Here is a 261,217-nt window from a genome sequence, read left to right as displayed (position 1 = left end):
GAAAGCAAGTTTGCAGAGAAGAGCGGGCCAAAATTCCTCCACAGCGATGTGAGAGACTTATGGCCCGTTATCACAAACACTCGACTGCAGTTGTTCCTGCAAAGGATGGCACAATGGGTGCTTAGGTTTTTGGGGGGCGATAACTATTTCACATAGGGTCAGGCAGGTCTGGACAGCTTTTTCCACTTCCATCATATATATTAATATTAAACATAAAGCAATACATTTAGTCTTAAAACATTTTTACACATTTTTATTTCCTGGAGTATAATTTTTCAGCTGACTCCAATACATTAGTGTCTCTCTCTATGTGTGTGTGTGTATATATATATATATATATATAGAGAGAGAGAGAGAGACTAATTTTATGTGACATTTACTAGCCATTTAATTATGTACACTTATGTAATAATTCATTCTCAGCATTTACATTTTCATAGTGTGTGTGTGTGTCCTTATGTTTCTGTAATCGATAAGGAGTAGTACTTTTGAGCAACCCTGATATTAAGAGTAACACTGCTTCATCAGCGTACTTTCTGCTTCACTGGGTTCCTAAACCCCCCAAATGTTTCACTCTTCACTTTCTACAGAGAATCTATTTCAAATTCAGCCATGGTCCACTCTTCGGAGGGAAAAAAAAAAGTTACCGATTCTGTAAATAGTGAGTTAATAGCCAGTGATCTGGTTGGCTATAGGCGGCGAGCAGAAGTGCTGACGCTGAGATCGAGCGTTAATGATGATCTCCTGCGCTGAGTTGGCACTTCAGGTCTGAAGGTAGTGTGGAATGGAATAACAAGACTCTAATGACCTGTGTATTCCCCAGATAACTGCGGAAAATGATTTTCTACGCACCTTCTACACAGACAGAGGAGAAAAAGATCATCAGTTCAGCACTTCTCAGAGTCGTAATCGTGCGGGTCTACAGGACGGCTCTGAGCGTTGTTCCGTCAGCACGCTGTGTGAAATCCAGCTCTCACAGTTTCTGTCCATCAGCTCTGATTTATTAGATTTGCTCGTGATATTCTCTACCAGTTCAATTTCCCAAAACAAACTAATTAGCTGCTTGAATGGATTAAACCAGCACAGGCTCGCCCACATGGCACTGCCAAGGCACCACATGGTCACGGTACTGTAATAAACCTGGACTTTTCCATGCTGACGTGTCCCGCACTCTTTATATCTCTCACTCACTCTTATATGAAATTGTCCGTGTTGTATGTACTGACAGACCCAGAGGTCTAATCTCAACCTGTACGTGTATTCGTTTCAGGATCACGACTCAACTCGAGCGTGAACAAGAACTGCAATCGCGTAAATCGCTTCCTCGGAGATGAACGACGGACGGACGAGCTGCAAACAGATGCAGGGATGGAGGTTATTCCACCTGCTGGCCTATAAATCCCTTGGCTTTGCTGCACCTGGCGGGCTGCTTGTGTTCCGTGTTATTACCAGCTCTAAGCCCTGTAGTGCACTGAACCGAGGTGACACGCTGCACATTTTTAAGGCCTGAAGACACGAATGGAAATCCAATGATTTATTTTTTTTGCATGTCGGAAAGCCGACGCTGATGCCAATACATTGCAGTGCAGGAAGAAAAAAAATTACATACTGTATAGTGTTTACTCCTAACGGCCACGAGGAGCGAGGGATTCGAACATGGAACCCTGCAGGTGCAAGGCGACAATGCTAACCACTACTCCGCTGGGAAATTCTACATACATTATGATGTACAGATGATGAAATGTTAGCCAAATTGAATTTAACACAGTAGATTGTCGTCATACAGTTTATGCCACGCTAATGATGTCAATGATGTTAATGATGTCTTCGTTTAGTTCGACAGAAAGTGAGTACGCTGTCTCTACGAATATGAAAGTGTGAGAATTTGAGTAACTGGGCGGAGCTTCTGAAATATGTCAGTTCATATTATCAAAGAGACACTGAGGAAATCGAAGAACTGTCAATCGTTTCAAGTAAATTGATTGGCGTTTTGTTTGTTTTTTATTTTGTTATATAGAATAACCTTCATGTTATGTTTTTTTGATTGACAAATAACTGATAAACAACCACCCTAATTTGTTTTCTTTACAAACTAAGAACTTTTCTCTAATTTATCATTATTTATTCTTTATTAATGTAACACAATATATAAAGCGCTGCTTTACCGCCCTCTAGTGTCGGTACACAAAACTGCACTGTAGAAACACTCCCTCACATCCGCCCTCTAGTGTCGGTACACAAAACTGCACTGTAGAAACACTGCCTCACTTCCGCCCTCTAGAGTCATTACACAAACCTGCACTGTAGAAACACTCCCTCACTTCCGCCCTCTAGTGTCGGTACACAAAACTGCACTGTATTAATACTCCCTCACTTCCGCCCTCTAATGTCGGTACACAAAACTGCACTGTAGAAACACTCCCTCACATGTTAACCAGGAAGCCTTAAGGTGTTCATTTAATTAACCCTTGTGTAAACTTGGATTAGTGTTCCTTTAGGAAGAGCTGTTTAACAATATTGGTGCTTAGTGTTAGCGACTTCCTGGATGAAAACAAACAAACAAACAAACAAACACACAAAAAGACACTTTAAATATGTGGTTTGCACAAACGCTGGACATTACCATTCTTTCATTAACATTTATTCTAACTCCATTCCACACAAAAATTACATAAATATATACCTACCCGTTCAGCTACTCTTATTGCTCTATATTTCTTCATACATTCTTTAAATATTTTCTATATTGTGTATTTTTGTTGTAGTTATTTTTTTTCACTTTAATTTTTATATTTTATTTTATTCTTTCATAATTTTATTTAGCCTTTATTTTAATTTTCATATTTATTTCCTATTACTATTCATAGTCTTCTATTTTTTTTAGGCCACGAGCAGTTGTCTAAGCATTTCACTGCATAACGTACTGTGTATAACTGTGTATGTGACAAATAAAATTTGAATTTGAAAACAAACACACCCACACCTCCTGACCAATCAGAATCAGGCATCGGTAGAGCAGCACTGTTGGTATAAAGCGATTTATTTATTCGAAGCCAGTATACAGGAATGATTACAGAACAGTAAGAGAACGTATTCACAACAAGACGAAATGCCGGCCGTGTTCAGGCGCTAGGAGCGTACTGCATCACCAGTCTGTCGAACTCGTTCTCCTGTGGGAAGACGGGAAGCGGAGACTGTTAAAATCAACGATCATTTGCATCTGTTATGGTTTGATGATCCTCTGTTATACAAGAGGATAAGAGGATCTAGAATCACCTCACCTTTACCAGATAGTCCCTCACGAAAGGATGCGACTTGTGGGCGTCTTTCAGCTGAGACAGGTAGCGGTTTGTGACCTGCGTGGACCCGGGGAACAGAGCGATAAAAGCTGGGTTATTAATCACAAAGCTGGAGATGAAGCGTAAATTCTGGCTGAGGAAGAGGAGGAGGAAGGACTCACCTCTGGAGGTTTACCCAGATGCTGTGTTAAGACGATCAGGTTGATGAGTGTCTCAGGATGGCTGCTGTCCTGCGTGTGCAGAAATATAACTTTAGGTTAATATGAGGTTTAACTTGAAACACGTCTGTTAGCTGTTGTCTTTTAACAGATAAATGCGGCACAAATATTTATATAGATTTAAAAAAAAAAATACTTCTCAGCTAACTACACTTGCCACATTCAGTTTAATGTGCATTTTTTTATTTATTTCTATGATCTACCCTACAATAATCTAATATTTCAACATTTGTAACTTTTAAAATTTTTATATTTTATCCCAAATTAAAATTTTATTTTCCTTTTTTTTTTTTTACAAGGAATTCTCCATTTAGTTTAATTGCATTCTTCTAGTGCAACTTTCCTTTTATTGTAGTAAAATCTATTCTATTTTGTTCTAGCATCCCATTTTAGGTTGCCGTCGGTCGTACAATTTTGGAACGGAAACACCAACGCGACCAACAATCGCAGGAATTCATCCTCGGGTACGATGTTGCAACAGTTTTCACAACACCGCGGGACCCAGAATTCAGACGCAACTTACAGCTACACTTTCATGCTTATATAAACTTAGTAATAAAACTTTTATGCATGTTTAAGTGTGTATACGCTTTTTTGGTGGCCATTCTGTATGTATGCGTGTGTGTGTGTGTGTGTGTGTAAGTAATCTCAGTGGTTGCGTTCACCAAATTTTCCAGACTAATTTTATGTTTTTTCAGTCGTGTTTTAATCGTCTCTGCTGTCAGTGCGAAAAATAAAAACATTAAATTGTTAAATGAGATTTCACACAGCTTTTTGTTATGATGTCGAGTTTATTTGTATTTTTGTGTCTCTGCTGGTGTGATGGGTGTGTTCCTTAACGTCTCAGGTCCCGCCCACTGCGATTGGTTCCTGCCCTCTGTTGGTTGCTGACCTGCTCTGCCCCTGTTGATCCCGCCTCCTGCCTGATGATTGGTTAATCAGGAGACCCTGATTTAGGGCCTGTTTAGGCGTTTCACACTCGCTACAGGTCTTCTGACTACACTCTGTTTCCCCCTTTGATATCGGTTGGTATTTGATGGACTTTTCCGTTTATGATCGTTTGCTTGTTTTGGTTTGTTTTGGTAAATTCTGTATATAGTGGTTTTGTAGGACATCAACGCCATGGTTGTAAAGTAATAAGACTAGTGTTCTGTATTTCTGTTCTTTTGGTGCAGATCAGGTGTTTAACTTCAGCACTAGCTAGAGGGAATTTTTGTATATTGTTTTGGCCTTCTGAAGCTTTTAGCTTGTTTATTAAGATTTGTTTATTCACTTTTGTTGTAAACAAACTGTAAGCAAACGCACTATTGGTTTCCCCCCTTATTATTTAATTGATCACCTTTTTCTTTTTTCTTCTCTTCTATCCTGTTATGGCCTGACTTTAACATAACAGTTTGTTCAGTTTATAAATAAATGAATCATTTAGTCGACATGCTCGTCCTGGAAGTTCATGACTAAAATGTGAATAAAAATAAAAGCTATTAGAAAACATGAAATTTAAAATGACGGGTAATAAGAGATGATGACTCTTTTTTTAGGACCCTGACGCACAATGAGAAAGTCTAACACGATCTGATTAACACTGGTAAAATAAATATATTATAATCTGAAACTGTGAGTCATTTTAGCAGTTTATTATAAAACAGTTTTAAAGTGTCAAGTTCAGAAATATTCTCTTTATTCCTCTTTATGCCACTCAAATCTATAAGAAAAAAACTTGCTAAAAAATTAATTAAATTATTATAAACGAGTTAAAAGCATTTTCATCTGGACGTCACAACCCGTCTGACGTACCTTATCCAGGGCGTCCTGCAGCACCGACTCGGCCTCGTCCCACTTGCACTGCGCCATGTGACAGGCGGCCTGGCCGTTCAGCAGGATCAGCGTGGGCGAGTATTTATCAGCCATCTCCTGGAAGATGTAGAAGGCGTCCTGCAGCTTCTCTCCTCCCTGTTTAAAGCGTTCGAATCACAGTGAGGCACACTTCTATCACTCGTCTCTCGTTTTAAACAACAATGAAGACAAAAGGCATCTGTGTATCCATGGCGTTGATACTCACGACGGCGAGGTTCACCCAGGCCGTGGCCAGCTGAGTCAGCGTCGCGTCCTCGTCTTGCTCCTGCATCTTCTTCAGCTCCTTCCTGGGCGGGACGTAACACACGTCCATTTAGATAAATTTTAAAATAAAAACACTCTACGTAAAAACCTGCGCCTCTTCACACAGAATCCTACCTCGCCATGTCGACTCTGTCGAGCTTCAGGAGGATCTGAACGCTCATCGCCATGCTGGTACACAAAACATAAACAACAGTATTATAGCACCTTCAAAGGTATGACGTCATCCGAGATATCTTTGTCGGTGGAATAAAAACCCGAGCTGACCATTCGAGGCTCTCGCCCTGGTGTAGCGAGCGCAGCGCCGCGTCCGAGTTGCCCTCGTGGAAGTAGATGGACGCCGCCATCAGCAGGAAGGTGGTGTTTGAGACGTCCACGCTCCTACTCATTTTCTTATCCAGCTCAGCCACCATGGCATCCCTGCGCAAACACACGGCACATTACTCGACCCAACGCTAGGTTCATCGTGTGAAGAATGCGCTAGCTACCAGGATGGTTTTGTTAGAAAAGGACATTTTTTAAGACGTTTTTTTGCAGCATCCGTGTTCGTGAGGCCTTAATGAGAGACGACGTAAGACATGACTTACGGACCTCTTGGACTCGTTGGACATGTAATCCGCGAACATCCGCACGGCCTTCAGCTCCTCCGATGAGCTCGGCTTTATGTCCTCCAGCACCACTCCGTACTTCCTCTGTGAAGACGGGAAACGAGAAAACGCGCAAACACACAAACTCTTAATAAAGGTTTAGTCAATGCCATAAACTTTAAAGCAATTATTATATAAATAATAATAATGTGAAAAGTGAAATGTACAAATCTTATATAATCTATAATTAGGGTTTGGTGTGAGAAGACGACATGACGGCACCATCTCTTACACACGCTTACCTGTGCAATGTAGGCTCTGTACAAGAAAATATCCTTCTCTAGTTCCTTCTCAGATCCAGAAGTCTTAAAAGAAAAGCAATAATGACATATTAAATTGTGTTTCTATGGTTTTTTTTTTTTTATCCGTTTATAACTGCCCTTTTGGAATAACTGGCATCAGTAGTTAAAAAGTTAAAGCTAAAATTAATCTGCTGATCTTTAATGTAATCAGTGATATTATCATTATTATTATTATTATTATTTGAGGTTGAAGCCCACGTACATGTCTGTGTGTCTCTCTGTACAGCAGAACTCTCTGTCTAACTTATTAATACAAAGAAATCCCATTCTGTAAGGTTGAGTATCTTACACCTTGTTTACACTAAGTTGTCCTTCTTTGGTGCTCAGACAAATACACTCCCTGTTCGGTAATCGGAGAGTGAATCACAGATGAGAAATGGAAAAAGTAGATAAAAGGATAAAGATGAAGTTTTGTCTTAAAACCACTCCAGCGTGTTAAAATTCACTTATACCACTTCAGCGCTGTTATTTCAGCCAAAGTGAAAATATGAACTAATCCCAGTCAAAATATTCACTTTATCTTTTCTAATTAATATCTATTGGTGCAGGTGTTTGTTTACATTGAGACAGGAGCGCATTAGTAGATTATTTTAAAGTAGATTATTAAATCCCACACATAACTGTTTATAACATCACTTTTACTTAAGATTTAGATTTGACTGATGGTGCAGATTAAACTTCAGACAGAGATCTAAAGAAGAGTCAGTAAATTCTATTCAGCAGTCGATTTGAGACGCGCCCACGTTTTGACGCATGCGCAGTACGCTATTAAAAAAAAAAAAAAAAAAAAACTTGTTTATTTTTGTGAGTATCGCGGTATTATGTGGGAATATCGCGATATCTGATCCACTAGTCAGGTCTCATGTGTTAGCTGACAGCAAATAAAATTAAAATCAGTACATTTCAAATATAAATAACCATCGTTTTATTTGTAAAATAAATCCTTTTAAATGTGATAAAACATTTCTAAGAGCAGCTGTTTAACGCTAGTTAGCTCGGTTAGCTTTATAGCTACCGGCTACACACCTAGACTAGCAGACAGCACCACGACTATCAGCTTTTATTTATCTATCTATACATAAAATACAAACTGATTTACCTTCACTTTCTGCGCCTCGTTGATGCAGTGCTGATAACTCCCGATATAAAAGGCATTTTTAACATCGAACAGCTCATCCACTTCTCCCTGTTGCTGCGACGCCATCTTTGCTATGAATGACGTTTACCAGTTTTTTTTTTCCTATCCGCATTACAACAAGACGGTCCGGATTCGATTGTTTGTGACGCCATCTGTGAAAGAACCAATCGCCATACAAGGTGTAAGCCATTCTGACCAATCCTGTAACAGGAGGCGGGATTTGCCGTAATGCGAGTGTGCAACGTAAAACCTGATAACGTCACACAGCCACGTCTGCGCTTCCGCATTAACGACCCTGGGCGCCCTCTAGCGGATAAATAGTGCGATAGCAGTGTTAAAGAATCCATGAAGGAATATATAAAATCCTCTATTTTTGTTACTTTATTTCTAATTTGTTTAAATAGAGTGTAATAGGCAAATACTGTGTCACGCAGTGTTTAGTAATTAAATCTATTCATTCGATTTCTTCGTTCGATTCGATTAATAATCCTGTGAGTGTGATCGATTGTAAGAAAGTAACAATTAACGTGAGTGAACCAGCAGGGGGCGCCATTGTAAGCGCGTTATTAAATTCACTGATTTATTTGAAAGAATCGGTTCATTTATAAAAACGAATCATCAATCATCCGTTTTTAGCTCTCATCAGGTGTTATGACGTCAGAGTCTTGCCCTTATTTGGTCAAATAAGTTCAATATGTCTTTTTTGTCATTTCTTGTTGTTGGTACTTAAAAGACACTTAAGAATAGAATTTTTTTTTTAAATCTTAGCAAGTTGTACTAAGCATGGTGTATTGGAAAACTTAACTAAAAATATATTTGTAATTAAGTAACATGATAAGCTGTTTCTAGCTATTTCTGATTTGTGCTTACCCTCAAGCAAAAATAGGGCATCTAAATTTCACATATCATTTTCTATTTTAAGGACATGACCTGTAGTGGGGTGAAATCTGTGGCAGCTTTGTTCCCTGATTCCCTGACGTACTCAGTAAACTGTGCTCTGATCCAAACTAATAATGGCACAGCTGTGTTTAAATGCACACACAAACACACACACACACAAACACACCACTTACAGACTACATTTAGAGCTGTCTGTCATTTGTGACGCGGCCTCGCTGTATGAATTATTCCTCCCTGCAGATCATTGAAGGAAAACAACTATATAAAAATGTAGCTAAACAGAGCACTCTTTCACAATTTCTCAAACTCTGAAAGAGTGGTTCACACTAGTACCATACTAGTACCTTTAAAAATCAAAAAACCTTTGACTATGAAGCTCTGACGCTGTCGCAGACTTTTGTAAAAAACATCATCATATACAGTGTAGTATCTATTGGTGCGTTCCATCATCTTTAGTCAAAAAATGTGGTCGGAAAAAACATCCTGAATAAACATGACCACTTAACTGAAATTAAATCAGTGATAATGAATGAACCAATCAAAAAATAATTAAAAATCTCCTGTCCAAAAGTGTTTGACTGATGGCGCTTAGACGGTAACCTAGTAACCCAGTGTCTTCTATCCGATGATGGAAACTTCTTTTGTAAGCACTTTTGTTAGTTGCTCTAGATAAGAGCGTCTGCCAAATGCCTAAATGTAAATGTAAAAAGGTTTTGGTAAAAAATGGACTGTGGAACATTGGACACAAGGTCATGTGGACTGTTGAGTTCAGATTTACCCTGTTCCAGAGTGATGGGGGCATCAAGGTTGGCATAAGTGATGCTCCCACCACTGTACACTGTGTTATGCAGGTTCAGTATGTGGGCAAAACATGAGGTCAGCTGATAACCAGATTTTTCCATTAATTGGTTTTTATTCTTCCCTGATGACACAGCCATAATTTAAAATGACAATAAAAGGATGAATCGGACTCAAATTGTCAAAGAGTGCATGTTCAGAGAGCATGATACATCACATTTTCATATAACCCCATTGTGTATCTTTGGGATGTGCTGAAAAAAGGCATTACTTGGCGGTCCGACTCTCCCGACGTCAATACAAATGAGATCTTTGGAGAGAAATGAATGCAACTCTGGATGGAAATAAACATTGTGATGTGAAGCTTATTGAAATTCACAATATGGTAAAAGGCGGGTCCAAAGTACTGTAATATTAGATTGTGCAATCTTTTTGGGGGGTCATCCAGTGTATTAAGTAGATCAGCTGTGGATTTGGTATCCATTAGAGCGTTCAAGTTACTCCTATAGCGCAGGTTCAGATTTAGCCATTTCAATTTATTTTAGATTTGCTCCGCCTGTTTTATGAGAGGATTTTTACAAAAGTGACAGCACAAAGCTGTAGATGTCAAAACCAAACAGTCAGGATTTTTTTTAGGATTGTCCTGAAAATGCAACAGTGCGTTGGGCTTCATTTCCGTATAACCGACTCCATAATTTTCATTATTATAATTTTTTTATTTAGTGATTACTTTTATTATTTTTAAGCTGGGTTGAAAGCTTTTTTCGGGGGACGGCTATGGTGTATGGAGAACCACGACGAGCTTGACAGGACTCGGCTATGTTTAGTAGTGAAAGTAAGAGCATTTCCACACGGGACTGGGACTAAACAGCTGTGTAGTCTTATTAAAGCACGTATTGGTGAGCGGAATCAGGGAAGAAAAAAGCCCTTGCTCTAATAGATACTAAATCCGCAGCTAAACTACTAAATACACTGGCTGGCCAAAAACTAAGCTTCAAGTTGCATTAATTTCTCTCCAAAATGTCATTTCAAGCCTTTTTTTTTTTTTCCTGAGACTGGTATGAAATGTAAAGTCAAGATATCATTGAAAGAGCGAGATCAGACCGATGTACTGAAGATACAGACTTTCATTTAGATGGAACATAATATAGAAATAATACAGAAAAAAATCCTAAACCACGCCAATCCTAATCCTAACCCAGTACCTACTGTACATGGTCCATCCGGGTATTAATCAGGAGTGCTTTTTGATCAGTAATTGGGATTATAAAGTGAGGTTTTAAAAAGAGAGGAAATGACGTTTCTGGAAAAAGCTCAGAGATGAGAGAGAGAGAGAGAGAGAGAGAGATGGTTATTTAAACACACACACACACACACAACCGGAGTGTGAGTAGAGCGCAGAGTCGTGCTGTCGGTATTTATAGAGGCTGAATCCCCAGCTCGGGAACACAGGACACACACACACACACACACACACACAGATAGATAGATAGATAGATAGATAGATAGATAATGGGGAAAGACTATTATAAAATCCTGGGCATCGCGAGAGGAGCGGCGGAGGAGGACGTGAAGAAGGCGTACAGAAAGCAGGCGCTGAAATGGCACCCGGATAAGAACAAGGCGCACAACGCGGCGGAGAAATTCAAGGAGGTGGCGGAAGCCTACGAGGTCCTGAGCGACCCGAAGAAGCGCGAGATCTACGACCAGTACGGGGAGGAAGGTAACGAGCGCGCGGGGGTTTATTCCTTCTCCCTCAGCCTGTGGAGCGCTAAATAACCTTATTAGGGCAAAAAGAGAGAAAAAAAAAAAAAAAACTACTGCGTTGCCATGACAACACGGCGGTTTCTGAACAGCTAAATGATCCGTTATCCCTGTGATACCGGTACTGTTTACCCAGACAGAGCAACACCCTCCTGTAGTGAGTGGTGCAGCATCTCCAGGGTTGAGGGTTGAGGGTTCGAGTCCCGCCTTGGGTTTGCCTCCCCAGTGTTACTGGGCGTTCCCAAAATAGTGTGTGTGTGTGTGTGTTCCCTCCAGACAAACTATTGTGTGTGGCACCTTGTGGTCCAGGTAGTGCACCCCACTTCAGATAGTGCTTGTCAGATCTTCTCGCGCCTCCAGGGTCCGGGTTCGATTCCCACCTCTGGTGAGTTTTGCGTGAGTGCTTGGTAGGTTTCCTCCTGCTATTCCATGGTTCCTGCCACAGTTCAAAGACATGCATATTAGATTAATTGGCCTTCCCAAATTGCCTGTAGTGTGGGTGTGTGGCCTCCGAAGTATTGGCACCCTGTGGTCCATTGTGTCTGCCGCCTCAGATAGGGTACAGGCCCCCCGTGACCCTGTAAACAGGAGTGGTTGGTACTGTTGCCTCGCACCTTCAGTGTCCTGGTTCGATTCCCACCTCTGGTGTGTGTGTGCGTGGAGTTTGCATGAATGGTTGGTGGGTTTGATCCCACTTGTCAAAGACATGCAGATTAGGTCTCCTAATGGTCCACAGTATACCACACCGCGGATAGGCTCCAGGCCCTGTACACATGATGAATGCTATAGAAAGTGATTAGCACTGTGGCCTTGCGCCTCCAGGTTCCATGTAAAAACTACTGTATTGCGTTTCCATGACCACACAACTGTTGGCATGCCCTCACTAAAGCGTTAGAGTGATCCGTCATTCCTGTGATACCGGTGTACCGAGAGAGGAAACTGTTCTCCAGCAGTACGCAAAAAAGACCAGCTGTAAAATGTGAAACAATTGTATTAATATCATAGTGTCGTGGTGATTACCACTGCTGGCACCTTTAGGGTCGAGATTTCGATTCCCACCTCGGGTCTGTGTGCATGGAGTTTGCATGTCCTCCCCCATGCTTTGGTGGTCCAAGGACATGCAGATTGGGCTAACTGGCGTTTCAAAACTGTACCCCTTCCAGGTTGTACCCCTCCTCATTGTCTATTAGGGATAGACACCAGGCCCCTCGCGACACTGTATAGAGGATAAAGTGGTATAGATAAGAAATGAGTGATGATGAATGAATGAATGTTAATTATATTGGTGTGTGTAGGAAAGGTTTCGCCTTTGCTAAATGGCAAAGATTTCACTGATTATCACTGAACTGTTAATCAACAGCATGTACAGCTAGCCCTGCCTACAAAACTACATAAAGGGCTAAGCCTATAGAGAGAGGGAGAGAGAGAAAGAGGGAAAAAGTTACAATTTATGCTAATTTTGCATTAATATGACACAGCAAAGCAACAAATCCACAAAACCACTGGTACTGGTTTCATCGTAGCCTGTAATCTCTAATTAAACAACAGAGAGCATTGTAGAACATTTGTAGCTAATACAGTTAGCTTGCACATGTAACGTACATTCAACAAACTATTTTGAGTTTGTGAAAGATGATTTAATATAGCAACTTTTGTTTGTCGCAGGCTAAAGGTGAACGCATGGTGATTTCCTTTTATAGGGCGCCATTACTTTTTATCCGAACTGAGTGGCTATTGTCTTAAGTCTTAATATACTTCTTTGTTTTCCCTTGCTTTCACATCAACTATGTAAATTTATAAAAACTCCAAAGCAAAACCTAACTGGATTTTCACAGACGCTGTACTCCGTGTGTGAACGCTCCCATAAAGCATTTACAGATAAATTTAATTGTTCGATAAATGTTGCGACTGTGAGCGAAAAAAAATCATAATCTACCTTAATCTCATGACGTTCAGGTCTGAAAGGAGGAGGCGGAGGCGGCGGAGGAGGAGGAGGAGGAGGAGCCTCCGACGGACAGGGAAGCACCTTCACATACACGTTCCATGGCGACCCGCACGCCACCTTCGCCACCTTCTTTGGTGGCACCAACCCCTTCGAGATGTTCTTCGGCCGCAAGGTGAGCGCAAAACATTTGTTTACGTAGCTTACACTAAAGAAATCCCAAGGGGTTAATTCGTTAATGGGCTGATTCTGATTCCAGGTGAACGGCAGAGACGATGAGGACATGGAAGTGGACACCGGGGACCCTTTCGGCTCCTTTAGCAGTTTCAACCTGAACGGTTTCCCTCGGGACCGGCAGCCTCGGCGCAAGCAGGACCCGGCGATCCATCACGAACTGCGCGTCTCGCTCGAGGAGGTCTTTCACGGCTGCACCAAGCGCATGAAAATCTCGCGGCGTCGCCTGAATGCTGACGGACGCACTACCCGCACCGAGGACAAGATCCTGTCGATCGAGATCAAGCGTGGCTGGAAGGAGGGCACCAAGATTACCTTCCCACGTGAGGGTGACGAGTCCCCTGGCTGCATCCCTGCCGACATTGTCTTCGTCATCAAAGACAAGCCACACCCACACTTTAGGAGGGAAGGGTCCAACATCGTCTACCCCGTCCGCATCAGTCTGCGCCAGGTGGGCATCCCCGGTCAAACGCCCCGGTCTCTCTCCAGCTATTGTAAAACTAATAAACATGCTTTCTTAGCTTTTAGTTACAGAAAACAGATGTTTACAGATGTTCAGGGTTTTACTTGTTAATAGATTTTTAAAGATGTTTAGGGTCATGTTAAGAGATCTTTATGGTTATGTGAACAGATGTTCACAGTCATTAAGGATCGTGTGACTAGCGGTTTATAGATTTTTAGGGTCGTGTTAACAGATGTTTAACGATGTTCGGGATCACGGTAATAAATTCCTACAGATTTTTTGTTTACAGATGTTCAGGGTCATGAGAATAGTTGATTACAGATGTTAAGGATCATGTGATGGGTTAGTAGATGTGTGCGTTTTTAGTATTAGGTTAGTAGACGTGTCTTTCGAGGATCGGGTTAGTGGACGTGTGGATTTTCAGGATCGGGTTAGTGAGTGTGCCTTTCATCAGGTGAGTAGATTTCAAATGTTTAGGATAAGATGTAGATGTGTATAGATGTTGAGGATAAGGTTATCAGATGATTACAGATGTTAATGATCAACTTTGGAGATATTTACAAATGTTGAGGATCAGAATCATAAATGTTTACAGATGTTGTGGATGCTTATAAACATTGAGGTTACTGTTAGTGGATGTTTACAGATGTTCATAGTATTACGAGTTATTAATGAGTCATTACAGATGTTACGGATCATGTTAAGAGACTATTACAGATGTTAGTACAGGTGTTCAGGGTCATGACTGTAGATGATTGCACAAGTTTTCAGATCAGATCAACAGATATTTACATACAGAACAGTTGAGTAGATGTGGATGGTGATGATCTTATAGTGTACCTGTTTTTATGATTTTTAAAGAATTGGTGGTCATGTTAATGACTCTTTATGGATGTTTGTATGGGTTTGTAAACGTACAGACTACGTGAGGATACGGATAGTAGACGTATGCGTTTCAAGGATTGTGTTAGTATAAGTGTACAGCTGTTAAAAGATCGGGTTAGTAGACATGTGCATTTCGAGGATCAGGTTAGTAGATGTGTGCGTTTCAAGGATCGGGTAAGTAGACGTGTGCAGCTTTTGAGTATCGGGTTAGTAGACGTGTGCAGCTGTTGAGGATCGGGTTAGTAGACGTGTGCGTTTCTAGGATCGGGTAAGTAGACGTGTGCCATTCGAGGATCAGTTTAGTGGATGTGTGCTGCTGATGAGGATCGGGTTAGTAGACGTGTGCAGCTGTTGAGGATCGGGTTAGTAGACGTGTGCGTTTCTAGGATCGGGTAAGTAGACGTGTGCCATTCGAGGATCAGTTTAGTGGATGTGTGCTGCTGATGAGGATCGGGTTAGTAGACGTGTGCAGCTGTTGAGGATCGGGTTAGTAGACGTGTGCAGCTGTTGAGAATCGGGTTAGTAGACGTGTGCAGCTGTTGAGAATCGGGTTAGTAGACGTGTGCGTTTCAAGGATCGGGTAAGTAGACGTGTGCAGCTTTTGAGTATCGGGTTAGTAGACGTGTGCTGCTGTTGAGGATCGGGTTAGTAGACGTGTGCGTTTCAAGGATCGGGTAAGTAGACATGTGCAGCTTTTGAGTATCGGGTTAGTAGACGTGTGCGTTTCAAGGATCGGGTAAGTAGACGTGTGCAGCTTTTGAGTATCGGGTTAGTAGACGTGTGCTGCTGTTGAGAATCGGGTTAGTAGACGTGTGCAGCTGTTGAGGATCGCGTTAGTAGACGTGTGCAGCTGTTGAAAATCGGGTTAGTAGACGTGTGCGTTTCAAGGATCGGGTAAGTAGACGTGTGCAGCTTTTGAGTATCGGGTTGGTAGACGTGTGCATTTCGAGGATTCGGTAAGTAGACGTGTGCAGCTGTTGAGGATCGGGTTAGTAGACGTGTGCAGCTGTTGAGAATCGGGTTAGTAGACGTGTGCGTTTCGAGGATCCGGTAAGTAGACGTGTGCAGCTGTTGAGGATCGGGTTAGTAGACGTTCATTTCGAAAATCAGGTTAGTAGACGTGTGCAGCAGTCGAGGATCAGGTTAGTAGACGAGTGCAGCTGTTGGGGAGCGGGTTAGTAGACGTGTATGTTTCAAGGATTGGATTAGTGGACGTGTGCATTTTGAGTTAGTGGACATTTCAAAGATTGAGTTAGAAGTCGTGTGCAGATGTCGAGGATCGAGTTAGTAGACGTGTGTGTTTCGAGGATCGGGTTAGTAGATGTGAGTGGCTGACGAGGAGCAGGTTAGTAGACGTGTGTGTTTCAAGGATTGAGTTAATAAACGTGTGCGTCTCCAGGATAGATGTGTGTGGGTTAGTAGACAGTTGCATTTCAAGGATCAGGTTAGTAGATGTGTGCGGCTGTCGAGAATCGGGTTGGTAGACGTATGCATTTTGAAGATCGGGTTAGTAGATGTGTGCAACTGTCGAGGATCGGGTTTGTAGATGGTTGATCGGGTTAGTAGATGTGTGCAACTGTCGAGGATCGGGTTTGTAGATGGTTGATCGGGTTGGTAGATGTGTGCAACTGTCGAGGATCGGGTTAGTAGACGTGTGCGTTAAAGGATTAGGTTAGTAGACGTGTGCAACTGTCGGGGATCAGGTTAGTAGACAGTTAAATTTCGAGGATTGGGTTAGTAGATGTGTGCAAATATCGAGGATCGGGTTAGTAGACAGTTGTATTTCGAGGATCGGGTTTGCAGACGTGTGCAACTCTCGAGGATCAGGTTAGTAAACGGTTGCATTTCGAGCATCGGGTTAGTAGATGTGTGCAACTGTCGAGGATCACAACACAGATGGTTGCATTTCGAGGATCAGGTTAGTGGATGTGTGCAGCTGTTGAGGATCAGGTTAGTAGACGTGTGCAACTGTCAAGGATTAGGCTAGTAGACGTGTGCAGCTGTCAAGTTTCGGGTTGGTAGATGCTAATGCTTACGCTAACTGATGTGTACAGATGTTCTTTAGACATGTGCCTTTCGAGGATCGGGATAGTAGACGTGTGCACCTGTCGAGGATCGGGTAAGTAGATGTTTACAGACTGTGGGGATATGGTTGATAAACGAGTGCGGCTTTCAAGGATCAGGTTAGTAGACGTGTGTGGCTGTTGAGGATCAGGCTAGTAGACGTGTGTGGCTGTCGAGGATCAGGCTAGTAGACGTGTGTGGCTGTCGAGGATTAGGTTAGTAGACGTGTGCCTTTTCGAGGAACGGGTTAGTAGACGTTTTCGGATGTCGAGGATCGGGTTAAAAGATGTGTGCAGGCAACGAGTATCAGGTTAAAAGTCGCTAATGCTCCTGCTAACTGATGTGTACAGATCTTTTGTTCGATATTTATATGTACATATGTGTTTAGGTGTAAACGGATGTTTTTGGTACTGTTGTTGAGGATCATGTTAAAGATGCTGACTGAAGAAGTCTGTTGACATCCGTAAGCATCTGCTCAAGCAGACCAAAGTGAGGGTTGTGTAACAGCTCATCTGACAGTGTTTTATTCCTCTTATTCTGGTACTTTCTCCTTATTACATTTCACAGTTTATTAGAATCGAGAGTTCTGCAAATGCGTGGTATTAATAGATTGACGTTTATTGTAGGTTCTTATGCGCTCGCCTTGCACAGTCATGCCGTTCGTATAACAGAAGGCGCTCCATCTACTTTAGGGCTGTTATGTAATGTGAAGTCTGAGCCGTGAGAGTTGATCTCAGCTGTTAAGTGCCAAAAGACGAGCGCTCTCTCCCACCTAAACTGTTCTCGTCTCTCCCTAGCAGCTCCTTCTGCAGCAGAACAAGTGTGCGTGAATTTCTGCTCCCGTATCTGCTGTTGTGTTGCGTATAAAACCTGACTGACTGTTAAGATTAATAGTCTGTCTCACTGTGCTTACATATATCAGACATGTTTCCTGACGTGATGCTTGTTAAGAAAGATCATCCATCTTCAACGTTTTTGAGCGAGTGTGTGTTTAATCTTATGTTTTATCCCTTGTGGGCGTGGCCTATCCAGGCTATTGTTATTCTTTAATAAGAAATGATGGGAGAAAACTTGTAAACCATAAACGGACATAATGTTCGATTGTACAGTTATGTAAATAATGAAGAAACAGTGATGTGATTGTTGCCATGGTGAATTTCTCTATAAGGGAAGTCATTTATTTAATATTTAATTAATAAGGAAGGAGTCTCCAGTGTCAGAGTAAATTTTGTTATATAGTTAAGACTTAAAATAATATGACTATAATATGACGAGTTTTTCTTTACCCTCTTCTTTATTTCTCTAATTCCAGTCTTTGTGTGGTTGCTCAGTTACGGTCTCCACGATAGACGGGAAAACCTGCAATATGAAGATCACGGAGGTCATTAAACCAGGGATGAGGAAGACCGTAGCGGGGCAGGGCCTGCCCTTCCCCAAGAACCCCGAGCAAAGAGGAGATCTCATAGTGGAGTTTGACGTGAACTTTCCCGACAGTCTACCGTCCAATGCCAAGGACGTGCTGAAGCGCCATTTACCCACCTCATGAAGGGAGTGCGGCAAGAACTCCACAACGACGATCGCCAGCTCCCCCAATCAAGCACTCGGACAAATCCCCGCTATAAATCCTAAAAAAAAAACTATGTGCAATTCAAGTTTTTTAATCTAGTAGTCAGCATTTGTGCTTTTTTAAAATATATATTTATTATATATTATATGTTGCATGCCAAAATTAGGTCATAAACGTGCAAGTGCAATCTTCATGTCTGAAAGTAAACATCAGATTTGACTCCTTTGCCCGTAGCCTGCGTTGTTTTCATTTTTATCTTAACGTATGGCGCTAGAGTAACACATGTGCCGATAATCAATTACGACGTTACAGTATGACGCAATATCAAGCACAATGTCATTACCATGGACAGCGCCGAATATTTCAGTAAATATTTCAGACGTAATGTGCTTAAAGGCGAATCTCAAACAAACACATTTAACACCCAAAATACAAGCTGCATTTAGGTTTTATTAGTCTCGTAGATAATATTTAATTTAACTCTTATTGATCCATGAAACTTTGTTAATTTTTATTTGCGTTGCTCAAAACATGTAACATAAATGAGAAGTTGATAAAGCAGATATTAATTATTTTTTTAAAATAGCAGAGAGTTTATTTTTGTTTTACTAAAATGCAGAAAAATTTGCAGTATTTCCCCTTAAGTTTCAAATATGTAGCAAAAGAAGTTTCCTGGATATTGTTGGTTTTAGTTTAATTGGTCATTTTAATTAAGTAAAAGTGAAGGAGCAACATCGCTTGGTATCATTTTGTTTCGTCGTTTGGGAAAATACTATATATGTAGCGTGATTTACACTTTTGTTACTTTAACCTACTTTTTTGCCATCTCCAGATGTTGAGCGTGGTCCTGTCACGTGACATATCACATTTCCACTAGGGGGCACCATATACCTCTATTTACCTGCAGATTGGAACAGGTGTGTACCGTTTACGGAAGCTTCAGCCCACAATAATCACTTATCAAGAGAAAAATGTGAATCCCCCAAAATGTACTATCACGCTTACTTGGTGGAAAGAATCACAAGAACAGAAAATTTAGACCCTGAGATCTTCTGCTATACTGGAGTCCAGCAGTATAAGTCATGCAGCAATATATTAATACAACGATGATGAGCATGGTGGGCGTGGTCATGTGTCAGTGCTTGTGTCTGTAACTCCTTTTAACATGCTGAACTACAGCTTTGGATACTGCAGCTTCAATTATTTTTTTCATCGTCATTGATATCGTGTGTCATGAGGATCAGGATATATATTGTGCAGTATGTTGGGGATGTTAGAGGATGAGACTAGGGATGAACGATGTTTAGAGTCGTGTTAGATCAGTGCTGTAACTCTGCTGCCAGACACAGCGCTGTTTCTATTACACAATGTTTATTCATGCAATAATGTTTGACTTTCTTCATCTGTTTGTTTAGTCGTTCATCCCATGATTGTTTGTTCTGTTGGGCATTAACACGCCTCAGGAAAACACATTTCCATATAAACATATTCCATTCATTCATTTATTCATTATTTATGAAAAGTCAATTAAAAATACATGAATCTATCTATCTTTATGTCTAGCTACCTATGTATCCATCTGTCTATCTATCTATCTATCTATCTATCTATCTATCTATCTATCTATCTATCTCTTTAGTCTAGCTAGCCATGTATTTCTGTCTATCGAACTATCTGGTCTTTCAACCATGCATCGATCTATTTGTCTGTCTGTCTAGCTAGCTATGTATCTAAATTTTTATGTCTATTTATCCGTCCAAACATACTCGTATCTATCTGTCCATCAATCCATATATATTTATATATATATATAATAAAGTTAGGAGAAAATGTCATGTACAGATAGATAGTATGTTTGGACAGATATATATATATATATATATATATATATAGTATAACCCCTTCAGCCAAACTTCTTCCTGGTTTAATACGTTATTTAAATGTATAGTTATCAGCTAAGAATAAAGAGAAACAGTGCTGTAGACATCACAGTGCACACACCAGTAGAGTCCGGGTCTCAGGAGGAGATACACATACGAGTTGTGTACTGGTGGCGTGTGTGTGTGTGTGTGTTTGTGCAGACGCGACTCACCTGACGCAGGTAAATGAGTTTCCGTATGACGTATTCGCGCCGCTCAGTGTCTGTGTGTGTGTGCGCATGCGCACTCGGCGCTGTCGGAGCGGAGTTCACAGGTTTGAGGAGGAAGCGCGCGTTCTGTTTATTTCCAGATTTAGATCTTGGATTGTTTTTGATTATCTCTAAGATTTCCGGTTTCAGCGCGCACGAACATTTCTATTATGGATGAAATAAACTAAAAGAACAAAAATCATTCGGTCGTTGACTTTATTGCTGTAGTCAGGCTCGCGCGTTCCGTACCTGCCGCGCGCGCGCGGATTTATCGCCGTCCCTCCTCCCTCTCCCTCACCCTCACTCCCCCCCACCTTCCTCCCCCTCTTCCTTCGCTCCCGGTGCCTTGGTTTCCCCGGTGAGGCGCACGCGATGCCGTTGGGCCTGCGGAGAAAGAAGAAGTCGCGGGAGAGCTCGAGCCTGGTGGAGAATGAGGAGATCAGCGGCGGAGGAGGAAAAGGAAAAGGGGGAAGCGGCAGCGCGCACGCGGGGAAGAGCGCGGCGGTGAATGGAGCCGGGCTCGCGCCGCCACCCGCCAACCTGCGCCCCAAGCTCGTGTTCCACACGCAGCTCGCGCACGGCAGCCCCACCGGCCGCATCGAGGGATTCGGCAACGTCAAGGAGCTGTACGGCAAAATCGCAGAGGCGTTCAATCTCAGCGCGTCCGAGGTAACACACAAAAATAATAAAGTCAATTAACCAATCCATTAATTGATTGATTGATTGGATGGATGGATTGAGTGCTTCAAAAATGGGCGAAATAAAAAAAAAAGAATAAAAAAAAAAACAGGTGCATGAGCATACCTGTATAGAGAAGTGATGTACAGGTTGTCGTGACCTTTTGAAGTGCACTTTAAAGAGTTCCAAATGTTACACTCTCTAACCAAGGTTCTAGAATATCGAGGTAGTTACTCTACATCTCAGGTACGACAGAGGGCATGCACAAACTAATCACCTTTCTACATTTCACCTGGAAATGTGCATTAAGTGCACAACCAAGCTCACTCATGAACTCGAGTACCCTTTCTTCCAGACTCTTGTGCGCACAAGTGTCATTTTCCTAAATGGTATTTCAGACAAGGCTGCTGTAGGTGTGCCCCGGTGTTTCCTCCTGTTTTTTTTTTTTTTTTTTTTCATCCAAACTACATGCAGAACGTCGAACAGCGAGGCTTGGTGGTGCTGCTTTATGAATCCTGATATTAGTCTTTGGTTTGGTCTTGTTTTTCACCACACACACACATGATGCAGTTCTGTCAGTTAAAAAGTTTAGTGAACACCATAATGCACATTTTTGTCATTTGGTGATTCTATTGTAACCAAACCTAGACGTGACACCATGTAAAATAGAAAAAAAAAGAAAAGAGGAAATGTTACACTGACGAAAGAAAATATCACTGATTTTTTTTTAAACATTATCTATGTAATGATGACAGGTGTAGGGGGGGTGCCATATAGAATAAAGTTTGTACAGAAGTGATTATTCATTCTGGATAAAACCAGTCGAGCAGGTCATCAGGCGTCAGTGGGTGAGGTGAGGTGCCAAAACTTTACTGGAAGGTAAGCAGCATGACGTGGTGACTATTAGTCATTTATTAACCAGTTGAGCGTCATGAAGCACAGACAGTGTGAGGTATCTGGAAACAGATCGACTTGTACGAGTTATATACTGGCAATACTGAGAACTGAATGGACTCAAAATAAAGATTATTTATTTAAATTTATACATTTAAAAAAAGTGTACTGACCTGTTCATGAATGATAGGAAATTGACAAAAGATAGAGTTCCACCCTAGCCTCAAGGAATACTCCACTTTAGCAAGTTTCGCTAGTTCTTCTAACGCACAGAGAACTAGCAGAACAGGACAAAGGCTAGCAGACCGTTTTTTTCATTAAAAAAACGCCACACAAAACCGACACATCTTAAGTCAACATTTACAAAAACACCCGAACATGTTATACTTTTAAATACTAATGTACACACACACACACACACACACAACGTTAGCTAACCTATTAAACGTACTCAGACTCACAATAGCCAACTAAGTAATTATTTTAGCTTAATGTTAATAACCTCACAAGTGTGCTAACATGATTGATGTGTAAAAGCCTTTTTTGGCTAGCAAGTGAACTCTACTAGCTAGCTATTCTAAGGTGTAAAAGACACTGAGTGATTTGATAGCAAATCAGATTAGATGTGAATCATAACAAAAAATTTTAAAGCAGATGTTGTGAGAACTCTTGAGACTTTTGCGTTGCAGGATCTCATATCTCAGTATCGATTGCTAGCAAGCTGTGACAATCGAGAACTAAAACATTAGGTTCACTTAAACATTAGGTTAAGCTGTTCAATTTTTTTTAATAAGTAATCAAGTTACTAGTAAGCTAAGAGATTTGTACATTTACTTTGCAAAATGATAAAGTTTAATGTAATGTAATCTAATCTAGCTAACGATTATATGATTGCCAATAGGACTGATTTGGCAAACTGGTTTGCATGTGCTGTTTGTGCTAATTAATTTGATGCTAGTTAAACCAGTTTCCAAGCCAGGAAGTGAACATTAGGCCAATTTTTCTGTTACGTAAAGCACTAGGTTCCTAGAAAGCTATTTTCTTTATGATTCTCACGGTTTAACAGGAAGCGGCTTTGCTAAATGACCAGAGTGGGCTGTACCGCCGCCTCTGGGCACTCACAGGAAATCCCTCGCGTCCTTAGACATTTATCGACAATTAACATTTTTTTGTCATGCTTTTACGTTGATTGAACAGTTAATGCTCTGGAACGTCAGAGGAACAAGTTCTAGCTACTATGTCCAGCATTCAAGTCAAACCAGAACTTACAGAAGACTTTCAGCTCAGGTGGCTCAGAGCCCGCTGCGGGTATTTCCGTGAACGTTCAGCGAGTGGAACTTCTGATCTTTAAAAAATGTTGTCACTAACTGTGCACATAATCATTCATCAGCACTACTTGCACGGCGCGGCTGGCAGTTATCGTCACATCGCCTGTACAGTCCTGACCTCGCTCCACATGTTTGGGAACACCATTAATAAGCCCAGGTTTCAGACATGAATCAGGCAGTCTGAGCATGGCTCCGGCTTCCTAAGAAAACTTTCTTTGATGGTATCTAAGCACTAGTGAAACACTGGGGTAAGTGCATTAGTGTCGTACCAGGTTATTTTATAGAGAAATAAAGGGAGTTTTTCCTTCATCTCATAACTCTATTAACTGTGTTATTCTACACAATCAAAAGTCCCCCTTAAAATTGAACGGCCCCTAAAAAAAAAAGGTTGTGGCTTCCTAGCTTGTCGCCAAGTGTAATAATCTATGCTAGAGTGCCGTGGTGAGTGATTTGACTTTACTGCACTGGGCAAAGTCTGTGCGTGAGGATCGTCACTAAAACAATGAGGCACGTGTCCCAGCGCTCTGTGACTTTGCTCAGCATAACCGGCCGCTCATTTGTTTATAGTTTGAATGTATTGGACTGCGTCAGACATCTTGTGTACTTTACCTTCGGAAGCAGGACGTGAGGAAACCTGTTCAAGTTCGGCAGCTGACAATGTTATGAGGTGAAAATGACAAACCCGAACCCTTATTTATCATGCTGATGAGTTGGGCTTGGGCTTAAACTGAGGTCATATTGTGAGGGAAAACATGCGGTCATAGCCGAGTTTTGACTTCTGTGTTGATTCTAAAGTGATACAAATCATGTACTTAGTCGCTGGAACACTCTCTGAGGCCGATAGTTAATGCAGTGGTTTGAGTTTCCTCCTCAGGCCTCAGCTCTAGCCCAGACCGAAACAAATCTCCAGCTCCCCCTGCCCGCGCGCATATCTTACCTTTGGCTCTTTTGTTCCTCAGCTGAGTGGAATGTATTCGAACTCTCGGTTAAAGACAAGGTTTCGGTGTTTCGTGTAGCTCTCGCTTATTGTATTGATCTTAAAGACTTAACGCCTTCCTGTGTGGCGGTTCATGTTCTCATGGTGTGGGATTAGACCAGAGTTCCTTTTATGTGTACTGTACATGCTTTCATAGGCTCTTAAATCACTTTAATTCTGGTAAGATCAGTAACATAATTTTGATTGAGGGATTAAAACAATACTTCTTATTAGGAACTAGGAGTCACGCTGCCGTTTGAGTTATCTAAATTTACAAGCTATATGATGCTTTCCAAATGAAGCAGGAATGCCATTAGTTGTGCCTAAAGAACTCCCACCAGGTTGAACACTGGCAAAATAATAAAATTAAAAAATAATAAATAAATAAAAATATATAGTTGCAAGCAATGTTAAGGGGGCCCAAGCTCTTTGCGCCATAGTCTCCTGGGTGCACCACACAAACTGTTTGATGTTTGAGCATGTTAACATGCAACTAATGGGGACATAGCAATACCATCATGACATAATTGTAGAAGTGGGTGAATTTTATGTTGAGACCTCCAAAAAGCTGCAAATGCTGGGACAAAAATGTCACTCAATATAATGTCACACAGAAAATTATTAACCACTTTTCAGCATAGGTTTAAGGCATCTTTATAGCTGACCTGTTTGAGATATCAAAAATTCCTTCGGAATTTTGCATCCTCCGTGCCTTGAGATCACACAGGCCCAGTTTGGTGGCGATTGTGTAAATAACCAAGGAAGAGTGTATCAAAAACCTTTGGGTGCGTTTGCAAACAACCCAAAATAATCGACTTCCTGTTAAGTTAAGGCCTATGACCTGCGGTGCAGGAAAGTTGTTCAGCTCAATGAGCTCTAAATGTGTACAGAGTTTCGTGTGCATACGTGTTTATGTGCGAGACTCTTAGGCATCCTAATGGCAATACGTTTTATTTTTTCAGCATGTTAAGACCCCAGAAAACTGGAAAAAATTTATAATAATCTTTAGATTAGAAGAACATGAGGGCCCTTAACAACTGACATTTGCACTTTAGCGATGACGATAATGTTAGCCATGACATCATTGTGATGTCATAGAGCTTGGGCCCTAATAAAACCTGATAAAAATAAATAAATTAGGGGCTTTAGGGGCCAGTCAAAGCAGTTTGTTTAAAAATAACCTAAATAATGCTAGTTGTGCGATGTTTAAAATTCATACGGGAAACACCCACCACCACCATTTGGTCGTTTCATATTTCAGTTTGAAGATAATCCACGTCAAAACAAAAGAAATCCGACCTTTAGACCTGCCCTACAAAAATCTGTTGACGCAAATATTTTAAACAACATAATTATGAAGAGCGAAACCCCTCCCCAAAGCTGGCATGTGACCTCGAATGCTTTTAGTGAGAAAACACTTTTAACACATTAAAAGCTTTCAAATTGATCAGATTTGTAAAACTGCCTTGACACGGAACATCACTTGAAATTGGTGTTCAAATGTAAGCTAATTTGCATATTAAAATTATGATGTAATACAGCTATTGGGTTACAGTCCGGCCAAGCGTAACTGTGTGTGTGTGTGTGTGTGTGTGTGTGTGTGTGTGGTTCAAACTTTTTATCAGGATACAAGAGTTACACGAATGCAATGCGGAAACACAGATAAATAACAGTTGTTTTTTTTTTTTTACTTTTCCGTCAATTAATCAAACTACTAAAAATGACATTATGACTTTATATTGTTTGTTCTTGGACTAATTTTAATCTTAGGCTGAAATACCAAACGAAATTAACAGTGAACCTTGTCTATAATTACCAAGTCCTCAGGCTAATGATTGTCTGCGATTTACTGCTGATGCGCGTTCCTGCCTGCTCAAACTCCACACCCGCGGTCACGTTATAAACAGAGTCATTTAAACAGCAGTCTTTCCTATTTGAAGGCTCATGTCAGAATCAGCATTTTAACCCAGTTAATGTTTAAAAAGCCCAACCTGGCTGCTGGCTTAACGAGTTTCGGCTGATTTTTGTGATAAAGAGGTTGTCTGGGGGATTTCAAAAGGCAAGATTTAGGCTTGTGCCACATTTATATGTGAGTTACGTTAAAACATTGAATCACCTGGAACCAACAGCATTAACAAGGCAGGGAAATGTTCATTTCCACCGTTTAAGGTTTAACAAGTCGGAAGTGCTGAGTGCAAAAAGTCAGCTAGAGGTGCATTTGTAGTTGAGCTGCGGTAGTTAAGTAGGAAAATGTTTGGGATATTTTTAAGAAACACTTCCCCTTTAAGAGACACTAGTGTACACACACAGTGTATCACTCCGATGTTAAACTGTCGAGCTTGGTTGGATGTTCACTAGCAGGGTTTATTAGCATTAAAAGAGTACAGATCACTCCAGCACAGTCGTATTCAATTCTTTCCTGGAGAGAGAATAAACGTCAACTTCTCAGACAACGTTTAACATACAGTACGATACAGGGGAAGAACAACCGAGCTCATGGACAGATCCTTGATTTATGCTGTTAAATTGGGATTGGACAAACCAGATATCATAAGATATTATCACGATATCCAGGTGCTGATTCAATCTGTATTGCAATTCCGTGATAAATGTCCCGATCCAATATTACATTTTTAATTCATTTTTCAATTAGCAAATAAATGAGGAAGGGTTCCCTGTTGAGTCTGGTTCCTTTCAAGGTTTCTTCCTATTACCATCTCAGGGAGTTTTTCCTTGCCACTGTCGCCGTCGTCCTCAGCCTGCTCATTAGGGACAGTCTTAACATTTTGATTCCTACACATTCACATTTCATACAAACGTAAATAATTCTTTTGATCGCGTAAAGCTGCTTTGCGGCAATGTCGATTCTTAAAAGCGCTATACAAGTACATTTGCTCCAACCACACAGGATGCTATGCTGCATGGCAGTGTGTGAATAGTCACCGCACACCACCTGAAGGATTATAGAGGAACTGCACCATTTTACAGGCTCAAATACAAACATTTTATATACAGTATACAATTTAAAAATCGATTTAAGAAAAGGGATTTTGGAATCGCTGTGGTGATGCATGAAGTACCACAAAAAATAATCGTGATGCGTCACTGAAACCACTTTCATGCCTACCACAATTTCACGCCGAATCAAAACATGGCTGGAGAGCTGGGCGATAAAATTTGTATGATTTTTTTTTTTTTTTTTAGTTTTCAGTTCAGAATCTGAACCTTTTCAACGATTTGCACTTTGTTCAAAATTTGCCTTAAAAGTATATATATACGACAGCTTTTATATACAGAAAATAAAAACATGTTCGTCGTCCATAAAGTACTTGCAAAATATTACTACTGCTACTTATTTTGAGCTAGTGTGCACTTGGTGCAATACCGCCACCTACTGGACTGGAGTGTTGGAGCAGAAAACTGGAAGGGAAAAAAAAGAACCCCTCCCCGAAAATATTATGGCGATGCACAAGATGTGACATTGAAACGAATCAACACAGTGTCTCATGGTTATTAGATACTTTTATAAAAAAATTTTAATGCGTTAAAATCAGTACAAATAGAGTTGGAATGTTTTTAAATTGGATCTGAGTCTCAGCTCTAACTGGGACCAAACTGGAGCTTTTCTTCGCATGGTTTATTAGATAATAAGTTACAGATTTCTCAAAGAAAGGGTGGCGTGTAACTGTTTAAAAAGCTGGAGGATTAAGCAACTCTGAGTGCAACGTCCAAGCCGTCGTCCTCGTCGGTAGTTCAGACACTATATGGATGTGGAATTAATATTAACGCCACGTCATAGAACTACCATGAGTCACTGAAATGTGCGTTGTTACAAATTATGAAAGAAAAGATATATTTTAGTCATGTCCACTTGTACTCCATTTGGAAAGGAAGTGTAGGAGGGGGGAAAAAAAGCCCTGGCCTTCATGAGCCATGAGTGTGTGTCTGTGTGATTAGATAGTTATAGATAGGTGTGCGTGTGTGTGCGAGACCTGGAGCATTTCCGACTGTGGCTGGTGCGTCAGGACGGAGGAGGAACACACTGTGCTCTCAAGACGTGTCCGTGAGAAGGAGCGTGATGTCAGTGGCAGCCCTGGCAACGGCTCTGTGGGAGTCTGTGAATTCGCCACACATAACTGTGTGTGTGTGTGTGTGTAAAAAGTGTGTGTTTACTGAGTCCTTCCATTATAAAATCCCCCCAACCCATGCTCTCGTTTAATCCAGGGCTCTTTATTCTCTCTCTGGTAACCAGGGGCAACGTGCTTATGAGGGATTGTGTTTGTGTGTGTGTGTGTCAGCTGATGTGTGTCCACAGAGCTTGCAGTACACAAAGGCCATTAAACAGGCCAGAGTTTTTATTTATTTATTTTTTTTTTAAAGTATCTCTGCCTTGAAATGGTGCCCTGATTAACGCCTACACTCCTTTTATTTTCCTCTTTATAAACCCAACAGACCCCCCCCAACAAACACATACACAAACACACATAACTTGTCTTGTTTGTACAAAGGTTAAAGAGAATCTTAAGGATTGTTCGCAGGACACAAGCCAAACAAGGATTTAAAAACGCAGCCCGCTTTGGTCGCTCCTATCGTATTAATAGCTTACGATCACGTATCATCGTCACGTATTTATAGAAAGACGAACGAAGTGCAAAACGTCCGGACGGTCCTTTAAACCTCTCAGGTTGCCAGATATTGTTTTTTGACCCTTTTAATTTGTTTATCATCCAAGACAAAAAATATCTTTATCTTTGTCTGATGTGTGGAGGTTTTCTCACCGAGGTGTTTGTTGAAGGAGTCTCTAGTTTACAACGAGAAAAAACTTCAGCTTGTCGTTTTTTAATAACATTTTGGTTGGAATAATAAAAAAAAAAAAAAAGAGACATCCCGGGGAAGGAACGAGTGTTTGCTGCTGCTATAATGTTAGCGAAAGCCAATACATTTTTCATAGACGTTCACCAATTTAAAAAAATGGCTAGAATTTCATGTGAAAATTGTGTGCGTGTGTGTATAAAGTGTAACAAGTTTTAAAATTACATTTAAAGTTACTGCTGTGGTCTAAAAGGACCAAAACACTTCTTTAAAGAAAACGAGAGAGCTTTTCAGCGTCATACCAGAGGTGCATTATGGGTAATAGACAGTGGTTATAGAAAAGAATCACACTCTCTTATAAATAATCACATTTTGTTGCTTTGCAGCCTGAAATGAAGACCGGGACAGTTTTTGTTTTATCCAGTTTTTGTGTTCACTTGGTGCAACATCCACATGGAAGACATAACACCAACATGTCAGAACTAAATAAATAAAATAACAGAATCAATGAATTGGATTTCCTCCAGTACATATTGTTTGGCACTGTGGTCAAATAATAACATTTTAGTCTCCTTTAACCACCCGGGTTTTTGGAGAGCTCAGTCATAATTGCATGTGGCCTTTCCTAAAGGGTGTCTGTTTTTTCTAACAACCCTCCCATACAAGCCACATTTGTGAAGAAGTTGTGAAATTGTCACCAAATGCACACTATGACCACTCTCGGTCTCCAATTTATGCAACTGCTTCAGAGTTGCTGTTGGCCCCTTTTGATAGCCGCTGTAAGCAGTTGCATCCGGGATTTTTTTTTAACCAATTCGAGTGACGTCCTGATCCAGGGACGGTCTGTGTCGTACCACATAACTTCCGCTTCTTAATAACCGACTTTACTGTGCTTCTAGGCAGTGATACAGCCTTTGATATTCCTGACTTGTGCCTGTGCAAAACTTTATCCCAGACATCTTTCGCCAACGCCTTGTTTATTGATTTCAGTTGCACTACCAGGGACTGAAATGCCCCAGCTTTTCATCGGAGAGGGTGATTTTTGACCAAAATCAGTGATTTATTTATTTTATTATTATTATTTTTTTACTTAGATGTTAAAACTTGCACTGAGTGAATAGAGTTGGATTAAACAAAATCTGTGATTATTTTTAAAAGGGGGTGTGTGATACTTTTCTACACCTGGTGTACACAGAGTAAACTGTAGTGCCTGTTAAAACCCATGAGGTTTCAGTAAGGGCATCCATGATGGCACGTCGCTCAGGGAAATGTAACGATTTGCATGCACAGAAACCTCCTGGCTCCGTCGCTACACGTCAGCCATTGTTTTTAAAATAAACAAATAATTTGGTCTCATCCGGTTTATAATTTCATCCTTTGAAAAATTCATTCCATAATTCATACCAAATTCATCATTATTGCACGATGAGCTGGAGTTACGCATTTTACCTGTCTGCTTATAAATATTTAACATCGCTCTTTAAGAACCTCATTGTGTGTTGACTGGACTTTTTCTTTTTTTATTTTAAACACAGATCCTGTTTTGCACCTTGAACACGCACAAAATCGACATGGAGAAGCTGCTCGGGGGGCAGATAGGGCTAGAGGACTTCATCTTCGCTCACGTGAAAGGCATCAAAAAGGAGGTGGAGGTGTACAAGGCTGAGGATGCGCTGGGCCTCACCATCACGGACAACGGCGCCGGATACGCCTTCATCAAGGTACGTGTGGGTGTGACTACGAACGTTCATGGCAGAAACCCGAGTTCTGGTGAAGTATTGTGTTGGTAGTGTTTCGGTTTCAGTTGCTGTGCCTAATTGCAGCGAAGCGCTTTCTCCACACGGTCGGGTGGGGAAGAACTTCTGAAGTTAAATGCAAATGAGAAGCAAATATCATGGCGGAGAATAAAGTGCAGACAGGGACAGCTGCGATAAATCCAACCTCATGGTTTTCATACTGTAGATGCTTATAATGGAAAAGTGGATTAATTTTTTTGTTTATCGTATCACCTACATTTACATTTCCAGTGTTTTTAAATACAGTCTGCATTTTTTATGTTGAATCTGCTTTAGTAGATTCAACCCGGGGATGAGCTGATTTCCTAGATTATACGGGATGGGACGTCCATAAATAATGAGAATTCTCAGTGTCTGTCACAAATACATTGTGTTTTTATTGATTTATGAATTGATTATACTGTAATGCCAAAAGTATTCGCCTCCCAGCCTTCACATACATATGAACTTGAGGAACATCCAGTTCTTACTCCATGGGGTTTGTTGGTGGCACTGGTGCACAGTTATGTTTAAACTGGTGTCGGGTTGTTTTGTCAGTCGTTGGGCCTCTTGGTTCCACTTAAAAGAACTCTTAATGCTTTAGAATACCAAGGCATTTTGGACTTCCAACTTTTATGCTCTCAACTTTGTGGGAACAGTTTGGGGACAGCCCAAATCAAGGTACATACAAACATGGATGAGCGAGTTTGATGTGGAAGAACTTGTCTGGCCTGCACAGAGTCCTGACCTTAAACTGATAAAGCGAGCACCTTTGGGATGAATTAGAGAGCAGACTGCAAGCCAGGCCTTCTCATCCATCATCAGTGTCTGACCTCACAAAAAAAACAATAATTCCCATAAACATTTGAAGCTGTTACAGCTGGAAAGGGGGCGGGGCCAACATCTTATTAAACCCTATGGATTGAGAATTGGATGTTCCTCAAGTTCATATGCATGTGGGGGCAGGTGAGCCAATAGTTTTGGCAATCTAGTCTATACTATATGAATTTTTTTTATTTATATATTTTTTATTTTGTTACAATCCTAAACAAACTTGGCAAATAATGTGTGAACAGTCTAAAGTGCGCCCTCTGTAGGATTATAGAAAAATGGCAGTGTTTTACCACCTCAAATACAAAGCGCGTATAAATAAAAAAAATATTTTAAAACAATTGATGTTAAAATCGGTGTGCCAAAACATGACTTGCCACACAAAAGAATCACAATACATAACTGGATCAGTTTTTTCCTCCCATCTCTAGTTGCTGATGTCCTGATACTGACACGGCCTAGACATCGTTTAGATTTAAATGTTTGTGCATTTAGCATGAAGGGAGTGTGGATATGACTTCCTGGATTGTTAGGATGAGCGGGAAAAGGCTGCCATCTTGTGTCGTTGTGGATGAAGGCTCGAGATTTTTTTTTTTATTTTGGTCAAATTAAACATGCATCCCAGATGGACACTGTGGGACTTTTGCGCGAGTAATTGTTCTGTCTCTTTTTACAGGCAGAAGCAGAGTGAAACACAAGGCCCATGCGTGGCTCATAATTTGAATTTCTGTCGTTTTACTGTATGCAAAACCCAACATTTTCCTCTGTGTGCGTGTGTAGCGTATAAAAGAGGGCAGCGTGGCAGATGGCGTGAAGGTCATCTGTGTGGGCGACCACGTCGAGTGTATTAATGGGAAGAACATCGTGGGAACACGGCACTTTGAAGTGGCTCGCATGCTCAAGGATCTGCCCAAAGACCAGTCCTTCAAGCTCAAACTGGTCGAACCTATGAAGGCTTTTGGTAAGAAAGAAAAAAAAAATGAACCTTCAATCTCTTAATCCAGATTTAGATTATTTTATCATTAGGATGTCGTAATAATTTTGATTCTTCTGAAACGTACATTTCTTGTTTGTTTTTATTGCTTGGAGAAGTGTTTAATATCTGGTGGGGATTTCAGGCAGCACAACTTTCACATGATGGACTTGTATTCCGATTCGATTACAGAGATGCTCGAGCCGAGATCAAAAGGAGCCAAGCCTCAGGGGGAGAACCGGGTCGGCACAGGCCGAGAGACGCTGAGACTCCGCTCCAAAGGTCCGGCCACCGTTGAGGAAATGGTAAGAGAACGTTTTCCTCTCTGGCAGCGAGCTATAACTGTGTTTAAGTTCTTTTCTTGGCTAATGTCTTTCTTTGTCCTGTGCAGCCCACCGAGTTTGAAGAGAAGGCGGTGAAAAAAGTGGACGACCTCCTCGAGAGCTACATGGGCATCCGGGACACGGAATTAGGTGAACAACGACTCGACAACAGTCCATACCTTGTCCTGTTCCGTGACAGATTGAGCCAAGTTTTAGTGTAATTACTCGTGAAAGAATAAAAAAAAAAGGGGGGCTGGATGTTTTTTGATCATGTGATGTGCTATGCTTACACGGGCTTGCGTGAGCTAGCAGTGTAAAAACATTTTTAAAGATAATGTAGAAGAAATGTTGGCTAGGAAACAGCAGTGTGTCTTACGGTGTGTTATTTACCTCAGTATTTTTACTGACCAAATTCCCACCTTCCCAGTTTTTCTCACAAGTCCATGTTCTGACATACTTTTCAGCATTATTAGAAAACAGATTCCTCCTTGTTACTATTCCAATCCTCTAAGCTGAATTACGGCTTGAGGTGTACAGATAGTCCCCGACTTAAGAACAAATCGGATTAACAAACAGAACTCGTTCATAAGTCCGAGAACTTGAGTCTTACACGCCTTTGACTCAAATATACCAATCCTTGTAAAGCATACCAATTCTTGACTAAATCTCTTTCCCCTTTCCCCACACTGCCATCATGTGACAAAAATTTAACCGCGCCTAAACAAATTAATCTCACAAAAACTTCTCGTCTCTGCGCCTTTAAAAGGGGAAGTCGGGACACCATTTTGTCTCAGAGCTGTTTTTAACTGTATTGGACTGTGAAATCCATATCATGCTCATGGACTGATTTATTAAAAACCAGCGAGACCGACTCATTTCTCACACACCCCCACACATATTATAAACCGGACTTTAGACATTTTATACATTCACTTGCACCCTAATAATATTTTATATAAATATGTGAACATTGGTATCTGCTACACTTCATCGCCTAACATTTTTTAAACAACACACGTGAGCTACTTCCGTGATTGATCTGGAAGTAGAACTGCCAGTCCGTTCGTATCTGCAGAAATTCTTAACTTGAATGTTCGTAAGTTTTAAAGTACCTGTACTGACACTGAATCCCAAATGAAATCCTGTAAAGGCTCTTTAAAGTTTGGTTTAACGGCCCGTCTCTTCGTTTTTTTCTTTTTCTTTCCTGCAGCGGCCACGATGGTGGAGGTCGGACGGGACAAGATGAACCCGGATGAGTTTGCCATGGCTCTGGACGAGGCTCTGGGAGACTTTGCGTTCCCTGACGAGTTTGTGTTTGACGTCTGGGGAGCTATCGGAGACGCCAAGCAGGGGCGCTTTTAACTCCAACACGACACAAGTCTGCAGTACGGCTCGAGCTAAAGCATAGATTAAAAAAGAAAAAACGGCACGTGGTGGGCAGAAAGAAGTGCTGTTTGAGATCACTGTGATTTTTAGAAAAATACACCAACTCACACACAAAGTGTACTTTTTCACCAATTACAACTTTTTGTATCGGGTACCATTTTATATATCGATAATGCCTCTTGGTTGACTTGACACCAAGTCTTTAGCCGTTTGAGCATAGTTTGTCTCTAGGGCAGAGACAAGAACACGTTTAGAACATAAATGCCTGCATTTTTCCCCTCCCCCCAAGAATACACGTAATTGGGCTTTAATTTGCTGACATCATTGAACGTTCTTCTTATGGCTGATTTGCTAACGGTGTGTAAAATCACTGACGCAAGATGATGTTTACTTCACAGCAACACACAAGACTAAAACAGGTCATGTGCTGAAGAGAAGATAATTACTTACGTTACTGTAGTGATCGTTCAGGTTTATCCTTTTTATTCAGTTTTTTGTTTTGGTTCCTTTCCCAGCTGAAGCTATATAATGTTTAATAATTCAAGAGGGAATTGTTGTGTAATCAGTTGATCCATTGAAAGAGAGATCAGGACAAGTTCCATAGTTTGCCATAAATTAGTGATTCAGTCTTTTTTTCTTTTTTTTTTTTACCCCCCTCTTTATAGCTGGCTCTGCTGTAGTAGTCATGTGCTGATACTGATATATACTATACATTATATACACCAAAATCACCATCAATCCTAAGGTGAAACATTTATATCTGATTCATTTCTACTTCCTGTAATTCTGTTTACTCACTGGCTGAAACACCATGTTTTATTAAGCATTAACACACACCTGGTTGCATTTTGTATACAAATAACAGAAAATGTATCTTTTGTGAATGAATGGCATTGTGTTTCTTTCCAGTTTTGCTCAATGAAGGATCACACCAATCCATCTTAATCATGTTAGGAAATATTTATAGCATAAAAGCTTTAGACAAGGGTGATTTAAAAAAAAAACAACACTTATCCAACTTTTTTTTGTACAGAATATTAAGGTTTAGTAATTGTCATTTTATAGCCGGATAGATTTGTAATCTTAATTTATTTGTTCAATAAAATCATTTTAAACACCAACCTGGCACTGATGTGTTTGCCTTTCTTCCTTCCTTCCCTAAAAACACCTGAAAAACTCCACAACATGACTCAAGTACCAGCTTTAATTACACACTTGGCTTTATTCGGACATGTAAAAAATACAGTATGGCAAACATGTTTGAACACTCGTGTGTGTGCGCGTGTCACTTCCTGTTTCCCTTTCACAATTAAAAACCGCGAGGCTCGCTTTAGAAAAACCAGAGGCGGATCCATGTAGGCCTTGGAGAAGTTTGGGGGAAAAATAAGAAATGCGTTTGAGGAGTACAAGATCAGAACATACAGTGTGGATGTATATAATAAATTCACCCGTGTTTGGGAATAGTCGATAATGGAATAGTTGAAGGTTTATACGGCCGTCCAAAGGTGTGGCCTGGAAGCACATGTTTGTCAACGTCAGGAAAGCTATGTATGAACGCATTGCTCCGTCTAGACAAATCCCCGATAAGGTACAGGGTGTGTCCTGGAGCACCTCCCACTGACAGACGCATACCTAATAAGCTTTGGTTTTTTTTCTTTAACAATTTTTTTTTTTTCATTTTTATTTTATGGACAACTAAAGGAAAATTTATGATTTCAGTGCTGCACGAATAAATGTACGGCGGGGGTATGTAGGGAAGGGAGGTTAATCGGGTTAAGTCTGTGGGCTGAAAATGAGGTGTCGAGGTTTAGGGCCGAACCCAAACAAACGGTACAGTAGTTGTGCCACTTGTGGCCGCGGGGTCACAGCTCATCACTCTGGTGTGACTTCCTGAACTTGTCACCGGTCAGCTCCTCCTGAGCCTCCTTCATACTGGACACCACTGCAGATCAGACACATACAAAGAGTTTAGAGCTTAGATATGAGAAATCATCCACAACCGGATTATACGAGGGACGTTCAAGGCAAATCTGGACTTTTGATTAAATGCTTTGTTTATTTCTCTATATAATCCCCTGCGACACTCAAGGACTTATCCGGTCAGACTGTGTTGCTTGAGAATTAAACCCTGTTCCCCCAGGAACCCCTTCCCATGTTTGCACCATTCAAATGTTTTACTGGGGCTAAGAGTCTCATCACCGTACTGTGCTTGATTAAAAAAAATTATTGAGAATTACAGAAGTAAACACCTTAGTTCACAAGAAATTTCAGTCCTTTTTTAAAAGTCCTGATTTGACTTGAATGACCTTGGATATGGAAACACAAACAGTAACCTCACTGTGGTCACACCAAAAAAAAAAAAAAAAAAAAAAATCTGGAAAATACACAATAATACAACACATATTGGTCACTGGTCACTCCAGTGGTGAGTGGGCAAGAAACAAAAACAAAACTGAAAGCTTGTAAGATTCAGGGTGCTTTGAATGGAGTCAAAGTGAAACCATAATGAACTAGCGGCTTTGGGGAGAGAGAAAAAAGGGAAAAAAGAACAACACGACGTTCCCACAGACTCTCCACACAGACACCAGCACTGTTTAGTTTCCCAGAACAAGCTCCGATTTACAGACTCACCTTGATCGGCGTTGCTGTAAAAAAACTTGTAGTTTGGGTTTCCGTTCTTGTTTGTGATCTCAGGATGGACTTTACCACTAGGATCTATGAGGAGGAAAAAAAAGATGTAATAAGTGCTACGACATTCACGCTCCACGGTTCCAGTCTTCGTGCATTGTTACACATGTACGGTTTAAAAGAATTGAAGGATTTCCTTAAAATCTCATACCACAATAACCACAAAATGACGATATAGTGGTACTGCTTCAATCTTTTAACCACGAGTAATCATCATCTAATTGTAATTTTCCCTCATGAACAAACTTAATGATCAACCACTCAGTAACTCAGTAATTTTATTGCTTATATTCATATGTGCCATTTGTAATCGCAATAGAAACACAAAGCTGTATCTGAATTCCTACCTAAAAAGAGTATTCTGGGAATGTAGCCTCCATCTGGACTGAAGGAGTCGTCCTTTGGCTCTTCTTCATCCTTAAAATTAGAACATTTATTTTCTGCTAAGATCTTACTCAATATAAATCACTTTTTTTTTTTAAACACCTAGTGTTACAGACATTTCATGTAAAATAAAATTTTATATAATAAAGAATGGAGTGTATATAATGGATTATGAAATGGAATTTAATATCAGGAATAGAGAAAATTTTGTATTTTAAAAAAGTATATAGAAAATTTAAGTTAAATATTAAAGGACAAAATAGTTGAAAAACTACGAAGTGCAAAATCTAAAATAGAACAGACAGAATGATTGAATGAATTCGATACTAAAATGAATTAAATGAAGTCAAAGAATGACAAACTATAGGAAGCAGAATAGATAAAACTGAGTAGCATATACAGTATAAAATAGATTGATTTATTAATTGTGATATAATTTAATCAAATATACTATAAAAAGGTGTCAATTTGGTACAGAGCAGTGTTTGTGAACCCTGGTCCTCTCACACAACAGAAATTAATTAATATTAAATATAGAAAGGATAGAATTTATAATGTAATACAGGGTTTTAAAATTAGCAAAAGAGACAATCTTGAAAGAAACATATAAATTGAAATTAAATGGATAAAATTCTTTTACTAAATTAAATGGGAAAAGCGGAGTATAGAAATTCTTTATTATTTAAGAATGAACTTCAATAAAACACAAAATAGAGTTTATAACAGAATGTAGAATAATTAAAGAAATCCAAGAATGAGTACCGGTTAGAGAATCAAATAAACTATGAAATGAAGCTGAAATAGAATATAGAAAAAAAATCCTACTAAATTTTAAATGGAACGCTTAATTCAATTTGGTGTAGAATATACTGTGGAATGAATGGAATTTAATAATAATATTTGGCAGAATGTATTCAAAAACTGAGTTTGTAATGCAATTTGATGAAATTTACAACAAAATTAAATATGGAATAGACTTTCATATATACTGGAAACGACTGAAATATAGAGTATATATTAGCATTGCAAGCCTCCTTCTCATGTAAAAAGCATAACATCAGAGAAAGGAGCGCTGTACATGTTCTTACCTCCACGTTAACCATGACGAAGTTGTGAGCCAGCTCAGAAATCTCCTTCGACTCTGCGAACTTGGGCTTCAGCGCTTTTTTTTGGGGGGGGACAAACAAAGAAGGAAGCTAAAACTTTCAGATGAATGAGACCAAACACAAGAACTACAAACATCTTACCAGAATCTGTCTGCACTTATCTCATGATCTCACAGAACATGATTGTAAAGCTAAAATAAGTGAAATGATGGAGCTGAAGTCATTCGACAAGTAACAACAAGATCAGAGTATGACATCACAGTACAGTATGCATCACCTCACAGTCACTAATGAAGCAAAGGTACCGACTCAACATACAAGCACCATCTGTACCAGTATATGGTCTGTGTATAAAAACCTGCGTGTAAGAGACTGCAGTCAGCAACATGCGAGACAGGGAAGCGCATCGGCTGCTGGTCATCTAAGGGACACTGATGGTATGAAAATACCACTCTTTACTTATACGAAGGACTGATCACTTAAATTTGAGTTACATAATGTTTCCTTTTTTTATATTTGATTAAACTGCTATTGTGCTTAATACAAGAGAGAAAGAGTAACTTATGTTTTGTTATGATTGTTATTTAAGTGTTTTCATGTATTCACAAAGAATGTAATATGATGTGTATTACAAGTTTGCTAAACGGTTTATGTTTATAGTTAATAGTATGTGCTAAGCTTAGTTAAATAATTTTGTTGTATTATTTTACATTTTATTTACCTGATATTTATTAGAAGTAGTGACTGAACCATTATTTATTAGAAGTAATGATTTACCTATTATTTATAAGAAATAGTTATGTATCTTTTTTCCATTTAAGGTTATCAACCACTTAGTTAGTTCTACTTTGAGCAATTGTTGTCTAACCTGCAAAGCTGTCAGACACAAGAATTAAGTGATTTCAGAGTTGGTCCTTTTGGTAGTTGGCTAATGGCTTTTTTCGACAAAGACTGCACATGTTAAAAGCGATGAGGGACATTTCATCATAAACAAAACCCTGTGTTTTAGCAGCGGTACTGTTTATTATTTAGTATGGGGGTGGGGGAGACATACCTTTGCAGGCTCCACACCAGGTCTTATGAATGATGACCATTAACGGCAGTCCGCTGTACGGAAAGAAGGATTAGAAAATAAACAAGTGGTCAAGATCATACTTAACCTCAAAAAATAATAATAATAATAATAAGTTCTCGTACTTTTTACCAAAAGAAACAGTATGGAATAAAACTATGTAAAGGGTGCGCACACTTATGACACAAAAAACACTTCACACGCACCTCGCTTCTGCCTCTTTCTTCCCATCTTCCAGGTTTCTCCAGTGGATGTGGTCCCCAAATCCTGCACACAATCAGTGTTAAAGTTAGTCCACCTGTCCCTGTCCATCCCGGAGTGGAGAAGAAAACCAGAATGCCAAACAGTGCTTTGTTCCCTATCTAGGGACACTACATAGTGCTGATTAAAAAAGCGACCTCTAGTGCCCTTTTGAATACCATGGAAGCGATTTGGGATTTACCTTCTTCATTTAAAATTAAGAAAATTTATATTTTATGAAATTCATCATTAATATGGAATATAGCTTTATAACCAAGCTAACAAGCTACAGCTAACTTGCTAGTTTTTTTAAGTGCAAATTAATATTACATTAATTAGAGAAAAAAATAGTAAACAAGTGCTATGTTAATTATGATAATTGTTGTGCATCATGTTAATTATTATATTAATATTTTAAACATACATATCTCACCAACTTGTTTGCTACACGCCAGTAAATTGAATTAGCCGTAATAGCTGTTTAAGTATCTTAAGTGGTTAAATAAAATAGTTATATCTTAAAATAAAAAAGGTTAACCAAAAAAAAACACTGGAAAATAATTATAATTTTTTTTTCTGAATAAACATTTACGTTTTTTTTTTTTAGTCTATGTATTTTATACGGGCAATGCTAAGTGGAGATGCTAACAGCTAGTAGCGTTGTTTAACTTTTAACATTTCTATCGGTAAACTGCACCTCTTCCGTTTCCCTCGGCGGAAGCCCCTCCGAAAAGCGAAACGAACAAACAAAAAAGCAAAGTGAAATTAATTAAAACCTGCATGCTTTTCTTTTATTTTTATTCACAATTTAGCATGTAATGCCCTGACTAGCCGGTAACTAGCAAGTCTTGGCTTCAGCCGTGATATTTGCAGCTGAGGTTCTAACCGGACATCCTATTTGTTTTCCGCGTCCCAAACGGCAAGATACCTAGATACCTAGTGCACTAGGTAGGGTGCAAACTGCATTACGTGTAGTGCATTTATTTAGGTTGGGAGGGACCGTTTCGGATGAGACCAGCGTTTGCAAATTCCAGTGCTAGGAATGCTTTGAATATAATTTGCATTTCAAAATGAGATTGTATTAGACCCCAAGCACTATGACATCATGACGACATGAAAATGACCTGATAATGCTGTTTTAATGGTGATGATGTCATACATGTGCGAAGGCCCTCTAGTTCCAAGAGATTTCACTGCATAGCTCATACACACTTGCATGTATAAATGTCAAAATTAGTACACTTCTGGATCTCATTAAACTAAACAATTTTCACCATGCATGTCATGGGCTCAACTCAACAGGAGGTCAGATATTTTGGGTAATTTGCAAAACACATATTTATGACATTAGCGCTATTAAATACACACACTACGCATCCTAAACACACATACACACACACTACACATCCTACACAGTCGGGACGAAGCCTTAAACCTACGCTATATTCGGTGACATCAGCGTACGGGGCTTTTTAGAGGTGTTAGCATGTTTAAAAGGCACACAGCTTGTGCGGTGCAGTTAATTAGTTAATAATTTAACTATAAATAATTATATTTATAGTATAACTATAAAATCTAAAGATCTAAACAAATCTAAAAATATAGATAAATAATTGTTGAATTGATGCTATATATTACACTATAAATTGCTGTTTTTTCTGTGTTCAGCATCAGTAACAACAAATATATTTATATAAAAAAATAAACATAATTAACATGATACAAATAACTACGGTGGAACTCTGGCATACGAACACCCCGCTTTAAGAATTTTCGTCTTAAGATCTGAAATAATTTTCTGCATACGAGCTACCCAACCGAGAATTCGAATTCTAGAATTTAATTGAAGTACATATAAATATTTAAATAAAGCCAGTTTTACTTACTCTACAAAGATTGTTATTACTGTATTTTGTTTGCCTGTAGTCTCTTGTTTGCCTTATGTAATAAAATAAAATACAATATTAATGATTATATTGTTGGAAATTGAAAGGAAAGATTGGGTGGCGACCAATACAGATAAAAAAAACTAAAACAAATTAGGAAATCAGCCGTCACAAAACTATATTATCCATGTTGGAGATACAACACAGACTAAAATAGAATTGAATAGAAGTATGCACTCAAGTGTAATTATTAATAGTAGTGAGTAAAAAACATCACTTCCATTCCTCTTGGGCAAAGGTACAGTATATTGTTCTAATAAATATGGAAAACCTAGCTGCTACATAAGGTACTTATGCTGATTATTAAAACTGATTATTGGAACAAACTGATCCACCAGATGTAAAATATTAGTGGTTTGATTGTTTAAAGATACAGACTAGAACATTATACTAGATAAATCTATAAAAAGATTAAATGTCAGATTTTGGGAAACGTTCGCTTGAGGGAGCATGGCAATGTGAAATAACTGACCCTTGTATTGTCTTTATAAAAACACACTAAACACATCATTTTCAAATGCAATATATTTAATTGAGTCATTCAAAACACAACAATCTAAACTTTAGTAATAAATAGGCTAAATAAATAGACTTAAATAACATAAAAAACTTAAATAAAACCCTTAAATAATAGGTTTACTTGCATTTGTCATTGAGACAAAACAATATTCAGTGTTGGTGTTAAATAAATAAATAATTCTACAAAATTCTAAAATTAGCTTAGTTGTGATCATGACTGCGAAATGCTGATGACGTGGTTCAGCACGCGGTTGATGGTAATGGTGCGGATCTGAAAGCCTTTAAGGACTTTACAGAGCTTCAGACGTCTCTCGAAGGAGCTCTTTGGGTCCACAGAGATCTGCAAAGCAAATCAACACATACAGCAAAGGTATCGTTCTGATGATGTACCAGGAGAACAAAAGTCTTACATCTTTATTAGGAATAGGGAATAATGATTTTAAAATATTTGAAACTATAAAAAAGGCACTGATTTACATTATTACATTAATCATACTTTATGTATTAAATATTATAAACAATATTAAATATAATAAAATTATATATAAAATTGTACAATTCTACCTTTACCAGATCACCATCAAGGAATGTGGTAGAAAAGCAGCTCTGAAACAAAATTTACATATCATATACTGTGCATATTATGCATCTAACTTAAATCTGATTTATAGTTAAATACTTAATAGCAACATACAATAAACTACAAGTGACTACTTTCTGTTGCATAAAAGGTAAAGTACTATAAAATGGCTAAATATTCGCAACTTCGCAAATATAACCTAGTGATAGGTGACTCAGCAAATTGTTTATTTTTAAATATTAATTCTGCTTCTTAAACAAACAAGTATGGATTTATGTAATATTTGCTCATTAGTTACTAGTTTGCTTTCAATTTCCTCAGAAGACACATGTTAGCTAAGTTAGCTAGCTAGCAACAACAATTCTGTGGTAAATGTACAGTATTTAGCTAGCTCGCTAGCATCACCAAAAATAACTGTGGCTTAAAATAGCATGACCTACAGGTTTGGGTTAGCGTTTTTCAACAATTTTCTTTTTGTTTTCTACACAAATTGGTTCATAGATTGTATTTCCAAGACAATCAGTGCCTTTATCCAGAATTAAATAAAGAAAAAAAAAACACCATAAAAATGCCTTTGTTAGTCCTCTGGTTAGCTAACTTGCTATTTTTATTTGCTAGCTAAACAACATCAGATAACATTTGATAGGGGAGTGTTGTAATTTCTAAATCTCCAAAAACTTTAGTCATTTAGTTTATACCTGCATGAGATTTTCGATGCTTTTGATCACCGACTGTTCTAGGATTCTGTCTGGATCACCGTAAGATTTAAATGTTGCCCGGTAATATTGAAGATCCTCCACAACACTCTGCAGACATTCATCCTGAGAGAAAAAGTGTGATTATAATAGAGAAAGGTGCATTAGAGTACTATTTTTAGCATGGCCATGTTGATTTTCGATCCTTTTGATAATACTCCCTTCTGTGGCAAAAATTACTTTTTTCCAAAATTTTACATTGATCCTAAGTATGTTATGTTTAGCTAGTAATTAACTACATAGCTAGTAGATTTAGTTGTCAATTTATTTGAAATAGATTCAAGATTCAAAGAATTATTTATTAATCTTTATAAAGATTTTATAAAAATTGCTTAAAATAGCTAACAGAACGAATAGTAACTTAAGACAAGACGTGAGTTAGTAAAAATGGTTCTCAACAAGTCTGATGCCTTTTCTTAAGGCTAAGTTCTTGTTTGCACATCAGCTAGTTAGACTGACTTTGATATATAACTGTCGATAAAGTAGTTAAATCAGAAACTGTTCAATTCTGGATCATTATTCTATTCTGGTACCATCCATGTTGGATAAAGTAAGTCTAGGGTAACATCTGGTTATAAGTCAAACTAAACTTGATATTTCCACAGCCATGGATTTGAGTCAGAATGAATGTAAAGCACATACCTGATCAAAAGTAAAGTTAAGCGTGCCCTCCGAGCACATCAAGCTCTGTTTGATAAAGAGTAGAGAGAAAATATTTTTTTCTTAGTAAAAGTGTTGCAATAACTGTAATTCCAACATTTCCATAAGTCCAGACAGGAATGATAACCACAAAAAATAAATAAATAAAATTTAGAACTAGCTACATCATGCTGATCCAAAACCAACTACTATTTCTATTATATTATATTACATTTCTATATAAGTGATGAATTTACATTTTTTCACTTAAACTATTCAGCCTCGTTTAATAGCAGAGAATCTTCAGTTTCATTAATCTTGGTCTTTTCAGTTAGTAGTATTTACCTAGCTATTGTGTTAAACAATTTTTTCTTAAACCACATGCTCCTATTGTAGGTGTTTAAGTGTGCTGTTGGTGCAGTAAAATGGACTCAAGTCCCCTCTGGGGTTAGCTCACTTGCGGTGTGCACACAGACAGCGTCTTCTTGCTAGGTCTCAATTCAGCGCTTTGCTCTGAGCAGTTTAATCCTCTGAACAGCTGATCCTGTACCACAAACCACAAATATGCCAACACTTAATACAGTGCTAATTTAATAAGTTCCCTATCCCCAGACACAAGCTTTAGGTACATACCATCTCAAGCACATCTGTCGCTTCCTGCAGAAGTGCACGACCCAAACCCTGGCACACATCAGTGGAGAGATGAATGGGCACACCGCGCACTCCCGCGGGCCCGGCTGAGCACAGCACACACAGGAGCGACAGCAGCAAACCTGCAGAGATAGCAAAAGAAAAAAGAATAGGACGTGTAAATATAAAAATAAGAAAGTAAGTAAATAAGTACATTATTAAGAAAGTAAGTAAATAAGTAAGTTAAGAAAAAAGTAGGTAAGAAAGTGAATGAGCAAATAATATCATCAGTATATAAGACTGTAAATAATTTATTAAAACAGTAAGCCCGAGTACATAAATAAGAATGTAGTCAAGTTAGTAAATAAATAAATATGACAATAAGTAAGTATAAATGTAATTAAGTAAGAAAGTAAAAATAGTTTAGGTAAATAAGTAAATAAGCATTTAAATACCCAAATAGCTGTTTAAGTAAGCAAGAAAGTAAGTAAATAAGTAAAAAAGTAATAAGAATTATGTAAGGTCAGTAAATAATAATGGAAGTGAGAACATAATAAAATAAACCAGAATTTAAGTCAATAAGAAAGCAAGTAAGTAAAAAAGAAGGTAAGCAAGCAAATAAGAAAATCAGAGAATATTAACGTAAATAAGTAAATCAGCAGGCGCAGTAAGTAAGTAAATAAGTAACTATGACAGTAGAAAAATAAGAACATAATTAAGCAAAGAAATAGCATATAAAAACTTAATGTTTAAAATATGAAATTTTCTGAGCAAACTAAATGAAATATACAACAATATACAATATACAATTAAATATATACAAATATACAATATACAAAACTACACACTGTGTTATTTAATATTAGTACATAAAATAAAAAGAAGTAATCTAGTACAAACCTTTAAACAATAACTGAATAATCTTTAAACAATAAAATTACAACCAAAATTTGAAACAAAAGTCATAACTTATAGCTAAAAATCAGTTAAGATTATATTAATACATATATTTAATATTAGAAAAATTTGTAATTAAAATTTTAAAGAATATATACTATTCACTACATTAGAATAGACAATTTTATACAATTAAATAACCATATATAAATAGTAACAGAAGTAGTGGTAGTGGTGATATCGTTAACAAATAAACAAAAATAACTGAATAAACTCACAAACCTATTGCAGTCTGTGCTACTTACACTGAAAGATGGTCTTTAACATGGCTCCAGGTATTTCTTGATTCTGATGCCATATTCCATCCCACCCTGTATTTATATGTGTGTGTGTTTATTTTTCACAGTGGCTTTCCCCTTACACTGTGTTAATATTATTATTATTACAAATGAAACTCTCCTTTTTTCACACACATTCACACACATAAAAGGGTTTATTCCTGTAATTTCCATTAAAAAGGAGTGTGATGGTGTGGGATGAGGGAATTAACATTCTTACGTGCTTTAGGATCGAGTTCGCACGTGCAGGTATGCCAGAAGCACCACTTCCTGTTTCTAAGCTGAAATGTGTAGAAGGCCTGTGCGTTCCTTAAAAGCTCTTTCAATACTGTATTTTTACTTCCGCAATAGAAATTACGGACGGATTGTAGATAAGCTTAATTCAGTTAAGGTTGTGTGCAGTGTTGGGTGTAACGCATTCAAACTAGAGTACTTGGATTACTTTTTTCATGTAATGAGTAATCTAACGCGGCATTCAAAACATTATTCGACTGGTATTCATGGGCCCTGCATTGCTGAGAATGTTTTCTGTGCACCGTTACACTTCAGGCTGACCTGTTCTCCCAAAGTAGCTTTGAATTCATGTTGTATATGCATCAGTCAGATTTTTTCCCCATCTGCAACTGGCTAACTAGCGTTGTATTCCTGCTCTTGAAAGATACAGACAGGAGCAGATGGGATTGAAAAGTTCCACTTTGATGTGGTTCGATGTGTTGCGCATGTTGTAATGCATTTCTGCTGACCACGTTTGCAAAGAGTGGCTTTTCAAGTTACAGTCGTCTTGCTCTCAGTTTAAACAAGTGTGGCTATCTGCATTTTCATTCATATCTGGTGTAGAAAGATCCATCAGCACCTTCTGACCAATTAGAATACAGAAATGAATAGTGTTGATATATGAATTCCTATAATTTCATTTTAAAAAATAAATAAAATAAAAAAGTCAATTATCAGAGATTTGTTCAACATGGAAAACAAAAAATGAACCAAAACAATTACATCATCAACATAACATCGTCACAAATATGACGAGTATTACCTATTAATTATTTATTAATTGTCACAAAGCTATTTAACACAACATTTATAGAAGTAGGTGGCACGGTGGCATATAGTGATTAGCACTGTCGCCTTGCACCTCCAGGGCCTGGCTTCGATTCCCGGCCAGGTTCGAATCCCGCTTTTGTGTGCATGAAGTTTGCATCTTTTCCCTGTGCTTGGTGGGTTTCCACCGGGTACTCCGGTTTCCTCCCACAGTCTAAGGACCTGCACATTCCCAAATTGCCCATAATATGTGAATGAGTTTGTATGCGTGCCCTGCGATGGATTGGCACCTGTCTAGAATGTACTCCACATCGTGCCCTAAGTCTCCTGGGATAGGCTCCGAGCCCCCTACAATCCTGTACACAGGATAAAGATTTGTGCATTGTACACCAAATTCATAAAACATAAAATATTCCTGGTGTGATGAATAAATAATAGCTGAAACTGTGTTTAATAAACCCCTTAAGTCCTGGTGGGCGATACTCAAGGTGCATAAAGCTGAAGGAATACAGGGACGTCCCCTCTCAGATTTGTTTATCCTGGTATACAGTCATTACACACATGAGGATTTGCGAGTAATCATGTGACAAATCTTCAACACTTTGATTTTTTCTGCGTCTATTAGTCATGTGCTTCACTAGGCACATTACTGACGTTTTATGAAAAGCTATGTGTTTTCCTTCAGAATACAAACATGTTGCAGAAATACCCGAAAAAAAGAAGAAAAAAAAACTGTGTATGAACTGTGAAACTGTGTAAAGCTTGAAACCACAGGATGTGAAAAAAAAGGCTTACACTTAGTGTTTTTATTTGTATGGCAGGCATTCACACAAAAAAAGCAAAAGGGAAGCAGGCAGGCTCAGTAGTAATTTACAACGCAGCACTCTCCATGTGATCTAACATTAATAACAAACAGAATGAATGGGTTTGTTAAATAAAGAAAAGTATACAACAAAATGAAGAAAAGATAATTAGATACATATTAGCTTTATGGTATGGTCATAATATAATATTTATAAGGAGAGGTTTATGAAATTGCATCTATGGAAGGAGTCTCCGGCGTCAGTGCTTTGTATCAGTATCACTATCAGTATCACTACCATTGAATTAGTAGGTTTTCCACCATGGGAAAGTCTTTAGGAGAGAGGAGTTTACAGTTTCTGATTTCCTAGTAACATGACAAGCAGTTTTCTTTTTGACTCAATGTATGTTGCCCTTATTTCAAAAAATAAAAATAAAAATGATAGTTGATAACAAAAACAAAAAGAGTTTAAAATGCAAATTAATCAACACTTTTGAAAAAGCAGAATAAAGGTTTTAACAAAGCTGTTGTATAATATTTTAATATTTGTAAAAAAAAAAAAAAAAACGTCAGTGATGAGAAATTCTGTAAGTTAGATGTTTATTGATTTTATTTAGCACATATGATTCCAAACTTCCAGTATGTTAACCTGTCACATGTCTAAATGGGTGAAAAATAAATATAGTTTTTATATTTCTACACTGAATACAAGGTGTTCAAGTCAAAGCGTGACTTTCACTTGTGTAGAATAACAGAACACATTCATGAGAGTAAAAACTTCCTTTATTTTTTTTATATAATCTCTTGCTACACTAATGCACTTATCCCAGCATGTCACTAGTGCTTGGATACCACCAAGGTAGAAAGCCATGATTGGACTGCTTGTTACATGTCTGAAACGCTGGCCTTCCAGGAGCTCCTTTAATGGCTTTTACCTTAAAAGGAAAAATAACCTGGTTTGACCACCAAAGGTGTTCTTTTTTGTGCACGACCTCATGCTGCCCACTGCACCACTTGCACATTACAGGAACTCGGCTGGCAGTTATCACCGTGTCCCCCATACAATCCTGTCCTCACTCCAGACATTTCCACATGCTTGGGCACATCATAGTCCATGAGGAATAAGAAAGCTAATTAAAAGGCACATTGTCAAATCTGGTCAAATGTGTTCATTTTTCTTAAGTTGATTTCATAAATACTGTAGATTTGCCACACTGCTAGAAATAAATATGTTCTCCATAGCTTTCACACAATAGATTTTGTGAATATTAATGGATCAAATTTTATGGAACAGTTTGTGTAAGCTGAATTTAAAAAGTTGCATTAAAACAGTTTTTGCACCAAAACCATTTAGAAAGGCATAATTATCTATAACATTAATGGAAGTCTTTAATACAACTTCAATGTTTTAATTCGCAACTGAATACCTTGATTTGACAATTTTGAACCAGTAGGAGCAATAGACACACATCACTTTAGCTGGTATTCCCAACATTAGAACATGACCTTAAACAAGAAACAACAAAACAAAAATGTTCATTAATGGGAAATGAGCTTTTCATAGGAACTTATGCTTATACTAAAATAAGGTTATGAAAACATCAATTCTGTGGTGGTAAATAATTTTTTATAACTTCAAACAAAATAACTCTAAAATAATATTTTTATATTCTCAAATAAAAATAATAATCATTTTGTATTTACTTCACTAATCTCCTACTCTTCTTTTTTATTTGAATGCAAGCTAGCTTTGGCTATACTTTAATCAATTAAAAATGGTAGTTTAACAAAGTCCTAGGGTTATAGTTGCACCTGATGGCAGTTAAAGGTTTGGCTCTGTGGACAATGTTACAAATTCAGGAAAGTTTAAAGGTTTTTTATTATATGTTTGTGGTAAGGGATACTACAAACTTTTTTTGTGCTAATCATAAACGATCCAGAGATATTGTTAATTATTAGTATTTTGTTCCTGGGTTGTTAGCAGTCATGCCTTAAGTATTTCTTTCTTTCTTTCTTTCTTTCTTTCTTTCTTTCTTTCTTTCTTTATCTATCTATCTATCTATCTATTTATTTATTTATTTATTCATTCATTTAATTTAAACACCTGTCACCACAGCTAAAAATGATTCTACCTTGCTTTAACATTGGATTGTAGTATCTAGCCAGGTTAGCACACCTTAGCAAATGCACACTGTTTACTAGCAATCAAGATGCTGCGAACTTTAATTTGTAATAGGAATGTTAATATCAAGATAATCAGAAATTTCATTTGGTTATATTTACACCTGATGGCAGTTAAACTTTAATACAGCTGCTAGCTCATGTTTAAACTAGTGCGAGTTAGTGTGAAGGTCAACGCTACTGTAGTTCGTAGTTAAATTATTAATACAACATTTTCCATGGAAATATAAGCATCTGTAGTTTGGTTATTAGTTGTTAAGCAATCTTTCTTGTGTATGATTGCGGCTAAAAACAGAAGCTTGCTGCATAACTTATTAATAATGATTTAAATTTAGCCTGTACGCTCTTAACCCTGCTTCAGTATTGGAATGGTATCTTGTGTGACCTATTTATAGCAAATAAATGATTATTATAATTAGCAAACACACAATACTATAAGCTAGAATTATTAGATAAATAAGCATTTAAATAAATACATTGTCCGACAAAAATTTGTTTTAAACTTGAGAAAATCTTAGTAAGAAATAGGTCAAATTAAACTTAGAAATATGGATTACTTGATCTGGATTAGTTTACTTTATTTGGATTTTTGTTAATGCTGTCTTATACATTAGTGTCCAATGACATCTAGTCTCATTTAGAGTCTTTTACAGACTAAAAGCAAACATCACCCTTAAATACGAAATTATTATTTAATTGCCAATAATGAGTAAAAAGTAACCTTCACAAATTTAAATTCATTGGATACTATAAATTTTGCCACTAAACCAAGGATGAAGTCAAAAGTTGTAAAAATATACTACAAACATATAGAAAATATACTAAGCATTATAGCACAAGAAGTTTTGATATAATTCAAATTCTTTTCTTTTTGTGTGGAATTTGATTCTGTAATCACTAGAATTATAATTGAATAGTTATAGAACTATACTTTATTATGTAAAGCCTAAAATATAGAATTGTAACTGCTGAGGAATTACAGAATTATGAAGGTATAACTTTAATGCCAAAGTTATAGAATTATTAACAGTTATTATAACTATAGAATCATGACTATAATTACACAATAGTGTCACGAATACAACTACAACTAGACTTCAATGTTTATAAAATTAAAATTATAATTATAGAAATACTTGTATAATCATGGAGTTATAGAATTTAGCTACAGTTATAGAATAACCAGAACGATAGCATTATAGCTTTACAATTACAAAAATAGAACTATAATGATATAATAACTAGCGTTATAGAATTATAACTATAATTAGAATTCCGTCAGGGATTTTCACAACTTCCTGCAATATCTTGCATTTCCTATAGACGTCCTGTTCAGAATAAGGTCTTTTGAGTTCAAACCGCCGACGATCTTTTAGCTTTAGCGTGAGCATGCATGGAAGCTTACAGCGTGACTGATTGATACCGAACACATCCACACAAAATTCGGAACACATGAAAAGAAACACACATGTCTAGTTAAGATGAGTTTTAAATGCTGCTTCAGACTGGAGGGCGGTCACAGGGAGCAGGCACCTTTCCTTTTAGACATGTGTCTCTGCTGACTGTGCGCATGCCTAAGGGGACATGAAGCAACAAATAAATAGATTTTTTTTTGTTGTGGTCATTGGGATTAAATTTTATTCAGGTTGAATATTTAATGTAAAGATTTGATTTGTTTTGATCTTCATCTTTTAGAGGCTTACTGACCTGGTCAGGTCTTCCACGTCTACCAGCATGGCGTCCTGCTCCACATGTAGCTCATCTCTCAGGAGCAGCAGCTGGACGAGTTCCTCGTTTAGACCTAGAGGAGAAATCAGAAAAGCATGTTTATACTTTACCTTTGACAGTGCCTTAGTAATCATGTTGTATTTTTTTACAGCACTAAAGCAATTACATTCCCTGTGACTATGTGTTTTACTACAGCCGGGGCCAAAAGTTTGGAAAATGACACAAATATTAATTTTCACAAAGTCTGCTGCTTCAGAGTTTTTAGATATATTTTTTTTGTCAGATGTTATTCGTGTACTAAAGTATAATTACAAGCATTTCATGATTGTCAAAGGCTTTTATTAGGTTTATGCAAAGAGTCAGTATTTGCAGTGTTAAACCCTTCTTTTTCAAGATCTCTTCAATTCACCCTGGCATGCTGTCAATCAACTTCTGGTCACATCCTGAATGATGGTCCAGCCCATTTTAACATAATCAGTGCTCGGAGTTTAGTTTAGATCAGTTATCACTCTTGCCTTATGGTGATGAGCTCCATCATGCTGGAAAAGGCATTGTTCATCACCAAACTGTTCTTGGATGTTTGGGAAAAGTTGCTCTCGGAGCATGTTTTTGTACCATTCTTTATTCATGGCTGTGTTTTTACTCAAAATTGTGACTAAATTCACTCCCTCGGCCGAGAAGCGACCACACACACACAAATGTTTTGCTGTTGCTTTACTGTTGGCATGACTGATAGTTGTGCTCACCTTTTCTTCTCTGGACCAGCTTTTTGTCCGGATGCAAGTCCAATCCTTGTACCGTTTGCAGACTGTCAATCAGTCTGTCCCTGATGTTTTTCCAGGAGTGAGGCAGCTTTTTTGCTGCCCTGTTGAAATGTATGAAGGTAAGCATTACCATCGGTCCTGTGCCAAAACTTCCTCCGAGATCAACTCCTCCTAACCCTCCAAGAATAGTTTGTTAAGGAACAATGCCTTTTCCAGCATCAGTGGCAGTCAGTCAATAAGGGGTGCAGGGGCGCCACCCCCTTAAAGTTAGGCAGACAAGAATGCTCTAATTGGATTTTTATTAAATCATCCTTGGGGCGCAGGACAACAATCAATATTATTTTTAAATATTTGGGTTCATGTGATTGGCCCATTCTCAACGAGTCTAAAGTAATAACTAAGTGGCGCAGGACACAAAACATAAAAATTTTGGGTCCATGGCCAGGAAACTCCGACGTAACATCTGACAAAAAGATCTAAAAACATTGAACCAGCAGACTTTATTAAGATTAATATTTGTGTCATTCTCAAATCTTTTGAGAGTACATTACTACTGTCAGCATTCTGTAGACGTATGGATATGTCCTATAGCTGTCTTAGTACGATGCTTAGTGGATGAACTTTGACCTCACCCTGTATCTGTGAGTGGAGGTCGTTGGTGATGACCTGTAACTGACCCAGACTCATGTCTCTCAGGTCCACAGGCCTCAGACTCCTCTTCATCAGACTCTCGCTGATGTGTGGCATGTGCGGCAACTGTCACAACGACCCATCAACAACTTCTTAGATGATAATTATTACAGTCATAAGTACACGATAATCATCAACAGTGATTGAACAGTGTAAGATACTTCTGCATCACACGCATGCAGGTCTATGCTAATTGAGACTGAAAACTGACGTGTGTTAGTGATGTAAGTCCCCACTGTGCCTCTCTCGCTTTGACTTATTTAGAATTTCATTCATTAAAAATGGTACAGTTGAGGAGTTTTTTTTATTATTATTAAAACCCCCACAGTGTTAGGATTCGGGACTGCCCTTGACGGTGCATTTTAATCAAACACCGAAACCCAGTAGTGTTAAAGAGACGTTAAGGTGTGATTTTGTCGCTCGGCCCTGATGTTGCCGAATTAGCAGGAACTCATTTGAATGGTTCAGTTCCACAAGTGAATGATGTGAAATTTCTTTATTGAGAGTTTCAGGTTTGTTATTTTCAACATGATCTCAGTTCCTGAGTACTTATTGAGTTTGGCGTTCTTGTGTACTCACTTGACGTCACTTAAAATTCTTAAAAATAAAAAATGCAAGTGTTAAGAAACAAAATATCCAGAAAGTTCTTGGGATCTTGGAGTCAATTTTCTGTTCTAGAGCTTCAGTGGCTTGCCATTCAACATCTGAATCAGCAAATGTCTATATGCATATGTGTGTGTGTGTGTGTGTGTGTGTGTGTGTGTGTGTGTGTGTGTGTGTGTGTGTGTAACTGACCAGATCGGCCACCGGAGACCTGCGGTGTAGCTGCACATGTCTCTCCACCTGCACTTGCATGCGTGCCATGGGCCGAGCCAGAGCCAGAGCCCCGCGTGCTTCCTCCTCAAGCCGCCGCTGCAGCCGCCAAAACTCCCCGTCCTCTTCCTCTTCCTCACCAGTGTCCCGGTCCGACAGAGACGAGCTCTGCTTACTCTGCACAGAAAAATTATTAACCGTATATATAAACAGTCTCCATTGCCCAATTAGGCTTGTTTTTACCATATTTTCTCATAATGTCCAATCATTTTGACTTTTACCTGAAGCAATACATAAAACACATTTTTCTTAAAACAATAAATATGATTTAAAGTTTCATGATTACTGCTTGTCTGAACCATAGAGTTAAAAAGGAGACCAATAACAACATCCAGAGAAGGACATCTTTATCTCTGGTCTGTCATTTCTTATAGGCAGATAAAAATAAAGCGCAGGTACCACAGGAGACAAGGGTGTGTCGAGGCTGGTCTCTGTCCTGCTGTCCTCCGCATCGCTGTCCTTATCACTGCTGCTGTCATTCACAAAGCACACCTGCAGGTTCACGCCATCCTGAAACCTAAACCACGACAAAAACCTCTCAAATCTCAACATGTTTTATTCCCTTTAAAAATTTACTGTTGCATATTTTTGAGGGGATTTGTTCTGTATTTGTTCTGTAGTCCATGATACCGATATTTCTCTAGCTCACATAATGATTTCTAATAAAAAAATTTACTTTTTTTTTCCTGTAAACATGATTCATATTGGATATTTTCTTTGAACACTTTAAATAATTTGCCCGGGTCATTCTACAAAAATGGTGGAAAGTGTTGTTATTCTGGTTTGCTGATGCCAAAATTAATTAAATGAACACAGCAGAACCATTACTTGTACATTTTCAGAAAATATAGTATGTACTTTAATCATGAAATGCATCTTCTTACTTTGATGTTCAATATTTAAATGTAGCATTTTTTTAAAAAGCCAAGTTCAAAGAAATGACTTGTCAGTTTGATCATGCATCAAAGTGGGACTGTATAGTCTTCATGACACAATAATTGATCACAATTAATAATATGGAATAAATATTAGCCACCCCAAACTACGGTATGCAAAAGTATTTATACCCCTTGAACTTTTCCACATTTTGTCACATTACAAAGTAAATGTATTTTATTGGGTTTTATGTGATAGACCAACAAAAAGTGGAAGAAAAATTATAATTTTTTTGCTTGTTTTTTTTTAAACAGATTAATATCTGAAAAGTGTGGTGTGAATTTGTATTAGCCCCCCGCTGAGTCAATACTTAGTAGAACCAGCTTTTCCTGCAATTACAGTTGCAGGTCTCTTGGGGTTTGTCTCTACCAGGTTTTCACACCCAGAGAGTGAAGTTTTTGCCCATTCTTCTCTGCAAGATAAATTCTTTTTCACTTAATAAAATAGATTTATCTTTTAATTAAACTATAGGTTCTTTAATACCGATTTCATTTTCTGTAGAATCACCTGGATCTGTGAATTTAAACACCGACCCCACACAAATGCCACAAAACATATTATTGGCTGTTAGCTCCATGCTAACGCCTCAGGATTTGAGCGTTAACCTGACTGTTTCCATGGAAACTGATCACTCCTTTGAAGTTCACCCAGGCAGAAAGCACGAGGATTAATATGACGATGGTGATGGTGGTGATGAAATGATGATGTAAAAGTGATTAATACTGGTCCCTAGGCACATTAATAACAGATATCGCACATAACACAATATAGTGTTTTCTATGTAATTATCAAATCATTAGTTCCAAATGAGTGAAGCGGTCTTGTGCCCTCTTGTGGCGAAAAGTATACTAAATAAAAAGAGGCCCACTAGGCACTGTGGAGGCCAGTGGTGACCACTGTATTTATTCCTATTGTACAACTGTGGTAGGACCTCTGGTCACACACACATTCACATGATACAGGCAATATGGGAACGCCAATTAGCCTAATCTTTGGAATCTTTTAAGCTTTTGGAGAAAACTGGAGTACACAGAGGAAAACCACCAAGCAAGGGAGAATATGAAAACTCTATGCACACAGGCCCAGGGAGGGACTCGAACCCAAACACTGGAGGTGGAAGGTGACAGTGCTAACCACTAAACCACTGTGCTGAAACATAAACAGCTTCCATACTGTAGTTATACATATTATTTTAACTACTGTATATTCTTCAATTTTATTTTAATCAACTTATTAATAAATAACCTAATTAGGACTGTATTAACTTGCTTTCATTAAGAATTGCACTTGATGGAGAGTGTATTTATGTATAATAGTTTTTTTTTTTGTTCTTTTTGTAATTCAGTTCGACCAAACTTAAATTAAAGTTGTTGATTGAAAATTTAAAAACTGATCCCAGGCTTCTAGAATTATATTGGAACAAATATGCATTAAAATAAACGTGATTTCCAGCGCTGTAATGCAATGGATAGCATTTCTTTCTTACATTTTTTTTTTTGTATTTTAATATTTTCTAGAAGTTTCTTTCTTTTTTTTTTTTTTGCAGATTTCCAGGGCAGAAAAAAAAGCTGTTAGCTTGGCATCTTCTGTGATTGCAGTTTAAAATCTGTTTAAAACTGCAATTCGCTTTGCAGCCAGCAGAGGGCTGTAAAAATGACAATCTGCTCCTTTAAGTCGAATGGTGATGAAGATCATCAGAGCAAATAGGAGATACATTGTTAGATAATCAGAGCATATACACGACACAGACCGTGGGGACGGGCAGCTGCTGCCGGAGAAGAAAACAGGCCCGTCGTCATAGAAACTGCCAAGGGCCAGTTTCTGTCTGATGGACTCCCTCTCAATCCTCTGGGCCTGCAAACAATATACATTTTTTTTTAATCCAAATGTAATAGGATTAAATTAAATTTAAACCAGGTATCTGAAATCAGCGATTGCATGCTTAGTGACCATCATTAGCACTGGAGTTATAAGGTTAATGCAGCTGAGAAATAATGGTAATCAGTTTCAGGCAAAATGTGAAATGCTATCATAGCAGCATTACATTAACATTAAAGTCAATTTAATAAGTCAAGTATAATGCTTGTCAAATGCTTGTCCCAAGAAGCCAATACGAGTTTCTTGTGTAGGAAAACCTATACACTGTTACAAAGTGCTGACACTGAAGACTCCTTCCATACATGTTATATAAATGTCATATTACATAAAATCAACATTTTGGACAATAGAAATGATTAGGACTGTTGTCAGTTGTTATCTCAACAAACGCTTCAAAAACCTTCTGGCCAATCAGAATCCAGAATTCAACACTAGAGGTGTGACCACATTTACATATTTATGTTATTGTCATGTTGGAACTTTAATATAACTGTTCTGTAATAATTATGATTACAAATTTTGGAAGGGGACACATCGAAGGGGGGCAGTACGATGACATCTAAATTAAATAAAAAAATATATTTTACAGGGTTCTCAAAAATGTCAGCCTTGATTCTCACTCATTTTCATTCTGTACCGCTTTATCCTGTATTCAGGGTCACACGGAGCCTATCCCAGGAGATAAGGTGAGGTACACCCTGGACGGGGTGCCAATCCAATTAGCATGTGTTACAACTGTGGGAGGAAACCCAGCAAGCACGGAGAGAACATCCACGGGGAGTCCACGTACACAGACCCCAGGGCGGGAATCGAACAGACCCGCCCTGTCTGGATTGAATTAATTTCATAGAGGAATAAGAATAACGTCCCATTGCATCATCAGAAGCTGGACACGGACATGATTTATTTTCATGATCAGCATCACAGCTCCAGGGTGAAACTCAATCATCAGACACCAAACCTTTCCAACGTTCACAACTATGATCAGGTTATTCAGAAACCAAGATTTTGAAAATGACATTTTAATCTGTACATTGCATTATTTTTGGATGCCCTTATATATTGTCCGTCCCTGAAATACACCCCGCCCCGCCCCGCCTCCTTGTTGTGTTGTGGCTCGGACCTGGTAGAATCACCCTGCCATGAATAAGCAAAATCTCAGGGCGGCTTCTGATCTGTGATGTAACACCCACCATCAGTCCGTCACGCTTTCTGACGCATTTTATGACTGAGCTAACAGCTAACTGCTAATCGGGTGCTCTTAACCTGAGAGAACGCCAGGATAATCAGGACGAGATCAGAGAACAGCTACCTTAAACCTGCACACTGCATTCTGTCCTAGCATCATACGCACTATAAGGGTTTTAATACGGCGATGGAATACAGATAAGAATCTAAAGATAAATGAATAGTAATGGCACCCAGTTAAGGAACATAAATATTACCCACACACACATATATATCATACACGGGATTAAAAGCATCATCTCACCTGGTAAACACATTTCTCCTGATGCACCATCGTTCAGAGCATGGCCGAGCGCACAAGCAGCCACCCTGCTTTCCACTGCGGTGTGTGAGAGGCTTCCTGAAGACACACACACCACACACTCACACACACACACAGTGATGGGAGGAGGAAGAGTGATACTGCTCTCAGGCACTCAGGCATGGAGAGAGAGAGAGAGAGAGAGAGAGAGAGAGTAGCACTAGAAGAACATTTCTAACAAATCTGACCGTTATGTTATACAGTAAGGGTATCATATATAGGGGATAACAATTGGTGTATGCTGTTATGGGATAATAATCACACATGCAAAGATAAAAAGCTGTTACCATCCTGAGGATTCTTTTCCATCAAAAAAGAATTTTTGTTTGTTTTGTTTAAAGGGTGCCAATAATTCTGCACCCCCTCAAGAATTTGTGATGACTAGGCATGACTCATTCACTCATCCCCAGGAGGAATTTTGACACACTCAATTTTGCAGAATCATCAATTTCGTCCTTTTGAGCCCTTGAGAGGTGGACTTGATGGTGTGTTCTGGATCATTTTCCTGCTGCGTAACCTAAGTGCGCTTGAGCTCGAAATCAGGAACAAATGGCCGGACATACTCCTTCAGGATTTTCTGGTAGAGCGCAGAATTCATGGTTCCATCAATTATGGCTAATCCTGAAGTTGCAAATCAGCCCCAGACCATCACGCTACCACCACCATGTGTGACTGTTCGGTACCACGTTCTTTCTATGAAGCGCTGTGTTTGTTTTACACCAGATCTAATCTCTGAAAAAGTTAAACTTTTGTCTCAGCAGTCCACGGAATATTAGCCCAAAAGTCTTGGGGATAATCCAGGTGTTTTTTTGGCAAATGTGAGATTTGCCTTTGTGTTCTTTTCAGTCAGCAGTGGCTTTCATCTTGGAACTCTCCCATGGATGCCATTTCCTCCTGTCTCTTTCTCTCTTTCTTATTGTCTCTTTTTTATTGTTGAATCACTGACTTTAACCAAGGCGAATGAGAACTGCAGTTTTTAGATGTTCTTCTTGATTCTTTTATCAGCCCCTGGATGAGTCGTCATTGTGCTCTTGGAGTAATTTTGGTTTAAAGTTTTTTTCCATTTTTGGATAATGACTCTCACCATGGTTTGCTGGAGTCCTAAAAACTTTTTAACCCTTTTCAGACTGATACATGTTAATTACTTTGGTCACATGAATCATTTAAATGTGACAAATATGCAAAAGAATAAAACATCAGACAGTTTTTCACAGCACTGTAGATAGATAGATAGATAGATAGATAGATAGATAGATAGATAGATAGATAGATAGATAGATAGATAGATATCATGTTGAAATATCAGGCCTCTTTGTGTTTTTAGGCGTTATTTATGAAAGCCTCCCACAATGCCATGTGTCACTATTTGTACTTTGCTCCTTTGATGTGGCCGGCTGCCAGGCCTCCTGCGGACGCTGATATTACACACAAACACGGCCATGTCTGCATTTCAGTATCCATGGATACCATCAACACACTGCACACAGCCATGATGGAGAGAGTGAAGTGAAGGATTTGTCCATCTCCGTCTGACTCCTGATTTAGGTAAGACCTTCACGAGACCCCCCTCTCTCTCTCCCTCTCTTTCACTCTCCCTCTGTCTCTGTCTACTTTTGGTCTCCCAGGGGAAGGAATATACAAACCCATTAGTGAGCACAAGATCCTAAAATTTTAACCTTGAAATAGAAAGACGGTAGTTTAGAGTCATGTGACCATGTCGTACTTTCTTTCTATAGTACACGAAAATATTAAAATTAATATTGAATGCAAAGGCTTATGACATGGCTTCATGATAACTAAATAAATCCTATGTTGATGCAAAAGTTTGCACATCTTTACATGAAAGTAGAGAAGAGAAGATGCAGGAATGAAATTTCGCTGATTGACATAATTAATAATAAATAACATAAATAGTGGTGCATATTAAAATAATTGCAGTGAAATAACAAAGCAGTGGCTGTTTAAAAGTTCTTCCTAAAGAATAGCTATAGCCATATACTCCATATAATCCCCTTTATGAACACCATCTGTTCTGTAACTGCCTCAAAATTATTCAGTTATAATATATGTTATACATCTTGTTATAAATCTTTCTAATTAAAGTTAAATTGGGTTTGAATATCTATAGGGTCATGGGTAAAAGAAACAAGATTTTCAAATGCATTTTTATTTCTAAATCCATAAACTAGTTTTCCTTGTCCTCTCAGCACTAAAGACTCCATGGCATGCACCTTTTGTTTGTATATTCACTGTACATGCACCTAACACTTATGTTATTACATCAGAAAGAAACTACATGTACACATAATATTAATATTAATGATAAAACCAGTGTCTGTGTTTAACATGACACTCGTTGGATTACAAGTCAAGAAACACAAGTAGTAAAGGGTTAACACACTACGTTATTTTTTTTTTAAGAAAGAAAATGGCACATGTGACAGCATTTCCGTCTGGGGTTGCCAAGGCAACATAAACAACCGGAGGCTGTTGAGAATGTGTTGGAGAGGGGGGTTTGGGTTGGGTTGTCAAAGAAGGATATGTCTTCACTTTAATTCTTAATTTAATTGTTGTTAGCGTTAAATAGCATTGCATTAGAAATAGTCATTTAGACCCAACGGACCATGACAGGTTTCTGTTTTCATCTAACAGCACATTTTGGAAAAATATTTTAAGAACAATAAAGATATAATTTAAAAAAAAGCATATAGTGGGAAGATTGTAAATAATAACCTTGCCGGTTTAAGATCCTATGCGGTTCCAAACTTACAAGACCTTAAAAGAATACACTCAGTGTAGTTCCTCTTTCCAGGGGAGGTTCATTAAGGGGTGCCAATAATTTATAAAAAGGGCCATTTTTAAGAAAGATGTTTACAAATGAATAAATTATAGTTTAAATTAAAACCATTGTGTACAAACCATAATAGGCACTTAAGCGTCCAAACTACACATTTATCCAGGATCCAAATATCAGAAAAGTCTCCCTCATACCACTGGGTGCTGGAAAAGAGAGACAATTTTCTTTACACACATTTTTGTATTCACTCCAACATCCACTCTAATTCTTAAATGGCTCTGTACATCATAGACTGTCACTACACTTACACTTTGCTCTTGCTTGCAGAAATGAAAAATATTTTAGTCTGATTATTTACAATAAAACCAGAATTTAACAGACAAAGGTCTGATTTCAGCATAAAAAACAAAGCTCTGGCAACCCTCTTTCATTAATTGTCCTTTAATCCATTTTTACTGAAGATGTTCATAGAGCAGCGTGACCCTTGCCCTAATGGGCCTCTGTAGCTAATTTGTCCACTTTTGGCCACTAGGTGTGATAAATTCGGATTGTGCCGTTTCTAGAAGCCGCCCTAAACTATGGAACTTTGACTGATTTCTGTTATTTTTTAAAACCTCCAGTCACTTTAAAGAGGTAATTAGTTTGTTGCTGGAATTTTAAATGTCAAGTAAAGTGAATAAGGTCTTTATCAAGTTGAATAGTTGTTGAACAGCTGGTGTATGGTGATGCCCCTATCCTACTAATGTTATATGTTCAAAATGTCTTAGACGAGAGAAGAAGCTGGTTACTGGAATTTAAGGATTTGGTGGAAAAGTGACGTTGCGTTGTTATTAAACAGATTCATCTTTCGCATTGCAACAACCTTTTTAACCATTTTGTTCTTTATGAGGGCTGTGGTTGCAATACAGTTCAAAAAAGGCACAAAATAATAAATGCTTTAGGCGCACATACACATGCTCACAATGTTATAATAAACAGTACACATGCACACGGCTGTTGACTATAGAAGTGACGCACGCGCACTGAGACAGAACATGGAAGATGATTACCAACAATCCATCAGCGCAAGAGAGAGAAGAACCATTGTTTCAGTTGTGATCACATGATACTCGGCAGACACAGTGTGCGTACTACACATATCAAGACCTTGCTCGTTTATCAAGAAAAAATCAATTTAGAAATGTTGCTTGTCTTGCAAAACGCTCGCAGACCAAAGTAACTTACAATCCAAGATTCCACCGTGTTATTATTGTCTTTACTAGACTTTGGGATCAGGGTGATTAAAGCTTGTTTTATACTTTTTATTAATTCTTTCTTCTCTACACAATGCATTGAAAAATAGATTTCTTACATCCTTCCAAAAAAAAAATTGGTTGTACATCCATCCATCCTTAGTGACTTTTTAAATAGCTTTTGAAATAGCTGTTTCTAATTCCTTAATCTCAAACTCTGATTTACACAGATCTATCTGCACGCTTTTCAGTTACTGATGTTCGAATTTAAACTGCAATTCCACCTTTTTTTCCCTGATTGTTCAATTCTGATTTATTGCAGAATTTGTATATCTCTCTAAGTACATTGTTTTCATTTTCCCTTTTTTTCTTATTCAGTTCCTTAGAGTACCAAATTGAAAATTCTCAAATCCTAAATTAAATAAATTCTAATTTTTAAATTGTTTCTCATTCTCAATATCCTGTGTTAATTCTTTAATCTTGTTGCAGTTTTCTTCTTTTTCTAATAATCTGGCATTAATTAGGTTGGACTGTGCCACATTGCCTCCAGGCCCTGGGTTTAATTCCCACTTTGGGGTGTTCCTAAATTGTCTGTAGTGTGTGAATGAGGGTGTGAATGTTGACCGGAGGTTCACCACAGTTGAAAAATGGAAATAAACACATTGGTGGAGGCAGAGTTGGAGGTAGCAGAGCTGAAGATGTTGAGGTTCTCTTTGGGAGTGACAAGGATGGATAGGATCAAGAATGAGTTCATCAGAGGGACAACCCATGTTAGATGTTTTGGAGATAAAGTCAGAGAGGCCAGATTGAGGTGGTTTGGACATGTTCAGAGGATAGATTGTGAATATATCGGTAAAAGGATGCTGAGGTTGGAACTGCCAGGCCCCTGAGATTTATGGATGCAGTGAGAGAGGACATGAAGTTAGTTGGTGTGAGAGAAGAAGATGCAGAGGATAGAGTTAGATGGAGGCAAATGATTCGCTGTGGCGACCCCTGAAAGGGAACATCCCAAAGACAAAGAAGAGACACCATTGGCCTCCATGGTCCCTAGTAGGACTACAGAGGTTCCTAGATGGATGGATCAAGTGTCCCATTGGCCAAACACATGTATGCTTAGAAAAGAAAAAAAGATACTAATGTTTGAAGCTGTAACTTCAACTGACATGTTTATTTTACATTATTACTACATTATTATCACTAGACTTAAATTAAAACTTTAACCAAGGGACAACGCTCATTTGTAGCCATTTTTTCCTCATGCACTTACACACAGCATCTAGAGTGTTTATCACACTTCCTTGAACAAGCCATCTTGAAACCCATACAGCTAAACACAGTTAAACACCAACTTTAAAACTCTGGTGGCGTCACTACATGACATCACCACAACGTCACAAATATAACAGCACAACCGTGACATTGCAGGGATGGATGAGCAGCCAGTGTGTGTGTGTGTGTGTGTGTGTATGCGACTCATTTCTCTGGTGGTCTTGTTGAACAGATGGAGACAAAGGAAGAACCTGATTGCAGTTTCCATGGAGTGCTGAGATACAGAAGAGAGTCTGAATGCAGAAAAATGAATCCCCTGGTAGCGCACTCGCCGTGTACTTAAACACAATCACACATGCAGCACGTGATCGCCTTGATCTATTAGTAGGGATTCACCCAGCTGATTTATTTAAGAGTCATTTAAAAAGAGATTTATGTGCAATACACACTAATAAAATATCCTTTTTTTCAAATGAATAATGAATAACATGAACTTTTTCAGCCCCCGTCTGCTAGTGACCACACGGTCTGGTGTGAGTTTTGTGGAGCGAAAGCAAAGCCTCAGCTCGATTTTTCAAAGACCACAAATCCAGAGGTAGGTTTTAAAGGTTCCCATGGGTATCTTTCACCAGCTATCTAACGCTAGCTATCATTTCAAGGCTACTGGTGAAAACTCTAAAAGAAATTCTGGACACCTTTGTGGAACCTGTGAAAACAAGAGCTCTGTTCATTATTAATTATTAGTTACTATTAATGAGGTTTTTAAACTGTTGGATAATTTGTGTTCCTGGTGCTAACAATACGTTTCAAGTTTTTACCCATAAGGACAGCTAGAACGTAGATAGCTAGCATTGGTTACGTAGAAAATGTGCACTTCTGTTTTAATTTTTAATTATGTGAGCATTTCAGATCTTTTTTTTAAACATATTTTAAAGTTAAATACTTTGTTCCTTGACGTATCCACCCAAACCCTTTCTTTGCTCATCCTGCAGGATTTCTGCTGCGCTCAGTACATGGAGATGTTCAGGAAGTTGGAGCAGCAGTGGCACTCGCTGCATGAGAACTCTGATGAATCCTCGCAGGAAAACAACTCCAACACAGAGAACGTGCAGGACAACAGAGACAGAGCGAGATCTCAAGACGTGTAATTATCACCTGGATCACACACTAAAAAAGGCCAGGGTTCAGCAGAAATGGGAGGGGAATGTCACGAAATGAAAGTAGGAGCATATCCATACTGTATGTGACGAGAACTAAACAGCGGTGTCACTATTTGTTAGTGAGACCCATCAGGAAATTGCACTAAGATTGGACTTGAGTGATGGAGTGATGGAATAAGGTCATGTGACCTAATAAGTCCAGATTGAGCCTATTCCAGAGTGTCAGAGTAAGAAGAGAAGCGCATGAAGCGATGAACCCATCATGCTTAGTGTCCACTGTACCAGCCTCTGGAGACAGAGTTATGATCTAGGAGTTATATATATATATATATATATAATTAGGAATCAACAAGTTAATTGTCTTGAATCTTTTTCTTCCCCTCCCTAATATTTTCTAAGATTGCAGCAAGTTGCAGAGGAGTGTCTGAGAAAGAGTAAAAGGCAGCCTTCAGAAAACCGTGAGTACGCTATCTTACTGTTCCCTTTTGTTTCAAAGCCAGAAATGATACAATAAAAAACACATCACTGTTCTTGACTCTGATTGTTTGCTTAATTTCCCATAAACAACTCACACAATTAATTAGTACTAATTCATTATAATAGAGTAGCTATAGATGTTTATCACCAGGATATATAACTTGATGAAGTGCAACTTTGCCGTGTTTATAATGTGGATTTTAACCAGCAGAGACAGAGATCCCGGGCTGCAAAGTGACGTCATCTGGGTTGTTCACCATCATCAATTTCCGGCTGTCTGATTTCGTGCGCTTCAAAAAGAAAGAGCAGTCGGCTGCGAGGGAGAAAAACCCCGGAGCGTTCAAGCTCTGCAGCACTAACGGTTCTGCTCGGGCTGGGTTCGGGCTCCTCCATTTTCAGGTGATTACAGATTAGAAATTATATAATTATGAATCCCTTTTTATTACTCGAATCTCATCTTAATAACATCTTTATTACTGAGGGTATGATTGCACTTAGTAGTATACAAAAAATACAAATACAAAAACAGATTTCAAATTCAAAACTAACCAAAGATCAAGTCATGGCTGAGGCTGTTTTCACACACAAAAATTTTACAAACATCAACTTTTGATCTCTATTAGATCAAATCCTTTTTTGTTGCACCACTTGATTACAGAAGTCTGTGGGTTCATGCATGAAGAACAGGGCAGATAGCGCGTTCCTCTGAGAGTCTGACCCCGCTCCTGTGCGAGCCGCCGGACAAAAAGATCCAGAAGTCGGCTTGTCCTAAAGGAAACACCTTCTAGAGAATTTTTTAAAATCTAAATCGTTCTTTATTAATGAATAAATATTATAATTGCAGGTAAATTGCTGTGATGTGAGAGGAATACGTTTCGTAGAGACATAAGAACAATAATGCCCTCGTCACCGTTTCCTTCTTGCTCTTGTTTATTGCAGGGCCACAGCCAGAAGTTTTACTCGAACGGGACTAAATTTCTCACCGTGTTTCCGGACGGCACGGCCCGGGTCTTGTATCCTTTTTCGGACAACACGGATCCTACGCATGTCTCTCCTGTCATGTCGTGTGATGATTACTGACTGTACATTCCTTATCCTCGCTAATGCAGCTATCCCTCAGGAAATCTGGCCATTATCTCTTTCATAGACGACACCGAAGGGGTCTGCATCGTTCTTGATGATACAAGGACAAACTGTCCAATCAGAGCCTTCTTCCAGTCTAGTGGCCTCGCCACCTGTTACCATAGCAACGGGAATACATGGTGAGGGCATGAGGTCAGCTCTGTCAATCAACAATCCAAGGGTTTAGTTATTGTGCACACACACACACGTTTGCACATGTGCCTAAAGTGTGCGAGATCAGTAAAATCTAATGTGATTTCTTAGTTTTTTTGTTAATTTTTACGTTCACCAGTGATTTTTTACATACGATTTATTTCCGCATGATTTCAACATCTGCATTTTTTATATTATTTATTCACATCTTAACACAATAGATTTTTTACAATTCTTTTTACAAATTATTTTTTGATTTAGTTTTCAAACATAATTAATTATTAATATTTTTCAGATATTATTTTTTGCATTTTTTTACAAGAGCTAAAAATCTGAAAGTGTACAGAATTAGTTTTGCATGATTTTAACACAATTTACGTAATTAGTTTTTTTATGTTATTTACAGTGGTGTGAAAAACTATTTGCCCCCTTCCTGATTTCTTATTCTTTTGCATGTTTGTCACACAAAATGTTTCTGATCATCAAACACATTTAACTATTAGTCAAAGATAACATAATTGAACACAAAATGCATTTTTTTAAATGATTGTTTTTATTATTTACGGAGAAAAAAAACTCCAAATCTACATGGCCCTGTGTGAAAAAGTGATTGCCCACCTTGTTAAAAAATAACTTAACTGTGGTTTAACACACCTGAGTTCAATTTCTGTAGTCACCCCCAGGCCTGATTACTGCCACACCTGTTTCAATCAAGAAATCACTTAAATAGGAGCTACCTGACACAGAGAAGTAGACCTAAAGCACCTCAAAAGCTAGACATCATGCCAAGATCCAAAGAAATTCAGGAACAAATGAGAACAAAAGTAATTGAGATCTATCAGTCTGGTAAAGGTTATAAAGCCATTTCTAAAGCTTTGGGACTCCAGCGAACCACAGTGAGAGCCATTATCCACAAATGGCAAAAACATGGAACAGTGGTGAACCTTCCCAGGAGTGGCCGGCCGACCAAAATTACCCCAAGAGCGCAGAGACAACTCATCCGAGAGGCCACAAAAGACCCCAGGACAACATCTAAAGAACTGCAGGCCTCACTTGCCTCAATTATGGTCAGTGTTCACGACTCCACCATAAGAAAGAGACTGGGCAAAAACGGCCTGCATGGCAGATTTCCAAGGCGCAAACCACTTTTAACAAAAAGAACATTAAGGCTCGTCACAATTTTGCTAAAAAACATCTCAATGATTGCCAAGACTTTTGGGAAAATACCTTGTGGACCGACAAGACAAAAGTTGAACTTTTTGGAAGGTGCGTGTCCCGTTACATCTGGCGCAAAAGTAACACAGCATTTCAGAAAAAGTACATCATACCAACAGTAAAATATGGTGGTGGTAGTGTGATGGTCTGGGGTTGTTTTGCTGCTTCAGGACCTGGAATGCTTGCTGTGATAGATGGAACCATGAATTTTACCGTCTACCAAAAAATCCTGAAGGAGAATGTCCGCCCATCTGTTCGTCAACTCAAGCTGAAGCGATCTTGGGTGCTGCAGCAGGACAATGACCCAAAACACACCAGCAAATCCACCTCTGAATGGCTGAAGAAAAACAAAATGAAGACTTTGGAGTGGCCTAGTCAAAGTCCTGACCTGAATCCTATTGAGATGTTGTGACATGACCTTAAAAAGGCGGTTCATGATAAAAAAACCCTCAAATAAAGCTGAATTACAACAATTCTGCAAAGATGAGTGGGCCAAAATTCTTCCAGAGCGCTGTAAAAGACTCGTTGCAAGTTATCGCAAACGCTTGATTGCAGTTATTGCTGCTAAGGGTGGCCCAACCAGTTATTAGGTTCAGGGGGCAATTACTTTTTCACACAGGGCCATGTAGGTTTGGATTTTTTTTTCTCCCTAAATAATAAAAAACATCATTTAAAAAATGCATTTTGTGTTTACTTGTGTTATCTTTGACTAATAGTTAAATGTGTTTGATGATCAGAAACATTTTGTGTGACAAACATGCAAAAGAATAAGAAATCAGGAAGGGGGCAAATAGTTTTTTACACCACTGTATTAAATTTCACAGGTGATTATTTTTAATATTATTTATTTTCACATGAATTTACCATGTGCATTTTTTAACATACAATTTATTTATTTTCACACATTTTAACACATTTTATTACAATTCTTTTTACAAATTATTTGTTTATTAATTGCTGTCAAACATTATTTGTCAAACATTATTTTTCCAGTTATTCAGGTTTTTTAAACAGTTTTTGTTTTTACACAATACAAAAATAAATAAAATATATGAAATTTAGGTTACTCACTTAGCGTCATGATTTTAAATGAATATTTTTTTTTGTGTGCATGTTGAGATTCTACATACAAAAAAATTTCTACATTAAAAAAAAAACATGATAAACCTCGATAACTGGAAGTAAAGTAAAAACTGCATGTCAACCATAATTTTTTTTAAATTATTATATTAATGAGAGACTTCATCAAATGCATTTAGCTCACAGAATACCGAGTGGGTTGATATTCTTGTCCCAGGTTGCACATGGACGAGTCAGGAGGCCTGATTCAAAACGAAGACGGCTCCACAAGGCGTAAGTGGAAATGGACGGAGCAGACAAACAAACCGACCCCGTTTAAGCCCATCCACGTGTCGCTCAATAAAAACATCGGGGTGCGAGTTCGGCGACGAGAGTCTGTGGTTGTGACTTTCTTGGCCTCGGGGCAGCAGACGCGCATTAGCGTAGGCACACACACGAAGGTACGGTGTGTTTCATTTGTTTAAAATTTTTTAAAGCAAGACAAAGTTTACAAAGCAATGTGTGTGTATGTGTTTGTATGTGCACAGGCGAGCGTCCCCATGGCGCCTCTGTGTAAAGAGGAGCTGATGCTGCAGGTGAGCCAGCTCAGCGCCCGGCTAGCCGTCGAACGCCTGCGCTTGTGCCTCACTACACACTCCTGCACCAAGCAACGTCCTCTCAGGCTTCCCCGGGCCCTCGTCTCAGAGACACGGAGACTTCTCAGACTCAGCACCAGCATCTGCATGGAGGAAAAGGAGACGGCGTACATACAGCAGTGCCTGCGTGACTGCCAGTGACCTCTGATCTAAGGATCAAAACTTTTATCTTTTCTGAGACTGTATATAAATGAACAACGTCGTAATTTTACAGTAATAGACTTAATGATGTGAGGCTCGAAGCAGCTGGGTCACTGTTTCCACCCCTCTGATATGAGCTTCGTCTTTACTGTGTGATGCTTCTAAAACCCACAGCAGATTATCGACATTCATTAAACAGTTCATAGTTTTTTACATTATAGAAGCTATAAACAGGTATTCGTAGTGGTGTCATGAATCATGTTTTAAGCAGACAGTGAACAGGGACAGAGTCCCCTCTGGTGGAGTGGAGGAGAAACGTACTTGATAGAAAACTTGAGTCCATAAATGTTAATACTTTTCCTAAGACGTAATCTTTTATTGCAGACTTGCAATAAAATTAAAATAAAATTTGTAAATCTGTTTCTCATCTCATGCTTGAAGAAACATTTCATTGTTTTTTTTTATGCCTCATTTTAGTCTTATTAACTTAATACTTTTTTCCCTGAATACATTTAATCCACTTAAACAGGAAGTGGTCATTCCTGAAAATTTTACAAAAAGAAGAAAAGCATATCTTTAATTTTTTTTTCTTGATTTTATGTGATCGATTATTTTTGATTGTTTTCATTATTAAACTAAAAGCTAGTTAACAAAGTATTGTGTATTTGCTAAATCTATGCTAAAAAACCCTCAACCCTTTTACATAATTAAGAGTAAAATGAAACTCTTCAACAAATAAACCCATGCAAAAAAGATTTGGATATTAGACTATTATATTAGATCTTCTAACATTTATAGATATAGAAAATTACACTGGCTAAATGATCGTAGATTATAACTAAGTAAATTGTTATTTGGTTAAATCATGTAAATACTTTCCAATGAAATCTAAAAAAAAAAAAAACAGATGAATTATTTTGTTAACATTTATTTTATTATATTTAACATATTCAGCTAAATATATATATATATATAAAAAAATTAACAGATCAATAGAACAAACTGACAATGTTAAATAATCATGATTTGAGCGAGTTAATAAAGTAGGCGCTCTAACAATTTACGATTAACAATTGTATAGTTAAGATCGATAAGGGAAGTACTTTATTAAAACATACTGCTTATGCATTAATCCTGAAGTGAACCGTTTCACTTTTTACTATTGCACTCTATGTGGGACTCAGTAGTGATAAATGGCCGTGGAGGGTTTGTGGGTTGGTATATGGGGCGGAGCCTCTCTGGAAGGGCGTGGCGGCGAGCAGTGGGCGGGGCATCCAGCCTGCGCAGGTAGCGGGGCTACTTTCAACGCAGACCTTCATGAAACGTCACCTCACGACCGCCGGAGAGTCACACCGTTATACCTGGGATGGGTAAGGAGAGAAAAACAAACCGGGTACGAAAAACGTCAATCAAAACTTGATTCCTAAATTCATCTATATTTGTGTTAAAATACAATTTACTGAGATATTTATATTTTCTCTGTCAGAAATGTTTTCCCTTTCCTTTATACTGTAAGTACAGAGTGCCATCTACTGGCCAAGTGCACTTTTTTTTATATAAAACTGGATCTTCAGCATTTTTTTTATTAATTATAGCTAAAGTGAATGTAAAAGTCTAACATTATTTTTTTTACCACAAAAAAGGTGTGTGTGTGTATGTACTTTGTAAGGACCTGTAGCTCCGGGGTTAAGAGTGATATTGTGGAAGTCTGTCCATGGGCACGTTCATCTTCATCTCGTTCTCTAGGATCTGCACCAGCTGCTGCATGGACGGGAGGTGACCCGACTCCAGCTTGGACCACACAGGAACGTCTAGACAGGAACGTCACAAAAAGTTATCTGACACTGTACACTCCTTTCGGAAATGTTACACACAAAGTTTTGTTAACGTTAACTTGCTTTTTTTTCCATTACAGAAACACATGGAGAACTTTAAGTAGCGGAAAATTCAATGCTACTCTAGGACAACAGAAAATAGACGCATCAGCCTGACGAGGGAGTTTTACCGTTAAGCGTGATTTCAAACGCCCCAGTTGACATGCACTGATTTTCGAGCATGTTGCTGAAGAAGAACACCATCATGCAGGCGTAGATCTGTCAAAAACAAGAGAACAGAACAAACCTGTAAGCCGATGTAAAACTCTGAGCATCTTGCTCCTGTAATTTTTCCAAATATCATACTGTAATATCTCAGATTCACATTTAAGCATTCAAAAGACTAAATTTAGTGCTTATTTATCTGCACGTCCGTGGATAAATGACCACTGGGACTTAACACCTTCGCTTGTTAGAGGCATTTTAGTCCCCGATGTGTCCAATACTCTCACAAACACTTCACCTTGGAGATTAATCATAACAGCTACGAGATGTCTTTTTTTTTCCTAAAGAATGGTGAAATATTTATACCCAAACCAAGAGCGTCGAGTCTCACCTTATTCTCCTGACTCCAAGTCCAAAGTCGTGGAGGCTCCATGCCGAAAAGTGCGAACGGGTCCTTGCCTACAACAATCAGCCCGATCAGGAAGAGTTTGAAGATGGATAGAAAGGAAGCGATGTGCCTGAACAGAAAAAACAGATGAGATTAAAATGATGAGACATTTTTTTTCCTTCCAAGACGAATAAAGGAGCGAAGCTTTTGGTTCTCACCTGTAAATCGGCAGAGGGAGATAGTTCTCCCCTTCGATGCGGATGTCTGGGTACCGCTGGGACAAGGCCTGCGTGTACTCCTCAAACACCCGCTTGTAGCCTCAGGAGATGCTGGGAATAAAACAGCACAAACAACTACACTTACTGATCTGATCAGATCAAGGACAAGCCAACAATTTAACCAAAGCTCTGATTGAGTACAGTCTCTAAAATCATGCACACGTTTAATAAATCAATTTAATACCAATAAATTGTAGGTTGAAGTGATTAGTTAATCCTTACACAAAAGCATGTTTACACTGGTTATCACAGTACCATGGCTCAATACTAAAACATCCTAAATTAAGTTTAATAAAGTGCACTACTGACATTTGGGATACAGACTCTGTCTTTGGGGTTATATATATATATATATATATTTTTTTTTTTTCCTCTTGTTTGACAGGGTGGTTTATTAAATATGGCAAATAAAAATAAGTTCTGTCTTCCTAATCTATTTAAAAGCTTAATGGGGAGCCCTTAAGGCCTTGAGAGACGGGCCTCATCCTAAATCATTCTCCACAGAACATCAAGTGCACTAAGCGCCTTATTCTCTCGCGCTTTATGCAGTGCAATTGTGTAGGGAGCAGAAAGCTATTTGAAACTAATTAACGCTTGTCGTTAGGGTCATAACGGAAATGTAAATATACACTCAAATGACAATTTACGGGTCAGGGTATTTTAAACAAAAAAACCCCACACGGTTAAATATTCACCATGTTCAAAATATAAAAGGTTGAGATAATGTACTTTTTTGTTGACGCGCTTAATGGCAACGCTAGCATTATGATAGCTGGCTAGCTAGCTAAAGCAGCTTTAATCAGAGCGCCGCTTGAGGGCGAGTTAAAAACAAAATAAAAAAATAAAACGCTGTGCTTTCTTACCAGATTTGAAATTTAAGAAGCGGACCGGCTGCAAACTGCATTTTGGTTTTCCTGATGCCGTTGTTGTTGTGGCCGTCGGCTCGGTAGAACGAGCAGGCCAGTAATAACACCGCAGAGAGCGGAAACCAGCGCATCTTCACACCTCCGAGATCAACTCGCTAATGAACCGTACCGGAAGTCGCCGGTGCCTTTAAAGGGTGGAAATACCGCGCTGTGATTGGCTCAGAACTCAGTGATATGAGGCGCCGTGTAGGGATTAAATCAAACTTCACGCACATGAAACACATGAACCCCCCCCACACACACACACACATGCAACATGAAGGTTTGGAACGAACATTGGGTCTTGTGATATGTTCACCTATTTGTCTTAAATGTAATTCAATTGGGAAATTTCACATTTCGACAATTCTGAAGTCGATATAAACAAAAATATTTATTCTGGGAGGCGCATGACCCCGTTAAAAGCGGAGCTGCGCCGTTTGCGCATTAGGTACCGCGTAAAAATTACATGCACTCTGTGAAAACGTACAATCAGTACAGTCAATCATTAAGGGATATGCATACACTTACACAGCTGTACTGCAGCTTAAGTGTGTGCATAATCAAATTTTTTTTACAATAATCAATTAAAGAAGAAATCCATTGCACATTTGCCCATAATTGTGCTATGCTTCTCTATCCCAACAGCATGTCACAATAACTCTTTCCCCAGTTTAATCCCTCTATTTATAATTATATTTATTTATTCCAAAATGAAATCAATTCTCACAAAAATGAATTAAACAACAAATCTGTTGCGCTTTTACCCATAATTCCCCTTGTACTATGCCTCTCCCTATCCCAGCAGCATGTCACAAAAGATTTTTCCCAGTTAAACTCATCTACTTACAGTTATATTCATGTATTGTCATTTTAATCAATTATTGGCCCATTAATCAATTAAACAACAAATATGTTGTTTTGTTTTCAATAATTCCTCTTGTATATATATATATATATATATATATATATATATATATATATATATATATATATAAAAAGTCTGCAGTTTTGTATAGCAATAAATTTAATATTTTCCTAAGTGTTTAAGGAAATTTGTGTATGTATTATTAAATTTATTGGCTGACTCTGAAATAGTATAATTATTTTAATACGAAATGTATTGCTTTACGTTATATATAATAATTATAATAATATGGTCATATGGTGAACTGGTATGTTTAGATGCTGTCTTCCCCACTCTCATTGATCACTCAGGTTTGCTGACGGTGAGGTGATTGGTTGCTTTCATCTCAGGAAACCCTCATGTCTGTGTTTCCTTCTGGCTCTCCCTTTTAGTTATGCTGTTATAGTTAGTCCTGCCGGAGTCTCTGCTTGCACTCTACAGTTATTATACATTCACAGTATACATTATGTGACTGTGACCATACCTAACTGTTATCTCTCCTTTTCTGCTCCCGTTCCTTCTCTTCCCTCTCTCCCCCTCTCTCTCTTTCCCTCTCTCTGTCGAGCTACACATGTCGTTCCTGAGCTGCCAGTGATCCAGACTCCCTCTGCCCTCCGGACCTGTCGGACCCATCCTGGTGACCCGCTTCTGGTTGGAGATCTCGTGACACATGGATGCCCCGTGTGTCTCTTTGGAATGCGTCTCGTGTCTGGGGATGGTTCTCGCTACCTAGAAGACTGGTCTGGCCTCAACTGGTGTTGGCAGCTGTTTCTCTGAGGACTTGACAGTTCGATAGTTCATACAAGTCTACCTGAGTTTTCAATAACTAACTGGACTCGATATTAACATCAATTAACATCAACTGTTATGCTGAACTGCCTGCCAACTAACACACAGTATAAATGCAGATCAATTCCTGCTCTCTGTTTTACCCAGATGAGGATGGGTTCCCTGTTGAGTCTGGTTCCTCTCAAGGTTTCTTCCTACTACCATCTCAGGGAGTTTTTCCTTGCTACTGTCGCCCTCGGCTTGTTCATCAAGGACTATCTGACCATTTTGATTCATACACATTCACATTCCACACAAACTTAAATCATTATTTTGATTGTGTAAAGCTGCTTTGGGACAATGCAAATTGTTAAAAGCGCTATACAAATAAAATTGAATTGAATTATTAATATCATATCAATATTATATACATCACACTATTTTTCTTTTCCCGATGTGTGTATAATGAAACGCTTGCTTACTCCCTAGTTCCACTTCCGGTCCGGCCCATTGACGCTGAGTGGCTGAGTCGATACAAACTTCCGGTTTGCGGTGGGCGGGGTTATGTTTGTGAGTACGTAGCCATAAACGAGACAACTTTCTTTCCTCGTTACCTCGAAAGCAGCTCCTGTCCTGTTCACTGGGGTTCAGAGAAGCAGAAGTGTTTAAAACCGCAGCTGCATCAAGATGGTGGCAAAGCAGAGAATCCGTATGGCGAACGAGAAGCACAGCAAGAACATCACGCAGCGGGGCAACGTCAAGTCGACGGTAAGCCCGTCGTCGCCATGGAGATGTCCAACGTGTCAGATTTGCTGCTAAGCTAACTCTCTTCCTTCTCAGGCGGACACGAACGGGAACAACACTCCGTCAAGTGAGACGGAAACAACGTTATCTGAGTTGACTCGCTCAGAAATGGCGTTTGGTTTCAAAATAAAACATAGATGTTCAGTAATAACGCTTTTATTAAACGGTTGTTGGGTCCGATATCACGCGCACACAAAGCGGGCTCGAGCTGAGGTCGTACTCATTAGTACGGTAGTACGCGTGGCTACACCTATCGCTTATTTAAATGCTCTTTAGTAGAGTAGTATACGTGCGTAGAACGTTGGCTATAATATGAGTGGCATACTGATTAGTATGGTAGTGCGTAGTGTGGCATATCGTGCTGACTAGTGTGTGGTGTATGTATGTATACCGGAGTATTAGAGCCATATTGGCTAGTGTAGTGTCACGTAGCATACTAATTAGTATGATAGTGAGTACTTTGGGCGCGCAGATATACATAGTATTGGTTACAAAACGTATTAGTAAGCTAGTACGCATTGTTACACGGTGGGCTTATTGACACTGTTTTTGTAGGGTAGTATGTAGTGTTTTAGGATTAGTATTAAAACTGATTAGTGTAGTCTTACGTAGCATACTCATTAGTATAGCAGTATGTAGTTTTGATATGTAGTTATAGAATTTGTGGCATAATAGTTATGCTGGTATGTAAGTATGTAGTTTACAGTATTGGTGAGAATGATTTATATGGTAAAATGTAGAATACTAATTAGTATGTCATCTTGGTACATACCAATAATACCACTGACATGCACAAATTCATACTACCATACTAATTTGCATGTATAGCATATTGACACTGATTAGTATGGTAGTTTTAGTACATGGCAGCCTATTAATACTATAGCTAATTAGTATGCTAGTATGTTATTGTGTTGGTGGCATACTGACTAGAGTAGTGTTAGTAGCATACTGACTAGTGTAGTGCTATGTAGCACCCTAATTATTATAGCAGTATGTTAGTATGTTTTGTTACCTAACTGTAGCATTAGTGGCATGCTAATTAGTATAATAGTATGTAGTTACAGTATTATAGATACAATAATTACTATGGCAAAATGTAGAATAATAATTAGTATGGTAGTATGTATTTTGGTACATAGCTATTGTAATAGTGACATACTAATTAGTATGATAGTATATAGGTATAGTATTAGTGACAGTGATTTAATATGGTAAAATGTAGAATACTTATTAGTATGATAGTGGAACATCGCTATAAGTAACAGCGGCATACCGATTAGTATGTTAGCATGTACTTGCAGTATGAACGGCAAACTGTCTTGTGTAATCTTATGTAGTATACTAATGAGTATGGCAGTGTACAGTTTTTATACGTAGCTACAACATTAGTGGCATACTAATTAGTATAACAGTATGTAGTTATAGTATTAGTGACAGTTATTAATATGGTCAAATGTGGAATAGTAAACAGTGTGGCATTATTTAATTTTGGAATACAGCTAATTGTCGCATACTGATTAGTATGGTGGTATGTATTTATAGTATTAGTGGCAAACTGCCTAGTGTAGAATTATACAACATACTAATTAGTATGACAGTATGCAGTTTTGATATGTAGCTTTATAATCGGTAGCATTCAAATTAGTATGTTGGCAATAATTCCTATGATAAAAGGTAGAATACTAATTAGTAGGGTAGTATGTAATATTTCTGCATACCTATAATTTTAATGACATACTATTTTGTGTATTAGTTTACTTTTGTGCACATATTGCTTATTGACACTGTTTAGTATGGTATTATGTAGTTTTTGTACATAAGGATAGTACTAGAGGCATACTGATTAGTAGGGTAGTATGTTATTGTGCTAGTGGCATACTAACTAGTATACTGGTATGTAGTGTACTAAATAGAACAATAGTATGTTATTGTGCTACTGGCGTACTGACTAGTATAGTACTATGTAGCAAGGATAGTACTAGAGGCATACTAATTAAAATGCTAGTATGTCATTTTGAAATGTACTGTTGCGCTAGTAATAGTAGCCTACTGATCAGTAGTGTAGAATGTAGTCATAGTATTAGAGGCATACTGATTAGTATGGTAGTACGTAGTTTAGGTGTCTTTCGGTATCTATAATATTGGGGGCATACTGACCAGCATAGTAGTATGCAGAATACTAATAAGTATGATAGCACGCAGCTATCACATAGGGATAGTATCAGTAAACTAGTATAGTAGTATGCGGTTAATCAGGGACACATACAGCATCTGCGTATTATGAGTAACATTAATGTAAAATCAAGCTGTTTAAAGCTTAATTTTTTTTTTTAAATAAATCAAATATTCTTAAAATAAAATCAACATAAAGGGGGTGGGGGCCAGACAGATCAGAGCAATGGGTAAGAGCTAATAGGGGAGAAAAAAGGAAATATACTTTAAAGGTTGTGAAAGTCGTCTGCAGTTTCATTTACATACAAACTGTTTCTTTCTCAGAAGCCTAACACGGAGGACAAAGTCTCAGTGGGACCGTGGCTCCTGGCGCTCTTTATCTTCGTCGTGTGCGGCTCAGGTGAGTGCATACCGGTTGGTAACGAAACCTAATGCATGTCATCTCAGTGTCTCGTCGACTTCAAGAAACAAGGCGTGTTTGTGTTCCAGTGTTGAAAAACAGTGCTCAGTTTTCGCCCTTGAATTAGAGTTAAAGTTATGATAAGAATGATTCATGAGCAAGGCTGGCCTGATAGCGGGGTATATTCGGATAAAAACAGACACACTAGCAGGTGGAGCTGTTCTCATGACACTGTTTAGAAGAAGAAATGAGAGAACTTTTTTTTTTCCCCTCTTTTTTTGATGCCTTATTTTCTCCAATTTGTATCTAAATGCCTGGGCACATGGAGATGTGAACTCTCTGAGCACTGGGATCGTTCCAGTAGTCTGCTTGTTTGTGTTCCAGCCTTAAAGATTTGACATTTTGGCACATGGGCTTGCGCCTTTGCCCTTTTTTTTTCTTGTTTGTTTGCCCTGGGTTTTATTGCCCTACAGCGCTCATCTCAGCAGTGAAACAAAACCGTTCTCAGGTTCTCACTTGGAACTAAAAAAAAAAAAAAAAAACTTAATCTTTCTTTCTTTCTTTCTGTCTTCATTTTTAATATAGAACAAAGTTCAAGAGGAAAAAGACTCCTTGCTGTTTCTGGTATTAAATATAAAGCCTTGACCCCAGATTTTAAAACGTTTTTCTGTTTTTGTCTCCACAGCCATATTCCAGATCATCCAGAGCATCCGAATGGGAATGTAACAAGCACGGATCCACCGCCTCGCCATTCTCAACGTTCTACTTCCTGCTCCTTCGCAATAAAAAGGAATTCCTTACGGTTTAATTGAATTAATTTGCTTTTTTTCTTGGAAGTGGAACAGCGTCCCGAGTCCTCTTCCTTGTGCCTTATGACCATGAGGACATTTCATCAAGCAATTAAACTGCCGTCCGCTATGCTTCGTACTCTCAGCGCAAGCTAAAATGTGACTCGTCTTACTTCATTTCTTACATTCCTCTGGAGAAAGTGGTCATTCTTTTTTTCTTTTTCTTTTTTTTATCCCTATATGAAGGCGCTCGATGTATCCTGATCTCTTTGATTTTAATATTTAACTGACCAAATCTTGATAAATTTGCACAAGGTGAAGGAGACGAAACCCAAGAACGGAATCAGTCGAAAGATCGACCCTCTCCCTTTGACCACTAGCGTAAATTCTTTTCATTTCATTCCTGTACGATGATTTTGTGATTAACAGTATTTCAGATGGCTGCCTCTGTGTGTTTCAGTTCTGATTAGCGCCAGAGTCTCGGGCTGCGTATGGGCTTCGTCTCATTTACGGTTCTCAGGCACATACCGCTCTTTGGCATGCCCCACCCTTTGGTGACATAGAACTGTGGTGTCTCAGAATTAGTGGAAGCTTAACTAGATCATGGGGTCCAAATGAAATAAAATGTCTTTGAGAGCATGGTTTCTGTTTGTCCTCTTCTTTTTTTCACACACACACGCGCAATAGTGTTGCTGTTCTGTGTAACTTTACTTAAATAATACACCAACAAAAGTTAGTAAAATGATTAACAAAACATTCTTGCACAAGACATGTGTGTACATTTTTAAATATATATATATATATATATATATATAGACATAGACATACACATACATGACCTGATTCCAAAAAAGTTTGGGACACTGTACAAAATGAGTGAATAAAAACAGAATACAATGATGTGGAAGTTTCAAATTTCAATATTTTATCCAGAATACAACATAGACGACAGTTTAACTGCTTAAACTGAGAAAATCATTTTAAGGGAAAAATAAGTTTCATGGCATCAACACATCTAAAAAAAAGCTGGAACAAGGCCATGTTTACCACTGTGTGGAATCCCCTTTTCTTTTTATAACAGTTTGCTGTCAATCATAACGTCTGGGGACTGAGCAGACAAGTTGCTTAGGTTTAGGAATAGGAATGTTGTCCCATTCTTGTCTGATACAGGCTTTTAGTTGTTTAACTGTCTTAGGTCTTCTTTGTCGCATCTTCTTCTTTATGATGCGCCAAAAGGTGAAAGATCTGGTCTGCAGGCTGGCCATTTCAGTACCCGGATCCTCCTACACAGCCTTGGGTTGTAATTGATGCAGTATGTGGTCTGGCATTGTCATGTTAGAAAATGCAAGGTCTTTCCTGAAAGAGACAACGTCTGGATGAGAGAATAATTTGTTCTAGAGCTTGGATATACCTTTCAACATTGATGGTGCCTTTCCAGATGTGTAAGCTGCCCATGCCACACGCACTCATGCAACCCTATACCATCTGAACTGAGCGCTGATAACAACTTGGATTGTCCTTGTCCTCTTTTGTCTGGATGACATGGCATCCCAGTTTCACAAAAAGAATTTCAAATTTTGATTCGTCTGACCACAGAACAGGTTTCCACTTTGCCACAGTCTATTTTAAACAAGCCTTGGCCCAGAGAATGTGTAGATATGACTTCTTTTATGACCTATAGAGTTTTAGCCGGCAATGGCGAATGGCACAGTGGATTGTGTTCACCGACAATGTGTTCTGGAACTATTCCTAAGCTAGTGTTGTGATTTCCATTACAGTAGCATTCCTGTATGTGATGCAGTGCCGTCTAAAGGCCCGAAGATTACGTGCATCCAGGACTGTCTTTGTGTATATGATTTTTTAGATGTTGTTCTGTAAATACACGTTTGGTATTTTTGTTGATATTTGCTAAATCGTCAAGAGGCCAGGAAAGCTGGGTGACGTCCTCAGGGGGACAGGGAGGCATGGTGATGTTCTCGGGAGGACACAGGACCCAGGGTGATGATTTCTGAAGGTGAGGGAAGGTCTTGAGGAGGAGAAAGAGGCAGAGTGATGTCAGAAGAGCTGAGATGTGTAGTGATGCTCCTTGGTTATTGGCTGTGGAGGACGTTTCCTTCGCTTTCCTTGGCACGGGTTTGACAGAAGAGTGCACGTCTCAGGCCTACGGGTTGAGCTGGTGTTGGTGTGGATATTTGTAGTGATTTTGAGGTGACAAAATCTTTTCGATTAAGTGTCGAGGCTTCCCAAAAGGTTCATTTCATGAAGCTTCATTCAAGGGCTCAGAGTTACTGCCATCTAGTGGACAAGTTTGGTGCAGCAATTAGACAAACAGCCAAAAGATTTTGATTTTCCTTATTTATATATTGTACAAGACATAAATGTAAAGTTCTTTTGTAAAAAGAAGTTTTTTTTTTTTTTTTAAATCTTGGTTTACGAATTTAAGAACAAAAAAATCTCCAATATAATGATTCAGTCACGTGATTCAGGCAAGCATATGGCATTCGTTGTCGTTGGTCACGTGACCCGACACACGCCCCCTTCTGCTTGATCAGTGACGTCACTGGATATTTTGTGTATAATAACAAATACTGTACTTATTAAAGTTTTGACCTTGTTTTATTTTAACTGGGTTAAGAAATAGTAAGTGTGTAAGTAATAAATGAGCTGACAACTTTTGTCTTTAAATATTATTAAACACCACCAATGTTTCTTACAAAGAAAAAGAAAGAAAAAAAAATCATCCAGCATCAGCAAGGCAGCAAGTCAACAACAAAGGCCATAGTTGGAGAAGATTTGTTGAATTGATTTAAGCAAAACTGGACCTTCTTTAAAATAGATTCTTGTTCAAACATCATCTCTGTCCTGTTTATAAACCTGTCAGCTTCTCAGATCTGCCGTTATACAGCTGTAGATCTTCTCTGTTCATATTCTACAGTATTTCGCATAAGGAAGGTTATAATAGTGCCGCAGCGCCGTCTAGCGGCCAATGGAAGAACCGTGGCCGCGGTGACGTCAGCGTTCCAACGGTCGTTTTGAATGAGGTCATTGATCTCAGATTTCTGTCAATTATTAAATAGTTTTCTTTAGTTTTTGTAGTAACAATCTGAGGAAAAAATATTTATGCATCATTTTTTTAATACTTCTACTACGTAAATGTAATAATCTTATATAGCTGCATATATTCACACTATTTGGTATTTATATAGGAATAAATACATGTTTACTGTTAATGCAAAAAAAATAGTAGATTTACAGTATACATACATGATTAAATATGATTGTTTAATTAATACTTTAGGGCAGCACGGTGGCTTAGTGGTGGCTTAATGTTTAGCGCTGTTGCCTTGGACCTCCAGGGTCCGGGTTCAAGTCCGGGCCAGGTTTGATTCCCACCTCTGTGTGCGTGTTTGCAAGTTTGCATGTTCTCCCTGTGCTCAATGGGTTTCATCCAGGTACTACAGTTTCCTCCCAAAGTCAAAATACATGCAGATTAAGACTAATTGGCATACCAGATTGCCTGTAGTGTGGGTGCCAATCCATATCAAGGCACACACACTACAGGCCATCTGGTATGCCAATTAGTCTTAATCTGCATGTATTTTGACTTTTTTGACTCCAGGCACCCATGACACTGAATACTGGATAAAGCGGTATAGATGATGAATGAGTGAGGGAATTAAGACCTTATTTACAATATTAGTTAAAACCAATATTCACATTATCATTTTTCATATTTATTAATTTAATTAATTAATATTTGACAAATGTAAACCAAAAAAAAACACTGCAAAAAAACCAGGTATATTTTTTTAAAGAATGCAAAAAATATATATATAACACAAATTCATGATTTTTATGTTTTATTAAACAGATTTGTACTCACTTTCAGCAAACACGATTAAATACTGGGTTAAATTTCTGTTCTGTTAAAGAGCCGGTCAGGTTTATGCTCCTCTGTTTCAGAATAAAACTTTCTATTTTCGTGAATATTTTATTTTGTCTTGGCATTGATGAATCTGCAGATTACAAAAGAATTTCTGGCACCCCTTATTAAAATTCATTCATTCGTTTATTTTCATTTCATCACACTGGCAGCAGGCTGTGGAGGTCATGATGCCCAAATGTTCCCAAGCCAGCTGTAAGATATAATTCTCATGGGTATGCCCCGGGGTCTCAGTTAATCCAGTGAGACTTGTGTGATAAAGTTTTAGAGCAAACCAAGCAGGCGGGAAAAAGTCATTTCAACTTTCTTCTCTCAGTTTGGGAGAGCAGCACTTACCAGTTAAATTTCCACATTTATATTTTCATCATTTGTGAAATACTGTATGAATAATCAAATAGTCAAATATTAGATAATAAGTCAGAGTATTAGGATGATTAATTCAAATACGTCAGAATTTTGAGATAGACAAAAATGTTAAGACATTAGCGCAAAGATGTAAGATACTGCAGCGAAATTAAGAGATGAGTCCAAAGTTTGAGATAAGTCGAAGTATTGTCAAAGTCAATTATGATTAAATTAAATTAAACATTAGGAAAACTGATCTTATGTTTAAAGAAAATTCAAAATGTTTTTATTATCCAGTTGTCACAATTTTGACTTAAAACTGCATTTTGAGATAATTTTAAGAAGAATAAGTCAAACCTTTAAGGATACCTCTTTTTAAGGATAGTTCACAAAGTTGACATATTTAGTTAAAATTTGACAGACGCTTTATATATATATATATATATATATATATATATATATATATATATATATATATATATATATATATCTTTAAATAAGTATAGATTCATAAAAATGTTAAGATAAGTCAGACGTTTGAGCTAATAAGTCAAATTTTAAGATTAAAAAGTGAAAAATGTGAGAACATTTTTAAATAACATTTGACAAATCATTTAATCATAATTTTTGCAGAATTAAGATATTCGATTAAAAAAATTTACCTTAATAATACTATACAGTATAATAATACTGTATATATACATACATATAAAGTAAAAATTAAACATAGAAAAATTGTGCAAAAATACAGAAACACCTATTCTATACAAATATGTTTTTTCCTTGGTTTTTTTTCTCTTGTTTCTTTGCCTTACTATGCAATAAGTTAAGATTTTCAGGTGACTCACAATTCTAAATTATTAATACAAATTTTGAGATAAGTAAGACTTTTGATATTAACAAGTCATATTTTTGCTATTTACTTGATGTAATGTGTAAATGACTGCCAGCCAGTAGTCATACAGTAGATGAGCTCTAAAGCCTTTCCTTAATGCCTGAGGGTGCCTTTAAAGACAAATTTTTAAAAATGACATGTTTAGAAATGCACTTCAGCCTAAAACATTTGTGTCGTTACTAACTTGTGCCCCCCTTGAAGAGAAAATGAAAACAGTAACACAATGATCAAGTGCCATGTTTTTTATTGTACAAACAGGAAACTATGGTTATGAGCAGTGCTGCTGTGGAGAGGAATTCGTGTCACATTGAGACGCAATCATTAAAATAAAGAAGAACCACATGAAGACCTGCAATGCACGTGTGAATTATGTTGCATTAGCCGTAAACGAGACAAAATGAAAAGTAAAGCCGTTATGCATTACACTTATGCTACTTGAACTTTTTCCTGAAAAACAGTTGAAAGACAGAATGCTAAATGTTTGCCCGAACTGCATCCAAATTGTATTGCTATGACAAAATATAATTATTGACCTTTACCAAATTTGGGATGTTTACAAAAGTCATACCCCATTTAAGCCTTAATTTCTACTATGAAGTGATGCACTAAGCCTTAATTTCAAATAAAAGGAATCCCTCATTTAATTGAAAATATCCAGGAAAAGTTAGAAAATTCTCTGTTTTATAAAAATATGTCTTTAACAATAATTACATTTTAAAAAAGCATTGAAAATGTATACTTGATCCAAAGCTAGTTTTTTAAACATGCACCGATTTTTTTTGCATAAAACCCAGAATCACACATTATTTTAAAAAAGGAAAAAAATTAAATTACCTGATTATCATCTAATTAATTCCTTCTTTCGTTCATCTTCAGTTACTGCTTTATCCCAATCAGGGTCATGTTGCCTCAAGAGGAAAGCCCGGGAACAAAAGACACTAGGTAGATAGATGTCATTTGGGGACACTGCACTATTTAAAAGTAATTGCACTGCATAATGATTGCTTTTCAATGCGGTATGTCTTCCATTCCATATGCTACAATTAGTCAGTGTCTGCAAAACCATCCCTGAAGATACACTCTGATATGAATTTCAGCAGAGTTATTAGTAGCTGGTCAGCTGCTGTTAGTAAGCATATTTGGCTTTATTATGAGGCTCGGGTAAAATTTGATGCAACAGGCACTGGTCACATGGAGTAAAGTAAAAGGTCCATTCTTAGGGTTCCTCAATCGTCATTCCTTAGTGGCATCAGCAAAGAGCAGAAAGCCAGAAAAGGTACTGTCATCTTCACTGCTGGAGTAAATTCCATTCCAGTCCCGCAGTGTCTCCAGCCACACCTGATCACCGGCTGACAGTCGGATCAGGGCCATGTTGGAGGCCTGGTCGATGTCCTGGCCATAGAGTGAGTCACGAGTGCGCAGTTTACGGACTCCGTTTACTACCAGAGCGGCCCGTAAAGGACGACTGCGGACAGTGATGTAGTAGGAAAACACGTAGACGCCTCCATACGTGCAATTGAACTTGCTGATGTAGGGGTCCCAATGTCCCTCCTCATTGTAGATGACTTTGTCAAATTTGACTGGGTGGCCAGGAGGGGGGAAGGACCTGCTAGGGAAGAGTCCTACGCTAAAAGCTGAGCGCTTTTGAATAAATGGTTCTCCTTTTGAGCCCTTCATTCCTCTTTGGCCACGTACCCCTTTCATACCTCGCATTCCTTTCATCCCGTGCATCCCTCTTTGCCCTTGTGGTCCAGGTGGCCCTCTTTTACCCGGCTCTCCCTGTGGACCTGGAGAGCCTGTATCTCCCTTTTGGCCCATTGCTCCAGGAGGTCCATCTGTGCCGTTAAGTCCTGGCTTGCCCAGGTCTCCCTTAGGTCCTGGAGGCCCAGGTTCACCTTTGCTACCTTTTTCCCCCTTATCCATCATAGCTCGTTCTACCATTTCTCCCTTTTCACCCTTTAGCCCCTTCATTCCATCTCGTCCAGCAAGTCCCATAGGTCCTTGAAGGCCCATTTCACCCTTTTCTCCCTTGCTCCCATTTTGTCCAGGTTCCCCTTTGTTCCCTAGTTCACCTTTCAATCCAGGCGAACCAATATCGCCTTTGTCTCCTTTAAGACCTGGTTCACCTGGAGACATTAAAAGAGAAGTTATACCGACTTACCTGTGGCAGAAAGTCAATTTCTAATGAGAGATAGTTATTTGCAGGACAACAAACCTTTATCTCCCGGTTTGCCATTAGAACCTGGTATTCCTGGAATCCCTTTCTCTCCCGCTTGTCCCGGATCTCCTGAAGGAAGAATAGGTATGTCATTAAAACCTTTTATAGCTATGCAACAACAATGACCTTCTCACTGGTTCCTGATCAAGAACAAGCTACATGGTAGTCATTATAATCCATCTAAGTGGGAAAAGTTGGAGTCTCTTTATGGGTGGTTATAAGGTTTATTGCCTTTCTAGCAAGAAGTTGAATGATTTTGACGTTAGGCAAAGATTTTCCTTTGTTTGATGATAAAAGACAAATACTTACTTCACCAAGAACAGTCTTCATCATTACCACCAATTCTATCTTTGTAAACTCCCTGTTCTAGATCACGCTATCACCATAGAATACTGTGGTCTGTTTCTTTATGACTTTTAATTTTCCTTGTCTGTCCAGACATTAATAACTCTCTATAATGATACCATTACAAAACATGGACATGCATTAGCCTTCTGGCATCTATTGGTGTCATTGAGAGGTCTAAAAGCATCATAGATTCACTAGGCTAGAATTTTACAAAATAAATTTGGACCAATTTGGAACTACTAGCTTTAGATTAGCCTTCACCGACCCTTTTCTCCCTGTTGTCCTGGAGTTCCAGGAGGTCCTGCTGGTCCTGTTGCTCCCTGAGGTCCCATCTCTCCCTTCTGCCCAAGAACACCTGACATGGACAGACATAAAAACATGGAAAAACATACCAGAATGGGCAGTCAAATATAGCAGTTCCTCCAAATCTAAATCATTATCCATCAGCTTAAGCTCCTTACTCCAACCTTAATATAGGGGCAATACTGTACACTCTGTGTGGACCAACAAAATCTAAACACAATATATTCCATCTAAATATTTACTCAATATTTATCGCTGAAATGGATGATTTGGGAGTGCCGGTCTTCTGGAATGTTCACCACCTCTAGCTTTCATCTCAGCCTCTACACTGTATCTTTCATTTCCTCTGTCTGACCTGGCGACCCCTTCTCTCCGATGGGTCCTGGAGGGCCCCTCTCTGGTGGACAGCACTCACAGAAGTTGAAGAAGCACTCGTTGTAGTCCAGAGTGTAGTTCCGGGGACCCATTCCGGGTGGCAACATGGCCTCCGTGTGGTAGTCAGGTGAATATGCCTCACTGGAGTAGGTGCTGCTCTCGGTGGATGACGAGTATGAATCCGTGATGGACTCTGTGGTCTCATAAGGCATGGCACTGCTGGAAGGGATAGGAGCCATGGTGGTGGTGAAGCGGACGCCCAGGCGGGTAGGCGACGAGGAAGTAGGTTCCCCGTTTTGAGGGGGCTTCTTAGTAGGCTTAGCCCAGAGTCGCTCTGGACTCCTGGAAGTTGACACCTCGGCCGCTGCTATCACCATTGAAGCCATCACCAGGATGGCCAGGCGGAGTGAACCGGCCATTTTTATTGATGATGATGATGATGAGTAGCAGCTTAAAAACTACAGGGCATAAAAGGAAACACAATGTATGTGAAAATCAGAATACCTAAAATAAATTAAATTCTACAAAAAACCCAAAACCTTCGGTAAACCTTCGTATATACTTCCAGTCCAACCTTCTTATAATCTGCTGAATATATATTTGGAACATATTTGGAAGGAGTCTCCAATACCAGTGCTTCAACCCTACAGTGCTTCAGTGTTTTTTGGCAAAAAAAAATTTCATTTGGTATTTCCCCTTATCGTATTAAGAAATATAGATGCCGTATAGCTGCTATAACATGAGTTATAGAAAAATATGATTTCTGCAACTTTGCGGCCTTTACAATTTCACAGTTGCCTAAAACAATGTTTTTTTTTTTTCTTTTTAAATCTAGCTTTTAACAATGTTTTTTTTCACTTAAACATTCAGTTTCTTCTGTTATATTGATATGTGGCTGATTTGGCAGACGTCTTGCTGAGAACACTTGAGTATTAGTTTAAATGTCTCAAAATAGCAAATTTCTGGCAACTAAATGGTGACAGGTGTTGTTGTCTGTAGTTATGTAGATATATATTTCTATAATCGGTGCACAGTGTATCGTAAAATAAAAATTCATTATTCACACAGTTGTCATATTTATCCCCAAAATAAAATTACCATACGGGTCTTGTGTGCTTTTGCCGATTGTGATTAAACTTGCAATAAAGAAGAAAACGAGACATCGCTTACCTTTGTCGGTTCGCTTCTTTGCTTCAGGAGTCTTCTTCTCCGTCGTCCTTCTAACCTGAGAGGGAACAACATCGGAGCCACCGCCTTTTAACAGCCTGGGCCTCTGCATTCCCTTGGGCCTGTCCAACAACAGCCTGTTCAGCTTCAGTGCCATGTGGCATGTCCTTGGCATGGTTTCGAGGGTACGATACCTGAGGAGAGGAGGCTAATGTGATGTTTTCGAGACCATATCGTATCAATCAGCCCCATTCCCAGGCATCCTTTGGCGGAGAACAAGTAGTGCATAAATTTACACTCGTGCACGTAAACGCATGCATTAACACACTCACTTATTAAAAGATGAATATTTTCTAGACGACTGCTACCATTATTATAGGTGGTACAAATGTTTGTGCAGCCTTTGGACAAAATGATGCACATTTTAAGCTATGAATAGCAGAAGAAATCCAAATATCAGTTAAACTGGTTTGTTTTTCATACTGAACATTATATAAATTATTCTCAAATAATGTATATCCACATATCTTGCGTTCGTCCGATCTACTGTACACAGATATCATATATGGCCTTCGTAGTATAAGGACTGACATCACTATTTTCTTGTACAATTTACATATTGTTTGATTACATAAAACTCATATTCATATATTAAAATTGGAATTAAATCTTTTGTAAATAATGTCATAGATAATTTGGAGAATAGAAATACATTTTCCTTGTGTTTCCGTTCAAAATCCATACAGAACACAAACTTTTGCATTTGTTGTTTTAGAAAATAAAATCTAAAAAAAAAATCTAAATAGTAAGCAAGAGGTTGAATGAGTCACGGTTTTCCCAAGGATCAAAGAGATTTAGGAACTTGGGGGATTTCACTGTAGGCTCGACCCTGTACACTGGGGAGCGTATGGTCTCGCACCTAACACCCCTTCAAACAGCACCACCGAACGCAAGCCCCCCACCAGAAGCTCTATTTTTTCATGTGCACACAATCGACTTCTGAGAATAGTAAACAAGGAAAAATTCCTAAATGAAACCCAGGGTCAAGACTTCCTGGAGAGGCTCCCTCTCTGTTTGGCAGAAGCTCAAAGGGAAGCTCAATAATCAAAGCCAACCAGAGACTGGACTGCAAACCCAAGCTGTGGCAACATTTCTGAAGCCCACCTAAAGGAAATTTAGCACTGGTGACTTTAAGGCTCCAGTAGGGTTACAGTAAGGGTAAATTGCTCATTTCAGGTGGTGGATAATGTTCTTACACTTCTAGGACTTCATATCTGACTTCAAATCTGATCCATATCAGAAAGACACTCAGGGGTGTGTATGCTAGCCATGCAACACACTTGAAGTAAAATAATGCATAGGTTGTTATTTATAAATTATATTTAAACTGTTAAGTCTATATAACATTTATATAATTCTGGTCAATTAAACCCTGCATGCAACGACATTTTCTTTAAGATTATTTAACATAATGGAAGGAGTCTCCAATACCAGTGCTTTAACCCTACAGTGCTTCAGTGTTTTTTGGCAAAAAAAAAATTCATTTGGTATTTACCCTTATCGTGTTAAGAAATATAGATGCCGTATAGCTGCTATAACATGAGTGATAACAACAATATGCAAACTCATAGACATTTCACAACATTAACTTTAAGAATGAATTAATAAAGTACAAACTGTAATGTATCAATAAATAAAACCTTATAATCATCGTAATTTTCTGTGTTTAAATACATGTAGTAAACGGAGAGGAATAAAATCCAGCTTGAGTTCTATATAAAAATACAAATGCACGAACAGACACACGCTCGGTCCTCTCGCTTCAGTCCACGGATCCCTTCCCATTAATTCAGTAGACACAAGGGCGCCATTTGAGAGGACAGAGCGGTTACCTGAGCTTCAGATACCTGCTATCTCTCCCCACAGGCTCCTACAGAGGCCATGCGTTAACTTCAAGAGGCTCAAGCAGCCTGGGAAGAAAAACATGGATCTGGTGTCATGTGATCAGTGTAAGATCTTTTACATACGTACGCCTTCTTTCAAGTAATCAGTGCTTAAATAATCCATCAAAATTAATTAATATTAACATACAATATGTGCTACTATTGGTCATGTTTAATAAGTTATTAAAAAATTTTAAAAACAAAATTATTTTTAAAAAAATTTAATAATGGAATGGAATGATTTTGAAGAATATTTCATCAAATGAGAATATGAATGAGAATATTTAATATTTAAAAAGTCAGCTTTTTATTATTTCTTACCTTGGGGGTTTTTGTAACTTTTGCACATTTACAATGATGAATCATCATTTGGATTTTTTTTTTTTTTTATTAAAAAAGGGGGGGAAATGTTGTTGAACTGTTAATCAGTTTATAATTATAGAATTAATAATGACATTTTAAATAACTACATTTTAAATGGTAATTTAATACTTATAAACATTATGCCTTCAGACAATTAATGAAATTATGTTTTTAAGTATTAAAATGTTACTAATTTAAAATATCTTTACAAATAAAATTTTTTAAATGGAAAAAAAATTAAATAATAATTTTATTAAATCAGATCTAATCAAAAGTGTTTACTATTAATTTAATTTCTTTTAGTTAATTTTTATTATTATTGTTGTTATTATTATTATTGTTTGGAAACTTTTATGACATTCTCAGCCACTTCACTTCACAAATTGGTAATTTTATTTTACAGACATTAAATGCATTACTCTTTCTAAGTTAACAACATTTATGTTTATTTATACGAAAATCAACTCTTTTTTTTTTATGAACAACTGTTTTCTTTGCTTTAGCTTTTCTTCCCAGTAAAGACCTCATGATGAAACACCACATGCGTCATTGGGTGACTGACTATGGAAAGCCAAATGGTTCAGAGCTTTGGCAAATACAGGCTGATTTTTTATTCAGGAGTAAGCACTTGTTTTCAAAACTGTTTGTCCATAAATTATTTATGAACAGTAACTGTGAATATATTTAAACCTATCTTTATTTTAAAATTATTTTATTTTATTATAACATCCTCATAAAATTATATAATCAAAAAGATTAAGCGTTCAAGTGTTCTCTCTACATAATGTGTTCCAATTAAATTTAGTATAAGCAATTAAATCAGGTTTTGATGAGAAATTTAATATTTCATTGTAATCTATGCATTTTAAGTCTTCTCAAAAAATCTAATGAATACAGTCTGTGAAGTAGGCTTTTAATCAATTCGCCCTGACAGACACTAAATCTAGGGACCTGTCACGATCTATTACTTATAAACTTTGTAGTTTGGGCTAAAAGGAAATAAACCACAGACATTACTTTTGTTTTGTTCATATTTTATTTACAACCTTTTTTTTATTTTATGCAAGATGTCTCTTGTATTGATGTTACTGTTGCTAGTCTGGAACATGAACAATCACATTGGGCTGACACATAACATCATGTCATTCTATACGTCATCTTTCAGTCATATTTTTCCCCTTCTGTATTTTTATATTTTTATACACCACAGTTTACAATTGCATTTTGGACATTCTGTAAATCCTGTGTCTTTTTTTTTAACTCTGCCATTAATTGATTTATCTTCTGTACGGTTTATTCTGTGTACAGAGTCCTTTATCTCAGGAGACATAGGACACAAGGTGCGCACACACACACACACATACGCACACACACTACATGCAAATTGGGAGTGCCAAATAGCTTAATTTGCATGCATTTGTTCCTGGAGGAAACCCACCAAGCAGGAGAACATGCAAACTCCATGCACACAGACCCCGAGGCGGTAATCAAACTCAGACCCTGCAGGTGTGAGCCCACAGTGTTAACCACTACACCTTTATGCTTTTGATTTGGTAAATTTGTATATATCAGCTTCATATATAATATTAATATTCATTTATATACATTTAATTGCATTATATATTCTGTAATGCAATAAAAAAAATCTTTGTATTAAAATCTTTCTATTTTAGGTCACAGACAGTCATTTCAGTGCACTGTGTGTGGTTGTGTACAGGACTAATATGGAATTTCAATTTGAATTTAATTTGATTATTGAAAGACACAGACCATACATGCTTCTCAAAATGTATACTACATATGTAAGTATGTATGTAGAAAAAAATGAAAATGAAAAGAGAAGAAAAGAAAACAAGTCACTGTAGCAAATAAAATGTGTTGTATAAACACTGAAATAATTGAACACAGACGAGGCTGATCCTGTGTAGGTACACGCCCATCTTTGGCAGAAAACGCTAATGTGTATTAATGAGTATGCAACTGCAACAGTCATTTGACAAGGTGTCAAAACTAACAAACAAACAAACAAACAAACAAACAAGAAGTCAGGAACCCAAACAAGTTTCAGATTCATAAAAAGCTTGCGTCTTTTTTGCGAGCTCTGTGTGTCCGTCATGATTGTTGTTTTGGGGTCTTGGGTCACGTGATCTGAGTGCCACAGAAGGGAGGTTGGGCTTACTTGAGCCCACACTTCTTTCATTGCAAATAAAACAGTTTATGCTCTCTGCAGAACTCTGCACACATGGAACACATGTACAAATCTTTTAAAATCTGACACTATCTACACTTTACAGTCTTTTTGCACTACTGCCACACTGCTGCTCTCGGTCTCGCACCGTATATTTCACTTAGATGTTTACGAGATATTTTCTTTGTTCCTTTATTTCAGGTACAATGCTGTAATCTCATATGAAATTCTGTTTCTGTATTGCACTGCCTGCTGATATTGCATTGACAATGTAAACACTTGAGAGAGCAGAGAAACTCTTGGTGACAAGTTGTAGAACTAAACGATATAAAAATAGTTTTATCCCAGCAGCGATTAGACAGTTAAATAAGGTATAAATAGATATTTAAAGGAGAATTGTGTTTGGGCACTTATGTTTAAAGTTTAATGGTACTTGTTTGTTGTTCTACCATGTGTGGTTTGTTTTGTACTGTATGTGTTGTAAATGAGGACTCTTGACTGCAAATGAATTTTACCCACGGTACAAATAAAGGAACTTGAACTTGAAACGGTATTTCAATTTCTCTCAGTGTGTCTGCGCGTATGATGCCGTTGACAAACAAATAAAAATCATTAAACCTTAAACTTAATTAGTATACTTAAAATACAGGACGCTCAAAATTTTCAAAAATTTCATATATATAGATGTGTAAGGCATTTTCATGCCTATTGTTCTTATTTATGGTGTACTCCTACAGTCCAAATGGATCTTGCACGTTTGGTTTCTTTAGATCTCCCTGCAAACTTTTGGACCCCTTTGGCCTTCCACATGTGTGAGTTTGGAGGGTGGCAGGTCCGCACCCCGCGCAGGCCACTCCACTCCCATTGTTGTGGTCCGCAGTGGTGTGTCGTGGGTCCGGCACTCAGCAGGAGATTCGTTATTTTTTAAAAGATAATCGAACCTCTTTGATGTGAGCCTTTGATGTGCCGCGTTGCTTACTGACTACCAGCGACTGTATCGCGCTTTCTTTCTTTTCTTTTCTCTCATTCTGCAGCTGATCTCAGTCCTCCCGCATCAGTCTCGCCCTGTGTCCACACACACACACACACACACACACCGAGACACTGCGCTGCGTGAGGACGCGTAAGGGGACACGGGAATGGGAGCTGTGCGTCGGACACGCGTTCTGTAGTTCTGGATCATGGAAGAAGTGCTTTGAAGTGTGTGTGTGTGTGTGTGTGTGTGTGTTATGAGTGAACAGTCAGCACTGGGATGATAGGAGACGCGATGACGCTGCTGTCTCTCCTGGGTCGCATCATGCGTTATTTCTTGCTCCGGCCGGAGACGCTGTTCCTCCTGTGCATCAGCCTGGCCCTCTGGAGCTACTTCTTCCACACGGACGAGGTGAAGACCATCGTCAGGTCCAGCCGGGACGCCGTCAAGATGGTGAAGGGCAAAGTGGCCGAGATGATGATGATGCAGGACGTCACCGGCGGCGGCCTGCAGGTGGTGGACGGCGAGTTCTCCAAGACCTGGGGCTTCAAGAGCCACAACGTGGCCGTGTACTCCATCCAGGGCCGCAGGGACCACATGGAGGACCGCTACGAGGTGCTCACAGACCTGACCAACAGGAGCCACCCATCCATATTTGCCATTTTTGATGGCCACGGTGGCGAGGTAAACGGAAAGCGGTGCCTTCAGGAGACATGTTCCGCATACTGGTCCTCATGTGGGGCTCGTAAGAAATCATCATAATTCAAAAAATAATAATAATCTATATACAGAAAAGAGAGGTTTAGTCTGTACATTGGTCACCACTCGCTCTTTCAATGATATCTTTATGTTTCATGCATGGCAGGACCCGAAACCCGTCTCAGCCGGAGAGCATCACGTAAAACTGGCTGGACAGAAACTTTACCAGCCTTTTGGGTCGAACCTGCACCATGAGTTAAATCAAAACGTTGAAGTTATTAGCATGTTGAAGTTTCGTCAATCTGTGGCCGCTGGACAGAATTTTATTGTTACTTAGATATTAGATAGTACTGTACTTAGATCTCTGCCTGAAGTTTAACCTGCAACATAAGTGAAATCAAAATGTTGACTAAAAGCGATGTGAACAGTTATGTGCCGGGTTTAAGAATCTACTTTAAAATAAGCTACTACGCTACTTAATTAGAAAAGATAAACTGAATATTTTTACTGGGATTACTTTATATTTTTACTTCGGCTGAAATAACAGCGCTGAAGTGGTATAAGTGAATTTTATTTAACACGCTGGAGTGGTTTTAAGACAAAACTTCATCTTTATCCGATCTACTTTCTCATCTGTGATTCACTCTCCGATTACCGAACAGGGAGTGTATTTGTCTGAGCACCAAAGAAGGACAACTTAGTGTAAACAAGGCGTAAGATACTCAACCTTACAGAATGGGATTTCTTTGTATTAATAAGTTATGGTGTCGTGGGCTTCAACCTCTAAAAATAATAATAATATCACTGATTACATTAGAGATCATCAGATTATTATTATTATTAGATTTAACCTTTTAACTATTTCTCCAAACTCTTTTTCCTGTCAACAATGTTCATTTTGGATAGTTATTATTATTATTATTATAATAATAATAATAAAGTTCTATGCTGATCTGTATTATGGTGGAACGGTGGCTTAGTGCTTAGCACTGTCACCTTGCACCTCCAGGGTCCGGGTTCGATTCTATGTGCATGGAGTTCGCATGTTATCTTCCATAAAAATGGGAATGAATACAATGGTAATCACACACACTCACACACTCACAATGGGTCGTTCCAGGTCGCCCTCGTTTTCTTAGGTAGATACTAAAATAAACTTGTTTTACCTGTAAAGGTAGAATTCAAATAATTTACCAGAGATCAAACGATTATCCATTATATTTGACCTAGCTAAAGAAAAAAAAAAACAAGTTCAAATCAGTCAACTTATTCAACAGCTACAGTATCATGCTAAAAACAATATGGCTCTATTGCTAATAAAAAAAAAAAACAGGTTCAGATTTTTAATAAAACTTGTTCTTTCGTCTTTTCTTTCATCTTCATCTTTAATGGAATTGGAGTTGTCTATGTTTAAACAAATGATATATTGTACAGCTCTCAGGGACTAAAGTGTACTTATGATTTTCTCTCAGTCTTTAAGGGGGGAAAAGAGTCAAAATTCCTGTTTTTATGACCGTGGTAGGACCTCAGGCCAACATTCACACACTGCAGGCGATTTGGAAATGCCAGTTAGCATATTCTGCATGTCTATGCATTGTGGGAGGAAACCGGAGAACCCGGGGGAAACCCACCGTGCACGCGGAGAACATGCGAACTCCATGGACACAGAGGCAGGAATCGAACCCAGACCCTGGAGGTGCAAGTGCTAACCACTACGCCACCGATTACCAGAATAACACACACAAACAGTAGCAAGAGGAGTAAATTTGGGTCTCCTGAAAGTTTCATTCAAACCCCTAATCTAAAATCCCACAACCTTTCACAAGATTAAAAAGTTTTATTTCCCTGTTCGGAGCTTACGCTTTAATTCTATCAAGGGTTTAAGGTTGTTCAGATAATCAGATACCATGATTGAACGGTGACACCAGCAGCCCTTTGAAGCTTAGCCAATAATGATTTGTTCATGGCTATAAATAAAGCAATCTGAAGTGGCCTTGTTTGGACTCGCACACGGATCAGCTTAATGCGGAGGACGAACGCACGCACGCTCCTCTGTAACACCTTGCTGGGGTCTGCGTCTGATCCTGACGACCTCCTATCCAGAGATTCATTTTTATTTTATTTTTTCCAATCGATACTGCCGGACCAACCAGTCTGTTCAGATAATCACAAAGAGCCAGAGTCTCATTCAGAGAACAATGACTTCAGTTAAATGGGCTAATCTGAGAGCCAGTGAATTCCCTGGGTAATTATTGTATTTGTTCATAGTTTCCCTCCCCCCAGTCTGCAAGCCATCTGCTCCCAGCCTTCCCAACCCTGGTTCCTCTAGGGACAACGCCAGATGCTCAGCTTCATTCCATTCCAGATATTTATCAGTTTAAAGTTACAATCTGTTTTGAGATGTCATGTGAAGATTGCGGACCAACTGATTGTGGAAAACTTTAATGCCACATTCTTCTCTTACAATAGACGCAGAGATGATCCATCATTTCCGTCTCTGATCATTTCTCTCTAAATCTGCCTCTAAAGAGAAGCTAGCTCATGTGACCGTTCGTATGGGTTGATATGAAGCTCTCAAAACTAGTTTAGAAATGATTCAGTGGAGCAGGATGTCAGTCGCGTTCCCTTTGAGGCTCCATCATGGCTTAAAATATCTGCCGGCTATCTGGCGACTATCAGCTTTTTAACCAGGATGGTATCAGTGGACCATCCTGTAGTGATCAGGTGGTTTGTTTTGTTTTTTGTTTTTTGTGCCAGACCTACAGGGTATGAACTAATATTAAATATAATATTACGCAATGTTGTGTAATAGTAAATATGTAATACAGAATTGGATCATAGAAACTGTATCATGTGTCAGTGAACAAGATGGCAAGATGTGCACCAAGGGACATTAAGAAAAAAAAAAGACAGAAAGCCCCTTGAGCTCTTTTGAGTTTGAGACTTGCATAAGTTTGTGCATTCGTAGGTCAAGATAAAGTCGCAATAACAACTGATATGCATCTTTTTTTATATATAAGTCTCGTCCCTTTCTCCCTTTTAGAGATTTCCCCTTTTTTATTATTATTTTTTAAAGCGAATCGTTTTTGCCTTAGGTAACAGCTGACAGCTGCGTTATCTAAAAAAAAAATATTTTTTTAAATCAGAAAACAATAGCTCCTTGTGGTCGCCCTGACCCCTATAGCAAGGGGTCAAACATCATATATACCACAGCACTGTACACAATCAGGTTTACATTTCTCTTCTGATATTGTCTCTCTGCTGCTGGTTTAACATCGGAACTTCAAAAACAATGGAAAAGATTTTTATGAAATATAGACCTTATATACTGTATATAGTCATGTATTGTACTGTACTGGTGCATGGATAGCACATTATTTTCCCTATTATGTCCATTTTTCTAAACAGTTTGCGAGCTGGAAAAAAATGTGACTTTGATAAACGTCCCGCTCATAGTGTTCACTCTTAATGGAAACTACCGTTCTGCTTTCTGCCGTCCATTTATCACAGAATAAATATCCAGAAATAGACTCGACCCGGTCGTGTGTGATGACTCCACTTGGCCCGGCTGATGCCTGAAGGCTGGTTTACGTGCGCTGTAATACGTAAACCCACACTCGGGTAAAAAAAAAAAAAAAACCCAGTCAAATGGAATCTCAAGTGGCTGTTACGTCATCCGATAGCCTGACATAATGAGCCGTGAGCTCTGTGAGGAGGAGACGAGATCTCTGACTGTATTATTGACAGGACCTCAGCTGTGCGAAACCGTCTGCTCATGAATGGTGATGGGTTTCATTTGTACACCGTGTGCATCCGTTGGAGCTAAAACGAGCCGTCGGGATCTTTATGGTCTTTACGGTTTCAGGTAAACATGTCGTCGTCATCTTAATCCGATATCGTGATAGTGTTTTATAGCGACGTTAGTGCAGCTTGACCGCGGAGGCTATTTTTGGAACGTCTGTTTGTGTGTACGTGTGCGTATACAGTGTATGTATGTGAAAAGGTCACTCCAGGGCACACCGTTCTCTAATCCTGGTTTGACTTTGAGATAATAGAAATATTTCAAGGCAAATTTTCCTTTTTTTTATTCTTTTTTTTTGTAATTTAAAGCGATATTTTATTCAGGTTGTATACGGATATAAAGATATCTTTCATATTTCATGAGAAAAGATTTTTAAGATGCAGAAAATATGAATTATTTGTCGTTCCTGTTTTTCCTTTCCGTCCGCCTAAATAAATCCAGGTGGATAAAATTCGAAAGCGCGGACTTCAGCGTTCTCTCGAAGACGAACATTAAATCATAGAGTATCTTCCTCGCTGATTTCTCGCTGACGTCCTCCTTGCAGGCGGCTGCTGACTATGTGAAGGCTCACCTGCCCGAGGCTCTCAGGCAACACCTGCAGGCTTACGAGCGTGAGAAGAAAGACAGCCAGCTCTCGTACGCCTCCATCCTGGAGCAGCGCATCCTCGCCGTGGACCGAGACATGGTGGAAAGGTTCTCCGCCTCGCACGAAGAAGCAGGTAATATGAATTCCTGATTTCTTCAATCCAAGCCTGAGAAGAGCTAGTTCCAAAAAAAAAAAAAATAGATCATAGCTAATCACACTCTTCCCTCCCTCCCTCCCTCCCTCAATCCGTCTGTAGGTACCACGTGTTTGGTGGCTTTGCTGTCGGATCGAGAGTTGACGGTGGCGAACGTCGGCGACTCCCGTGGCGTTTTGTGCGATAAGGACGGGAACGCCGTGGCTTTATCTCACGACCACAAGCCTTATCAGCTGAAAGAGCGCAAGAGAATCAAACGTGCAGGTGAGGGGAAGGAAATGTTCTGGGTTTTGCAGTCATGTGACTTCTGCACTACAAGCTCTTTTAAATGCATGTGAGAGATCGAGCCGTCATGTTTATTGGCTTAAGAATGAGAAGTAGCTCTCATTAGCATCGCTACTGTGTCTTCCTTTCTCATCCAGGGGGTTTCATTAGTTTCAACGGCTCATGGCGGGTCCAGGGCATCCTGGCCATGTCGCGCTCTCTGGGCGACTACCCGCTCAAGAACCTCAACGTGGTGGTGCCCGATCCCGACGTGCTGACTTTTGACCTGGACAAGCTGCAGCCCGAGTTCATGATCCTGGCCTCGGACGGCCTGTGGGACGCCTTCAGCAACGAGGAAGCTGTACGCTTTGTCCGGGAACGCCTCGACGAGCCACATTACGGCGCCAAGAGCATCGTGTTACAGTCGTTCTACCGCGGCTGCCCCGATAACATCACTGTCATGGTGGTGAAGTTCAAAAGCATTAAAAATGAAGAATAGTGTTCTGGTTTTATTTTAGGACTTTCCTTTTTTTTTAACACGAATATGAATACACGCTCCCTGAGAATACGATCAATATTATTTTCGTGCCAAACGGACAACCTTTTCCATAATTTAACCCGACTGAAGGAGCAACGCCGATGAACTGGCAGCTTGACCGCGCATCTATTTTTTTATTTAATATACAAAAAAAAAAGATATATCCAATTCTGCCTGAACATATCATAAGGGTCTTGATTCAGTTACATGAATGCTGCTCGTGATCTGCTATAACCCCCTGTGCTTGGGTTCAAACCAATCTGGTGATTAAAGAGAAACAAATAAAATCACTCGGCTTTTCTTGTTCATTGGTAGAAACTGGTTTTAGTGAAATGACTTGGAATTGTGTAAAAATCTCATTATAAGAAATTTTACATAAGCAGACCCTGTTTGTAAAGATGCTACAGTACACGCATCTAGTCTGTTTTAGGTCATAAGATTTTAATGTCTGTGTGTACTATAGATCAGATCCAGTGTTTAACCACCACAGTGTGTTTCTATCCATGGGTACATGTATACTAGGAACAAAATGAAGAACGTATCTGACTGTTACTTTTGCAGTTCAAAATAAAAGTACCAACCAGGTAGGTGTGCTACAGTTTACAAAATACTGGCTATTTATTATATTTATAACAAAAGTAAAGCACACAGACATGTTAAAACCTCAATACTGTACCTCTCAAAATGACATAACTCTCATTTTTTAATGATGATGATTATTATTATTATAGCAATTCTGTCTTATAGGGTGTTTACATCTCTCAAGGGAAGTTATGTCGCATTATCTCATGCAATGACGAATGCCTTCCCTAAGTTCTAACTAAAGACACCCTGTTCCAGTATCACTTCCGAGAAGAAAGACAGAACAAAAAAAAGACAGAAAAAAGTGACAAAAAAGTTAATTAATAATAATAATAATAATAATAATAATATTAATAATGACTATATGCTTTGCACATCTGGAATTTTTTGACTTGATGGGCTTTTTTAAAACCGTGGATTCCTGACATAATTTAAATCCAGCTCAGTTCCAGGTTTCAGTAACACTACAACATGAGGAAATCTGGAAAACGGGGGGGTTTCAATATTTATCCAAGACTGTGTAGTACAGCTTGTTCTTAAAGTTTGTAATAAACTCATTCAATTTAAGCTGTTGGTCTGTCGGCTGCTCCGGTCAAGGGGTCGAGACAGAGGACCACCTAATCCCCATACAACTTGGCAAGGTTCTATGCTGGATGCCTGTCCTGACACAACCCTCTCCTTTTATCCAGTCTTGGGAGCAGCACTAAGAATTCCCTGGGTTTGGGTATTGGCTTAGATTTGAACCCAGGGCTTTTGCATTGCAGGTGAGAAGCCTACCATTAAACAACTAAGGTCCTTTGTGATTTTCTCAAGGACTGCTAAAGACCCCACACCCATGGCTGAACCTCAGGTCAAGTTACTTATTCACACATTCTCTAAATCATTTATCACGTACATGGTTGCTGGATCGGCCTGGAGCCTGTCCCAGGGAACTCAATTATGGAAATGAAATTAGCCTAATCTGCATGTCTTTGGACTGTGGGAGGAAACTGTAGTGGTAGGAAGGAACCCACCAAACCATGAGGAGAACATGCAAACTCTATACATACAGGGTGGGAGACTGGAGGTGCAAGACCACAGTACTAACCACTATGCCACCGTGCCTCCTTCTGGTCAAGTTAAATACTAAAAAACTACTTATCTTCTTGTTACCTGGAAGGATTCGCCAAACTACAGAGTTAGACAACGTAGCACAATGAATAATATTGCAGCGGAATAGCATACAAATTATGTATCTGCACCACTGAGCTTTGAAGTTGATTCACAACTGTTTTCCTGGCAGTGATGCACATTCCACCATGGCCTCGGTGTCAGATGAGTCCTCTCAAAATAGTGCCTGTGTTGTAGATCCAAGTATTTGAACCATTCACAGCACTGACTCCTATTACCTTGGCTCACAGAACGTCCTCTCTCACTATCTTTCTTGCTTACTGGAACTGACCACTGTGATTGAAGAGGACGTTAAAAGGAACTGGTATAAAGCTGAACACACACCCAGCCCTCGAGCATCAAAGACAAGCCGCCAGGACTGACTTGATGAAGAATATGGGTCGGTGTGGTCCGAAATCATTGACTGACGCTGAAATGCTTTGTGTTGGATCAACAGGCTCGACATGCGAGAACTTAACCAGGTCCTTCAACACGACCCCCGTGATTCGGGTATTGGAAAACGGGATGTGTCTCATTTCACGGTTAAAGAGATGCCTGGGTGTTTCCAAGGACGAAAGAAAGCGTCGCTCGGCCGGGAAGCGCAGGAGAAGCAGCTGCAACTGTACAGCGCTGGTTTTCGTAGAGGACCTGGCTGGAGGAGTTTGGATGACGCCAGAGGAAAACAGAGGAAGAACCTGAGAAGAGAAGAACAGAGTGTGATTTCGTCTTGAGGAAGTACACGAAAGCGACAGTGGCGCTGTAGCTAGACAGCAGGCTTGAATGCCAGGAGAAGAAAATCAATCCTGAAGGGCTGGAACGAGACGCTGTTAACAAATGGAACTCTTTTCAGTGAGAAGAGTTTATCTTTTATTGTTATTGTTTATTCATTTTTCCAGGAGTTCTTGATTTGGAACTGAAGTTTAGGAAAGTGTTGGACCATCGTCCAGTGGCAATAGACCAACAATAATTTCTTTCTTTCTTTCTTTCTTTCTTCGGAATCTTGAGAAGTGATTTGTATTTGTGGAAAATTCAGGCAGGTCCCGTGGCCCAAGATTCTGTATGGATAAAAGCTCAAAGTGTGATTTGTTTTTTGGGGAAAAAATGTTCATTTGGATCACTTTTGGTCTGCAAAACTGAATCTGAACAAATTTGAAATGTGTTATTTACAAACCAGTGATGTTTTCATGTTAACACTTTGATATGTGATTGTCAAGTTATTGTTTTGTCATAACCGATGATCAGACCACACTTTATTAAGACCATGGACCTTGCCTTATTTTTTACTATTGTTGGTCAGGGATTTAAAATGAGGAGAAAATAACCTATGATCCGTCCAGTGCACCAGAGATGGAGGACTTCACCTTGATCTTCTTCAAAACCACAACACACACGAAGATCAAAGTTAGAATGAGCATCGTGATGAACACTCCCATAGTAATTAAGATGATCTTGACTTTTATAATTTTGACTTTCAAAAACCAGCCTGAGATCTAAAGGCACAAAAACCAACGCCAATATGAAGTACATTCATTTCTGATGTGTTGCTGCAGCAAATCTGTACTGTTATACAAGCTGCACATTGACTTCTCCAAAATATATCCAAGGTTTATTTCTACAGTATTGTCCTTTGAGAAGATATACTAAAATATTTGCTGAAATTAGATGGGTGTACTCACTTTCGTGAATGGGTGTATCTATGTGTGAATTTGAGGTGGGAAAATGTTGCAGTTCCTCTTTAATCCTACAGGTGGTGCACTCTAAAATATCACACATTGTCAGACAGCAAAGCATGCTGTGTGGTAGGAGCAAAGTTGGTTCAGAACCAACACAAGTTTAACACAATCAGGGAAAATGTAGGTTGATTCAACACCTGGGTATCGTGATAATGTCGTATCGGCTGGTCCCAGGTGAATCCCATCCCTACCATAGATTGAGCCACTGAGGTCTGAGCCATGTTTTTAATGGTGATGCTGTCTGACAAAATGTGTGTGTACAGTTCGTGTCGTGACAATGAATCTTTTAACCAATCAGATGTAAGAATTCAGCGGGACTGAGATATAATGGAATTTGTATAATGATACAATAGTTATTGAGTCATGCGCTAGCCGTTTAACATTAAACATTTCTAGTCCTCCTGTGGAAGTCACTACCATACTTTGACCCCTGTGCCTTATCATGAAGCGCTGAAATGAGATAAGTGAGCAAGGACGTGTGTAATAAATCAACCAGGAGGGGGGAAAAAAAGCAACACTCTGTGCAAACACGTCAGGTTCAAGGCTGAGTTCCTGCACACGGATAATGGGCCTAAAGGGATCGAAGCTCCCCGATGCCCGCATTCTCCTCCTCGGCCTGGACGGAGCCGGGAAATCAACTCTCCTCTTTAAACTGAAGTACGCAGAGTCCTTTCAAACGGTCCCGACCGTCGGCTTCAACGTGGAGATGATGGAAGCGAAGCAGAACCGGAAGAAGATCACGCTGACCGTGTGGGACGTAGGAGGACAGGAGAAGATGAGAACGTACTGGAAGAATTACTACCAAGACACGGCCGGGCTTCTGTTCGCTGTCGACTGCTGGGACAGGAGACGTCTGGATGAGGCGAGGCAAGAGCTGGAGCGCGTGCTGAAGAACGAGCACCTCCGAGGACGTCCCGTGGTCATCCTGGCTAACAAGCAGGACAAACAAGGAGCGCTGACAGCGACCGAGCTGACGGAGACGCTTAACCTGAGGAAGATGTGCAGCAACAGGGACTGGTTCGTTCAGCCGTGTTCGGGGAAGACCGGCGCCGGGCTGCCGGAGGGGTTCAGGAGGCTGGCTCACCTGGTGAAGACCACCTCCGACAACAACATTAAAGAGACAGTGCGGTATCTGAGCAAGTCAATAAAGAGGTAGATGTTTAACCTGCTGCAGCAAACATCCCATAGCTCCAAGTTTTATTTCTTTATTATATCTATTTAAAACGTCCTGATGTCTCTTTAATCATGTCATGGGAATATTTAGCTTTTTATATACCTTTTTTTTATTTTCTTTAATTTTACTGAACTAGAATTTGTCATGTTTAAATATTTTTCCTCATGTTCTTTATTGTTTAATTCCATTAAGTTTTTATTAACAGCTCCACTTTGGAAATGTTTTAAAGTTTTTTTTAAACCAATGAACAAAAATGACCTTTCTTGAATTTCACGACTTTAATTTGTAAACCAAAGCTAATTGTGAAGATGAATCGTGCGCGTGCTGCTGCTGATCAAAGGTCTGTGCTTCATGAGAAATAATGGGAGTCACTGCTTTAATGTTATTCATGGTTATTAAATTTCATATTTTCTTCTTTTTTTTTATTGATGAAATAATGAATTATTTGAAGCTGTAGGAAATTTTTTATTTTTTAATGAAGTCATGCCTTAAAATTGTTTTATTTGCATCATGTATGTTCAGTATCAATTTGATTGGTTTATTTCAGGCACCGAATTATTACCTCACTTAAAAAAAAAAAATTTTTTAAAAAAGCAAAAAAAGCAAATGTTTGGGTTTACATACAGTATATTAAAAAACACTTCTTGCTGCTTGGTCCATGACATTTCCATGTTCCACACAGATTATCAGATTACTCTGACCAGATTATCGGATTTAACATGTCCAAAACAAACGGCTTCCAGCTGTACACTGTGGTGGTGGTGGTGATGATGCTCTGCCTAAACAACACACGTTAACACGGGATTGTGTACAAATCAATGGTTTATTCCGTACAAAAAGACCTAAGGCGGGGCATACAAAATGAGCACATAGTTATTATTAAAAAAAAAAGAAAAAAAGGCACAATAAATTAGAGCTTCTGCTGCCTTGTCACATGAGATATAAAAGTCTTTTGTCAAAAAGTGTCTTGACAAAAGCGCTTTTAAGACACGAGCACTGCGGATAACTACTTAAGGCGGAAAATTAGGTTTGTGTACAATCGTTTAGGACATTTTCACATGTTAATAAAAAAATAAAAAATAAAATAAAAAAAAAAACATGAATACTTTCTGTCCTAGTTTGTTAGTTAATGCCGATTTCAGACACGCTCCTGAAATGAAGAATCCAGTGCACAGGATTTTATATTGGGAAGAAAAAAAAAATCTTCATCGTAGTATGCTGTTTTTTTTTTCTTTTACGTTTTTAAAGTTATAGCAGACAATGGTCTATTCTCCAAATCAGAAACGTCACAGGAACAGAAAATGAGATCTGAAACAAGAAACAGAAGAGACAAGAATTTAGCAAATAAAATATATGACACTATATATAATATATATACACACAACACTTACAAATGCACCCATCAAGAACATAATACTTAATTCTCAAATAAAATTTTTGAATTGCACTTTTCTTGTTTAATTACTGAAATCACACTTATTTCAGAGCTTATTTAAATAACAGGCTTATTACATCAATATTCAAAATAACAGTTTTTAGTCCTCGACATTCCACACTGTCTTTTACTTCAAGTTAATCAGGTCTGATGACTAAGTAACAATCAGTATACCATACTCCATAATAAAGATGGTTGCTTAATCTTTCCATGTTTGCACTTATTCATCATGCTGGTGTCTGAATGAAACCACACCCCGACATTGATTTGTTTCAAACATTAACAATACTATCACACAATGAATGTTGTGTAACATTACAATTAAAGTGTAACATTGCCATGTGGTGTTTTGGCCTAACACTTAGAGGAAAAAAAGATTTTTCCAGATACAATACACTTCTTGTCCATTTGTCTACAACCTGTCCTTTTTCCCCTTATTAAAAAAAAGGGTTTAAGTTTGAGCTGTGAACCACGAATATCCAACTGATGGTCGTCTTTTGAACTATCCAAAAGCTTCTGTTTATGCTCTTCCGTGAGTTGTTTAAAGCACCGGTACACCAGCAAAGGAAAAAAAAAAGGGGAGACAGTAGCCTCGAATGGAAAGCATGGTCAGTAGAGGTGTTTAATACAGCAATCACTTACCGGCGGCAGGAAGGATCAGACAAACGAGCAGAGCTTTTGTGTCCTGAACGGGTTGGTGCTGGAAGACACGCCGGTGAGCAGCGGGTCCTGGAGAGCGTTCTGCATGCAGAACTGCTGGAGCTCGGCCGCCGCCTGGGACACCTGAAAGCAAAGGCGTCAAATCAGTTGGTCAAGTCTTGTTTTCCTTAAAGGGACATTTAATCATCTTCAAGAGTTCTGTATGTTTTGAGACGGACAGCGTTTAACTTTCGTGCCTTGTCCATGTTATCTATTTAAATAAAAAAAAAAATAAAAAAAAGGCAAGTGAGGAAACAACTGCTGTTTTAATGTACGTCAGAACATCAAGGGGAGAAAAATAAGGTTCTGTGTAGATTTAATAACATAAAATAGCTTAGGATGCATTAAAAAAGGCGTTAATTGTAATGAGGTAAATCACACCAGTGAAGCAGCAAACCGGAAACCGGAAGTAAGTCACTTTGCATCGTTTCCTGTTTAACAAACCCGCGCCTTAACAACAACAGCTTTAAAGCTGGAGTCACTATCACATTTCAAAACGTTTATTTATAATATTTAGCTTAAAGCGACTTTTATTTCACTTTTTCCCAGCGCTATGAAAGCTAACCCGAGTTAGCCGTTTAACAAAGCCAGCTCTGATATTACCCAACCCCAATCTCTGCTTCTTTACCATTTATAAACACACACTGTGTTTAAATACACAAATACATACTGTGTCCGGAATATTGACCTAACCCAGGATAAGAAAGGTTAATGTTAATAAACTGTGACCGCTTTATAAACGGCTCCGTGCGCCCCGAGGCCGACGCCCTAATCCGAGTAGCTCAGTTAGCATCGAGGTACCAACTCCCAAGCGGAAAAGCTCACAACGAAAAGTCTTCGCACCTTAACCCTGTCGATATTCGCTTCGAATCGTAGCTGCTGCACGACTTTCTTCATCGCGTTAATGTTGGACGATCCGGACATTCTGGCAAAAGATGAAACAACACCGAAACAGCGGGCGCAGTCTCAGTTTCCGTTATCTGGAAGCAAATATGGCCGTTTCTGTGAACTACGGCAAGAGACGAGGGTCACGTGAAGGAGGCGGAGTCAAAAAAAACAAACGCACAATGTTAAATTCTGTGTTTTATTGGTTTGTTTTGTTGGTCTGTATATTTTAAAGAGTAATCAAGTAGGTATGTTATATATGTTATATTGCATGATGTAATGTTATATTATCCAGATAATAATTTAGTAATTAACTTTATTTATAGACAGAATACAAGAATATAAAGAACTTAAATCATTAAATAGTTAAAACTATATACAGTGCTGTAAAAAAAATTGCCCCTTCCTTATTTTTGTTTTGCATATTTGTCACACGTAAATGATTGAGATCATTAAACAAATTTAATTACACAAAGATCACCGAAATAAATACAAAATGCAGTTTTTAAATTAAGATTTAGTTTATCAAATCATGAATAAACTGTGTTTTTTGGAGAAGCCACACCCATGCCTGATTACTGCCAGACCTGTTGAATGAAGACATCATCCAAGAACCTTGTCTGCATTTACAAAGAATTCCATTACATAGAATCTGACTGTCAAAGTGACGCACACTAAAAAAATCTTTAAAAGCCATGGTAAGAGCTATCATCCACAAATGAAAAATGGTGGTGAAAAGTGGTGACGACTCACCCAGGAGCTCATAAGAAACCCAGAACAACATCTAAAGAACTGCAGGCCTACCCGCTTCATTTAAGACTGGTGGCACAAAGGGCCTCTATGAGAGAGTTCCAAGGTTGGTTTCTAACCAAAAAGGAACACAAAGGCTCATCCCACATTTGATACCAAATTATTTTGATTATGCCTTGATTATTTGAGAAAATATTCTGTGGACTGATGAGACAAAAGTTGAACTTTTTGGAAGTTGTCTGTCCCATTACATCTGGTGTAAAGCTAACACAGCGTTTCATAAAATGAACATCATACCAACAGTCAACGTCGTGGTAGCGTGATGATCTGGGGCTGATTGACTAATGGCATGAACCGGCCATTAGTGTTTGACCTCAAGCTGAAACACACTTGGATTATGCAGCAAGACAATGATCCAAAACACACTAGCAGGTCCACCGCGGAATAGCTAAAAAAAAAATTAAATGGGTGGAGGATTGGAAAGCTTTTTTCCTTCATCATTTAAAACTTGCATGTTGTATTTAATCAGGTTATCTTTGTGTAATATTGAGCTCAATCATTAAGTGCGACAAAGGTCATAAAGAAAAAAAAATCAAGAGATAAAAAAATTTAATAAGGGGGGAATACTTTTTGTTTATTTCGTTATTTCTATATTATATCTGAGTGATTAATATTGATGGAGAACAGGGTATTCATGCAATGGTATATTGTACTGACGCAGACAGTGTCCAAACGCTGCAGAAATAGTTTATAAAATACCCTCAATCTAGTGTGTACTTTATAGTGAATAGGGATAGGCTTTTTCCCCACAGAGACAGAAAAGAACCAGTGCCATGGCAATATCGCTATAGCAACCAGACGCGACCAATCATCTGTCGCCGTTCTGAAACGGCGTTTCCGATTGGCTAGCTGATCCGCTCTCCTCTGACAGATTGGAGAGTTCTATTCAAAATAACGCATCTCAAATAGCTGCGTTCATCCTACATCAGTTTACTTTGTAGGCTGCAAAAAAAGAAAAACTAGCCATCTTGGGTAGCGCACTAAATATCCAAATGAGACGCGTCCGGGTTTACTTCAAATTCATTCAGCCTTCAGTGAAAGTTTAGTGTTGTATCATATGCGATTAAGTGGTATTTTATTAAACTTGATAAACCAAATTTATCGAAAAGAATGTTTTATTATCCGAATGTACTTAATCACAGAACTGGCTGCTTCGCCACAATATGGTGAGTTTTGCCTTTCTATTAATTAAAATCAAAATAGAGAGTGTTATCCCCGATTACGTAAATGTTTTACTTAAATATAATATTTCTGTTGCCTTTCAAGATAAGAAAATAAAATCTAAAATTTACCCTAACTTTTAATTCTTTAACTCTAACTTTTTTTTTTTACTGTATCCAGTTGTACTTAGGTATATACTTTAAATCGCCGGCAGAGGGCGCAGTAGCAAGCTTAACCCAAAATGTTTTTTGTTTTGTGTGCGCACTGCGCATGTGTCACATTTTACAGGCTGGCAGCCACGAAGGCCAGGAAGATGAACCGGAGGGATCTGCTGAAGGTGAACATCCAGAGCACATGGTGAGAGTGTGGTAGTTTATAAAGCTGAGGTGAAGGCAGAGGGATCCTGCGCTCTGATTGGTCAGCAGATGCTGATAGCCTGATGGTGTGTGTGTGTGTGTGTGTAGCACTGACATCATGGACTATGTGCTGGTACGAGTGCCTCCTCTGGCTGCAGGACTTCCTCGGCCTCGCTTCTCCCTCTACCTGTCCTCTCAGCTACAGTACGGAATCATCCTCGTCTTCCACCGCCAGTGCCAGCTACTGCTCGGTCTGTCTGTCTGTCTGTCTGTCTGTCTGTCTGTGTGTGTGTCTGTCTGTCTGTCTGTCTGTCTGTCAAATTATATTTATCTTTCTCCTTCTCACATCTTCTTCTTTTTTTCTTTTCATTCCCAATTCTTTCTGTCTTTTTTCTTTTTTCCATTCCTATTTATTTATTTATTTATTTATTTATTTAATCATTTATATTCCTAATTCTTTCTCTATTTCTCCTTTTTACATTTTCTTCTTTCTTTCTTTTTTTTCCTAATTCTTCCTTTTTTTCTTTTCTTTCCCAATTCTTTCTTCCTTCCTTCTTTTCTTTCTTTCTTTCTTTCTTTTCATTTTATTTCCAATTCTTTATTCCTACCTTTATTTATTTTCATTCCTAATTCTTTATTTATTTCTCCCGCTCACATTTTCTACTTTCTTCCTTTTCATTCCCAGTTCTCTCTGCCCTTTTTCTTTCTTTTCATTCCTAATTCTTTCTTTCTTTTTTTCTTTCTTTTAATTCCTAATTATTGTTTTCTTTCTCCTCCTCACATTTCTTCTTTTTTTCTTTTTTATTCCCAATTTTTTCTGTTATTTTTCTTTCTTTTCGTTTCAAATTCTTTCTTTCTTTATTTATTTATTTTCATTCCTAATTCTTTATTTATTTATTTATTTATTTTTATTCCTAATTATTTCTTTATTTCTTCTTCTCACATGTTCTTCTTTCTTTCTTTTCATTCCCAATTTCTTCTTTCTTTCTTTCTTTCTTTTCTTCTTCCTTCCTTTCTTCTTTTCTCCCTCCCTCCCTTCTTCCCTTCTTCCTTTCTTTCCACGCCTAACACTTTTTTTGACTGTGTTTCCTCAGAGGAGATCCAGGAGGCCATTGACCGGCTGCACCGTCACCGGGTCCAGGTGCAGATCGACATGCTGCCCGAGGAGCTCAGGTCAGAGGTCACACTTTACACTCGTCTTTGAATGAAGTGAGACACAAGTCTTTTATCTTTTATCTTACCTGTGCCCGGGGTGGGCGGGGCATATGCTCTCTCTAACTCCTGTCAATCACTTATCTTACATTTCTTTCTCTTTCTTTTTCAAACCTTGTTTATTATTTCTCTTTCTCACACAAACAGTTTTAGCATTTAGACCCCCAATCGAGTCACTTTCTTTCTCTCTCTTTCCATCCTGATGTTCTTCCTTTGATTTCATCCTCCCATCCCATAATTTGAGACATCCTGGTCATGTGACGGAGCGGATGAAGAGATACAGGGCAACTGAAACGAATCGTGTTATAGATCTTATGATTATCAGTTTAATTACCTTCAATGCGTTTCAGACAAACTCAAACCCTTCCTGACGCTCTCGCTCTTCTGACTGAGACGGAGGGGGCGCGGGATCCGTTCTTCGGATCAATAGAGTTTGGTCTGCCCAGTCCAAGTAGCCTCATGCAGGTAACCGTCTGTCTTTCTGTCTACCTACCTACCTGTCTGTCTCTCTGTCTATCTGTCTATATCTATGTAACGTGTTTCCTTGATTGACAGCTGGCTGAGGAAATGGGTGTGGTTTATCCGGAGAGGCCGGTGTCTCCGCCTTCAGAAGGTGAGCAGGATTTAATCCACCTCCACACACACACTCAGCATTAATACACATTTATTTTTATTCTTAAGATAAAATTTTTTATTAAGCCCTATTTTCCAACTCTTATAAAGCATGGACAAAGAAGCAACAGTGTGTGGGTGATTATTTATTTCTTTTCTTGCTTTAGGCATCACAGTGAGTCAGGAGTCGATCACGATCACCGAGCGAGAACCCGTCATCATGCCTGAGCCCGAGGTGTCAATCATTTGGCGTTGCTATAGCAACACTTGCCATAGCGAAAGCACCGTTTTACAAAAACAAAAAAAAATCTGATCTTTTGTCGTGATGTCATTCACAGTTTGAAGGGGCGGAGCTACAAGAGGCCGACATGATCGAAATGCTCCTGGAGCAGTCGGATCAGTTCCCCGAGGGTACGGAGCCCCCTGTCGCAGGCAGATCTTACTTCTGGTTGCAACAATGTTTGTTTGTAGGGGTCAGGTAGAGGTCAGGGTGGAGTTTTTCTTTTCAGGCGAGGACGAGCGGGAGCGCGAGGCAGAACAGGCCAGGCAGCGTGAGGGACGAGAGAGAGAGACAGAAAGGGAGAGGTGGATAGAAGAAGAGGTTGTAGAGAGAGAGCGAGAACGAGCAGTGGCAGAAGTAGAGAGGACGAGAGACCTGACCGGGTCGACCATCATCATGGAGCCGTACGTCCGCGTGAAAAAATAAACAAACAAAAAGAGGATGTGATGATAGTGTAACAGTCACCACAAAGTGGTTTAAACGTGTCTGATGAGTCCAGGGCTCAAACCACTGAAGTGCCGAGTAGAGACATCATCTCTCTGCTCGAGGAGGTGGAGCCGCCCGCCGCGATGCCCCAGCCGGCAGAGAGAGAGAGGACCCCGGAGCCCGTCCCTATTCCGCCGTCCCCGCCCAGTCCGGAGAGGAGGAGGGAGCGAGGCGAAGAGAGTCGTCGTCTGGAGGAGGAGGTGTGTGAGATACCACATCAACACAGGGAAAGTGATTTCATTTATATTCTGACTATTATTTAGAGTTTGTACATCAGCAGTGTTTACTTTCATCTTTTAACAGCTGTACTGAACACCTCCACTGCCATTCAGTTTCACACACACACTGTGTATATATATAATCTGTGTGCAGAGTCAGCTAAAAAAATGTATACACACTTCAGGAAAAGAAAAAAATGGTATGATTCATATTATATTAATATAATAGTAATAATAGTATCATATTAATATTATTATATTATCACATATATATCAATATGTAACTTAAAGCATTAAATCTAGTATTAAAATATTTATACAATTTTTTCGTTTCCTGAAGTGTGTATACATTTCTTGGACTTACTCTGTATATACACCTAATATATAAATTTTGATATATAAAATAAATACGCAAATGAATCGCATGACGGCTTCCCATAACCACATGTGCCGCCTCTGCGACACTGCCTCACACAGTGCCGGTTCCATACGAGAGATTTTAATTTAACGATTGTTAAAGGTTAATGTTTGCACAATCTGTTACCTCTAACTCTAAGTCAGGCATTTATTTACTCAAACACTGCACATTTATAATACAAGTAAATCTGAGTATTTTAAAATCGTGATTAATCACGATTAATCTTAGACTATGACTGTGATGAACTGTGATGAATATAGTGCTGTCAATCTATTTAAAAAATAATGTAATTATGGTTTATAATTTAATTATATATATATATTTATATATATATATATATATATATATATAGTAATAGTCTAAGATTAATCGCGTTTAATCAATACTGAATATATTAATCGCGATTAATATATATATATATATATAGTAGTCAGTAGTCGTGTGTTAACTTTCTGTTGTGTGCTCGTCTCTGTGTCACAGCTCGTCCCGATCCCAGAGGCCCCCACAGAGGGACCACGGAGAAGGAGGAAGAGGCAGCTGGTCTTCATGGACGAAGAAATACAGATATCCCAGGATGCACTGCAAACCCAGATTAATGACCCAAGCATTGAAACCAGATCCTTGGTACGTTTGAATCAGGAGACTCAGAGTCAGGATACAATTGGTACAAAGGAGACAGTTTATTGTGTGCACAAAGGTGGCCTGGGTGCTGTGGTCTAAACAACTGATGCTTAAACGAGACATACCCAAGGCCAAGATACATAAACAAAAAAAAGTGTAAAAAATGTCAAAATCGCACTGACATGGAATATTCTTAATGATTCACATATTATGTTGATAAGAAACATAAAACATATAAAAATACATATAATCTAATGTAATTAAATTCAATTTATGGGCTTAAACAACCCTAAAGCAAGCTTAATCCTGTAAAACTATCCTGCATACACAGTGTTGTAATCACCAGCTAGGTGATTATCCATTTACATATCCCAAACTGGGACAGGTCTTACGCTTCTGTCCGCGTAACGAGCGTAGATCATATCAGATATACAGTGGGAATAACAAGTAAAAAGCGAAGTAAACACTAGTGCAGTGTCATTAGACAAGTACAAGGCAGTAGTGTTTCAATCTCATGAGAAATACTACTATTTTTCAACAAAAATTAATCATGAGTCATCATAGATTGGACTGGAAGTGTCCCAAATGATAATTTCCCCATTGTTAGATTTAAATGAAGAAGTGTCTCCAAGCTAAGTTTTAAGCTATTTACACCTATTTTTATATATTTATATTTTTAAGACTCCTCCCCTTTTATTAAGATTCACAGTGGACACACAAACATTTAAGTACAATGTCAAACCAAAACAGAAGGCATTAGTGAAAACGGCTGGGTCTTGCTTTTAAAACAGCACATACGAACTGCAGACAATACGGGGAGTTGGCATAGGGCCAGTAGAGAGCTCGCTAACACCCGATGTGTCCTGTAGGAGGCTTGATATTCCCTCGTATCAGCAGCTTGTTCCTGCAAAAGACACACTCGCACAAACACACAAAAACAAACAAGAGATAACAGTATCTCGCAGCAGGCGCAGAAGTGTCTCATTATGATTTGAAAACATTTGTTTAATTGTTTATCCTCAACAAATCCATACGCAGACATAAGCAGTTAATCAGATGTTTTCGCGTAATAATGTAAAGTTAACTGACAGTCCAAAGGTTTACCATCTGTCCCTGCCTAACTTGTGTCCTGTCCACTGAGAGAAGTGAGGAACGCTAATCGTATTTACTGCGGGAAAGTGAATTTTCGCTTCAAGTTTAAACCCCGCGGCCTAAACGCCGTCGGATCGTCTCGAAGCTCTTCTCTCAGAGTCCCCAAACTGACCCTATTTAGGACATGGCGCCACTTCAGTACGAGTCCAAGTCCTGCATCCCTGACACGGAACACAGCGTCGTACGACATCGGATGCCTGGGCACGGAACTTGGGGCTCCACCATGTAGAAGAAAATCGATGAACCATTGTCTGAACGTCCGCGTGTCCTACACTGTGGAATTGTTGAGCCAAATCTGCAAGCAAGGCCTCAGGAGCAACATACTTTCCACCTTTTATCCTCCATGCGCCAGCAGAGTCTAGACTCGCCCCTTCATCCACCCAGGACCAGACCTCCAACACGGGAGCGCTAGCATACATGTCCATCAGGAAAGACCAGATTTGCTGTTCTTTGGTCTTACCATCACCATCTGCATTTAAATTCACTTGAAAAGCACGCTGGATGAGCTGAATGATCTGCCCTGCCACGTCAGGTGAGATAGACCCGTCTGGCTGGCGAGCTCCAGAGTTCAGATTGCATTTCTGCTTCTTCATGTCGGCCCTTTTCTTGCGGCATGCCTTCTGCCAGTGCCCTGGTTTATGACAGTAATGGCACACATTATGTCGAACAGATCGAGGTTTCCCCATGTTCGAGTCCCTCTCATACGCTGAGAGGCTGTCCGAGAGCTTGTTAAGACTTATCTTGCGCCATTCGGGTTTTAACAGCGGCAGCACCTTGCGTAAGTCAGGTGTTAAACCATCAGCCCATTGCGCAACAGGGATACAGCTGGACTCCACATCATCGATAGATCCGAACCCACTCCCGCCATGCATGAGGAACACCTGAGCGTAACGCTGGGTGAATTCCATCACAGACTCATTTTTGCGCTGCTGACAGTCAACGACCTTGCGCCAACACTCATTTCTGTCCACAAACGTGCGAACAATTCCAACAAGCCCATTGGTACATTCCTGCACCGAAGTGATCTTTTGCTGTTCGACGCAAGACCCATAAAAAGCTCTCAGCTTATCTACTTCTTTGGGTAGAAATACTTGCGAGCATATAGCGATAATATCCAGCGGATGAAAGTTATACAGCTGTATCTTACGTGTTAGTTGAGTCAGAAATGGAGCCATGCCTATCTCTCTGGGATGTTTAAAATCTTTTGCTATACGATCCACCTCTGGAGGAGATAGCAGTTTATAGGTGATACTTGCCGGATCTAGGCGAAAGTCGTTGGAAGATAACAGCTCTGGATTCTGAATCTTCTTAGATTTGGGCAAAGATAATTTTTCTGCCTGTTTCTCCATAACCTCAATCTTGGCTCGAAGGGACTTAATGGAGTTTTGAGCTTGCCCGCAAGCTTTCTGAGCGGACACAACAGCAAGTTTATAGTTTGCGCATTCCTGCGTGAGTTTAGCGATCTTTTCGTCACATTCGCGCTTCTCACGTTCAAGCACATCTCTGTCTCTGGTTGCCGTTTGCATTAGGAAAGCATACCACTGCCTGAACACTTGAACCGCTCCTCCAAGGTCTTTGCGCTGAACGCATGCTCTCAAAGCAGAAAAACACTGCTCCCTTGTCCACTCAGAACTCTGTTCGGAAATCCCGAGGTCCTTACATAACTTTGCCTTTTTCTTCTCGCACAACTTATCCAACATCTGCCCAAGCTCTTTTTCAAAGCTCTGGTTATCAGCATAAGGCAGAGATGATGCAGGAACTGCAGAGGAACGTCCCTCATCAGCTTTAGGCTTCTGAAAACACATCGCCATATTGTATGGATGGATCGAACTCACCCGTACCGTCATACAAAGGACCACCAGGGAAGAGTTTTATGTTGGTGATGTGATGATCGGTCGTCACTGCGATCAGACACAAATGGAGACCAAACGGATTCCAGCCAGAGTCACCAGGAATTGTTGAAAATCTTTCTGGATGACATATAATTATTGTATCTGACCAGAGGAATAGAGTAGATGACCATAAATCAGGAGACAGAGAACGAGTGTATTATACATAGGGAGGAGGGGTGGTTTTAAAGTCAGCCCGGGTGTTGTAGTCTAAACACGAGTCTTGTGCTGTGGTGCCAAGATACTGTAAGAAACAATATCCAAGGACATTCATGAGTCATGATCACGTTAGCTTCCTGAGACCCAGACTCGACCGTTGTGTTTGTTGCATTTTCTGTGAACGTAATCAAGGTCTTTAAATGGAAAAAAAACTTACCTAAAAGTTCTCATTCAGGTCTTAAGAGGCTAACATAGAATATACTTAATGATTACTCGCATGCTATGTTGATAAGAAACCACTAAGATAAGAGATACAGGATATCTCACACCGCTCACACACTCATCTCTCAATTAGTAAGTTGAACCCTGCAGGTGTTTCATAATGTGGCTTCATAATGAATAATTCGTACTACTTTTACGGACTGTAATGGTCAAGTTGACTTAGTTGACTTTACAAACACAGATTTGCGTAGTTTTTTGTTGTTGTTGTTGTTCCCTCAAGAATCACTGTTTTATGTCACAGTGTTCATGTTTATGGTCAGTTTGAACCTGGTGTGATTTCTCTCACAGGATGAGGTTCTGATCAGAGCACCTTCTCAAGTGAGCGAGCCCAAAGTACTTCTCAGTAACCCCTGCATGAGTGAGTACCCATTCAAACTCTGAATGTATTACTTAGCTGTAACAAGACTAACACTACTGACCAAAAATCTGCACATTTCAGACTTTCTGACTTTTACAGTCAGTAGTAGCATTTCCTTTTCAAACGTTTCAATTGTTTCTAGTACTGTCTGTATTTCCTGGACCTTTTTTCAGATTTAATATCAGATGGTTTTTGTCTTCAGTTTTATTTTCAGAATGATCTGATTAAATCTGATTATTTACAGTTTTATATACAGTACCTAAAATGTCATTGTTTGTATTTTTTATTATGTTAAAGTTTATTACCAGTAGGTTCAATTTCTGTCAGTAGTCTGAATTATTTTAGGTTTTCAGTCATTACATTCTTCATTTTCAGTAGTTTTTCTTACTTGCAAGTTCTTCTGGCAACTTAAGTAGTTTATGTTTACTGTCATTTCTTTTAATTTCACTGACAGTAATTAGTGTCTTTTTGTCAGTACTTTTAATTCCAATGTCAGTAATTTGTTTTCTTTTCTTCAGATTTATTGTTGTTGTGTTCGATTTTCAGTATTTTAACCTTTATTATAAGTAGTTCGGGGGATTGTTTTTATTGCTCTGGGAATATTTACAGTTTAACTGTCAGTGTTTTTTTTTGCTTTTTGTTTTTTGGTCAGTACTTTTAAAAATACTGTCAGTAATTGGTGTTTTTTAGTTTGACTGTTATTTTTCAGTACTTTATAGTATGTTTTTGAATGTAAAAGTTTCAATGTCAGTAATTTTTTTAGCAGTTATTCCATCAGTACTTCTGTATACATACTGTCAGTAATCCGTCAGTTTTCTGTTAGTTTGTTTTCCTTTGTTCTTTTCACTGTCAGCTTTTTTATTGTATTGTTTTTTTCAGTATTTTCAATCCCAATGCATATGATTTTTTTTCTTCAGTTTTACAGTCTGTAGTGTTTTATTTTTATTTATTTTATTTATTTCACGAGTTTAATCGTGAGTTTTGTAATCTGTTATCTCCTTATAACAAAGTTTTTTGTCTTGTTTCACACAGAACTTCCCCCTGAAATTCTGGAGTTGTGGAAGCAGGGCGCAGTCGTCCATCACACCCTTCCATCCAAACGCCGCAGGGAAGCTGAAGAGGAGGATCTCGAGGCTGTACGAGAGAGAGAGAGAGGAAGAGAGGAGCATGAAGAAGGAGAGCTTAGGGAGGTCAGGGACTTTATAAAAGGGAGTTAGTCCAAAATAATAATAATGATTTAATAATAATGATTTAATAATAATGATTTAATAATAATGATTTAATAATAGAAATCCAAATCGGTCTTGTGTTTTAAAGTCAGCAGTTAGTAGTTAGGTTTTAGAGTCAGTAGTTTGCGGTATTTCCAGTTTAAATGTTTGTGTTTCTTTTCAGTACTATTTTTTCTTAATGCTGTGATTTTTTTTCCTGTCTGGCAAATGATTCAGTATTACAGTTAGTAGTTTGTTAATTTTAGTATTAGAATCAGTAGTTTATTTTTACAGTAAGTCTCTTATGTTAATTTCATTTGTAGCGTCCATAGTTTTTATTTCTGTTTATTTTAGTTGATGTTTGGGCAGTAGTTTGTCTGTTTTTTAGATTTACAGTCAGTATTCTGTGTTTTAGTGTAACAGTCAGTAGTGTGGTAATTTCAGTTTAGGAGTCAATTATCTGTTACTTTTCTTGTAAGAGTAAGTTGTTTTTGTATTTAGTATTGCAATCAGCAGTTTTTGTTATGTTTAGGTTTACAGTCAGTGTTTTGTGTTATGTTTAGGTTTACAGTCAGTAGTTTGTGTGATATTTTTAATTTTACACTGAAAAGTTTAAGTTTTGGTTATTTTACAGTCAGTAGATTGTGATGTTTTTAGGTTTACAGCCAGTTGTCTGTCTTATGTTCAGGTTTACATTCAGTAGTTTGTGTTGTGTTCAGGTTTACAGTCAGTAGTTTGTGTTATGTTTAGGTTTACAGTCAGTAGTTTGTGTTGTGTTCAGGTTTACAGTCAGTAGTTTGTGTTATGTTTAGGTTTACAGTCAGTAGTTTGTGTTATGTTCAGGTTTGCAGTCAGTAGTTTGTGTTATGTTTAGGTTTACAGTCAGTAGTTTGTGTTATGTTCAGGTTTGCAGTCAGTAGTTTGTGTTATGTTCAGGTTTGCAGTCAGTAGTTTGTGTTATGTTTAGGTTTACAGTCAGTAGTTTGTGTTATGTTTACGTTTACAGTCAGTAGTTTGTGTTATGTTTAGGTTTACAGCCAGCAGGTTATGTTATGTTTAGGTTTACAGTCAGCAGGTTGTGTTATGTTTAGGTTTGCAGTCAGTAGTTTGTGTTATGTTTAGGTTTATAGTCAGTAGTTTGTGTTATGTTCAGGTTTGCAGTCAGTAGTTTGTGTTATGTTTAGATTTGCAGTCAGTAGTTTGTGTTATGTTTAGATTTGCAGGCAGTAGTTTGTGTTATGTTTAGGTTTACAGTCAGTAGTTTGTGTTATGTTTAGGTTTACAGTCAGTAGTTTGTGTTATGTTTAGGTTTACAGTCAGTAGTTTGTGTTATGTTTAGGTTTGCAGGCAGTAGTTTGTGTTATGTTTAGGTTTACAGTCAGCAGGTTATGTTATGTTTTGGTTTGCAGTAAGTAGTTTGTGTTATGTTTAGGTTTACAGTCAGTAGTTTGTGTTATGTTTAGGTTTACAGTCAGTAGTTTGTGTTATGTTTAGGTTTACGTCAACAGTTTGTGTTATGTTTATTTCACAGTCAGTATATTGTGACGTTTTTAGTCTGTCTTACATTCAGGTTTACAGTAGCATAAGTAGTTTGTGTTATTTCCAGTATTAAAGTGTGTTATTGCCAGTTTAATGGTTTTTCCTGTCAGTATTTTATTATAGAAAAAGGATTGACTTATAATTTTAATGGAAGTCATTACACAATATTTCATCATTCTTCATGAATCTTTATCAGTCAGTTAAAAAGAAAAATTAATGGAAAAACTACTGGCTGTTATTCTTGCTTCTATCCTTTATTTTGCAGATGCCCACAGAGATAGTGGAGTCGGGAATCTCACGATACGATACTCCAGGTCAGATGTCAGCCCCTCTCTCTCTCTCTCTCTCACACACACACACATAGACACACACACACACTTCTCCCTCCTCTGTGAACATTCCACGCAGATGGTGTCAGCGCTGTGCATTCAGATATATTTCTTTTTCCCAGTTTCCTCTCTGGGGATGGAGGTGACAGACAGAGAAGTCTCGCCCATGGAGACGCCTGAGATTCGTCGGTGAGGAGATGCACATGCAGATGTTTTAGTAGTTTGTTCAGGTTCGTTTAGATTCATCGCTTTTTATGTCCGCAGGTCTCCTATTGCCGTGTCCGTGTGCGGTTTGGAGGACATTCCAGAGGAGAGGGTTCCTGAACTCGAGGACATCGCGATGGAGACAGATCCTCTCAGGTAGGGTGTAAGTGTAGTACTCGTGCCATAAACCATACATAAATAACAAGATAACGTAATAAAGAAATGACTATTTTATAAATCCATGTGTTGTATTTTCACAGGCGAATGGGCGCTATTGGCGAGGACAAAGTGACATTTCACTCCCTACTGCCCCCTGGTGTCAGGCGCAGAACAATTGCTCAGGCTTTCTGGAGGCTGCTGGGTAATATACAGTCTGATCCTACAGAAATGTGCTTACATGACGTGTACCCTCTCTCTCTCTCTCTCTCTCTCTCTCTCTGTCTGTCTTTCTGACTAATGGTTGTGTGTTATCAGAACGCATCGACATGAAAGAGGTGACAGTGCAGCAGGACGAGCCCTACGGTGACATCATCATCATCTCCCTGTCACAGCAGCTCTGATTCCGTGATTTTATCATTGTATATTTTTTTTTTTTACTGTTCTATGAGTTTAAACCTAGATTTATTTCTTTTAACATTGTAATCACTACGTTCAAGGTGAATTATCGCATCTTATTTAAAGGGAAGGTTTTATTGTTTTATTTATTTGTTTAATGAAATCGAGTTCTGCTTAATAAGTGAATCTCATCAACTATTTTAAACATTTTTTATAAAATGCAGTTTGCTAAATATTTGAAATGTTTTCATTGTCTTTTAAATGGTTGATTATGAGATTTTTATATCGTGTTTCTCACTTTTTTAAACAAGCAAAAATTTCATGAGGTTATGTCACAGTTAAATTCAATCCTGTTATGCCGTCATTACTGTGTTTATTTTTTTATTGTTAGTTTTATAATGATGTACTGATGCCTCATTCCGTGTTGCGTGTGTATATTTAAAATTTGTATTTAAATGCATAGACTTTCAGATGTTAATAATATATGATTATTACTGATTGATCTTTAAAATCAATTACAAAACATAATTACATTTAGCTCAACACAATGTTTATTATGTTGATGTTTATTACATATTAAATTATTTTTAAAACTTCAATTTACAACTTGCATTTTTTTGAGCATGTGAATGAAATATTTAATCAGGGCTGTGCAAAATAATATCCAAAAGAAATAAATAATATAAATAAAGATCACCAGAAATCATATGAATGAAGTGAGTTTTGATGAGTGGCTCCATTAACTCACGTTAAAAGACGGTGCTGAGTATTCGTAGGACGTCCTTAACATCCTGTGTAAATTTTACAAAAATTCAAGTAGAATATTTCTAAATGTTTAAATCAACATTAATTAAATTAACATTTTCTATTTTACTTAACATTAATATAAGGTTATTATGCTGCGTCATTTACCTGAAAAAAAAAAAGCACACAAAAATAACACTTATACCAACATTATATAGAGTGTTAGGTTTTGAGACATTTCTTAATTTACATTTATTTACAGGTAACAAAAAATACATCATTGTATATTTATATACATTAATAGAGACCAAAAAAAAAAAACACACAACAGCATAAGGCACAATTTCTATTATTATGGCCTTTGTTTTTTGGATTGTTGTTTTGCTACAGAACACAATGTAAGATTTTAAAAGATTTTTAAAAGTTAAAATGGCCTTCTTTTCGTAAAATGTAGTATTTGTATGTATATGCAGAAGAGATTGTGAAGAGATTAGTGACATATCGTGTTTTATCACGTGTGTAGATTCATATATCACTATACTGACCTCAAAAATCAATTTACTTGTTTAAGATATACATTGTATATATGTGTACATAAATATACTGCATATATATACTGTGTACTACACTATGGGGGTGCAAACTTTTGCCCACAGCTGTGGGACCCTTTAGAATGATCACCCGCACACACAGAAGAGTAGAATAACACATCAATTTGGCACAAAGTTTAACAGGTATAAAGAAGAGTTCAGAAAAACGTCAATACTTTACAGAAAGTTTCACTATATTGAAAAACAACCTATGTCTTTTACAACCTAAAGACATAATTCATTGCTACATCTGATATTTACTAATAATTTAATATTATTTACACAGTCCTAGTTACACACCAAGCCATGTCTGCATGTACAACAGTTTGCTATTGAGAGGGAATAATTACTAACTGTATACTGTACATTAAGCTGTTGTTCAGGTTTAAAATGAACAAAACAAACAAAAAATATATAATAATTACTTCAAATTTCTTGTAACAACATCCCTTAATAGATGCACTGTAGTAGTAAAGTGTCGGGCTATTGATTCTCACAGACCCTTCAGTGCTGAATCCATCAATACTGGGCAGACATTATTTGGATGCTGGTTGGTTCTCGGGACGGCACTGAAGCCGACGTGGTGGTGTGTGTCGTGCTGTTACAACTTTCAGATCCAGCACTGCACTGACTGCACTAACTTATAGTTTTACTATAAGCATTGAGAATAATTTAAGATAATAACTTACAAGATACCTCCTAGCCAGAGCTAAACTATATAACGGTAGCAACTTTCGTTATGTCTTGTATAGTATATATAATATCACTCCCTGGAAGAGCTTGTCATACCTTTCAAAATATGACTTATAACCATTCAGAATACCAACTAATTCCATCCCAAACATATCTGGTGGTTTTGGTTCCCATGATATCTCACCAGAGGAAATTTCAACAGTCTGGTCAGTTTCTGGAACCTTTTTAATATGAATACCTTGACAACGGCGTATCCTCCAAGAGATCGTCCTGTAGGAAATAATGTCAGACACAGTAAAAAATAGGTAATATTTTAATAAAAAGTGATGAAGATCTACATTGTGTCATCTTTCTGGAGAACTTCCTGGTCAGACCATTCAACCACACATGAAACATATCTGTGACTTTAAACTGCTTAATATCTGCTTTTGTTGCTAACATGATCAGGTCTTGTAGGTTTTTACTGGATTACTGGTCTTGTAGGTGAACCTGGATAATTAGTTTACCATAGGGACCATTTAATGCTTGTTCAGTCTCAAGACAGGACTCTTACAAGTTATTCCTGAAGGATATTTTCATGTACATCTCTAAAAGTGATGCAGAATGCCACCAAATGCCTTGTTTTAAATCTTGCCAAGTTCTCCAACATTATCCTATTGGAATGGACCACTAGAAAGGACCTGTGTGGGTGCCGTCTTTCATTCCAACCAAGCAGAAGCCACACCTAATTCCACCTGTTTCATTTATTGTTCTTGGCATTCAATGGACTATCAAGCATGGGCTTCTCTTTGGTTGGAATAAAAACCTGCACACACACACACACACACACACACAGGCTCTTTCTGGAGAAGATTAAAAATTAAAGTGTATTCCCTTTGTGGGCTTCCTGTAGTGGTCGGCACTGGGGTTTGTCCACAAAGCCAAAAACAGACCTGGTGGGTCATTCCAACCACAAGATACTCATCAAATCATACAGACAAAATCTTGACTTGATTTAAACCCCCATCCTTCAAAATACAAAGATGCATTACATCTCTTCTTTGCTTTGGTACCAAGATGGCAGAATGAATTTCTCATGGTTGTCTTGAAACAATGCATAAGTTCCTATAGTAACACCTCTCCAATGTACTAGTATGCCCTCTTAGTACCACATATTTTTGATGGACACTGCAAATTAACTCTGTATAAGAACTTGAAAACATTGTAATAGCGGCTCACCATGGGAAGATCTTGCAGTCTGTGGAATTCAGGATGGCTGCTTTGCTGGCGAAATTTGCGGAAGAGCAAAATGGAAAGCAGAGCAGTGCTAATGATGAACACGCTGATCAAGCCAGCAAGCAAAGGATCCAACGGAAAAGGAGAAGGTGCTTTGTCTAAGTCTGGTGGAAATACAAACAGCATGGAGTATGACGCATGCAAAAAGGGAATACCTAACTACAACACACAGATTATGACTCCACCTACCTTCATCTCCAACATCTAGTTCAGATGGTTCGTCCGGGTTCTCGTTTTCCAAAGAAGCAGATCTATTGATTGAGTCTTTCAGAGTAGAAGCTGGAATGGAAGGTGGAATTAAAGATACTGATGGGAAGGTCTCAGGAGTTGGGGCTTGAGAAGGATTTTGATGTCCTTCACTGTGATTGGTAGATGAAGGGATGGATGATCCTTGTGTAATGGTGGTGCTTCTTAGTGGAACGAGGGATGGTATGATATCTAAAGAAAAAAATTATGATGTATTATGGGAGACACATTAAAGATAAAGAACGTTCTCCAGTCAGTTAACGCAATGTCCTAAAAATATTAGCGACATATTAATAAGAGTGCACAGTTGTGTTTATTTTAAAGAAGCCAAATTTTCAGCCATTTATCAACATGAGAAAGATTATGAAATATACCAAGAGAAATGGTCAACTTGTGACTTGATTTCTATAAAAAAACCTAATACCTTGTGATGGACTTTTGAACGTCTCAGGACTAGCAATGCTTTTTGACTGTTGAGGGACATCTGTTACGATGGTAGCGTCTGTCTTGGCGTCTTCTGTGTCTGCGATTTTCGTGTTTGCTTGGTTCATGGTCAAAATGGGAGTAGGAAGGGAGGTGCTGGATGCACCTAGCAAAATAAAAAAAAAAACGGTTAGAAGTGTGATTATGCAGAGCAAAATGATTTCAGAGCATCATCATGTGTTGTAAGTCGAGAACCTCTTACATCACTTTGACTCTGAACCAAGAGTGAGGCACATGTATATCAGCTCTAAATATAACCCTGTTTCCAGCCTGCAGCATTTACAAACCTGAGAAGTTGCTGAGCTCCCAGCCCTCGTATAACTCTTTATTAGCTTTTATATCCTTGCTCAGTTCTTATTTTAATGAAAATTGTAATGAAAATAAGAATGATTTCTTCACTATGAAACTCGACAGAGGTTTCTTTGGTGTTGATGGAAAGAGTGTTTGTGTTGCTTATAAAGAAACTGATGATGAAATTTATTGCATATATTTTATTACGATATTGGAGTAGAAGTTAAAGCCATAGTCTGGGTCAAAGGGTCAACCCTTAGGAGGCGCTCTCCTGCAAAAGCTTTAAATGGTTGTCCGAGATGCACGTCCAAGATTTCCCAACAGTCAATCAAAATCATGATAATTAATTTACCTAGAGGTTCTGCATTTCTGAAAGTCTTTAAAAGGTTCCTGGCGGGTTTCATGCTTGCTTTAGTACGTGATATCACCTCTGGAGTGCAAATCTGTACCTAAGGAGTATAGTGTTATCATAAACACTGTACTGCTGCTCGTCCCAGGACTGTGTCACATGATCTCTATTTTTTCTATCTGATTCTTTATGGTGTTTTAGGATGACATTACACTCCAGAGTGGAGCAGCTGCTTAAGCTTTCACACTAAGGTCCAAGCGAATTGGAGTGTTTTAGTGCCAGCTGTCATCTGTGGGGACACAAACTTTTGCTCTTGGCTTGGAATACATTGGAAGCATGAAGTTGTAGTTGTAATTAAACATAATTATTTTTATCTCACCTTGTGGCCTGTCTCTGTCTGTGTCAGCGCTCCTGATATCTTGTGGTTCAAATAGGGAACGAGAGAGGTCCATCCTTATAGGTTCTTTGAGGTCAGTGACCTTTGAGGTCACGAAGGGGTCAATGACTTCATTTAGCGACGCGGTGGTCAAGGCCGGGACAGGTGCAGACAACGAAGCTTGAGAGAGAACAATGGGAACAAATACAGGGAGGAGGAGATGAGCTAGTAGTCCAGGTTCAAGTAGGGGGTTTTGGATGTGTGAGTACAAAGCAGTCATGACCTTTAACTGCTACAGAAGTGCAGACGGTCCAACAAACCGGCTGCCGTTATAAAAGAGGAAAAATATACAGTCTAGAATTATCGGTACCCCTGGTAGAGATGTGTAAAAAGTATACCGTATGTTAAAAAGAATGTCTGTGTGTCATCCACGACTTCCTGTTTCACAGGAGAGAATGAAATGAGACACGACTCTTCATCCAGGTGTGCTAGTAATTTATGAATGTGATTCTAATAAAATCCATGGAAAGCATAATTAATAAACAAATAAATGAATAAAAAAGATCGTAGACAAGACTGATAAATATTCAGCTCGAGGCTGCTTTCATGATTAGTGAACAAAAAAAAAACGTGTGGTCTGGATTTCAAATCAGTGTGGCAGGTTGAAGTTCTCACTTCGAGGAGCTCATTAACAGTTCTGGAAGTGAAATTCTGAGCCTTCATTAGCAAGGTGTAAAAACAGACAGACAGACAGACAGAAAGATATAGGCAGACAGACAGATAAAAAGGTGAATAGATATAGGTTTTTTATCACTGATCCCGCAATTTCAGATACATTTATATTTTTATTTCTTTTCATCATCATGTGTCTAATAAAAAAAAAAAAAATAGAAACTAACTATTTCTGGGCGTCTGTACTAGTACTAAAGAACAACAACAACAACAATAATAATAATAATAAGGCAGTGTGAAGACTCTTACCTTTGAGACTCTGTGTGCTTGTCAGGATCGCAACACTCAACACCACACGCACAAGCACATCCATAATTCACCCCAAACAAATAGATGTATTTCACAGAATTTCTGATCTTCTCTGTGTTCTTACACTTCTTCGATCATTATCTCTAAAAATATCCTTGTGTCTGTATGGGCTTCATCACCTCCTTTGAAACATACACACACACAAACATGTGAGCCAGGTGTTGTGTGAGCAGTAATGCCACTGCCTGCGCTCAGATGTCAGACCCCACACCCACATGTGTGTTGGAATGAAGGGGTGTGTATGAGAGAGAGAGAGAGAGAGAGAGAGAGAGAGTGAGAGGGAGTGGGTGAGTCCGACATCGACTTACAAGCACGCACACTACACACTAGACCTTTTTTTTATCATTTCCAGTTTAAACCAGTGTAAAAGTCACCAACCCACATAATTTCTAAACGTATTTATCATGATAAGGTTAAAAGCCACGCCCACTTCTGTAATCAGTGTAACAAAAAATGATGTGTTAAGGTCGGATTGGAAGAACTTGAGTGTCCTCCAACATCACCGAACACCTTTGGAATGAACTGGAACTGGAGCCTCCTCTACATCACAACATCAGTCCCTGCCATCACTAATGAACACTACAAATCTTAGTGGAAAGAGTTCAGTGTCAAAGAACTCGGAGCTCTGACCTCGGCCCAATCAAGCACCTTCGGGATGAACTGGAACGGAGATTGTGAGTCAGGCCTTCTCGTCCAACATCAGTGCCTGACCTCATAAATGCTTTACAGGATGAATGCACGTGGATTCCTATAGAAACACTCCAAAATCTTGTGGACAGCCTTCCAAGGAGACAGGAAGCTGTTATAGCTGCAAAAGGGGGACAGAATTCATATTGAAGTATATGTATATACAAATACAATTACAGTATATATAAATACTAAAAATGTGATTGTAGGTTTGGCCAAACACTTCTGTCCATATGGTGAATCTACCTAATGCTTTCATAATCTTGCAGTATGTGGGTGTTTATTGATGCTCACTCCGTGGAGGGAGTAGTGCACTAGGCATGATTTGCAACACACCCCAACAGCTATCACTACTGCATACTGGACACAGACAGTGTGACCCATCTGTAGACCCATTGTGTGTTAAATCAGTTGAGGGACACACTATGTAAGCTGTTTCTGTTGAAACATTGTCGGGACATTTTAATAAGCAGCGATAATGTCCTCTTCCTCAGAACAGACCGAGTTTACTGCGGAGGCAGTGGAGAGGGTAGGACATATCGATTATTCCGTTTAATTCAATAAAAGACGAACTTTATAAATATTCAAATGGCTAATAACTCTGCTCTAACGCTCATAATAAACACGTCAGGGTCTGTTAAACGTGTTTTTTTATACGTGCTTCTGATCAGCTGTGGACAAGTCCAGTATTAAAACTACGTCTCGCGAGGAAATGCAGCGTCCGTATCCTAAATGTAACGTAAAAGTATACATAGTGCGCAACGAAGTGCGCACAGCGCCGGTTTTTATTCTCCCTATCTAGCCTACATGTGTAGGCGGCATGACGCCGATTTAAACACGTACGTATGTATGAACCTGTAACGTAAAATAACGGTTAAGATAGTTAGCTAGCGGCTAACTTTTTTTTTTTTAATTAAGTTAGCATGTTGCTAACTCATTGAAGATAGACGTTTATTACGATTTGAAAGAGAGATGTTTTGTAAAAGTGTTCACTTCAACACTGTCAAATAAAGTTAAAAATAATTCCATAAACAGACACACACACACACACACACACACACACACAAATACAAATTAGTACAAAGAATTATACACAGAAGTAACATAACCCAAAGCACTTTATTACATTTCTTTTGATAAACCTAGGATTTATTCATCTACTTATAAATCTCAACTTAATGGTTTACTGCATAATTAACAATTTATTGTTAAATATTTAAGCATTCTACAAGTAATTGAATTGCTCTGGGCTCAAATGTTTAGTTTGACTTTAGTATAATGACTTTAGCTTTATATATAAAGTTGTCTAAGAGTAAATTAACACGTTTGTTTTAGCAAATGGTTCCAGTTTTATACTTATACATGTTATAACAAGTCTAATTTAGTGCTCAGTATCAGTCGAGGTCAATATAAGAGACTATAGGGTGTAGAAAAGTAACTCGATATCTCAGCGAAGCTCTATGATACTAATAATAGTGTGGAGAATGTGTTGTGTGGCTGCTGTTGTGTTGCACTGAGACTTTATTAAAAAATTGCTATTTCTTTTGTCATGTCATGCTGATTCTGATCTGAAAGCCTATCTCACACAGGCTCTTCATCAGCTGTACTACGATCCGGATATGGGGCAGAAAAATGTGGCCCAAAAGTGGCTGGTGCAGGCCCAAGCGTCACCGCAGGCGTGGCATTTCTGCTGGGCATTGCTGAGCCCGGACAAGGTCAGTACAAAGGTCGAAGCAACAATACTGGAGATTTCAAAACTAAATAATGTAAAATAGTACATATGGCATTATTTAATTACAGAAAATCAGTGGATATTTTAAAACAAAAGGTCCTGGAATAATTCTTGCAAGAACAGTTTTGTCTAACCCATCAAGCACCATGATGAAACTGGCTCTCATACAGACCATCCCAGGAAAGCAAGAACAAACTGTGCTGCAGAGGAGAAGCCCATTTAGATTTACCAGCCTCAGAAATCACCAATTAACAAACAGCACCTCAGATGAAGTCTTTACAGAGTAAAGCAGTAGCAGACATCTGCTGTTACCAACTGTTTCAAAAGATTACTGCATATTTTGGACCCTTTTAGCATTGTTTTACAGTGTAGAAAGAAATAAAAATCAGGAAAGACCATGGGATTAGAAGGTGTGTCCAAACGTTTGGCGGGCAGCGTATTTAAGTAGCCAAGGATTGCTCACGGCTTATGGTTTTTGAACGTTTTATGTTTTTGTACATTTTAATCACAAATAAAACTAATAAAACCGTAATGATGTGATTGAAATGGTTTTGTTCCAAGCAGGTTCCTGAGATCCAGTTTTTTGGTGCGAGCACACTACATGGCAAAATCTCCAGCCACTGGCATGACCTCAGTCCTGAGCTTCGCGAGTCTCTTCGCTCTCAGCTCGTCACCCACGTGTGCCACTTCGCCCTTGGCCCCAAGATGGTGCTGACGCGCCTCTGTGTGGCCCTGGCGTCTCTGATCGTCCGCACGCTACTCGACACCTGGCCCAGCGCCGTGCCCGATCTCCTGCAGGCGTTCCAGAGCGGAGAGGGCACTTCTGAGGTGGATGGGCGGCGTCTTGCCCTGTTAGAGGTGCTCACTGTGCTGCCTGAGGAGCTCTTGAGCAAGAAGTTCACATCAGGGAATCGTGCCAGGCTTCAGGGTGCCCTTGCACAAGAGTGGATACTGTTGTGTCCACTGCTGCGGGAGTTGCTACGGGGCGAAGGCTCGGTTGGCAGCATGAAGGAGCGAGCGCTACGCTGTGTGCCGTCCTGGCTTGGGCTCGGCGTCGATCTGGGACAGAGTGAAGGAGTGTTGCGGGATAGCTTGGCGCTGCTTAAAGTGCCTGAGCTTTTTGATACGGCTGTGGAGAGCATCGTCGGTGCCCTCTCAGTGCCTGACTGGCAGAGGTGAGGGCTGGACCTTAAAATTTTAAGAAGACACATTTTCACTGGCAAATAAAAAAAAAACGTTACCAAATAATTCATAATGGTATCACTTTCATGCTTCTAAAGTCTATGCGTCAAGCTCTTCCTTCTAAACTGAATGTAAACATAACAATACTTAATAAAATACATACTAACGATTAAACTGCCTTTGACACAGATCTAATCCAGTCTGTCCTGTAGGTCTGCAGACAGTCTGGTGAAGCTGTTGCCACATGTTCTCGAGCTTCAGGAACAACTGAAGAAGGCAGTGCAAGACAGAGACATGGAGACGTCTCATGGAATCTGCAGAATCGTCGTTGCTCTCGGCGAAACTCACTGCAGGTTGAGGTCGCACCCACACTGACCTTACTGCATACATGTAACGTATACATTTTTTTAATAAAGATCATTACCAGAGCAGAGTGACTTTCACCACATGGGTTCAATCTCCCCTAGTGAGGTTAAGATATTATGATTGACACGGTCTCTCCCTCTCTGTCTCTGTCTCTCTGTCTCACTTCATGCCTCAGAACATTATTGGAACAGACTGGACACTGGCAGGGTTTCCAGGCTCTGGTCAATATGATTCTGTCCAGCACCGCCATTCCTGGCCACTACCCAGTGGACGAGACGTCCAGCTCACTCACACTCACATTCTGGTACACGCTGCAGGTGCGTCCGTGGATTTTAGATGTCCGAGACTTAATTCTTAATCTTAATTCTTAGTCTTTAGTGAGAGCTGGTGGTTTTCTTACAGGATGACATCATGTCGCTGGAAACGGAGAAGCAGGCGTTTTACCTGCAGATGTACAGACCCGTTTACTTCCAGTTGGTTGACGTCCTGCTCCACAAAGCACGCTTCCCTAACGAGCACGACTACGCCTCGTGGTCTTCTGAGGACAAGGAACAATTCCGAACGTACAGGTCAGCAAAATGATCGCATAACATGAGAAAGTGCGTATCTACATTGTATAACCATCCAAGGTTATGTACAGTATAAACGTTAGATGCATGTTTAAATTAGAACAATGTTTACACTGATTGCAGAGTCGATATCTCTGACACTCTGATGTGTGTGTATGAGCTGCTGGGCCCCGAACTGTTGCGCAAACTGTACGATAAACTCGGCGTCCTGCTGACCGACACGACGCACTCGTCCTCGTGGCAGGTCAGTATCTCGTTTGACTTGATGATAACATCTAAACCTTTGACCTGTAGGAACTGCCTATTGAAGGGGCGGAGCTACCCATATGCGACACGATCTTAGTATTCCGTATATTGTGGAATAACGGAATTTAACATTATCAGCACTACTTCACAAAAAACAAGTCTTTGTTCTGTTTGTCTTCTTATCACTGTCTTTCTCTTTTTGGAGGATATAGAGGCTCTGCTGTTCGGTTTCCAGTCCATAGCGGACACCGCGGACGTCAGCTACTCAGACGTGATTCCGGGTCTGATCGGCCTCATCCCCCTCATCTCGGCGAACAGCGTTCAGCTCGCAGAGACTCTCATGCTCACACTCGGTACAAACAGACACAAATCTGCATAGGTTAAAGATGATGTAGCTCCAAGCATCGGAACAAACACTTCACTTCACTCCACACCACTAGTGTTGTATTAGTGTGTATGTGTTCTGCATACAGTGCTTGCACAGCTTTTCTCTACATTTTGTTAGGCTCGCTCTCAGAGTGGTTGTCCGATCACCCGGTCATGGTGCCCGCCGTCCTGTGTGTCGTCCTGCCCGCCCTGTCCGACTCCGACCTGTCTGTTCCCGCGGTCACCACGCTGAAGAGAATCTGCCGTGAGTGCAGGCGTCACCTTTACCCGCACGCCAACGACATCCTGGCATCCGCACAGGTAGACAACAAAACAGTTACTCTGTTCTACAGCGCTTCAGTGTGTTGTTTAATCCCAGCAAGTAGACTTTACTTAAGAATTATAATTATATCAGTTGTATAGAAGAGTCTTTCTCAAAGTCATCAATGACTAACGAACAAAGGATACTAAGATCTTTAATTTTCATTATTAGTCTGAACCCACCCATCATGTCGATCACACTCTCTTTTTAAACTCTTCTTTAATAAGAAAACCTTTTAATATAAAATAACAAAACTTTTATTTCATAAATATTGCCATTACGTTGGCTTTCACCTGGTTTTGTTTTGGAAATTATGGCTTTAAATTAGTATTTGTTTTTGTTTTTTTTTGTTTTTTAGGATGCACTTGTTAAGCGGATCCACAAGGTGAGAATTCCTCTCATCCACACAACATTCCTGTTGTGACCTATAGTACACTCGTGTCATTTATTAATCAGAGCACTTTTCTTTCCACAGAGTCCTCAGAGCACATGGTTGATGCAGGCTCTTGGTTTTTTGCTCTCGGCCATGCCGGATGAGGAGATCCCAGAAAAACTGCTCTCTCTACTTTCGCCACATATCCAGGAACTGGAGCTGCTGGCCAATCAGGCGGTATGGATCAGACCAGACTGAGAAGGCAGCTTATTCCAAATAACCTAAAATGTATTCCATGGAAGTTCTAATCGTATACAGATTAATGTTATTTAAGGGTGGAATCTGATCGTAGATAAAGTGTTTTTTTTTTTTATTCTGTAAGCCAGCAGATGCTTTTTTTAACATATTTATTTTTGTCACTTTATCGCTGTCACTGTACCTTTATAAAAGTTGCTGTATAAAAACTGCTCCATGTCAGTTGCCTAGCAACACCTCGCTCATGACTTTGATCTCTTAAAGCTTGCAGCTAATAAGAAACATGTTATGATTTATGTGCAGTGATGGCGAGGAGAATCAGGCTTGTCCTGCAGCAGGTCCCAAAGTCATAAACAGATAAATAATCAGTTCATCTTGGGATGTTGTTTTATTAACTTCTGTAAGATGTCCCGGTACAGTCCATGTAACTATAATCAGGTGTGCAAGTTTCAATCATTTAAAAGAAGTTTTAAAAGAACTGCTGTTGTACGTGAAGCGTTAAAGTCAAACCAGGACTTTTGATTGCGTGAAACACAGTTCTGAGAGGTAAAACTCCCTTTGTTTCTTTAAATAACCCCCTAACACTCTTATCCCAGCATTTTACTAGTGCTTGGTAGAAAGTTTTCTGGAGCCATGATTGGTATGCCTGCTTCCCATCTGAAACTCTGGACTCCCAGGAACTCCTTTAATGCCCCAAAGATGTAGAAATGTCTTGAAATGAGGTCAGGACTGTACGGGGGATGTGGCGATATCTCCCAATTGAGTTCTTATATTGTGCAAGTGGTGCTGGTGAATGATTGTGTGTACAGTTCCCACACAGACAGATGTGTCTCGATCACAATTCGTCTGTTGATTTTTAAGGATATGCACTGAATGTTCACAAAATTCGTGATTCCCGGATGTGTGTGTTTGTATGAGTGTGTGAGTGTGTGTCTGTGTGAGAGAGAGATGTGTGTGTGAGAGTGTTAATATTTGTGATGTGTATGTGTGTACAATAGGCCGCAGATGCTGGAAAAAAAGCATCACACTACTTCAATGTGCTGTCATTTAATATAATGCCACACAGAAAGTTATTAATCATTTTTCAGCATAAGTTTAAGACATTATCACGGCTGACCTATTTGAGATATCAGGAGTCCTTCTAAAATTTCACATCCTCAATGTCTTTAGATCACATCGGCCCGGTTTGTTGGCGATCGTATAAATTTCCTAGGAGAAGATTATCAAAATCCATCGGGTGCGTTTTTGCGAACGACACAAAATAACCAATCCTCCTGTTGAGTTGAGCCCAGAACATGCAGTGTGACAGTTGTTCAGCTCAACAAGCTCTAAATGTGTACCGAGTTTTGTGTGCATACTTGCAAGTGTGTATGAGCTGTGCAGCAAAATCTCTTGTGAGGGCCCCTGAGGGCCCTGTGCCACGCCTGTGGCCCAGATTCTCCTAATGGCAACAGATTCCAACCTGTCTGCCAATTTTCATGAGTTTTGGAGCATGTTAAGACCCCCCACAAGTCCAAAAGGTTTGAAAAAAATAACCCTTAGGAAAAAAAGAGGGACCTGCGCACCCTATAGTGCTTGGGCCCTAATTACTTCAAGAGTAGTAGTTAGTCACTCAGCTTGACAGACCACGTCGGTTTTATTCTTTACCAGCCTCTCACACAGGTTTTAATGGACTGAAATTGTTGTTCTTATTGTTCACAGCCCTCTCCTGTCACTAAACACTCCACGCTCCAGGTTCTGGGCCTGATCTCCAGCCTCTTCTCTTCTCTCGACTTAAAGAAGCACGGCGAAGGACTGGATGGGGTTAAAGTTAGCCGATTTGCTGCTCAAAACAATCCGGTAAAAGAGGGCACGAGTTACAGTTCGGCTCTCATCATCTTTAATTGTCTACTGAATACTGTAACGCATCATTCCAATCGTTACAAACATCCGACAAGATGGTAGATTTCAGTGCGATTGCATTGCCATTGTGGCATTTTCAGAATGACAAAACATCGTATAGATTTCTGTTTATTAGAGGATTAGGCTAAATTAATGTAATAAATCTTCTGGATTTTTTTTCTTCCTTTAGGTAGTAGTCATGCTACAGCAGGTGTTCCCTCTCATCCAAAAACTTCTGAGCAATTGGCTGAAAGACACCGACGTGGTGGAGGTGAGTGTTATAATCAAGTACATTTACATTTAGGCATTTGGCAGAAGCTCTAATGCAGAGCGACTTAAAGGTTCTGTCGTTAGATAGACCAGGGGTCGGCAACCTAAAACACACAAAGAGCCATTTGGACCCCAAAAAAAAAAAACATTGAGAGCCACAAAACCCTTTTAACAGCTAAAATGAAGATAACACTGGATATATCATTTTTAGCACTTTTATGCTCTGTATTAAAAAAAACTATAGTGTGTTGCATTTATGAAATCAGTGAACTGCTACAGAAAAAAAATCCATTTTATTTTTGTAGCAACAAAAACATTTGAACTTCGAAAAAAATAAAAAAGATGCTGGATTGAAGGTTACTTTCTAATAAAATACTCAAAGTCTATTTAAAAAACACATTTTATTTTAGTGTTAGATGATAAGTCCATAAAACAGGCGCTTCACTATATACGCATCACTTCTTACTCATTGTGTTCTTCACAGGCCTCATGTGCTGTTTTCGACAAATCTCTCAAGACCCTCGCTGGTGATTTTGCTTCTCTCGTACCGCAGCTGTGTGAGCTGATCAGTCAGCTGTTCAGCGCCTACCCACAAGCCTCCGCCTTGGATCTCATACAACAGGTGGAAGCGGACTGCGTATTTTCTCAGCTCTGGAGCTGCTTGTGATGCTCTGGAGCATCACACTAACCATGCTCTCTCTCTCTCTCTCTCTCCCTTTTCACTCACACACATTTACAGCTGGTTCAGATATTTTCCTGTGAGAAGGAACATATCTCATCAATCCGCGCAGTGCTGGAGCTCATCACCAACGTGACCATGTCGCTTTTTCAGCACGGTAAAGCACCCGCTTGTCTCGTCACGCTCTGGTGGTGATGTTAAACAAAAGCACTTTGTGAAAAGTGTTAAACTCTAACTCTCCGAGTGGCTCAGTGGTAAAATGCTCGCCCAATCTCCAGTTCGATTCCCGGGTGATACTGTAACCTCTCACAGCCAGAGGCCGAACTCTCTCAGAAGGGAGGTACTTAGCAGAGGTGTGGACTCGAGTCATGTGACTTGGACTCGAGTCAGACTCGAGTCATGAATTTAATGACTTTAGACTCGACTTGACAAAATATAAAAAGACTTGCAACTCGACTTGGACTTTAACATAAATAACTTGGACTTTCACTTGGACTTGCGCCTATTGACTTGTAAAGACTTGCTACTTCCCATAAAAAGCCCAAAGATAAAAAGTATGTTAACACGGACCGCTCTATCTCTGTTTATGTGTCTGTGCGCGTGTGTGTGACAGAGCGCATGCGCGCATTCGGCACGACATCCAATCAAAGTACCGTAGATTCTTTTGAATCGACAGCGTCCAACGTGACAACAACGTGAACGCGCCAGTTCGCGAAATGATACCGAAGGTAGCTTTGTTTGGCTATAAAAAATTGCCTATATGCGCGGACCACTGAGTAAAGGCACAAAAGGAAATTGTTAGCGTTTTTTAATCCCCTGACAAACTCTAGCCATCAGGATGTGTTTCCCTTGTTATCTTGGACATATTTACAATAATGAACCTCGGCTGAGTCACTTGTAGGCTGTAAACATGTCAGTACATGCGTTGTATTGTTTATATTTAATCACTGGTATACACTACCCATGATTTGTTTATGCTATTTTATCAAAGGATTTCTTTTAAATACAGTATATATTTAATACAAAGAAATAGACCACTACGAGTGCTGATTTCTTTCATATGCAGTTTGGGTTTATTCAAATAATGTGACCTAGTGAATTGACATCACGCGGATAAAATGCTAATTATCTCGCATAATAATAATAATAATTATTATTTTTATATAATATTTAATTATAATAATACTTATTATTATTAATGTTATAATATATAATATTTAATTATAATAATATAATAATAATAATAATAATAATAATAATATTTATTATTATTAATTTATATATAATAATTATTATTACTATTATTATTATTATTATTAATGTCTTGAGACTGTATCTGACGGGTCTCTATTTTGGCATTATGGTTTTGCTGTAAAGGCATATTTGATATGAAATATCAGACAAAATACTGACAAGTTTACAGCCTACAAGTGACTCAGCCGAGGTTCATCATTCTAAATATGTCCAAGATAACAAGGGAAACACATCCTGTTGGCTAGAGTTCGTCAGGGATTAAAAAACACTAACTGTCCTTTTTATTCTTTACCGCGCTCTGTAGAATCTCAGTGGTCCGCGCATAACCCTTCGCGGGCGAGCCTTCTTCTAAGTGCGCGTTCCCTGTGCCCTTTTCACGGGGGTGGGGCGAAAAAAAAGCATCCTGATGGGGGAACAAACTTCGACACAGCATGAGGTAGCCTACGTGAGTAAATCACATAAGGTAGGGAGCAAATTTCTTTAATGTTATGTGAAGAAAACAACGTTATTGTTTGTATGAAGTAGCCTACTTCATTGAGAATATGTGCTACCATTTTACATTGCTACTAGCATTTACTAACATTTGTATTTTTATGTATCTGAGCAATGTTCTTTCATAAAAAAAGGTTTGTTTAATAAATACAGATCTTACAACCATACATAATCTGTATACATTTTATTTTTCTGCTAAAAAGACTTGAAAAGACTCAAAAGTCAAACCGTAGGACTTTGGACTTGACTTGAGACTTGTTGCCTTTGACTTGGGACTTGACTCGGGACTTGCCTGTCTTGACTCGGGACTTGAGGGCAATGAATTGAGACTTACTTGCGACTTGCCAAACAATGACTTTGTCCCACCTCTGGTACTTAGTGTCCTCACATTAATCGCGGCTCTACAGCCAATCAGGGGCGATTGTAAGCTCACGCAAGTGGAAGGAGTGTATAGCCCTGTCCTCCAGTGCGTGAGCGAGCAGTTCCAAAAGATGCGGTCAGCTGGCGGGTTCGGAGGAAACACGTGATAGTCTTTTTTGGACACGACTAAATTAGGGAGAAAATCAGGAAAAAAAGGAAAAAAAACTCTGTGTTCCAGTTCTTGACATCAACATTATCTCTTATAATTATTATTAGAGTATAAAGTGAAGCAATCATCACCCGAGGACTTATTACCCAGAAAACCTTGCTCTGCATAGATTAAAAACAAAAAATAAATAAACAAGGAACCTGTTGAGAAACTTTCACAAAAGCAATGAAATGAAAATCAGATTCAAGTGAGTTTTACGGTGACGTCTTTATTCTGCTCGTCAGTTCACGCGACACCAATGAATTAGCTAGCTGTTTAGCATATCACCATGGCGATCAAGCTACTTAATACTAAAGAACATCCTAGTCAGCTACAGCTGCAAAATTGAACTGAAATAAAAGTAACTACACGTTACACAAGTGTGTGTGTGTGTGTGTGTGTGTTGTTGCAGGTGCAAGAGACCATCCTGATGTGGTCGAGTCTTTTATGAAGCTTCATGCCCAGGTTGGAAATTAGTATTCTTTACTTCTGTCGGTGCAACACATTTGCATTTTATAATTTTTAAATTTGTAATTAGATGATAAGTCCTGAAGTGTAAATGATTTAAAAGTTCTATAATTTAAATAGTTCAGCTGTATCTAGTCACTTATTCAGAGAGGTATGTGGGATGTGAACTTACTAGAACCTTTGCTGCTGATGTACAGTATGACGTTCATCGATGTACCGTTCTCTTCAGTTTCAAGTCAATTAAGTGAGGGTGAGTCAAAAATGATCCACACTCTGGCTGTAGAATTTATTTGAATTAACTTTTAGTAAAGACAAATAAATTATTTTTTCCCCACATAATCTCTTTGCTGTTTAATACACTTTGTCCGTCTGTAAAGAAGCTTTCGTTTTCCCTTCAAGACTTCAAGACAAAACTTCAAGTCTGAGCTGCGAGCCGTGAATGCACCACTGTCCTCACTTCTTCATCGGAAGTGAATCTCCGTCCTCGTAGGGCTGCTTTCAGGGGACCAAAGTCAGATGGAGTGAGATCAGGACTATAGGGAGGACGCTTAAATCGACAGTGAGGACGTGCATGTGAGATCACGATGCTCTCGGATATCAGTCCTCTGTGTTTAATCTGAGATTTACTGTTCAGCTCTTCAATAAGCGTCTCACTGTAACGAGCACTGTCGATTGTCAAACCTTTTTCCTGATAATGTTCCAATATTTCTGGCCCTGGAGAATCCCAAAAACTGTAAGCTTTGATGAATTTTCCAGCTGATGGTCGACTTTTGAACTTTTTCCCGGTCGGTTTGAGGATGTTTCCTGCTCCATACTCTGCCGTTTACTCTCAGACTCATAGCGATGAATCTGTTTTTTTTCTGTTGACGCTCTTCTGTGATTTGTTTCATCATCAGGTACAACCTCAGACCACAAAAGAAAAAAACATGAATCACTGCACGCTGCTCCACTTTCATGCGATTGACAAGCGGGGCGTCCATGTTTGCTTACACCGCAGTTACAGATTAACTGATGTAACGCGTTCACTCCTGCACCAGGGACCGGGGAGACAGAAACGGAAAGCGCTGATAAGACAGAAGTTTTAATATAAACTGTGTGCGGATCATTTTTGGCTCTCCCTCTTAGGAGCAACGAAACGTAAAAATCAGTCTAAACATGTTGTTTTACCGTGTTTTTTTTTGTTGTACATCTTTTGAAATACTTTACAGGTTTTGAAAAGGAAAGCAGATCTGTATCGCTCCGAGGGTCTCGATATCAGAGTGGTCTTCTACTGCGGTGAGAGCAGGAGCAGGACGAGTATGATTTATAATTAATCACAACATTTGAGATATAAAACACACAAAAAAACATTTTTTTGTGTTTGCTGCTTCCTTCTGCAGGAATTTTAGCTTTCAAATTCCCAGAGACGCCCACTCTGAGGTCCACATGTGCGCTGTTCGTAAGTCTCTCTCTTTTAAGTGCTTTTTAAGGTATATTGCATCAAAACACTGTTGTGTACAGGAGAAGGAAATTTAGTGAAATCTTTATTTATTTTTTTTATTTACAGACCTTATAGTGTTTTATGGCAGCGTAATACACCGTTCTAAGTGCGTCTTTGTCCTTATTTGGGATGACAAGACGTTTTTTCTCCCTTTCCCCTTTATGTGGCACTACTCAGACAGAGATGATGTCTCACTGCGAGGACGTCCCCGCTGTCCGAGACGTCCTACAGGAGGACGGGCTGCTGCTTCTTCAGACCCTGCTGGAGGTCACTTTATATTACATTCAGAGGAGTTTTGTTAGATAATAAGAATTAGTGTTAATGCCATAACATCGATTCTATTTCCGGTACACCCTGAAATTTTTCATTCCTCTCGTACCACTACAATTTTTAGTTTATGAATGAAAGGAAATTTTCGCCTTTAGTTATACATAGTGTTTTACAACCTCTTGATAGCGGTTACAACCTGAAAGAACAGTCGTTTCATCACCAGCACGTCTTTCTCTCTTACTTTTGAAGTTAATCTCGATCCTGGTTACCGCTGACACTGGAGACTCCTTACAGAAAACTCACCGTAACTACAATTACACCGTTTTTTTTCCAACAGGAATAATCACATTCAGATACAGTTAAACATTTGATAGTGTGCATAATTCGGTCCAGGATGCATGCTTGTACATCAAATCACTCGTATAGCAAAGTGAATTTCCCTCATAAGAAAAGACAATCCATTTCACAAATATAAAGAAAAAATAACACACAAATTAACCTGCTATACGAGTGACGCATGTGCACCGAGTCTGAGCATGGAAGATGACTACCCACAATCCCACAGCGCGCGCGAGAAAGAGAGAAAAACCATTGGCTCAGTTGTGATTCATGACACTCGGCAGACAAAGCGTATATCAAGATCTTGTTCATTCATCTAGTTAAAACTTTTTTAGCAATCCAGGGTTCCACTGTATACTTGTGTTTCACAGCTGAACTACTGTTATATGGTGGACGTATAGAAATTTAAATCAGTGCCTTTTTACTAAGCAGTATCCAGCAAAAAAACATATTTAATATTGAATATACTGTACATTAAATTACCTCCGTAAACATTAACATGGCTCTAAAAAACATACTGTAATATCGTCATTTCTCATTAGAAATATAACCCAGATATACTGTGTGTGTGTGTGTGTGTAGGCAATCAGTATCCAGACTTCCCAGGATCTCCTGGAGCACCTGGCTGACGTTCTCTTCTCCATCAGCCTCCACTGTCCCAGCTTGCTCGCGAATCGTTTGAGAGACGCCCTGCAGCCCGACGCCTTCCCCTGCGCCCTACTCACTCCGGAGCACAAAGAGCGCTTCTGCCAGCAGATCCTTAGGTGAAATACGTAACACGGGGGCGCGGGGGGCAGGGTTACGGCAAGGGAGTACTGATCAGAAGGTCCCAGGTATCAGGTTCAAACCCCAGCACCATTAAGTTGCCCTTGAGCAAGTCGTTGAACCCTCAACTTCTCAGATGTTTAATGAAATAACAATGTAAGGCGCTTTGAATAATAATGCTTAAACGTGATAAATCACGTACGCTATCGATGACAGCTTAAAATCCAGAATTAGTCTAGATTTGATGTGCAAAAGTCTGCACGCCCTCAGTAGAAATGGTAATTAGCTTGTTGTTGTTGTCTTGTATGTGAAGCTCACACCTCTGTTATTCCTCCTCCTCAGAGAACAAGCGAGTAAGTGGAAGATGAGGGACATCGTGAAGGAGTTTTTCGTGTCATGTCGAGGCCTTCAGGGAACGGAGGATACCGCGGATTACTGAACATCCCTGTGTTTTTAGACACTTATGGGTTGAAACGTGAAGACACAAAACGACACAGTAATCGGGATTTGCATTGTTACACACTCCTAATCTCATGAGTTGATTGTTGTTTGACTGATTTCACAGTATACGGTATAGTTGTTTTTTTTTTTTATGAGAGTTATATGCACTATTTTATCCTTGGTTGTCGCACCTCCTAAAGTGCCTTCACATGTAATCAACATCGTCCCGGGTCTGTCTCCTGGCGTCACCGGTTTGTGTTGCACTTTTTTTTTTGTACCATTTCATGAATTCTCGATTCTGATTAGTCAGGAGGCTTGTGACAGGAGGTCTGTGTCAGTGTGCAGGTCAATCACAGGGAGGAAATAAAAATAGAGAACTGTGAGACTTCAAACAGAACATGATATATAGTAAGCGTGACTAGCGTTAAAACTTTTTACGTTTTATATGATCAGGTCATCGTTCATCTCAACACTGAATAACAAAAAAAAATAACCAATGAATTTTACATAAACTACTAACAGAGATCCTGCAGTAGTGTTGTTTATTTTCCATCTGGTCATCTGTCTGGTAACGAGATCCTGTTTGCACATACAAAATAGTGAAAATATGGTCGTGGACCGACCGGCGTTTGGATAAACTGCTTCTCTCTACTTACATTATTACACCACGTCCATTTTTTTTTCTTTCTTTCTTTTTTTTGGGGAAGTTTCACATGATACAGTAATAAGAAAGTCAGGACGATGACATGAACAGACTTGTTGGGGTTTTAAAGGAGACACGGGCAGGAGGGTTGGAGAGGAGGAAGAGACGCTGGGTTCTCTCTCTCTTCTCAGGCCTCCGACACTACCGTATCCTGGTGAAAAGATTCAGCACCGACTTGGATTCCTGAAACAGCCAGACGAGAACGTTAGTCATTTCAGGATGAGAAATGTCTGCGTACATCAATTTCTACCTTAACTAAAATCGATTAACTCACTCGCATGCAGGCTGCCTACAGTACCTGGCAAAAGTATTTTTGCCAGGTACTGTAAATGTATCTTAATGGGATTTTATCTGATAGACCAACACAAAGTGGCACATATTTGTGAAGTGGAAAGAAAATGAACGGCTTTAAAAAAAATTTACAAATAAAAACCTGAAAAGTGTGGCGTGCATTTATATTCAGCCCCCTTTTACTCCAACACCGTAAACTAAAATCAAGTGAAAGCAGTCACTTTCAGGAGTCACCTAATTACTAAATCCATCTGTGTGTTATTTAATCTCACATGTTCTGTACTTCAGACTTTAGAGGTTTGTTAGAGAACACTGGTGAACCAGCAGTATCATGAAGCCCAAAAAAGACACCAGGGATAAAGTTGTGGAGAAGTTAAAAGTAGGGGTAGGTTAGAAGGAAAAAAAACTTTGCACATCTCGTGGAGCGCTGTTCAAATGGAAAGGGTATGGCACAACTGCAAACCTACCAAGACATGGGTGTCCACCTTAACTGAAAAGAGAGCATTGATCAGAGAATTAGTGATCAATGGTAACTCTCGATGTAATTAGTCGTGGACTCCACAAATCTGGACTTTATGCAAGAGTGGCAAGAAGAAAGCCAGTGTTTATAGAAACCAACAAGAAGTCAAGGGACTTCTTGTGGCTTTCTTTTTTTTTGTCCCAGGACACAAGAAGTCCCGTTTGGAGCTTGTAAAAACCATGTGGGGCGACATAGCAATCCATCTTCTGAAATAAGGTGCTCTGGTCAATCAGAAGAAACCAAAATTAAACTTTTTGGCCTAAATGCAACTCACCCTGAAAACACCCTCCCCATTGTTAAACATGGTGGTGGCAGCATCATTGATGGTAAGACGGATTGACCCAAATAGAGAGAAATCTTATAAATAAAAAGCTGTTAGAGTCTGCAAAAAACTTGAGACTGGGCCGCTCCAGGTTCACCTTCCAGCAGGACAACAAACTTAATCATACAGCCAGAGCTACAATGGAATGGTTTAGATCAAAGCATACTCGTGTTAGAACGTCTGAGTTAAAGTCCAGACCTAAATCCAACTGAGAATCTATAGCGAGACTTTTGAGCTAATTGCTATTCACAGACATTCTACGTCCGATCTGACTGAGCTTGAGCTATTTTGCAAAGAAGAATTGGCAAAAATTTAACTCTCTAGACATGCAAAGCTGGTAGAGACACCCCCATAAAAAGACGTGCAGCCTATAAATGCATTAAATCCCAACAAGATACATTTACATTTGTGGCTGTAACGTGACAAAATGGAACGTAGACTGAAAAAATTAAAGGGGTATAAATACTTTTGTAAGCCACCGTGATTAACCTAGCCACTCTGAGAAACAGCAAGGAAAAGTGTCACAAAACGTGCATGTGTTTGTCTAACCTTGGTGCAGCGTGTTTTGCTGAAGACATTCCAGAACCTGAGTGTCTCGTCTCCCGCTCCAGTCACTATAGCCTCGCCGTCTGGAGACACGGCCTGATAAATGCACACAGTTAGTTTTAGTATTTTGTAAAGAAATTGAATTTACTAAAACAAAAAAAAAAAACTCACGGTCAGTTTTTAAAGTTCCTTCTTACCAAGTAAAGCACACGGTACGAGTGTCCCGTCAACTTGGCCACCTGTGTGAGTGACGGGTATTTCCACACCAGGATCTGGTTTTGTGAGTAACCGTGTGTGCTGACCTGCAAGACACCAGCAGGATGTGTAAAACTCACTCACTCAGCGGCAAACAGAACTCCGCTTATGTGTGTTCTCTCACCAGCTCGTTGGCGTGTTTGGACCAGGCCAGGTTGCAGACCTGCGAGCCCGTGTCGGTGCTCTGCAGCGCCTGTCCTGTGAGTGTGTTCCAGAAGCGCAGGCAGCGGTCGGCCGTGCCTCCACCGGACGCCAGGAGGCCGTGCTGATGGGGCGACCAGGCGATGGCCTTGACCGCCGCTAAATGCTCGCTGTACTGTTGCACGGGCACCAGGCTCGAGCTGTTCCACACCAGCAGCTACACAAATCACCAAAACAAAGAGTTACACCAGGTATTATCATCAGTATGACTATCGTCTTTACTCGCATTCACACCGTACCTTGTTGTCGTTGCCTCCCGAGGCGAGGTGCTGGTGGTCGGGGGACCACTTGAGGCCGCAGACTTCCTGTCTATGGCCCTGCAGTCTTCTCTCAGCGGCAGGCGGCGCGCGGACATCCCTCTGCAGGATCACCCTGTCCCTGCTGCCCGACGAGAGCTGCTCGCCGTTCCATGCTAAAGCTCCTGCGGCACAACACGACGAACATTACAAATTCATAGGTTCGCGCTAATACTTTCACCCGCGAGTCCATTAAATGAAGACCTTTGATACGAACCGACACGAGCCGAGTGTCCTTCCAGGCTGGTTAACTTCCTCCCTCCAGCTGCGTCCCATATTTGAACAAAGCCTTTGTGAGTTCCAACAGCAACCAAGCTTCCCTTGATGGGAAAATGATGCAGATGTAAACCGTAATGGTTATTAGGCATGGTGCATGTGCGTCTTCTTCATCCACTAGTCGGGTTAATTCTTAAATTATTTTTTTATATCAATTCTTAAAAAAAAGGCGTTACATAAAAGATTTAGAGACATAAGGCATTATCACTTTAATGATCCTGTTAATCTCAACATCATGCTGTTAGTGTACCTTTCCATGACCATTGACCATGACCATTCTATGACCATTCTATCATTGCGTGTAATTAATTTACAAATAACTGGCATGGAAAACAAGTTAAAGAACTCATGACTTACCCTCTCATTCCAGCAGACCGAAGTCACAGAGTCTCCATCCACTGACAGATCACACAACCTGGTCACCTGAGAGCACAAGTGTGACACATAATGACCCCTGGCTCTATAAATCAGCCGAGCAAACATTATCTACTCTTATCTAAAGTTCCTTTACACACCTGACTGGTGCAGGCGCTCCACAGGTACACACAAGCACCAAGACCAACACTGAGCAGGTTTCCAGCTGACCAGTCCACCTGTTAACAACACAGAACACTGCAAAGATTAATCCCTCAGTTTCTACGCAGACCATTGTAATACACGGTCTGTAAACAGAAGCTAAATTCAGTACCAAGGACAGCAGCAGCATGGCTACCCTAATCCATGGTCAAAACAGCTGTTTTAGCCTGCAGATATAAATATGGCCTCAGTAAAGGGGGCGTGGCCTCTATGTCTATGAGTCCCAGAGAGGGGATAAGAGGCGTGTCCTTTTAACATGTCAGTCTCAGTGAAGGGGGCGTGTCTTCTTAACCTGTATTTACTGTGAGGGACATGTGTCCCCTTAACCTGTTAGTCTCGGTGAAGGAGGAGTGGCCTTAACCTGTTAGCCCTAGTAAAGAAGGTGTGGCTTTTTAACCTGTCAGTCTCAGTAAAGGAGGCGTGTCATCTTAACCTGTCATTCACTCTGAAGGAGGCGTGTCATCTTAAGGAGGTGTGTCATCTTAACCTGTCATACACTCTGAAGGAGGCGTGTCATCTTAACCTGTCATTCACTCTGAAGGAGGCGTGTCAGCTTAAGGAGGCGTGTCATCTTAACCTGTCATTCACTCTGAAGGAGGCATGTCAGCTTAACCTGTCATTCACTCTGAAGGAGGCGTGTCATCTTAAGGAGGTGTGTCATCTTAACCTGTCATACACTCTGAAGGAGGCGTGTCATCTTAACCTGTCATTCACTCTGAAGGAGGCGTGTCAGCTTAAGGAGGCGTGTCATCTTAACCTGTCATTCACTCTGAAGGAGGCATGTCAGCTTAACCTGTCATTCACTCTGAAGGAGGCGTGTCAGCTTAACCTGTCATTCACTCTGAAGGAGGCGTGTCAGCTTAAGGAGGCGTGTCATCTTAACCTGTCATTCACTCTGAAGGAGGAGTGTCGTCTTAAGGAGGCGTGTCATCTTAACCTGTCATTCACTCTGAAGGAGGCGTGTCAGCTTGAGGAGGCGTGTCATCTTAACCTGTCATTCACTCTGAAGGAGGCGTGTCATCTTAAGGAGGCGTGTCATCTTAACCTGTCATACACTCTGAAGGGGGGGCGTGTCATCTTAACCTGTCATACACTCTGAAGAAGGCATGTCAGCTTAACCTGTCATTTACTCTGAAGGAGGCGTGTCATCTTACTCAGTCATTCACTCTGAAGGAGGCGTGATTTTTTTTACTTGTTATTTACTGTGAAGGGCATGTGTCCTCTTAACCTTTCTTTCTCAGTAATGAATGTTTGGCCCCCAAACCAATCAGAATGATCCTCTTATTTTTTTTTTATACATTTTTTTTATTAAAATAGCTTGCATAATAGTGTATTACAGTGCATTTCAATCTGTCTAAAATATACTTTTTAGTAAGTGGTGTTACATGTCTTTACGTTATTGTAAAAATACAGGTGTGTACCAGGTTTAAGTAGAAGTCATCCTGCAGCTCCGGTGCATCCAGAACTTTAAAGGGGATTTTGGAGATCTTTCGTGCTGGCTTTCGTGGTGATCGTAACAGCTTGTGACTGCGCACAGACACCACACACACACCAACACTCAGACACATATGGAAATGTGAAGCAGTTTGTGAGAGTATACAAGGAACCTTTGGCTACCTTTTGTTGCTGAGGGGAGAGAGGGAATACGGGGAGATTTCATTGCCGCTGTCAAAAGGCACTCTCTTTGTGTGAATTGTGTACTGGAAGAGACAGAAAACATGAAAATCGTACCGCCGTTTATGACCAAAGTGTAATAACACACATGAATCCTGTGGGAGGGACTCACCCTGAAGAGGCTGTTTGTGTCCTGTGAGAGGACGGCATGCCGTCGGTCATCTGTGTGAGGGTCGGGTACGGTTTCGATGCCCGCTCCTAGGAGCTCGTTCCGCAGGAGAGCAGCATAGGCCACCGCGTCTGTAAGAGGAGACACAGATTAGAGACGTCCAAATGGTATGACATCAGTCTTTTAGCCGTGATACAATACGCAGATACAATGAAGTTGATTTACAGCAAACTTTACCCTTTCCAGTGTCTGAACTGGCGTCCTTCGAGCGCTGGTTCTGGTTCGGAGACCAACAGTTTTCCTGTAAAATTAATAAATAAGTACATGAGGTGCCATTTTTAAGGGAAAGTTTAGAATAAAGACCGTGACTTACGTTGGCGTAATGGAAGTTGATGCTCCAGTTGCTGCCTGCGCGAGTGGGTATGAATCTGTCACCTGACTTAACACTGACTGGACTGCATGTGGCAAAGCCCGGCTACAGGAGGAACAAAACAGTAGGTGTGAGAAGACACTTATCTCTTCAGAAATGTACATCCTTCTTCTTAGTATGGGTACTGACTCATGATAATCTGTACCTGGTTAAGACATTCATACTCATTTCTTTACCTTGGACACTTGACCATCAGGCAGGTTCTGATGGTTGATCTGCCTGAGGAGGCGTCTCTCATAGTCCTGGTCCATTTCCAATCTGCCTCTGCTTCAGTCTGCCCACGCAGCTCCGCCCACGTCTTCCATCCCTGAACAGGTAAAAAAAAAAACAGGATACTTATAGACGCATTGCATTTTTTGCAGCTTTCTGTGTCCATCAGAACTGAAGTGAACTCCAAGAGTTATTCAACACTGCAAGTGTTTATTTGCCTCTAAAGATGTCTGTCTGTCTCTAAAGGCATTCATCCAGCATTGAACATCTGTTCATCATTCTGTTCATCATTCATCTGGCAATGGAGGTGTTCACCAAAAAGGTGATCATTTAACAGTTCAGATGTTTATCTAACTCTAAATTTTTCCATTCAGACTTTCAAATGTTTTTTTTTTTTTTTCAGAATCGAAATGTGTCCATCCAGCATTTCGGATGTTTATCTGAATCTAAAAAGGTGTTCATTTGGCGGTCCAGATGTTTATCTAAATCTAAAGTAGTAGTTCATTAGGCAGTCCAGATTTTTATCTGAATCTAAAAAAAATTCATTTGGCAGTCCAGATGTTTATCTGAATCTAAAGCAGTTCATCTGGCGGTCCAGATGTTTATCTGAATCTAAAGCAGTTCATCTGGCGGTCCAGATGTTTATCTGAATCTAAAAAGTGTTCATTTGATGGTTCAGATGTTTATCTGAATCTAAAAAGTGTTAATTTGATGGTTCAGATGTTTTCTAAATCTAAAAGGTGTTCATTAGACTGTCCAGATGTTTATCTGAATCTAAAGTAGTAGTTCATTAGGCAGTCCAGATATTTATTTAAATTAAAAAAAAATGTATTTGGCGGTACAGATTTTTATCTGAATCTAAAGCAGTTCATTTGATGGTCCAGATGTTTATCTGAATTTAAAAAGGTGTTCATCAGGCGGTCCAGACGTTTATTTAAATCTAAAGCAGTTCATCTTGCAGTCCAGATGTTTGTCTAAAACGTAAAGGTGTTTATTCATCACTCCAGATGTTTATCTGAATCTAAAAAGCAGTTTATTAGACGGTCCAGATGTTTATCTGAATCTAAAAAGCAGTTCATTTGATGGTCCAGATGTTTATCTGAATCTAAAAAGGTGTTCATCTGGCAGTCCAGATGTTTATCTCGAATGTAAAGGTCTTTATTCATCACTCCAGATGTTTATCTGTCTCTAAAGGTGTTTGTCTACCTCTAGCTGTCCTGAAGAGCAGGACATGTGTCTCGAGCAGGATTGACCTGACGCTGCCGGTGTTCCTCTAGCTCCAAACACTTGTACATCTCTCCACTCCTCTGTGTGTGTGTGTGTGTGTGTGTGTGTGTGTGTATATATACAGTCCACAGTGCAGGTGTTTAGAAGCGGCTCTGCTCAAACCCAGAGTGTTAAATCGCCGTGTGCACGCGACACATAGCACGAGGACACACAGTTACCATGGAGCTGACAATCATAAACACATGACTAGCACGACTAGCATCAGCACCGTCAGTGTGTTTGTAGAAGAAAACCAACAGTAAATACATGACCCCAGCGGCCTAAAGCGCCTCGAGCGCGCTGTCTGACCCTGATGAGGTGTGAAGTCACAGCTGTCATGATGTCCCGACTCTCAGACACCAGTTAGCCTCCTCACTCCGGCTAGCAAGGTGTACAAGTCTCACCTGTTCTGCCGCTCATGAGACGCGGTTATCGGCCATTCCGTGTGTCCGAGCTCCCGGTTAGCATTTCTCCACATGCACTTAATGAATAGAGTCCTGGAAACACCTGTTAATCCTTAATTATCTTACAATTCAGCGTCCCAGCAGCCCGATTCAGACTGAATGTTTATGTTTCGGTCAAGATGGCGAAAAGATCAGCTGTGACGCTTTATTTTTTCCCACACCTATATTCCGGAAGACACGCCTCCTATCTCAGTTTAAAGCCCTAGCTGGATCGGAATGCGGGTGGGAATAGAAAAACAAGGGACGTCCCATGCGTGGGCGGACAGCAAGTGGCTGTAGGGGGCGCGCGAGAACTACTACTGCTCGTAATATTAATGTGGATTTCTGTTAAAAACTACTACTGACTGTAGAGGGCGCTATAACACTACAACTCATACCAATCAACTACTTTTCACTCAACATTTTGACTAAATGCAGTAATTCTTACATATAAAGTAATGTTTTCTTTTTAAATACAGGCCTCTATTATCATTCTTGTTTCTACTCATTTAAACTATAATTCATAACTAAATATATGACTAGGAACTCAGCAATAAATATTTCACACAGTGCATAAATAATTTCACATATTTAATTTTTCAGGAACAACATCAATAAGTAAATTTAAATAGTACAAATGAACTAAGGCTCTTAAATAAATAAATAAATAATATACAATTATTAATAATAAGAACATACAATAATATAGCTAATTTGGTCACGTCAGTGACTTTGTTTAGCATTGTCACCTTGCACCTCCTGCCTTTGTGTGCATGGAGTTTGCATGTTCTTGTTGGTTTCCTCCCCAGCCCAAAGACATGCAGATTAGGCCCGTAGCATGTGAATGAGTGTGTGAGTATGTGTATGTGTGCGCGCCCTGTGATGGATTGGGAACATATCTAGGGTGTACCCCACCTTGTGCGCAAAGTCTCCTGGTGATCCTGTTTAAAGGATTAAGCGGGACAAACGATGACGATGGTCGCATCATCAATAAGATACAAACATAATGCATTCGCAACCAAGAAATTAAACAAATGATCTGAGTATAATATAATAGATTATAGTCGGCACAGGGTCAAGGGTTTGATTTCTGCCTCAGTGTCTGTGTACATTGAGTTTGCATGTTCCTGCTGTGCTTGGTGGTTTTCCTCTGCGTACTCCGGTTTCCTCCCACTCTCCAAAGACATGCAATTTAGGCTAATTGGCATTCCCAAATTTCCTGCAATAGTTTGGCACCATGTCTAGGGTGTACCTTGCTTCATGGCCAAAGTCTCTTGAAACAGGCTCTGTGACCCTGGACAGGATAAGTGATATAAACAATGAAAATAAACAAAGCAAAAATCTTTACTGTTTCTTTCAAAAGTTTATATATTTATTCATTTATTTTTTTTATTATGCTTTTATTATGTTGAAGATGCTCAATTCATTTAAATTCTATTTCTATAGCACTTTTAACAATAATTTAAAGCAGCTTTAGAAAATAAAAGGTTCAAATGAGTTTGAAAAGTGTGACGAAATATGAATAAATCAAAATGATCAGATTGTCCCTGATCAGTAAGCAGAGGGCGACTGTGGAAAGGAAAAACTCCCTGAGATGGCAATAGGAAGGAACCTTGGAAGGGATCAGATTCAACAGGGAAGCCATCCAACTAATTTGAGTGATATCCACGATGATATATTTTTTACAATCTGGAAGTATGGAAAATTAACATGGAAAGTTTGGTCAAACCATATTTTAAAAAATGTTAAGTATATTTTTATTTGTTTGCTCATTCATTCAATCATTTATTCATACATATGCAAGGCTTTTCATGTAAATAAAAATTACATGGTCTTTTGTCTTCTATGTTTATTTGACTGTTCTGATGTATTAACTTTTTGAGCTTTGTATATATCTATTCCTACAGTTAACCCTTCCCCACAGAACTTCAGAGAAGTAAAAAAATATGATCTATTTATTAACTATTTTTAATCACTATAAACAAATTAATTCTTTTATTGCCACGATTGTGCTGTAAGCTTAGCCAGGACACTGTTGGGTTTCTGTGTGTAGAGTATCGTGACTCTGTGCTTAGCTGCTGCTGAGCAGGGTCATGGGTATTAATTGCTTCAGGTTTAATCAGTCATTTGTTTTTGATGTCTCGGGGTGTGAGAAGGCCTTGGATGAGTCCAGGCCTGTCTGTACTGAGATAACCAGCAGACAGCTGGGAGAACCACAGGACCAGCACAGCAGGTAAATATGACAGCATGGTAGGAACAGTTAATGGTGATGGTCCACCACACATTGGGGAAAAAAACAGTCATGTTGTCATGCTTACTGGATATGTTATAATCAGCAGGTTGCTCAACAGCTTTTCTCTCTCTCTCGAAGTTAATTACGAAAAAAGAAACATGCAACTTCTTGTTACTAGAAAAAATGGTTATAAAAAGACTAGTTGAAGTACCCTTTGTTGACGATTACAGAGTTTGTAGAAATAAGTAAAGGGTTGAAGCTAAAAATAAGCTGATCAACTGTAATGTACTCAGTGATATTATTTTAGATTGAAGTTCAAATACATGTCTGTCTGCAACATAGCTGAAACACTTCAATCAGTGCACTTCATTCCACAAAATTTAGTTTGACATTACATGGTATTGGTTTCCACTGGAGTAGTGGCTAAATATTAGCAAATGTACGTAGTTCACAGCAAGATTTTAAATTTACTGTCATTTCATCTTATAACAATCAATGAAAAAGAGTGGATATAGAAAAAACTATGTTTATGCCTTATTTACGCTCAGTCGTCCTTCTTTCGTCATCAGCCGAATATAATCTCTGTTCAATAATCAGAGCGTGAATATTACAGATGAAAAATGGAAAAAGTAGATTGGTTAATAATTACTGTAAGTTTTGTCTTAAAACGACTCCAGCCAGTTACAGTTGACTTATACCACTTCAGCGCTGTTATTTCAGCCAAAGTGAAAATATGAACTAATCCCAGTAAAAATATTTAGTTTAGCTTTTCTAATTAATATTTATTGGGGCAGGTGTTTGTTTACATTGAGACAGTAGCGCATTAGTAGATTATTTTCCAACACATAAACGTTCATAACATCGCTTTTACTCACCATTTTGGTTTCATTTATTCTGCAGGTTAAACCTCAGACAGATACATGTATCTAAGTATATATATGTATATATGTATCTAAGTACTGCAAAAGCTTAAATAAATTCTCTACAGCCAGATCTACGACACAATCTGGCTGGACAGACATACAGACAGACAGACAAACAGACAGACAATTTCCTATTTCTGCTCTGTCCTGAAGATGTTAGGAAACATACAGTAAGGTTACAGCTTCACCGCTGATACTGAAGATCCTTTTCCCAAACACTAAATTAAATTTTTATTACAAAAAACTTTAAATTCACTAATCAGAGTCAGAAATTCAATCAGAGCATCAATCTGATTAGACAGAGATTCAATCACATCCCTTTTAAACCTAAATCTGTATAATGTAATCCTCTGACATAGAGATTTTTTTCCTCTTGTCATGCTTACACAGAATCTGACAGGGTTCCAAGATTGCATTAAATTCCCGCGGGTTCTGTTCTGAGTGTGTGGTGGTAGTTGTGTAATTTCCCCTTGATCAGATGAGGATGTGGTGAGGAGCTGAAAATGAAAGGGTCTGCCTTGTGATCAGACATGAGGGTTGTGTTAATACTACAACATGCTGCATGCAGTGTATTAGTAAAAAGTTAGATTGCAAAACGGAATACGTCAGCATATTAATGATTCTAGAGATAATAATAATTTTTTATTTTGATATCTTTATTATCTTTCTGTTGATAAAGCTATTGAAAAAAAAAACTCAGGCTTGGTCTCCAAACATTACTGATCTCAATCTACTCACTAATTATTCCTGTGTTTCTGTGTTTGAAGCGGTCAACCCTTGAACCGGCTGCTTTGGGTCTTTTTTACTTGTTTTTAATGAAAGCAGCCAGCTGGGTTTTAATATCTGCTCTTTGTTTCCAGACCCCTCTTATCAGTGCCCTTCAATGCCGTTCCCATGGAAACGAGATGGACAGACAAAGCACGGGACGAGTGAGGAAGGAGGGACAAAATGTGCAAATGTGCAAGTGACAGATACTCCTGCTTCATGCCTGAAAAGTGCCCAAAACATACAGGACTTTATGCAAGAGCCAGAGTTGTGTAAAATCCTCAAACATGAGGAGGTGAGAAGGAAACCGATCTTTGAAATGATTACATGAAGGTGTGGTTATGTGTAAAGAGTCATCTTGGATGACAAATGATCTAAGTATCAGCTACCCTTCATTCTATCACTGTGACACAGCATAAGAGAAGATGAACATACAGACAAAACCCCAACTTTTCTTCAGCTTATGAAAATTTACTCGGCGTAAAAGTTACTGAGTTACTTTATTTAACAGCAGGGGTGGGATAGGGAATTCTAGTGTAGACAAGCGGATATAAATCTTAAACTAGTTTTTAATTGAAGGAACATAATAAAGCTGTTGCCTTTCTTGTGCTTGAAATCAAAGTGTTCACTTAAATATAGCCAGGGTTTTGTTCTATAAGAACTTGATGGTATTTCACTTTTAGCTGGGTTTGGATCACTGGCATCTGTTTTGTGCGTCTCCATCGTTCTTGTAAATTTAGTGCATTTGTTTTCCACGCCCATCAATCAATCAATCAATCAATCAATCAATCAGTGCAGTGGTTCCCAGGGCGAAATTATTTTTCTTCCCCGTTGCATTTTTTTTTCATTTTCCTTAATTTATTTTTTACTCAGTAGCAAATATGATTTAAAATGTAGCGAAAATACAATACTTCAAACTAAATTACAGATTTTAGAAACTACTTTAAAAAGTAGGAGTACACAAAAAAACTATTTAATTACAGGTAATGCAATACTGGGAAATGTGAGGATTTTGACAAAATCATGAGGAACCAGCAGAAACCCCTGTGGATCACCATGATGATTAAAGTATGGCAATAGTATGGGCCTGTTTTGTGTGTATATACCAAACTTTGCCAGGAACTAGATATCTACTTAAATGTTGTTGGGAAATATCAACATGAAACATCAACAAGTTAACGATATTTCCTACTTCCTTAAGTGATGCATCTTTCCTAACAAAGCTATAACAAATATTGTGCTTGTTAGTCATCTATTTGACAACCGATATGGACATGTGACAGCTTGAGTTCTATCCTGGTTCATATTATTATTATAACTTTTATTAATGTTTAAGAGATATAATAAATGCCTTGGTTGAACTAAGGTACGTACATTTAATCACTTTATATTCAATTCATTCATGTTATTCATGTAAAGCTGCTAGGAGCTGGTAGGAGTTACGGCCTAACATGAGACGTGGCTCTTATTCAGCTCTTTTCAAGGTGTTTACTCAAAAACAGGAGCTCATATCGTGGCACTGGATCGTATCAGATGGGTTTGTTTTTACTTTATCGCTTCCTTGGCATTATGACAAATCTGCAAGAGGACAGAAAATGTGCAAAGTCATGCTAGGCTAGGCAGAACAGACTCCTTCATTCAGTCTTCCACCACTGTGTACTGGATCTTGAAGTGGATCAGGCAAGAGGAAGTCTCGCGAGATTTCAGCGTGGCTATATAAACGCGCGCGACCGCGGATCTGTGGGTTTTTCTTGACTTCACGTAACAGAACGCAGCGGACCAAAGGTAGGATCTAAATAAAAATAAAAATTAATAACCATCATATAAAAGGATACTTTTAGATACTTAGTTTGGGGTTAAAATGTCGCTTTTACATGTGAAATGCACTTTGCAATTTAGCAAAGTTTTCGCTTCTAGTTTTAAGTCATGCATTAACAATATATATTTTCTTATATATATATATATATATATATATATATATATATATCTTATATGCCAGCACATTTTATATTGAATATTTATCTGTATTTGTTTAATATATGGCGGATTTGTTTTTTTTGTAGCATAACTTGTTGAATAGATGCCGGATCCTAAACAGATCTATTATCGACTCCGTAGTGCACTAATCACAGCGTGGAACGTCTTAGGTGTAGCGCGGAGAGGTAGAGATTAGAGACCTATTTGGAACGCAGCCATAAAAGGAAACTACAGTATTCGGAAAAAAGGGTTACTGTTGGCTAATCCAAAAGTCGGTTTATAATATATTCTCTCATGCGTATAAGACATAATTTAATCATTTCATCATGTTTTAATAAATGATGAAATAATATATTAGAATAAATGAATGAATGAATGAATGACAGTTGTAAGGAGTATTCGTGCTGTTACCTGGACTTTGCCTCGAGCAAAATGTTGCGAAATTGAGGAAGTGATAAGCCCGGATTTAAGCTCCGAAAGTTTATTGTTTGATAACTGATTTTTATAATTACTTTAATGTGTTTAATAATGCACGTTATTGTGTTTTTGTTATCTCATCTTTAACACGCACTCCTGATAACGATTAAAATGTATCCTTTGTTCACTTCATCTCTTTTTTTTTTTTTTGTTCCTCTTTGCAGTTCAATCCAAGATGTCAGCTGGCAAAGCACAGATCGGCAAACCTGCCCCTGACTTCACAGCCAAGGCCGTGATGCCTGATGGCCAGTTTAAAGATCTGAAGCTGTCAGACTATCGAGGTACGCCCGCTTATTTTCAAAATACATAAAATACCGGCAGCACGGTGACTTGGTGTATAGTCACCTATAGGGTGTGGGTTCGATTCCTGTCTCTGAGTCTGTGTGCATGGAGATTGCATGTTCTCCCCATGCTTGGTGGTTTTCCTCGAGGTACTCTGGTTTCCTCCAACACTCCAAAGACCAGCAGATTAGGCTAATTGTGTTCCCAAATCGCTCGTAGTATGTGAATGCGCATGTGAATGTTGAAAACCTGAGGTCCAACCACAGGTCTAAAAATGGGAATAAGTATAACGGTCATCACTGGCCTTCACTGGTCACTGTTGAACTACAAGGTTTCCTAAGATGGATGGATATCAAAATGCTATAATTTGTAAGACCGCTGATGATGAGAACAACCTTTTTTTCTTTCTTTCATTTCCTTCTTTTTTCTTTAGGAAAGTACGTTGTTTTCTTCTTCTACCCTCTGGACTTCACCTTCGTCTGTCCCACCGAGATCATCGCCTTCAGTGACGCAGCAGAAGAATTCAAAAAGATCAACTGTGAGGTCATCGGTGCGTCTGTAGACTCGCACTTCTGCCATCTGGCCTGGTGAGCGTTTTCAATAGCAAACCCGAAACGAACCAGAATTGCTAAGAAGATAAGTGATTTATGTATATATTAAACCTTCCCTTTCAAATGTGTTTCAGGATAAACACCCCCAGGAAGCAAGGTGGCCTGGGACACATGAAGGTTCCTCTGGTGGCCGACACCAAACGGACCATCTCTCAAGACTACGGTGTACTGAAGGAGGACGAAGGCATCGCTTACAGGTGTGTTTATGATGAGATTTAGGACAAATCTGAAATAAAAATGATTAAGCTCTGTTAATAGTTCATGTAAGTTTGTGAAACGTCACTGTAATAGGGTGGAAGTGGGAGGGTGTAGCGCAGAGAGTCACATGACACAGAATGATTGGTATCAAGGTGGGCAGTCGGTCTATGGTACGTTCACTAAAGATGCATCCTGATCATTTCTTTTCAGAGGTCTCTTCATCATCGACGATAAAGGCATCCTGAGGCAGATCACCATTAACGACCTGCCGGTGGGTCGGTCGATCGACGAGACGCTGCGTCTGGTGCAGGCCTTTCAGTTTACAGATAAACACGGAGAAGGTGAGTGATTAATATGTGCAGTTAATGGCTTTTAAACATTAATCCTATTGGAAAGATCTAGTACTAAGTAATGAGTTATAAAGCTTTCTATTAGACTCAAACAGTCCTTCTCTTAAACACTGAAACATGATAATGGCTGTAGTATTTGAAAAAACATAACATAAGGTATCTTTGTTTTTTTGCCTTGCGCTTCTTACACAAAAACAGAATTTACTGGATACTGCAGTGAAGACAAAGCATTTTCTTGAGTTTCATTTAAAATGTAGTTTAGACCAGTTTGTTTCCTGTGTCTTTTTTTTCCGATACTGGAATAAAGTTATATATTATGTGCATTTACATTTTCACTTTGTGATCTGTCATTGTACCATGGTTATTAATCATTTAATCCTTAATAAAGGAATTGACGTTTACCCTCGTATTGTTTTCTAGTTTGCCCAGCCGGCTGGAAGCCCGGAAAGGACACGATCAAGCCTGATGTCCAAAAGAGCAAAGATTTTTTCTCCAAACAAAACTAAGCGCACGAGACTCTGCAGTGTAGTCTGACCAGCCCCACACTGGCACTTATACCGAACCTCAGTAACAATTATGACTCTGTTAAGCTTAAAATAAGTGTGTAGGATTGTAATTGTTGTTTATGTTGTGTGACGTCGTGAGAAATATGATGCTCATGTAGAAGGCCACTATTTTGTATGTTTATACCGTCTCATGTTTCCTTTGTGAAATAAAAAAGGAAAATGACAGAGCGGCTTTGAGAGACTTGTCTTTTATTCTGCTTTCTGGTTTTAGTAAGGAGAGATTTTGTAACAGGTAAAGAGAGGAACTTGGAGAAACATTATGGTGCATGCATTTTAACCGAGAAAAAGATTTTGTAACAAAATTTAGTTTTAAAAAGCTTTATGATAAAGCATAACATTTAGGACTAATCATGATTTGTGAAATGTGTAGTTAAAAAAAAAAAAAAAAACACTACTCGTCTATTACCACAAATGAAGTTGATCAACCAAGACAATTATGGCTAAAAGTTAAGTTGGAGACATCTGCTTAGCAAGGTTGACTCCTAAATCACCTCTATTTTTTTGTCACAAATGTAAAGTAAAATTATGTGTTATATGATATTGATGTATTTAGATTTTTACAGTTATAGAATAAGAATAACCTGTGTACTATAATTTGGATAATAACTTAGTTACAACTGAAGCAGACTTCAGACAGCGGCTAGGTTGGTTTTTGAATAAGTTTGGAGTAAACTAATACTATAATTAATGTCTGATTATCACTTAGAAGTTCATTTATTGATGGGTACTAGGAAACATTTCATATTGTTGCTAATGTTCTCCATCGTAAACTATTTCTGTCTCCTATTTAGGTACTTTGGTATTAGAGTGGAACAAAAAATAAATAACATTTTCTGTGTATTGATATTCAACTCCTTAAATATCAAATAGTCACATTCCAATATGATATACAATACAATATATTTTACAATGCAACATTCCCTCCTCACAACCCCAGGGTTACAGTCTGTGTGAAGTTTTACATGTTCTACCATGTTTGTATGGGTTTACTCTGGGGTTGCTGGTTTCCTCCTACCTCTTAGAAGATTTTATTTATTAATGGAAAAATGCTGTCCAAACCTCCCTGGCGCTATGTGAAAAAGTGATTGCCTATGTGAAAAAGTGATTGCCCTGGGCAATCCCTGGAATCCATGGCAGAGTTCACAAAGAACACCAAGACATTTGCCAAAAAACATTTTGATTATCCCCAAGACAAACAAAAAACTAAGTTATGGTTTTCGAGTGGCCTAGTCAAAGTCCGGACTTAAATCCTATTGAGATGACCTTAAACAGGCCAGTCGTGCTTGAAAACCTTCGAGTGTGCCTGAATTAAAACAGTTCTGCAAAGAAGAGTGGGCCAAAATTACTCCACAGTGATTTAAAAGACTGCAAGTTATCGCAAACTTTTGTTTGCAGTTGTTGCCACCTATGGTGGCACAACTATTTATTAGGTTTAGGGGGTGATTATTTTTCACATATGGCCATGCAGGTTTGGACAGTTTTTTCCCCCTCTTAATAATTAAATCGTAATTTAAAACCTGCATTTTATATTTAATTGGGTTACCTGTGTAAAATATTAAAATTAGTTTGATGATCTTGATCGTTTAATTGTAACAAACATGGAAAAGAAAAATCAATAGGGGACAAATACTTTTCCACACCACTGGATGTGTTCTTGTGGTAAACTCCAGATCCTAAACCAGGATAAAGCTTTTACTCAAGATAAGTTTTGCAGTTTTGCTGGTATAGTTCGTTTACTGAGGGAAAGAGAGATGCCATTTGCTCTTCGGTTGCATTTATGTAGTTAGAATATGTTAATTGTCTGTCTACTTTGTTATTATTTTCTAATGTCAGTACATTCCTGTGTTATCGCATATGCATCTGCTATTTGCTGTAAAGTATTTATTCAAATGTATGCAAAATACCTGCAAGATTCAATCGGGGGTGAAAGCGCATACTTGGCAACCCCATGATCTCCGAATCGATTCCTTCCAGAAGCCGAATGATTCAGTTGATTGATTCGCGCGACCGTTCACGAGCCGCTTTAACGAACATCAGTGTTAGCATATTAGCTAACAGTCTTCACCTCAGCATAGTGCGATGTTGTTTTTACAAATTAAGTACCCTAAAAGTGATATTTAAAAACAATACTCGAGCAAAGTAAGCTATTTGTTTAAGTTACGGGAAAAAAAGCTAGTTAACTGTAAGGACATGGCAACCGGTCTGAAAAAGCGAGCGAAAGCAAAACAAGAGGTTGCTGAGGTAAAAACAAACAAACAAACAAACAAACAAACAAAAAAACCCCATTACAACTAACTACTTAGCATAACTTCTCTAAATAAACATTTAACAAGTTGCTTAGCTTAGCTCTTAGTACACCTGAATGAGGAGTGGACAAATGGAAGAAAACAAACAAACTTTTAACATAAATAAACTTAATGACTTAATTATTGTTATACCTTCAGAATTATTACAAATATAAATATAATATTTAATATAATATAAATTAATTAATAACTAGGTACCTAATAAGTATTGTAGTGAGGTAAAAAACACAAGATAAAACTTTAAAATCAAATTGGGTGGACAATTTATCAATCATCAATTCCAAGAGGCGTTCAAGTCAAACCGGGACTTAAGAGGATAAACTTCCCTTATTTCTCTATTTAATACCCTGCTACACTAATGCACTTATTCCAGCGTTTCACTAGCGCTTGGATACCATCAAGGTATAAAGTTTTTTTCAGGTTTAAAACGCCAGCCTCCCAGGAACTCCTTTCACAGCCCAAATGTGGAAATAGTTTGAGCGAGGTCAGAACTGTATGGAGAACGTGGCGATAACTCCCAGCTGAGTTCCTGTAGCATAACATGCAAGTAGTGCTGGTGAATGATTGTGTGTACAGTTTCCATACAGACAGGTTCCGATATGCTGATATAAATTTTTTAAAGATCAGCTGCTGAATGTTCACGGGAACGACTGAGTCTCATCACTATATGATGCTTAAAGACTTCTGTAAATGTCAATCGCTTTTATTCCTTCTTTCACCAAAAATTCCAAAGTCCCAGTTTGACTTGAACACCCATCGTATGTTCCGTACTTAGCAGATGTTTCATTGCAAATATATGGTGTGTAAATTTAAATGTTAAAATGATAAAATGCAGATCTGGCTGTGAATTATAGCTAGGTCATGTTATATTATATATGTTTTTGTTTTAAAACACTTTCAGTGGGACAGCTTATTCAACCAGGAGCTCAGAACTCAGGAGCAGTCTCTGGTGTTTGTAAAGCGAATGCTGGTCCTGGCCGTGTCCTCTATAACGTACCTGCGTGGGATCTTTCCAGAAGACGCATATCGATCCCGCTACTTAGAAGGTCTTTTTATTTTTCACAAAAAAAAAACTAACAAAAAAACTAACGAAGCACTATAGCTGCTTAACTTTTATTGTAATGTTACAGTAGATAAAACCGTTCAAATACATGATTAACAATCCAGCATTAAAGCTTTATTTTAAATCCCTTGTAGTCTATGTCAGCTATTGTGATAAAAAAAACAGATTGAGTTAAAAGAATTAATATTGTCTTTTCTTATGGTCAAATCGTATTTTTATGGTAAAATTTGACCATAAAAATACGATTTGACGTCACATTATAGTATCTCACAAGGCTTATTGTATTAAAAATTTTTAGATTTATGCCTCAAAGTTCTTAAAGAGGACTGCACCTCTCCAGGAGCCAACAAAATTGTCAAGTGGTAAGTGGTTAAATATTTCCATAACTGATAATCATGACTGAAACAATCTTGGTACACACACTTGTATCACTCATGTCTCTAGTGGAGAGACATTTGTAGCAATAGCTGCTGTTATTGCTTGTGCATGGCTGCTTAGCCTTTTTATTTAATTTAATTTATTTTATTTTAATAAGTCCAATTAGTAGCAGCCACAACATCCTAAGGCCGTTGCCCACTATAAATGTATTTAAAGTTGGGCTGTGTATCAGGTTTCAGGGAAGACTTGTTTCCTTCTATGTTTTATTTTTCTTCAGAATACTTCTATACAGATTTACTCATATATGAATTTAATATCAGGTGTTGATGCATTAATATATATTATTCAGTCAGGCCCTACTTACTGTAAAATAATACGGTTACTGAATCTTAAACGAGCATGCTGTATCTAAATTAATATTATATTCTTCCTTCCAGGTTAATTGGATGTTTTGATGCCTTGGAGAAGAGATACGTGAGTTTAAGTCATTGTGAAGTTTTACATGATAATGATTGTGCAGAGGGAAAATAAAATTTTGCACTTTTGTTTTTTTTAGCTGCAAATTGTGCTTATCGGGGTAAGTGTACGCGTGTTTACTAGTTAACACAAGGAGTACCATGACAATGTATTGTGTGTCTCATATATAATGTATTTTAAACAGGTGCACCGCGACCCAGATGACACTAATGTAAGTAACTGTACAGTACATACTGTTTTACCTTCCGGGTTTTCTAGGAATCGAAAATAATCCGCACAACAGATATGTGAAAAACATTTAGCAGACACTCTTATCCAGAGCGATTTTTATCTCATTACACATCTGAGCAGTTGAGGGTTAAGGGCCTTGCTCAAGGGCCCAACAGTGGCAACTTGGAGGTTGTGGGGTTTGAACCTGGGATCTTACGAACCGTCGTCTAATGCCTTAACTACTGAGCTACCCCTGGCCCTGAAGTTGAAAAACAACTTCTGTTGCACTGTCTCATCAGCGCTTTCCGTTTAAGGCTACTGTCTTATGTGAACATGTTACTTTAATTCATTTGTAACTTGCACAAACAAAAACAGACGCCCCTACCTGTGATTTGCACGATAGGAAAACAACGTCCAGTGATTTGTGTTTTTTTTTATGGTTTGAGGGTGTACCCGGTGCCGAAACAACTCACAGAAGAGAATAAACAGGAGCGTTTAAATATCTGCAAACAAAATTTTAAGCGGTACTCTAAGGAAGATGAAAGTTTCTTAAAGAGAATAATTACCAGTGTCGAGACACGGATTCATCAATACGAGCCTGAGAGTAAGCAGCAGAGTATGGAACAGAAAACATCCTCAATTACCGACCAAGAAAATGGTCAAAAGTTCAAAACCATCAGCTGGAAAATTCAATGCTTACAGTTTTCTGTAGTTCTCAAGGGGCAGTACTGGAACATTATCAGGAAAAAGGTTTAACAATCAACAGCGCTCGCTACAGTGAGACGCTTATTGAAGGCTGATCTTTGGATTAATCCGATACACTGCAAAAAAATTAGTTTTGAGCATCCTCACTATAGTGCTAAAGTCACTCCATCAAACTTTGACCTGTTTGGTCCCCTGAAAGCAGCAATACGAGGAGGAAGATTTATTCTGATGAAGAAGTAAAGACAGCTGTATATTCGGGCTCGCAGTTTAAACGTTTTTTTTAATGAGGAAAAAACTAAATCTTGTTGACAGATGGAGAATATTAAAAAGCAAGAAGATTATGATTATGTCAAGAAATTGTCTATTTGTCTTTTCTAAAATCTTATAATTTTATATATACTTTTATTTTTTAAAGCATGTCATAGAATCTTATCAGTTCAAGTTCAAGTACACAGACAACGGGCCCCAGATGGACATCCTCAGGTAAAAAATGTGCCATGAAAACCTCAAGGTAATTAATGAACATCATCAAAGACTCTCTGAGCGCCTCTTCAATGTATGTTGTCTGCTTCAACATCATCAGCTAATTAACAGATCTCTCGTTATGTGTAGAGCTGATGTGTTCAGCTCTGTACACAATAATTCATTACACAAGTAAAATTTATTATTGTGATGAAAGCTTTCTTTAACCCTGTAGCTTCAGTGCAGCAAGAATGTCAGACAGCATGGATCACTGCTATTGTTAGCTTTTTTTTTGCATTTCCTGTTTAACCCTCGTGTGTCCTTTGGGACACTGTCCAGGAACGGAGTGGGAAGTAAACAGTATTTCCTCTCTAGTAGAAGCTAAAGTGGCAGATGACCAGAGACAATTAGTAGAGCTAATACGAACGCTTGCAGTCGACTGTGCTGATGTCATTATAAGCTGCACGTTATAGATACAGTATTAGAGCATCATTTGTAGAACTTTATAATAAAACCCAGTGTTGGAACTTGTACTAACACACACCGGAATCTCTTTGTTGAAGAAACGAGAACATCGAGATGAGGGTGACCATAGAGGACACGAAGAAGGCCTCGGTTTTGCTGATCCGAAAGCTTTTTCTGCTCATGCAGAATCTAGACTCTCTGCCTGACGATGTCTACCTCACCATGAAGCTCTACTATTACGATGATGGTAAAACAAACATCCGTAGCACAGAGTAAACACAGCTGTGGGAAGTGTTGTGTGTTAGAACTTGGCTTGACATAGGGGGTAAAAAAAAGAGTTAAACACCAAGCGCATACTGTATAACCAAAATACTGTACAGTACTAAATAGTTGTCTGTTTAAAATGTGACAGTGACCCCATCAGACTACGAGCCGCCGGGGTTTAAGGAGGGCGTGTGCGACAGCCTGTGGTTCGAGGGCACAGCAGTGCACTTCAGAGTGGGAGACCTGCAGACTCCCTTCCACGTCCTGAAGGTCGGAGTGGCAGCCGAGCAGGGCCGCTTGAGCAAACTGCAGGAGGGCGAGCACCTGAAAGACAGCGTCCAGGACTCTGTGCAGGAGGAGGTGAGACCTGAAAAGGGGCATGTTTAACCTCAGTGTTGTAGAATTTACTAAATCGCCCCAGAGAAATTCCTCCATCAGACTGCTGAGCTTTCGCAGCGCATTTCTGAAATCCGTAGGTGCCTGGATCGGGCAGGGAGGACAGTCTGCCGTCTGAGGACGGTGAGTTTATTTGTCTGACGTCTCTGGAAGTTCTCTGAGAGTTTTATTGCCAGTCACGAGTTTCTATAAACGTTTATCTCCAGAATCGGCCGCGCAGTTCAAGCAACCCGCCAAAACCCTGGTGAAGGTAGGCTTTATTATTAAAGATAGATTTTATCAAAGACGGATTTACAAAAAGATTACCTATTGGTTTCTCTCTCTTTTTTTTTCTTTTCAGAAAAGAGAAAACAAACTGGCCAAGAGAAGGAGAAAAGAAATCTAAAAGCGCTAATACAGCAGTTTGTTCGCACGTTTGTAGTCGATACTCATGTTTATTCGTGAGGTCAAATTTTATGGAGACTGTTAAATTATTTAAGTGTAGTAGTAACTAGTTCAGTTTCGGCGTTCATATATTATTGAGCTTCTTCATGACACTTCTTTCAAAAGACTGTAATTCAATACAAGTGCAAAATAAGAAAAATACAGTGTACACCGACAGCAACAAATTAAATATTTCTGTTAATTTACTGTATTTTATTTCCCCTCATGAAATTATTAATTTAAATACAAAAATCATTTGTAGTTGTTACAGTCTGGTTTGTAGCATTAATTACTGCATAAGCAATAAAACATTTAGACAATACACATCTTAGAGTTGTAATGAAACATCAGTGTGCATGTGAGCAGGTTCACAGTTTTAATGAAATGCTGCTGCGTCTAAACAAACAGCTTTTCAGTATTTATAACTGTTTTGTCAAAACCTAGCTTGTTTTAATGTCATGATGAGCATGTCTGAATCTAGTGAAATCAAGTAAAAGGAAAGGATAATGGTTATATATCAATATATTAATAAACGTGTGTTATGTGTAATAACATCAGACATCATAACAATATGGCTGATGATACACTGCTAAATCAGTGTGAAAAAGGAAATCCAAAAAAAAAGGAAAAACATGTGTATATAATTTTTTTATATATATTATTAAAACCTCTGCATACAAATTTTAATTCGTATGATTTCAAGTTTTTAAGGAGAATTCTAGATTATATATTATTCTATTCTATATATTCTAAATTCTGTATATTATATTGCAGCACAAAGTTTCCCAAAAACAAAAGACAAAATGTAAATGCAGATAATCTGTTGTGCCACCCAAAAATATTACCAATATTACAGAAAAAAAAGGAAAAAGGACACGTACAATAACGTAGCTTTTGAATGTCTGTATTGTTGGTCGACTCTTTTGATTCGGCTTTCGCTGACTGAAAATGTTTTTTTCAGTAAAACTTGCTTCGTCAGATATCCACTGACACAAACAAGTTTTAAATGGTTTCCGGACATACTCACGACTAAACGGGGGTTCGTTTCGTTGGCCCAAAATGCTTCGTATGTAGATGCAAATTTATTCCAACATTTACATTCTTAAGGCGAAAACTTCACCTATGCCGAGGTTCAATTGTAATACTTTGTGAAATGATTTGTAAAACATGGCTTGCCAAAGTATTGGTTGTATTCCATTGAGAAGATACAAATATACAAATAGATCAGTATAATCATTTCTGTTACCAAATAATTTAAAACTTGTATGCTTGTTACAACTACTATTACAACTACTAAATATCACAGTATAGAACTTTTCCCCCCTCTCCCTGTATTGTCCCACCCAATCTCATGATAAGGCACTTATGTGATGTACAATCAACATCAGTACATTTCAAGAATTATCGTTAAACCCTATTTAAATATATATATATATATATATATATATATATATATTCTCTGTCTCGTCCTGTGTTTAAAAGAGACTGTCCACGTCTCCCATTTCGACCACCACGGTTTTGAGCTGAGAGTAGTACTCAATGGTCACCTGGCCGTTTTCTCTTCCTATACCTGAAAAGACACGACAAGATAAAAAAAAAAAAATAAATAAATGTGACAAGCGTGAACATTTTTTCTGGATAACGTCTATCTACAACCAATAGTTTGTGAACAAAAGTTTGGTACAGAATGCCTTTGCATGCTATAGGGATGTAACTCATAGGAACTCCATAAGAACCCTGACTGAACTGAACTGGAGTCTCCTTGGCATCCAAACTCACTGATGACATTGTAGTTAAATAAAACACAAATCCCCATATAGTGCATGTGCAGTATAAAAAGAAACTAAATAGCATTGCCAGGAATGAGTATTGCTGGGATTTGAACTGACAGTCGGGCTTAAAATTAAGAACAGATTTTTATCGTAACGCCTTTGGGGGAATATTATACTTAATCTTGTTGTTCTTAACTATTACCTGAGGCTTTGTATCCTCCGAACGGCACCTCCACAGGCGTGATGTTGTAGTTGTTGATGAAACACGAGCCAGCCTGCAGGTTCTCAATCACGCGATGTGCTCTCTGAACGTCTCTGATGGACCAAGAGCAAAGAGGGAACGGGCACATGCAATTATATATATAATTCTTAATTTATAGACTAGGTTTTTGCAGAGTGATTGTTAACAGGTCAAGAGCTCACATCCCTTTATGAAATGTGCGCCCTCTTGTGGCACACATTGTAAGTACAGTAAATCTGATTTGTGTCGAAATGCACTGATCTGATTTGGTCCTACAACTCATGGCAAAAAATAAATAAATAAAAAGGATAAAATCAACCACTAAAGGTAAATGTTTACTTCAATGAATATGCCACAAAACTATTTAACAGTCTAAGCTTCTGGCTTTAAGAAACCTGGAGTCAAGTCGCAATTGTTTTTGTATGGCGTTATACTAATGCCACAATTCTAAGCGCACATTTTTAACATTTTGAGAGCAGACAAAGCACTCTATGCGCATGCAGTGTCTCCCCTGCACGCTCAACGTGTTTTCTGCGCAACATCTGCTTTCTGTGCGCGCTTGACTCTGCCTGTACGCGCGCTCAATTTTGTCCAGTGTTACAAAACTGCCACAAAACTAGCCAGACTTCCACACACTACTGTTTCTTCTCTATTAGGTGGCACTATCGGATAGAGCAGGGAATCCGCTAAGGGAAGCGCAGTGTTAATTCCATACTTTTTTTGATTTGGGTTTGTAGCTACATAAAACACATACAGTGAAACCTCGGATTGCGAGTAACGCGATTTGTAAGCGTGCCGCAAGATGAGCAAAGATTTTTTATACATTTTGACCTAAAAAAAACGAACAAGTCTTGGTTTACGAGTACCGAGTATCATGTATCATGCATGCGCTTCTTGTTTTGATGCCGAGCGTCATGTGATCATAACTAAGCCAATGGTTTTTTTCTCTCTTTGCTGCGGAATTGTGGGTTTACTATAACATTGTGACCAAGTGTGCATGTGTAAAACATATTTTATTTTGTGTCTGTATGCGTGTAAAGCAAAAGCAAGTCCCATTAGATAGGTTGGAGATCCATTTTCTCTCTCTGCTCAAGGCTAAGCCTGCTCTTTGTGTCTGTGTGCGCACGTCATTGGACACCGTGCCACACACACACAGACCTCACACACACTCTTTCTTCCTGCTCCACACAGAAACACTGCTCTGTCGCGATTCTTTTCAAAGGTAAAGTGCAGGTTAATTTGTTTTCTTTTTACTTTAAAGCAATGATTCCATTCGAGTGTCATTACAAAGACTTCTTAACAGTGTTTCCGTTGTGTGCGTGCGTCTGAAAAGAGTGGAGAAAGGGTAACTGTGTTAGACGAGAAGGCGGAGTGTGTGAATCTTACTTTAGATTCACACACACAGACACACTACACAGCGCCTGCGCGCACAAATGCAAATTTTTACTTTTTTTTTTAAGGGTAAAGTGCAGGTTGCAAATCAGATCATCTGTGTTGATCATTGGCACAGAGGATGTTTTAATGAGCACTCGTTCTAGTAAAGTAAATAAATTACTCATCATTGCCTTTTAAAGGCTGAATAACAAATAATAAAAAAAACCTGTTTACTTAGTGAACACTCCAGCAGCCAGTCCCAGCGTTGTGTCGTTAGCCCTGTGAAGAACTTCGTCCTCAGTGTCGAAGGTCAACACTGACATTACAGGACCGAAGATTTCGTCTCTGACGCACGTCATGTTGTCTGTGCAGTTGTCTGTAAGCAATTGATCCAGGAGTTCAATTTATACATTCTGTTTGCATGACAGTATTACTACACGGTTAAAATATGGATATGTACTTTAGCAATCTCATCTAATCTAATCTAATCTAATCTAATCTATTTGAGCTGCAGGAGTCATAAATGCTGATAGATAGTTGAAACTCACCAAGAACACAGGGGGTCATATAATATCCACCTTTCAGTTTAGGGTCTGACGGCGTGAACGGTTCTCCTCCACACATCACCCGAGCACCCTGACGAGGAAAAGGTTTAAAAAATAACTTGTCAGATTTATGTATAAGGCGTCAGCCAAAACATGGTATCAGTGCTAAAAAATGTCTAGGGTGAAGTTCATTTTCAGATATTTTATTTTCAGATATACATTATATAACACAATTTTTTATATAATACTTTATGCTTCTTATCTGGCAATCCATACTTTATTTATTTATTTTTTTTGTAAATGTACATACACATATTTTTAGCAGATAAAAAGAAGCAACTTTGCTTAATACAGTTTCTTGCCCTTTGATGTCTGTAGTGTCTGTTACTTTTTTTTTCAAACTCAAATCTTTTAACGATCTTAACTGTAGTTTAGATGAAACTTGGTTGATTTAAATTTCACATGAAAAGACATAAACCTGAAAAAGGTGCATTATCCTAAAATGCTAAATTGTTAAAATATTGCAACATGAATTCAACATGGTTACAGACAAGATAGATTTTTTTGCTTTAAAACCTTTTAATAAAAAAATAATAAAAAAATGTTTTAATTTAAGCAAAATTTTTAACATACATACAGTTCTAGAAGTTTACACCAATATTTGTATCAATACTCAAAGAAATATAAATTAATTATTAAAATAATTTGCATTTAAAATAATTATTGTTTAAAGCAAAACAGTAAAACGCTGAAAATTGTTTTTGGGGCCAGGTATAAAATCATCTCTCCAAAACAGCTGAAGTTAGCAACTTGAATTTTTTAGGAAAGCCAGATTGGTCAATTCCATATTGCATAAACTTTAGTAGCTTCTTTGGCCACACATTTTTGGTATTAACGTATGAAATATAAATAAAAAAAATCACCAATACTGTGTTCTGGCAAACAGTGTTACTGATTAAGGAGTGATGCTGAATGTGCCTCAGACAGTGGGCGAGTCGTGCTGTACCTCCGCCTTGGCCTGCTCCACATATCTCAGCACTTTGTTCAGGTGATCCTTGCTGACCAGCGCCCCCATACGCGTCTCCTCCAGGAGGGGGTCGCCGATCCGGATTGCTTTGGTTCTCCTTACCACCTCCTCCAAAAACCGGCCAAGGATCGATCTGTGCACGAAAACCCGCGTTCCGTTACTGCACACCTGCGTGTAAAGGAAACAGAATGATGAGATAAAGAGTATTCTAATAATATGTTCCTTATCTGCGATAAGTCACTGCACTAAGATATCGCAGTGGACACTGTACTATATATTAGCATGGAAAAAAAACATACTGTATATTATACTTTTAATAGTGTTACACAAACATAAAAACAACTATAATAGTGTTAATTTCGTCAATGAAAAATATGGGTGGAGGACCTTTTTTCATGTAACTAAGTCGAGACGAAGACGAGACGTCACGGATGTAAATGAACTGTGACAATGACAAAGTCTGCATGCAGTATTGTTGACGGAAAAAGATAAGTGTGGTTTAAAAATGTAAAAAAATTTATTTAAAATCTTCATCGTCTTTATTTTCAACATTTTATTTTGTCACAATCCGCTGCGATACGGTGTTCACTCATTACAGCACGAGCAGCAATGATGTCCCATGACATTAGATAAAAAGATAAATTTTAAATGTTAAGATAATTCTTTTGTTAAAAAAAAAAAAAGACTAGTTATAAATAAATAAATAAAAATCTTATGGCTAAAATGTTAATTAACAGGGACATTTATCGCGGGACTAAGACTGAAATTAAAAATAGCTGACAAAATTAACACTACTGTATAATACCCAAATACCAGTTTCGGTTGTGTACCTATATGTTCACTAAATGTAGAGCCTGTTGGCTAGTTAACAGTTAGTAAATGGGCTTTCAATTGTCCAATTATCAATTTTTTTTTTTACAGTTTATTTACAACCAGTAACATAAAATATATATATGGTTACCATACCAACAGTTTTAATCATTTCTACATCTATGCCTCAATAATCATTAATTTAATACTGTTACCAGATTTGGGCCAAACATCAGGCAAGATTTCATGGATATCATGGTAAAACAAATCATAGGTCTCTATTTGAAACGCCATACCTGGCCCTGAGAGAGGAAGTTGGCCATAAGCGCTCCCCTGATTGCATTCTCAAGGTTACAATCCTCAAAAATGATCAGTGGAGATTTGCCACCGAGCTCCAGGGTCACTGGCTTCACGCCTTTTGACGCCATTTCCATTATCTGCAAGGCAAAAAATACAAAATAAAAACCACACAGTTCAGTCTGGCATGTTAGCTAAGATGAGGCTTCGCTGTTGCAAGATGACAGCAAAATGATTAAAAGGGAAAGAAAAAAAGAATAACCATCAATGAGTGACGTTTTGATATTAAACCTATTGGAATTATACAGTTGAAAGAAGTTGAAAGGTTGAATACACTTAGGTTGAAGTCATTAAAACAGATTTCATGTTAAACTATACTACAGGCGAGTTAGTTATCTATTTTAGTCGATGTCATGTTTATGTGTCATGTAAAATACAAGTCAAATTTTTATAACACTGGTTTAAAGATAGATTATTAGACTTCATACACTAAGTTGACTGTGCCTTTAAACAGCTTGGAAAATTCCTGAAAATTATATCACGGCTTGACTACCTTCTGACATCCCAATTAACATTATTTGAGCCATTTAAGGAGTTTTGTTGGCAGAAACGTTCGAATGAGCAAGGAGGCCTAGAAACCTGACTAAGTTACACCACTTCTGTCAGGAGGAACGCGCCAAAACTCCCGCAATTGATTGTTGTGGAAGACCACCAGTTAGACAGTTTTAAGGCAATATTATCAAGTACTAACCAAGTGTATGTAAACTTCTGACCCACATGAAAAAAGAATAAAAAGCTGAAATGCATCTCTCTCCTCACTTTTCAGAAATGTTTTTCATTTATTTATTTTTTTTTCTCTCTAATTTAGGTAATTTAGTCATGTCCAATTCCTCCCCGTCACTAGGGGGCTTCCACATTAAGGCTACTCCTGCCACTCAGTCGGGAGGGCCGAATCACGGGTTTCCTCCGAACCACGTGACGTCAGACGACCACATCTTTTAGAACTGCTTACTCACGCACCGGAAGACAGCGCTATCCGCTCCTTCTGCTTGCGTGAGCTCACAGACGCCCCTGATTGGCTGTGATTAATGTGGGAGCACTAAGTACGTCTCATTCCTCTCCTCTGAGAGAGCTCGGCCAATCAGCTCTCTCTAGACCTCCGGCTGTGAGAGGTTACAGCATCACCCGGGAATCGAACTTGCGATCTCTGGATGATAGGGCGAGCACTTTACCACTGCGCCACTCGGAGGCATGATGTTTCACATTTCTAAAATTAAGGTGTGAGCCTAACTGACCTAATACAGGTAATGTTTATCCTGGCGTTTAGCAAGTTCTAAAGCTCTCGATTTAGATGCCTGGAATTTCGCCTGGAATTTCACCTTCTTGCCGGTTTGCACACTCCCAGTGAAAGAGACCTTGGCTACGGCAGGGTGTTGGCACAGCAGAGCGCCGGTCTCCTGAGCGCCCTGCACTACGTTAAACAGACCGCTAGGAACACCGGCCTGCGTGTAGATTTCAGCCAGCAGCACTGCAGTCACCGGGGTCAATGGGGACGGCTTGAACACCATCGAGTTCCCTGCGAATGCAAGAGACGTGAACAGTTGACTAAAAGTCTACTGCAGATGTATATGCCACAATTTTGACATGAAATTGTCCTGGTTTTTGCAGCGTAACCATACCGCAGGCGATGGCCGGAGCTGATTTCCAGGCTGCAATCTGGAAGGGGTAATTCCAGGCTCCGATTCCTACACACACTCCCAACGGCTCCCGGCGCGTGTAAGCAAAAGATCCTCCTGCTAGCTGCACGTGCTGGCCTGTAAAAAGATTTTTGTACGCGGAGTTTCTTTTGTTTCCAAATTCACTGAACATTTTCATACCATAACAAACCTGCCATGGTTGTTGCGAGACCAGCAAAATACTCGATACACAGCCGGGCTGAGTCCACGTCTAGCCGTGCCTCTGTGATCGACTTGCCGTTGTTAACCACCTCCACCTCAGCAATTTCTTCCCTTCTTTTCTATCCGTAAAAAGACGAATTTCTGCATTATCCCCTGTATGACCCCTCCGACCTTTATCTAGTTTACCTTTGACTGCAGTGTACCTGGATGATTCGTGCAACCTCCAGCATGACCCCGGCTCGTTCCATTCCAGCCATCTTACTCCAGCGCGTGAAAGCGGCGTGAGCGCTGTTTACGGCTTCGTCCACCTGCGCCGCCCGGCAGAACTGCAGCTGGCATAACACACGTCCTACACATACATATATACATATACATATACATACCGTTACCCCCAACTGACTGACAGCTGATCATCACCGTTACCCCCAACTGACTGATAGCTGATCATCACCATTACCCCCAACTGACTGACAGCTGATCATCACCGTTACCCCCAACTGACTGATAGCTGATCATCACCATTACCCCCAACTGACTGACAGCTGATCATCACCGTTACCTTTAACTGACTGACAGCTGATCATCACCGTTACCCCCAACTGACTGACAGCTGATCATCACCGTTACCCCCAACTGACTGACAGCTGATCATCACCGTTACCCCCAACTGACTGACAGCTGATCATCACCGTGACCTTTAACTGACTGACAGCTGATCATCACCGTTACCCCCAACTGACTGACAGCTGATTATCACCGTTACCTTAAACTGACTGACAGCTGATCATCACCGTTACCCCCAACTGACTGACAGCTGATCATCACTGTTATCCTCAACTGACTGACAGCTGATCATCACTGTTATCCTCAACTGACTGACAGCTGATCATCACCGTTACCCCCAACTGACTGACAGCTGATCATCACCGTTACCCCCAACTGACTGACAGCTGATTATCACCGTTACCTTAAACTGACTGACAGCTGATCATCACCGTTACCCTCAACTGACTGACAGCTGATCATCACCGTTACCCCCAACTGACTGACAGCTGATCATCACCGTTACCCCCAACTGACTGACAGCTGATCATCACCGTTACCCCAACTGACTGACAGCTGATCATCACCATTACCCCCAACTGACTGACAGCTGATCATCATTGTTATCCTCAACTGACTGACAGCTGATCATCACCGTTATCCTCAACTGACTGACAGCTGATCATCACCGTTACCCTTAACTGACTGACAGCTGATTATCACCGTTACCCTCAACTGACTGACAGCTGATCATCACCGTTACCCCAACTGACTGACAGCTGATTATCACCGTTACCTTAAACTGACTGACAGCTGATCATCACCGTTACCCCCAACTGACTGACAGCTGATCAACACCGTTACCTTTAACTGACTGACAGCTGATCAACACCGTTACCTTTAACTGACTGACAGCTGATCATCACCGTTACCTTTAACTGACTGACAGCTGATCATCACCGTTACCCTCAACTGACCAATCAACCTCTTTATGACTTATTTTAATGCAACCTCAAGTGTTTTAATGCAATTTTCCCCATGTAACATATTTAAGTCTTCAAATGATAATATATTAATTTAGCTATTTTTCTTTAATTAACCTGCATGAAAAGGTTTGTCAGACTGGCCATGTGATTACAGGACAAACTTTTCTTGCTCAAACTTCAGTGGAACTTAAACGGAAAAGGGTCACCTGTCGCAGGCTCGTAGACCGGCTCGAATCCGATCTCGCCCTGGAGACTGATCCTGTTTCCGCCCCAGAAGTTCAGCGGGTCTCTTATCTGCGCGGTGCCCGATGAAGCCGCCCTGCTCGCGGTGAGGAGGAGGAGAGAGGCGCGGAGCCGCGGGGGCAGCACGGAGCTCAGCACGCGCATTGCTGCAGGACAAGAACATTAAGACTCCTGAGCTCTGAGCAGACAAGTGCATTTACAGCGTGACATAAACAGCACATGAACACAAAGACATACTCGTCACTATCGTCCTTTAGCGTCTATACACTTTAATCCCGCAATAAGTAACGTGCAGGAATGAACACGACTCTGGCAGCAGCCTTTATTTCGGAAAGGGGCGGGACTTCCTCCACGCTTTATTCCTATTGGTGTGCAAAATGACCTACTTTCTATATTGATATTGAACATTTTTATTATTATTATTTTAAGTTATATTATGTAATATATTGATAATGTACGATGGATTTGATAGGTTTTATAATTTTGATAATTTAAAAAAATATTTTCGACAATATTTAACTTAAAAAAGTTTATTTTATTTTCTATATAATGCCTGATATTCTTTTATATTAATATTTTTTGGTTTACCCCCAAACCACATAATGATGATTACAAATAGATTTATAAATAATATAAAATACATTTAGGGCCCAAGAAGTATGACATCAGGCCTATGATGTCATAATGTGCAAAGGCCCATCTTTTAATCATTGCAAGTAATTAATTAATGCTCATAAGTAAAATAAGTACAATAAAACTACTAAATTTTATTTTTAAAAAGGCTTATTTATTTTTATTATTAAATATAATACATTTTTCTATGGCTGATTTATTTTTAAGCTACTAATTTTTGGCTTTTTTATATTACTTTTTTTTCCAAACAACAAAAATATATAATACAATATATTAAATATTGAAAGTACGCAGGGTAAAAAAAATCATCATTAAAATACATACAATAAAACTAATAAACTGTTTTAAATAATCTGGTTAATTTTTTTAATTAAATAAAATGTTTAACTTTTTTAATACTAATTTTGGCTTGTTCATAATTAAAATGCATACAACTACAAGTCAGAGTTTTAATTTAATTTAATTCATTATGTTTTTTAGAAAGAAAAGAGACTGGTTTCTTTTAAAATTAAATTTTATTACATTTTTTTTTTTATTGCTGTGCTGATTTATTTTTATATTCCATTTTTTGTTTGCATTTTATTTTTAAAATATGTATTGTTCTAACGAGACAATACATTTTTTTTTTCATTTCTGGGTTTGAAAATAGCTACGATGATTGATGATCACCCCATGATGATGATGATGATGATGACAAAAATAAAAACCCATTTGCCTTTAATACCAAACGACTTCTATGCGAGTGCACAAATTAGGAGTTGAGTCGAGGATTTAGCCCTAGATTTAGTGCACTAGAGATGTGCTTGAGGTTTGTCCTGCCCTGGGTAAGGGGGAGGGCTTGGGTTTCAATCTCAAATGGCTTCCTATTGGACGCCTTAGTAGACTGCGTGGGGTCTTTGGGACAGTTCTTCCATCCCCACACCGAGTGCACGCAGTCAGGGTGTTGGGAACGGTTTGGGATCGGACCTGCGCTCGGACAGCAGCACTGCAGCATGGCTGGAGACAGCGAGACCCGACTTCAGGACCAGGAGGAGAACAGTAACGCCATCAGGCAGCCGTTTCTCATCGGGGTCGCGGGGGGCACAGCCAGCGGCAAGGTTCGCTTTTTTTTTTTTTTTTTACATGTTTGCTATAAAATTTTCTATTTCTTATTTCTTTTCACCGCCTGTCTGAAAACTTATCTCCTTCCTTTTGTAGGCAATTGTGATGCGATTGCGCGCGCCCTGGCCGCGTGGCTTTCATTTAAAGCTTATTATGAACTACTATAGTGTTAATGTTTTCACACACGCATCCTTGCCATCATAACTTATAACATGGGTAATTATATTTTGTGTTACATTAAGAAAAAGACTAATAAACAATTATGTTAGTTATGGGAATTTCCAGTCGGTTGCGGCGCGTGGGTTTTCTTTGTCCGTGCACGTCATCAATGCGCGACTCCTCCTGCAGCTGGTGCCAGTTTTATTCGTAGGATGATCTCATTTCCCAACACGTGGCCAAGCACAATCAGCTGACCAATTTTTTAAGATTAATTTTAAATAAAAACAAGCTAATTATGTTATGCTAAGTAATGTTCTGCTTCATGTATAATGCGTTTTATTTATTTTTGCGCGCGCGCGTTAAGGATAATGTTACACGTGTTGGTTTCATTAAAAAATATTGATTTAACGTTTATTTGTTTATTTTTTTAAAAATAGGTTCTATGAAAGCGTCTGAAAGTCAGAAGACAACGAAAAGCGCGAAGATTCCGATCTTGCTATTGTTGTTTACATGATGACGTTCATAGTGGGCGACGACGATTTAATCTTAGCTGGAACTGTGACGTCAGCCACCCGCCAGTCACGTAGCCGTTATTGTGGTAGTGGTGGTGTAGTTAATAAAAGTTAGCAAAAGCGTTATATATTATATAGACTTGTATAATTCTGTTATGGGTTATTTAACAGAAAATGTTGAATTTGGGTAATAAAAAAATCTCCTGAAATGTATTTCTTTGTTCATACCTAGAACTTCTTTCACAACAGTAACTTTCATTTAAACTTTATGAATTCACAAAAATTGAGCGAAACTACGACATTTAAAAAAATATATAAATTTAATAAGTGATGTTACTTCCCTTCCTGGTAACATGGTGAGAATAACACAATGACCTTTTAGAGAAATGTGGTTTCAAAGCAACGATGATCGGGCCCAAGCACCTGCGCTATAGCACCAGAAACACAGTGGGTACAGGAGGGGAAATACCAATATTATTATGGGATAATACAGAAGTCCATAATTATATATAACTAAGGAAATTACTAGCCACTTTTCACCATAAGTTTAAGGCGTCAACTTGAGTTCTTAAAATCTCTTCAGAATTTCGCACCCCCCTTTTGCATTGGCCTGGTTTGGTGGTGATCATATAAATCCCCAACGAGGAGTATATCAGATAGAGTATATATAAAGCAAAATCTCAAAAAAAAAATCTTCAAAACAATAGGGCTCTTTGCATACTATGATGTCATAGTGCTAAAAAAAAATCTTTTTTATAATCAATTTTTGACTGATTATAAAATGAGTAACACCAATGACAGACTTAAAATCTTTGCATAAACCTGCAAAATAAAAGGTAATATTTCTAAATAAATTAAGATAGAATCTGACATACCTTTTGCATTTGTCCAGTTTGCTTCATCTTGTGACCTCTGACGCAGGAACACTTTCAAATTGTCAAAGCTTTTTTCTGTGTAACAGTAACCTAATGATCATTTCATATTATTATTTATAATCAATTATTGTTTCATGATTTTAGTGTTTCACTCATTTTATAAGCTATTGATGTTAGCGTGAATCAGATTTATTTTATGAAAAAAAAAGTCTTCAGATGAACGGTATACAGTTCCACTTTGATGTATGATCAAAGTAACAAGACATTTCTTTCAACTTGGCCTTTAAAAAAGATGTTAAACATTAAAGTAAAAAAAAAAAAAAATGATGATTGAAAGTACAAAATGAACATTTACAAGTAGTGTATCTGTTGTGTTCATTTAAATGATCTTGGCATCAGCAAAACTAATCCACCCGTATATCCGTCTCTCTGCAGTCTTCAGTATGTGCCAAGATCATGGAGATGCTGGGGCAGAATAAGATCGATCACCGGCAGCGTCAGGTCGCCACCCTGAGTCAGGACAGTTTCTACAAAGTGCTCACTCCTGAACAGAAAGCCAGGGCAAGCAAAGGACAGTTCAACTTCGATCATCCCGGTAACAAACACCTCGTGTCAGTCAAAGAGAATCGGAAATGCTTTCTAGTCTAGGTGTCTTTGAAACAAGAAGCTTATTTTCATTTTCATTCTTATTCCTCTGTCCAGATGCTTTCGACAATGAGCTGATCTTAAAGACGCTTCATGACATCATTCAGGGGAAGACGGTTCAGATCCCGGTTTATGACTTTGTCACACATTCCAGGTAGGTAGCCTTGTGTGTTAAATTTTTTTTTTACCTCGCATGGTGAACATCTTTCTACCGCACTGTGTAAAGTGTAGGTAAGGGAGTTAGCACGAACCTGCGAATGCATCCATGTGTATTAGGTGGTTACTTAAATATATATATATTTTTTCCCTTAATCACTTGTGTCCTGAACGTAACAGGAAGGATGAGTTTGTGACGCTGTACCCAGCCGACGTGGTTCTTTTCGAGGGCATTCTCATGTTCTACTCACAGGAGATCCGCGACCTGTTCCAGATGAAGCTGTTCGTGGACACGGATCCGGACACGCGGCTGTCTCGGAGAGGTAACCTGACGCAGACGCTTAAAAAAACATGCAATCCTGATAGGAAAAGTTCAAGATTAACTGTGAATCGTGTGTTTGTGTGTTAGTTCTACGAGACATCAGTGAGAGAGGACGTGAGCTGGAGCAGGTCCTGTCCCAGTACATCACATTTGTAAAGCCGGCTTTCGAGGAGTTCTGTCTTCCAGTGAGTATCGACTTTATTTTCTGCGTCAGCTCACGTATTTGTTTTTGCTTGCGCTTATCAAGATCTTGCTGCCCTTTTTTTTTTTTTTTGATAGACGAAGAAGTATGCAGACGTCATCATTCCACGTGGAGCCGATAACCTTGGTAAGTCGGTTTAGGTTGAACATTATTTTGACAATATGAGACCCTTATAAGCCTCTTTTCCACCAAAGTGAACCAAGTGCTAGTTCATGTCTGGTGTCAGTTCAATAGCGAACCTTTTAGGAACTGACTTTGTTTTTCTATTGACTGGAGAGTCACTTTGGCTACGTTTATACTGCAGGTCTCGATGCCCAATTCTGATTTCTTGCCTAGATCTGATTTTTTTTTTTGACCGTCTGTTTACACGTTCTTTTAACTATGACTCATATCCGATCCATGTGTTTACACTTGCCATGCCATCTGAAACATCGCGCATACTTAAAGGGAGGTTCTTGTGCTACACACTAGCCAAGATAGACGAAGGTGAAGTATGCTTGACACTCTGCGATATATGCAAAGTTCGCAAAACGTCACCATGGTTTTAAAACGGAGGAGGAGATAAAAACGTTATAATTGCAGCCTGCGCGTATGCTTCATTCACCAAATACTGATTTCTTAATTTTATTTAGCTCTAATAAGCATTAAAAAAGGGGGGGAGGTGGGGCTTGGTGCTTTTACTTTTCCATGTCACCTGCGATGTTATAATTCCACACGAGCTTCCACCGGAGAATAACATTACGTCATTAAACCGCGAAGAAGTCACAGTTTTAATGGCGTACAGAACGCAATGACTCAGGAAATCCGATCTGTCTGTTTACTTGACAATCACATTAGCGCATATCTGATTTATATTTGATTTATTTCCACATATAAAGCAGGCCTGAAAGTGATCTCGAAATAACGGAATGCATGCGTTATTTTTCCTGTTTACACATAGACATAGAACATACCCGATATGTGTCCCATATGAGCAAAAAATCGGATTTGGGTCACATTTACCCGACAGTGTAAACGTAGCCTTTGTCATCGTATACGAATGGGTACTTCTCTACTTTCCCAGCAATGTTGGCGGCAATTATAGTGGCTATGCTAGAGCTAGGAAAAATGCTAGCGGCGTACTTCAAAATGGCTTTGCGAGCAGTTCTCCTGGCTTCTCCTGGCTTTGTTTTAGCATATTGAGTCAGTTTTTTAGAGATGACTGTTACAAACTTTGTCGTGATAATCCCGCCCCCAGCCTCTGATGTAAGAGCTCTTTGTTTTAGCTCAGCTAAGTGTTGGAGCCGCCATGGAATTGTTCTTTTTTTTTTTGGTCAATAAACAAAGAACTAGTTCGAAATTGGGCATCTGCCCCAAACTAGCTCCAAAAGGGGTAATGGCTGTTGAATATATTTGTTTGGATTCTGTCCAATACGTGGTGCCTTAAAGATAAAAGCGAGTCTTAAGTTGTTTTATATATTGCAGTTGCGATAAACCTGATCGTGCAGCACATTCAGGACATCCTCAACGGCGGCTTCATCAAACGCCAGAACGGCCATCTGAACGGTCACGTGACCCCCCGACAGAGGCGCCCGTCTGAGTCCAGCAGACCGCACTGACCTCGCCGCGTCCCTCCTCCTCCTGCACAGGACGGGGCCCGACTCGTGGAATGACATTCGGCGCTCTTTCGTCGCTCGAGCTGGCTGATATGAGATTTAGTTTTTTGCTTTTACTTTATGTCTTTCTTTTTTTTCCTTCTTCTTTTTCTCCAGCTTGAAGTTGAGAGCGCTTTTTTTGTTCATTGTCATTGTCTGTGGAAAAATAAACAGTGTTTATGTTTTGGGTCAGACAAAAAAAAAAAAAACTCCAGGTGTTGGAACGCTGTGGCTGATGAACTGTGTGTGTGTGTGTGTGTGTGTGAGTGAGAGAGAGAGAGAGATGCCTTTAAAAACTTGAAGTCAGAACTCAGGAAGAGTATCTGTAAGGCTGGGGTTTAACCTAAATGCCAAGTGTTTACATCCCACCCTTTATAAGGTGTGCGTGTGTATTTGTGTGTGTGTGGTCGAGTTTGGGTGTGTATTTGCTCTACTGATTGATGGTTTTATACTGAGATCTCTGGAAAGACCTTCTACATCTGAGTGTTAAGAGATGGAGTGTTACGAAACATGGCTTCTCCTGTTAGAGGAAGCTGTATAATGCGACATGTGCTCTACATTTAACAGTCAGAGGAAATCCCATGTTATATTCGACAGATTATTTTTTAAAGATACTTGACATGTGCTGTAGAATCAGTATGATGTCAGGGAAGCTCAATCTTTATGCATCCTCCAGTACTTGAATTGTAGTTAAACAACTCATTCTTACTTTTGATATTAGATTAAGGCTGAGGATTTTTTTGCCAAATCATTTATGTGCAGATTTCTGTGAGAACTGTAACAATCTACATGGAAATAATACTACTAATAAAAAAAAGCATCTTTGTCAAGCAACTTGTGTTGTGCGTTTTATTTTCCTGTGCTTCTAAGAATTCTCTGAGGACTTGTGATTTCAGTTGCTCGATAGTTTCAGGACTACAGTCTACCTGAGCCTCCAATCACGAACTGGACTCAATATTAACTTAAACACATCTCCTGTTATACTGTTATAACTTCCAGCCTCCTAACACACAGTATGATGCAGATGCTGTGAGCACTTTTACTGGATTAGAAAGTGCTAGTATTGCGTCAGTGATGTGTTGTTCCTGTCAATACCGCTAGAGGGCGGTACACAGGCGTGTCTGAATAAAAACTCAGAAATGGTAACAGGATAGCAGAAATGTTGTTTGTCTTTGCCGCTAGAGGGCGCGCAATGCAGACGTAGCTCAATAGTACGTGTACGTAACGGCGTTTACGTAAATTGCGTCGCTTTTAAATCGAAAAACATCTCAAAGCCTTTACGTATATGTTTCCATACTAAAAAATATTATAAGTATCATTATAAAGTCGTGTAGTGTACTTGTGTTTTTTTTTAAACACTGACGTGCCTGAATAGTACATGTACGCAAAATCAGGATTCAGCGCTGTTTACGCGGATTGCGTGGCTTTTAAACGCGCTTGACGCATTTATGTATGCAAAGTTGAATAGCGCTTACGCATACGCTCACAGAAACGTGGCGTCGTTGCCGCTAGAGGGCGCGCAATTCTGACGTTCATGAATAGTAAATGTACGCAAAGGCACTACATATACAACCAGCAGAATTTAACACCATTTACGCGGATTGCGTAGCTAAAATCGCAGGCTGAAAAGGGCTTACGCAAACCCTCTAAACGCCAACATGGGGGTAGGTCCAATCATTTCCCTCGTTTGAATAGTTTTTTTTTAAATTACACATTATTATAACGTTTAATTATTATCATGTTTGTCTTTAGAAATTCGGTTTGCAGTTTAAAGCGACGCTGGAGAACGTTAGCAATGTTAGACCTGAAGGCGACGACTTCCGCTGGTATTTAAAGGTAGCGTTGAATTATAGTTTTGGATTTTATGCAAGTTTGGTGAAATATCTAATGTACAGCACAATGTTTTGCATCCATTTATTTGTTGTCTTGAACCGTAACTCTAACTGAGGCGTGCTGCTAGCTAGCAGTTCGCCTGGCTGTGGACACCAGGTTGTTTCCTTTTGGATAAATAGTGCACTAGGTAGGACATGAAGCGCTGTTTGTTTATACACTATATAGTGCACGTTTAAAGGGAGTGAGGATTCGTTTGGGACTGAGCCTGCGTGTCAGGACTGTAAAATGAAAAGTTGGTTGGTTTAATATGGAATGATGACATTGATGTGTTTTGTTTTGCAGCTGAAGTGTGGGAATTGTGGTGAGATCTCGGAAAAATGGCAGTATATCACATTGCTGGTAATTATGATGTATGATGTACATGTATACGTTACATAATCGACAGATTTGTTTGCATCATGAAATAAAGGTTGTTTGTATTTATTAATTACTGATATGAAGATTGTTTTTAGGACAGCATGCCATTGAAAGGAGGCCGAGGCAGCGCCAGTATGGTTCAGAAGTGTAAACTGTGCTCCCGGGAAAATTCCATCGGTAAACACACCTGCATGCACACCTTGACATTTGGAAGTGTGTTAGTATTTGAGCTACCTCAGGCCACGCCCCTAGACCATGTTTTCTTTAAAAAAAAGGGGTGGAGCCACAAACATCATATATATTAATGATGGGTCGTTCATGAACGATTTGTTCTTTTTGAACAAATATTTACCGTGACTCAGAAGAACGAGTAGTCCCGGAGAGTGAGTCCTTCATTTTCTACTGGGCGCGGATGCGCAAATCATCGCAAACCCTTCGTAGGTTATGTACAGGAAATAAAATTGAGCAATTCTTTCTCATTGAGTCTTCTACTCCGAGTTGTTTATTCTTTTGTCACGTGACTTCCATAGACGCTATGCGGTGCAATAGATTTAAAAGAACGAACAACTCAGACTGGAAGATATATGAGGTGAGCTACTCATTCTGTTTATTATAATATGTCCTAAGCTGCATTGTAATATTTTCATTACTGGAACTATAGCCACAATTTGTAGACATATTGGGGGTCTGTTTATTGAAAATGGAACATTTTATTACATTTTTGGTAAAAAGAACAAAATAAGTTAAATGACTCAAAAAAAAGATTCGTTCATTTTGATAAACGAGATTTAAAGAACCGAGTCACTAAAAGAATTCAAACTTCCCATCACTAATATATATTGTTTCGAGACTAGTTTTGTAACGCATACAACAGGTGTCAGCACAGGGCGGAACGCCCACAATCACGGGGCGCACCGACCTTTATAAGTCAGCATGCCAAAAGACATTGTCCTGTGTACAACAGGACCTGTGCAACTGGTGGTATTCTGACCATGTCTACTATTTCATCATGGACATTGACTAAAATTCTGAGTGAAACTGAACAAATCTGCCACGGAGATGTCTGACATGATTCCGGAGGTTTTACGGCGACACTGCAGTGACAGGTTTTTAATGGAACGTGTGCTTCAAGAGTGGAAAAACATCACTGGAAGATGACAAGTGATCAGGAAGACCTTTAACAAGCTCATCCCATGATGTTCGTCGGAGAACAATCCACAATGTTTCTGCCTGTTGTCTGTGTGTCGTTTGGAACAGTCCAGACGATTCTCACGTGTGATTTGAATGTATGTAGTGTTGCTGCCGAGTTCATCCCCAGGCTGCTGATCCAGGAGCAGAAGGAAAATTGTGTCAAAATCTGCCAAGAACTCTGTGGAAGACCCATTCTTCACGTCGAGGATTATTACCGGTGACGAAACTTGGGTGTACGGGTACGACCCTGAGACGAAACAACAGCTTTCACAGTGGAAGAGCTCGTCATCTCCACGACGATGCAGGTCCGCAGTTTGACTGAGTGCTGGAAGGGAAACAAAAAAAAAAAGTATTTACTAGCAGATTAAAAATTGCACAAGACATCCTTAGTAGCAGAGGGGACTTAATGAGGAATGCCATGAAAGTGAGACTGTCCAGCAGATAATAAATGCAGGAGAGGCAGATATGGAATCACAGCTTCAAAAACTAGGGAGAGTAAAAGGCAATGTTTCAAGTGTTTTAGAATGCGGAGTCACTGATCAGGGTAGGAAGCATTCACTGTTTGTTTTTTTTCTTTATATAGAAAGACTGAAGTGGAAAGTAATTTTTAAAGGACAGGGAAGCTGAGGAGAGAGTGAGATCTAAGGTGGCAGTGATGGAACTTACAGAACTCCAATTAAAGGCACAGAGTGGTACTGAGAGGGAACCTGAAGAGAAGACAGAGTGAGTGGAAGTGTCTGATAAAAGCACATGGAGAGTTCGAGACATAATCAGGGCAAGACAAGATCGGGGAAGGATGCATTAGATGACAATCAGCTTTAAGTGGTCGGGAAGATGAGAGAGTGTGAGAGCTACAGATGACGGTAAAGTGACCTACTGGAGTCCAACCAACGATAAATAACAAAGTAGAATAAGAAGGAACTCGGATGTATTCACACAAACAAACACACTTTTGACTTAACTAGATTCAACTGGTGGAGTTATTTATTTATTTTTTAAATCACCTTAAGCCATTTTTTTCCATCATCACGCAGTGACGTACGTAACTGCTTTCTCTTGCAGATATTCTAAAGGATACGATCACACCGTATAACGTAAGTTGAAACACAATCGTTGACTGCATGTAACGTAACACACTTCAATATTTATACATTCATGTTTAAGACCCAGAAAATTTGGAATTGTTCCAGTTTGTGGGACGGGATTTTTGCACTCATGAGAGAGTACACCCACAGGTGGACATGACAAAACACTTTAAGAAGTATATATGTTGATATTTTATTACATTTTATTCTAGTAATTTTTTTCCTGTACATTGTTCTTTTAATTTTTGATTTGCACCAGATGTCCATAAAATCCAAGTGACCATAAAATCTATAAACACCAAAATATTCTTTAAGACGCCTAAATTAACTCCTTGGATCAAATCTATTGAGATTTGACGCTGTTTGGGCTTGTCATGAACTCCCATAATAAACCTGAACATTATATATAGAATATCAACAGGGATGCAGACAATCGAGAATTTCAATATAATACCTGACTGAGGTTCTTTTTGTTTTTAACCAAGATTAAGGAAAAATGAAAAATGTTGCTAGTTATTAAATAATTTATAATAACTCATTGATAATAAGTCAATAGTTGAAGGAGTCAGATATTATCCACAGCTGCCTCTAACATGAGTTTTCTTTAAGGCGGAGGACAGCGAGAGGTTCAAGACAATGGTGCAGTTCGAGTGTCGAGGCCTTGAGCCGGTCGACTTCCAACCACAGGCGAGAATTAAGTTATTGTTAACAACTTAATTTCCTCCATTCGCACTCCAGATCAGGACTAACTTCCATGCTGTTACTTTTTTTTTTCCTCTTCTTAGGCTGGATTTACGGCTAAGGGTGCAGAGACGACCACACAGTTTCCTGAAGTCAACCTTCTGGAAAAAGTAAGTTCTTGTTTATGCTTTGCACACACTGAGAACATCCAGGAGACCGTGAGTAAATAATACATTGTCCTGTTTTAGGACTGGACGGACTACGATGAAAAGGCTGGCGAGTCGGTGGGCATCTACGAAGTCACGCATCAGTTTATTAAGTGTTGAGATGGAGCACAAACATTGGTGCTGGAGATCCCATTTAAGGAAAAAGGCACCTTGTACAAAGAACATTCATAACATTCAACAACAAAAATGCTTTCATCGTCATCATTGTTGAATTTGTAAATGAACATGTGTGGGAACAGAGGCCGAAACAATTCACTACATCAAAGTTGACCAGTGCCTCAGAGGTGAAGGTTTGTACTTAATAAAGTTATGAAAGAATTGCTTTTTGGTTTGTTTGGTTTCATCTGTGTAAAGGACAATATTTTACTGTATGAGCGTTTAGAGCAAGCGTGTGGAAACTAGATACTGTATAAAGCTTCTCATGGGGAAGTCGTGTCTTTTTCTTGAGTGCCAACAACGTGGAACCAGAACAGTTTGATTCTTTATACAAATCAGTTACCATCAATATCGTAGAAAGATGATTTAAAATCCTGAACATTTCTGAGAACTTCCCTTAGACCCAAGAAGGTAAACACCCCTATTTTGAACCTGCTAGCAATAACAGTGTGACATCAGAGCGACACACACAAACTAACTTCTCACAGAATTAAATAGCAAAACTACAGGACTAACTAACAAATTAGCAGAGGAATCACTAAACACTCCAAAAATGTTTTACCATGCTTCACTAACCCTATGTTTAATTTAATTCATTTTGGAGTTTCCTTTAACAAACATTAGTAGGCTTAATTTTTACAGAATATAAATGCGAGGCACAGAATCTATAGAACTGATGATATGTGACATGGTAAATTAATCTGTCTTTTTTTTTGTTTCTTTAAAGATTTAATTCCTTTTTTTCTTCACCCGAATAAGTCGATTCCTCAACATATATACATGTGTGTGTGTGTGTGTGTGTGTGTGTATGTATGTATGTATATATATATATATATATATAATGAAGATCAGTTCAAATAAGCAATATATAGAGTCTTGTAGAGTTTCTGTCTAGATTGTTTTTGAATACAGAAAAAAAGTTTAGAGCCAGTAAATTTATGTTTATTTATATATTTAGCTAGTAGTAAACAAATGTATTGTGTAGTATTTTCCCATCTTGTCTTTTGAGTAGGCAACAAATCAAAAGAAAACATCTTTAAAACAGAAAGAAAACATGAATTTCAATATAAGTTTGTGTGTAGGAACACTGCCCAAGACGGATACAATTTCTGTATTTATTTGTATGTTATTTTGTTTACTATATTTTTTTATTGAAAGATACTGTTGAGGCAAGGACCATAATTCCTCAAAGGGTAATTTCTCAAGAGAATCTGCTTATCTTTGTAACATTATAATCACAGAGTAGGAGAAAATCCAGGCCATCCAATTTGGAGAAAATGTAATTGGGGATAATATTTCAGAGAGAGGAGGAATTAAATCAGAACATCACACAGGACTAAACCATTTATGCACATTTGCACATTTATTTGCACACACCCTGGACATTTATGAACATATACACATTCATGCATATTTGCACACGTTTTTAGATTTGTTCTTATCTTTTAGAGATATATTTTTTATATCTAAGGTTTTTCTATATTTAATTTTAAATTTTATTCCATAATTAATTTTTTATTGATAATTCTCTTTTTTAAGGTCACAGGTGATCGTATAAGCATTTCACTGCATAATGTGTGTGTGACAAATAAAATTTGAATTTGGATTATTAATAAAGTTCCTAAACCAATTGATTTTAAAGGTGTTGTTTAAAGGTAGTAAAATCTAGAAAATCCATTTTATCTTTTTTATTGAATTCATCAGTACTGATTTTTAATAAAGTGTTGTTTTTTTTGTTTTGGTTTGTTTTTACCAAACAAAATTGTTTAACAGAATATCGGCGTCCTTTGAGGTACCTTTATCCACCTCCAGTGAGGTTGTTCTGTAAATTTGAGGAATTAACTTCAACCGAATCAATAACTCACCGTGTGGAATCGACTCTGAATCTTCGGAGTCGACTCCTCATTTACAAACCGCAGTTAATATACATAAAAAAGATTCGAATCTTCGGAGTCAGTATGCTGTGGAGTCGGTTTGTTAGCGCCACTTTTAGCAGGAGTCTCTCTCTCAGTCAAGTGCACTATTTCATGACGATGGCTCCCGTGAGGAACAGAGTGTTTGTTGTTGGCGTCGGAATGACGAAGGTAAAAAAAACCCAAATGATCATAACGCCAAATTATTTATGATAAATAACGTTAAGCTGATAAACAGCCGTTTATTCGCGGGTATGCTACATGCTACATGCTAGGTTAGCTTGTTTGGAGTTGCAGAGCTGATAGTTGTTGCAGCCTTGAACCGACTTGTTTTACACATTATAAATGTCATTAAACGTTTGTAACTGCGTTATATATATTTAATTAAGATTTAAGAAGCTGTCAATTAACTGTCATGTTTGTAAAAAGCAGTGTTTGTAAATATTAGACTTTATAATGTTAACAGTTTGGATGATTCCAGAAATTAAAAGCTGTCTAATGTTTTGTGATTTTTTTTTGTCCCCCTTTAAATCAGCTTTTTAAAGATCTAGTATTTGATGTGGAATAACTTTTAATCTGCGTACAGAGTTCAAGGTCGATCTTGCACAATAGTAGCTGAGAGTTCATGGAGTTTAAAGTTCACTGGTCCATCATTTCATCATCATTCACTTCTTTATCTTTGTTATCATGGGCAGTGATATCACACAGGGTTGCCAGATCTGTGCACTTGTAGAAATCAATATCACCATTTTATTGTTATTTTTAAACCGAAACATTTATTGCATTCATGTTAGAAAAAAAAACATTCTGTTCACGCCGGATTTTCAACTCTTGTAATCACTTTCCCTATTTTAAGAGGAGTTATCAAAAAGTTTCACGTGCCACAGATCCGGTCGCTTTCGCCGTGCGCCCCCGCTTGGCAGTAGAATTCACTATCGACGATTTGCCCCCTAGACGCAAATTCTCAGAAATGTCGGGAAAGATGCTGAGCGTTGACGTTGACGGAACTTGCCCACCTTTTTCGATCGTCCTTCATCCATGGAGACTGTTGCTTTGTATCAGGGTCGTTCGTACCTGTGCACCAAAAATCCGTCACCTTTAATGATCCTTGACGTGGTTCACTGACAGAGTTCTTGGCAGACTTATGAAGGTCAGTGCTCCATGTGACGACATGTGGTGTCTACAAGAGGTTTACCACATGCTTGAATGAACGCCATTAACTGTGTTAAGGAATTTCCCTAAATTAGGAATATTTACCATCAGGACAGCTTTACAGGACAGCCGTTTTCTATCTTCGAGCTTCCGGACTGATTCCCGACTCATTTCTGCCACACCCCCACACACATACAACACCGGACTTCGGACATTTTATACATTCACTATTGTGTATAATTGTAAATATTGGTATCTGGTGCACTGCAGTGTAGCTACTTCTCCAGTTTTTTCACATCCATGAGTGTTTGTAGAACCGTGGTACGTTCATATCTGTGGAAATTTCGTAACTGGAATGTTTGTAAGTCGGGGACTCGCTAGTCTAAACGTAATCCACGTTTAATCCTCTCTTATGCCTGCAGTTTGATAAGCCAGGTGCGAGAGATGGAGATTATCCAGAAATGGCCAAAGAAGCAGGTATGGTTTTGGCTCTTTATTGTTGTTGTGGATAATTTAACCCATATAAATGAATGTCTTTATTGACTTCTGTCTTTTTCAGGAGAGAAAGCATTGGCTGATGCAGGAGTACCCTACTCTGCTGTCGAGCAGGCGTGTGTGGGTTATGTTTACGGTACAAATATCTTCAATTTCTTAATTGTAATATTCTTTTAGTCAAAAGAAAAACATAAGAAACTGATTATTTTGCAGTGGTCTTCTATTTATTTATTTTTCCCAGAGCTGTATATATAGTGTGTATAAACTTTGTTCCTGCAGGCGACTCCACATGCGGACAGCGTGCCATATACCACAGCCTGGGTATGTCGGGCATCCCCATAATCAACGTCAATAACAACTGTTCCACAGGTTCCACGGCGATCTTCATGGCCAGACAACTCGTCCAGGGAGGTATGAGACTCTGCATGTTTTCCTGTAGGTTTTTTAAAATGTATTTATTTATTTAGAAACATTCTAAACTTTTGAAATTTGTAGAAATTGTGTAAATGCTCTCTATGTTCAAAGCCCCGTGTGTTTGTGTTACCCGGAATGCTGCTGACTGTTTCGGTTATATTTTGTATATGGGCTACAGTAATGTAAAGCAACGGTTGTGTTTTTTTCTATTGATCTTCTTTGCAACTCAGAAGCGGTCTCATTCTAGAAACAAGTAATAATAATAATAATAATAGTTATTATAAAATTAAATGAATTCTAGTCAAACACATATTCTATAATTTTATTTTTGTTCTATAAAATCCTGTTCATCTTTACAGGTTTGGCTGACTGTGTGCTCGCTTTGGGGTTCGAGAAAATGGAAAGAGGCTCTTTGTCTTCTAAGGTAAAGGAGCAGAAGCTGTAGCTTCATACTCATTAACAGAGGGTTGATGATAGAGCTTTGGTACTGCAGCCTTGTCATGGGTTTTGAAAATTTGGTCTGGGATGTCCAGTATAATGAAATAATGAAAAAAAAAAGAAAAAAGAGACCCAATATTCCCAATTAATATATATGCTTATAGTGAGTGGCAAATTATTCTTATTATGGAAAAGGTGATGATAAATGAATTGATAAACTTGATTTTTTTTTTTAAATAGTATATGGACAGGACTAATCCTATGGACAAACACATGGAGGTGATGATCAACCGATACGGCATGGCTCCAGCTCCGGGCGCGCCTCAGATGTTTGGCAACGCTGGGAGAGAGCACATGGAGAAGTACGGTAAGGCGTCAATGCAGGAGTCGGGTCCTTTTCTGATGTTATTTTTTATTGTTATTTTTTTTTTGTAAGTGCTTACAAGTTTTCGAAACAGCTTGGTGACATGGTACATTTCATCTGTGTGGTGCAGGAACTAAACCAGAGCACTTTGCTAAAATTGCCTGGAAGAATCACAAGCACTCGACTAACAACCCGTAAGTTAAAAAAGCGAACAAACAACAACACATTTCCTTTGCTATGACCATGCTATTTGTGCAGAAGGATCCTTTCTAGATATTAGATATAGATATAATTGACCTGAGTGTCGTATTATCTGATATTTTTTCTCTGACTCACACAAACCCTATATTACTCAAGAATTTATATTATTAAATAACAGTTAAATATTTCTGTTTAGTGTTTTAACATTATAGCGCATAGTCTGTGAAGTACTGTTTTCTCCTCCTGACATAATAGTGCAGTATTATGCGTCTGTCCAAAATTTTTCGTCTGAGATTTACCCACACACCCCTAACTTCCGGGGACCCTGTCATGTGACCACTCTTATGTTTACCGATGTTTTAAGTTAATTGTATTATTGATAAGCGGAAACAGAAAAACACAAAGACAGAGCTGACGCTGAGGCGGATTTATGTCAACAATCCGCCATCTTTAATAATCGTTAATACAGAAGTGTACATGTACACGTTAATACTCTCTGCACATCCTCTCTCTCAGGTATTCTCAGTTCCAGGACGAGTACAGCCTGGAGCAGGTGATTAATTCCCGCAAGGTTTTCGGGTACCTCACACTTCTCCAGTGCTGGTAAGTAGCTCAGTCAGGGCTCACACAGCTTAGGACGCTTAATCGGGTGTGTTTAAGAACATCTTGTGTGTGTGTGTTAAGTCCTACATCTGATGGAGCCGGAGCAGCAGTGCTAGCCAGCGAGGGCTTTGTGAGGAAGCACGGTCTGGAGAACAAAGCCGTGGAGATCATCGCTCAGGAGATGGTCACTGATCTCTCTACGACATTCGAGGAGAACAGCTGCATCAAGATGGTGGGTGGAGGACGCGGGAGCTACGTTTACTCTAGGATCCATGCAAACTATCTAACTAAACAAAGTGTTTGTTTTTTCATAGCAAAGCAGCCGCACTTACAATTTAAGAGCGGTTTAGGAAACACAAACACCTACGACTTTTCCTTTGCATAAAGCCGACCTCAATTTCCATGCTTTTTACATATAGTTTACATGAAAAAAAAAATTAATTTCTCTTACATTTACATTTAGTCATTCGGCAGACGCTCTTATCCAGAGTAAATTACAAAAGTGCTTCTGTCATTGGATCGATCTTTACATTAGTTTACCAGGTTACTGACTAAGTATCAATCAAGCACTGTTGGAAAGTGTTGGGCCGTTTTTAGCTTTGTAGGCAACAACCAGGGTTTTTATTTTGTTATTATTTATTCATTTTACATTTTAATAACAACCAATCCAACAGATTGAACATAACGCTCGTTCAATTTTACACCCCCTGCCCGCCTGACCGCCACGGGCTCTGGAGCCTTCAGTCGTTCCGCTCATCCCCTCTGGAATTCTGTCCCCGAAAACATCCGTAACACAGATCCACCTATATCCGCCTATATAAATAAAATGCATGATTATCATCATTATTACTATTATTATTACAATAACAACAAAAAACAACTACACTGTACCTAAAAAAAAAAAACACATGCGCCAAAGGAAATATTAAATGACTGTGCAATAAATAAGCATTAAAAATAAATAAATAAGCTGCCAGGGTGATATGATATATGTACACCATGCTTCAGTAGACTGTGAACAGTGGTCCTGTCGTTCAGTTAGAATAAATAGGCAAGAAACTGACCCCAAATATGCAAAAAATGTATCCAAGGATTTGGATTGTGTGTACCTTAGTTTTTCCATTTGGATAATAAGCACAAAATCCACCTTTAAAAAAATACATCTTTAAAAAATGGCGGGGAGTGAGATTTCCAGTCTGTTAAAATTACTTTCTTGGTGGTGTTCATACTGAGCGTCAAAGCAAAGGAGATTATGTCTAAAAATTATGTATTAGTCTTTTCTAAAACATCTATATAAATAAAACATTTTGTCTGTACGTTGGTCAGAGCTCGCTATTTCAATTATATCTTTGTTTTATACATTGAAAGACCAGAAACCAGTCTCAATGCGATTGTCTACTGTGTACAGACAGAATATGTGGAAGACACAGAAAAGGCTGTAATGTTCTACAAGCCGGCAGAATCCTCAATACAGAGAGACAGCAGCACATCATGACTTACTCCCAAATTTTTTTTACATGCACTATAAAAAACCCTAAACCTTGTGTTATAAGATTAAAATTTTGAGTAGAAGTGAAGTTATGATCAGTTTTGTGCCAGATTATAAACCCCAAGTTTTAACTGCGAACTATGCATACGTCAAACCGTGGGCGCGTCTCCAAAAGATTGCTGAACAGAATTTATTGAAACTTTTTCAGTCCTTCGATCTCTGTCTGAAGTTTAACCTGCACCATAAGTCAAATCAAAATGTTGAGTAAAAGCGACGTTATGAACAGTTATGTGTCGAATTTAATAGTCATCTTTAAAATAAGCTACTAATGCGCTACTCGCTCAATGTAAACAAACACCTGCACCAATAGATATTAATTAAAGAAGCTAAACTAAATATTTTTACTGGGATTAGCTCATATTTTCACTTTGACTGAAATAACAGCGCTGAAGTGGTATAAGTGAATTTTAACACGCTGGAGTCGTTTTTAAGACATAACATAATCTTTATCTTATCTACTTTTTCCATTTATCATCTGTGATTCACTCTCCGATTACCGAACAGGGAGTGTATTTGTCTGACCACCAAAGAAGGACAACTTAGTGTAAACAAGGCGTAAGATACTCAACCTTACAGAATGGGATTTCTTTGTATTAATAAGTTAGACAGAGAGTTCTGCTGTACAGAGAGACACACAGACATGTACGTGGGCTTCAACCTCAAATAATAATAATAATAATAATAATATCACTGATTACATTAAAGATCAGCAGACTAATGCTAGTTTAAAATTCTACTCCCAGAGTGTGGCTCATTGTTGACTCGTATATGCAAATACTGTGTTTCATAAAATTTTGCCCCTCCCCTTTTTTATTACCAAGATAACAAGTATCTGTACTATTTATAAATATACTATATGAGAGAGAAAAATGGCGGTTGGGTATATGGATATCGTATGAAAAAAAGACTTAAAAAAACTTATAATTTAAAATTGTTTATACTTTACTAATGAATTAAGAAATGAACACATAATTAGAAATATTGTAATTTTTTTCGCCAATCTTTGGCTCTCATAGCATCATTGTTACATTGATGTACATCAAGTTGCATTTTTTCCCCTTTAAAAAAAAATTATAAAAAGAATTTTACAGATCTCACACACACACACACGCACACACACACACACACGCACACACACACACACACACACACACACACACATCTAACATCTAGCTTTCTTTGCCACTCCTTTTTTTTAGGTTGGCTACGACATGACTCGCCTCGCTGCCAAAAAGTGCTTCGAGTCGGCAGGACTGAAACCGGCGGATGTCGATGTCATCGAGCTGCACGACTGTTTCTCGGCCAACGAGCTCATCACGTATGAAGCGCTCGGCCTTTGTCCTGAAGGTAAAAGTCTGGATTTTTGTTTTTGCTAGACTTTAAGACGTCAAGTTTGAAGTTTAACCAAAGCCATTTAATGTAGTGTAGGTTACTCCAAATATCAGTCATTATTCCTACATAGTGTATGCAGGACATTATATTTTGTTTTACCCAGGAAGCCTTGCTATATTGTGAATCTTAACAAAGTGCTCTTTGAGTTTTGGAGAAAAAGCATCAGCAACATGGCTGAAAATCCTTCCTTTCCTACGATGTACTGTATATATGAGTGATCTTAGCTTGTTACTACCAGAGAAAAAAAAACAAACAAAAAAGATTATGGAATGAAATTTTCCAGTGTTGCTTATTTTTCACAGGTAGGGCCGGAGAGCTGATCGACCGAGGAGACAACACGTATGGGGGCAAGTGGGTGGTTAACCCAAGTGGAGGGCTCATATCGAAGGGACACCCACTTGGAGCTACAGGTGCGGCTTCACTACAGAGGAATACTCCCTGCATACAAGGAGGAAATTAAGTGGTGTGACGTGATGTACTGTGATAAAATGCAACCCATAATGAGTCATAACAGGCACAAGTTACAGACACACACCTGCTGCAGGGTCACGCATACCTAGACGTAGAACAGTTCTAACAGCATGGATCTTCAGAAGCTGTTTATATACAGTTAGTCCTTGACTTACGAACGAGCTTCGTTTTGGGAGCACGTTCGTAATTCAGATTTGTTCTCAAGTCAAACAAAGTGAGCCTTATACGCCTTTGACATGAATATACAATGTAAAGCATACCAGTCCATTTAAATAAATATGTCCCCTTTCCCCAAAAACTGTGCCTAAATTGTTAGGTTTAAAATGGACCTTTAAATTGTGAGGAGAATCACCGACACCATTTTGTCTCAGAGCATTTTTTTTACTGTTTTGGACTGTGAAGTCTGTTGAGAATTTCCCGAAATTAGGATTATTCAGCATCAGGACAGCTTTACAGGCAGCCATTATTTATCATCGTGCTCCCGGACTGATTTTTTAAAACCGGTGAGGCCGACTCATTTCTCCTGCACCCCCACATGGTGCACTGCAGTGTCTATTCATGTCTAATACATGTGGGCTACTTCTGTAAATTGAAGTAGCTCACATGTATTGGAGCCACAGTATATAATATAAATACAGTGTAATATATATACACTTACCTAAAGGATTATTAGGAACACCTGTTCAATTTCTCATTAATGCAATTATCTAATCAACCAATCACATGGCAGTTGCTTCAATGCATTTAGGGGTGTGGTCCTGGTCAAGACAATCTCCTGTACTCCAAACTGAATGTCAGAATGGAAAAGAAAGGTGATTTAAGCAATTTTGAGCGTGGCATGGTTATTGGTGCCAGACAGGCCGGTCTGAGTATTTAACAAGCTGCTCAGTTACTGGGATTTTCACGCAGAACCATTTCTAGGGTTTAAGAATGGTGTGAAAAGGGAAAAACATCCAGTATGCGGCAGTCCTGTGGGTAAAAATGCCTTGTTGATGCTAGAGGTCAGAGGAGAATGGGCGGACTGATTCAAGCTGATAGAAGAGCAACTTCTATACTGAAATAATCACTCGTTACAACCGAGGTATGCAGCAAAGCATTTGTGACGCCACAACACGCACAACCTTGAGGCGGATGGGCTACAACAGCAGAAGACCCCACCGGGTACCACTCATCTCCACTACAAATAGGTAAAAGAGGCTACAATTTGCACGAGCTCACCAAAATTGCACAGTTGAAGACTGGAAAAATGTTGCCTGGTCTGATGAGTCTCGATTTCTGTTGAGACATTCAAATGGTAGAGTCAGAATTTGGCGTGAACAGAATGAGAACATGGATCCATCATGCCTTGTTACCACTGTGCAGGCTGGTGGTGGTGGTGTAATGGTGCGAGGGGTGGTTTCTTGGCACACTTTAGGCCTCTTAGTGCCAATTGGGCATCGTTTAAATGCCACGGGCTACCTGAGCATTGTTTCTGACGATGTCCATCCCTTTATGACCACCATGTACCCATCCTCTGATGGCTACTTCCAGCAGGTTAATGCACCATGTCACAAAGCTCGAATTATTTCAAATTGGTTTCTTGAACATGACAATAAGTTCACTGTACTAAAATGGCCCCCACAGTCACCAGATCTCAACCCAATAGAGCACCTTTGGGATGTGGTGGAACGGGAGCTTCGTGCCCTGGATGTGCATCCCACAAATCTCCATCAACTGCAAGATGCTATCCTATCAATATGGGTCGACATTTCTGAAGATTGCTTTTAGCACCTTGTTGAATCAATGACACGAAGAATTAAGGCAGTTCTAAAGGCGAAGGGGGGTCAAACACCGTATTAGTATGGTGTTCCTAATAATCATTTAGGTGTGTGTATATACAGTATGTATATAAAAAAGTGAATAATTTTAAGAAATATGAATTTAATAAATTTATTCATTTAATAACTAAATTGCAAATTCCAACAAATCAGGGAGGTATATCTAAAATTAGGCTTTTCTGCATACTTGTTTTTAAATACCTTTTATTTTGAAAAAATACATTTTTACCAGTATATTTCATTTGGAAGAAAACTTAATAATAACCTGTAAGGTTTTTAGGACCTTAGTGCCAGATCTGTTTAAGGAAACTCCTTGAACACATGAAGAAGCTTATTCTAACAGGGACGTTTGTTTGTTTGAATTTACCCATCGTGTTCTGTGTACAGAGTACTTTGGTCTGGCTCAGGCGATCTCTTCCGTTAAATGACTTTAGCACTTTGACCTATTTTTTTTTTTTACCCCTCAGGGTGTTTAAACATGGGTGAATAAACTCAGAATTTTATTGCTTTACTCTGTGTGTGAGGTTATGAAGCTTGTAGTAATATATACATTTATATTAACACCATTTGGCAAATGCCATTATACATCTTGGCCGGTAGGGGTTAAGGGCCTTGCTCAAGGGTCCAACACTATGTGGCAACTTAATAGTTATGGGTTTTGAATTTAGGACCCTACAATAAATAGTCCACTGAGCTACCCTTACCCATACTCAGCATGTACTCGATAGCCACTTTGTGCTGTGATCGATTGCTCTGGTCTGTGACGTGTCATGTCATGTCATTAAAGCATGCCCTTGATTTGTAGCAGATAGATTAGGGTTCAGTCTGTGTTGTGTTTGGTTGCTCAGGTCTGGCCCAGTGTGCAGAGCTGTGCTGGCAGTTAAGAGGCGAGGCGGGGAAAAGGCAGGTCCAGAGGGCGAAGGTCGCTCTGCAACACAACATTGGCCTCGGTGGAGCCGTAGTCGTCACTCTGTACAGGATGGGATTCCCTCTAAAAGCAAGGTGAGAAATCACGCGCTCGCTGCTATTAATGTTTATTTTAGAAGCGTAGGTAAGTGTGTCTGTAAATCAGCTCATCTGTGTACGATTCGGATAACACAAAATTCTCTCAGAGAGGCACATGCTCTCTGGACTTTTTCCTCACCTGATAGTGTTGCAATCTGGAACGAAAATAGAAAGAGAAATTGATAAAGCAAAATTATTCGCTTTATTTGGCTTATTGTGAAAGCCTTATTGTGGTGCACTCTGACATTCACACTCGCACTTAATACAGTCATACTGCACCTCCATGACATTGGACTTTGTCCGAAACCCCCCCCCAGCTTACACTCTTTTGTGTGTTAATTGTTTTCCCCTCTCAGATCTCGAATCGGCGCAGTGCTCACCAGCGCAGCCGCAGGACTGGAGGCCTTCAAATCTCATTCAGTGTTTAAAGAAATCGAGAAGAAACTGCAGGAGGTAGGACCGAGACCGCTGGATCACATTTACTTTACAATTCTGAGAAGTTTTTTTTTCTCATATATATGTGTATGGATTTTTTCTCTTCATGCAGGAAGGAGAAGCATACGTCAAAAAAGTCGGTGGCATTTTTGCTTTTAAAGTGAAGGACGGGCCGGATGGGAAAGAAGCTCTGTGGGTGGTGGATGTGAAGAACGGGAAAGGATCAGTGAGCAACAACGCAGGTCTGTCAGTTTTTTTTTCATTTAATATATATTCCAGGCATATTTGTGCTAGCGGAAGCAGATGGTGTTTTGTGTCTTTTGGCTCATTTCGAGGGCATTGTGACACCAGAGCTTAATTTTCTCCCCACACAAGGCTGGGATTCTCAATTACAGAGACGCACTGGGTAAACTCTGCCAGCTGATTAGACCCTAATTGACTTTTATTTTGCATTTTTAACAGCACATTTGTATGGAGTACACTCCTAGAGGAATAAAAAAAATATCAATCCCAAGCGTACGGACTGACGTCTTGACATCTAATCGGTGATGCACTGGCAGATTTGGAATTTTTTCGTTCTCTTCTTAAGAACTAGAACGGCATGCACAAACATTTTGGTAACTGTTCTTCAAGTTTACAAGGATCAACCTCGCTCAAACAAACCTTAAAATCAAGAACGTGCACCAGGTTACTGAGGTGCCCTGAAAAAATAAACGAGGCCAGAAAGAGGGCGATGGCTATCACATGCTACCTCTCCTTTCTCGACCTGATCCTCACCTGCCATTAGGGGGCGGCACGATGCTAATGATTGGCTGGTGGTGCGCTGATGGATATGTGAGTGTGCACGTCAGCCACCTGACACATCTGTGTTGTTTGTTTTCCTCAGGGATAAAATCAGACTGTACGATCACAATGTCTGACGCCGATCTCCTTGACTTGATGACCGGCGGACTGAATCCACAAACTGTGAGTTTAATCTAGTCAGTTTTTTTTGTTTAGCGAATTTTGCACTACAATTACAAGGCTTATGAAGACAATGTAACTAACGCAGTTGATGCGATTAAAATTTATAGCTGTGAAAACTGCTTACCTAAATCACCACACATTCGCCTTTAATAAAAAGAAAAAATAAACTAATTTATCTCAGTCATGCTGTTTCATATAACAGAAATCAGTAAATTGCGGCATTATCAGGTGACACACTTCTAACATACAGTTATGCTTAAAAAAATAACTTTTAGCCACGCCCACTACCTGAGTCTGATCACGTAAAGTTGATATGGTAAGTTAATCATCACTCTAAAGTCTAATTATTTTATTATTATTTATTTTAATTTTTTTATGAAACCCAAAAAAACAATTGATAACTTAAATTAAACATACACTAACTGGTCATTATATAAGGAATACTTGTACACCTGATCAGTCAGTCAGCCAATCACGTGGAAGCGACACTGGAACAACTCAAGAGAGTACGCTGGTGGACGTCTGGTGTTTAGGCGTATAACGATGTGAGGAATGATTTCCAAGCACAAGTATAACAATAGTAATATACAGTGCTGTGAAAAAGTATTTGTCCCTTCATGATTTAAAAAAAAAAAAGCGATGTGAAAGACTCAGTTGTGCAGTTGCTTGCAGCCCAGGTTGGTGCAACCAGGTATTAGGTTTAGGGGGCGGTTACTTTTTCGCATAGGGCTAGGCAGGTTTGGGCAGCTTTTTTTCCATAAAAAATTAAATCATCATTTAAAAGCTGTATTTCTATTTACACCAGTTATCTTTGTGTAATATTAAAATTAGTTTGATGTTCTCAATCATTTAAGTGTTAAATAAAATAAAAATAAAAATTCTAGAAAGGAGCAAAACACTTTTTTTTTTTTTTTTACAATAATATATCATGAAAATGGCCTCAAAAAAGTCTCAGAACGTAATAATGAATGTTTATTTTATGAATATATCAGCCTTGTAGCTGATGGACAGCTGAAGAAGTAAACATACCTTGATTGATTAAGTGCAAACCCGATTCCAAAATAGGTGGGACACTATACAAATTGTGAATAAAAACAGATTGCAATAATGTGGAAGTTTCAAATTTTAATATATTATTCAAAATACAACATAGATGAGATATGTTTAAACTGAGAAAATGTAAAATTTTAAAGGAAAAATAAGTTTTTAAATTTTATGGCATAAACACATCTCAAAAAAGTTGGGACAAGGCCATGTTTACCACTGTGTGGAATCCCCTCTTCTTTTTATAACAGTTTGCGAATGTCTGGGGACTGAGGAGACAAGTTGCTCAGGTTTAGAAATAGGAATGTTGTCTCATTCTTGTCTAATACAGGCTTCTAGTTGTTTAACTGTCTTAGGTTTTCTTTGTCGCATCTTCTTGATGATGCGCCAAATGTTTTCTATGGGTGAAAGATCTGGTCTGCAGGCTGGCCATTTCAGTACCCAGATCCTTCTCTTGTGTTCACCGACAATGTGTTCTGGAACTATTCCTGGAGCCCATGTTGTGATTTCCATTACAGTAGCATTCCTGTATGTGATGCAGTGCCGTCTAAGGGCCAGAAGATCACGTGCATCCAGTACAGTCTTCCGTCCTTGACCCTTACGCACAGAGATTGTTCTGGATTCTCTGAATCTTTGGATAATATTATCCACTGTAGATGATGATAACTTTAAACTCTTTGCAATTTTTCTTTGAGAAACTCCTTTTTGATATTGCATCAACATTTTTTGCTGCAGCATTGGGGGAATTGGTGATCCTCTGCCCATCGTGACTCCTGAGAGACACTGCCACTCTGAGAGGCTCTTTTTATACCCAATCATGTTGCCAATTGATCTAATAAGTTGCAAATTAGATCCCCAGCTGATTCTTATATGTATATTTAACTTTTCCGGCCTCTTATCGCTACCTGTCCCAACTTTTTTGGAATGTGTAGCTCTCATGAAATCCAAAATTAGCCCTTATTTGGCATGACATTTCAAAATGTCTCACTTTCAACATTTGATATGTTATCTATATTCTGTTTTGAATAAAATATTACAATTTGAAACTTCTACTTCATTGCATTCTGTTTATTCATAATTTGTACAGTGTCCCAACTTTTTTGGAATCGTATATTTTGTATATTTTGGCCCAAAAAGGGGTGAAATCATGTGTGTTTATTTATTCTGCCATGTCTTGCATGTTGCTATTTCCATCCGACATGAATAATACTGTATATTGTTGTTATTGTATGATTTTGATACCACACACACATGACACATGACCTTTCTCCAATCTTATTTTGTCCAAAGGCCTTTTTCCAAGGAAAACTAAAGATTTCTGGGAACATGGGAATGGCGATGAAGCTACAGAACCTCCAGCTGACACCAGGCAAAGCCAAACTGTGAAGAATTCCGGCTAAAATCCATGGCCACAATCTACAATATATATAATCTCAAACCTCAAGACGTATTACAGCCGGCATTTCAAATGAAGATATATCTAACTTTTGCAACAATATAAGATAAAGTCCTGAAGTCCCTGAGAATGATGGACAGGTCAAGCTGCGACCATGGTCAAAGTTTCAACAGATTATAACAACTTTACCTCTTCTAAATTAGTCTCCAGATGCTAGGTTAATAAACAAACGGTTAACTCATATTTGTTTATTACATGACTTACACTACACCACATAATGTGCCTCTTATACAGAGAATGATAATAATGATAATGTTTCATCTGTAGTAATCCTTAGGGAGGATTGATTACTGTGAATCTAGTGAGATTATTTTAGTGAGGTTGTGGAATAATAATAATAATTATAATAATAACAAAACCCAAAAATTCGATTGTTATAGAAATGGTAAGATATTAGCTAAGCATTTCATATAAATGCAAGACCTCTTTGTTGTACTGTTAATTGTATATGCAGATTATAAAAAGCTAATTTTTTAAAATAAAGATATATTGTAACAAAGCTTGTCCTTTATGTGAAAATTCGAATGTAAAATTTCATCACTTGAATAGGACATTTAGTGTTGATGCGATAAATCTGCATTGTAAAAGGAAATAACATTAATATAAACCTATTATTGGAGCAAATGGTGTCATATATTCACAAAAGGTGATTAAATGCTAGCTAGCTAACTTTGCCAGCCAAAGAAGATTCAGGGAATTTTTTCGGCCTGTTGAAATTTTTTAACTTTTTAACAAAATCCGAAGTAAAGAATTACAGAATATTAGTTATCTAAGTTATTTCACTGCCCTTTACATCAGACCTCAGTTTGGTGCAAGTTTAATACCAAGATTGTAGATGGATTGTTGTGTGGTAATTTATTTGCCCACCATTCAATCATCATTATCTCAGTCAGTGTTAGGAGGATGCATTCCCCCATTCCTCCCTCAGCATCTGTTCTTGTCTCTCGCCAGTCTGCTGTTTTTGATGAAATCATGTTTCTTTTTATACGGATTGGGTATGAGGTGAAAGACAAAAATGCAGCGTCTTGGGTGTTTGTGGGAAAGTTAACCGCTATGAAAAATTTCACACTGTTGATGTACGTGAAATGTCAACCATACGCGTGTAATAACATTACAATTTCCGCATTCATATAAAACCGTTGCACTACGGTCCAAACTGCTGCTTGTTATACAGAATAAATCACTAGCTTCTGAAAAATGTATTTAAAAAAAGAGTACATGGTAGAAAAACAGTTTATCAACACATCCATCCAGTTTCTGCTTAAAAGGAAAAAGTGGGCTTACAATAAATAAAACGAAAAAAAAAAAATATTGGATGTGCTTTGCTTGTGATGTAGCAATTTTTTTTGTGATGTGACAATTTTTTCAAATTGTTTTAAAGTAAAATTTTATTCCTAATCACTAATGCACACCTTCAGAGCAAATGTAAAAAAAATAAATAATAAAAAGCAAAAGGTCACAAGTGCATGAAACATTTTGATTCTATCTGTAGCCGTATCCATGTTGACCAAATAAGGCGCTGTAACGAGCTATAACTCCTGACATGTGCCATGTATTAGAAAGTTCCAGAGATTGGACCGGGTCATTTCATTTTTCTTTCAAAACTGCTTTACAGTATATGGTCCATAGCATGCATAGTCACATGCATTCAAACCTCTACTAGATGTCAATGGCAAATCTGCAGTACAGGATTAGACGACTAGCATGTGTTCCTTGCGCATTCCTCTCACAACCACAAGATCTGAGCGAGTCTAGACTTTGGTTTCCAGGCCACTCATGTCAATAGCGCAGTGATCTCGATCTCTAGTTCGGTCCTGGTCTCTCCTCTTGATGTGGTGTGTGGTCTTTTTGTGCTTCCTTTCTGACCTGATCCCTTCTTCGAGCTGTATGAGGTGAGCCACATCTGTGGGTAGACGTTCAGGCTTCCCGTGGTGCGTCAGAAGAGGCTGGAAGCAGCCGTTGCTCTGATAGGACACCGTCTGCTGGATGGGCTTGGTTTCATAGATCAGAGGAATCTGCAGAACGATACATAAATGAAGATCATGAGTGTAACACACATTTGTATTTCTCATTCAATCGTTGCTGAACAGGGCATTGGTGGTTCAGTGGTAAGTTTCTTGTCTACCATGCGGAAGGCCTGGGTTTGCCAGCCAATGCCCAAATCCTAGCCATTGGGTGCAGTGCTGGTCCCAAGCCTGGATAAAATGGGAGGGTTGCGTCAGGGAGGGGCTCTAGCGTAAAACCTGGGCCAAACTGTTGTAGGGTTTGTCTGCTGTGTTGACCCTTCAATGGGAGCAGTTGAAAGACTAACAACATCCAGTCCTTTCTAAAAGATTTACCTTTACATCGTACCCTACAAAGATTTTCCCCTGGCACTCCAAAACAGATTAAACTCATACAGTAGTAGCACAACAACATTTAATAATGAAGATGATTACTAAGCTTCATAAAATTAACTAAGTGAGATGTTTACCTCTTCACCGTCCTTCATAAAGTCTTTCCTGCATATATGTGCCATAATTCCTGTGGCCAGTGCGTCTCCCATCACGTTCACCATGGTCCTGAAACGGTCCCTGAATAGTCCATAAATATATTTCCCTGTGAACCGGCATTCTTAGTTTATACGTGAAATGCACCATTGAATATTGTGAGTATGGACTTACAGGGCCCAATCGACAGCAATGATTAACGTGATGTCATCAGTAGGAAGTCCCACTGAGGTCAACACAATCACCATTGTTACCAGGCCAGCCTGAGGAATCCCCGCTGCACCAATACTGGCTGCTGTGGCTGTGATGCTGGAAGATCAAAACCTGTGTTAGTGATATTATGCAGTATTGTCAAAAAATATATATATATTTTTTTACTTGCCATACCTGATTGTGATGATCTGACCAAAGTCCAGCTCATAATTATTGACCTGAGCGATGAATATCGCTGCCACGGCTTCGTAGAGTGCAGTGCCGTCCATATTGATGGTGGCTCCAACGGGTAAGACAAAGCGGATGACGCGCCGGTCAATATGGTTGTTCTCCAGGAGGCACTTAAAGGTGATGGGAAGTGTGGCAGAACTGAGGTGAAGACAGATCATTAGGACAAAAATTCTATTATTAATTTCAATTCAATTCATTTAGGGCTTTCAACAATAGACACAGTTAAAGAAGCTTTATAGCAATCTGTACAGTGTATAGAATATATAATGGGCTGGAACAGGATCTAATTGACACAACATTCTAAAATGGATGCACATCTGTTGGCGACTTGTTGAATGAGTCTCCTAGAACACTGTCAAGCACAATCACTGGAACGGAATATTGTAGAAATGTGGACTTAATTGCAACAGCAGGTGACTAAACCTCACTTGAATTAGAGCAAGTCAATAGGAACAGTGAAATAAACCAAACTGATTAAGGATGACCTATCATGTTTTCACCTGGATGATGTAGCCAGTGAGATGAGCAGAGCCTGAAGAATGCCTCGGATGTAAACGATTGGGCTCTTTTTGGTGATGAAGAAGTACATGGCGGGCAGGATGAAGAGACCATGGACGATCAGCCCGGTAACCACGGTGATGGCGTAGAAACCCAATTTCTTCCCCATTGCAGAAGGGTCATCCATCTCCAAGATCTTGCCAGCTACCAGGAAGACAATCCCAAATGGGAAATACCTGCAAAATGGTACAGTAACAGCTCTACTGATGGAGAAGAAAAATCACTTGGTGCCTGAATGATATGATATGATAAATGTATCATAAGACTATATTATTCATGAATTCATCATGAGGAATGACCTACCAGATAACTATGGCTACGATCTTCAGCACCGCTTCGTTTAAACTCTGGCAGAAGTTGACCATCGCCTTGCCATTGGGTCCCATTCTTCCTAGCATGATTCCTTATAAAACAAAATAGCAAAATCCCATGGTGCCTTTACATTGCATCCATCAAAGACCACTTCTCGGCTGAATTTTGATCACGATTGCATTTCAATGGAGCAAGTATGAGGGTAAGGCAGAAAGCAGAAACGCAAAGAAAAAACACTCCAGGCATCTCCAGGCAGTCGATACTGTTGCTGTAAACAGTATTTGTTTATAATTAGCACTGAGCCATGCTTGATTGTAAGACAACATGATCACATGTTGCAAAGGTCATGTTTTAACCACATGGACCAACAAATATTGATGCAAAGTTTCCTTGAATGTTCAGAGACAGAAGTTTCTCAGGATGACAAACAAGGCTTCAACAACTGGTTTGAATAATGTGACTACATGGTTTGTTTAAAAAAATATATAAATTGCAGATCACATATTTAACCCTACTGTATTCAAAATAAAATACTCCCAGAGGATAAACACGTAAATACATATACAGTAGCATGCAAACTAACATGGGAATTACACCTTTTGCATTTAGGCACTTGGCAGACGCTCTTATCCAGAGCGACTTACATTTTTTTTTATCTCATTACACATCTGAGCAGTTGAGGGTTAAGGGCCTTGCTCAAGGGCCCAACAGTGGCAACTTGGTGGTTGTGGGGTTTGAACCTGGGATCTTCCAAACTGTAGTCCAATGCCTTAACCACTGAGCTACCCCTGACCCCTTTGGATTGGCCAGTTGTGGATCAACAGTCAAGGCTCTGGGCTACTGTATGAAAGGTTGTAAGTGCCACTGCTGGGTTCTGTCTTGTCCAGTTGTAAGGCGAATGTAAGATGTTATATCTTATGTTCCTGGTGTTGTATACTGACATTGAATTCTCTTCCTTCTTACTAGCTTTGGCTAACTCATGTTATGAACAAATGCACACAAATGTGCATAAGGGTTTTAACATTGTGCACTATCATTCACACTTGACAACCAAATAATTGCTACCTGGTGGAGAATCTACAAATGTCACTCATGTTGTTTTTCTACATGAATGCTTGCAGTTCTCCCTGCTATAAGACCTCTGCTAGTCAATCTAGTGTGTGCATATCCATCAGACCATGGACTATGGATGACGGTATATAATCATCATAGACTGACAGACAGAATGAATGAAACAGAATATTCCATTAGAAGAGAAACAAATGACATGAATTTACCCATCGTCGCTGAAAATATGACAATCCCCAGGACGTTCATGCCCTCGCTGGTGCCGGGCAGCGTCCTGAAAACCACTTCTGGAGGTGGCGTTAGGTCCAGAGAGAAGCTCTGAATGTCTGTGCCATTGTCGTCTTGAATGCCGTAGATAAAAACGCGCCTGGTGGGGGACTCTGTCAGGCCCTGGCTCACAGTGGGCTTTGGCTTTAAGATGGGGATACTCTGGCTGCGGTACTATTAGGGCAGATAGAGATATGACAAAAGTCTGTTATCATAGTAAAGGATGAAACTGTGATGCGTCGCATTTTACTCTAAAGTTACTCACCTGTTGAAAAGTAGCTTGAACCAGGTTGGCAGGAAACATGTTGCTAGTGGAGTGAAAGTCATAATAGCAATAAAAATGTTAATATAAAGAAAGTTTACAGTCACACATTTCTGTAAATTAGCTATCACTATAGAAACCCTTAAGTATTAGAAAATGTGAACAATGACACTCTCTCTCATTCTCTATACCACTTATCCTGTAGAGGGGCACGGGAAGCCTGGAGCCTTAAGGAACTTAGGGAACTTGGGACACAAGGTAGGGCACTCCCTGTACAAGGTGCTAGTCCATTGCGGGTCACAAGCACACACAATGGGGAATTCGTAAAGGTTAAATTGTGGAAGGAAACTGGGTACATGGAGGGAACCCATCAAACATGGAGAGAACATGCAAACTCCAGACACACAAACCAGAGGTGGGACTCGAACCCTCAACCCTGGAGATGTAAGGCCACAGTGTTGCCTCTGAGTACATGTTATACATTTCAAATGCTTTCATTCCATTTTTTGTCAAAGTTTTCCAAATAGTTGTCAAGTCCATATGGCTCAAGAGAACAGAAATCAGGTCATGGAAACATGCACGATTTCGTCAGGTAGGCCAGAACACATCACCACCACTGCATGCAATACCATTACCGTTCTGAGCCTATACAGCAGGACACATTCCAAAGGAGGCACCCTAAGTAGTGCTCACCTTCTTATGGGAATCTTCTCATGACTCATACCTTTCATGTCCTAAATTGACTCTTTAAACTGTAAATCCCAGGTAAACATGTAACCTGGACAGACCTTCTTCTAATACCTCATTCTGCTGACTGACTGCACTATTAACCTACTGAATCTATGGCTGTTTTAAGGTTAAAGCCAGACTTGTCCTGTTGCCTCCTTTTTATTCAGTTAATTAGCTCTACATTAGCATAAAGACTACAAGAGTATTTCGCTCTAAACGTGTGGCTCTAACAGCCAGGAATGATCCGCATTACAGAGTTTGATCTGATATAAATCATTCCTTTCTTTTCCCCTTTTCTTTTCTTTTTCCCTTTTAATTTTAAAAGAAATCTTCTATACAGCATAAACTAGTTAATTAGGGTATTGAAAAGTCAATGTCACAACGTGGAAAATTAATCTAATAATTTAACCCTATTAAGCCCCAAATTATGAGTCCAGACTTGTATTTATTGGTGTTGCAAAAGCAAATAACTGAAGTAGATCCACTTAAGTTAATAAAAAAAAAAATGTTTCAAGATTAAGATTACTTAATGCTTAATCCTTATGCTATTTCCACATGAGGCATGATTGCACCATTCCCACTTCCATGCTGGTCAGCTGTCATGTTAGTAGGTTGTTCTGTACCTGAGTACACTTGAGCATCTGAAAAATAACCTGATACAGTAGGTGGCAGTATGCACATAGTCGCTTTATATATATATATATATATATATATATATATATATATATATATATTTGTCACCCTGTGATTTTGCAAGTTCTCTTCCTTAGAAATCATGAAGGGTTCTACAATTTCCAGCATAGATGCATTTACACTGTGAGAGACAGAATCTAAAAAGAAGAATCCGGAAATCACATTGTATGATTTTTTAACAATTTATTTGTGAATTAATAGGGATTTGATCACTTGCTTATCAGCCAGATTTCCGGCCCCTTAAAGACCTGTTGTTTTGCTTTTATATAGTCCATATGCTTCTTATGGAGCCATTCCTTGGTTTTCCTGGCTGTGTGCTTTGGATCATTGTCATGTTGGAAGACGCAACCACGACCCATCTTTAATGCTCTGACTGAGGGAAGGAGGTTTTTGCCCTATATGTCAAAATTCATGGCCCCGTTCATCCTCTCCTTAATACAGTGCAGTCGTCCTGTCCCCTGTGCAGAAAAACACCCCCAGAGCATGATGCTTCCAGCCCCATGCTTCACTGTAGGTATGGTATTATTGGGATGATACTCATCATTCTTCTCCCTCCACACACGGCGAATGGAATTATGACCAAAAAGTTCTACTCTGGTCTCATCTGACCACAGGACTTTCTCCCATGGCCCCTCTGGATCATCCAGATGGTCCCTGGCAAACTTCAGACGGGCCTGGACATGGGCTGACTTAAGCAGGGAAACCTTCTGTGCGATGCAAGATTTTAAACCATGGTGTCTTAGTGTATTACTGATAGTAGCCTTGGAAACGATGGTCCCAGCTCTCTTCACGGCATTGACCAGCTCCTCCCGTGTAGTTCTGGGCTGATTTTTTACCATTCTTAGCATCATTGATACCCCATGTATCTACTTCGACTTTGGCTGATTGTGGGGTGCATAGGTGTCTTTATGACAGCTAACGACCTCAAACAAGTGCTACTAATTTAGAATCATGAGCAAGAATGATTCTTCAATAAGAAGCATATGGACTATTTAAAAGCAAAATAACAGGTCTTTGAGGGTCAGAAATCTGGCTGATAAGCACGTGATCAAATACTTATTTGAACCAGTAATTCACAAATAAATTTATATATATATATATATATATATATATATTTATATATATATATATATATATATATATATATATATATATATATACAGTGGTGTGAAAAATTATTTGCCCCCTTCCTGATTTCTTATTCTTTTGCATGTTTGTCACACAAAATGTTTCTGATCATCAAACACATTTAACTATTAGTCAAAGATAACACAAGTAAACACAAAATGCAGTTTTTAAATGATGGTTTTTATTATTTAGGGAGAAAAAAAATCCAAACCTACATGGCCCTGTGTGAAAAAGTAATTGCCCCCTGAACCTAATAACTGGTTGGGCCACGCTTAGCAGCAATAACTGCAATCAAGCGTTTGCGATAACTTGCAACGAGTCTTTTACAGCGCTCTGGAGGAATTTTGGCCCACTCATCTTTGCAGAATTGTTGTAATTCAGCTTTATTTGAGGGTTTTCTAGCATGAACCGCCTTTTTAAGGTCATGCCACAACATCTCAATAGGATTCAGGTCAGGACTTTGACTAGGCCACTCCAAAGTCTTCATTTTGTTTTTCTTCAGCCATTCAGAGGTGGATTTGCTGGTGTGTTTTGGGTCATTGTCCTGCTGCAGCACCCAAGATCGCTTCAGCTTGAGTTGACGAACAGATGGCCGGACATTCTCCTTCAGGATTTTTTGGTAGACAGTAGAATTCATGGTTGTATCTATCACAGCAAGCCTTCCAGGTCCTGAAGCAGCAAAACAACCCCAGACCATTACACTACCACCATATTTTACTGTTGGTATGATGTTTTTTTTCTGAAATGCTGTGTTACTTTTACACCAGATGTAACGGGACACGCACCTTCCAAAAAGTTAAACTTTTGTCTCGTCGGTCCACAAGGTATTTTCCCCAAAGTCTTGGCAATCATTGAGATGTTTTTTAGCAAAATTGAGACGAGCCTTAATGTTCTTTTTGCTTAAAAGTGGTTTGCCCCTTGGAAATCTGCCATGCAGGCCGTTTTTGCCCAGTCTCTTTCTTATGGTGGAGTCGTGAACACTGACCTTAATTGAGGCGAGTGAGGCCTGCAGTTCTTTAGATGTTGTCCTGGGGTCTTTTGTGGCCTCTCAGATGAGTTGTCTCTGCGCTCTTGGGGTAATTTTGGTCAGCCGGCCACTCCTGGGAAGGTTCACCACTGTTCCATGTTTTTGCCATTTGTGGATAATGGCTCTCACTGTGGTTCACTGGAGTCCCAAAGCTTTAGAAATGGCTTTATAACCTTTACCAGACTGATAGATCTCAATGACTTTTGTTCTCATTTGTTCCTGAATTTCTTTGGATCTTGGCATGATGTCTAGCTTTTGAGGTGCTTTTGTTCTAATTCTCTGTGTCAGGTAGCTCCTATTTAAGTGATTTCTTGATTGAAACAGGTGTGGCAGTAATCAGGCCTGGGGGTGACTACAGAAATTGAACTCAGGTGTGATAAACCACAGTTAAGTTATTTTTTAACAAGGGGGGCAATCACTTTTTCACACAGGGCCATATAGATTTGGAGTTTATTTAAAAACTGCATTTTTTGTTCAATTATGTTATCTTTGACTAATAGTTAAAGGTTTTTGATAAGCAGAAACATTTAAGTGTGACAAACATGCAAAAGAATAAGAAATCAGAAAGGTGGCAAATAGTTTTTCACACCACTGTATTAGTGTACAGGCTATGTGCAGATTATACAAATGAATGTACAGGGAATATTTACAGATATATTATACAAGAATGTTGGGTTATCAGTGATGGTGATACCGTCCATGTAAGGAGGTTAGGGGGTTGGTGAAGTGTTCAATAGGGTAACCACTGTGGGGTAAAAACTGTTCCTCATCCTGCTGCTCTTGGCTTTTAGGCATCTGAACCTTTTTCCAGAGGGAAGGAAAGAAAACAGTTTATATGCAGGGTGAGAGGTGTCCTTCACAATGCTACAGGCTCTATGCAGACACCTTTTCTTGTACACTTCCTCAATACCATGAAGTCGGGTACCAATGATGCGCTGGGCGGTTTTCACCACCATTGGATGGATTTACGGTCCGAAACAGAGCAGTTACTGTACCAGACTGTAATATAGCTGGTTAGGATGCTCTCTACTGCACAACGGTAGAAATTGTTCATTATGTCCTTAGAAAGGTGATTCTTCCTCAGTAATCTCAGGAAGAAGAGACGCTGGGAAGCTTTCTTGAGGAGACTGGAGGTATTAGTGAACCAGGTTAAGTCCTCGACCATTGTCCCGTTGATGTAGACTGGGGAGTGTGTGTTACCTCTTCTCTTTCTGAAGTCCACAATGGGCTCCTTGGTCTTACTGGTGTTCAGGAGCCGTTGATTGTCAGCACACCACTCGGTCAAGTGCATTACCTCTGCCCTGTAGTTAGTCTCGTCGCTGTCATTGATGAGGCCAATCACTGTTGTGTCATCTGCAAACTTAATTATGGTATTAGAACCATACATAGGACTGCAGTCATGTGTGTACAGTGAAAACAGGAAGGGGCTCAGTACACAGCCTTGTGGAACGCCAGTGTTCAGGATGATGGTTGAGGAGAGAATGTTATTGGATTTAACATTCTGTGGCCTGTTGGTCAGAAATTCCAATATACAGCTGCATAGAAAGGTGTTGACTCCAAGATAAGCAAGCTTCGTAATTAACCTGGAGGGGATGACTGTGTTGAACACAGAGCTAAAATTCACAAACAGCATTATTGGGTAAGTGTTCTTATTATCCAGGTTGGATAGTCCTGTGTGAAGTGTTAGGGAGACAGCATCTTCAATGATCCGATTCTCACGGTAGGCGAACTGATAAGAGTCCAGTGTGAGTGGTAGGGTTTTCTTGAGGTGTGCTAGGATAACCGCTCAAAGCATTTCATGAGTATGAGTGTAAGTACAATTGGTCAGTAATCATCAAGGCACATAGGTTTGGAGTGTATAGGCACAGGCACAATGGAGGTGGATTTAAAGCAAGTCGGCACAGTTGCTTAGGATAAGGACTAAGGATGTGCAGTTCAACGGATGAGATTGTGATGTGGAGACAGGTGCATTGTAAATAGTGGTCTATTACAGTACATGTTTTGGAACACTTAGGTTTCAAATTCGGTTTTGGACTGTGCCATTACTTTTTTAAGTTTCAAGACGTAGACATGGGTTGACTTGTCCCCAAAATCTGGTCCATCTGTGCTTCACCTGTCTCGAAGTCCCTAGTGTGAAATCAGTCTTAGAATATAAGAGGCTACTTTTCATTTTTAAATGCAAATTTTTCTAAACTGTAAATGCACTCGGATGGCAGGGGGACAGTGGTTAGCACTGTGGCCTTGCACGTCAAGGGTGGAGAATTTGATTCCTGCCTCGGTTCTGGGCGTGTAAGCCCTGCCATGAACTGGCATCCTATCCAGAGTGTACCCTGCCGTGTACCCTGAGGCTCCAGGCCTTCCGTGAACCTCAACAGGATAAGCGGAAAGGAGAATGTGAGAGTATGTGAAAATGCACTGGGTCACCTTGTGTTACGGTAAGTGCAAAAGACACAAACAATGTTTTTACCGGATGAGATCAAGCAGAGCGTCAGCAGAACTCATGATCGGCTTTCCGCTGTCCTCCGAGTCCTCTTTCTGTGCCGCTCCGCCTGGGTGGATGATGATCACCAGGATAATGCCGACCACTACGGCCACAAACGTGGTCCACAGGTAATAGGAGATGGTCATGATGCCCAGGCGGCTTGAGCATTTAGCATCCAATGCTGCCAGACCGGACATCAAACTAGGGACAGGGGGTTGAGAAATAAAATAACAGAAATAAACTTTACGCTTAGTCATGTCCTAGTAGGTTCAGCCTGTATATACCATACATGTTGTGTGTGTTCGCGTGTTTGAATGTGTGTCTGTGAGATGAGATTACATCAAATGGTCTTTGATTCTGAATACTTTTGGACCATCTGGAGCTTACCTCTACCTTCACAGGAGCATTATATTAATCCTGAAAGCTTTCTGCCTGAATCCCCACTACTGCCAGTGTGATTTTGTGATTCACTGATTTTTTTGTTATGACTATAAGTTTCCTCTCTTGAGCTGCTTCGCCTCTACTTTACCGCAGCCTGCTTCAGTTGCTCCTTATTTGTTGGTCCTTAATTAAGTGAAAAGCAGCTCAACTGGGTTAAGTGCTTGACAATTAAGAACCTTTCCTTAAGAAGCTCTTGGGTTGCCTTTATGCTGTGTTTCGGCTCATTATCCATCTGTACTGTGAAGCGCAGTGCAGCATTTGACAAAATCCGAGCTGAAATTAGAGCTCTGTACACTTCAGAACTCATCCAGCTAATTCTTTTAGCTGTTACATCATTAATAAACACCAGTGACCCGGTTGCATTGGCAGCAGTACACGTCTATGCCTCCACCATGTTTAGCAGATGACATTAAATACTTATACAAGCCTTTTCTTGCCTTCTCCATACTTATCTCTTCCATTCATTTTAGACCAGTTAGTCTTGGTTTCTTCTGTTCAAAGAATCTGACTAGGGTCTTTAGGAGTTTCTTTCTGTCCTTGAGTGGTCCCAGTGCTTTGCATCTTAAGCTAAACTTGTATTTATGTTCATAATGATGTTTATCGACATTGACAACGTTACTACTGCCTCCTCCATACACGTCTTTTGGTGTTCCTAAGCAGTGCTCTACTTGTTTTTAAGAATGTATCAAATTGTGGACATAGGTTCTTTTTTTTAAATCAAATTCAACACTTTGAAGCTTTCCTCTCCTCAAATTGTCATGAAATAATAAGAAAAACATGTCACAACTGGTTGTCAGACAGCTTATCAGTCAGTTTGAACCTGGGGAAATGGAGGGAGAAAAAAAATAAGGAAAAGATTTCTGTATTTCCTAAATGGTTAATATACTATTTCTGTTACTACCCTCAAAGTCTACACTTCATTGACATCTTGATTACTTTATTTAAAATCCATTGTATACAGAGAAAAAACACCCAAATTGTGTCCCTGTCCAAATACTTGTTGTGTATCTGGTGCACAGCTGGTCGATCAATTCCCACATGCCACTTTTTAAATCCACTTCTGTTCTCTTTTTTTTTTTTTTTTTAAAGTTCTATTTTTCTCTTCACTTATTCCTCTCAGCCAGAAAAGATGCCCCGAATCCCACCGTGACAGGCGTACCAACCCCTACTTCAATCCTCTTTGAAAGAAACAGCTTAAAAGGCAGAAAATAGGCACTTTCTGAAGAATTCCTTCCCACAATTCCATTTCATACAGAACAAAAACCACAAATTACTTTCAGCATCAGGATTTAGAGTTGCAATTTACAGAAAACACTGTTTTCAACGTAACAAAACATCTGGATGCTGTTTTACTTGTTACATCTGCAAATATAAATAAAGGTCATCATCTTTGTTTTTGTATTTTGCAAGGTCAGACATAAAGATCCTAACAGGAAATTATGCCAAAAGCTTATTAATTAGGTCAGAAACCCAATGCACGTCTTGATACCTGACAAAAAATTAACCAACAGCATTAAATAGCTTTTAATTAATAATATTTTTAAGTAACTTGGCATGTGAGCTGGGTGTGGGACTTACCTGGAGACAACAAGAGGTAGGATGAGCATCTTGAGCATCCTCATGAGGAGCTCTCCGGGGAACTGGAAGTACTTCACCTCCTAACCAAACAGAACACAGACGCTTTTATAAGTGAACAGTCTCATATAGAAATGAAGACAAGCTGCAACTCGCTAACTCTACAATATCATACCTACTGTAAGTGCCAGTGATTCTATAAGTATCACGATTTAAAAAAAATATCCTAACTAAATATTTTTTTTTACAGATTCCGTTAAAATAATAATAAAAAATTCACAAATAATTAGCTCTTCCCACATATGACGCTGCCTGCCAATGTGTTCATATTTTACAGAATGCCATCTGTAGGAAAATAGAAGAACTGCACTATTTTATACCACCTCAACTGGCAAAATTAATAAAAAACATCGATTATGGAGTCGGCACGGTGTCTTAATGGTTAGCACTGTCGCCTTGCACCTTCAGGGTATGGGTTTGATTCCCACCTCAGGCCTATGTGCATGGAGTTTGCATGCACTCCCTGTGCTTGGTGTGTTTACTCCGGTTTCCTTCCACAGTCCAAAGACATGCAGATTAGGCTCATTGGCGTCCCAAAATTGGCCATAGTGTGTCAATGAGCCTGTGTGTATCTGTGTATGTGTGTCACATTGTCCAGGGTGTACTGGTGTCCTCGTGCTCTAAGTCTCCTGGGATAGGCTCCAGGCCTCCCATGACCCTGAATACAGGATAAAGTGGTACAGATGATGAGTGAGTGAGTGAGCGATATTGGAGTTAGTATGGTGATACATGAATTGGCGAAACAAAAAAATTGCTATATGTAAGGGAATCAATAGTTTTTTTTTTTTTTTTACGTAATTAGTGCTATGGACACTAAATTGAAGAAAAAAAAATGATTGAATGTTTATGCCTCGCCCATAGGGCTGTGTCTTTCTATATATCAGCTGCTAATGAAAAATCTTAATGTTAAGACGTAAACTACACAGAGATGATTTTAGTCATATGCTTTCAGCTGCAGAGTCGAAACAAATGCCGAAGTTCATTTAGTGCATTTAAAAAATGAAGATAAACAACCATTATGGTCTCATTTCCTGCTTTGCCTTAATGACTTTCTGCTTTTCCTCTGCTCTGATTTCTTTTTTAGGCAAATGTACTTGACCTTTAGAGGCTTTACAGATAGAACAAAAATACACGAAAATATGTCAATAGGGCTGACCTGTTCAGAGAGCTGTTTGGAACGCAGGAAGAACCCCAGCAGGCACCCGACCACCACGGCCAGCACAGACAGGATGAGGAGGCCGTTCTGCGTGCATACGTTCTTCACCCGGCTCCACATCGCGCCCAGGGTCATGGTGTCCCGCTGTCTTTCCAATTACACACAAGTCAATTCAGGAGCCTGAACCAGACATACACACATGCGGAGAGCGTGAGGATGGAGTACCGTCCGTACAAGAAAGTCCAAATCCACCCTTGGTGACTGTTTATAAGAGTAAATCCCATCACACTGTCTTTGAATCTTCAGTCTATCACTTTCTTTATTTCCTTCTCAGGCCACTACGGAGCTCCTTGACAGCTGGCAGCACTGTCCTGGAGTTAATGCCAGCGATCCTATTAGAGATTCTGGAGCTGGATTAAGGATCTGTGAACAGTTGGAAAAGGGACTGTTCTAGGATATATATATATATATAGATTGAGAAAAAAGGCAACCAAACCATCCTCGCTGCATTACGTATCCCGTATATAACCTTAACCGAAACAAATACTGAAGCACATTGTCTTAGAGATCGATGTGTAGTGTGTTGTGATGTGTGTATGTTTGTGTGTTAGTAGACTCCGGGCAACAGTAGGACAATCCGCTTTAACACACACGCCACAGCTCCATCCCACGATCAGAGCAGCTCAGGATACGATGCATTGATATTCTGAATTGTACTGTACGTTTCAACTTTTAAAGATTGTGATGTCATGGGTTGTGTAATTTGGTGTTGTTTTGTTCTAAATGCTCACCCTGTTAGGAAAACCTTTTCTATCTTGGCTGTTAGCAAATAACATAGCTCCTGATGTCGCTCACAACCTGCTGGGGGTTAGCAAGCCAATCAGATTGTTTTATTCAGCCAATCACAATGCAAAGGTTAACTACCTCTTGTCCTTGTTAACTCTATTAATGGTAACTGTATTAATATCACCTTAGGTCTGTGTGTGCACGAGGGCACGAGGTGGGGTCACAGGGTGCCAATCCATTCCAGGGCACACACACACACACTTTGGAAATTTTGGGTATCCCAATCAGCCTAATCTGCATGTCTGTGAACTATGAGAGGAAACCAGAGTACCCGGAAAAAACCCATCAATCACCGGGGGAACATACACACTCCATGCACACAAAAGTGCTAACCACTAAGCCAACGTGCTGCCTTTAAGATTGATCTGCATTTTCAAATTGCCCAGAGCCTATAAATGAGTTTGTGTGAGTGTGTGTGTGTGTGTGTGTGTGTGACATGCAATGCAATACAATTTGCTTTAATACACAAGCGACAGCTCCACAATCAGAGCAGATCAGGATATTCCGAATTATACGGAAATGTTATTATTTTTAATGGAAATCTGCCAACATTCCAGGAAAGAATCATAAGTGTTATCTAATTATTCAATGCATCTAGCGTGTGCCCAGCTTTGTGCCCAGAGTTCCCTGGGAGAGGCTCCATGCCCTGCCATGACCCTATACAGGATAAGATAATGGATGGATGCTCACCAGCTCTTTTATACACACTAATGTGAATTCATTCTTTTAAAGTGATTGACAATGGTGTAAATATCAAAAGAATGAAAAAAACAACAGCAATAACAAACCCCAAACAAACAGACAGCTATACTTTTTCTACATTACTGAGTTTGTTTGTTAGAATGTTAATAGCAAGGACATCGTAGAGTCCGTTTTAATCACTGCCATTAATGATGATGTGTATGTCATTTGATTCCACAGTAACGCTACATGTTGTGTCTCTCCGTGTAATTGTTTCAAACACTCATTTATCATCTTAAGAGCGCGCATGTCAAAGCTGTCGCTTGAGCAGATGAATGTTTCTCCAACGGTGAAGAAAATAATCATGCTGCACAACCATCAAGGAACTGCGTGATCTTTAAATCCCTTTTTGGGTTTTTGTTTGAAAAAAAAAAAAATCATGCCTTTCACAGTTTAAAATTCGCTTGGGGAAAGAAAGTAGTTAAGTGGAAAGTTGTCAATAAACTGCTTTTCCTCTGTCATGACAAAAATGTACTGCTTTCTCGATACAAAAGCAATTTCAAGCTGCTGGTGCCTAAGGACACATGGTGTAAATGGTTGTGCTTTTAGTTTCTGTATTCGCTCAAGGTTGTTTTCCCTGCCAGTAGAATCATTCATGTACGCTGTGGCATGTCATTGAACTGCGGTCTTTCGTCTGAATGGAAAAGAGACATAATACAGTACGCCAAGTATAGTAAAGCAACTTTCCATTAAAAGAGCACAGTTGTTGCGCTAGGTATGTGCGTGATGCTTTTCAGTTGAAAATAAAGAGCTTATACAATAACATAAATCACATAGCAACACAATGTGCTAGTCATATTTATAAATGGAGGTAATTATACAAGATCTTCAGCGTGGCTTTTATTATCCTTATGAAACTCTGCCAATGTTTCAAGAAGCAGAAAACGCAGTAAGCAGGAAGTATAATCACAGCTCCAGAGTACCGAGAAATCTTTCCACCTTGATGGTACCCAAGCCTCGGGTCTGTGTGTGAGAAGTTTACTTGTTTTCTCCGGATACTCCTCCGATATACTTTTCTGTATATAGAGAAATAAAGGGAATTGGGATGGGGATGTGGGAGGAACTCCCAGCTTGGTTCATGTAATGTGCAAGTGGTGCTGGTGAATGTGTGTACAGTTCCCACAAACAGAGGCTTATCTTTCGCAAGTTGGAAGTTATCCACCGATCTTCAGAGATCAGGCGTTCCACTTGGTGAACGTTCACGGGAACTGCAGTGGGCTTCAAGCCACTTCAGCCGGGATCGTCAGTCACCTACCTTTGGCTAAGAGTCTCATCACCGTACTGTGCCAGGCAGACACAAACACACACACGCACTAGTGGCAATTTGGGAATGCCAATTAACCTAATCTGCATGTCTTTAAACTGTGGGGGGAAGCGGAAAACCCTACTGGAGGAAACTCACTAATCACAAGAAGAGCATGCACACTCCATGCACACAGACCCAATGCATGAATCGAACCCTCAAGTTTGGAGGTGCGAAGTCACAGTGTTTACCGCTATTATAGCAGCTGTAAAAAAAATCGTTCCCCCACCAGCCTCTTATTTTCATACTAAACATAATACATTTACAGTGAAACCTCGGTTTGCGAGTGTTCCACAAGATGAGCAAAGATTTGTAATAAATTTTGACATGGAAAAAAACAAGTCTTGGTTTACAAGTACGAGTATCATGTAGCACGCATGCGCTTCTTGTTTTAACTCAGAACGTCATGTGATTACAACTGAGCCAACGGTTTTTTTCACTCTTGTGCTGGGGAATTGTGGGTAATCGTCTCCCTGCTAGGTCTTAGTCTCTTACTGGTATAATTAACATCCGTGTACGTGTGTACTGTTTACTATAACACTTTGATCACGTGTGTGTGTAAAACATATTTTATTTTGTGTCTGTATGCGTGTGTGTGTGTACAGAGAGGTTTGTGTCTTGTGTGTGTCATTAGAGAGGTTAAAGATCCATTTTCTCTCTCTGCTCAAGGCTCAGTCTGCTCTATGTGTGTGCACGTGCGTCATTAGACACCAGGCCACACACACACACACACACACACACACACACTTTCTCTCTGGTCTACACAAAAACACTGCTCTGTCACGATTCTTTTAAAAGGTAAAGTGCAGGTTCATTTGTTTTATTTTTACTTTACAGCAGTGATTCCGTTAGTGTGTCGCATCAATCAAGTGTTATTAGAGAGATTTTTTTTTTATTGTGTGGCCGCGTGTGTATAAAAAAAGTAGAAAAAGAGTAACTGTGATAGACGAAAAGGGGGAGAGGGGAGCTTACTTTAGCTTTACACACACACACACACACACACATACACATGCACAGCGCCTGCACTCACAAAAGGAAACACTTATCTGTCAGGATTTATTTTTACTTTTTTTAAAGGTAAAATGCAGATTAATTTGTTTTATCTCACTTAATATTTCGGGTTAATTATTTTTTTTGTATTTTTTTCTGGGCTGTGGAACGAATAATTTGAGTTTCCATTATTTCTTATGGGAAAATTGAATTTGGTTTACGAGTGTGTTGGAATACGTGCCTGCTTCCAGAACTAATTATGCGCGTAATGAGATACTGGAATTAACCTGTTTGCTGTTACAAAGCGCTCAAACTGGAGATTCATTACACATTGTTTTACTTGCCCCCACCCTAAGGTTTATTTTAAGCTTTAGATTATATAAAGTGTCCGTCATACTGTCAGAGTTGATAATGTATTAATATAAACGTGTAACTTGCAGCTGCACTGTTGTCTTCTGTACAGCTTCTGACCAATCAGGATCCAGAATTTAACAGCACAGTGGTATAAAACCTTTTCGTGCCTGACAGCCAAGATTAGTGCTTGGAATATGATGTGCTTTGAACAGGGGTGTGACATTAGTGCAGTACGTTTTCAGCGGTGAGTCGTTTGAAACACAGCAGAAGAAGCTGAGGACACTGCAAAAGGGTTTTCCAAAGGGGTTAGGTTAAAGTACTGGGGATTGCTGATTGCTAAAAAGTGAAAGGAGAGAGAGAGAGAGAGAAAGAGAAAGAGAGAGAGGTGTGTGTAAGCTGATTGAATGAGATGAATGAGAATGAGTGCAGTGTGCTCGAGTTACTACACCGTGGAGAAGGAGCTGGTGAGATCGTTCATGTGTCCGAAAGCTGGCGGAGACGAGCGTGCACAGTTCTGCTGCGGCTTCAATGACATTAAATACTGCTGCGATGATCCCAACAGCTTCTTTCCCTACGAGTATGGATACATGTGGTGGCTCAGGTAAGGAGCTGTTCATGCACTTCGACAACACAAAGGCTCCACTGCTTCACATGAAAGCTGTTTTTTCCTTAGTCTCTATCTTGATATAGATATCTTGAATGATTGGTTGTATGGTTCTCAAAAGAGTTTCTAATTTTCTTTTTTTTTTTTTACACAGCTTGGCACACACAGTGCATTATCATAATTAACAAAGCCTATTAGAAAACTTCAGAAATTATAGTAATTAAGACAAAATTCTCTGGCTTGAAGACTGCTCTACACATTATTTTTATAGATATAGGCAAAAAGCAATTATATGCTATTATTAGGTTATAAATAATAATTTTTAAGAGTAATTTGCACTTTTTTTTTAGCAAATTGCATTACTTGTACAGAAGATCTTTCCCCTTGTTGGTACAGTTTAGTACTTTATTCTTCCAAGAGTGTAACACAGTGTATTTTGTAAGACAATTACATCAGATAGAATGTATATTATTTATTTGTTTATTGCAATTAATTTTTTATATACTTAAAAAAAAGAAAATAATGCTTGATTTAATATTAAATTATACTTACAGACTTAATTAATTATTATTATTATTATTATTATTATTAGTAATAATAATAATAATAATAATTCCAGGAACTTCAGTAGTCCAACAAGGGACCATGAAGGCCAATGGTGGCCATTGTATTTATTAATTTTTTTACACAATGTGGACAATTGGGAATGCCAATTAGCCTAATCTGCATGTTTTTGGACTATAGGATGAAACTAGAGAACCCAGGGGAAACCCACAAATCATAGGAAGAACAAGCAAGCTCCATGCACACAGACCCAAGGCAGGAATCGAACCTGGACCCTGGCAGTGCAAGGCAACAGTGCTGACCACTATGCCACCATGCTGCTGCTGCTAACGCTAATGCTAATGCTAGGCTAATAATAATAATAATAATAATAATAATGCTAGAAAAATGCTAGTTTGCTTTTTAATTTTATTTTATGCTTTTGCTTTTAATTTTTCTTTGGATAAACCTTACATTAATTTTCAACTTTCCTTTAGGCACATGAAATTTAAATACAGTTCAAATGTACAACTTATTACAATTTATCATGAAGGAGTTCTTCACATTTTTATTACGTTCCTAAAAAAAACGTTAACATACAACCCCAAAATGAGTCTTTTTTTTTCAGCTAAAATATCAGTCAAATCATGTGCACTTTCCCTCTTTTATGCAATTTAAATGCAAATAAAATAATACCCCCATGGCCCTTTGTGGACTCGGAGGGACTTGCCTGAAAATTGTTGAGTTTCAGTAGCAATTCGTTTATTGTGTGTGTGAATGTATGAGTGGTAAAGGTCTTTACACACAAGGTACGACATAAATCAATGGCATGAAAAAGAACAAACATCTGAGGTTAATGAAATGCAAAAATGTGAGTTTCTAAAAAGTTGTTCTACAAAAATGGATAATAATCGACATAAAGAGATGACCTTGTGCTGATTCTACTGAATAAAAGAATGAAAATATTTGCAATGATATCCACCTCAATGGCAGTGCGGTGGCGAAGTAGTTAGTACTGTTGCCTTGCACCTGCAGGGCTCAGGTTCAATGCCTACCCCACAGCCTTTGTACATGGAGTTTGCATGTTCTCCCGGTGCTTGGTGGGTTTCCTCTGGGTTCTCCGGTTTCCTCCCACGATCCAAAGACATGCAAATGAGGCTAATTAGCATTTCCAAATTATAATTTGCCCATAGTGTGTAAATGTGTGTGTGTGTGTGTGAATGTTGTAAAAATGGGAATAAATACAATAGTCATTATTGGCCTGCAACTGTCCCTACTGTAGTTGGACTACAGAGTTTCTTAGATGGATGGATCCTCCTTAGTGCTGGTCTTTTAATGAAAGCTGCCTGAATTTATTATCACCTTAAATTTTTTGTCTATTTATCTGTCTCCTGCTTTTCTCTGTAGTATTGGTGCTCTCATAGGTTTGTCCATAGCTGCAGTTGTTCTCTTGGCTTTCCTCATCACGGTGTGTGTCCTCTGCATCCTTTTTATCAACACTAAGCCCAGTCAGCTGGACAACGGCCTTCCTCTCAGCGAGCTGGGTCGGTGAACATCACCCCAAAACCCATTTTACACACACACACACACACACACACACACACACACACACACACACACACACACACACACACACACACACACTTATTTAAGTCACAAATGGAGACAAACACACACACAAACCTCTACTTTAGGAACAATCGTAAAAAACAACAATCTTAAGATTGTTAAAGAAAGTTTTACCCAATATAAAAAAACAATAATGTCATTTTTTTATGATTTCTTGGGTTTAATTTTAAATAAATGCACCGAAAACCTGTTATTTTATTGAAAATTGCTTGTTGAATAAATTTAAAGCAAGTAAAGTGCTACTAAATCCGGTGTGTACACCACTTTATGCGAGTTGTTAAAAGTCTTAACAGCTTAAAATAAATGAATAAATACAAATGTAACCAAGTATTTAAAGTCATTTTAATATAATTGAGGGCAACAATGCCACAGAGACTGTCGTAACAATGCTTCCTTAGAATTAGGACGTCCAAGTAAATACTTCTCATCTTCCTCGTGCTCCTCAGTACTGGATGATGCGATATCAGTCACTGTGTTTAGTTTTTTCTAAACTAAAAAAAAACAAAAAAAAGACCACCATCAATAACATTATACAACATAATATAAACCTTTCCTTAAGATGTTAACTAAAAACTATATACTTTTAATTAAGCCATAATGAGTTACTTTCCTTTAGGCACATTATGCAAACAGAAATATGACATTACTATCATGTCCTTACAAATGACTGATTCAGTAAATACTGGAAGGCACAATACATCAACCCTGGTTTGTATCTTTGTGTGTATACATAGAGTTACCACTGAAAGCACTGAAACTGTAAGGTTACACCAGACACTATAGTAAACTATAGATCAGCCTTCACTAAATGTCAGACTGCAGTCCAGATCCGGACAGACTGGCAGGTTTCGTTTGCGCGTTTTTCCCTCGAGGTGGGCGCGGCTATACACGTTATTCAACAGTGCCAATCAATGCAATAATTCACCATGTAATCTGTTTATAACACAGAGTGTGCGGAAGAAACAGAAACAAAAGTGCGACACAGCATGGCTTACTCCAAAAAGATTTCGTAAGTTTGCCCACTTGAAAAGAAATAAAGGGTCTATAATGTTTAACATAGGTTTATTTTAAAGAATGGAGACAGAATATCAATAAAAAAAGAGAAAAAAATAATTAAAGGTTGCATTCCAGTAAGTAAAAAAATTATACCCCTATCTCACCTATGTGGATCTGGGAGCTTCCGCGAAGACTGCCAACAAAAAAATTAATCATGGGTTATTTTTCGTGCGGAAAGATTGGAAACGAAGTTACTACGCCAAAACACGTGGTGAATTGTAATGAACCGTACTTACGGCCGCTCTGTCTAACTGAGATAGGGGTGTAAGTATTTGATCCCCTACCAACTAACAATAATCCTGGCTTCCACAGACTGGGTATGTGCTCATGTACTCATGTAGATTAGTCCTGCCATTTAAGAACGTGGCCTTAACGACAACTTAGAACCTCTATCTTCCATTTAAACCTCACCACCATGGCCAAGACCAAAGAGCTGTCAAAGGATGTCATAGACAGGATGGAATGTAAAGGCTGGAATGGGCTACAAAACATCAGCCAGCAGCTTAGTGAGCACTGAAGATGTCGTCAATGTGACTTCCAGCATGACAGTGACGAAAAAAAATACCGCCAAGGCAACAAAGGAGTAGCTCAAGAAAAAGAAACTTAAGGTAATCGAGTGGCCTTAGCCAGCCTCCAGAGTTTAACCCTATAAAAAATTATGGAGGGAGGCAAGAAACCTTAAGGTAAACATCTGTAAAGAAGAATTGATCAAAATCCCTCCTGAGATATGTGGTAACCAACTACAAGAAATGGCTTACCTCTGTGCTTGCCAACAAGTACTAAGTCATGTTTGGCTTGGGATCAAATACTTATTAAAATGCAAATCAATTTATAACCTTTGTGTTGGGATTTTTGGTTAACATTTCCTATAATAATACACCTATGAAAAAAATGTTAGACTTTTCCTTTCTTTGTAAGTCGGCAAATTTACAAAATCTGCAGAAGATCAAAAAGACAAATTATGTCTTTTTTATGTTTGTTATGCTTGTATAAAAATATGTATATGTATTCTTCCTGTGGGAAGTTTAAAACTAGTTTGTCTCATACTTTGACCGTGAAACGGCACTATGAGTCAAAACCTGGGTCAGTAAAGCCAACATACCTGGAGCATTTTCTACAGAATTACTATGAATGCACAAACATTTTATTTTATTGACCAAAGTTTTTTAAATTTTTAATTGTGATATACATGTACAAAATCTGAATATAGGACAATAAATCAGATTTTAGCTTTTGTTTTCTCTCATATTCTATAAAATTTAAATGAGGTTTATTTATATACAGTCCTGCTCACATTATTGGCACCCATGTTTAAGATGTGTTCCTCTTTTTATGGCAGAAGCATAATCTCACACTGAAAATTGTAGAATAATCTAACTTCTCACCGAAATGAATGACTAAAACTTTATAGTTTTTTTTATAAAATCACCTGTTCCACGATTTTTGGCTCATAACAATTCTCAACAATATTTTTATTGATTTTAAACAGGGATATAACAGGGTAAACATGTAATGTTTCAATATAGATTTTATAACCCCTTTATAAACCCTTTAGCACCCACCGCACCCCTCCCTGACTCCAAGCCAGTTTTACATGCATAAGAAAGGCTAGACGCCAGCTATTAAAAAAAAAAAAGAAAGGAAAACAACAACAACAAAAAAAGAATATGGAGCTGGAAGTTTTTTGGTTCTGCATGCAAAAAAAGGGAAAAGAAAACAAACAATTAAACAATTAAATAAGAAGGGAATCAAACTATAAATGTATATAAAAAAAGTGAAGGAAGGGCCTCCACACCTGTTGAAATGTCAAGTCTGTATAACGGATTGAGTAGTGAATCTTCTCCAGGGACAAACAGGACATAATTTTTCTGAGCCACTGGGTGGGAGTGGGTGACCTTCTACTAGAATAAAAGAGAACGCCTGGCCAGGAGTGTCGCAAAGCATTATAAACGCTGTTTAGCTGGAGTTAGATGCTTATCTTCCTCTCCAGTGATACCGAAAAAGAGCAATCAGAAGGTCTGGTTTAAGGTTGTTTTTCAATATGTACAACAGGGTTTTAAAAACATCCCTCCAGAATTTTTCCAAATTCGGGCATGCCCAATACATATGAATAAGAGACGCCTCTCTGCTTTTACATTTATCACAGAAAGGAACAACGCCTGGGTTTAAGTTTGGAGAAATGAGCCCTGTGTACAACCTTAAACTGTAATAAAGAGTGGCTGTACATAAGGAAGTTGAGTTGACAAGTTTAAGAATTGAATTCCAAGTATCATCTGACAGTGAGAGATTTAAATCTTCCTCCTAAGCAGTTTAAATTTTACACAAAGGGGTGTAACTCGAACCCATCAATCCACCATAAATAGTGGATATTAGGGATATTCAGCAGCGGGGATAAACAGAGGAGATTATCTAGAATATTCGCAGTAGGAGCCTTTGGGAAATTTGGTATTAAAGAGCGAATGAAGTGTCTTACTTGCAGATATCTGAAAAAATGAGAACAATGCACCTATGGTCAACAAACAGATCTTTGCAAAGCTTGATGCCATTATTGTACCATTTTGACAGAGTTTATCTCCATTTCCACCCAGGCAGGCCATTTAGGTTGATTATGAAAATATACCCAAAAGATGACAGATTGAATGTTTGCTGCCCAGTGGTAAAAACAAAGATTAGGCAGAGCCATGCCACCGTCTCTTTTAGATCTTTGGACTTATTAAATCTTGGATGTTTACCTTTCCAAAGGTAAGAAGATATAATTGAGTCTAAAGCACCAAAGTAAGATTTGGGAATAAAAACAGGTACAGACTGGAAAAGACATAAAAAGTTAGGAAGAACACTCATTTTAATGGCATTAATGCGTCCCACCAGGGACATGGACAGTGGTGACCATTGGTTCAACAATCTAATTTAACACAATCTTCTTGTTAGTGCTATATTATTTAGCAGAAAAAGTTCACTTTTGTGCAAATTCAACTTATATCCTGAAAAATAGCTAAATTCACTGAGCAATGACAGCACATGTAGCAGGGAGGAGATTGGATTTGATATAAAAAGTAGAAGGGAAACTTTATGTTCTTCTCCCTGCCTCCAAATCCCAGATATATCCCTACAACTGCGGAATGCAATTGCTAGTGGCTCAATGACAAGGTTAAAGAGCAATGGGCTGAGAGGACACCCCTGACGAGTTCCCCGCTGAAGGCTGAATAGTTTGAGATTGCTGAGCATTTGTCAGAACTGAGGCAATAGGGCTTGAATGTAATAATTTAATCCAAGTGATAAAACTTGGACCAAAATAGAATTTTTCTAAAGCCCTAAATTAATAATTCCATTCCACACGATCAAAAGCCTTTTCAGCATCCCAAGAAAGGACACACTCAGGGATCCCCTCTGATGGTGTGTACAGGATATCCATAAGGCGTCGAATGTTAAAGTAAGAATTTTTGACAAAACCGGTCTGGTCCTCAGATATAATAGAGGGTAAAACATTCTCTAATCGACGAGCCAAGACTTTAGCTAGGAGTTTCCCAGATTTGTCACCATGTGTAAAATTGGCTCCTACTCTTTAATAATTGACAGATCAGGGTTTTTAAATAGAGCATAGTGCCGATCAATTTCTTTAATTTGGTTGGTCAAATCTTCTTTATTAAACAATTTCATATTAAACAATTAAATGTGACACTTCGGGTGTTTCATTTGTGTTTAAGAAAAAAACTATCTGGTCTTCCATAAATTTAACAAAATCGTCCTCTATCAGTAACGATGAATTAAAACGCCAATGTTTATTCATTTGAGGGACATCGGGGAGCTTTATAGACATAACCACTGGAGCATGATCCGATATCACAATGCTCTGATAAGCACAAGAATTAACCATTGGGATCGGTTGATTATCTATAAAGAAATAATAATTTCTGGAGAAAGAATGATGAACATGTGAGAAAAAAGAGATGAGTTTGGGTTCTATAAACCCAAATGTGTTGGCTTAGGTCCTCAATTGGACACTTTTGTTTTTTGGGGTTGAAACGTTTGGATGTTACTGTATGCTTTGAAGCTTTTTCCCAAGATCTGCAAGCTAGGCTGGGATTCTGATTGTGTGGCCAAGTTAATGAAATTGATGAAATTTAAAGAATAGGATTAAATAAACACATACCTTTGCAAACATCAGTAGAACATCCTTAAACATTTGGCATCTCAACTGAAGCTCTGATATGATGTTCAGCCTTACCTTCAGGCTAAACCCTGGGTCCAGTTATGTCATGCAGTCTTTCACTCCAGCTTCTGAATTTGTTGGTTTAATTTTCATTTTATGCTGCATAATTATTTAACTGCAGTGTATCAATATATAATAACATGCAAATACCTAAATTAATCTTCCTGATTCTGGACATTTTTATGTTTAGCTTGGTGTAAACACTACCAGATTGCAAAGTGCACAAACATCTACTGTTTATCACAACAATAGCACTAATAATGATAACTGCCACATTATCATCTTGTTACAACACACTGCATTTTTATAAAGCCCAAAAACACATGTTATCATTATTTTGAAGTGGTTAACTGAAACAACACATCACTTCATTAAGAAGCAAATGTACATACAATGTACAGACTACATTAATAATATAATTATTATTTAAAACTTGCTACCCGAATTATTTCCATGAATAATAAGTACACACAGCATAAACACGCAGTGGAGAAAGCTGTCTGTTACTCTGACGATTTACAGTGAAACCTCGGATTGCGAGTAACATGGTTTGGGAGTGTTCCACAAGACGAGCAAAGAGTTTTACAAGTCTTGTTTACGAGTACCAAGTATCATGTATCACACATGTGCTTCTTCTTTTGACGTCGAGCGTCACGTGATCACAACTGAGCCAACGGTTTTTATCTCTTTTGTGCTACGGAATTGTGGGTAATCGTAATCGTTTCCATAATTTCTTATAGGAATTTGATTTGGTTTACGAGTGTTTTGGAATATGAGCCCGCTTTTGGAAGGAAGTATGCTCGTAATACAAGGCACAGAGGATTAATTAAAACTTGGAATTCAAAGAGAGAGAGAGCGAGAGAGAGAGAGAAACTGGGAGAAGGAAGAAAGAGCCCCCCTGCTCCCTGGTGTAAAGAAATCAGCTCTTGGCAGTCTGAGCACGGATCGCTGGGCTCGCGCATGCACGTTAACTGGCTCCGTTCCACTTTAATTCTAACTAAATACATCGGTAAATAACAAAGCACTAACAGGCTACACGTTTTGTTTTTGCCATGAAAAGATCTGAGATTCCACTTACTTGGGGCTGTTGTCACTCCCGGTGAGCGTGTTGTGCGTATGCGCTGCAACACAAGGTTCCTGCCGTCATCTCGCATTTTACCATGTTAAACATGGTCATTAAACATTAATCACAAAATCATAAAAAAAAATTTTGAACGTCACATTTAGGAAAGAAAAACTGGTTTATTCGTGTAGCATTAATGTGTAAAATCAGTGTGTAGCATTAACATGTATTAGCATCAGCCGGGTGAATAACCCTAACCCTAACCCTAAGACGTGCTACATTTAAACATAACCTTTACTGTAGATGGATAAACATTATTAATGTATTCTAATTCTTTCTTTATTTACCATAAACAAATATGATCACAACTGAATACAAATACAGTTAACACTTTCTGGTCTGGATAATTAGACTCAGTTTGAATCACCTGACCGGATATAGATACGCTTCGTTTGCTCCACACTGCCCCTAGTGGGAAGGATGTATCGCAGACTACATATTTACCGCACACTTCCACTAGAGGCACTGCGGAGCAAACACAACTGGGGGGAGGTGCACCCCACTTCCCTCCCCCCACAATTAGGGACTTGGGGTACTCTGATATTTGTCCGCAATTTTCACCTATGCAGACACACACACACACACACACACACACACAATGTGTAAAATGCTATACAATGCCAGTATAGAATAATTAATACTTGTACAGATTTTTACAGAAGTTAATTAAAACAGCCAAATGTTAAAAATGTGTTCACTTTTAAAGCAACAAATTTTTACACAGTAGTTAATTTATTTAAATTCTTACATTTATTCACCATACTGATTTTATTACTTGTAATCCTTTTTAGATTGATAGGATTGATTCTAAGAAAGTATCATAATTCTAAGAATTTTCTTGGAATTTCATCACTGCAACTTTTAGGCTTAAGAAGCTTTGTAAATACAGGCCCAGATCACATTACATGACAAATTATTTATTTCAGTATTATCCAAACGTTTCACATAATTTCCCTTGACACTGTATACTGTATACATTCTTTCAGAAATTTAAGAAAGTTTTAAGAGTGATGTAATACATCATATGACCCCTTATCTAATGGATCATTTGTGTTACTTCTCTTATGTGATGCAGGCTGTGAGACGAGTCCTGCTCCCAACTGTTCCACCGGACCTCAGGGTTTGCGTAAACATTTCCCAAGTAGCAAACTGCACTGTGCCGAGCAGCGGGCGGAGCCTGAGCGTCTGTTTCAGCCCTGCTTTAGGGTGACCATGGCCAGAGTGAATGCTGAAGGGCCGTCGTAGGACCCCTGTCACCTGGCAGGTGCTTCAAGGCTTAGTGGTGCTTTGGATCTTCTGGGATTTCCACCTTCCAGTTTTTAGCACAGGAAAAAATGACAAAAATTGCACCACAGTGGTGGTGTTGTTGTAGTTGATGGCATGGACTCAAAGTAGAAAGTTATCTCAGGTGATGAAGCCAGGAAGGAGCATGCCAATGATAATTTGAGTTTGATCTTGGAGCAAACAGAGAACTACTAATGTGTTGAAACACCACCCCCTGGTGCTCAGGAAGGTGACATAAAACTTATTTTTTAGATCAATATTTTGAAAATGAGCTGAGAGTTATGAATCAGTAAAGTCTTACTACCTGGGACACATCAGCCAATCAGATTTCAGAAGGCAGATTGATAAATCACTAAGGTATATACTATTACAATATAATATGTTAACATTATTTAAAATCTTTACAAAGACACGTTAAATCAAGATATTTTCACTTCCAAAATGCAGAACCCAGGGCCTGTTGAATTTCTCCCTTTTTACAGAAAAGCAAAGCAAAGCATTGTTAAATACAGCACTCTCCACAATTACAGTATTAGACATAGAGTATTTTATATTTGTGCAGACTGTGCACTCACAAGTAATTCATATTGATCATTTCATTACAGTGGCATGTTCCAAGAGGTAAATATACACTGATCAGCCCTAACATTAAAATTAAGCTCAGTATTGTGTGGTTTCCCCCTTGTGCCATCTCTGGTACCTCAGGGCATTACTTCACAAGAGCTCTGAAGTCTGCTGTGGTGTCTGGCACCAAGACCTTGGCAGCTGATCCTCCGGGTTTGGCATGATGCCTCTGTGAATTGGACTTGTTTGTCCTGTGCATTCCATAGGGAGGGCTGGGATCTGGGTAGCCTGCCGGGCCTTGGGCGATGTGGGCTGGGATGCACTGAGTGTTCTGGTTCCTTTCTGTTGAGTTTTGCTACGCTGGCCTTTCTTTGAGATCAGGCTAAATGGGCTGGGGTTTGGTCCTTACAGGCATAAATGAGCCTTGGGTGATCATTATCCTTTCATCAGTTATGGTATATAATTGATAATCAATTTTAATGTGTTAATGATTTGTGGTGTTAATGTTGTGGCTGATTGACATATTAGACAGCAAGTAAACAGTCAATCCTGGAAGTTCATAGGTTGGAATCAGTAAAAATGGGCAAATATAAGGATGTGATCGAATTGGACAAGGGCTTAATTGCGAAGTCTAGATGTCTGGCTCAGAGCATCTCCAAAACAGTAAGTTTTGGGAGGTGTTCTCGGTATGTATGCTAATTTTCCAGCTAAAATTCAACTCTCTCAGATCTTGCATAATGGCACATAATTTTTTTATTTATTTCCAAACTCACTGTTACAATGTCTGTAAAATTCATAGGAATGTTTCTCGGAAATACACCATCTATAAAACATTGTTGCTGATAAAATACATCAAGTCGTATACTTCATCAGCAACATGGCAATGGTGTTCCCTAATGACCGTGGCTTTTTTCATCAGAATAATGTACCCTGACACGTTCAGGAGGATCTGTGGGGTGTGATGGACAAACATGTCTCCCCCATGTCATGTCCTACCTAACCAATCTGCTGCTAACATATCTGTGCAATAAACGTATTTATGCAGATGATTTTACAGTTTTGGCTAATCTGTGAATGTTCTTGCGCATGAAGATGCCAAATAGATGACTTACAGCTGAATTAGAATTTTGGCATAAATTATGCGCACACATACAACATACAGTAATTTGGTTTAGCAATTTAGACTTAAAATAAAGTCCAGGATGTGTTGCCATAGATAGAACTGTGTGTATTTCGCTTTTGAAAAGGGAATACAGTATATAGTGATTTTAATCTTCATAATTAGAGGGTCTTGTTTCTTGTTTTTTCTTTGATGAACAAATTTGCATCTTTGTTTCTGAGAATTAATTGGTGTGACATCTTTGTAATGTACTAAAAACTGTAAATAAATATCATTATGAAGAATACCAAGAATAACCAGGTGTGTTTAAGAAATGTTGTTATGCACTTGTTATATACAACCTTAATTTTCAATGTTACAAGTTTCAGAAAATATATGTAATGAATATTTAAAGTCTTAAAACCTGAAGTTAAGTTTCATCACAGTTGCATTAGGTGAGTCGTGGCTTTGAACACAACATAAACACTCACCCCAACAATTACACGAAAACAAGTCTTTTTTTATTTATGTATTTATTTATGTAGTTATTTATTAAAATGCACAAAAGAGCAGATTTTATATATTCGAAAAATTATATCTGATATAAATAAAACTAACTCATATACTAAATCTCTAGATTAAATTGATTCAATCAAATTACTTGCCTCCCATGTCTTACTATCTTCTACCAAAACAAAGCTCAATTAACAGTAAACTGGACAAAGAGTTGCACAGTTCATATTAATCCAGCCAGTTGCAAACACTATGACACAATTGTTCATACCTTCTATGTAAACAGGTTGGCCAGGACTCCACATAAAGAAATTACAGTTGATAGTTGTCCATCAGACCATTGCCATTTGTTCGATCCAGTTGCAGTCCCATTAAGCCCGATCCAACCATATGCCAGTTTGGAGTGATAATGGAGTGTCGGTCTTTGTCAATCTCTGGCTTTCTTCATCAATAGTGATGATTGCCAGATCCACATCGTTTTTTTTTTTTGCAGTACTTCTAAGCAGAAGTTCATGTATTCATTTATGAAAATATATTCTTTTATCTGACAAAGATCAAGAGAAAGAAGACTAAGGGTGACTTCATCTCTGCTTTGATGTGTCTGAGCTCTTTGAATGACATCATAGTCAGCTCTGTTAAAACCTTTAAATGTGAACTAATTTGAACACATGCAAAACAGAAGCACTAAAGCCCTACAGGTTCTCACTTCAAGGTTAGTCTTTGCTCATTTGTTGGTTTGCTAACCTATTGTGTTTTTCCATTTTGCTTGTGTGTCATGCTGATGTCACAGGGAAACATTGACGCTACTAGCCCAGTTAGCATGTAATAGAATAAAAAGGAAATCTATTAATTTATAAAATAACATCTTATAATTTATAAAACAGATTGTCAGGTTTCATTTTAGCTTCTACGAATGTAAGAATGTTGATTTTTCCTGTGGTTCATCTAAGAACTTAGTCATGTCTCCATTGAAAGACCAACGCTTAAATAAGAACTTGGGGTTGGGGTTGGGCACAAAAGTTCTCTGCCTGTCCTGGTTAACCTTTTGAGACTAAAATGTCCTCATATAAAGACATGAAATTTTCTGCCAATAACATTGACTACGCATCCTTGTACGATCTTTACATGATGTCCATTAGCTATAATTCTTTTGCAAGATTTTTTTCTGTTAAAAGACATTGATTAATTGAGTCCCAGGCCTCAGAGCAAATATCTTCCTTCGTATAGCATCGGTGTATCTATATAGGTGAACTAGGCATCGGACTAGCACGGCACTTCGGCTAGGTTAAGGAACTGAAAGAATCGCAGCGTAAACAATATTAAATAATATTTTATATAGACTATCAATAATTTAACAATGCATCAGGATGATGTCTGAGAGGTCTAAATGATCTAGCTGTGAATATAAAAAAACTCACACATTCATAAGCTCTGTAAAGAATGATCCGTAAATCCTAAAAAAGTCATTTTTTGGGCAAAACACATTTTTTCAGGTGCACACATTTGAATTTTGTACAATTGTATTTTGGCTTGCACTTTCTCAACATCTCTCAGTTGGCTTTTTGCCAGCCAAGGATGTGAGAGCTCTTCTGAGATCTTAAGGGAAGGAGGGAGAGTTTGAATGAGATAAATCAATTTGTGTACATGTAAAGAGCACCTTTTTTTGTTCAGTAAAGCGGCTCTAATTCTGTATGTAATTACGTAATGATACGTATTGAGCAGCAGCAGCAGAGTTTCCTGTGTTCAGTCCTGATGTGTTGGAAACGGTTCTGTATGTTTGTTTCATTGGTGTTGAAAGCACATACCATCACCATCTACCCACTGTCGTAAAAACATCATAAAAACATCTTGAAATGTACAACATATGTTGGGATACAACAATTAAAGACCACACTGGGTTTAACTCGTGTTAATCAAGAACTTTAATCTATATGGTGAAACACTGGGCGGGAACACTTTATAATGCTGAAAAAGTAGGTACCTGTCTGCTCCAGCAAATAGAGTCTAGTGTCTAGTAGAGTTGGTTTTTTATTTATTATTTTCTAGGTTTAGGGTTGTTTACATACTGTATCTAAAAACAAGTGAATAAACTATATATAATGCACATTCGAGCGAATATATCATTTATTGTTGTTTTGATTATTTCTTGGTTTGTTTGCTTGGAGTATGAATATGAGATTGAACACATGTGAAGTTCCTTCGTCCTTTATTATTATTATAAAAAAAGATAAGCAATAAAGTAAATTAGAGATAAATGAGTGCTGGCCTTTATTATCAGGTAGAGGATTCTTAAGAATAAACAACAAACAAGCAAAAAGAATTTACAGGTAACATTACGCACAATCACAGCGTCAAACAAAATTTTCAATTGCTTTAAAAGATTGGAATGTTGGACACATTTCAAATGTGTTTGTGAGTCATGAATGTGTGTATTCAGGGTCGCGGGGAGCCTGGGGCCTATCGCAGGAGACTTAGGGCACGAGGAGGGGTCCACCCTGGACGGGAAACTAATCCACTGCAGGGCACACAGACATACACACACTCACACGCCCATTCACACACTACGGGCAAGTTTTGGGGACGCCAATTAGCCTAACCTACATGTCTTTGAGCAGGAAACCGGAGTACCTGGAGGAAACCCACAAAGCACGGGGAGAACATGCAAACTCTGTGCACACAGAGACAAGAATTGAGCCTGTCTGGGAAACAAACCCGGACCCTGGAGGTGCAAGGTGACAGTGCTAACCACTACACCACCGTGCTGCCAGATAGAAGACTTATTTAAGATTTTTTGCAGTTTTTACAATTATTGGAATTTACAGTTTCAATTACTTCTCTATGAAAAGTCAACCTGAAAGTTAACCTGACTGTAGTCATTTACTGCTCAGAGCACCCTCGCACTCTGTCCTTGCTTGGCATGTGACTTGGTCATACCATACTCTGTCACAACAATGCCTTGCCCTATCCCAGTAATGCTGTGCCCTGTTTCAGCAGTGTCATGACCTAAATCTTTAGTTCCTTGTCTTCCCTGCTGGGCAAGAGGCAGCCATTCCAGGCCATAACCATAGCCCATGTTAAACTTCACCTCAATGACCAGCACTAGGCTTTATCCCAGTGCCCATTTCAAGTTCCAGTCTATCTCAGCCCCAGCCTCCCCATGCCACTAACCTCCCCATTGGCCCCTATATTTATGTTACTGACATATAAAAAAAAAATCAAAACAACCATGAGTGATCTAATGCATAAATTGGCTATTAATTGGTTTTAAAAACGAAAATTTTGACAATTTTTGGTACTTGCTGGAGCAGATCTGCACAAAGGACAACTTTTAAAAGTCAAGGTCAGATTTTCTAGAGTTAAATGACACAGAGCTGGTTTGCATAAGATTGATTTACACGGACATGCAAAAAGGTAAATGGACATCTATAGTTTTATAATAAAAATGTGTTTACTATACATGTTACCATTATTATGACTTCTATTTGTTTCCTTCTTTTTTTTCTTTAAAGGGACTAAGATAAAAGTCAAATTTAACTGTCACAAGGAAAATGACTTTATATGTACTATAATGCATTTTGCTTCTCGTTCTTGTTTCTGATTCACACTGTTCATTAATCACGTGACCCTTGTTTTTTGTTTTTTGACTCTGATAATGATATACCTGCATTTGATTAATTCACTTTGGTTCAATTAGGTTTTGTCAACCTATGATTGGATCATGTCTGCTCCTGACAGTAGAGCCTTCATGGTTCTGTTTTACACAAGCTGTAAATAAGTCCTCATTTAATCGTTTAACGGCCCTGACAGAGCCTTTGCCAAACATTCACAGAGAAGAGATGAAGTCGTTCTTTGTCATTTTTCTGCTGCTGTGTGTCACTGCTGTTTGTAAGTTAAAATAATATATCTACTTAACCTCAACAAATGAACTGGATGTTCGCTTAGAGAAAGGAAAACTATGTGGATTTAACATACATCACTGCTGATGAAGATGACCAGAGACTGATGAAGACTTTTATTTAGCCTTTCCATATGCTTGGATTGGAACTGCAGTGGCAATAGTCTGATGAATAACCATCTCATTTCTTTATGCAAAGTCCTGGTCAAGTTGATAATGTAAGAAGAGTTGAGAGGTGTGTCATGATGCGCACAAGCGGCTGGAATGATGCTAACTGCAAAATCGCTAATCCGTTTTAGTGCTAATGAAGATGTGTTTTGGTGAACGACAATAAGACATGGATGAAAGCTCTTGTGTACTGCAGACTACCTCCAGTACTACACAGGCTTGGCCAGTCCGGTCGCTTTAACACAACTTATCCTGGCTAAAACTGTGTTAGTGCAAATCCAAACTGTTTGTGTGTGAACTGGATTACACTTTGTGAGTAGAAAGTGAATGTGTGTGAGCAGTGTGTCCTACCACTGTAGAGCTTACAGTACAACAATTACACACATTTGGGAGAACAGAAACTGCAATAAGCAACTTAATGCCTCTGCTACTGGTGGTAAATAACAGATATCCTTTATAATTAATCAGGATTCTGTACTATAAAAAAATTATTAGTAGTTTCTAAAAATCTCAGTCCAGAACACCAGTATAAATGTTTATCATTTTTTTCTCTCCCTGTACAGGCAAGAGAATATATATATCACAAATATAAATTCTTTGTCTTGATCGTAAAGAAAAATTTCAAGTGTTGGGTTGTTTAACTGTTGTTTTTTAAATCCTTAACAATGTAAAGAATAAAATCTACATTTCGATTTTTGTAAATCTGACAAGGTGTATTGTCAAAAGTACAATAGAAATAAAATGTAACTGTTTTGAACAAGTGTTGTCCAGTGCTGTTTATTAAAAGTTTAATAGAGGCTTAAATGCTCATGACCTGTTTTACTTTCAAATAAGGTCACATTTAATATTTAATGGAGCTGTCATTGACGTAATTCAAAAAATTACTGCATTACAGATCAGATGCAGAGTTTGCATCGTGGGGCCTCGATGGGTTAAAAATTTTCTAGCACATCCCACAGATGCATTTGAATTGAGATCTGAAGAATTTGGAGGCTGATTCAAGACCTTTAGCTCTTTGTCATAGATAGATAGATAGATACAGTCTTATGCAAAAGTTTAGGCATCCCTTAATAAATAACAGATTTTGATGAATTTTTAGTTGAAAAAGTGTTAACACAGTCTCTTATGGAAATGGAAAAAATGCACGATATTTTTTGCAAATATTGATGCATAGTTACTTCTTATGCCATAAATTAAAAAAAAAAAAAATTATAATGGCGCTGTGCAAAAGTTTGGACACTCTAAGCATTCCAGAGTCTCAGATTCTTTTTACCTGGTTTTAGACCTTACTCAGCTTGTTAGATCTGATGCATGGCAACAGCTGTCATTAGTAGATGCCAATTTCAAAGCTTTACAAATACTTCAAACCTTGTGCACACACTTGCGGACACTCACCAACCATGGGTTCCTCTAAGCAGCTGTGTAAGACTCTAAAAAACAAAAGGTATTGATGCCCACAATGCAGAAGAAGACTTCAAGAAGATAGCAAAGCGTTGTCGGCTTGCAGTTTCCACAGTGAAAAATGTAATTAAGAGATGGCAGTTTAGGGGAACTGTGGAGGTCAAGATGAGATCTGGAAGACCAAGAAAACTCTCGGAGAGAACTACTCGTATGCTGGTAGGAAAGACAAATTAAAACCCCATTTGACTGCAAAAAACCAGCAGGAAGATTTAGCAGACTCAGGAGTGGTGGTGTTCCACTGTGCTGTGATGCTTGCACAGACAAGATGTTTATGGAAGTGTTAGCAGAAGAAAACCTTATCTGCATCCCCGTCATAAAATCCTGTCTGAAGTACTGTATGCAACAGAACATCTGCAGAAGCCTAAAAAGGAGCAGCATTTCATTAAAAGAACACCTTGCCAACTATTAAGCATGGGGGTAGATCTATCATGCTTTGGGGTTGTGCTTCAGCCAGTGGCACAGGAAACATTGCGTGGGTGGAGAGAAGAATGGATTCCACTAAATATCAGCAAATTCTGGAAGCAAACATTACACCATCTGTAAAAAAGCTGAAGCTGAAAAGAGGATGACTTCTACAACAGGACAATAATCTTAAACATACCTTAAAATCCACTGTGGAATACCTCAAGAGACGCAAGCTGAAGGTTTTGGAACGGCCATCACAATCCCCTGGTTTAAACATCATTGAAAATGTGTGGGTAGATCTTAAAAGAGCTGTGCATGCAAGACGACCAAAGAATATTACAGAACTTGAAGCCTTTTGCAAGGAAGAATGGGAGAAAATCCCAAGTACAAGAATTGACAGACTTTTAGCTGGCTACAAAAAGCGTTTGCAAATGTGAGACCTGCCAGAGGAGGTGTTACTAAGTACTGCTTATGTAGGGTGCCCAAACTTTTAAACAGTGCCACAATAATGTTTTTTTAATTTTTTTATCTTTGTTCAATTTATGACATAAAAAATAACTATGCATCAATGTTTGCTGAAAATGTGCATTTTGTCCATTTCCAAGAGAGACTGTTTTAACATCTTTTTAATAAAAAAATCACCAAAATTTGTTATTTGCACAAGACTATAGCTTCATCCATCCATCCATACTTTATTGATCCTGAAGGGAATTCATAAAATCCAGCAGCAATTGAAACAGTAAGATAAAGACAGGTTGTAGATGTGATCGCACACTGTCATCCACATGATGGAAAAGAGAACATGATCCCTCGGACCAGGCCACCTTCCTCCAATGATTCATGGGTCAGCTCTGATGCTCAAGTGCCCATTGCAGGTGCTTTTGGTGGTGGACAGGGATCTGTTTGAGGACTCTGACCTTTTGCGTTCTGACACCTTTTTAAATATAATTATCAATAACCTTTGTAGCATTTTGTGGCACACTAGCACTTGCGTGCCCATTTGTCCTGCTTCCAACATCTAAATTTCAAGAACTGACTGTTTTATATCATTAATATGATTCTCACCACATTATGCAGGTATTATGAACATAAATAATCAAGAATGATTTAACAATTTTTAATGGGCAAAAAAAAAAGCTTCTACTGTACAATCAAACTCACAAAAAAAATCTAATTATACAGTATCAAGGGAATAAAGCATAAACATATCTTTTTTAAAAGATTTACCTGTCAAAATGTGCTGTCAGCTTTAAATGACTTTGTGTTAGCACGTTCTTTACACGTAATTTTGAAAGTTGTACTATTTTTTTAAAGGTCATACAACATAGAACTCATCAAGCATTTGACATGACTGTTATTATCCAGTCTTTACATGATTTTCCCTAACTGATAAAGCTATCGCTTAAAAAACCTTTCCCAGACGTCAGTTGCTAAGTTACAGACGTCTAATCAGAGTGCATCAGGCCAGTAACAATATGCCACAATGTTCATTTTGTCCTTTACATTTTGTACCTTTAACAGCTGCAGAACATTTAAATAATGGGCTTAATGAAATAGACAATGCAGTTTTGTTAAATGCTTCAAAGAATTAACTTATAATTATTTTTATTGTTGTTGATGATTTTATCACACTTTTTTAAATTTGGAAACATTTAACTGTCAGAACTGCTGACAATTTTACTCCATGTTGTACAACCCAAATCAATGTTGTTCAAAAACTGTTTGTATGTATAATGTAATTGGAGTCCTTTTTTAAATTAGTTGTTTAAGTTACATTTTAAGGTGGTATTTATAACTGTCCAGGAGATTGGACAACTAAGGGGAGCTGAAATTACTGGAATTTGGCAATTATAGGTTATTATAACTTGGAAAATACGTTCAGCAATCACCAAATACTTGGTGAAGTTGAATTGTTAAAAAAGACAGTTGAAATCAGAGCAGCGGGGAATAATACAAGTAAGAACATTTCCACAAAAAAACACAATTTGATGAGAACTCACAGGATTGGGACTAAACAGCTGCACATTGACATTAAAGAATGGAATTTTCTGATGTTTTTGTTTTTGCCTTGTTTTACTAAATTCTTACAGAATCACGTTGAGACTCCTCCAGGTGTGGATGTACAAAGCCACCCATATAGATTGCAATGACATAGAAAATTAAGGTTAAGGCTTAACGTGGTTATGGATAAATCACTTTAGTCTTTAATCTTACTTTACTCTTGACTCCCTCGACTTTAATATTTTATGCCACTTCTACAGTATTTGGGGCATACAGAAATGTTTTTGCTTCTCAGGGTTGTACCTAACTTTTCAGATGTCACCAGACTGCTCATTTAAAAGAAGGTACCAGGTCTGATCCAGTAGATAGAGCAGTTGTTTTGTGTGGAGGCTTGTTGTTTCCTTTTGTTTTGCAGTCTGATGTGATGGACAGAGAACTCAGGGCTGTTTTGTCCCATCTCACTCTCCAGTACTACCAAAAGAGGATCCCTATCACCCACTATTTGGATTACACCCAATGGCATCTTCTGTTGCCATCTAACTCTTCATCCCTTTCAGTTTCAGGTGTGCTACAGGCTGGGAGTACAGTCAGAGGATTAGGACAAAGTACAAAGTCAAGGTCACACTAACCTTCAATGACAGATTTCAATGGCTCATTGCTAATTTTCATTTAAGTGATTTATTTTAAAGTCGAATTTTTAATAAAATTTTAAATGGGAAGTGTTTCTTTTCGAATTTGGCTATTTGCATTTTAAAGGCACTTGGACCCAGGCTGTAACCTTAAACACAGTGATTTGTAATCAGACCAGTAATCTGATTGGATGGGATGCTGATACTGTTATTATATTTAATATGAAATATGTAATTATATACATGATATAGGATATGTGTCAAAGGTAAACACCAGAGGGCACCATGTGCCCAGACTCCATTTTCATTTGTGTTTTGAACTTCAATTCCCAGAGTGCACCTCGGCCAGGTGATGAAAGCGCTCACCTGAACAGAGGTGGCTGATTAGTTTAATTATAAATAGCCTTTTGTTCAGTTGCTCTGCGTCTGGCATCTGTTTTGTTAGGTTGGTGTTAATGTTTCTAGTTCTTGGTGTCATGCCATTTCCCGTAGCTCCTCGTTTGTTCTACTCTCGATTCTGTTTTGTTTATGTGTTGTTTATGTACTCTTGTGTTAAAGTGTTGTTTAGTTTCCTTTAGGGCTGTGCGATTAATTGAAATCGTATCGAAATCGCGATGTGAATATGCACGATTTCTAAATCGCCTTACAGCAACATTTTTTGCGCGCTCCAGACTTTTTAAAAATATATTTTATTTTGCGCGCTCCCATATGCTATTTGAACCAATCACAGTGCAGCGTGTCTAAACAGAGCGCGAGAACAGGAGACTGAGCTTAGCGACAAATAGGTTGCAGAAACAAACACACACACACACACACACTAGAGATAAAACGATTCCTCGAGTAAATATTATCGATTTTTTATCGAACTATTATTTCTTTGAAATAATTTTAAAAGCTTGCGTTATGTTTTTGCGCAATTATTTGTTTGGCGTGACACAGCGCCACTAAACACCGATGAAGAAGAAGCGCTTACATCACCCACAATGCGCAAGGAGACGCAACCAGTTAGCTGTGTATTGATTTGATGGAGCGTTCTGTGCAGGCTGCAAAATAGAGGGGAGCAATTAAAATATTAGCGAGCCAAGAGAAGAAAAAAGCAGCAAGAGAAAAACACAGAAAAGACTTATGCCTGAGCTATAAATTTTTTAATATTTTGTTCTGAAATTAAAGTTGCACAACATAGTGTTTTTGTATAATTATTAATTTTAATGTATGTGTTATGCGCTAAAATACCCCCCTTGCCACGGATTGCCCCCCCAACACAATCTCTATCAAATATATTAGAACACCACAATAGGACACCACACCACAATATATATTAGGATATATTAGGACACCACAATAAAAAAAAGGACATACAACATGTCTTTTTTATATTGCTTATTTTATAATCAAATTCGTTTGGTGCAATTTGTAATTTGTAAATCATAAACTGAATTTATGTTATAATATAATATTTGATATCAATTATGTGTGTGTGTGGGGGGATGGAGTGGACCATCCGTGGCAGGGAGGCATTTTACCGCATAACAGTGTGCCTTAGTTTTTTTGATACTTAAAGTCAGCTACAGCCCTAACACACACACACACACACACACACACACACACACACATTTACTTTTTGCCATACAATGGGTCTGTTCTAGAGACATTTTGTTACACCTTCACTAGGTGATTTTTTTTGCCTTATGTCTGTTTTAGAGACATGTCTTTAATAAATATCTATTCATTTTCCTTTGGAAAATTGTTTCATATTCACACTGTAAAACATGTCTGTGTGTCAAATTATTGTAAATAAAATCGAAATCACAATATTGTTCAAGAAAATCGTGATAGGTTTCTTTTGTCCATATCGCACAGCCCTAGTTTCCTTGCTGTTATGTTCTGAGGTATTGTTTCAGTTTATCTCCTAGCCTGTATATTCTCCTAGCCAGTACTGTATATTCTCCTAGTTTGTTCGTCTCCTAGCCTTGTTTAGCTCATAGTCTTGTTAAGCACATAGCCTTATTTAGCACCTAGTCTTGTTTAGCTCTTGGTTATGTTTCGCTCCATATTATATTTAGTTCCTTGTCTAGTTTAGTTCCTGTTTGGTTATGTTCTGTTTTTCCTTTATTAAAAGACTCTTCCTAAGAAATTAAATTATTTCAAATTAATGTACACTTACATTTAGGCATTTGGCAAATTACCTCTGCATATATGCCTCATCAAAAGCCTACGCACAGCAACAGTTACAGAATGCCAAACCTAAAAAGTGGAGGGCCCAGCCAAGCCAGAGAGCCCAGTAAAGGGCCCAGCCAAGCCAAAAAGCCCTGAAAGTCATAAGCCAGCTCCTTCACTGACCTGCTTCGTCAGCCTCGATGATGTCATGCTTCCGTCTTTGCCAGGCCTCAACGCCGTCTTGCTTCCGCCTTCGCCCTGCTTCGAACTCGATGACGACATTGAGATACCGCCTCTGTCCTGCTTTGACCTCAATGATGACATCGAGCTCCCGCCTCCGTCCTGCTTCGACCTCAAGGACGTCGTGCTGCTGCCTCCGCCGCTCAACCTCAAGCACATCATGCTCCTCGCTCCGCTGCGCGGATTCGGCGACGATCCAGCTCCAGTGCTCCTTGTTCTGCCGCCCAGCTTAGGCGGTGGTCCAGTCTTGCATGCCCTGCCACCCTGCCCGGGGAACTTATGTTGCAGCCTCTCTGTCGGAAAGGACCGACACTGGACCTTGGGGAGGGTGCCCTGGACCACCGTTTGGCGCTCCGGTGTAGGGTCCTTTGGAGGGGCGGTAATGTTACGGGTAAACATTAGACTCCATTTTGAGCTTAATTGTGTTTTTGTTTTTTGATGGAAATCCTCACCTGAACCAAGGTGGCTGATTAGTTTAATCATAAAAAGACGTTTGTCCAGTTGCTTTGGTTTCATGCCATTTCCCTTAGCCCTTAGTTTCACTCTTGATTCTGTTTTGTTTACGTGCTGTTTATGTACTGTTGTGTTAAAGTGTTGTTTAGTTTCCTTGCTGTTTTAAGGTATTGTTTCAGTTCATCTCCTAGCCTGTATATTCTCCTAGTTTGTTTATCTCCTAGCCTTGTTTAGCTCTTGGTTATGTTTCGCTTCATTTTATGTTTAGTTCCTTGTGTAGTTTAGCTCCTGTTATATTAGCTCCTGTTTGGTTGTGTTCTGTTTTTCCTTTATTAAAAGACACTTTCTTAGTAATCACCTCTGCCTATACAGTATGCCTCATTAAAAGCCCACGCACAGCAACCATTACAATATGATACGATCTATTGCTGAAGACTTGTGACTGCTGTCACTCAATAATTTAGGAATGGAATTTCCCACAGTTTTGTACCCGAACCTCTGATAACCCAAGCTCCAGATTAAGAATCCATACTAGACATCAACCTTTATTTAAACCTATTACTGTAAACACATCTTCTGTTATATTTGACTTAAAATACACTTTGTCTCATTAGTAATTGCTTTTAGCTTAAAAATTTTCTTCGAACCGTCTGTTATTCTGTTCTCAGCTAACATAAGGCTGAATCCCAAATCCCTCTTTAACTCCTGATCAAGGGCACCACTTGGTGTAAAGAGCAAGCGATTTTACACCCTACATAGTGGACTTTCATTTAAGACTACGACCCCATGTGTCATATTCCATGACCTGGAAATACAGTAAGCTAATATTCTAAAGTGGAATAAGTGTAAATATAATGTAAATCTCGTGAGGTTCTCCGAACTGTCCACCACCTTCATGGTTTATTGGTTTATTCTTCTCACCATTTGAGTCAGTCTCCAGCTCTGCGAGTTTGCAGGTAGTTGGTTCCACGAGTTGTGAAAGGATATGTGTTGGCAGAGTACAATGACTAATTAAATAAATTAATCATAATCTTTTGATCTGTTAGTAAAAAAAATGTGTTTCTATAACAATTGTATGAAAGCAATTCACAGTTGAGGTTGTGCTGTTGGGCTGAATATCATTACAGCGGTGCTATTTTTCGTACTTGCCTTGTACTTGTGTCTACAGATGTGGCCCTGCACGTCTCGAGGAAAAAGATCTCATGAGCTCCTGTGGCAGTGCGTGAGCGACTTTAAAGTTTTCAGGCAAATGATTTATATTACCTGTAGGAAGGTAATTTTTCATTCAGACACACATCCCACACTTTGCGCTCCATTCATGTGCAAGATATCGTCTATTCTCTGTTGAGTACAGTGGAATCTCGGATTGTGAGTAACGCAGTTGCAAGTGTTCCACAATATGAGATTTTTAATAAATTTATACTTGAAAAATGAACAAGTCTTGGTTTACAAGTACCAAGTATCATGTATCACGCATGTGCTTCTTGTTTTGAGACTGAGCGTCACGTCACCACAACTGAGCCAATAATTTTTCTCTCTCTTGTGCTGGGGCATTGTGAGTAATCGTCTTAGTGCGCGTCTCTCACTGGTATAATTAACATCTGAGCATGTGTGTACTGTTTATAATAACACGGTGACCACGTGGGTGTGTATAAAACATATTTTATTTTGTGTTTGTATGTGTGTGTACAGGGCATATGTACTGTTTACTGTAACACACGTGTGTTTTCACGCGTGTCAAGCAAAAGCAAGTTTCATTAGAGAGGTTAAAGATCTATTTTCTCTCTCCCTCTCTGTATCACACTGCTATGTTGCGATTCTTTTCAAGGTAAAGGTTTACTTACTGCAGTGATTCCGTTCAGTGTGCGCTCATGCGAGAATTATTAGCGATGTTCCTTGCTATTTTTTCAGATAAAACAGTCTTTCCATTAATGTGTGTGTGTGTGTGTGTGTGTGTGTGTGTGTATAAAACTCAAATTAAAGAGGAGGAAGGTTTACTGTGTAAGATGAGAAGAGGGAGTGGGGAGAGGCTGATTCGTCAATCAAATTATGCCCGTAATCCAAGGTTCCACTGTATCTATATACAATATATGCAGTAGAGCGAGAGAGAGAGAGATGAATAGATACAGTTGAACCTTGGATTACGAGCATAATTCGTTTATATTTATATATATATATATATATATATATATATATAATTTTTTTAGTTTGTTCCACTTCAGACCTGATTTTTAATACTATCTTTACATATAACAAATACTGCATTTGTTTAGTGGATTATAAGAGCCTTTAATGTGGTTTTTTTTTTTGCTCTTCTCACCTTTTTCCTTATGATAGGTGTAAAGGTATTAAACTGGTTTCACTGTTGGCAAATTGGGTGTTTTAAAACTAATTAACAAGACTAAGCTGATGTCTCTGCCTAAAATTTATTTCCCCAGCAAAACATTAAATAAATAAAAATACAAATGTTTCAGTTTAATCAAATGAACACAAAAATACGACATAATGGTCATCTCAAAGCTTTTATTATTTTTTTATTGATTATGCGATTTTTTTACTTTTGTGGCATTAGACTGTAGTTTTTAGCTATTTCAGTGTATCCACAGTGTGTGGGTCATAAATGCAGTTTGTAGTTCCATTTCAGTTTGTCCACCTAATTTTTAATCGCAACTCGAAGAACTTTAAACATTTATTATAAATATTTATGTATTGATTACACGCCCCTTTTGTAAATATCTCAAACTAGAATTTATTAATGGCAGCAATTAAATCTGACTTTGTAAATTAAGGATGTCTTGAAATGTAATAACTTTATTTGCCCATGTTTACCTGGTAGCAGTAGAATAGTCAAATAAATAAATAAATAAATAAACAAACTAGTCATTGCATTATGTTTAAAGACATATTTAATTTCCCATTAGTGCTTAATGTTTTGTCACAATTATTTGTCCACAAATACTTTGACAACATACACTCACCAGCCATAACATTAACACCGCAAAACATTAACATTGATTATGAATTATCCCCCTGTCAATTAAGGTAACTAAGGTAAATGACATTTCTTCAAACATAATGCAATAACTAGTTTTAATTATTTATTTTTTTAAATCGCATAAAAAAATCATGGGTTGATTAACAATAAAAGGCATGTTATAATAAGAAAAATCTTCTACACTCTGATTTCTCACAGAAAAATGTTTGCCTTTTATAAAGTGTAAGCACTGCGGGTTTACGCGAACATTTTACATTCGGTAAAAGGCTTATTCACAACTACATTTCAGCCATTTACATTGTGCTATGTTGTTTTTTGTGATCTTAGTATTTTATGAGTGAAATAAAGCAGATTAGACTCACTTTCACTTTGCAAAAGGCATAATTTATTTAGCAAGTACATTACTGTATATTTTTGTGTTTGGTTGCAAGTCTGGGGGACCAGTCATCATATACTCAGATCACAAATAATTATTTAATGCTGGAAAGAAACAGGAAAAAAGCATGATGATTACTATTATTAAAAATGCCTGAAGCATTTCAGCAAGACATTTTCTTGGGGAAAGATTCTTATTCTTATTCTTAAGATTCTTATTCTTTATATTCTTGTCGAATATAGTCCTTCAGAGCATGCCACGCCATCTTAATGGGATTCTGTGGGAATCTCTTCATTCACAACAGGTGTCAAGTTATCAAATCGGTTTTGCTGAGTCTTAAGATGAATTAACGAGACAGAGCAGACGTCTCTGCCTAAAATGTATCACTCCATCAAAATATAAAATGGATGAAAATTAAAATGTTGTAGCACTTAATACAGACTTCAAAGTTGGATTTGATACCTTTGATACCTTTTGATACCTTACCAGTGCCGGACTGGCCATCTGGAATACCAGGAGCTTTTTTTTTTGGCCAATGTGGGCCGGCCCAGTCAGTTCACAAATATATAAAAAAATTATGAAAACAATAATATTGCATCTCTTTTCTATGTAGATAAATGAGTGTGTCGATCACACAGGTGTGCCGTGTTTGTGTGCCATTGGTCTTGGGTATGTCCTTAGTAAAACAACTCAATTATAACACTGAGAAAGAACTTTTGGTTTGGGGTAAAGTGACTGATGTGTTTTACTAAATAATTCACGACTTTTCATCCTTGCTCACTCGTACTGTATGTGTCAGCTGTTTACACTTATACCCTCAGATTCATTACACAAACATGCTTCTTTTGAGAGAAACAAAAACATAAAGCATGATTTCTAAAACATTCATTGAAGTGCAATTCTAATGCACACAAGAAATAAACTAAACAGCAAAAAAAAAAAAATCATATTTCGAGTTGAATAAAGCGGCTCACATCGGAGCGCTCTGTCGCATTGGAAAAGCCAGTGCTTAGGAAGTAGCATATATAATAAAATTTGTTGCATTTCTGGGGAGTACGTCGATATTTTTATTGATAAATCTGGTCATATCTGCGCACATGCTTATCAGCCTTTTGATCAAAATGCTACCTGTTTGCTTCAGCATTGGAAACAATATGGTTTTAGGCTAACTTATTAAACACAGTTTTTTGTTGTACTTGGTTTGGCTGTTAGATAAAGTCCTCCCATGCGCCATCTGGTGGACATTCTGTGAAGCACAAGACATTTCTTTAATTTTTAAAATTCTTAAAGGATCTGTCGAGACGAAATGCGGCCTTCCTTGGGAAAAAAAAAAAACACATCTGTAGGAATGCATTACAGTCATGCTGTTTTCCTTCACAACATACGAAGGCCCTCTTGTTCTTTTAAAGATTATTAGGGCCCAAGCACTATGACATCAGCAGTACCAGAGTATCTCTAGTAATGCTGTTTTAATAGTGCTCATGTCATAAATGTGTGAGGGCCCACTTGTTCTTCTAAGGATTATTATTTTTTAAAACATATGTTTCGAAAATCTGGGCCCTTTTGAGGGTCTTAACCTGCTCAAAAACTTATGGAAATTGGCACACAATTTGGAATCTGCCGTCATTAGAAGGCCTGTGAGTCTGGGCCCTGGGCGTGGCTCAGGGCCTTCACATGAGACTTTGCTGCATACAGTACAGTAGCTCATACACAACTGATCACTTTGCATGTTATGGGCTCAACTCAACATGAGGTCAGATATTTTGGGAAATGCTTATGCATAAATACACATTTTTCATCAACACAATACACACGCTACACCCTCTACACACACGCACACACATTATATACACATTATACACACCCATACTACACACACATGTAGATCTGGCCATTAAGAACGCACATTCCGAGAAAAGGGATCTTGCGAGCTGTAAAAATGGTGTTCATTACCTGCAGGGGGCAGTTGTGTTTCAATTTGAAGTATTGTGTGTCTACTGAAGCGGAAAGTGTGTTATCTCTCTTAGGCGCCCATCGACGGAGCTCATAAACGTGTTGAGGTCAAACTGTGAATACTGATATGTATTTATTCTTCATTTTCTTTTTGGAGGTCATAACATTCTCAAAAGGCACACAGGTGGTAGGTTTGCATGCAGCTGCCGGCATAGGTGCTTAAGCTGTGCCCTCATTGCCTGGTCGTGCCAATATGACACGTGATCCAGCCGTGATAATGCTTTAAACTTATGTCATATTCAGTGAAATATGACATCGGGGCTTCTTAGAGATCTAAACTTACTCGAAAGGTTGTGTGGTACACCCGGTTGGCGATGGCACAGCTCATTATTGCTTGCAAAATTATTATCATTATTATTATTATTATTATTATCTAATTTTTATTATTATTAATATTATCTAATACCTAAGTTTTATGCCACAAATATATTTATTATAAAGTAGGTTACATTTTAGTAATGATTAATTATTTTTCCTAATTTATTTAGAATTTTTAAAAATGCTTTCTTCAAATCCCAAACTGCCGAATGCTCAGATGCGTTAACTTTTGGTTCTAGTTCCTCTCATGGCTTTTCCTCTTGGCTGGATAATTAGGTATTTATACCTTTATAAATATTTTTGTGAAACTGCTTTGCGTTAATTGCTGTAGAAATAAAATTAAGTGTAAGTGTTAATCGGTGGGCCAGGGGTGGCTAAGGTGTTGGACTGCTGATGAGGAGGTCCGCAGATCAGTCCCTGACACCACTGGGCTGCCACTGTTGGGCCCTTAAATAAGTTACTGACACAGAAATTATGAATATATCTCCAGGATGGGGTGTATCTGTTTCTGAAGGGGCAAGTAGACAGATCCTTTCAACTCTGAACATTTAGGACTTTAGTGCTTCTGTTTTGCATGACTTGTAAATTAATTCCCACTGGATGTATTAGCAGAGCCAACATAGACTTTCACAGAGTTCAAACACATCATAGCAGGGATGAAGTTGTCCTTTGTATTTTTTCTCCTCCTTTGTGGCATGGCTGTTTGTCAGATAAGAGAATATATCTACATAAATGTAAGCATGAATTGGTTTTCTGCTCAGAGTTACTGCAGGCAAAACTATGTGGATCTGGCAACCATCACTACTGACATGGAGAACGAGAGACTGAAGAAGGCTACAGGTGCATTACAAAGTCCACGTGGTTGGATCGGGCTGAACAGAACTGCACCTGATTCAGACATCTGGCAATGGTCTGACGGAGAACCACCTAATTACTTCAAGTGGGCACCTGACCAACCTGACAACTTTAAAGAAGTAGAGAACTGTGCCATGGCTAGATCAACGGGATGGAATGATGATAACTGTAAAACGAATTATCCATTCTATTGTTCCTGGAGATTTGTTTTGGTGAAGGACAGTAAGACATGGGAAGAAGCTCTTGAGTATTGCAGAACCTACTACACCGGCTTGGCCAGCCCAGTCTCTCTAACACAGCTTATCCTGGCTCTAAATGCAACCAATGACCAAACCCAAACAGTCCGTGTATGGACGGGCCTGCGCTTCGTGAATGGTGAGTGGGTCTCTGTGAACAATGTGCCACTTAAGAGCCTGGTCTCACTGCCCTCATGCCCATCTCCACGTTACCGCTGTGGAGCTTACAACAATAACACACACCTTTGGGAGAACAGAGACTGCAACGAAAAGCTTCATTTCCTCTGCTACTGATGGTGAGTAACAGAAATGCAGTACAATCAATCAGGTTTCTGTACTTTTAAATATTATTGTTAAGTTTCTGAAGCTCTCAGTCCTTTACTAAATGTAATGTCTGAAAAACGTTTTTTTTTTCTCTTTGTACAGACATCACCCTCAGAGTCAAACTGTCTTCTTCAATAACAATACAGACATGATGCAGTGAAGCAGTGTATTCAAACCTACATATTTCGTATATATACTTTATTTATAATTGAACAGCGTTTAAAAGGGAAATGATCATCTTTAGACACTGGGTTTTCTTTTACTATACTATTATTCCCTGGAATGTGAATAAAATCCTTCTGTAAGTGTAATAACTTGGCAACTATTTTATCTACCAGTAGCAAAAATAAACTTTGAGAAAAAATTCTTAAAAGCCTTTTTGTTTATTTGTTTACATGACATGTACTTCTTATATGTTAATTAACAATACACCCCCCCCCCCCACACACACACACACACAAAATTTTTTTTTCTGATGATGTATGCAATTAAGAGTTGTGTTCACAAGCGTCTGTATTCTCATTAGATTTTTAAATAGAGCTGGTGTTGACTTAAACATCATAAGGAGAACCGGAGATTGATGCCGCAGCATTTAGCAGTTCAGACTTTTCAACAGGAGTGGAGCATTTACACTGCTCAGTCTCTTTAACAAAATGTGTTCCAGTGACTAAAGTTAGAATCACAGACTCTATCAGGTTCGAAGATGCAAAGTCAGAAACTCAGGCGAAAATCCAAGCAAATCCAGAATGCAAAATCAAAGAAATGTTAAGACAGGGTTAGGCAGGGCTAACCATGGTGTAGCAAACAAGATAAATCAACAGCTTAGGACTCACAGGCCAAATGTCTACGGTATGCACTTCACATATACAGTATACAGCACCATGGACATGAATGGTGTGAATAAGTTCAAAATACCCTTGAAATGACCACGTTTTATCACATTTATGACCTTAAAACAGAATTTCATGCAGATATATTTAGCTAGCCAGAAAAAAAAAACTCAAAACTATTTTTTTTCTATCAGTTGTTGGGATTAATTTGTTATTTTTAAAACCCCAAACAGCTGATGCAAGTTTGCTAAAATGTGTTTTAAGAATTACTAAGACTGATCTAATATTCACAAACTTCTTCTGATGCTTGTTTCACTGTTTAAGATTAAATTAAGATTTTTTTTTATAACACAGAAATGCAGGTTTGATCAATTCTTACACCTTATTTATTGTGCAGAGCAAACTTAAAAGGTTTAAGTGGTTTTTATCATTCAAAGTAACTCTAGTCCACACCTCCGAACTCATTTTCTTAGCAAGACTCCAGGTATGCTAACACCCGACTCCAGTTATCTTTTTTAAGCTCATTAACTCAAGAATTGACGTAGGCCTGAGCTTTTGGAAAACTCCATCCAAAGTGAATTATTCAGAGATTTTGTTAAACTCTGTTTTCGGTGGTGTTGTGTGTACAGGGGAAACGAAGAGTTAGACATGTTGTAACGTCACCTTGTGTGTCGATGATATCATTATCTGTGTGCTAGTCTCCTTGATTTGATGTCCCCTTTGTTTATTAGAATATTTGTGCAATAGTGGACATATGTACAGTAGACTAGCGACTGTGTTAACATTGCTTACTGGCCTTTTTACATGTGTGTACATACTGTACACACGCAGTTACTCACACGTTACGTTAATGAACAGCGGTGCCTGAATGTACTAAAGTTGAACGGTCAATGCTGCTACATGCAAAACAATGATGACACAGACAGCGACGGCTGTTTTGTTTAGGCTTTGATTGGCTCCCTGTTAATTAGGGATGCTCCTAACAGCACTTAACAGGGCATTTTGGATTTTCATGTGAACAATGATATTTTTAAATCGTAGGTCGAATGGACAAAGTCATTAAAAAAAAAAAAAGTAGAAAAATCACTGTTTTTAAAAATACCCGGCTACGTGTGGACATGGCCTTAATTTTTCCAAAAGCACTTTGATGGTTTTAATTGTTGTTCTCAATAAAAACATGAAACATTTTGTTTTATTATTTTAGGCACATTATATTTGTCGATTCCTTCATTAAATTATAAAAATTCCTTTAGAAAATTATCAAAAACCAAGATGTGCCATTTTGTTCCTCAAGGGACAAACAAGCACAATTTTCACTGCTACATTTCTGAGATTCAAATAACTATTTATAAAGTAAAATAACACAGACCTGTTTTTAGATCTTTTTTTTAAAATAATTTTATGTTTTTATTTTTTTTTACGGGTTTCTCCCTAATTTAGTCATGTCCAATTCCTCCCCGTCACTAGGGGGGGTGGCTGAAGACTATCACGTGTTTCCTCTGAACCGTGTGAGGCCAGCCGACCGCATCTTTTCGAACTGCACGCTCACGCACCGTTAGACACCGTAACAAACTCGGAGGAAAGCGCTAGCTGCTCCTTCCGCGTGCGCGAGCTCACAGACGCCCCTGATTCGCTGTAGAGCCGTAATTAATGTGGGAGCACAAAGTATCTCTCATCCCTCCCCTCTGAGAGAGCTTGGCCAATCAGGTCTCTCTAGACCTCCAGCTGTGAGAGGTTACAGCATCACCTGGGGATCAAACCAGCGATCTCTGGATGATAGGGCGAGCACTTTACCACTGTGCCACTCGGAGGCCCGTGTTTGTAGATCTGGGATAAAAAATCCTGGGCTGTTCCCTTCCACCTGGTTATGATATATAGTGGAACCTTAGATTGTGATTTGCAAGATGAGCAAAATTTTAAAACAAATCTTAACTTAATAAACGATTGAGGTCTTGAAATACAAGTAGTACTCATGCGCTTTGTTTGCCAAGTATCACGTGATCACAACTGGGCCAATTCTCTCTCGCTCACTGCAGCATTGTGGCTAATCGTCTCCCAGACTCAGTGCGCGTGCATCACTTGTATAGTCAACATCAGTGTGCACATGTACTGTTTACTATAACATTGTGACCACGTGTGTGGACACAGGAGTGTCTTTAGAGAGATTAAAGAATTTTCTGTTAGTGTGTGTGTGTGTGTTTGTGAGCACATATGCATGTGTGTGAATTTTTGGGTTGTGGAATGAATCATCATTCCTTGAGTTTCTATAACTTTTTTTGGGAAAATTCACTTTGTTATACGAGTGCTTTGATATATAATCACACTCCTGAAACACATCCTTGGTTTCACTATATTTTAATAACACAAAGCTAGTTTGCATTTTAGGTGTGTAAAGTCTATTTTCATAAAGGATGTGTTTCTGTTTTAAATAGCCTGCAAGGATTCTAAACACATAAAATATGTGTGCATACTGTTTGTAACCTATAGTTATCAAAAATAAATTTTGTTTCTTCAACAAAGCAATTAAACAATCCAGTGCCTAATCAGACCTACATCCGTATCATATTGTGACAGCGTTGGCCTTGTTTTCCTGCTTTAAGTCATTTTTGTGGCTGGTACTTGTGATGCCCCTCTGAATACTACTATTTGGGAGAGTCTGGTTATTGGTGTATCACAAAGGATTTTAGTATATGATTTATCGACAGAAGTAAAAAATAAAGCTCCAAAGCTCTGTTGCAATTCATTCACTTTCTTCTGCTCTTTTTATCCGGGTCCAGGATCTTTTAACTCATATGCTTTACCTACATACAAAGTACAATGTGAGACTGCGTCAGGTACCTTAAACCAATTTTGAATAAGCTTTTATGCATCTGTTTGCATAGTAGCTCCTTGTTTGCCTATTATTAGATATTGCAACCTCAGTGGTACCGCCTGGTGCTCTGTTTTACAGAACTTAAGTTTCTTTTAACCATTCTTTCTCATATTCCACGTTCAACTGTGTGTCATAGTGCATTGTACAAGGAAAGTTGGATTTTGGCTGGAATCTATGCCTCTATGTACTTTTGCCACTTGTTAACACTTACATCCCTTTCTACTTCTCCTATTTAGTATACAGCTTTATATAGCTTTTGGTTTACTATTTAACATTTGGTTATTAACTTCTCTGTGTTCTATATAGACCTTATCAGGTGAACACCAAATATGAAGACCCAATTTACATTAGGCATCTCTCCCTAATAGATTTATCAGATTTTGTTCAGACACCAAGATGGGCAATGTAACACTTTTGTTTGAGGTTTTGTAGACACACTGGAAGTCATGGAAATTAGCTGCATCTTAGCTGCATCTGTCCTGAAAATCCTACCATCTGTCCAAATTTACCAGACAAGGTGAAGTGTGAGGCATAATTTGGACTTAAACATGTGCTCTTTAGTTTAATCTTCACAGGTTCTTGATCAGCATTGGTTGTTAAGATTGGATGCTGCCCCTCCCCTGTAAGATTTTCTGGGCATTCCTAGTACCCTTGGTTTAGCCTACCCCATGGATTTACTGGGCCCTGCGGAGGCTCTTTGTAGGCCCGTAACCGGTTACCTTCCCCTCTTCCCATGGGAAACCATTGCCTGTGATTATGAGTGCAATCTTTCTTTGTGTGCCCAGGTCACCCACAGCCCCAGCATTTAGCGAAGCATCACTACTGACGATTTTGCTTCCTTTTTTTCTTGGTTTTCCCTAGTGCCTGGGCTCTTCTCTCTCTTCTATCCATCTGTGGAGTGCCTATGGCCATTCTCATGTTTGCTAGGAAAAGACGTTCTTCCAGCTTAGCTCCTCAAAGGATTTTTTCCAGTAATGCTTTTATGTTTTCTACTGCAAGTAGTTCATCGGTCCTCTAACCTTCTTTTGTTTTCTTAAATTTTTCTTGGATTTTTCCCTAATTTATGGAGTCATATCCAATTCCACCAGGGGCTCACTACTAAGGCTACTATGATCATTCAGTCGGGGGGCTAAAGACTATCACGTGTTTCCTCCAAACCACATGACGCCACAGACCACATCGTTTCAAACTACTTAATCACTATTTGTTGGGGCAGAGCTATCTGCTACTTCTGCCTGTGTGAGCTCACAGTTGCCCATGATTGGCTTTAGAGCCAAGGGCCTTTCATCCCACCCCGAGAGAGGTCGGCCAATTATCTCTCACTAGGCCCTCAGCTGCGAGAGGCTACAGCATCGCCTGGAGATCAAACCAGTAATAGCAATCCCTGGTTGATAAGACGAGCACTTTACCACTGCGCCACTCAGGGGCCCAAGCTGTCTCATGTCAGGAGACCAGCCCAACAAGTTCCCTTTCAAAAGCTACACTCGATGCTGCGTAAAAAATGCTATTGGGGAATGCTCTTTGCGTGACCGGTTGTTGAAGCATGTGTGTTAAACACACCAAAATTTGGCTTATATAACCTCAGTCAGGTGACGTGCTTTGATTCTTTTGCGCTCTTGCCGGATCGGGAGACTTTAGCGTCGACTTCTCAAGCGCGCTTCGGCATTTCTTCTGATCAGACGGGAGAGATCTCTTCTCTTGCTTCTACTGGGATGGAAATTGTAAGTGTAAGTAAGTATGTATCCAATGATGTAAACATTAAAGCACTTTTTGTAAGTCGCTCTGGATAAGAGCATCTGCCAAATGCCTAAATGTAAATGTAAATGTAAATTGCCACCTCAGAACACTCTTCTCATGAAGAATGAGCATATGAGGAGTTACTTGAGGTTATACCTAAGGCCGTCGAATGCCTACACCTCGACCGGCCAAAACAGGAGCAAGAGATCTCCAAACACTCAAAGTTAGACATCAGGTTTCTGTCGGGTGGCCGGGGGGAGGGACCTCACCAACGGTTTCTCCCCTTCTTTGGTGACCTCCATGACGAGTTGACTCGGTTGTGGAGTAAACAGTATTCCTCCCGTGTTTTTATGCCATCGACAAGCCATGCAGACAAACGTCTTCGCTGGTGAGGAAGGCTTTTCGAACAGCGTGTCAGGCTGTTGCTGCCCTGCACACCATGGCGGTTCAGCAGGCATATCAGGCTGACCTGCTGAAGGATTTGAGCACTGGCGGGTTCATCTATAAAGGGGCAATTTCAGAGCTACGCCGAGCCACGGATTTGTCTCTCCACGCCACCATGCAGACGGCCTGTGCCATCAGCCGTTCTATGGTTGCTGTGGTTGCAACGGAGAGACATTTATGGCTCAACCTTATGGGCATCAAGGATAACTTTCCTCCTTGATGCCCCCATCTCGTCTTCCGGCCTATTTGTCGACGCTGTCAACACCGTTGCCACTAGGTTTTGAGAGGCGAAGCGCTACGAGGAAGCATACTTATTCTTATTTCCTTTTGCTCCATCCCTGCCCTTCATCTTATGCAACCAAAAACTTATAAAATCAATGCATTTTGTCCCTAACCGGACCTTTTATACAACAAAGGTGCCACCCACAGCCAGTGCACAAAGTCCACCACTGTTTTAATTGCGCAGTTTTAACAAACTGCCTTGGGCAATCCACAAGTAAACCACTCAAACCAATTTTATAATATACCTTTTTGATGCCGGGACCAGTTTGAGTGGGTCGCTTCCAGAAGCATACTACAGCCCTCCAGGGCTAAAAATGTTTGCTCGTCTTGCAAAAACTCTCGCAGTTACTTGCAATCCAACATTATTTACCTGATCATCGTTGCTTGCAACTACAGTACATTTTTAAACTTGTGCTTTGGGCTCTTTCTTTTTTAATCCATATTTCCTATATTTTATTCACTTTGAAGTGCCCTTCCATTATTGTGCCCCTGTGTAGTCAGTCCCACTCCCTCCCACTATTATGCCTTAAGGGCAGTAAAATTATTCACACAGATTATTAATATTATTACAGCATTATTACTACTACCTCTTTATCTTTCGCTCCTACTCCTACTTATAATAAGATTGACAAAAGCAACAATAATAATGAAGGCAGAAAATACAGTCAAAGAATAATCATTATTGATGCAAAAGAAAGGAAGAAGAAATAAAAGAGAATATTGATACCAAATATAAAGTGGGATGGTCCATACAGTACATGTATGAATAAAATATTATAAAATGTCACACTATATATTCCCATGGATTTCTCTCTTTGGATAATGTCATTCTTCTCACTTACTGTTTTAATGCTCCAGCTGGTATGTAACTTTGCTGCAGTTTATAAATCAATTTCAATGTTGATATATTTTTTATATTGTTGATCTGTTTGGCA

The 261,217-nt window shown here is 38.8% G+C and overlaps 25 protein-coding genes across 31 annotated transcripts; 14 read left to right on the top strand and 11 right to left on the bottom strand.

Annotated features, from left to right (window-relative positions):
• Positions 1-3,022: 3,022 nt before the first annotated feature.
• Positions 3,023-7,815, bottom strand: cope (COPI coat complex subunit epsilon). The gene is made up of 10 exons (XM_053503859.1): positions 7,681-7,815; positions 6,522-6,584; positions 6,224-6,324; positions 5,900-6,052; positions 5,750-5,803; positions 5,577-5,658; positions 5,312-5,467; positions 3,461-3,529; positions 3,282-3,356; positions 3,023-3,170 (listed from the first exon to the last, which is right to left on the bottom strand). Exons 1-10 carry the CDS (start codon positions 7,783-7,785, stop codon positions 3,123-3,125), a joined length of 906 nt encoding a protein of 301 aa, XP_053359834.1. The 5' UTR covers positions 7,786-7,815; the 3' UTR covers positions 3,023-3,122.
• Positions 7,816-10,788: 2,973 nt separating this feature from the next.
• Positions 10,789-19,248, top strand: dnajb4 (DnaJ heat shock protein family (Hsp40) member B4). Its single transcript, XM_053492838.1, has 4 exons — positions 10,789-11,140; positions 13,138-13,298; positions 13,383-13,808; positions 18,082-19,248. Exons 1-4 carry the CDS (start codon positions 10,930-10,932, stop codon positions 18,313-18,315), a joined length of 1,032 nt encoding a protein of 343 aa, XP_053348813.1. The 5' UTR covers positions 10,789-10,929; the 3' UTR covers positions 18,316-19,248.
• Positions 19,249-20,510: 1,262 nt separating this feature from the next.
• gipc2 (GIPC PDZ domain containing family, member 2) lies at positions 20,511-35,561 on the top strand. The gene is made up of 6 exons (XM_053492850.1): positions 20,511-21,133; positions 30,688-30,873; positions 32,539-32,719; positions 32,924-33,036; positions 33,123-33,204; positions 34,265-35,561. The coding sequence occupies exons 1-6, from the start codon at positions 20,837-20,839 to the stop codon at positions 34,414-34,416; spliced, it is 1,011 nt and encodes a 336-aa protein (XP_053348825.1). The 5' UTR covers positions 20,511-20,836; the 3' UTR covers positions 34,417-35,561.
• A 76-nt stretch (positions 35,562-35,637) lies between these two features.
• Positions 35,638-40,811, bottom strand: txndc12 (thioredoxin domain containing 12 (endoplasmic reticulum)). The gene is made up of 7 exons (XM_053492863.1): positions 40,628-40,811; positions 39,897-39,957; positions 39,673-39,725; positions 38,601-38,674; positions 37,476-37,545; positions 37,072-37,155; positions 35,638-36,382 (listed from the first exon to the last, which is right to left on the bottom strand). Exons 1-7 carry the CDS (start codon positions 40,710-40,712, stop codon positions 36,303-36,305), a joined length of 507 nt encoding a protein of 168 aa, XP_053348838.1. The 5' UTR covers positions 40,713-40,811; the 3' UTR covers positions 35,638-36,302.
• A 1,795-nt stretch (positions 40,812-42,606) lies between these two features.
• On the bottom strand, positions 42,607-46,223 carry zmp:0000001127 (interleukin-12 subunit alpha). Its single transcript, XM_053495563.1, has 7 exons — positions 46,202-46,223; positions 45,003-45,142; positions 44,827-44,913; positions 44,373-44,417; positions 43,674-43,796; positions 42,960-43,001; positions 42,607-42,735 (listed from the first exon to the last, which is right to left on the bottom strand). Exons 1-7 carry the CDS (start codon positions 46,221-46,223, stop codon positions 42,607-42,609), a joined length of 588 nt encoding a protein of 195 aa, XP_053351538.1.
• A 3,883-nt stretch (positions 46,224-50,106) lies between these two features.
• On the bottom strand, positions 50,107-58,720 carry zgc:153615 (uncharacterized protein LOC777747 homolog). Its single transcript, XM_053507750.1, has 7 exons — positions 58,620-58,720; positions 57,000-57,103; positions 54,713-54,830; positions 54,236-54,430; positions 53,383-53,506; positions 51,966-52,059; positions 50,107-51,832 (listed from the first exon to the last, which is right to left on the bottom strand). Exons 1-7 carry the CDS (start codon positions 58,647-58,649, stop codon positions 51,775-51,777), a joined length of 723 nt encoding a protein of 240 aa, XP_053363725.1. The 5' UTR covers positions 58,650-58,720; the 3' UTR covers positions 50,107-51,774.
• A 1,419-nt stretch (positions 58,721-60,139) lies between these two features.
• Positions 60,140-70,733, top strand: LOC128526255 (glutamate-rich protein 6). The gene is made up of 10 exons (XM_053497960.1): positions 60,140-60,221; positions 64,207-64,293; positions 64,477-64,569; positions 64,967-65,118; positions 65,534-65,592; positions 65,823-66,010; positions 66,551-66,624; positions 66,721-66,873; positions 69,399-69,621; positions 69,709-70,733. Exons 2-10 carry the CDS (start codon positions 64,207-64,209, stop codon positions 69,955-69,957), a joined length of 1,278 nt encoding a protein of 425 aa, XP_053353935.1. The 5' UTR covers positions 60,140-60,221; the 3' UTR covers positions 69,958-70,733.
• Positions 70,734-71,038: 305 nt separating this feature from the next.
• Positions 71,039-73,699, bottom strand: selenot1a (selenoprotein T, 1a). 2 transcript variants are annotated; one of them, XM_053498173.1, is made up of 6 exons: positions 73,526-73,699; positions 72,603-72,713; positions 72,388-72,514; positions 71,963-72,050; positions 71,619-71,768; positions 71,039-71,318 (listed from the first exon to the last, which is right to left on the bottom strand). In XM_053498173.1, exons 1-5 carry the CDS (start codon positions 73,657-73,659, stop codon positions 71,644-71,646), a joined length of 585 nt encoding a protein of 194 aa, XP_053354148.1. In that variant the 5' UTR covers positions 73,660-73,699; the 3' UTR covers positions 71,039-71,318; positions 71,619-71,643. The 2 variants fall into 2 exon arrangements, with proteins under 2 accessions (XP_053354148.1, XP_053354063.1); XM_053498088.1 differs by having other exon boundaries at positions 71,630-71,768.
• A 2,110-nt stretch (positions 73,700-75,809) lies between these two features.
• LOC128538202 (stress-associated endoplasmic reticulum protein 1-like) lies at positions 75,810-80,050 on the top strand. The gene is made up of 3 exons (XM_053510638.1): positions 75,810-76,010; positions 78,546-78,621; positions 79,307-80,050. The coding sequence occupies exons 1-3, from the start codon at positions 75,930-75,932 to the stop codon at positions 79,345-79,347; spliced, it is 198 nt and encodes a 65-aa protein (XP_053366613.1). The 5' UTR covers positions 75,810-75,929; the 3' UTR covers positions 79,348-80,050.
• Positions 80,051-85,825: 5,775 nt separating this feature from the next.
• Positions 85,826-88,255, bottom strand: otol1a (otolin 1a). Its single transcript, XM_053503269.1, has 4 exons — positions 87,817-88,255; positions 87,424-87,513; positions 86,808-86,879; positions 85,826-86,718 (listed from the first exon to the last, which is right to left on the bottom strand). Exons 1-4 carry the CDS (start codon positions 88,253-88,255, stop codon positions 85,826-85,828), a joined length of 1,494 nt encoding a protein of 497 aa, XP_053359244.1.
• Positions 88,256-94,353: 6,098 nt separating this feature from the next.
• ppm1la (protein phosphatase, Mg2+/Mn2+ dependent, 1La) lies at positions 94,354-100,800 on the top strand. 2 transcript variants are annotated; one of them, XM_053491746.1, is made up of 4 exons: positions 94,354-95,154; positions 99,516-99,690; positions 99,814-99,975; positions 100,134-100,800. In XM_053491746.1, exons 1-4 carry the CDS (start codon positions 94,750-94,752, stop codon positions 100,472-100,474), a joined length of 1,083 nt encoding a protein of 360 aa, XP_053347721.1. In that variant the 5' UTR covers positions 94,354-94,749; the 3' UTR covers positions 100,475-100,800. The 2 variants fall into 2 exon arrangements, with proteins under 2 accessions (XP_053347721.1, XP_053347805.1); XM_053491830.1 differs by lacking the exon at positions 94,354-95,154 and adding an exon at positions 98,521-99,034.
• Positions 100,801-103,223: 2,423 nt separating this feature from the next.
• arl14 (ADP-ribosylation factor-like 14) lies at positions 103,224-105,570 on the top strand. The gene has a single exon (XM_053502107.1). The coding sequence runs from the start codon at positions 104,543-104,545 to the stop codon at positions 105,131-105,133; it is 591 nt and encodes a 196-aa protein (XP_053358082.1). The 5' UTR covers positions 103,224-104,542; the 3' UTR covers positions 105,134-105,570.
• Positions 105,571-105,955: 385 nt separating this feature from the next.
• Positions 105,956-108,291, bottom strand: gng5 (guanine nucleotide binding protein (G protein), gamma 5). The gene is made up of 3 exons (XM_053502119.1): positions 108,129-108,291; positions 107,229-107,369; positions 105,956-106,459 (listed from the first exon to the last, which is right to left on the bottom strand). The coding sequence occupies exons 1-2, from the start codon at positions 108,207-108,209 to the stop codon at positions 107,244-107,246; spliced, it is 207 nt and encodes a 68-aa protein (XP_053358094.1). The 5' UTR covers positions 108,210-108,291; the 3' UTR covers positions 105,956-106,459; positions 107,229-107,243.
• Positions 108,292-110,004: 1,713 nt separating this feature from the next.
• Positions 110,005-122,446, top strand: LOC128533726 (meiotic recombination protein REC8 homolog). 2 transcript variants are annotated; one of them, XM_053508055.1, is made up of 18 exons: positions 110,005-110,146; positions 110,430-110,498; positions 110,606-110,748; positions 111,592-111,670; positions 112,060-112,174; positions 112,265-112,322; positions 112,489-112,556; positions 112,660-112,732; positions 112,831-113,005; positions 113,101-113,287; positions 114,204-114,347; positions 118,115-118,184; positions 119,217-119,374; positions 121,197-121,245; positions 121,383-121,449; positions 121,525-121,620; positions 121,725-121,825; positions 121,939-122,446. In XM_053508055.1, exons 1-18 carry the CDS (start codon positions 110,091-110,093, stop codon positions 122,022-122,024), a joined length of 1,794 nt encoding a protein of 597 aa, XP_053364030.1. In that variant the 5' UTR covers positions 110,005-110,090; the 3' UTR covers positions 122,025-122,446. The 2 variants fall into 2 exon arrangements, with proteins under 2 accessions (XP_053364030.1, XP_053364068.1); XM_053508093.1 differs by lacking the exons at positions 110,005-110,146; positions 110,606-110,748.
• A 2,973-nt stretch (positions 122,447-125,419) lies between these two features.
• si:ch73-344o19.1 (uncharacterized) lies at positions 125,420-128,285 on the bottom strand. Its single transcript, XM_053495561.1, has 5 exons — positions 128,048-128,285; positions 127,070-127,246; positions 125,992-126,156; positions 125,482-125,759; positions 125,420-125,425 (listed from the first exon to the last, which is right to left on the bottom strand). The coding sequence occupies exons 1-5, from the start codon at positions 128,109-128,111 to the stop codon at positions 125,420-125,422; spliced, it is 690 nt and encodes a 229-aa protein (XP_053351536.1). The 5' UTR covers positions 128,112-128,285.
• An 860-nt stretch (positions 128,286-129,145) lies between these two features.
• Positions 129,146-143,627, top strand: ipo13a (importin 13a). The gene is made up of 21 exons (XM_053496599.1): positions 129,146-129,323; positions 130,384-130,509; positions 131,091-131,701; positions 131,921-132,061; positions 132,250-132,391; positions 132,477-132,643; positions 132,767-132,887; positions 133,095-133,242; positions 133,395-133,576; positions 133,936-133,962; positions 134,053-134,187; positions 135,907-136,044; positions 136,277-136,357; positions 136,841-136,978; positions 137,096-137,192; positions 139,762-139,814; positions 141,026-141,092; positions 141,197-141,255; positions 141,475-141,564; positions 142,489-142,670; positions 143,014-143,627. The coding sequence occupies exons 1-21, from the start codon at positions 129,273-129,275 to the stop codon at positions 143,108-143,110; spliced, it is 2,853 nt and encodes a 950-aa protein (XP_053352574.1). The 5' UTR covers positions 129,146-129,272; the 3' UTR covers positions 143,111-143,627.
• A 5-nt stretch (positions 143,628-143,632) lies between these two features.
• fzr1b (fizzy/cell division cycle 20 related 1b) lies at positions 143,633-151,380 on the bottom strand. Its single transcript, XM_053496613.1, has 15 exons — positions 151,192-151,380; positions 149,488-149,618; positions 149,255-149,356; positions 149,119-149,182; positions 148,885-149,012; positions 148,716-148,798; positions 148,520-148,625; positions 147,038-147,115; positions 146,880-146,945; positions 146,464-146,566; positions 146,190-146,371; positions 145,874-146,107; positions 145,692-145,796; positions 145,498-145,590; positions 143,633-143,998 (listed from the first exon to the last, which is right to left on the bottom strand). The coding sequence occupies exons 2-15, from the start codon at positions 149,560-149,562 to the stop codon at positions 143,957-143,959; spliced, it is 1,461 nt and encodes a 486-aa protein (XP_053352588.1). The 5' UTR covers positions 149,563-149,618; positions 151,192-151,380; the 3' UTR covers positions 143,633-143,956.
• A 5,420-nt stretch (positions 151,381-156,800) lies between these two features.
• On the top strand, positions 156,801-159,780 carry prdx1 (peroxiredoxin 1). Of its 2 annotated transcripts, none has more exons than XM_053502297.1 (6): positions 156,801-156,936; positions 157,770-157,886; positions 158,321-158,474; positions 158,573-158,695; positions 158,907-159,037; positions 159,467-159,780. In XM_053502297.1, the coding sequence occupies exons 2-6, from the start codon at positions 157,781-157,783 to the stop codon at positions 159,550-159,552; spliced, it is 600 nt and encodes a 199-aa protein (XP_053358272.1). In that variant the 5' UTR covers positions 156,801-156,936; positions 157,770-157,780; the 3' UTR covers positions 159,553-159,780. The 2 variants fall into 2 exon arrangements, with proteins under 2 accessions (XP_053358272.1, XP_053358280.1); XM_053502305.1 differs by lacking the exon at positions 156,801-156,936 and adding an exon at positions 157,378-157,399.
• A 1,865-nt stretch (positions 159,781-161,645) lies between these two features.
• On the top strand, positions 161,646-167,083 carry zte38 (zebrafish testis-expressed 38). 2 transcript variants are annotated; one of them, XM_053504368.1, is made up of 12 exons: positions 161,646-161,853; positions 162,820-162,964; positions 163,280-163,343; positions 163,797-163,833; positions 163,916-163,936; positions 164,021-164,047; positions 165,167-165,234; positions 165,777-165,925; positions 166,091-166,302; positions 166,419-166,461; positions 166,545-166,588; positions 166,679-167,083. In XM_053504368.1, exons 1-12 carry the CDS (start codon positions 161,803-161,805, stop codon positions 166,721-166,723), a joined length of 906 nt encoding a protein of 301 aa, XP_053360343.1. In that variant the 5' UTR covers positions 161,646-161,802; the 3' UTR covers positions 166,724-167,083. The 2 variants fall into 2 exon arrangements, with proteins under 2 accessions (XP_053360343.1, XP_053360352.1); XM_053504377.1 differs by having other exon boundaries at positions 166,399-166,461.
• Positions 166,954-176,825, bottom strand: aldh9a1b (aldehyde dehydrogenase 9 family, member A1b). Its single transcript, XM_053504355.1, has 12 exons — positions 176,735-176,825; positions 176,461-176,643; positions 174,929-175,074; positions 174,715-174,844; positions 174,507-174,641; positions 174,207-174,403; positions 172,827-172,967; positions 171,700-171,888; positions 170,697-170,784; positions 170,383-170,524; positions 168,736-168,848; positions 166,954-168,331 (listed from the first exon to the last, which is right to left on the bottom strand). The coding sequence occupies exons 2-12, from the start codon at positions 176,639-176,641 to the stop codon at positions 168,237-168,239; spliced, it is 1,557 nt and encodes a 518-aa protein (XP_053360330.1). The 5' UTR covers positions 176,642-176,643; positions 176,735-176,825; the 3' UTR covers positions 166,954-168,236.
• A 1,092-nt stretch (positions 176,826-177,917) lies between these two features.
• uck2b (uridine-cytidine kinase 2b) lies at positions 177,918-183,562 on the top strand. Its single transcript, XM_053504992.1, has 7 exons — positions 177,918-178,227; positions 180,213-180,372; positions 180,480-180,576; positions 180,759-180,901; positions 180,988-181,085; positions 181,180-181,228; positions 182,567-183,562. The coding sequence occupies exons 1-7, from the start codon at positions 177,928-177,930 to the stop codon at positions 182,698-182,700; spliced, it is 981 nt and encodes a 326-aa protein (XP_053360967.1). The 5' UTR covers positions 177,918-177,927; the 3' UTR covers positions 182,701-183,562.
• Positions 183,563-184,313: 751 nt separating this feature from the next.
• Positions 184,314-188,488, top strand: czib (CXXC motif containing zinc binding protein). The gene is made up of 8 exons (XM_053496573.1): positions 184,314-184,400; positions 184,489-184,572; positions 184,912-184,968; positions 185,082-185,163; positions 187,240-187,271; positions 187,872-187,949; positions 188,048-188,113; positions 188,192-188,488. Exons 1-8 carry the CDS (start codon positions 184,395-184,397, stop codon positions 188,267-188,269), a joined length of 483 nt encoding a protein of 160 aa, XP_053352548.1. The 5' UTR covers positions 184,314-184,394; the 3' UTR covers positions 188,270-188,488.
• A 1,789-nt stretch (positions 188,489-190,277) lies between these two features.
• On the top strand, positions 190,278-204,522 carry scp2a (sterol carrier protein 2a). Its single transcript, XM_053495560.1, has 16 exons — positions 190,278-190,410; positions 191,814-191,868; positions 191,951-192,022; positions 192,166-192,297; positions 192,660-192,724; positions 192,979-193,105; positions 193,233-193,296; positions 193,820-193,906; positions 193,988-194,138; positions 196,655-196,802; positions 197,150-197,257; positions 199,984-200,137; positions 200,497-200,593; positions 200,688-200,817; positions 201,462-201,541; positions 203,876-204,522. Exons 1-16 carry the CDS (start codon positions 190,285-190,287, stop codon positions 203,969-203,971), a joined length of 1,692 nt encoding a protein of 563 aa, XP_053351535.1. The 5' UTR covers positions 190,278-190,284; the 3' UTR covers positions 203,972-204,522.
• A 932-nt stretch (positions 204,523-205,454) lies between these two features.
• Positions 205,455-219,074, bottom strand: slc1a7a (solute carrier family 1 member 7a). Of its 2 annotated transcripts, XM_053502719.1 has the most exons (11): positions 218,733-219,074; positions 217,520-217,599; positions 215,486-215,701; positions 209,445-209,487; positions 209,122-209,353; positions 207,836-207,935; positions 207,475-207,708; positions 206,918-207,112; positions 206,705-206,839; positions 206,515-206,614; positions 205,455-206,056 (listed from the first exon to the last, which is right to left on the bottom strand). In XM_053502719.1, the coding sequence occupies exons 1-11, from the start codon at positions 218,865-218,867 to the stop codon at positions 205,793-205,795; spliced, it is 1,734 nt and encodes a 577-aa protein (XP_053358694.1). In that variant the 5' UTR covers positions 218,868-219,074; the 3' UTR covers positions 205,455-205,792. The 2 variants fall into 2 exon arrangements, with proteins under 2 accessions (XP_053358694.1, XP_053358703.1); XM_053502728.1 differs by lacking the exon at positions 207,836-207,935 and having other exon boundaries at positions 207,475-207,676.
• Positions 219,075-223,385: 4,311 nt separating this feature from the next.
• On the top strand, positions 223,386-233,442 carry LOC128529314 (protein shisa-like-2A). The gene is made up of 3 exons (XM_053502740.1): positions 223,386-223,567; positions 225,521-225,657; positions 233,207-233,442. Exons 1-3 carry the CDS (start codon positions 223,386-223,388, stop codon positions 233,374-233,376), a joined length of 489 nt encoding a protein of 162 aa, XP_053358715.1. The 3' UTR covers positions 233,377-233,442.
• Positions 233,443-261,217: the final 27,775 nt, after the last annotated feature.

Source organism: Clarias gariepinus, chromosome 1 (assembly GCF_024256425.1).
Source record: "Clarias gariepinus isolate MV-2021 ecotype Netherlands chromosome 1, CGAR_prim_01v2, whole genome shotgun sequence".
In the NCBI taxonomy this organism is placed as follows: Eukaryota; Metazoa; Chordata; class Actinopteri; order Siluriformes; family Clariidae; genus Clarias; species Clarias gariepinus.
Note: the sequence above shows the minus strand (reverse complement) of the source record. Positions and strands in the feature narration are given on the sequence as shown.

Coding starts and splice junctions, on each gene's coding strand:
- cope (XM_053503859.1), bottom strand. CDS start 7,785: ATGGCGTCGCAGCAACAGGGAGAAGTGGATGAGCTGTTCGATGTTAAA. Junction 6,585..7,680: donor ACGAGGCGCAGAAAGTGAAG/GTAAATCAGTTT, acceptor TTTTCTTTTAAG/ACTTCTGGATCTGAGAAGGA. Junction 3,357..3,460: donor ATCTGGGTAAACCTCCAGAG/GTGAGTCCTTCC, acceptor GGGTCCACGCAG/GTCACAAACCGCTACCTGTC.
- dnajb4 (XM_053492838.1), top strand. CDS start 10,930: ATGGGGAAAGACTATTATAAAATCCTGGGCATCGCGAGAGGAGCGGCG. Junction 13,299..13,382: donor AGATGTTCTTCGGCCGCAAG/GTGAGCGCAAAA, acceptor TTCTGATTCCAG/GTGAACGGCAGAGACGATGA. Junction 13,809..18,081: donor TCCGCATCAGTCTGCGCCAG/GTGGGCATCCCC, acceptor CTCTAATTCCAG/TCTTTGTGTGGTTGCTCAGT.
- gipc2 (XM_053492850.1), top strand. CDS start 20,837: ATGCCGTTGGGCCTGCGGAGAAAGAAGAAGTCGCGGGAGAGCTCGAGC. Junction 30,874..32,538: donor CCGGATACGCCTTCATCAAG/GTACGTGTGGGT, acceptor GTGCGTGTGTAG/CGTATAAAAGAGGGCAGCGT. Junction 33,205..34,264: donor CATCCGGGACACGGAATTAG/GTGAACAACGAC, acceptor TCTTTCCTGCAG/CGGCCACGATGGTGGAGGTC.
- txndc12 (XM_053492863.1), bottom strand. CDS start 40,712: ATGCAGGTTTTAATTAATTTCACTTTGCTTTTTTGTTTGTTCGTTTCG. Junction 39,726..39,896: donor AAGAAAGAGGCAGAAGCGAG/GTGCGTGTGAAG, acceptor CTTTCCGTACAG/CGGACTGCCGTTAATGGTCA. Junction 37,156..37,475: donor TCCCAGAATACTCTTTTTAG/GTAGGAATTCAG, acceptor TCCTCCTCATAG/ATCCTAGTGGTAAAGTCCAT.
- zmp:0000001127 (XM_053495563.1), bottom strand. CDS start 46,223: ATGTTAAAGACCATCTTTCAGT. Junction 44,914..45,002: donor CGACAGATGTGCTTGAGATG/GTATGTACCTAA, acceptor TTTGTGGTACAG/GATCAGCTGTTCAGAGGATT. Junction 42,736..42,959: donor TTGATGGTGATCTGGTAAAG/GTAGAATTGTAC, acceptor TTTGCTTTGCAG/ATCTCTGTGGACCCAAAGAG.
- zgc:153615 (XM_053507750.1), bottom strand. CDS start 58,649: ATGGTGCATCAGGAGAAATGTGTTTACCAG. Junction 57,104..58,619: donor AGGAGAAATGTGTTTACCAG/GTGAGATGATGC, acceptor TATTGTTTGCAG/GCCCAGAGGATTGAGAGGGA. Junction 54,831..56,999: donor AGCAGCTGCCCGTCCCCACG/GTCTGTGTCGTG, acceptor GTCGTGGTTTAG/GTTTCAGGATGGCGTGAACC.
- LOC128526255 (XM_053497960.1), top strand. CDS start 64,207: ATGGAGACAAAGGAAGAACCTGATTGCAGTTTCCATGGAGTGCTGAGA. Junction 65,119..65,533: donor AGAGCGAGATCTCAAGACGT/GTAATTATCACC, acceptor ATATTTTCTAAG/ATTGCAGCAAGTTGCAGAGG. Junction 65,593..65,822: donor AAGGCAGCCTTCAGAAAACC/GTGAGTACGCTA, acceptor TTTAACCAGCAG/AGACAGAGATCCCGGGCTGC.
- LOC128538202 (XM_053510638.1), top strand. CDS start 75,930: ATGGTGGCAAAGCAGAGAATCCGTATGGCGAACGAGAAGCACAGCAAG. Junction 76,011..78,545: donor GGGGCAACGTCAAGTCGACG/GTAAGCCCGTCG, acceptor TTTCTTTCTCAG/AAGCCTAACACGGAGGACAA. Junction 78,622..79,306: donor CTTCGTCGTGTGCGGCTCAG/GTGAGTGCATAC, acceptor TTGTCTCCACAG/CCATATTCCAGATCATCCAG.
- otol1a (XM_053503269.1), bottom strand. CDS start 88,255: ATGGCCGGTTCACTCCGCCTGGCCATCCTGGTGATGGCTTCAATGGTG. Junction 87,514..87,816: donor CGGAGAGAAGGGGTCGCCAG/GTCAGACAGAGG, acceptor TGTCCATGTCAG/GTGTTCTTGGGCAGAAGGGA. Junction 86,719..86,807: donor TGGCAAACCGGGAGATAAAG/GTTTGTTGTCCT, acceptor TAATGTCTCCAG/GTGAACCAGGTCTTAAAGGA.
- ppm1la (XM_053491746.1), top strand. CDS start 94,750: ATGATAGGAGACGCGATGACGCTGCTGTCTCTCCTGGGTCGCATCATG. Junction 99,691..99,813: donor CGCCTCGCACGAAGAAGCAG/GTAATATGAATT, acceptor ATCCGTCTGTAG/GTACCACGTGTTTGGTGGCT. Junction 99,976..100,133: donor CAAGAGAATCAAACGTGCAG/GTGAGGGGAAGG, acceptor TTTCTCATCCAG/GGGGTTTCATTAGTTTCAAC.
- arl14 (XM_053502107.1), top strand. CDS start 104,543: ATGGGCCTAAAGGGATCGAAGCTCCCCGATGCCCGCATTCTCCTCCTC.
- gng5 (XM_053502119.1), bottom strand. CDS start 108,209: ATGTCCGGATCGTCCAACATTAACGCGATGAAGAAAGTCGTGCAGCAG. Junction 107,370..108,128: donor CGAATATCGACAGGGTTAAG/GTGCGAAGACTT, acceptor CTTTGCTTTCAG/GTGTCCCAGGCGGCGGCCGA.
- LOC128533726 (XM_053508055.1), top strand. CDS start 110,091: ATGTTTTATTATCCGAATGTACTTAATCACAGAACTGGCTGCTTCGCC. Junction 110,147..110,429: donor GGCTGCTTCGCCACAATATG/GTGAGTTTTGCC, acceptor CACATTTTACAG/GCTGGCAGCCACGAAGGCCA. Junction 121,826..121,938: donor GGCTTTCTGGAGGCTGCTGG/GTAATATACAGT, acceptor GTGTGTTATCAG/AACGCATCGACATGAAAGAG.
- si:ch73-344o19.1 (XM_053495561.1), bottom strand. CDS start 128,111: ATGGATGTGCTTGTGCGTGTGGTGTTGAGTGTTGCGATCCTGACAAGC. Junction 127,247..128,047: donor AAGCACACAGAGTCTCAAAG/GTAAGAGTCTTC, acceptor TTCTCTCTCAAG/CTTCGTTGTCTGCACCTGTC. Junction 126,157..127,069: donor AGACAGAGACAGGCCACAAG/GTGAGATAAAAA, acceptor TTATTTTGCTAG/GTGCATCCAGCACCTCCCTT.
- ipo13a (XM_053496599.1), top strand. CDS start 129,273: ATGTCCTCTTCCTCAGAACAGACCGAGTTTACTGCGGAGGCAGTGGAG. Junction 132,392..132,476: donor CATTCTGGTACACGCTGCAG/GTGCGTCCGTGG, acceptor GTTTTCTTACAG/GATGACATCATGTCGCTGGA. Junction 136,358..136,840: donor AAGACACCGACGTGGTGGAG/GTGAGTGTTATA, acceptor TGTTCTTCACAG/GCCTCATGTGCTGTTTTCGA.
- fzr1b (XM_053496613.1), bottom strand. CDS start 149,562: ATGGACCAGGACTATGAGAGACGCCTCCTCAGGCAGATCAACCATCAG. Junction 149,013..149,118: donor CAGTTCAGACACTGGAAAGG/GTAAAGTTTGCT, acceptor CTCCTCTTACAG/ACGCGGTGGCCTATGCTGCT. Junction 148,799..148,884: donor ACACAAACAGCCTCTTCAGG/GTGAGTCCCTCC, acceptor TGTCTCTTCCAG/TACACAATTCACACAAAGAG.
- prdx1 (XM_053502297.1), top strand. CDS start 157,781: ATGTCAGCTGGCAAAGCACAGATCGGCAAACCTGCCCCTGACTTCACA. Junction 157,887..158,320: donor GAAGCTGTCAGACTATCGAG/GTACGCCCGCTT, acceptor TTTTTTCTTTAG/GAAAGTACGTTGTTTTCTTC. Junction 158,475..158,572: donor CACTTCTGCCATCTGGCCTG/GTGAGCGTTTTC, acceptor AATGTGTTTCAG/GATAAACACCCCCAGGAAGC.
- zte38 (XM_053504368.1), top strand. CDS start 161,803: ATGGCAACCGGTCTGAAAAAGCGAGCGAAAGCAAAACAAGAGGTTGCT. Junction 163,834..163,915: donor ATGCCTTGGAGAAGAGATAC/GTGAGTTTAAGT, acceptor TGTTTTTTTTAG/CTGCAAATTGTGCTTATCGG. Junction 165,235..165,776: donor CCCCAGATGGACATCCTCAG/GTAAAAAATGTG, acceptor TCTTTGTTGAAG/AAACGAGAACATCGAGATGA.
- aldh9a1b (XM_053504355.1), bottom strand. CDS start 176,641: ATGCGCGTGCTGAGCTCCGTGCTGCCCCCGCGGCTCCGCGCCTCTCTC. Junction 175,075..176,460: donor GGTCTACGAGCCTGCGACAG/GTGACCCTTTTC, acceptor ATGTATGTGTAG/GACGTGTGTTATGCCAGCTG. Junction 170,525..170,696: donor TATGACCCCCTGTGTTCTTG/GTGAGTTTCAAC, acceptor AATTGCTTACAG/ACAACTGCACAGACAACATG.
- uck2b (XM_053504992.1), top strand. CDS start 177,928: ATGTGCTTGAGGTTTGTCCTGCCCTGGGTAAGGGGGAGGGCTTGGGTT. Junction 178,228..180,212: donor GGGGCACAGCCAGCGGCAAG/GTTCGCTTTTTT, acceptor GTCTCTCTGCAG/TCTTCAGTATGTGCCAAGAT. Junction 180,902..180,987: donor CACGCGGCTGTCTCGGAGAG/GTAACCTGACGC, acceptor TTTGTGTGTTAG/TTCTACGAGACATCAGTGAG.
- czib (XM_053496573.1), top strand. Junction 184,573..184,911: donor ACTTCCGCTGGTATTTAAAG/GTAGCGTTGAAT, acceptor TTTGTTTTGCAG/CTGAAGTGTGGGAATTGTGG. Junction 188,114..188,191: donor AAGTCAACCTTCTGGAAAAA/GTAAGTTCTTGT, acceptor GTCCTGTTTTAG/GACTGGACGGACTACGATGA.
- scp2a (XM_053495560.1), top strand. CDS start 190,285: ATGCTGTGGAGTCGGTTTGTTAGCGCCACTTTTAGCAGGAGTCTCTCT. Junction 191,869..191,950: donor AGAAATGGCCAAAGAAGCAG/GTATGGTTTTGG, acceptor TGTCTTTTTCAG/GAGAGAAAGCATTGGCTGAT. Junction 194,139..196,654: donor AGAACAGCTGCATCAAGATG/GTGGGTGGAGGA, acceptor CCTTTTTTTTAG/GTTGGCTACGACATGACTCG.
- slc1a7a (XM_053502719.1), bottom strand. CDS start 218,867: ATGACCCTGGGCGCGATGTGGAGCCGGGTGAAGAACGTATGCACGCAG. Junction 215,702..217,519: donor CTACCTCTTGTTGTCTCCAG/GTAAGTCCCACA, acceptor CCCTGTCCCTAG/TTTGATGTCCGGTCTGGCAG. Junction 206,057..206,514: donor TTATGAAGGACGGTGAAGAG/GTAAACATCTCA, acceptor ATCGTTCTGCAG/ATTCCTCTGATCTATGAAAC.
- LOC128529314 (XM_053502740.1), top strand. CDS start 223,386: ATGAGTGCAGTGTGCTCGAGTTACTACACCGTGGAGAAGGAGCTGGTG. Junction 223,568..225,520: donor GGATACATGTGGTGGCTCAG/GTAAGGAGCTGT, acceptor TTTTCTCTGTAG/TATTGGTGCTCTCATAGGTT. Junction 225,658..233,206: donor CCTTCCTCTCAGCGAGCTGG/GTCGGTGAACAT, acceptor TATGTGATGCAG/GCTGTGAGACGAGTCCTGCT.